Below are 208,711 nucleotides of genomic sequence, written 5' to 3'. Positions count from 1 at the left end.
GTAGAACTTCAAAAGGACATTGACACATTGGTGGAGTGGGCAGAGAGGTGGTAGATGAAGTTCAATGCAGAGAAGTGTGAGGCGATACACTTTATTACAAAGAACATGGACAGTATAAAATAAAGGATACTATTCTAAAGGGTGTGCAGGAGCAGAGAGACCTGGGTGTATATGAACATAAGTCATCAAAGATGGCAGGACAGGTAGAGAGAGCTGTTTCTAAAGCATACAGTATTCTAGGCTTCATTAATAGGGGCATAGAGTACAAGAGCAGGGAGGTTATGATGAACTTATATAAGACACTGGTTAGACCTCAGCTGGAGTATTGTGTACAGTTCTGGGCGCCACACTAAGGGAAGGATGTGAACACATTAGAGAGAGTGCAAACGAGGCTTATGAGAATGGTCCCAGGGATGAGACACTTCAGTTCTGAGGAAAGATTGGAGAAGTTGGGACTGTTTACATTGGAGAGGAGAAGGCTAAGAGGAGACTTGATAGAAGTTCTCAAAATAATGAGGGGCCTGGACAGAGTAGATTGGGAGAAACTGTCCCCGCTTATAAATGGATGAAGAACCAGAGGGCACAGCTTTAAAGAAGCAAACACAAGGTGAGAAAGAACTTTTCCACACAGCGAGTAGTTAGGGTTTGGAATGCACTGCCTGGAAGTGTGGTGGAGGCAGGTTCAATTGAGGCATTCAAAAGCGCATTGGATGATTATCTAAATAGAAACAATGTGCAGGGTTATGGGGAAAAGGCAGGAGATTGGCACTAGGTTAAAATGCTCAGGGAGCCAGTGCAGACACGATGGGCGAATGGTCTCCTTCTGCATCGTAACAATTCTGTGATTCTGTGATTATATGTCATCAAAAGGAGGGCGAGGAAGAAGAACAAAAGGGATAGGGTAGAGGGTGGGAGAGATGCCATGAATCAAAAGGCAAAGAGAGTGGTGATGGTTGCAGTGACGAAACAAAACATTTGTCCTGAATGAGTGTAAATGCCAGAGTAATGAATAACTCTGTCCAAAAGCAAAAACTTGAAAAATAAGGTTCAAACCAGAACATGGCAGAAAAACAGAATCAAAATGGGGGACACAGAGTTCATGATCTGAAATTGTTGAATTCAATGTTGAGTCTAAAAGGCTGTAAACTGCCTAATCGCTTAATCAGAAGATGAGGTACTGTCCCTCATCTCCACCAGGATGGTATGGGACTCTCAGTAAAATTCACTCTAACACAAAAAGAAACTCGAAACCAACCACTGGATAAAAATATCGTGGAATTAATTTTCTCAGAAATATTGTCAGAAAGTGTGAGGCAGAGGCCAAAGGTTTGTTACAGTTGCCATTGCAGTTTACGTTTGTGTGTTAATGAAAGCATGGGATGAGGGGAGTTGTGCAGGGGATGCAAAGGGCCCACGATTGTTCTCGGTGCACAGACTGTGCTGTTTGTACCATATTCGTACTATACTATTTGCTTCAACCAACCCGTGGTAGTGAGTTCCACCTCCTCACCACTCTTTGGGTGGAGAAGTTTCTTCTGAATTCCCTATTGGATTTCTTGGTGACTATCTTATATTGATGGCCTCCAGTTACATGCTTCCTCACAAGAGGAAACATTCTCTCTGTATCCACTCTATCAAAACATTTCATTGTTTTAAAGAACACTGGTAGGTTACCCCTCAGCCTTTTTTCAAGAGAAAAGGGACCCAGCCTGTCAGTACTTTCCTGATATGTATACCCACCCATTTCTGGTAAAAAAAAAATCTATTCTGATCCCTGAACTCAAGCCCTGATTTCCAGGGACCACCCCAAGGTTATTTTAGCTGGTTGGGAAGCAAGAGAAAGTTATAATGAGGTTTTACTGTTAAACATGCCAAAACATCGGCATCCCCAGGTTCTCTGTGTCTCCCCATGGCTACCGCACTCTCCTCTGCCCCCTCCACAAGAATCGGGGCCCCCCAGTCATAGTCTTGCAGCATCTTTTGGATACAGTAACACCACAAGTGGTTACATTAAGATGTCTTCAAACATTTAGCACATAGGGGCTGAGGGGAAGTCGCCGGAGTTCAGAAGCCAGGTGCTGAACTTCTTTGGTAGAAGGCAAGAGAATTGTGTGGACAAGCTTGTGGTAGCTTTTGTTCAGTGAGAAGGATGGGAAACTGCCATGGCAGCTCTATCTATGAATGTTTTCCAGAACATGATTGGGGTGAAAACCTTTACATAATATAATTATCAGATGAAAAATAGATATAATCCAATTAAGGAGAGGAAAGAAACAGACTTGAACATTCAAGTGGAAGAAGAAAATTGGTCAGTTCGAAGCAACCAACACACTCAAAGGTTATGAAGTTAATGGCAGATTCAATACAAAGGACTCAAGGATTGTTTTTGTAAAGATATTACCATAACATGTGCAAAGCTTATAACATTTTCATAAACAAAAGATGAAGAAAGTGCTTGCACACAATTTATTTTCAACAGTTTTATATAGATCTATTTTCACATTGCCCATTTCTTTCACTTGAAAATTTCCCCTCCTTAGCATTGTTTCTTCTCATTTTCACTCTTCTATGTTTTATTTTCTGATTTAAATGCTCATCCATTAATTTGAACTGGACTGGCTGCTTCCCAGAAACTTTTCTCTTTATACCTTGAAATAATTCTGCGAAACACATTTTGCATTTTAGGCTCTCAAAGTATAACAGAGAATGACAATGCTGCTGATAGGCATGTTGCTTATTGTTCAACAGTGTAACGTCTCTCTCTCAAACCTCTGTCATTTTGTTACTATTTTTAAGAAGTCCAAAGTAAACACTAAAATGTCCTGATTTATTTTCACAAATATGAACTAAAAACACAAATCTCTAAAGTTACTGAAACTGCTATCTTATTACAGATTATAAATTTAGTAAAATTGTGCAAACTCTACAATGTATTGCCTTTTACTATCTGAAGGCAAGTAATTTGAAAATTTTTGAACTTGACTCTCTACATTTCCACTAAACAATCCACCCCAAAGTATATAGTTCCTTCATTTTGGGATATAGCTAGCCCAAAATAACTCTGTGCTGGTATAAAAATGTTGAGTAATCTGATGAAACGTCTTCATTTCCCTTTCACTGCATCTGCTGTTGGTCGTATTTGCATCATAATTCATAGCACGCTCTGGATTCACACAGGCACAGATGATTTTTGTTCAGTAAAAATGGTGCAATAATTTCATATTATAAACACATTGTGGCAAGATAATTGTACGGTCATGAGGTGTTTTGTGCAGCTTGGGTTATTTACATCTGAACCAACTGATTTGAAAAGACCTTTGAAAATTTATATATTTTTCTAATATCATTTCAATTTTTGCATTTTTGCAATACACTTGGGTTTACATCAGAGATTTTAGTCTCACCCAAACTGTCATACCGCCTTCATACAGATACAAAAATCAACTGGACCAAAATAGCCATGTGTCTAGTTCTAAAATATTGGAGGATTTTTATGCATCACATGCAGTGCTTCAAGGTGGATGGGAGAGAGGGGTTGCAGCTTGGAGTGAAAGCGAATTTCCTGTTCACACACTAGTATCAGTTTTTAGATGTTGCAAAAACAATTTGTACAAAAGCTTAAGTTTTGCTGCCCTTTGTTCTGGAAGAATAATCCCTGAGTAGCACCACATAAATGAAGAGCTACTTCCTTTCATGATGCTTCTTCAAACTTCCAACTGTACAAATCATGTGTCTTTGTATTAGTAAATTTTGGACCTTTGGCACACACATAAATGCTAATTTCTGTAGCACCTCTCATCTTTACTGAATAGTTTAACAAATTATAAAAACAAAAAGTTTTTTTTTAATGATTTTATGAATGTCAATCAAAAGGAAAGGATGTTCATGCTCTAAATTTAAGGATTTTTAATGCCCCCAATTTTTTGATACAAGTAGGTAATACTATTCCAGGTGCTAATCTTGTTTAAATACACCAAGGAGACAAATAAGGTCTAACTAGCTGCAGAGGGGCACAGAACTGAGTTACTACCAAATCCAAATTAGAGAAAGCGGGTGGATAACCTCAATGGTATAATATAAAATGCAACAATGTCCCTTAACATTGACTTGTTGCTGTTGAATGTTGAATGTTTCACATGGAGTTGTTTCACTTTTGATAATTTGTCTTTGGTCATTTGTAATACAGTGTACATTTTTAAACATTGTGTTCTTACAATACTTATAGCTTATGAAACAGCAAGTATTCATAGAAATAGAAGTCATAGAAATTTACAGCACAGAAAGAGGCCATTAACCCCATTGTGTGTGTACCAGCTCAAACAGTCATCCCGCCCATCCATCCACTTTCCAGCACTTGGTCCGCATGCTTATAGGTTACAACGTTTCAAGTGCATTATCTGTATAGTCAATCTGTTTTTATCTTTGTATATCACAGACACAAACATAGTAAGTCAGCATATCTACATAATATCCCATCTTAAATATTTAAACAGCTGTGCAAACTAATTTTATACCAGATAGTGTTATGATCTGGAGGGAGACCAGTAACTTTTAAAAATAAATTTGAACTCCCAGTTATTAAATGAAAGACTGTACATTTTAGACAAAAACCTTTGGTGCACAAAAGTTAAACAAAGCAAGCACTACTAACGTACCTAAAATAAAAACAGAAGATGCTGGAAAAACTCAGCGGGGAGAATTTCCAGCTTGGCGAGCGGGGGCGGGGCCTGCTCGCCGAGGCGTAAAAAGACGCAGGGTGACATTGGGCTTGCGTCCCGACGTCACTGCGCGTCATTTAGATTTTCAGTTCGGTGGACGTGCAGCCGAGTCGGCTGTGTGCCCGTCGAACTGTCAAAGGCCTGTTAAGGCCATTGATGAGCTAATTAACCCTATTGAGAAAGCTGCCCGTCCAACCTTAAGGTTGGCGGGTGGGGTAGGCGAAGAGCCCAGGCGGCCTTCACATTTTTCATGGAACCTCATCCATGGGACGGATGAGGTTTCTTAAAGGATTTATAAATTAAATAAATTTTTTCATTAGAGTTCACTGACATGTCCCAGCTCCTGTGACACTGTCACATGAGGGGACGTGTCTTAAATTATTTTTTCTTTATCAAAATTTTTAAAACTTAAAACTTATCTCTCTGAGGCAACTTTGTGCCTCAGGGAGAGATTTCTGCACTCTTTCACGCGCATGCACGAAAGAGTGCACTCCCGACTCAGGGAACGCCCCCCACCCGCCTGCACAGGGAGCGCTCAGCGCTTCCGAGCGTGCGTCACGCTGGGCGGGCCTTAATTGACCCTCCCACGTAAAATGGCAGCACAGACCCGATCGAGGGCGCTGATAGGATCTGTGCTCGCCCGGAGTGCGTCCCGATGTCATTGCGCTGAGTTGTGATGTTTCATTTGTCAGGCGCCTGCCGATATGTAGATGGCCTATTAAGGCCATTAAGGAAGTGATTAAAGTCATTGTTAACGCTGCCTGTCCAACCTTAAGGTTGGCGGGCAGGCGAAAAGGCCAAGCGGCCTTCCCGTTTTTTTAGGAAACCTCATCCACGAGCAAGATGAGGTTTCCGAAAGTTTTTATTAATTAAATTTTTAAAATTTTCATAAATATAAAAACATATCCCATCTCATGCGACACAGTCACATGAGGGGACATGTTTAAATCAATTTTTAAACCTTATATTTAATCATTTCAAAGGCCCTTCAATCTCCCTCAGGCATCTCCATGAGCTCTGGCCCCGACTCTCCCTCCTCCCCCCCACCCGAGCGCTACCGCTTACGTCTTACACTGGGCGGGCCTTAATTGGCCCACCCGTGTAAAATGGCAGTGCGGAGCCAATCTCGGGCCTCAATCAGCTCCATGACTGCCCCCACCCTCTCCCGCCGACCGCCTGAAAAATTCAGGCCAACATTTCAAGTCCGTATGACTCTTCTTCAGAGCTAAAAAGTAGAAATGGGATGGATTTTATACTGTTTAAGAGGGGGTGGAGCAAGATAGGTCAAGGATAGGTGGGAGCTAAGGGGAGAGTGACAAAGATGTCATGGACACAAGGCAAAGGGAGTGCTAATAGTAATGGTAAAGACTAAAGAAGGTACTGATAGTGGCAAAAAGATAAGATAGCAGAATGTGTTAATAGAAACAAGGGGTCAGCGCCCTGTGAAAGCACAACATTGATACAAATGACAGATGGCCCTGTGGGGGGCAGGGTTTGGGGGAAAAGGATTTTAAAAATGAATAAATAAATGAAAATAAATAAGTGAAAAATAACTTTAAAAAAAAATACATTTCTCTTTAGCGCTGAAGAGTCATATGGACTCGAAACGTTAACTCTGTTTCTCTGTCCACAGATGTTGCCAGACCTGCTGAGCTTTTCCAGCATTTTCTGTTTTTATTTCAGATTTCCAGCATCTTCAGTATTTTGCTTTCATCACTACTAACTTAACACTAGATTTCAGTCCTTTAAGCCCAAAAAGCTCAACAGAGCACTCCCCGATCTACTTTTCCTTCCATCAATAATTCCCTTGTACTTTACAGGACCTTTAGGGTTCCTTCACTTCTCCTGGGACCCAACAGGTGTGCCACAGCTCTTAAGAATTCACTTTGATTCTCCTCAGTGTTCCTCCTGTTCTCCGAGGTACAAGATTTCTTGAGGTCCTTAGACCAGCATCCGTCTGGGCAATCCTCCAAATCTTGTTAAGCACCTCACGACTGGGGGCACTAGCTGAGCTCAAACATGCGCCTCACTACATTCTTGCGCAGTGACTCCAATGTCAGGAAATACCCTTGGTTTCTGATAGCTCTTGCTACTGGTCTACAGCCTCTGGCTCAAAGCTGCTTCTAGGAATTGCCGCTTGTGTGAGAAATCACACTAGATAAACCCAAAACAAAAGGATACCTCCTTGCATACAGCATATGTGGGATGTCCCAGATAGAGATTTAAATTAATTGACTTTACCCTCCAAAACATCCCTTTGATTCTGCGACTCACATGAATAACTTATCTCTCTAAAGGGGACAACTGCAATCTTACCAGACTCACTGGCTCCATTCCAAAGCTAAGAGAGGACCACTAGTTTTTTTTTTGGATTTCCAGCGTCCGCAGTTCTTTGCTTTTACCACTAGTTGTTTATTGTTTTCCCATTTCCAACTCTTGACCTTAATAAACAAACATAGGCCACCCTTTGAATTACAATCACTTTAGGTGTGTTTTTCCAGCTGCTCAAACCAGGCGCTTCCATTATCTTACGTTTAAAAAATTCAATCCCCAAACTAAAAGTTATATTCCTAAAATATATGAATCATGAAATTAGATATTTTCGATACAATAGTTATTTTTTGTAAGTGTGTGTAGTATTTAGTTCATGGAGGAAAGGCGATCCACTGGTCAGAACATTACTTTCTGTCAAATTCTACAGCTGGGTCTGAATTTTTCCCAGTGTCGGGAGGGCTCAGCGGGAGCGGACAGTCACGGAGCTGCTGACCGCCATGCCTGCCATCGGCTCTGCGCCGCCATTTTGCGCGGGCGGGCCAATTAGGGCCAGCCCCACGGTAATATGCGAGCAACAGCGTGATCGCTACCTGTGCGAGGCAGGGGGAGGAGGTGGAGTCTTAGCATTTTTGCCTGCCCGACAACCATAAGGTTGGACAAGGCAGCGTAAACTTGTTACTTCGTTAGTGGCCTTAACAGGCCTATCAATTATTGGCGGGCACACAGCCGACTCCAGTGCACATCCGCCGAATGAAACATCGCGAGACAGCGCGATGACGTCGGGACGCATGCCCGACATAATCGCGTGTCATTGTACGCAGACTGTAAAATCCTGGCCCTGAAAAATATCAAAGTTGTGCCCTGAAGGAATGCTTATTCATGGAAATTTATCATAATTCTGCACATTAAAATAACAAAAAATAGTTTATTGAGTCGAAATGTCCATTTGCAAGTACACCTACAATTAACGTGACTAATGGTACCTATGCTATAGCTGGATAAACCGGTGAAACTTGTCCTACCCTATTCTTCCACCCAGTTAGAAACCCAGAGAATGAAAATAAATGAGTCCAGGTCACGAAAGAAATCCAAAATCCCCTTTGATATTCAGTTGTACTCAAAGTGGAAATTGTTCATTTGTGGTAGGTTTTAATAGAAAAGCATTATCTGCAGATGTACAGTGGATGTGAAAAATGCAATCTACGAAAGGGTATCTCTTAAACACCATGGAAACCTTCTGCAACTTGTTTCTAAACACATGGATTTTATGTGACAGCAACAATATAGAAAAGCTGTAGAGTTCATTTGGCTGATATGCTTCCCCAGACCAAAAAAAGGTTATCCAGATCATTGTGAACTGTTCCTTTAAACTACACGTAGATTACACATATTGTTTGTGAGAGGTGAAGAGCATATATTACTGTCTGGTACAAGGGAGAGAAAAAAGAGAAAAGGTCACTTATAATAGTGAGTTTGGTTTCCATTGCTTAATTTAATTTGCCAAAACTCATTTTACAAAGTAAAAAAAAAACTAGTTTTATTTTGAACAGTTCTGCAAAATATTAAAATATTGCTAGAAAAACACAAACATATTCTTACAAAGAAAAACAAAGTATATAAAATCAGTTACCCAAATTTCCTACCAGATATTGTATGTCAAGAGGGAGCTGCCATTATAAAAATCTAAGTGTAACAATAGCAAAAATGTATCAAGATTTTAATTGTGCAAATATATTAAGTGAACCAGATAATTAATATGCAAAAGATACGAATGGGGAAAAGAAGTTCAGAATCAATCAAATAATCTGAGCTTTACCCAGATCGTAAACTAATTCTCATGTCATTTATGTCATAAATAATTATAGGAGAATTCAAACCAGTACAAATACTTATGACTCTTGAGTGAAATATTGTTATTACCACAACTGATGGCGTAACAGTTATTCATCACTTGTTATAGAGAATGATTTCACAGTGATAATTTCGGGATTCAAGTGAATGTCATTTGCACAATTAAAGTTTACATTGACTGGTCGATTGATGAAAGATAGAAATACCATGCCTGCACAATACAAATAACAGAAATGTTTTTAACTTGGATATACAGTACCCCCACATATTTACAAATACATCTCATTATAACCATTTCCACAAATGTATTACTCTAGATTCACAAAATATCACAGAATGAATTTTTGTACAAAAGTTCATCTCAGAAGTTGCCAACTTTTACATTCACGTCAAGAGTAGTATTTACACTTTGCAAGTGTTCCATTACTTGATTCAAAAATATATTAGGAAAATGTTCAAATTACAGAAACTCGTCAAATGCAAATTTTAAAGGGAACAACAATTATGTCCGTGGTGAGTTCTGAAGTAGGAATAAACCAAACATTAAAAAGGTTCTAAATAACATAGGTGGTGTAAAGGGAGCAGGAGAGTTTCCCGGTCAGCCATACTGCAGAAGGCAACAGCAAACCACTGCCGTACTTCGCCAAGCATAATCGTGGACCAATTCAATGGAAGTTCATGGTTGCCAATGCTCTCTTAGAGCATGGCACCTGAAGGAGGAGGAGGTGTAAAGGAGTCAAAGATCCAGCTTGTAGGAAACAAGAACTGGGTAATCTCCCTCACCAAGGTCACACAGTTATGAATTCCTACACAAGTATTTAGTTTCTTCTGTCAGTTTCTAAAAACTGATTTGGAGGGCCAAATGGGCTGTTCCTGTGCTGGAACATCTATGATTTTATACGTTCCAGTAGGCACTTGGTATCTTGTTGCAGAAAGGCTGCTTAAAAGGAGCATTTGCAATGGAATGTTTTATAATGTCAAAACGGTGTTTATGGTTCATAAGCATATTCTAGGCTGGAGTCGCTGCTTTGTAGGCACAGCTCCTAACCAATGCTAGTACTGGATTAGTAGACTGCAAAAAAGGCAGACAGCAAGAAATGCTGTATCCCGTTGGAATGACTACGGATTAGAAATCTTGTAATATTTGATATAGTAAACAGGTATGATACAAATAAATTAGTCATAGGGCAGGATTTTGCCCTTGGCGGGGGTGCTCGGTGGGGGCGGTCAGGAAGCCGACCGCCGCCTGCCGCCCGCGATCGGCTCCGCACCGCGATTTCACGTTGGCAGGCTTTGGAACGTGAGCGGCAGCACTCAGCGCTGCCTGTGTGTGGGCGGGGGGGAGGAGGAGAGCGAGCGGGCCTAGCGCAATCATCGCGCATGCGCGCGAAAGAGCGCTTCAATCTCCCTGAGGCACGGAGCTGCCTCAGAGAGATGAAGCGCTGTTTAAAAAAAAAATAAAGGAAATAAAATTGTCATAAAGCATGTCCCTTCATGTGGCTCTGTCACATGAGCTGGGAAATCTTTTTAATTCAAAAATAAAATTTTTATTTGATGTTTATTTGCTTTAGGAAACCTCATCCCGCCCGTGGATGAGGTTTCCTAACAAATGTAAAGGCCGCTTGGCCTTTTCGCCTGCCCCGCCAATTGTCGGGTTGGGCGGGCGGCGTAAATTTGAATTTAATTAGCTTCTTAATGGCCTTAATAAGCCTTTTAATTGTCGGCGGGTGTGTAGCCGACTCTGGCGCACGCCCGCCGAACGAAATATCGCAAGACTGCGCGAACACGTCGGGGCGCTCGCCCGACGTCATCACGCGTCATTGTACGCTCGGGCATGTCAGGCACACGCCCACATGCCAGGCGTAATATTCTGCCCATAATCTCTTGCTGTGGGGTTATAACAAACTCAATCAAATGAAGCCTATTGGATAAAGTTTTATATATCCTTTAGTCAAGTAGGTTTCAGTTATGGGGCAGTTACAAACAATTAAGGTGGTGACACGTGTATTTACTTAACTGAATAAGTTAGCATAGGGCTATCTTGTGTACCACAGGATATTCCCATAAGGGGGGTCCACAGAACTTCAAATGACAATACAGTTCAGATCCAGATCTGCTCACCTCTATAGCTAATCCAGGTTTGTACCAATTGATTACCAAGCAATGAAGCTCACAGTTCTAAACTCAGACAGACTTTAGAACTGTGTTTAGTGATGAAAAGTGATTTAATGAAAAGTAAAACAGATTAACACTGGACTTCAAACTCATGAGCCCATTGGACAGGCTGATGAGCGGATCCTAAAGAAAACTGGTTCCAAGTCATTTTACCCAACTCTTACAAAGATTTGGAGCAGCAGAGAAAAAATAAAACCACACAGTGCACCACGAATCTCATTAAACCTATTTAAAATTGCTTGTTTGTTTAAGAACATTTGATTTTCTCTTTTACGTCCATAAACAAACAATATGTGCCAGTAATCCAAACAAAATCCACCCTTATGATAAATCGTAAACAAGTATCATAAACTGCACTGAAATGTACTCAAAAGTGTTAAAAAGTGCAGTGCTCATGCAATTGCGCAACACTGCCATGATTGTGTTAGGACTTCATGTAATTTCTAAATGTGTATTTTGTGACATTGTTAGGAACATTTTTGGCATTGCATTAATTTTGGGTGTTTTAAAGGATTAAATTAGAAATCACGTGAGCAGTCTTGGTAACCACAATGTGCTAACTTCATAAATTACAAGGTTTGCTTAAAATTTGATCAAGGCTGCTTTTCAAAACGTCATAAATGATAATATATTAGTTGTGAGAAGTCAATTTGCAGCAATTTGCAAGTAGAATCATAAGCACTTCTTTGCTTGTTGGCGTATGCAGACTCATTTTTTTTTCTGCATGATACATCAGAATATTCAAGTTTCCAGATGCAGATTCAATTTTACAGAATCATAAAAGCTTATAGCTGAGGAGGCCATTCGGCCCTTCAAGCCAGTGTCACTTCTCCAAAACAGCTATGCATTCAGTTTTGCTGCTTCACCCTTTCTTTATATTCTTTCAAATGTTTTATTTTTCACATATTTATCTCATTTCTTTTTAAAGCTGCTGTGGATTCTGTTTCTACCACTGTTTTCTACAGGTCTTTAAGACTTATATTTCCCATCGGAATATTATTGAACATTTTTATCAGATCTCTCCTTAAACTTCTTTGTCCTAATGAAAATATTTCTTCTCTTATCTTTAGTTTCATCTTCGTGGATGCTCTTCCACCTCTTCTCCATGACCTTGGTGTGCTTCCTAAAGAAAGAGATCCAAAATTAGACATGACATTCCAACTGCAGCCTACCTAATGCTTTGTATAGGTTTAACATTAGTTTTTGTTTTGTTCAGTGCACCTATTAATAAAACCTATTATTTCATATGCTTTATAAAAATGTCCTCCTATTTTTGAAGATTTGTGTATCTGAACACCCTATTCCCCTTGGTTTTATCATTTCGTATATATGTTCTCTAACTTTTCTCTCCCAAAATGTATCACCTCGCATTTCTCCATTTAAATTTCAATTGACATCTGCCCAATATATTAATCTGGCCATGTCTCCCTGAAGCAACTTGCAGTCCACTTCACTGTTAGCCATACATTCCATTTTGTGTCATCTGCAAATTTAGGTATTGCAAGCCCTATAACCCAAATTCAGATAACTCACATATATTGGCATAGAATTTCAATGGGGATGTGGTGCGGACAACAGCAAGGCAGTATTCATTGCTAATCCCTAGTTTTCCTGAGGGAATTAAGAGTGAACGATGTAGGGTGGAACTGGAGTCACATGTAGGTCAGAAACTCAGCTATCACCCCCCGACTTCACTCAGCTTTCTCAGATGGATGCCTTCATGGCCCCATGGCCTTCTCCATTTTGAGTAATATTTTAATTCTTTTTTTCAATCCTACTTTGCTTATCCTACCTAATAACTCCACCTCCACCACTTGTACCCTTTCGTTCCCATTACCACACTTTACTGCGAGCACTGAGACCAAGTGGTCAGGAAATATCCACTTCCTCATACCTAATCAGCTCCATATTTATTTAAACTATCCTTTTGCTTTGTGATAAACGCCTGTCAATCTTTCATCTGTCACCTCTTAGCTTCATAAATCTCTTTTTTATCCTTCAGGCTGCATTTGAGTTTCTTCTGTATCATTAGGTCTACATTTGTTAGATGGCTCCTTTTTTTAACAATAAAAATTGTTTCATTTATCCATTAATTTAAAAAAAACTTCAATCTTTTGTTACACCACCTTTTGTTCTTTTGCAGACCATGTCAGTCAGTATTCCGATCACGCCATGTTGGAGCGTTTCCCATTGTTTATGCATGCTTCTAGCTGTCAATTTTTTATTTCCGATTTATCGAGTCATTTTGGTTAGTTTGTTTTTTATCGAATTAAAATTGGCTTTCTCGAGCCAAATGCTTTTATTTTGACTGCTCTCCTTTCAAATTTTTGAATGAAATTTAATTATTCTATTGTTTCATTGTTTCCTAAATATTAGCCTAGCCTGACTTGTCCCATTCGTTTATTAGAACTAAATCCAGCACTGCCTCTTTCCCTGCTAAACTAAAAACACATGGATTTTGAAAGCAGTCCTGGACCCATGACGGGAACCCCTCCTCCTCTTTACTATCCCTTTACCTTAATCTATTTGTGAACAATTAAAGCCCACCCACCTGCAACCTGTTCCCCACCCACCCCCCATCCCCCCCATACTGTGAATGCTCAGTCAGAGTATATTCAAATCCAAGATCGGCAAATCTTTGAGCACTAAGGGAGTCAAGGGATAGGGGGAATAGCGTGGGAAAGCGGAGTTGCTGTAAGATTAGTGGAGCAGGCTCGAGGGGCTATACAGCTTACTCCTGTTCCTATTTCTTATATCCTACATCCCCTCTTGCTTCCATTTATCTCTAATTTCTCTACATAGCTCTTTCTCCATTTTACTCCCTAACCAAAAAGATTCATTTTTGTATCAACCCGATTTTAGACTTCTGCAATGTATCTTTGAATATTACCACTCCTCTGCCTCTTTTCTCCACACCTTCCCCTATTTTGTAACAGGGAGTGTTCATCCCTCAGTTCTGGCCTGACTTAAACTTTTGTAATGCAATAATATTATAACACACAAAAATATGTACCGGGTTTATTTTCAATACTTTAAGAAATTACAGGGCATAATTAAAGGGCAAAGATGCAGAAATCACTCAGTCAGGAACAACAGCGCAAATAGATCTTATGGGTCAATATGATTGCGATCACAGAGACATGGCTGTAGGGTGACCAAAGCTAGGAACTGAACATCCAAGGGTATTCGATATTTAGGAAGGACAGGCAAAAAGGAAAAGGAGGTGGTGTGGTGTTGTTAGTTAAGGATGAAATCAGTGCAGTAGTGAGAAAGGATATTGGCTCAGAAAACCTAGATGTAGAATCAATCTGGGTGGAGCTAAGAAGCAACAAGGTGTGGAAAACATTCGAGGGAGTTGTCTATAGGCCTCCAAACAGTAGTGGTAAGGTAGGGGACAGTATTCAACAGGAAATTAGAGATACATTTAACAAAGCTGCTACAGTAATCATGGGTGACTTTAATCTACATATAGACTGGGCAAACCAAATCAGCAATAATACTGTGGCAGATGAATTCCTGGAGTGTGTATGAGGTAATTTTTGAGACCAGTACGTCAAGCAAACAAATAGGGAACAGGCTATCCTAGATTTGGTTTTGTGTAATGAGAAGGGAATAATTAATAATCTTGTTGTCGGGATCCTTTTAGGGAACAGTGGCCATAACGTGATAAAATCCTTCCTTGGGTTGGAAAGTGAAGTAGTCCAATCCGAAACTAGGGTCCTAAATCTAAACAAAGGAAACTATGAAGGTATGAGGCGTGAGTTGGCTAAGATAGATTGGGGAACTTCATTAAAAGGCATGACAGTGGATAGGCAGTGGCTAATATTTAAGGAACGAATCTATGCATTGCGACAGTTATATATTCCTTTCTGACTCAAAAACACAACAGGAAAATGGCCCAACCATGGCTAACAAAAGAAATTAAGGATAGTATTAGATCCAAAGAGAAGTCATACAAAGTTACTAGAAAAAGTAGCAAGCCTGGGGATTGGGAGCAGTTTTGATTTCAGCAAAGGAGGACCAAGAGATTGATTAAGAGGGGAAAAATGGAGTAAGAGATTAAACTTGCAAGGAACATAAAAGAGGACTGTAAAAGCTTCTATAAGTATATAAGTCAAAAAAGATTAGTGAAGACAAATGTAGGTCCCTTACAGTCTGAAATAGGGGAATTTATAATAGAGAACAAGGATGTGGCAGAGCAATTAAACAAATACTTTAGCTCTGTCTTCATGGAGGAAGACACAAATAACTTCCCAGAAATACTAGGGAACCAAAGGTCTAGTGAGAAGGAGGAATTGAAGGAAATTAGTATTACTAAAATAACAGTGCTGGAGGAATTAATGGGACTGAAAGCTGATAAATCCCCAGGGCCTGATAATCTACATCCCAGGGTACTAAAGGAGGTGGTCATGGAAATAGTGGATGTGTTGGTTGTCATCTTCCAAAATTCTGTCGATTCTGGAACAATCCTAACAGATTGGAGGGTGGCAAATGTAACCCCACTATTTAAGAAAGGAGGGAGGGAAAAATAGGGAATTACAGACCGGTTAGCCTAACATCAGTAGTTGGGAAAATGCTAGTGTCTATTATAAAGCATGTGATAACAGGACACTTAGAAAATATCAACGGGATTAGACAAAGTCAACGTGGATTTATGAAAGGGAAATCGTGTTTGAGTACAGGAGCAAGGATGTCTTACTGCAGCTTTACAGGGCCTTGGTGAGACCACACCTGGAGTATGGTGTGCAGTTTTTGTCTCCTTACCTAAGAAAGCATATACTTGCCATAGAGGGAGTGCAGCAAAGGTATGAAGAGAGATTGGGTCGACTAGGCCTGTATTCACTGGAATTTAGAAGAATGAGAGGGGATCTCATTGAAATATATAAAACTCTGACAGGGCTGGACCGACTGGATGCCCTGATGATGTTTCCTCTGACTGTGGAGTCTAGAATAAGGGGTCACAATCTCAGGATACAGGGTAGGCCATTTAGGGCTGAGATGAGGAGAAACTTCTTTACTCAGTGGGTGGTGAACCTGTGGAATTCTCTAGCACAGAGAGCTGTGGAGGCCAAGTCACTGAATATATTTAAGAAGGAAATAGATAGATTTTTACACTCTAAAGGCATCAAGGGGTATGGGGAGAGAGCATTAGTATGGCGTTGAGATAGAGGATCAGCCATGATCATACTGAATGGCGGAGCAGGCTCGAAGGGGTGAATGGCCTACTTCTGCTTCTATATTTCTATCACCATTCCTAGTTCCTGGTTCTTACACCCAGGGAAGTGAGTACTCAGCTGGGGGGTGGAGACAAGGGGCAGCAAAATCGATTTGTCTATTATTTCCTCAATGGGACACAAATGGTTTCAAATGTGGTCGGTTTCTTAAACAATGCAGTTTCTGATGAAAGCTTTGAGAATTAGCATTAAGAGTTGGTAAAGTGTCTGTAAACTATCCTGTGAAAAGAAGTTGTTGTGTACACCAATAGTACTGCACAAAATACCCTAGCTTATTTCCCATGAGACTCAGGAATCACTTACATTACATTGAATGCATATTGACCTAGAAGCAGCAGGTCCATACACCAACTTAAACACATGGGCCAGAACTTTTCAGTTGGCAGGTGGTCTCAGCGGGAGCGGGCAGGGGCGATTGGGAACCCAGCTGCCGCCCGTGATCGGGTGCACACCACGATTTCACACGGGCAGGCCGATTAAGCCCCGCCCAGCGTAATTCGCAGCTCCCGAGATTAGCAGGAAGGGGCAGGCGGCAACAGGAGGCCAATGTCCACCGGCTCCAATGGTGACCCGGTGGCCTATTCAAAAACAGCGCAGGCAGCCGCCCTAAAGCTGCCACTGATTTCGGTTAATAACTATATGATGGAGAATATCTTCGGAGAGCAGGCCAGGCGGGAGGGCAAGTCGGCGGGGCAGTCGGACCCCGAGGTTCTCCAGAACCTCGCTGCCCTGCCCTCCCCTCCCCTCCCTGCTCCCCACCCGCCCAACCCAGAATTTTGTTTTTCTATTCATTCATTCACAGGATGTGGGCTTCGCTGGCTGGGCCAGCATTTATTGCCCATCCCTAGTTGCCCGTGAGAAGGTGGTGGTGAGCTATCTTCTGGAACCGCTGCAGTCCACGTGGTGACATGGTACAGGTACACCCACAGTGCTGTTAGGGGGTGAATTCCAGGATTTGGACCCAGTGACAGTGGAGGAACGGCGATATATTTCCAAGTCAGGCTGCTGAGTGACTTGGAGGGGAACTTCTGGGTGGCGGTGTTCCCATCTATCTGCTGCCCTTGTCCTTCTAGGTGGTAGTGGTCGTGGGAGTTCTGTGGGAGTGTGAGTGGCAAATGTGATGGAGGCAGCATCTGGTCAAGGTGGGTGAGCCCTGGCTGCTTGGAGTGAGTGTACGGCAGCTCCAGGATAACGAATCGGATGACCCCTGCAAGGTTTTCCTCAGCTGGGGTTGGCCAGGCTGCAATGGCAATGCAGGTACAGGGTGGACTAATCAATGCTCCTCTCTCCTTTCAGGAGAAGACAGCCCACAATAATACTGAGCGGATGCGGACTGGCGGAGGGCAGACCCACCTTCTGATCATCACCAGATACGAGCAGGAGGCACTGGAGCTGGAGAGGCACCATGTGTCCAGGTCAACCGGCCGCGGTGAGGTTGGGGTGCCAGGGGGAGGTAAGAGTGCTGTGCACTGAGGTCACAATGTCTGTCATTGCAACCATTCCAATGTTGACTGTATGTTGATTTCAGCCTCCAACATGGGATGCCCATTGATAATGGAAGGAGGAGCGCATCCTAATCCGGGGGCCAGGAATGCACATTAACAGTGTAATGACTTCAACTCATCAAATGTTCTTGTTCTTCCTTTCAGCCTCACCAGAGCAGCCTAGACTAAGGAGGCACTGACCCCTGAGGGCGCAGAAGATATAAACGCATCAGCGTCCCACCCTCTCAGCCAGGCAGGCACCAGCGCAGATACCAGCACCTCGGTGGGAATAAGATCGTCAGCTAGTATCTCGGGGCACAGGGGTGAGGGCACTTCACACTCGCTTGAGGTGCAGGTGGAGACAGAGAGTGCCCAGGGCGCCGGCAGTCGGAGGGCTGCTGGGGACCAGGAACATGCTCAGTCGGTGGCTGATGATGGGCCTCTGGAGTCGTCCCTGAGGCAGCAGATGCTGGAAGTCCAGCAGAGTGTGCGGGAGGATCTGGCGGAGATACATGAGGGTCTGCGTGGCATGGTCTCCATGATGGAGGAGTCCATGCGGAGCATCACCGATACAATGACCCTCATGGCCGAGCGCACTGCCCCCTCCATGGAGAGAGAGGCGACCCTCATGGAGAGGCTCCTCCAGGAGCTGAATCAGGGCTTCCTGGGGATTAGCTCGGACCTGCAGCCCTCACACCGGCACTGACCTCAGCTGGTCAGTGTCAATGCAGGAGGTGGATTGGGCACCCAGTATCCCAGCTCGGTGCCTGACCATCAGTGGTGAGCAGGGAGGTCCGAAGTGACTTCACGTTGGTGCACAAGCTGCTTGTTGTCTCTGTGGACTCCTCTCAGGGCGCTGCGGATGAGGGCAGCAACTCCTCCGCCCCTCTGCCAGTAACCGTGGCATCTGTTGAGGCTGCGGTGACTGGGGAGATGCCAGCTGTGCCACTGGCCTCTTCCTCCCAGTCGGGGCCAGCACAGGCTCCACGGGCCAGAGGACGCCCGCCAAGGTCATCAAGGCCATCAGGACAGCAGAGTGAGCAGGCTGTCTCCAATGCCGGTGTCAGCGAGGGGGGAGCACCTCGACATAGCACCCACAAACGTAAATTTAAAGCACCTTAGGCACAACACAGGCTTGTCAATAGTGGTTTTCTTTTGCCCCACTTTTAAGTTACTGTTAAGTTGGTATGATGTTCAACACCATTTCATTTAGTTTAATTTCTGTATGCCAAGCTGAAAATCATTAAATGTGTTTGTTCTCAACAAGCCTCTGTGTGCTTCATTAGTTCTGCAGGTGCAGGGTAACCTATGATGTTATGAGTAACTTGTTTATCATTGAGCTTTATTGAAATTGCACATAGTGCATGTTGTTGACCAGGCAAATGTTGTTCTCAGGTATCGAGTATGAAACCTGCAGCCCTGGCATGTGTTGGTGGTTCATCTTTGGTGGGCTAGCTGAAGGAGCGTTGGAACAAAGCCCCCCCCACCAGGTGCCCCGCCTCCCTGGAGGTTGCCCAGGTCAGCGTCTATCCCCTCAGCGTTCTCCTGACTGTGCTCGTCCACGGACTCACTACTGGACTCATCGTCTGCAGCTGGAGCACTGGTGTCAACATCTTCTTCTTCCACTGTGTCCCCCCTTTTCAGCGCCAGATTGTGGAGAGTGCAGCATGCAACCACTATCAGTGACACACGATCTGGGGGGTACTGGAGTGTGCCCCCTGAACGGTCCAGACATCGGAAGCACATCTTGAGAATACTGATGGTTCTCTCCACCACAGCCCTTGTGGTGCTGTGACTCCTATTGTACCTCTGCTCAGCTTCTGTTCTTGGATGGTGGAGAGGGCGTCATGAGCCACCTTCTGAGGGGATAGCCCTTGTCACCCAGCAGCCATCCATCCAGCCGGGCCGGAGCACTGAAGAGCCTCGGCACCTGGGAGTGTCTGAGGATGTGGGCATCGTGGAAGCTGCCTGGGTACCTTGCACAGACTTGTAGAATCAGCATCCTGTGATCACACACTATCTGCACGTTCATGGAGTGGAAGCCCTTCCTGTTGACAAAGGCACCGGGCTCACCCACTGGTGCCTTGATGGCCACATGTGTACAGTCTATAGCACCCTGGACATGGGGGAAGCCAGCAATGGCCGCAAAGCCTCTGGCTCACTGTGTCTGGCTGACCTCGTTTGAGTGGTAGTGAATGCACGCCTGAACAGAGCATCTGTCACCAGCTTGACACAACTGTGGACAGCTGTGGGAGACTCCACAAAGATCACCCACCAACCCCTGGAAAGTGCCGGAGGCATAGAAATTGAGGGCAACCACGACCTTCAGCACCACTGGCATGGGGTGTCCATGCACAGCTGGAGCTGAACTCGGGGCTGATCATCTGACAGATGGAGGTCACAATCTCCCTTGAGAGATGGAGCCTCCTTTTTTTTGACATATTGAGGTAGCTGTATCGCTGTCTGTAAACCCTGGCAGGATGGTGGCATCTTCTGCTCCTGGAGGCTGAATGTGGACTCCTGGCCTCCTCCCTTCTGGCCCTCTCTTCCTCATCAGAGGAGGTGCCTCCAGCGGAGACCACAATCCCCATTACCCGGGTAAGGGAAGGCTGTCTGATACCTGGAAGGCTGCAAGTGGTGTGATTCCTCCAGAGTCCTGAACTGAAGCCTGTTATTTCTGTCAAAGCAGCTCTGAAGTGAAATGAAGTTGTCCTGTTCACACAGGCAAGTAGCAGTAAGTAATAGACTAAAGTTCTAACAACTCGCATGAGTGAATGAGCCCACTCACCCCTCTTATCTGGCCCGTGGAGGAGGCTTTTAAAAATGTGGCCTACCCGTTGTGCCCGTGCGACGCACTGAAAATCGCACGGGCTGTGAAACATGTCTTCAATCGCTGCCTCAAGGGCCTTAACTGGCCCGTTAATTAATGGCGCACCCGCCTTCCGAAATATCGCGATGGCGAGCGGTGACAGTCGGGATGCACGCCCGACGTCATCATCGCGCATCATTTTATGCGTGTGCGTGTCGGGCCCGCCCCCTGCACGCCAACTGTGAAATTCTGTCCATGGACATAAAGGTCAATTGACACCAGATACACTCATTTCAGGCTGACCTAAAATTACATAGAATAAAAGCTTTCAATACAAACCGTAGAAACAGTACAATTATGGTATCAGCCATCAGTACAAAATGAAAATATCTGTCTATATGTGGGGATTTGCTCCGATCCAGACGCCAATGAAAGCTGTTGAAAAAGGTACAAGAGTTACTATGGAAACGACAATAATCAGAACTACTCAAATCATTTTCTTCAACCATCAAAATGCATTTCAGTTTCTACATGAGTTAAGTACATTTGCTGCATAATTTTCTTCCTTTGTTTCTGTGTTCAACCCCTGTTTCACTCCTACACAATTTGTGTCTAAAACCTGTGGCTATTGAAAACATTCTCGGAGATTGCCTATGGTTGAGCTACAGAAACTGAATATGTTTTGCAAAAGGAAATTAGAATATATTTCCAATTTTTCTTAAAATATATCTAAATTACAAGCAAAATGTTTTAACAATATACTCAACAAAAAAACCACTTATTCAAGATACTACTTCAGGACAATAGAAAGGTCCAAAACTAGTACATTAGGTACTTTAATCCACTTCTGTGTGTTATATTTATTTTTTGTTACTGGTTGTTTTGTCAACTTGGCATATAATACTTAGATAATATTTACAATAAAACTGTCATTTTCCAATTAACATGACGGTTAATCATCACTTTAAGCGTATCAAACTGAGTTGACTTTGTAAATGAATTTTAGTACAGGTGGTTTTAACCATCTATATAATTAAAAGTTTTGCCCCCAGTGCCACCTATATATTCAGTGCCAGCATGGCAAGCTGTGCCACATCTGGGATTATTATAAAATGTCCCATCATGCGACACACCATGAACAATGCCAGAGGAGATATACTAATAGTTAGAAACAGTAAAATGAAGGTCATAAAATGGTTCTTCATGCACGTTTTCTGGAGGGAAGATGGGGACAAAATGACCAACTTCGCAGAACCACGTCCTATGCCTCAAGGATGCCTGAGAAACATTCCAATACTGTGTTGGCCTCAGACATTTTTCAATCATCCTAAATGACCATCACAATTGTGCAGTAAAGGGTTCATGATTCTGTTAATTAGACAATGATGTTAATAGTGATGTAAGAATAACATCATGGTCAGATGACCAAGAGACTCCAAGGGAACAAGACACAGAACAGTCTGTTTCCACAGAATAATGTATTTACCATGAGTTCTTGGACGTAAATAGTTCTAAATAAATAGTTCTGAGAAAAACAAAAAAACGGACTATCTCCAAGTCACAGTTGAGTTAAATGAAACCTCATCGACCCAGAAGACAATACAAGTAAAGGGCAATAAGCCAAACCATGGGTGGCAGCACTGGAGCGTGCAGTTTAAGAAAACTGAGACCACAGATTGGTAACCCATGGGTGAAGACCTAAGAACATCTGACTTTGCAAAGAAGAAGAACTAAAATAAGATGTACCCTGGGGGCAGTGAACGAACCACTCACGATACCAGCAGCCATTGAACAGCCACTATCCCTTCAACAGCCCTTCAAACCATAGAAAAGTTACGGTGTAAAAAGAGGCCATTCAGCCCATTGTATCTGCGCCAGCCAAAAAGAGAAAAAACAAACTAGCCGCTCATTTTCATCCCACTTTCCAGTACGTGGTATGTAGCCTTGCAGGTTTCAGCACTTCAGATGCAGATCCAGGTACCTTTTAAATGAGTTGAGCATTTCAGCCTCAACCACCAACTTAGGCAGTGAATTCCAGATGAGGAATTGTAAATTCCTCGTAATTTTGTACACCTCAATTAGGTCACCCCTTAGCCTCCTCTGTTCTAAGGAAAACAACCCTAGCCTATCCAATCTCTCCTCATAGCTGAATTTTTCAAGCTCCGGCAACATTCTTGTAAATCTCCTCTGTACTCCCTCCAGGGCAATTATGTCCTTCCTGTAATGTGGTGACCAGAACTGTACACAAAATTCCAGCTGTGGCCTAGCCAGCATTTTATGCAGTTCCATCATTACATCCCTGCTTTTATATTCAATACAGTTCAATAATTGCCCAGTAAAGGAAAGCATTCCATATGCTTTCTTGACCACCTTGTCCACCTGTCCTGCCACCTTCAAGGACCTGTGGACATGTACTCCAAGGTCTCTCACTTCCTCAACCGCTCTCAATAACTTCCTGTTTATTGAGTATTCCCTTGCTTTGTTTGCCCTCCCGAAATGTATTACTTCACACTTATCTGGATTGAATTCCATTTGTCACTTCCCCACCCACTCAACCAAACCAACATTATCATTCTGGAGTCAAAGAACAAAGAAAAGTACAGCACGACAGCTATCCTCTTTGCTATCAACTACAGAGCCAATTTTTGTGTCATCTGCAAATTTCCCAATTATGTCTCCCACATTTAAGTCTAAATCATTAATATGTACAGCAAACAACAAGGGCCCCAACACTGAGCCCTGTGGAACACCACTGGAAACTGTTTTCTATTCGCAAAACATCCATTGACCATTATCCTTTGTTTCCTGTCACTGAGCCAATTTTGGATCAAACCTGTCACCTTCCTCTGTATCGCATCAGATCTCACTTTTATGACCAGTCTACCATGTGGGACCTTGTCAAATGCCTTACTGAAATCCATGTAGACAACATCCACTGCACTACCCTCATCAATCCTCCTTGTTACTTCCTCAAAAAATTAGTTAGTAAGACACAATCTTCCCCTAACAAAACCATGCTGACTATACCTGACCAATCTGTGCCTTTCTAATTGACAGTTTATTCTATCTCTCAGAATTGTTTCCAATAATTTGCCCCCCACCTAAGTCAGTCTGACCAGCCTATAATTTTCTGGCCTGTCCCTCACACCCTTTTTAAATAATGGTACAACATTCGCAGACCACCAATCCTCTGGGACCTCGTCTATATCTAGTGAGGATTGGAAAATGATTATGATCCTCAGAGCATCCGTTATTTCCTCTCTGGCTTCCTTCAACAGTCTGGGATACAATCCATCCGGCCCTGGTGATTTATCCACCTTCAAGGACGCCAGTCCTTCCAGTACTTCCTCTCTCACTATGCTTATTGTATCTAATGTTTCACACTCCTCCTCTTTAACTCGAATGTCTGCATTATTCCTCTCCTCAGTGAAGACAGAGATAAAGTACTCTGTCACATGAGCAGGGACATGTTATAAATGAAATTTTAAAATTTTTATTTTATTTCTATTTGCTGTTAGAAACTTCATCCCGCCCGTGGATGAGGTTTCCTAAAAATTGCAAAGGCCACTTGACCTTTTTCGCCTGCCCAGGCGAAGGTTGTAAGGTTGAATGGGCAGGAAAATATTGAATTCAATTTATATGAACGACATAGATGACTATGTGAGGGGTAGGGTTAGTAAGTTTGCGGATGACACAAAGAATAGCCGGGTGGTTAACAGTGAGGTTGAGTGTCTTGGGCTACAGGAAGATATAGGTGGGATGGTCAAATGGGCAGGTAAGTGGCAGATGGAATTTAACCCTGAAAATTGTGAGGTGATACACTTTGGAAGGAGTAATTTGACAAGGAAGTATTCAATGAATGGCATGGCACTAGTTCTGAGGAACAAAGGGACCTTGGCGTGTGTGTCCATAGATCTCTGAAGGCAGAGGGGCACATTGGTGGGGTGGTGAAAAAGGCATATGGGACACTTGCCTTTATCAATCGAGGCATAGATTACAAAAGTAGGGAGGTCATGTTGGAGTTGTATAGAAACTTGGTGAGGCCACAGCTGGAGTACTGTGTGCAGTTCTGGTCGCCACATTATAGGAAGGATGTGATTGCACTGGAGGGGGTGCAGAGGAGATTCACCAGGATGTTGCCTGGGATGAAACATTTAAGTTGTGAAGAGAGGTTGGATAGACTTGGGTTGCTTTCGTTGGAGCAGAGAAGACTGAGCGGCGACCTGATCGAGGTGTACAAGATTATGAGGGGCATGGACAGGGTGGATAGGGAGCAGCTGTTCCCCTTAGTTGAAGGATCAGTCACAAGGGGGCATAAGTTCAAGGTGAGGGGCAGGAGGTTTAGGGGGGATGTGAGGAAAAACTTTTTTACCCAGAGGGTGGTGATGGTCTGGAATGCACTGCCTGGGAGGGTGGTGGAGGCGGGTTGCCTCACATCCTTTAAAAAGTACCTGGATGAGCACTTGGCACATCATAACATTCAAGGCTATGGGCCACGTGCTGGGATTAGGTAGGTAGGTCAGGTGTTTCTCACGTGTCAGTGCAGACTTGATGGGCCGAAGGGCCTCTTCTGCACTGTGTTATTCTGTGATGACTTTAATGGCCTTAATAGACCTTTTAATTGTCGGCGGGTGTGCTGCAGACTCCGGCGTGCGCCCGCCAACCGAAATATCGCGCAAGTGCGCAATGATGTCGGGAAACTCGCTCTACGTCATCGTGCGTCATTTTACACTCGGTCGGGTCGGCCAAGCGCCCACACGTTGACCTAAAAACTCTCCCCATTGGTAAAAACAATATTCACAACTGCAGTGAGTGGTGAATCATTCACATGATACAAAACAGTGCTTGGTCATTCAAATTACAGCTGCCAATCAAACATATATTTAAAAAGGGATCTGCTTGGCTCCAAACTAACAAAGTGTTGCTATAGTAATCCAGTTGTGACAATTGGAAACATTACCGGTTTACAACAGTATTTTGGAACAAAACATGCCAATGAGTGGCTGGTTCATTTTGTTCCAAAATACTGTTTAAACTGGTAATGTATCCAATTGTCACAACTAGCCAATCAGCCAGAGAATCTTCAATAATATAAACATGTCCAATCAAAGCCTGTCTGAACAACCACCGGGTTCTCAGCTTGTGTATTACGTGAACTGACCAATTTCTGCAAGTTAACCTGTGTTTTTAACCTTTCTGAAACTATGATCAACAAGACAGGAGGCAAAAACAATTTATCATAGCCAAAATTATTTCCTTTTGTCACAGTACAGTGGTCTATATTTGTTAAAATGATCAATTCTGACTGAAAAGAAAACAAGGTAGTAAAAGTTAACATATCCTTTCAATTAACCAATTTAGATGCTGCCCGTACATTAAACATGAAATATCTGGGATACTCCAAGCAAGTGAGTACACTTGTAGAAAATACTGACCCATATAAAACAGTCCCCCCATTTGATCTCAAGTCTGTGCTGAATTAGTTTGACCTTAGCAGCAATGGGATAGAGTCTCAGTGTTTCTAGGCTTTTTGAGGGTATTAGTTGCTTAGGATTTCTGATCGCTTCTTTGTGTGGATATTGAGCAGAGACAGAACTGAGCTCGCCGTTGATGTTTCCAATGCCAAATATCCCCCAAATCACACAATCTGGGCTCACATGAGCAATAACTAGATGAGGTCCATAATCCCAGCAAGTCTCACTAGTTTCAAAGTAATCACTGGCATAAATCAATGGCGCAGTGCCTAGGACCTCCGATTTTCACTGCTTCCTCAATAGCTTTACAGGAAAAGCAAACTCACTCTGTGCAAACAAAAATGCTGTCTTATTTTAAGATAATATTGTTTTGGGAAGAGTCTTATGATTTGCGTACAAGAGGGACAAATAAGAAAGAAAGAATGCTGCAGCAAGATTAAATTTGGTGATACATGTTTAATTCAAATTTGATGTTTAAGTGTGGTGGGATCTTTTGAAGTAAGGGCGATTTTAGCTTTTGAAAAGAAGAGTTGCTGTATTTGGCACAATTTATTACAGTATGATATAGAAAAAGTGGCAAATTATTTTTTAGTAAGAGAACTGCTGGGTGCCCTAAACTGATAAAGCTAATTATAATGTGGTTGGTAGACCTCCACATTGGTTATAGCGGAAGAATAAACCCACCACAGGGGTATGAAGCAAACAGCTTAACTGTGCTACTGCAGACAGTTTAGTATTGACCTGTGCTGGACAAAAGATACCCGTCGTTTATGTCAATTTAAAAAAGAGACTTGCATTTTTATATAGCACCTGACCACCAGACATCCCAAAATGCTTTCAGCCAACTAAGTACTTTTGAAGTGTAGTCACTGGTGTAATGTAGGATATGCAGCAGCCAAATCACACTCAGCAAACTCCCACAAACAGCAATATGATAATGTTCACATGATCTGTTTTTGTGATGTTGATTGAAGGATAAATATTGGCCAGGATACTGCTCTTCTTTGAAATAGTGTCACGGGATCTTTTATGTCCACCTGAGAAGACAGATGAGGCATTGTTTGAACGCCTTGTCTGAAAGATGGCATGTTTGACATTCCAGCACTCCCCTTGAACTTCATTTTGTACTCAAATCCTGGAATGGGACTTGAACCGAGAACCTTCTGACCCAGCAGTGAGAGTGCGACCACTGAGCCACAGCTGACATTGAAACCATGCAAATACCTTCTCAGAAATATCCAGCTGAGTTTCTGCTTCACTATTAATGGTGCATATAGTGTCTTCAGAACCACATTTCAGTGCTGATGGAGCCAAGGTCATTGCAGAACAATCCAAAATGCTACCTGTCAGGAAAGAGGATGACACTAGTGATTTTCCATTCTTATCCCAGGTCAAATTAGGAACAAACTATTTTGTGAATATCTATATTCCAAACTGTGACTTCTTCAATACTTGAACCCAAAACTTTAAAAACAAATGTTGATAAAATAATCTTTAAAATGTTTTACTTATTTCCTCTTCATCCATCCCAATCTTTGCATTTTCATAGAATTAACGAAAATCCAATAGTTATATAAGAAACTTGAATTTATATAGAGTCTCATCACATGTCAAGAAATGTCCCAAGAGACTTAATGCATGCAATTAATTATGTTGAAGTGCAGGCATCATTAACTCGACAAACAAAACCAAATTAGAATTCCAAATTTGGAAGGCATAGGTTTCACTGCTTGGTTCATTCTAGAGATATGTTTTTATTTGAATTAAGACAGGTGTTGCAAAGGGGTGTGATGCAGTTTATGCTGCTACTGCAACATTTAGTATCGACATATGTTAGACAAAATATACTGTAATCTGTCAAATATGCAGAAACATGGAAGAATTGCCGATTTATTCTTCAATAAAAGAAGTGCTGGGTGTCTCAAACTGATAAAGTTCATTATACGTGTGGCTGGTAGACCTCCATGATAGATTGGATGAATAAACCTGACACCACAAGGTTGACAAGTGATTTTGTTTTGATTTTAATTCAGCAAGACTGGTCATTTTAATTGTAGAACCAAGTACAGAAAACTGGGAGACATCACGATTCTTAGGCTTGAAACCTAAAACCAGGCATCTGTGCTTCTCCAGACACAAAGGAACTGAAACTATAGGGGAACCAATAAATTGAGATCCAGCTCCATGTGCCCCATTTAGAAGTATCTATGCATTTTGGAAACAGATCAGGGAGCACTAGGGTTGACTTTCTGATACTAGGAGGTAACATGGATTGAGAAAGCCAATCTGCAATGCTGTAGTCCCACCTCTGATCTGCTCTCCCTTTATGTAGTTTTCCAGGTTTAGTCTCAGAGTTACCCCTACCCTATAAGCAGAGTCCAATTTAGTGGATTAAGATTGCAAAGATAATGATGACACCTTGCCCCTGAATGAAGCTTCCCCACCTGGCTTTACTTTCCATTACTGACAGCACATCATGGAGTGTGTAAAGAGTGAGGTGAGAACAGATCTTCTAAAATGAAATTTAGTGAGAGTGGGAATTCAACGGTGAGTAGGAGATAAACAGCAAATAAGTACTAGAGAAAATGTGCTTTTCATTGAACAGGTAACGGTTTACAAAGCTAGGTGGGAATGCAAACCATGGGAACACACAGAGACTGCAAAGAGATAAGGACAGCTTAAGTGGCTGGGTAAAAGGTGGCAGATGGAATATAATGTGAGGAAGTGTGAGGTTGTTCTCTTTGGTAGTACAAATAGAAAGCAGAATTTTTTTTAAAGACCTAAAACTTATGAATGTCGATGTTCAGAGGGACTTGGGTGTACTCATATCAAGAACACAGAAAGTTAACATGCAGGTACAGCAAGCGATTAGACAAACTGCAGATTGGCCTTTACTGCAAGGGGATTGGAGTGCAAGAATAAGGAATTCTTGCTACAGCTGTACAGGGCTTTGGTGACTCTACACCTGGAATACTTTGCACAGTTTCTCCATTTTTAAGGAGACATAAACTTGCATTGGAGCCAGAACAATGAAGGCTCACTAGACTGATTGCTGGGATGAGGAGTTGGTCCTATGATGAGAGGCTAAGTAACTTGGGCCTACATTCTCTTGAGTTTAGAAGAATGAAAGGTAATCTCAATGAAATATACAAGATTCTGAAGGGACTTGACAGGGTAGATACCGAAATGTTGTTTCCCTGGGCTGGGAAATCTAGAACAAAGTGGCCCAGTCTCAGGATAAGGGGCATTTATCTCATTTAGAACAGAGATGAGAAATTTCTTCACAGAGGATTGTGAATCCACCATTGAATATATTTAATGCTGAGATTGGCAGAATTTTTGTTTCTCAGGGAATCAAAGGATATTGGGGTTGTAGGGGGTGGGGGGAGGGGGGGCGGTGTGGTGTGTGTGGAATATTAACAACATAGCCAGAAGTCCAGTAATAAGGAATTTTATGGTTAGAAATGTTAAAGACTTTTGCAGATCAAACAGAAACTTCTAAATGTTTTCCCATGTTGAGATAAGGGAATATCAAACAGACTGGAAAATATTGGGCTAAGGGAGGAAGAGCAGCCAGTTACCATGATCCGTGAGAAAGTCATTGATCAAGGTAAAGAAAGACCTGAAGTATTGTAAAATGAATTTAGGAGATTGGAAAACAAGTTGAAGAGCAGGATTTCACAGTAATTGCAGGATTACACCCTCTAATATGCATTAGAATAGGGAAGGACAGAAAGATCAGCAAAATTAATGAATGGCTAGAGAGACTTATACTGGGGTAAATTTTACACACACCCTGCCCCCACCACCAGCGTATTTGCAGGCGGGGCAAAGGTAAAATAAAGTGGGTGGCCAGTCCACTGCCTTCCCACCCACCTCCCGAGCTGCCCCCAAAATACAGTGGACAGGAAAGGCGTCAGGCAGCCTGCCCGCGCTTAGGCCCCCTATTGAGGGCCTTAAGTTGCCAATTAAGGACCCCACTTAATGATCTCATTCCACCTCTGCTGCAATAATATGTGCCGCTAGGAAAGGCGGAAGGAGGGTGGCCAACCAGCAACTTTAACAGCTCAGGCTAAAAGGCAGGAAGGAGGGAGGGTTATCTCATTGGAAATTCCCTGTGCTCATTGTGGGCATCCCCTACTACGGTACTTCTCCTTTGTGCCTCCCCACCCCCTCCCCCTTCCTCACTAGGGTTCCCGATCGCCCCCCCAACTAAAATCCCTGGACTTACCTTCAAGTCCGGGAGATACATCTTCCTTCTTCTTGGTCTGAGTGCAGTCCCAGCAGTGGCCACTACTTGCTTCTGGCGCTGCTGGGACTACAAGAGCTGCCAGCCAATCTGATTGAAAACAGTGTGTAGGAGTTAAGGGTGGGTTTTTCAAAATGATACAGAAACAGATAGTGGTATCCCACAAAGTTCAATTCTGCCACTTCTGCTTATTGCTAATTCAAACTAGGAATCCTGCACTTACATCCTTTGGATTCTTGCTGCGTAACATTTGGCTGCACGCTTTTCAACACTTTCAGCACAGGATTGTGACTGGCTGCGCTGGGGGTCAGGCGCAGGTTTCCCTGGGAGGTGAGCACGTCACTTTTTCTCACTGGGATCCTACTGGGTCTCAGCAGCTGTTCAGAACTATGGAATGAAGAGAAAAGACAAGCTAACGTTTGCGACGTGACCACTGACCCAGAAACAGACAAAAGGTTGCAAAATTTTTAATTTAAATTCTGAAAGAATGCTATTTTCAGGGGGGAAAAAACGTATTTGGTTGTCCAAAGGTCTTTTTTGGAAGTTAGCTGGATACAGTGTCTATCATTGTAATTAAAATTGCGTTTGGTGTGCATCCATAGAACAAAAGTGTCCATAGGATCATAGACAACAACTGGAGGGTGTAGGATAGTATCCAATAAGTCGGCATAAAGCATGCCAATTCATCTTTTTAAAACTGGACTTTCTTCCACTATCCTATTCCAAATCCAAGGCGTTCAGAGCAGAAATAGTGAGAAAATTGGACAGCTGAGTGCCATCTGTCTTGCCCTAAATTTTCCTTCCTCTTATTACATCCCAGCAGAAAAGGCCGCTGCCCCATTGGATGTAAACATCAGTGGGAAGGCAGAGCCTAACAGCCTACTTCCATAGCATTGCCGTCCCCAGACGTGGTGAAGAGGGTGAAGGTGGGCAGGTTCTCGTTTGATGAGGAGTTGAGGGCTGACAAATGGTAAGTAACCTTCGCTCCACATAAATGCCAGGCAATGACCATACCCAACAAGAGAAAATCTAACCATCGCCCCCATGACATTCACTGAATCCACCACTATCAACATCCTGGGGATTACCATTGACCAAAAACTGAACTGGACTAGCCATATTGATTGCTGGCAGTTTGGATGAGTATGGGAGTATCAATCTCTTTGTAAACATCTAATTTTGTTTGTATTTAGCATTTAACTGAAATTGACTGTCTAAATTCTAAATTTCCCAGCCGTAAGCAGGATTTCAGGCTCGACTGGAAAAGCAGCTGACCTTAGCTAATTAAGGAGAGCAGCTTAAAATGGTTTTTCTGTAACTGGGGTCAGCTAACTTCTTGGTTTGAGAAGGATATATAAACAGACATTTCAGTGCAACTTAGCATGGAATGCGATTTTGAACTGAGTGCTGGAGTTGGGTGATTAAGGGAGTTTGCTTTGGCCTTTTATAACTTTTTCACTTGGTAGGAATTGGTTCTTGCTGTACTTCAGTGGTGGAAGCTAGCTGTTTGGTGAGTATCTGGTAAGTGGTTAAGGGCTATTATATTCCTAAGGTTTAAAATAGTATACAAATGGTGGCAAGGTTAATAAAATACATTTAAAAAAGGAAAATAATTAATTGAATAAAATAATTTAAGTAGTTAATAAAAACACATTAAGGATGGCAAGACAGGTGATGTGTCACAGCTGCAGCATGTGGGAGCTCCTGGATGCCAGTGTGATTCCAGGGCAAACAGGTCTGCAGTAAATGTTTACGGCTCGAGGAGCTTCAGCACAGAGTCATTGAGCTGGAGGCTGAGCTGCAGACACTGCGACACATCAGGGAGGGGAAAAGTTACCTGGATACTTTGCACCAGGGGGAGGTTACACCTCTTAGAACAGGATCTTTTGATTTGGTCAGTGGTCAGGGACAGGAGAGTGTGACTGTGAGTGAGGTGGGTAAGGGGACCCAGAGGGCAGAAGTGCAACAGCCTCAGCCTTTGCTTTTGACAAATTGTTTGACATTCTTTCAATTTGTTTAGATGAGACTGGGGGCTGCAGGATGGATGAGCTGACTGACCATAGCACCGTGGTACTTAAGTGGGGGGAGCAAAAAGGAATGTAGTGGCAGTAAGGGAAAATATAGTGAGGGAGATTGACACTGTTCTGTGCAGCAAAGAGCAGGAATCCAGAAAGCTGTGTTGCCTGCCCAGTGCCAGGGTTCAGGACATGTGGTCAGGGCTGGAGAGGAACTTGCACTGGGATGGGGGGGGATCCAGTCATTGTGGTCCATGTAGGTGCCAATGACATAGGTAGGATGAGGAAGGAGGTTCTGCACAGTCAGCATGAGGAGCTAGGCACCAAATTAAGAAGCAGGAACTCAAAGGTAATAATCTCTGGATTATTACCTGAGTCATGTGCAAATTGGCATAGGACAAATAAGATTAGAGAAATGAATGCGTGGCTCAAGGACTGGTGTGGGAGAAGTGGGTTCTGGTTTGTGGGGCACTGGCACCAGTATTGGGGAAAGTGGGATCTGTACCGTTGGAACGGTCTACACCTGAACCGTGCTGGGACCAGTGTTCTAGCGAGCCGCTTAACAAGGGAAGTAAGGAGGATTTTAAACTACACAGTGGGGGAAGGAATCAAATTTGGGAAGATGTGGTAAATCAAAGAGTAGAGACGAGGCAAGAGAGAAAGGTATTAATGTGGGAAACGATAAACAGACTATGACAGGAAGGGATAGAGAAAAAGCTACATCTGTAGCTACATCAGAGTACATCAGCAGGTATGGCTAGAGGTTAGAAAATTAATAAAAGGACCAAACTAAAAACTCTATATCTGAATGCATATAGCATTCATAACAAAACAGGTGAACTGAGAGCGCAAACAGAAATAAATAAGTACCATCTGATAGCATTACAGAGACATGGCTGCAGGATGACATGGATTGAGACCTGAATATTGAAGGGTATGAGACATTTAGGAAGGCCGGGAAGCTAGGAAAAGGTGGAGGGGTGTCTCTGTTAATTACTGATGGCATTAACACAATAGAGAGGGATGACCTAAATTCAGGAAAGCAGGATATAAAGACAGTTTGGGTAGAGATGAAAAATGACGAAGGCAAGAAATCACTTGTGAGAGTGGTGTATAGGCCCCCTAAAAGTAAACACATGAGTATAAGGAAAGAAATAATGGGAGCTTGCCAGAAAGGCAATAATCATGGGGTATTTTAATCTACATTTAGAGTGGATAAGTCAGGAAGACAAAGGTAGCCTAGATAAGGAGTTCATAGAGCGTTTTAGGGATAGTTTCTTAGAGCAGCACATTCTGGAGCCAACCAGAGAACAGGTTATACTGGACCGGGTATTGTGCAATGAGGCAGGATTAACTAATGATCTCATAGTGAAGGCGCCCCTAGGTAGCAGTGCTCAAACCAAATATATGATTGAATATTATGAGGGAGAGAAGACTGGGTCCAAGACTAGTATTTTAAACTTAAATAAGGGTAATTATGAGAGCATGAAAGCAGAACGAGCTAAAGTGAACTGGCAAATGAGATGAAGGGATAGGTCAATAGAGATGCTGTAGCAGACATTTAAAGAGATATTTCAGAATACTCAGAATAGGTACATTCCAACAAGAGAGAAAAATTCCAAGGCGCAGAGTCACCATTCATGGTTAACTAAAAAAGTTAAAGATAGTATCAAACTTGAAGGAAAAGCATATAATTGTGCAAAGATGGGTGGCAGGTCAGAAGATTGGACAGAACATAAAGTACAGCAAAGAAAGACTAAAAGGCCAATAAGGAGGGAAAAACTAGAGTATGAGAGAAAGCTAGCTAGAAATATAAAAACAGATAGTAAGAATTTCTATTGACATTTAAATAAGAAAAGCGTTAACAAAGTGAGCTTTGGTCTGATAGAAAGCAAGTCTGGGGAATTAATAATGGAAAATAAGGAGATGGCAGATGAATTGAACAGATATTTTGCATTGGTCTTCACTAAAGAGGATGCAAGTAACATCTCAAAAGTAACAGGAATTGGAAGGGAGGAATGAACTCAGGAAAATTATAATCACCATGGAAGTGGTACTTAGAAAATTATTCAAGCTGCGGGCTTCCCTGGGTCCCGATGGACTTCATCCTAAGGTCTTAAAAGAAGTGGCTGGTGAGATAGTTGATGCTTTCGTTTTAATTTTCCAAAATTCCCCCAATTCAGGGAAGGTTCTATTGGATTGGAAAATAGCAAATCTTCAAAAAGGGAGGGGGACAGAAAGCAGGAAACGACAGGTCAGTTAGCTTAATATCTGTCATAGGGAAAATGTTAGAAGCTATTATTAAAGATGTACGGCAGGGCATTTAGAAAAATTCAAGGCAATCAGGCAGCGTCAAAGTGGTTTTCTGAAAGAGAAATCATGTTTAGCCAACTTATTGGAGTTCTTTGAAGGCTGTGGATAAAAGGGAACCAGTGGATGTACTATAGTTAGATTTCCAGAAGGCATTTGATAACGTGCCACATCAAAAGTTATTGCAGAAAATAAAGGCTCATGGTGCAGGGGGGTGACATATTGGCATGGATAGAAGATTGGCTGGCTGACAGGAAACAGAAAGTAGGCATAAATGGGTATTTTTTTGGTTGGCAGGATGCAATGAGTGGTGTGCCACAGGGATCAGTGATGGGGCCTCAACTTTTTACAATTTATATGAACGACTTGGATGAAGGGATCGAAGGTATGGTTGCTAAATTTGCTGATGACACAGAGAGAGGTAGGAAAGTAAGTTGTGAAGAGAACATAAGGAGGCTACAAAGTGTCATTGATAGGTTAAATGCGTGGGCAAGGACCTGGAAAATGGAGTACAATGTGGGAAAATGTGCAATTGTTCATTTTGGCAGGAAGTATGAAAAAGAAGCATATTATCTAATTGGTGAGAGATTGCAGAGCTCTGAGATTCAGAGCGACATGGGTGTCCTAGTGCATGAATCACAGAAGGCTAGTATGCAGGTACAGCAAGTCATTCAGAAAGCTAATAGAATGTTATCAATTCTTGCAAGGCGAATTGAATATTAAAGTAGGGAGGTTATGCTTCAGTTGTACAGGACACTGGTGAGACCACACCTGGATTACTTATCTGAGGAAGAATGTAAATGCATTAGAAGCAGCTCAGAGAAGGTTTACCAGACTAATACCAGGAATGGGCCAGTTGTCTTATGAGGAAAGGTCGGACAGGCTAGGCTTGTATCCACTGGAGCTTAGAAGAATAAGAGGTGACTTGATTGGAACCTTCAAGACCCTGAGGGGTCTTGACAAGGTGGATGTGGAGAGGATGTTTCCTTTTGTGGCAGGATCTAGAAACTAGGGATCACTGTTTAAAAATAAGGAGTCACCCATTTAAGACGGAGATGAGGAGAATTTTTTTCTGAGGGTTGAGAGTCTTTGGAACTCTCATCCTCAAAAGGCATTGGAAGCAGAGCCCATTTAAGGCAGAGATGTGAAGAATATTTTTCTTTCAGAGGGTAGTGAATCTCTGGATCTACCATCCTCAAAGGGCAGTGGAAGCAGAGTTTTTGAATATTTTGAAGGCAAAGGTAGATAAATTCTTGATAAAAAAGGGGGTGAAAGTTTATCTGGGGTACAAGTTTATCTGGGGTACGTGGAAGGTTACAATCAGATCAACCATGATCTTTTTGAATGGTGGAGCAGGCTCGAGGGGCCAAATAGCCTATTCCTGCACCTAATTTGTATGTTTGGATATGAATACTGTGCCTACAAGAGCAGGTCAGAGCCTAGGAATCCTGCGATGAGTAACTCACCTTCTGACTCCCCAAAGCCTGTCCACCATCTACAAGGCACAAGTCAGGAGTGTGATGGAATACTCTCCACTTGCCTGGATGAGTGCAGCTCCAACAACACTCAAGAAGCTCAATACCATCCAGGACAAAGCAGCCCACTTGATTGGCACCCCACCCACAAACATTCACTCCCTCCACCATTGATGCAGTGGCAGCAGTGTGTACCATCTACAAGATGCACTGCAGGAACTCACCAAGATTCCCAGACCCATGGCTGTTACCATCTAGAAGGACAAGGGCTACAGATGCACGGGAACACCACCATCTATAAGTTCCACTCCAAGTCACACGCCATCCTGGCTTGGAAATATATCACTGTTCCTTCACTGTCGCTGGGTCAAAATCCTGGAACTCCCTTCCTAACAGCACTGTGGGTGTACCTACACCACATTGACTGCAGCAGTTCAAGAAGGCAGCTCACCACCACCTTCTCAAGGGCAATTAAGGATGGGCAATAAATGCTGGTCTAGTCAGCAATGCCCACATCCCATGTTTAAATATACAAAAATAGTTGTGCTGTTCACCATGCCATACGTGAAAAAAACCAAGTGTTGGCTGTCCAAAGGAGAACTCAAAACTCAGCTCATCAATTGCCCAACAACCAGGAGGTCTAACAATGAGGATTCACTTTGGAGAGAAGGGCAGTTGAGCTGGGTTTCTTTGAGGTTTAGGAAGCTTTACATGACATGCCTGGTAATGAAAGTTAGGACCAAATTAACTCTCTGTAGCTGACTGGACACAGGAACCGGAAAGTCCTCAGTATTCTAGGACGTTGTTGATCTTTGATCAGCCAGCTTGGTTCACTAACACAACCTGGAAAAGTAGGTCTCTCACTAGGGGCTGAAATTCTTCTCATTCAGCTTCAAGTAACCCACAAGCCAAAACTACTGGACATGCAACAGGAAATTTACTCGCATTCTTTATCGGTAGTTGCATGGTTTTAGCAGGTTAAACTTCAATAATACTTCCCTTGAGAAGGTGGTGGCAGATCTTCTTCTAGCAGTGCTGCAGTCTGTTTGATGGTGTTCCCAGAAAACTGTTAGATAGGGAATTGTAGAACTTTCACCAAGTGACAATGAAGGAATGATTATATATGTTCAAGTCAGGATGGTGTGTGACTCGGGAGGGGAACTTGGAACTGATGCTTTCCCATGCAACTCCTGCCTTTATCTTTCTCGGTATTGAAAGTCATGGGCTTTGGAGGGGCTGTTGAAGAAGCTTTGCAGAGTTGCAGCATCTAAGCTTTAGATCTCCTCAGAAAACCAACCTTTAACCCCTCTGTCCTTGTAAACTACTACCCCATCTCCAACCTCCATTTCCTTTCCAAACTCTTTGAATGTGTTGTTGCCTCCCAAATCTGTGTCAATATTTCCTGGACCTTCATGTTTGAAACCCTCCAATCAGATTTCTGCCCCTGCCCTAGTACCAAAACTGTTCTTATCAAAGTCACAAATGACATCTAATGTAACTGTGATGAAGGTAAACTATCCCTCCTTGACCTTTTTGACCTGTCTGCAGTCTTTGACACAGTCGATCATAACAACCTCCTTCGATCCATATCCTCCCGAGCGGCACTGAACTTGCCTGGTTTCTTTATTATCTATCTAAACAGAGAGAGAGAATCACCTGCAATGCTTCTCTTCTCACTTTTGCAATGTTACCTCTGGTGTCCCCCAACAATCTAACCTTGGCTCCTCCTATTTCTCATTCATATGCTGTCCCTCAGTGACATCATCCAAAAATACAATGTCAGTTTCCATGCCAATGACAACCAGCTCCACCTCACGCCCACTTCTCACAACCCCTCCACAGTCTCTAAATTGCCAGACTGCTAGTCACAAATCCACTACGGATGAGCAGAAATTATTCCAATTGAATATTGAGAAGACGGAAGCCATTCTCTTTGGCCCCCACCACAAACTCTGTTCCCTTGCCCCGACTCCATCCCTCTCTGTCGCAAATATCTGAGACTGAACCAGACTCTTTGTAATATTTGCAACTCATGATCCTCTACACTGCCGAGACTAAACGAAGATTAGGTGATTGCCTTGCGAAATATTTTCATTTAGTCTGCATGCGTGATCCCAGACTTCCAGTCACTTATCATTTTAATTCCCTTTCACTCCCACTCTGACCTTTCTGTCCTTATCTCCTACTTTGCTCCAATGAAACTCAATGTAAGCTTGAGGAACAGCACCTCCTTTCAGTTAGGCACTTGACAGCATTCCAGGCTCAATAGTGAGTTCAACAATTTCAGATCATAGTCTCTGCCCCTTTTTTTTTTGGATGGCAGCAGTTGGCAGTGATTCTACCTTCCCATTTACACCTCTTCTAGATGCATCTTTTGCTTCTTTACTTCTCCCACTACCATCTTTTTTCTTCCTTTGCACTATCTTCCTTTTTGTCATTTAATCTCTCCTATAACAAGTCTTCCTATTTGCTCTTTCCTCCTCTTCCCTGCCTGGTCTAAAATAAGCACTCTGGTTCTGATAAAGGATCACCAGCCTCAAACATTGACTCTGTTTTTCTCTCTCCATAGAAGTTGACAGACATGCGGAGTATTTCCAGCATTTTCTATTTTGCTATTGTGTTAGTTTCCACCAAATATTCACTTTAACAATAATATTACCATTGTTGTTTTACTCGGTGCTAAATACAGAAAAGCAGCAATAGTACCAAAAGCAAATTTGGTACCATAAACATTTCTTCCCAAAGCCCATGAACATTGTGATCTGCAAGACAATCCCAACAAATTGTTTTTTTAATCTATGAAGTTAGTAATCAATTTGTTTTATCTGGTTATATGCATTATTATTAAATGAGCAGACCTTACTTTGGATTTGTCAGTAATTCTTTAGTTGCAAAGTGACATCTTTCACTAACGTCATTCGATTGCGTACTATATATGGATTTAAGCACTAAAATCAAAGTATGGTTATTACGGATTAATTTACTTAGAACTCTAAGGAGAAATTGTCACTGTGAATCTTTACAAAAAGGGTGAATTTTGAAACTCTAGCCTCAATCATATCATACCATTATTTTATTTTTCAATACTACTTTTACTTTCCAGTATTTTGTCACAATTATATATATGATGCAAGACATCACTATACAAAAACTATGTCATTTAGTAATGGTAGATCACAGAGAAAGGTATTAATTAAAAACTGCTAGTTTGGATCTATAGTTCCCAAAGTTTTCAACCACTCTGGCTTTCCTTTCCTCATGTCAGGGTCTATTGTAGACTAATCGATAGAGTTGGATTGCCATGATTAGCTAACAACCCCATTTTCATTGTATCACGCAATTACCAGGATGGTAGAAGGTACCCTAGATGGACCTAGTTATTTCTGTCTAGCAATTTCTATGCTTCAATGTAGTTCATATTGGCAAATGGAGCATGAAGAAACAAAAGCTGGACTTACACTGTAACAAAAGGAAGTATATTTTTCCGAACATGTTAATGCATAACAATGCACAAATGACAATTAAAAAGTATAAATGCTAGAAATCTGAATAAGAACAGAAATTTCAGGAAATGAACAGGTCAGACGTGTAAAGAGGAAAGACAGTTTTAAATTTTGGATAAAACCCATACTCAGAACTGAAAACTTAAGCAATACATTTCACAGCATAATGCACAGTTTATTACAACAAAACAGATTCTGCAGAAAGAAAGTACGTGTAATTTGGAAACTGGAGAAGATATTTAGACATATCATCTGACTATTTCTTAGCTTACACAAGTCTAAATACATATCCAAAAATAATACTTTCTGGGCATTTTAACTGTATATTTAAGTTTGTGTTCCTTTCTTTTTTTGTGGAATCAAATAAAACTTGCCTATGTAAGCTTCAAATATCAAAGTCGTGGTGCATTAACAAAGCTAATGTAAATGTAATGGCCTGGATTTTGCTATCAGGTGAAGAAATGGCACTTGTCATTCACCTCACCAAGGTTTTGTGGGCTTTAGAGCAGAGACGTGCTCCAATCCCGAGTCTGATCCCATGCAATGTCCCCACAGGGTACCTATGTTGTCTGTGAGAAGGTTGAGCAACAGCAAGGTTCTCAAACCAAGCAGACTGAAGACCCTTCACAGAGACATGCTGACTCTAAACCACGAAAATATAAATTAGATTTAAATAAAGTATAGAAAGCAAATTAAAGATTGGGGAATATAGATAGCATTAAGGGAGAGAAAGATGAAAGAGACAGGTAGAGGAAATCAGTTATTTGATGTTTTAAATCCTCTACGCTAATTATTTTCTAAGGGAATGAGACTCGACATTTGAAAAAAACATTTTTTCAGGTCCAGAGAGGTTGTTCAACAGTAATTATCATTTATCATGTTATTAAAAATTCACTCACTGCCCAATGCACCAACTTTTTTTGTTGGCTCTAGTGTGTAACTAGTGGGCTAGTAACCCATGTTCACGGTATTGCGTTCATTTCAATGCCAAGTCTATTGGCAAGTATTGTAACAATGCGTCCTGTGGAGGAGCAGGGTATCTCTGACAGAAACTTCCAGATTTGTGCATTAAGCTACACATGTGCAGACAGCAGATGTTGCTGTACAATTTACCGTTATAACATTTAGTGCTATTAGCCTCACTGTTATTCTTTTTGCAAAATTCAGCCCAATGTATTCAAGCATACATTAAAAAAAAAGGTGAGTTGGGTAGCACTTTGCGTGTCATAATATAGCATGCAACTGAACACAATTGCAATGGGAATTAATGTCCTGCTAAACTGACTTTGATTGGTGCCAGAAGCTGTGAATTAGTGTGGGAAGAGGGGCAGGTTTTGAGAGAGAATAAACTAGTTAAGAAAAACAAGAAATGTTCTACTACCTGGTAATATCTAAAGATGTCTTTAATTTTAGTTTGTTTTTCTTCAATGGATTCTAGGGAACAAAATAAAACCATTAGCAAAGTAAGATTGGGTTCATTAGCAAACAATACAGATAAGAAATTAATCCACAAAAAAGATATTCACAATTACTAGTCCAATATTATGATTTTGTTTTATTTTTAACAATCTAAGAGTCAGTGGTTCAGAATTTTGATCATGTCTAAAAATGGGCTTTGGGCACACAGGATCAGGATGCAAGCTTCATGTGCCTGCTCATGTGGCTGCGCTGAGAGCTCAGGGGAGCAGCCAGAAATATCCACACTAGTCATTAGCTATGTGCTCGTTTTGGTGGGGCGCACAGGGGGGAGAGGGAGGCATGGGGTAAGTGGTGTAGGGGCGGAGCTTGGGATTCACTGACACCGTGTAAAGCCAGCCAGCATCCCTTCAACAAGTGATGTAATATAACTGCCAACAGCCTGGAGCATTGCTAAGGAGAGAAATTGTAGCAAGAGTAAGAGACCGGAGCCCTCGGTTCTCCATGGTCACTTTAGAAGCACTGGTTCAGGCAATGGACAGAGCTATGGAGGCCTTGGCCCCTTCAGGCAACAACTCCACCATAAGTTAAAAGAGGTGGCATAGGAGGTGAACCTCTGCAGCTTAGCTCCCAGGACATGGCTGCAATGACCTCCTTAGAGTTATCAAGGTAAAACTCTTACCTCTCGCATCTATTACTCTCTCCTGTCACCTCCTGCAGCCTCACTGCTTGCAGTAATCCCCTCCACTTACCCTTCACTCTCCTGAAATCACTGGCCATAATTCACTCCACATTCTGCTCCTCCTATTCTCCTTTGGCCTTACTACTCCCACAACTATTGCGATCTTCAATTTCCCACAACATACAAGCTATTCCACCATGTCAGCAATATTCTTAAAAAAAACCTTACAAGCCTAGACACTAACTCATATACCTGGGGCACACTTTGCCTGCACACTTTGCCCACTCTGGAGCAAAAACTGCTGCTGTCACTCATTCTGAGCCCATCAAACACCAGTTCTGAGACTTGTACTATACATAATTTAGAGGGGAGGTTGGAGGAGATGTCTTCATGTGGTAAATCATTGACACATGTGTAGGAATTATGGCAGCGTGTGGGACATCACAGGTTCCAGTACGCCAGAGAGCAAGAATACATATTAGTTCTGCTGCAGAGAACTCATGCTGACTACAAGGGCCCACATATACACCAAGTAATGCCTGGAAAGTCTGCCAGAAAGATTTCGCACAATGATTCAGAGTATAGAGGACTCTAGTTTCAACTTGTGTTGGCTTCTTGCAGAGCATGGAAACTATTCTGTCCAGCATGGAACAAGTAGTCAGTTGCATAAATGTGACAGTGGCAACCACCCTGAATAAGCATTGGCTTAAAGCTCTGACAGTTTCCATGGCAGGTAACATATTGACAAATAAGTTCAATCGCTGCCATTTAGGCTCTGGTCGCCATTCTAGGCATAGGCTTCCAAAACATCACCTCACTCTTGCACTCTGAATCTGGGAATGCTGAGAAGTCATCCTAGGAGGGTGATTTGACTTAATGGGATAGAAACCTGGCTGTCCTCACTCATGTCAACTTCCTCGCCACCTACCGTACCAGTGCCAGGCAATACTGTCCAGACCCACGTCGAGATTACGCAGTCATGCTGTCAAGGTCACTCAACACTACCATTTGGTGTCATCAATGGGAGCCCAGCAGACTGCTACCTCTCAAACTTTAGCTATTGAGGAAACACTTGGTAGGAACACTAGGATAGGTAAATAAGCGCTATTTAGACAAGCACTAATGGGTTGTGCAAGGGTGAGTTTTCCAACGAGATCGAATTTCTGGGCCACCATCTTATTTATATTAAAACTTTACTCGATAGCGAGGAGAGAAGAATAAATTGGAAATAGCAACCACAACACAGATTCAATATAAACATACGAAAGGATAGATCTGGACTTAAAGATGAAGCTGTAAGGTTGAAATACTGAAGAAAAGCCGGATGAATATAAAGTGATGGTAGCGAATGAGGGAGAAAGAATAGCAGCGCTAAATGGGAATATCAAAACATGCACAGGTAATATAAAAGGCAATATTGATGGCTTTTCCATGTTTGTAGGAGGGGGTAGGATTACTGTGTAAAGGAATTGTGAGGCAGGAAGGAATCCAGAAATATCAAATCTTTAACAGCTATATTGCATCAGTTTTTCCAAATATTATTTTCATGATAAGTCATTAGGTTCTTAAGGATAAGTATATTAGTTGGCAAAATATTCTAAAAATACATTTCTTACACTGTGAGTCTAACAATATTTCTCTACTGTGGTTAAAAGTCAGAACAAAGTATGTTTGTCAAACAAGGTTTTGAACAAGACAATATTTTAGTTCCTAATCTCAGACTTATCAAAGTATTTTTTTCTCATCACTCAGAGGATTAAAAAATAGTTGTTTCGTACCTGCAGTTGAATTTTCCTTCCAGAATCTGTACTATTTTCCAATGGCTGAGAATGTTCTAATAATTCTTGAGAAAGGCCATTTTTAAGTGCACCAGACATGCCTTTGAACCCTAAAATGTTAATAATTGTAAATATAAGCCTTCAGCACAATGCAGGTTTTAATATCTTCATCGGTTTATTTGTTCCATGCAATTGTATTGCCCTTCAGACTCGAAAGAATACATTTCAGGGAATTAACTTGGCCCCCCCATTTCTTGTCTTTACAACTCCTGAAGGGCAATGAATTTCAGGAAGTGTCAGTATTTTCAATTAGATCAATTCATCTGCCAATAGTCACACTTGAGATATCGTTTATTCTTTGCACTAGGTTTTGTAATTTCATTCAACAAATGTGTTACTTCCAAACTGAACAAATCACTTTCCTGTTTCAACTCAATGAGAAAAGTCTGAACAAGAAAGAAAGTGTGTAACTACGTTGCTAGCCTGCATACACTGGCATTGAGATGGTTCTTAGCCCTTGTCATATACACTCTAATGATGGGCTCTGAGCTGCAGGGGAAGAGGTCTTGTTGCTATGCCACCATCAGAACATCAGGAAAACTGGGAAGAACATGATTCTCATTCACACATAAAATTCCAATCGAGAACCTTGCTTGTGTAATATTTGCAGGAACATTCTTTACAAAATGTGATCAAAGCTAATAATGCTGCAAAAGTTTCCAAGCTACACTACAGTTTGGGTGGAACATGATCCAGAAAATTTACTATTTTCCACCATCAGTTTGATATTCTATTCATTTCAATGGGACCAAGCATGTCTAATGGAAGGGAATCATTGAAATGTTACAGACACGGATCTTTAGTTCACAGCTGCATTTTCAAAAAGAAACCTACTTCCATAAGAGACATTCAAGTTTTTCCCAATTCATTGCTACCCTTTTAACACTAAAGATTAAAGATGTTGTAAACAGAGAAGTCAGTACATCAGGAAGTATAAAGGAGACAAACAAGGAAGTTGATCTATAATGATTCAGTCAAAGAATGAGGGGAATTTTGTATTTGGTGACTAACCTATTTTTCTTCATTCATTCTCCTCAAATGGTTTATTTTACTAGGAGGGATTAGTCTGTTTGTCAGGGAAACAGAAATGATCTAGCAATCTGCATTTATCTATTAATAGCTTAATCCAAAATGGCAATATGCAGCAAAAGTGTCAGGATTACTGCAAATAACTACTTTAATTTTTAAAGGGATTTCACCATAGAGAGTGGATATTTTTCATGAATCACTGTTTATTTCCACGGAACAAAGTCGGATTGTATATCCAGAAGCTCCTACATATTCTTTCTACATTTAAAAATAACCCTTGAGTGGCTCCACAAAACAATCAATATTCATATCAGATCATGAGACATAGAAAAACTTTTGGAATATTGATATCTTAACTGCAATAAAATGAGAGAAAGACATCGTATTTGGTATGAACTTAGTGACATACATGCAGTTCACTTAGCAATCTAGTTGACACTAAAACCACCAGAACATTTGGTAGTCAAGCATAACTTACGCTCCACATAAATTAGGTTAGGCCAATATCCAACATAATGTTGCTTTAAAAGTGCTTTGGTCAATGGAGCTTTGTAGAAATTAAGCAATCTCCTTTAAACTTAAAAAAGAAATTAGCGTTGGTAATTGTAGTGTACACCCTCATAGCTCAGCATAAAACTACCAAAAATCTAGGTGACTGCCCTTAAATATTCTATTTTGAAGAAACATAGAATGTGGCTGACACCACAGAGCTTTGGTGCTTATTCGTTAATACTTTGCATATACAAGGATAGTGCCACAGGCATGCCAAAGTTTAGATGTGGGTTATTTATGCTCCAATTTTAAATCCAGAATTAAAAAAAACTAATGTACTAATGTGCTATGAATTGTGAAAGGATGAATCTAAATAATTTTTTTTTTAAACAGTATATAGATCAGGGTCGAGGAGGAAACAGAGAAAGAGGAATTCCTAAATTGTGTGCAGGACTGCTTCCTCAGGTAGTATGATAACATTCCCTAAACGGAAGAGACATTGCTAAGTCTAGTTAAGAGCAAGTAAATATTTTAGGGAGATGAACTAAAGAGATGACCTTAGCTCTATTGGCTAGCATGTGGTTCAGATTAGTACCAACAGCGTGGGCTCGATTCCTGCTCTGGCTGAGGTGAACTTTGGGCTTGCCTTCTTGCCCTGCCCTTGAGAGTGAAAGGCAATGGCAAACCACCACTGACAAAAGCTGCCGGGGAAAAACAGCTCAGGATGAAGGATCAGCAGACAAAGAATCAAGGACCTGCCTTCAGGCAGAGCACACAAGGAGGTAGGAATGAAGATGAACTAAATCTTAGGAGTAGTAATATAATGATGGTTAAAGTTCAAATAGGTAGGGAAATGTTAACATAATAACAAGGGCACCAGGGTAGAATAGGGCAAACTTTGGAGAAATGAGCAGTTAACTAGCCGAAAGACAGATCAACAATGGCATATTTTTTTAAAAGGAGGTTCCAAAATAAATATGCACCAGGGAAAAAAAAAAGAAAAGACTTGCATTTACAGAGCTCTTCACAGCCACCAGATATCCCAAAGCACTCTACAGCCAATGAAGTACTTTGAAACGTAGTCACCGTTATAAATGTGAGAAACATGGCCAACTCCCACAAATAGTAACGTGATGATGTCCTGTTTTTGTGAAAAATGAGACCATTTCAGGTTGAAAGAAATGGTGGATAAATAGATTAGAAACAAACTAAAACTGAAAGAATATGTGGCCTGTTGGCACAGTAAAATACCAAGTGGGTAACTGCATCTCCCAAGGTTCTCTTCTGGAACCACTTATATTTTGTTCATTGTTCATGGGATTTGGGTGTTGCTGGCTAAGCCGCGTTTATTACCTCTCCCCTAACTGGCCTTGCTGGTGGTGAGCTGCCTTCTTGAGCTGCTGCAGTCCATGTTCACTGTGCACATCAGCAATTTGGATTTACGCACACAGGTGGTGGTCTTCAAATTAAAATACTAAAAGAGGAAGCAGAGTAAATCATTCCGTGGACCAAAGGAAGCTGCAAGGAAATGTTGAGGAAATGCTGAAATGTGCAAATAGGAGGTAGATAACATTTAATTCGGCTGATTGTGAAATGCTACATTCTGCTAACAAGTAGGAAGAATCGTACTTTGAATTGGAGATGAACTGGATGCTGTGGAAGAGCAAGGGGAATTGGTAGTTTCCATTCACAAGACATAAGCAGTGCCTCAAGTGAACAAGGCCATCAAGAAAGCTAATGGAATACCGAGTTTTATGGCAAGAATTATAGAATATAAAAATTGAGGGGTAATGGTATATCTGTACAAAGCTTAATAAGACCACAACTGGAGTATTCTGTAGCGTTTTGGCCTCATACTATAGGAAGGACTTTGGGGCAATAGAGAGGTTTCAGCACAGATTTACTAGGATGCTACTTGGTACGAGGAAATAGAAATGTGCAAAAGACTTGTAAAATTGGGACTGTTTTTGTTAGGAGAGAGGGTTTTATAAAGGTGTTTAAAGTTATAAAACAATGGAACAGAGGAGGTAAAAGCATTATTTGCGGTAGTTGATAAATCGAGAATAAGAAGAAATCGATTTAAGATTAAATCCAAAAAAAATTGACAGAAAGCAGGAAAACCTTTGAGAGAGGATTGAGAGGTTGTGGACTGCGTTATTGCAGTTAGCGATTAATACAGAGACCCTGGCCAGAATTTTAGGTTGGGCATGCAGGCGCCCGACCGATACGCCTGAGCGTAATATGATTAGGCAGGTACACGATGAAAACGGAGGTGCACCCGCCATTAATTAACGGGTCAGTTAAGGCCCTTGAGGCACTAATTGTCTGGGAGTCTACGTAGCCCATGCGATTTTCAGGGCCTCGCACGGGCAGGCCACATTTTCAAAAATCTCATCCACGGGCGGGATAAGATGGCCACATGTGTACAGTCTATAGCACCCTGGACGCTCCCGAATGCGAGTTGTTTGTACTTTAGCTTACAAGTTGCTGCTTCTTGCTTGTGTGAACAGGACAACTTCATTTCGCTTCAGAGCTGCTTTGACAGAAATAAGAGGCTTCAGTTCAGGACTCCAGAGGAGTCATAACACTTGGGGCCTTTCAGGTATCAGACAGCCTTCCCTTACCCTGGTGATGGGGATTGTGGTCCTCACTGGAGGCACCTCCTCTGAGGAGGGAGAGAGGGCCAGAAGGGGGAGGAGGCCAGATGTCCCTATTCAGCTTCCAGGGGAGCCACCTGTGGGGGGAGAGGTGCAGGCACAAGGGGCGCAGGGCCAACAGGAAGGTCAAGGTGGAAGGGGCCGCAGAAGACGCCACTATCCTGCTGCCAGGGTATACAGGTGGCGAAGCAGCTACCTCAATATGTCTGAGGTGCAGTGCCAAAGGAGGCTCCGTCTCTCACGGGAGACAGTGACCTCCATCTGTCAGATGATCGGCCCTGAGATCAGCTCCAACTGTGTGGGTGGACACCCCATGTCAATGATGCTAAAGGTCACAGTGGTCCTCAACTTCTATACCTCCGGCTCTTTCCAGGGGTCGGTGGGTGATCTTTGTGGAGTCTCCCAATCAGCCATTCACAGCTATGTCAAGCTGGTGACAGACGCTCTGTTCAGGCGTGCATTGACTTTCATTCACTACCACTCAAACGAGGCCAGTCAGACAGAGCGAGCCAGAGGCTTTGCAGCCATTGCTGGCTTCCCCCGCGTCCAGGGTGCTATAGACTGTACACATGTGGCCATCAAGGCGCCAGCAGGTGAGCCGGGTGCCTTTGTCAACAGGAAGGGCTTCCACTCCATGAACGTGCAGATAGTGTGTGATCACAGGATGCTGATTCTACAAGTCTGTGCAAGGTACCCAGGCAGCTCCCACGACACCTACATCCTCAGACACTCCCTGGTGCCGGGGCTCTTCAGTGCTCTGGCTCGGCTGGATGGATGGCTGCTGGGTGACAAGGGCTAACCCCTCAGGAGGTGGCTCATGACGCCTCTCCGCCATCCAAGAACAGAAGCTGAGCAGCGGTACAATAGGAGCCACGCCTCCACAAGGGCTGTGATAGAGAGAACCATCGGTCTTCTCAAGATGCGCTTCCGATGCCTGGACCGCTCAGGGGGCGCACTCCAGTACTTACCAGATCATGTCTCAGTGATAGTGGTTGCATGCTGCACTCTCCACAATCTGGTGCTGAAAAGGAGGGACGCAGTGGAGGAAGAAGATGTTGATGCAGCTGCTCTGGCAACAGACAATGAGTCCAGTAGTGACTCGTCCTTGGACGAGGACAGTCAGGAGAACGCTGAGGGGATAGACGCCAACAAGGGCAACCTCCAGGGAGGAAGAGACACCTGGGATGCTTTGGTCCAATGCTCCTTCAGCTAGCCTATCAAATAAGAACCACCACCACATGCCAGGGCTGCAGGCTCCATACTCAATACCTGACAGGAACAACATTTCAATAAAGTTCAATGACAAACAAGTCACTCATACCATCATGGGTTATCCTGCACCTGCAGAACTAATGAAGCACCCAGAGGCTTGTTGAACAGAAACACATTTAATGTTGTGGTGCCTGGCATACATAATAAAAATTAAATTGATAGGTGTTCTCCATCACACTAAATAATATTTAATGTAAAAGTGTTAAGCCCGTGTTGTGCCTAAGGTGCTTTAGGTTTTCGCTTGCGGGTGCTACATCTAGGTGCTCCCCCATCGCTGGCACCGGCATTGGACACAGCTTGCTCACTCTGCTGTGAATCTCCCATTCATCCACAATAAGGTCATAAGGACAAGGACATTGTTGTGAATAAAAGAACATTTTAGATAGATTGATCTTTCAGCATTCAAAGGTGGGTGTGTATTTGTAGTTGGGAAGAATTGGATCGAAAGAAGGTTGTTGAGGTTATCCCCCAGCAGGAGCTTTGAGTGGGGAGGACAGTGAATGAGGAAGATGAGGCAACTGGCATTGAGGCTCAAAAGAAATAAGAGGACGCCTCAATAGGCAATTTGGAGAGTGTGAAGAGAAGAACATAGGATGTCTGTGATTATTCAAGGGGAATTCAAGACTCTGATAACTGCACAAGAACAAGAGTAGTGGTATTGAGTTGGGATTGTGGGGCAAGAGGGGAGGAATGAAAGGTGGTATGACAATGACAAGAAGGGGAAGAGAAAAGAGAGATGAGTATGAGAGTATCCAACTGAAGGAACATTGAATTGAAGAATCATGACGAGGTGAGTCTGCTTCACTGGCAGCCTTCGCGTGGCTGCTGCAGCCGCTTTCGAATTGGCCGCCGGGTCACCATTGGACCCAGCGGACATTGAGCTCCCGACCCCCGCCTGCCCCTTCTCCGTTGCCACTGTCGCGTCTTACGCTGGGCGGGTTTTAATTGGCGACTGCCCCTGCTGAGCCCACACCATAAAATTCTGGTCCCTGTTAACATTTATGAATAGGTTGAATGGGTGATTGAAAGATAGGAGGAATAAAGACATTCAGCAACAGACAAGTACTTGAAATAAGGACTACTGGTCATTTGGAGGATAAAGTCTGACAGGGAGTAGTTAGACTGAACAGTCTACTTCCATGTTATAATTTCCAGGTGTGTGCGTGTAACAGACTGCTAACAATATAATAGAGTATTACTTAAAGACTTCAAAAGAGGACTGATGTATATCTGGTTAGAAATTGGACTGAAAGTTGTAGTGTTATCAGAAATGAAAATAACTTATGATGTGAAAATTAATGAGCCAAAGTTAATTGTTGGGGAGGTGGAGCTGTGATAAATATTCAGGAGTTTTGCTTGATTGGCTTTGAAGGTCAGTGAAAAGTTTTGAAGAAATTCTGAGTGGCATTATGTTAGTGCACATCATAGTGTGTGGAAGGAACAGGCTTGATGGATCAGTGATCTTATACCATATTTTATGTTCTCACAGTGTCTAGTCAGAACTGGTTCTATGTCACTGCCTTACCAATGGAGGATAAAGGGAACCCTGTACTTTGAAAATGGATATAGCTCAGGTGGGGCTTTACGTTTTCCTGGCAACCATCCATATGTAACACAATCCCATTTTGTACTGCATTCTTTAGAAATGGGATTGCTTTCAAAAGTTGACTCAGATTTCACCTGCCTCGGAGACTGGTTTCACCATTTTTTTCCCATCACTGCATCCATTCCAAACTCATTTTGGTTTTATTTTATTACCTAATAAAAATTATCCAGAATTGTAAAAATCTTTAGCCTGTTTTGTATCGCATGTTGGCTGTAAAAGGGTTAATAAAACATAGCATCCAAGGGGTGCAGCATTAGCTAAAAATGTCAAAACAAGAGGCGAAAGTTGAAGGAATTTTTACCAAGATCTTCCAATGTTATAGCCCAACTTAAGTTTCTGAAAAAATATAGCAAGATCCACTGAATGAAGCTTGAAGCCCTTCAAATTCTGCAGACAGACACAAGAGCCAAAAATATATCCATTCTCTAAAAAAAAACCGGAGGTCACAATGATACAGATTCTATGAGCCAGATTTTTGTGGACTTGGGCCAAGGTGGGAGGCCTTTAAAAATGGTGAACGGGACCCGAATCTAGGATTTCCCACATTGCAAATTCCAGCAATTTTTACTGGTACAGGATAAGGGTGTGGGTAGCCAGCCCACATGCAGCGCTCCCACCCTTACCAGCTTCATTGCAGTGTTAATGACAAAAAGCTTCCATCCACACTTCAAACCTCTTATCCTGTGTAATAAACACACAGGCATTGAAACAAACACTTCAAAGAAAGATCAGGTTATTACCAGCTGTGTCAATATTTCCTAAAAGGTTGAATTCATTAACCATTCTTGGAACTCAGCCAAGCATTCATAATGAGGCCAACTGGAAAAATAGATGTCTGGCCATCTGCTTTGTTGATACAGATGCCAAATGGCTTTATAAATGCTTGGCTGAGCTTCAAGAATGGTTAATGGACTCAGCCCTTAAGGCAATGTTGACATAGCTTGCAGGGTAGTGATAGCTTTGTTTCATTGACATTTTTAATGCTTTATAATAAGCTGATCTTTCTTCAATGCCTGTGTCTTTGTTTACACAGACTACGAGGTGTGAAGTGGATAAAAGTGTTTTTTCCATTGACACTATGTATGGTTGTGATTGGTTGACAGCTTTTAGGAGGTTGTAAGATGAGCAGATTTTTTAAGTCTCTTTGCTTATTGTATCAGCTTCAGGAACATTTCAAAGACTTGCCAGAGTTGCCAATTGCTCTTTGGTTCTACGCACAGTAGATACTGGAAGAATGGGTATAGAGGGGCATGGGAGATGAGGGGGCATGAAGGGGCCATGAGAAATATGAGGGGCATGAGGGGAATATGAGGGCGAGGTGAGGACCTAAAACAGTGATGTTTACAATTGGTCAATGTCCTTGTAATCCAAGGCAGGACTTCTAGCTTGCCAACCTCACCATCTGGTCTCCATTCCACCCCTTTCAGAGAACGGAAATATGGCAGGTGGCGACCTCCTGAACCTAGATGGGTTTGTGGAGTCGGGAACATTCCAGACTCCCACTTCCCACCTCCTTCACGAAAATAAGGATCTATGGGAGACAAGTTGATCGAGAACAAGATTGCGGCTCTGGACTAGTGCCAACGTTCATAAGAAATATTTGGTCTGCCTAAATGTCAGCACCTCAGTGGCGTCCATGCCAAACAAACTGGTGGGAGTCAATTTATATCAGAATATAAACTGCAGATTAAATTAAGCAAGATGATTAGGAAATCAAAGTTTTGAGAAGTTATTGATGACCCCCACCCCACCCCACCCCCAACAATGTGTCCATTTAGCATTATAGACTTTTAAAGCAGATTACGTGATGTTCCTTCAGTTGGATACTCTCATACTCATTTCTCTTTTCTCTTCCCCTTCTTGTCATTGTCATACCACCTTTCATTCCTCCCCTCTTGCCCCACAATCCCAACTCAATACCACTACTCTTGTTCTTGTGCAGTTATCAGAGTCTTGAATTCCCCTTGAATAATCACAGACATCCTATGTTCTTCTCTTCACACTCTCCAAATTGCCTATTGAGGCGTCCTCTTATTTCTTTTGAGCCTCAATGCCAGTTGCCTCATCTTCCTCATTCACTGTCCTCCCCACTCAATGCTCCTGCTGGGGGATAACCTCAACAACCTTCTTTCGATCCAATTCTTCCCAACTACAAATACACACCCACCTTTGAATGCTGAAAGATCAATCTATCTAAAATGTTCTTTTATTCACAACAATGTCCTTGTCCTTATGACCTTCTTGTGGATGAATGGGCTGACATACTGGCTTTTAGTGAAACTTGACTCTGGGTTATGGTATTTTGCCATTTGCTAAAGCCTGCCCTGCCCAAAATATTATGGTGTCCATGTGGCCTGTGCCACCATGTCACCCTTTGATTTCTTCCCTCAGAACATCTCACTTTGTTAAAACACTCTCACCTTCCTTTAAAATCCTTGAGTATTACTTCCACAAGCCTCCATCCAAGTTTCTCCCCATGATATCCTCTCCATTTATATAAACTTTCCTACTTGTATTCACGGCCACTTCCCTTGACTTAATCATTGACCAGTCTACTTCCTTGTAACTCTAGCTACCTACATTAGCCAGTCCCATTCCAACCCCACTTCCTTCTGCACCATTCCTTGGGGAAAAGTATCTCTCCCAAATCATTTACAATTGCGCTTTCAAACTCTAACTGCCATGATACTTCTGCAGCTCTTGTTCCCCTCAGCCACTCCCTCACCTTCATCTTTAATGCACTTGTTCCCACCCATTCCCTGCCCCCGCCCCCCCCCCCACCCCCCCCAAAAAAATAACCTTTACTGTCTCCCATCTAGCCATTATGCTTGTACGGCTATCTTCACTCTTCCAAATGCAAGGCACATTGACTTGAGTATATCTGTCAGGCCACTGGCATAATCAGCCATCAACAGGTCTTGCTGGATTATATCAAGTGCTACTGCACTTCACTCTCCTGCAAAATCTGCCCAATGCTTCAGGACCATCAGAGAACAAACATTATTTTCTTTATTACCAGCCATTTCCTTAACCCCCCTCTTGCATACCCTGTTACCCTCACCTCCAACAAACAGTACAAAGAACTCATGAGGCTTTGTCACTAAGATTGGGACATATTGTTCAGCAGTTTGTGATGCTCTTGTTCCCACTCCCTGGCTCACCAAGCCAAACATCCCCCCCATGCCTCCTCCCTGTCCTGTTGCTGAACCCATGTCTCTGTATCCTTGTGTCCTTTTCTAGCCATGGGACCCACCTCCTGCTCCCTTGCCCCTATTTCCACTGCCCTTCTGGAACCCAGGCCAGCTGATATTGTAAATGGTTCCCTCTCCTGAGATATTGTCCCTTTCACTTAAAAACGCCCCCAGCCCCTCTGTCCATGTCAACTGCACTCCATTTCCAATATCTATTTTCTCCTTAAAGATGACATAGCCTCCCAATTTGTTGTCAATCTTTCTTACCCTGTAGTTACTGCCCAGTTTACAGCACTGAAACAGCATAATCAAAGTCACAACTGACATTAGAGATAAAAACAAAAAGCTAAAAGCTACTGCGGATGCTGGAAATCCAAAACAAAAACAGAATTACCTGGAAAAACTCAGCAGGTCTGGCAGCATCGGTGGAGAAGAAATCAGTTAACGTTTCGAGTCTTCATGACCCTTCGGCAGAACTGAGTATAGTTAGGAGAAAGGTGAAATATAAGCTGGTCTAAGGTGGGGGGGGCGGGGGGAGAGAGAAGTTGAGGGTGGGATGATTGTGGAGATAAGCAAGCAGTGATAGGAGCAGATAATCAAAAGATGTCACAGACAAAAGGATCAAAGAGGTGTTGAAGGTGGTGATATTATCTAAGAAAAGTGCTAATTAAGAATGGAAGGCAGGATACTCAAGGTACAGCTCTAGTGGGGGTGGGGTGGAAAGACTAACAAAGTTTTAGTTTTAGATTTAAAAATAATGGAAATAGGTGGGAAAAGAAGAATCTATATAAATTATTGAAAAAAAAGGGAGGGGGGAGAAACGGGATGGGGATGGGGGGAGGGGGAGTTTAAGATCTAAAGTTGTTGAATTCAATATTCAGCCCGGAAGGCTGTAAAGTGCCTAGTCGGAAGATGAGGTGCTGTTCCTCCAGTTTGCGTTGGGCTTCACTGGAACAATGCAGCAAGCCAAGGACAGACATGTGGGCAAGAGAACAGGGTGGAGTGTTAAAATGGCAAGCGACAGGGAGGTTTGGGTCTTTCTTGCGGACAGACCGCAGGTGTTCTGCAAAGCGGTCGCCCAGTTTGCGTTTGGTCTCTCCAATGTAGAGGAGACCGCATTGGGAGCAACGAATGCAGTAGACTAAGTTAGGGGAAATGCAAGTGAAATGCTGCTTCACTTGAAAGGAGTGTTTGGGCCCTTGGACTGTGAGGAGAGAGGAAGTGAAGGGGCAGGTGTTGCATCTTCTGCGTGGGCATGGGGAGGTGCCATAGGTGGGGGTTGAGGAGTAGGGGGTGATGGAGGAGTGCACCAGGGTGTCCCGGAGGGAACAATCCCTACGGAATGCCGCCAGTGGGGGTGAAGGGAAGATGTGTTTGGTGGTGGCATCATGCTGGCATCACAAACAGACAGCTGCCGGAGATGTGAGCCAGTGACTCGAATGGGGCCTCACATCTCCTCTGACATGTCCTCCTTCTTCCTTAACCGAGGTTTTCCACCCACGGTCGTTGACAGGGCCCTCAACCGTGTCCGGCCCATATCCCGCGCATCCGCCCTCACGCCTTCTCCTCCTTCCCAGAAACATGATAGGGTCCCCCTTGTCCTCACTTATCACCCCACCAGCCTCCGCATTCAAAGGATCATCCTCCGCCATTTCCGCCAACTCCAGCATGATGCCACCACCAAACACATCTTCCCTTCACCCCCCCGGCGGCATTCCGTAGGGATCGTTCCCTCTGGGACACCCTGATCCACTCCTCCATCACCCCCTACTCCTCAACCCCCACCTACGGCACCTCCCCACCTTAGACCAGCTTATATTTCACCTTTCTCCTAACTATACTCAGTTCTGCCGAAGGGTCATGAAGACTCGAAACGTTAACTGATTTCTTCTCCACCGATGCTGCCAGACCTGCTGAGTTTTTCCAGGTAATTATGTTTTTGTTTCACAACTGACATTGCTCATTACTGTGACTTTGGCACATTATTTTAGAAAATCTACACATCTTTTCTGTGACTCAAAAGTTTTTTACTATAATCAGAGTTGCAGGCAGTACTCCAACAAATAGTTTGATTCATCAGCCACCCCTTGCCCTACAATGTAAAACCCAGAATACTATTTGCCCTTTCAATGTTCCTTTCTCCCATACAAACTCCTGCTTTAAAAAATCTGTTGCTATACCCTGGATCTCTGTTTCTTTTGTCTGATAGTCTCTAATAAAGGCAAAGTAATCTGAAAACCGATTAAAAGCCATTAGGATAAGTGGCGTTTTTGGGATTAAAGCATATCAAAATAAAGGAATGAGAGATTGTAAATTGTAGTGGGTATCTCCCGTTATTGAACTATATTCTCATTGTTTGCTGTCTACCTCACATTTCCCATTTCCTTCCTTTTCTGAAGAAAATAACCATTTCTAGATAATCCATCTGATAGAGAAGGTAAAAGGTGAAATAGGTAGCCCTGGACTTATTTAAAAAAACAATCCAGTCAGATGTTTCATGTGAAGGGGTCTTTTGTGTTACATATAGCATTTCTCCTGAAGAAGTTATTAGTATGTTCACTAAATGCATAAGTAATCAACGTGATGGTGTCTTCTCTGTCAATTGCAGGGCATTCAAATAACATTTCTTGTCTATTTATATAACAAGTCACTCCTGTTTTACATCCATTAAGTATTTTTATACCAAAGCATCAAAATGTTGCTAAAATGCCAAATGTTTGTCATTCAGTACATAAACGTGCCCTATGTCTACTTTTAATTCTTATAAATGAGTTTCCCAAAGGAAGAAAGAATATTTATCAGAATGACTAATTGGTATATCAGAGCAAGGATGTTGAATCTTGAAGTCAGCCTTTACTCGCATTCTAATCCTCAGAGTTGAAATCAAAATCGGCTTTGTGCAAAGAAAGGAACCTTACATGGGTTTCACAAGCCACATCAAAGGAATGCCGTGCTACAACTTGGGCACCCCATACTGGAGAGTTTGGTTCCAACATAATTCGTCTCAAGTCTCATAAGTAGCATTTAGTTACTTAATTTGATCATCCTTATGTGGTTTTTGACCTGGTATCTGGCCCACAAAAGTGAAGGAAGTAGTAAAGAAAATGGCATTGCATCAGCTTGGTCCGGGGCAGGGGGGGGGGGGGAGGTGCAGGAGGGATTCTAGACACTACTTGTGAATTTATGTTCTTTCTCATAAAACAATTTAAGAACATGCGTTATCAAGAACATGAAAAGTTCTTCGGTCTTTTGCAGTTACATTTTCCACATGTCACCCCACCTGCTTAACTTCTCACCATAATGATGTTGATATTCTTGGACAATGTTATTTTATTTTGAAAATAAATAAAATAACACCTTTTGAAACCTGACTTAATTTTTGACACTCTCCATATTCCCCCTTCCCAGAAGGATTGCCAACTCCAGTTGTATGTGTACCAGAAAGTAACAACTGTTTCAACCCCATACTCCTGTCATTGGTTGCCCATCATGTCCATCCTCACTGTGCACTGCCTTCTCATCCAATTGGAAAGCAAACAGATCTTTGTTATCCAATTGCATAATTTATCAACCACAAGCCAAACAGCTTTTTATCAATATTTTGTTATGCTCTCATGATTTTTCGGCAGTGTATGGGAGATTTTTTTTCAGTACTGGCGACTCCAAGGCAGAGCAGGAGGGTTAAAACCCTACTCCCCAGTTTAGAAAAAGCAAGTTATCTCCTATCAAGGCTTTACCAATGAAATTTTTGACACAAACCCAAGGTAGTGCAAAAAAGCTACATAAAGTGACTTATTCTGTTCATTCCTGAGAGAACTGTTAAAACATGAGATTCACTGTACTCTTGTGTAGGAGTAGCAATTCACTACTGTTCAGTTTTGAATTTTATATTTCTTCAACCATTAGGTTCCTTTCTTGAGAAATGTTTTGCCTAAAAGGCTAACTCAGGCCAAAGCTGCATGAAACAGTGATGTCATCTTTTTCTAAATCTACTTCTTTTATAAGATGGAATAAGTGCACTTGCAACCATTACCAATGGCACAAGAAAACTGGTTTTGATGCATGAAAATTCAGGCCAAAGAAAGTTCTCAACACGATTTATTACCTATCTCAAATAATGTTCTCTCTCTCTGGCATGTACTTGATAGGCTAAACGGCCTCCTGTGTTGTAATGACACTGACTGTCTAGTTGTGGCTAATAAAACCATCTGCATTCAGAGCTGACAGCCTTTAATTGGGCCCTTAAGTGGCTCACTTGGCTACTGAGGTTCTTGCTACTGGTAATATGCTGGTGGCAAGAAGTAGCTGGGTTCCCCTCCCGATGCCTTTTCCCCGCCATATTACCAGCCCTTCTGCCTCCCAGCCTATTGTCACATGGCTGGGAAAATTCAGCCGAACATTTCAAGTCTGTGACCTTTCGTCAAAGCTGAGAAAAGTTAGAAATGTAATAGCTTTTAAGCAAGTGAAAAAGTGGACGAATTAATAAAGGACAAAATGGAAGGTCTGTGATAGGGTGTGGGCAGGAGAGATTAAATGACAAAAGGGTTCATGGTGCTAGGCCAAAGGGAGTTGGAATGGAACACAAGTAAATAAATAAATAAAAGATGTGTCTAGAGGAGGTGTGAATGACAGGGCAATGAATAGCTGCCATGCGAAAACAAAGGATGAAAGAGATACAAGACAGGGAAAAAAAATCATTAAAATGCAATAGAAACTCAGTGCTAGTCTAATTGTATGATGTAGGAGGTTCTTCATCAGGTGCATATCCACCATGGAATTCAGATTGAGTAGTTCTACAAAGTGCTCTTTCCAATAGATATTGAGGAGAGTTTCCTCACAGCCTACGCCGTGTCTTTGAGGAAAGCCTTGCCATCTTTGGATCTTACTGGTATTGGTCCATGTGCTGGGAAGCCCATTGATTTCTTTTGTTGCCTTGAAAAAGTTGTGTCATGCCCATCAGCGAGGAGCTGAATGTCCTCAGCCCTTTCTGTCCAACATTTGTTCTTCAAATTGTGGGTTTATTTTGAACTTCAGCTTTGGCTGTCTGATGGGCAAGTTGCTTTTCTGTGGAGTTATCCATTAGTGAGCTAGACAATGATCCAATATTTGACTAAGTGATAACTGCTGTCAACCAGATGGAAAACAACAAAGCTTCTGGATCTGACAAGATCCCTGCGGAAGGACTGAAACATGGAGGAAACATACTGATCACTCAGTGAAACATGCCCTACTTATGAAGCTCTGGCAGAAAATTCCAAGTGACCATAGAGATGCCATGATGATCACAATCTTCAAGAAAGGCGGCAAGTCAAATGATAGTCACAACTTGGGCATAGCATTACTCTCAACTGCTGGCAAAGTCCAAGCTAGGTTACTTCTTAATCGCCTCATGCCAATTGCAGAGGAGGTTCTCTTAGGAATCCCAGTGTGGTTTCTGACCCACCAGCTGAGCAACATTTCAACTTCAGGAAAAGTGCAAAGAGCAGAAAGTCCCTTTTCACATGGCTTTCCTCAACTTCACAAAGTCTTTGACTCAGTGAATTGAACTGCCCTTTAGAAGGTGCAACAGTAATATGGATGCCCAACTAATTTCACAAACATCATCCGTCACCTACATGATAATATGCAAATAATAGTACTGTGCTACGGTTCCGCTACAACCCTCTTCCCTGTCAAAACAGGCGTGTATCATTGCACCAACACTATTTGCCATCTTTCCTGTAGCAACCACCAAATCGAATGTGCTAGCTTAGCCTCTGGTAAATTATGTATAGTATTTGAGTTTTCAAGAATCGTTTCATCAGACCTGAAATCAAACTCAAAGTCTATCGGTCAGTAATTCTCCCCACATTTCTCTACCATGCTGAAGCTTGGACAACTGATAGACACCATATCAGGCTCTAGAACAATATTATCAATGCTGTCTTAGAAGGATCTTGCAAATCGAGTGGGAGGACAAAAGAACAAAAATAAGCGTCCTCCAAGATGCAGATATGCTAAGTATAGGGGCCACAATGAGCTGAGATGGATGGGACATGTAATCGGTATGCCCAACTCAAAACCGCCCAAACAGGTGCTCTGCTACTCCAGGATGCCCTTCACACGGGGGCTAAAAGAGATGCTTCAAAGACATCGCAAGGCCTCCGTGGACATCTACTCTATTTACATCAACACATGGGACGCAGATGCCCAATCATGACCAAAATAGCAATTAATCATCAAAAATTGTGTCAAGACCTTTCAATCAACAAGTCTAGCCACTGAGACAAAACGACGAGAGAAGCAGAAAGAAAGGGCAGCTGTTCAAGCCAACAATCTGCCAGCATCTCTACTGGCCGACAACTGATGTCTCACTTTGGGACAGCCTACAAGGCTAAGATAGGGCTCATAAGCCATCTGCAAACCCACAACCAACACTGGCATCTCACTTCTTTCACCCAGCCATCCACAAAGAATCATCCTCGATACAAGGGATTTCTAATAGAGTACTAGTGAGTTGTTTCCTTCTGTAGTTTCTCTTTTTCTTTGCGCTCGGACAGCAGCTATTCATTATCCTGCCATTCACGCCACTTTAAAATATATATTTTGTTTCTTTATTTGTCCCATTACCACTCACTTTAGTCTAGCACCGTAAACTTTGTCATTTATTCTCTCCTCCCCTACCCTTCACCCTATCACGGACCTTCCCTTTCATTCTTTTTGTCACCCTCTCCCTTTTCACTTGTTCTATCTTTGTCCAGTTTTGGTGAAAGGCCCCTGACCTGAAACGTTAACTCTATTTCTCTCTCCACAGATGCTGTGTGACCTGGAGCATTTTCAACATCTTCTGTTTTTGTTTTAGGTTTACAGTATCCACAGTATTGTGCTTTTGTATTTGTGATTTATATATAGTTATCATATGTTCACACATAATCACAATATGAAAAAAGGGAACAATGCAAGAGAAAATATTTTTTCAAAAACATACAAATAAAGTTTATTTACCAAAAACACACATTTGAGGCAATTTCACAAACTCCACACGAATGACAAAAAGATAGCAAGAACATTCAAATTACACATAAAAGTAATTGGCATGAAAATGTGAACTACTCACAATAAAATCCTACGGCCTTTTTTCAAATATAACAAATTATATAAAGTGAAAAGATTGGGGAAATAAATAAATTACAGCAGACAAATTTAATGCTTCCCAACATTTCCCTGACTGCTTTTGTACTTATGCTGTTGTAAATGATGGAGCTACATTATGACAGTCACTCTCCTCTAATTGCAAGAGCACATTTACGTCAGTTTTGTTATTTTGTTAAGTGGCCATGGATTCCTCATTTTATGAAAGCTGGTGTGTTAGTTTATATCTTTCCCATTTTCTGAATTGTACTTAAGATATCCCGTGCCATAAACAGTTCTGCAATTTCATTCTGCACTCCCCAACCACCACCCCGCCCCACCGCCGAGCAGCATATTTAATATTCTAAGACAATAAAACACAGGTGATAAAGCATTAATTTTATCTGGTCTTTGTTGCACTGTAGTCCTCATATATAACTATGTTTAAACAACTTTCAAAACTAAAACAGTAATCAGAATATAAAATTCTTTTCAATGTTAACTGATAAGTTATTATTGATCACACTAGAAAGTCTATGTGAAAATTGCTAAATAAAAATGTTTAGCACTTTATGCATCGATCTTTAACCCATCACTGGCTCTTTCTAGAGAGTCAGATGTATAATGAAATATTCGGTCAGTGTAAAAATGTATTTGCTGTAAAGTTGACATTTTGTAATGAGAGATATGTTTCCAATTCTAGTTGAAGTATCAGAGGGAAGGTACTGAATTGAGGCAATGAGAAAATGTTGGAAATACTCAGCAGGCTTGGCAGCCTCTGTGGAAATGGAAACAGAGTTAATGTTTCAGGTCAATGACCTTGCATCAGAACTAGAAAAAGTTTCTTTCTCTACAGATGCTGTCAGGCCTACTTAGTATTTCCAGCATTTTCTGTTTTTATTTCAGATTTCCAGAATCTGCAATAGTTCGCTTTTTACTTCTTCCATGAAGATGGGGATAGTGGAAAGGTTTAATGTCTCATTTCTCTTTCTATCATCAGTGGCCACTTATACTGTAGCAGTGGGATGATGTCACTTTTGCACTCTCTAATCTGAGAATGCTACATAGAAGAAACAAAAGATTATGAAAAATAATTTGAAACACAAAAATTAAGTAAAAGTTGCAAAAACTACATCCACTCCTTTCACAGAATATCACAGTGAAATTAATGCAAAAATTTAAGGCAGCAACAATGTAAGTATGCATGAATGGCAGCTTGAAAGCATTTATTTCAGCTGATGTATAGACTGGTGTCACTGAAAGGCTTATAATTTGGGCATTGTTCGCACAGTTACAAAAATCACTGCTTTATGATTGCTTAGTTGCCTTTCTGAATGTAGGTAATTCTGAAGTCTCGTGTATGTTTACACAAGGTAAACTGCCATATTTAGAAAGTACCAACACAAGCACAAAACTCTTTAACAGAAACAATGTCATTACAAGAAAGTAAAAGCATAAATCAATAATGAAATTTCCCACAATCTGTCAATCAAATTAATGTAATTTAGTAAATCGGACTAGCACAAAAGGGGTGGAGCCAGTACCAAACATTGAAAAGGAATTAGTGACAGACTAGGTATGTTGAGGAAAAAGCCCACCTGGTTATCAAATATTTTTGAAAAAGATTTATAAAAGTTTGTCTTTCACACTGCAGAGTCAAGAATATAATTACTCAGGCGAACTTTCCATTGCTTAAATGATCCCTCTAGAGGATGAATTCAACATAAACAAATCAAAAAATAGTTATTTTAAATAAATCATTTTCTGTCATTACAGCATGAAGTCAATAATTTTACATGTAGAAGAGTAGTAGAACTGACTAGTTGAACCTTACTACATAATAGATCAAAGCTATTGGATTGTTGTTCAGTTTGTTATCAAAGCAAAATTAGACTCCAAATGAAACAATTCAAATGCGCACATTGCATTTTGCATATAATAAAACTATCCTCTTATCATTAGATTACAATCGTATAAAAAGCTGATCCAATTTGGTCCTGGTTCCAGTTTTTACTAGTTCTCAAGATTTAATCTGTTGCCATAAAGAATGGTTTTGGCCACACCACAAAAAACAAAATGGCCTCAAATCATACCAAGACAATTTGACAACCAACTGGCAAACGCTCTGATCAAACTATTAATGATATTTAGTACTAGATGCACAGTTAAAGATTTTCAGTGTAATATATTCAAATTTGAGTGAACTTGTACATGAGATGGAGGTGTGAGAGATGGGAATATACAGGAATAATGACAAGGCAATGGGCCAGTGGCACTATAAAAAAGGATTGCATGATCATCCTTGTATGTCCAGCATGTCTGGTATCAGGACGAGCAAAGCATGTGCTTGACTCTTCAGAGTGGGAGGACTCATTCAACTCGGGTCTTTTAAATCCTAAAGAAAATATTTTCTCCAAAAAGGTTCTTAGTCTCATATTACTGCCAAATGTAATTGCATTATAGTGCTAAGGTTCTACTCAAAAGTGTTTCTACAATCTCTAATATGGATCTACTTATGCTACACTGGAGAGGAATATAGAGTTCATGGTGTGCAATAAGTGTTTTCAAATTCAAATCCATTTCTGCTGCATCGACTGAAACAGATTTTGGGAATACAACAACTATTAATAAATATACTTTCACTCATTATATACATTAGTGTAATAGACTTAAAAGAAACAGTATTAATGCTGGCTGTTTCAACTCAGCCCGTTTACTCTATCTGAAATTAGTCCTATTTCCAATTGCAGTCTAACAGCAATTGGTTAAACACATGACAAATTTTTGATGTCTATGTTGCATTTTAGAATTAATGAATATGACCTAATTCTTCACTTTTCTTTTCAAAGTGCAAACAGCTATCTGATAGGTTAAAAAATGTGATTAGATATTTGTCAATAAAAACAAATAGCACAAAGTAATTCTAATGTAAAGTGCAATGTGGATGAAAGCAGAGTTACTCTTCTAATAAACTCCTAATGAGATAAGGTTTTTAAACAGAGTAAAATAGGCTTATTGAATAAACTTGGAAGTTACTTCATGTCAGGAGGCAAATAGCTGTCTTCACTCCTTTTGTTCAGTATTGAAATTGTTTTTGGATTGTTAACCACAGCAGCAAACTATAACTGCTTCCCCAATCATACATATACAAAAAAGTACTGAAATGTTTTCATTAAAGTGACAATTTTTATACTGAAGTAAATTTCACATTTGGCTTTACCTTACTATAAGGCTGCTTTTCAAGCTTTTCCTATGTTATTGGGCATTGTGTGCACTTAATATCACAACATAGCAACTGTACAAAATTGTCAGTGAAACAAATACTGTTTATTTACAATATTGGAGCAAAAGGTCATTCAAACTAAATTCTGATATACAACCTAAAAGGACAAAGGAGGTAAGAATAGGGTTTCTTTCAAAAATCTTGCACCAAGCCCAAGATACAAGAACACAGCAATTTGCAGGAACAGAAAAGACTGCTGTCCGTTCAGCTAGTCCCATTTCATGTGGTCAATCCTAAGAATCAAGGAAGTTCAATCTCCCTTGCATGTTATTCTCTATACTTAGTAAAAGCAGTGGCTACATGAATATGGTCCCTGGGATTTGACACATCCATTCAGCAGGCTGACCTGATAACTCTCAACCAACTTTGCTGGTCATAAGTAATTTATAACAAACAAACCTTATTTATGCATTGATTAGACCATGCTCAATATTTTGTTTGAAAAAAGTAATTTTAAATGTAAACTATATTTGCTTACAGGTTCCAGTGACATCATCCTGAACCTTACATGACAACCTGTCCTCAATTCATAATACACTCTCCACAATATATAATGACAGTTAAATGAAGATGCTTTAATTGTGTTTGGTATAAGTGTCCACATTCTTCAGCTTGTTAGAAAATCGTAAACTGAAATTATCCAGTGCTGATTTTGAATGTCCTTTCACCCTTGCTCAATTAATTTGTACATTTTGAATGGGAAAAGTAAAATCTAGGAAGTCCTTTTTGCTCATACTATGCCATTTTAGAGAAAAATCTACTTACAAAAATGTTTTCAAAACTGAATTTTCTTAAATATGAGTACTCTTAGGCTGTATATCCTCCCTTGTTGAAACATTCCAATAAATTAATAGGAAGTGGCCACAAGCAGCTTCAAAGGAAAAAGGGTTTCATAAAAACACTGTTACCTGGGAAACACCTGTTTCCCTCTATGTTATTGTAACTGAAGTTTTGGCAGAAAGAATAAAAAAAGCACATTATCTAAATGGTGAGAGATTGCAGAGCTCTGAGATTCAGAGGGATCTCAGTGTCCTAGTGCATGAATCACAAAAGGCTAGTGTACAGGTACAGCAAGTAATTAGGAAAGCTAATAGAATGTTATTGTTTATTGAGAGGAGAATTGAGTACCGAAGTAAGGAGGTCATGCTTCAGTTGTGCAGGGTACTGCTGAGATCACATCTGGAGTATTGTGTACGGTATTGGTCTCCTTATTTAAGGAAAGGTGTAAATGCATTAGCAATTCAGGGAAGGTTTACTAGACTAATATTAGGAATGAACAAGGTGTCTTACGAGCAAAGATTGAACAGGTTAGGCTTGTATTCACTGGAGTTTAGAAGTAATAGCTGACTTGATCGAAAGCTTTAAGATCCTGAAAGGTCTTGACGGTATGGATGTGGATGTTTCCTCTTGTGGGAGTAACTAGAACTAGGGGTCATGGTTTAAAAATAAGGGGTCACTTATTTAAGACAGAGGTGAAGATCATTTTTTTCTCTCAGGGGGTCGTGAGTTTTTGGGACTCTTCCTCAAAAGGCAGTGGAAGCAGGGTCTTTGAATATTTTAAGGCAGAGCTAGATAGCCTCTTGATTATCAAGGTGGTGAAAGGTTATCACGGGTGGTTGGGAGGTTATAATCAGGTCAGCCATGATCTTATTGAATGGCGGGGCAGGCTTGAGAGGCCGAGTGGTCTACTTTTGCTCCATGTTCATATGTTTGTATTATTAATGTAGCACTTCCATATTTAAGGCTTACTGACTACATTAAATATTGTAAACTTCTTTATCCTCTTCCTAAAAAATCTCTTTTGCCACCTTGAACTCCCAAGTTAAGACAGTACTTGGCATAAGGAACTCATTCCCACTCTACAAGAGGTAGGTTTAATTTTGATTTTTACCAACATTTTAAATGAAATTCAAAAGGTTTGCAAGGTATTCATGTAACTGATGCAGCTCAGCTATTGCTAAGCAAATAACTGCAAATTTATCTTACAGGAAGGGAAGATTTATCAGTCATACATTGTAACAATGAAATCATATTGATTCTGTTTGAAATCTTAAGTTGCTATTGGAATAAACCTGGCATGTCTGTAGTGACAGTCATGTTGATGGTCCCTGAGTTGAGAATAACCACTATTATTGTCCCATGCTACAATAGTGCATGAATCAGATAGAATCCTGGAAATTATAGGATTGGGGCATTTCAGTTAATCACTCATGCACTGGTGATCACTGTGATGTACAACCAATTAAATTAGGCAGAGTACGTCAGTTTGATGATTTTAATGCCACAGCATCCAAAAATTATTCAAGTGGTTATATTTTCAAAAATAACATTTGAAGTAACTTTTTTTATTGTCGGTACATTAGTTTCAAACCATTGGATGTTTATAAACCTGAAGGTTTTAAAAATAGGTCTTAATACCATACAATTTGAATTTAGTTTAAAACCAAAATTAAAGCAGCTTCTTCTGCCTGGTTAATTTTATAATTCCACTAATAATAAACACAAAAATAATTTATGGTAATTACACTACTTTCTGATTTACTTTACTCTAAATGGCTCCCACATATGTCCAAGATGGCATGAGTGACCAATTCCCATGCTTCCTTCATTGCCAAATGATCTACCTGTTAAGTATCATAGCAAAGACCAGGGATAAACCAACTTTCCAATTATCCATCAAATGTTGTGGGCAGCTCCTGGTTTCTGCCACACATGCTCACAATGGATGAAACTTAGCCAACTAAGAAGTAACATGCAGTTATATAGTGCCTTTCATGACCTCAGGACATGTCAGAGCTCTTCATAGCTAAGTATTTTTTGAAGCATATTCACTGTTGTAAGCAAGGAATAGTGATAGCCAACTTCCACATACTGAAGTATCATAAATAACAATGAGATAAATGACCAGATAATCTGTTTTAGTCATGCTGGTTGAAGTATAATTGTTGGACAGTACATGGGGAGAACTCCACTGCTCTTTGAAAGCATCACAGCACCTTTAAAGTCCATCAGAGATGGTAGACAGGTTCTTTCATCTCTCTTCCAAATGATGGCACCTGTCACACTGAGGTGTTGGCCCAGACAATGTGTTCAAGTGTTTGGAATGGAGGTTGAACCCACAGCCATCTGATTCAGAGGTCACGGTGCTAACACTGAGGCAAGGCTGAGGAGATTAAATTTAACCAAACATTTGCGCTTCAACACACTGCACCACTCATAAGTGCACATTTTTGATGAGGATTCATATGCTAAGCCATCATTTTGGTCTTCCTGGACTGCACACCAAGTGCCCAGTGATAACACATTAGACTGCTCTCAGTTGTATCTTAACAGAAGGGTAGTGAATGAAGGACATACACTATACAGCAAGAGAGAAGAGAAATTTCTGACTGAGTTTTATCACCAGGCTACTCTAGTACGCTGACTATTGGATGTTCAACAGGGGTGTAAATGGACATCTAACACTTTGCCCACTAAAGTATTAGATCAGTTCTACATGGCCCAGGAGGAAAAACTGACATTTTATGCATCTTGTCTTATGGAAGTGCTCTATCACCTCTAAAACAACAGAGCATACCACATTCTTTGAAGGAGTACGGCCTTCCTGATGGGAAATTTTAAAAAGGAAAAATGGGAAATTAAAGACCACCTGTCCGCAAATATGTACCTGGTCTGATGCGGTCATGAATTAGAATTTTACAGCATGGAAAGATGTCATTCAGCTCATTGCGCTATTTGCTCTCACTTTGCCACATTCTCTTTCCCAATACCCTTTTAATATTTTTCAAATATTTAGCAACTTTCCTTTTAAAACACCTTTGCTTTTGCACTCGAACCCTTCATGAAACTTAGAATCCCAAATTCACTTTTATAATTTGTCTTCCCATTTGTAAAGATTTGTATATCTGAACCCAAAGTCTCACTGCTCCTAAACTCCTTTTGAAGTTTAACCATTATTTTCTTATTCCCAAAATATATCACATCTTTCTCCGCATAAAAATTTAACCTGACATCTATCTGCTGAATCTACTGACCTGTCTACATCCATTTGAAATATTAGTCATCAGTTAGCCATACTCCCAAACCAGAGTCCGAAACCTTTTTTGAGAGAAAGAGGAGAGATCAAGAAAAGCGTGAGATAAAGATAGAGAGAAAGGTAGAAAAGCAATCATAAAACAGACCCCTGAGACACCACTGTTGAAATCCCCTCCAGGCAGAAAAACACACATGAACTACTATTTGTTTTCTATCCTTTATCTATACTGCCACACTCTTAAGCCATACCTTATTTTTATTAATAAAAATTCCATATTCCACATCAGCAAACTCCTTTAAAAATTTTTACACACATCATCCACACATTTATCAATATACTCCATTATTTCCTTCTGTAGTATGACTTACAGAAGCTTACACACTACCAACGTTAGGTTGACTGGTCTGTAGCCACCTGGTTTCTCCCTTTTGGAATAGTGGTATTACATTGGCAACCCTCTAAGTCCTCTCTCACAACTTCCAGATCTAAGAATGCTACAAAGAAAATTGGAGAATTTTACAATGACTATTGTGAAATCATCCTGAGACCAAGTTTCCAGCAACCTATCATAGCCAAACGACAGTATCCTTTTATAGTTTAAAAAGTAACAAATTATGCTGTATTTGAGCAGCATATTGGCATTTCATGAAAGTACGAACACTCTTTTCACCCTCTTTCCCATAGCATACTGATATCTCACTCATCAGTCCCCTAGGCCATACCACCTTGGTCCAGCAGGGTAAAACAAAAACAATGTGTTCTAAGGCCATCAAAAGCACTTATTTTTTCCGCTTTCCCCTACAGTTAGGTGTCTAGTTTTCATTTAGTCCTCCTCACAAAGTCATGACTGAAATGGAAGGCTAAGGGCAATACAACATTAAAACAGTGTTTTACCACTGCATGTTGCCATATGCTGCTCCAACATGATGCGCCAACAGACCACCACCTCAAATATTTTTAAGATAACTTCCCAAACTCATTATTGATTATGCTGTTACTGACTTCATGTATGGCAATTGAATGATGGCACGCACTCTTACAATACTTGTAACTAGTAAACTCGGAGAAAAGGGAAATCTATCTAACATCATCACTGGTAAATTATAACTTCAAAAACTATAATCTGGAGTCAATAAGGGTCAGTAGGGAAACACAAAGGATGGTGGGGTCAGTAAGATAGAGACCAGAAAGCTCCCAACTTTTACACTTGGTCTGTGTTAAGTTAACTATTCTCATCTGGGCTGACATTTGAGACACTACAATGGAGCTTAGCTTTCTAAAACCAAAGAAAAAGTGGGAGAAAAAGTAAGTATGGGCTACCACCATTAGCATCCAGTCAAATGGAATTGTGGATGAAGACTGAGTCAAACTCAGATCGTAGCTCCTCCCACAGTCAGTCTATTCTCACACAAAAAATAGCCTCTTCATAGCAAAAGACAGAGCAATACAAGGTGGTCAACATCAATGCTGGTAATGGAACCGCACCAAAGAGAAGATTCAGGGGAAAAGAAAAATCTCAGGAATAAAAACATAAAAATCATTGGTGAGTACATTACACTTGGAATTGGTGGAGAGTGTGTTTAAATTTCTTAGCTCTTTGATGTTAATCATATAATGCGCAGTTTGGGCAGAATTTCATGGGGCCTGCAGGCATGGGATAGAAAGTGGGGGACAAAAAAATCGGAGGGGATGGAATGTCCATTCCTTTGCTGCCACCATGGCATTCTGCCTGCAGTGGGGAACGTGCAGGACAGCCCACCTGTCCAGCGGCCAATTGTGCCACTTCACTGACCTATTCAAGACTTCCTCCGCCCTTGGTGGAGATGGGCTCCTAATCAGGCACTGGCTGTGGCCCATGCAAGGGCCCTTGGTGACAACATCCCTCTGCTGTCACAAACTCCACCTCCTTGTCAAAGCCTGTCTGACTGGTCTCGGCAACACCCAACCCCACTTACCTTGTTTCAATGGTGGTATCCATCACTGTATTTCTCAGTTAAGTGCAGTCCCACCAATGGCCAACACTCCTGGTGGTCCTGCTGTGACTGAAGAGCTGCTGGCCCTCCAATTGGCCAGAAGCTCTTGAAGGCGGATCCATCACCACCTGACAAAATCCAGTCCTTTGATTCAATAATTAGGGTGACAAATGTTAAGTGTACAGGAAAAGGAGCTGAGTAACACATGCAATTTAAGGTTAACAAATTAATCGGTTGTAAAACTATGTCTTGGTTAAATGTTCTAATGCTAATGTAATTTAATTCCTGATAATATTGGAACCTGTAAGCAAATTATTCTTTCCTTTTTGGTAAAATTAAGCTTTCAAAGCATGGTTGTACTTGGAGAGAAATCAAAACTGCTTCAAAATTTCCTCTGACTTGGTTAGTTGGAACACATATGGGCACATGCGAGACCACTAATATAAGAATAACCTTTTTCACAGGGTGATTGATATTTTACCCCTTTTGCTTATGTTTGATTAATGAAATTCCGTCAATAATGAAGAACAGCATAGCTACTTTTACAGGAATGTCTTTCTTAATTAGTGTCACTGATCCAAAATAGAAAAGTGAGGGAGATAAATTTAATATTGTACTTCCTAGTTGAACTGGCCTCTTACCAGCTTGTGGAACTGAATGTACAATCAACTGTTATACTAAGAAGCCCTCATAACAATGGAATCATATTGGTCCCTCCCTTTTAGAACATGAGTATTGCTGAAAAAAGAAACAAGTTGTTGGAAGTTTTTCGTCTTTCATCAGGACAGATGCAAGAATGCCAAATTTCAAAGGGAGCAACAATTTATACCGCATGAGAAAAGGGTGCTGATTGGTTGGCAAGTTGGCTCTGATTAGCAGAGGCTTTGTTGTGGAGAATGCACCAGGGAACGACTGCCCCCCACGTTTTTGTTTAATTCAAAAAAGGCATAATGCCTGGACATGTTCCTATTGCCTGCAGAGAACAGGCATGAATATACGTGGCTTCTAGCAAGCATAAATGTGGTACATTGCAAGCCCGAATGATAATCTTAAACTGGTTGTTAATGTAATTCTTAGCATGCTTACAAGTGCAGTATGATTGCAAAATCTAAGGTTAGCTATTATGTTCTGAATTTTGCAGCTTCAACAGCACGTCTCTTTTTTCAGCAATACTCAAGTTCTGTACTACCAAGTGTCTTTTAGAACAGTTCTTTTCATAATGAAAATATAAGGTTATTTTTTTTTTGTGGTTAGTCATACTTTTTTCCTCAATTCTGATTTTCCCTTCCTTGCTGGCTATTGATGTCATATGAAGATCCCAAAATGCTGTTTCTTTCACCCAGAAACCCCAGGGAAGGTAGGTTGGGGCAAAGCAGTGGTGAAAGGTGTTTGCTGAAGGCTTTGTTCAACAGGTTGGGCTTGGGCATGGATTTTAGAGATGGGTAAAACTTGGAAATGCTTGAAGTTTGGATTGCATACAAACCTGCCATTTTGAAGGAGGTTGGAAGAGAGCAAGGCCTTAAGCTGGAAGGCTGGACTTGGGATGGGTCTTTGGAGAAGTTGAGGGAGACAGATGTAGGGCACTGCATGTACCGATGTGTTGAAGAGCTATGCTGGCTGCTGGGATTGTTGACTGTTGCTCTTAACATAGCCTGATGCTGACGACGCTTTTCCTGTGCTCTAGTTTCTAAATGAACAAAACACAAAGGCTACAAAATTAATGAACAGAGAATAGAAATTCTACATGCAACTTCTGCCTGAAACAATTTTTTCCAAACTAGGTTAATGTTTACCTCATTTATCTGTGTACATATCGCTTTCTACAATTGTTTCTCTCCAGAAATTTGCTTAAGACGGCACCAAAGCAAAACTGAACTCAAACCTGCTTCTAAAAGTTACCAGGTTCAAATACATTTGCATCAGATGGGTGGGGCGGAGTGGGGGTTGTGGAGGGGAACAAATAAACGAATATCAAAAGTTTGGAATGCGTCCAGCCATAAATGTGCTGATAAAAACAAGCAATTTATACTTTTAATTTTATTCTCTGGAAGTATTGGATGATTGACATCACAATACAATCAAGGAAGTGTCAATAACATGTTCTTCACTCCACAAAAAGATGCTTATTCTATAGTGTTCTCATCTAGGGCAATTACAGTACTAAAAATCCTGTAGTGTCAATTAGGACTCCACTATTTAAATATGTTAGCTCAATATGTAACCACTCACAATTAGTAACATCAATCCTTTCAGTTGAGACTAGCTGCAATCCAGAGACTTTTTAAAAAATAAATAGGCATTACTGAATCAGTAGCTTGTTAATTTTTAAAAAATCATTCATGGGATGTGGGAATCACAGGCTAGGCCACCATCCCCAAATGCCCTTGAGAAGGTGGTGGTGTGCAGCTTTCTTGAACCACAGCAGTCCACGTGTTGTAGGAACACACACTGTGCTGTTACGAAGGGAATTCCAGGATTTTGACCCAGCAACAATATGGCTCCAAGTCAGGATGATGCGTGACTTGGAGGTGAACTTGCAGGTGGTGGCACTCCTGTGCATCTGCTACCCTTGTCCTTCTAGGTGGTACAGGTCACGGGATTGGAAGGTGCTATCAAAGGAGCCATGGTGAGTTGCTGTATTGCATCTTGTAGATGGTACATGCTGCTGCCACTGTGCGTTGGTGGTGGAGGGAGTGAATGCTGAAGGTGGTAGATGGTGTACAAATCAAATGGGCTGCTTTATCCTAAATGGTGCCAAGCTTTTTGAGTGTTGTTGGAGCTGCACTCATCCAGGCAAATGGAGAGTTTTCCATCATACTCCTGACTTGTGCCTTGTAGATGGTGGGCAGGCTTTAGAGAGTCAGTTACTCTCTGCCGAATTCTGAGCCTCTGACCAGAACTTGTAACCACAGTATTTATATGGCTAGTCCAGTTCAGTTTCTGGTCAATGGTAACCCCCCAAGATGTTGATAGTGGGGGATTCAGTGATGGTAATAACATTGAACATCAAGGACAGATGCTTAGATTCTCTCTTGTTGCAGTCAGTCATTGCCTTGCACTTGTCTGGCACAAATGTTACTTGCCATTCATCAGCCTAAGCCTGAATATTGTTCAGGCCTTGCTGCATTTGGACATGGACTGTTTCAGCATCTGAAGAGCTGCGAATGGTGAACATTGTGCAATCGTCCATGAACATCCCCACTTCTGACCTTATGACGGAGAGAGGGACATTGAGTAAAAGCAGCTGAAGATGGTTGGGTCAAGGAGCTCCTGCAGTGATGTCCTAGGACTGAGACGATGGGCCTCCAACAACCACAACCATCTTCCTTTGTGCTAGGTATGACTCCAGCCAGTGGAAAGTTTTCCCCCTAATTCCCGTTAACTTCAGTTTTGTTAGGGCTCCTTGATGCCACACAGTCAAATGCTGCCTTGATATCAAGGGCAGTCACTCTCACCTCACCTCTGCAGTTCAGCTCTTTTGTCCATGTTTGGACCAAGGCTATAATGAGGTCAGGAGCCAAGTGACCATGACAGAACCCAAATTGAGCATCTCTGAGCAGGTTATTGCTGAGTGAGTGCTGCTTAATTGCACTGATGATGACACTTTCCATCACTTTGCCGATTATAGCAAGTAGGCTGATGGACTGGTAATTGGCCGGGTTGGACTTGTCCTATTTTTTGTGGACAGAACACACCTGAGAAATTTTCCACATCACCGGGTAGATGCCAGTGTTGTAGTTGTACTGGAACAACATGGCTGGGGGGTACTAGATCTGGGGCACAAGTCTTTAATACTATTGCTAGAATGTTCTCAGGCCTCAGCCTTTGCAGTATCCAGTGCCTTCAGCCATTTTTTTATATTAAGTGGAATGAATCGAATTGGCTCAAAGCTGGCATCTGTGATGCTGGGAACCTCAAGAGGAGGCCGAGAAGGATCATCCATTTGGCACTTCTGGCTGAAGATGGCTGCAAATGTTTCAGCCTTGTCTTTTGCATTGATGTGCTGGATTCCCCCACCATTGAGGATGCGGCCATTTGTGGAGCTTCCTCCTCCAGTTGGCTGTTTCATTGTCCACTACCATTCATGACTGGATGTGGCAGGACTTCAGAGCTTAGATCTGATCCATTGATTGTGAGATCACTTAGCTCTTTCTATCACATGCTGCTTATGCTGTTTGGCACACAAGTAGTCCTGTGTTGTAGCTTCGCCAGGTTGACACCTCATTTTTAGGTATGCCTGGTGCTGCTCCTGGTATGCTCTCCTGCACTCTTCATTGAACCAGGGGTTGCACCCCTGGCTTGATGGTAATGGTAGAGTGGGGGATATGCTGGGCCATGGGATTACAGATTGTGGTTGTATACAATTCTGCTGCTGCTGCTGGCCCACAGTGCCTCATGGGTGCCCAATTTTGAGTTGCTAGATTTGTTCAAAATCTCTCCCATTTAGCATGGTTGTAACGCCACACAAGATGGGGCAGGATTTTGCCCTTGGCAGTGGCGCTTGGCGGGGGTGGTCAGGAAGCCGACTGCCGCCCGCGATCAACTCCGCACTGCGATTTCACGCGGGCGGGCCCATTAAAGCCTGCCCTGCATGGATCGCAAGCAGCAGCGCTGAGCGCTGCCTGTGCGGGCAGGGGGAGGAGAGAGAGTCGGGCCTAGTGCGCAGTTCACGCATGCACGAGAAAGAGCACTTCAATCTCCCTGAGGGAACTCCATGCCTCAGGGGGATTGAAGCACTGTGTAAAAAAAACATAATGAAGAGAATAAAAATTTAATAAAACTTGTCCCCTCATGTGACTCTGTCACATGACCTGGGACATATTTTTAATTCAAAAATAAAGTTTTATTTAACGTTTATTTGCTTTAGGAAACATCATCCCACTCGTGGATGAGGTTTCCTAATAAATGTAACGGCCACCGGGACTTTTCGCCTGCCCACCAATCATTAGGTTGGATGGGTAGCGTAAATTTGAATTTAATTAGATTGTTATTGGCCTTAATAGGCCTTTTAATTATCGGCGGGCGTGCAGCCGATTCTGGCATGTGCCCACCAAACGAAACATCACGAGATTGCACGATTCATACATCGGGACACAAGTCTGACGACATCACACATCATTTTACGCTCGGGCGTGTCAAGCGCGTGTCCGCACACCGAGCGTAATATTCTTCCCATGGTGTTTGATGCATCAGAAGAACAAAAGCTGTTCAACCAATGATTCTGCAGAAGCATAACTTTAGTTAGCTCCATTCTAGTGTATCTACTCCACTTAGTGCTGCCTGAAGTGGTTATACTCTGGATTCCACAGAGCAGCTATGTAGTTGCATAATAAAAATGTTCTTTATACAGACCCTACGCATAGACCAGGGAGAAGTTTTACATATCTGTACTTAGCAATGATTGTACTTATCCACTGTCAACTTTGAAAACTACATTCGTTCAAGTACCTTCAATGACTAGCTCTTTTCTTCCTCCCTTCCAAAAATAACTAGGAGCAGACTCAGTCTTATCCCAAGAACTGGTAAATGTATCTTTATCCCAAACACACTGGGGATACAGTGGGGTAGTGTTTATGTTGCTGGACTAGTGATCCAGCGACCCAGGGATGTTTTGGGGACATGGGTTCAAATCCCGCCATGGCAGCTGGTGGAATTTGCATTTGGTTAATAAATCTGGAAGTGAAATCTATTCTCAGTAATGGTGGCCTTGAAACTATCATCAATTGTTGTATAAACCCACCTGGTTCACTAATGCTCTTTAGGGAAGGAAATCTGACATCCTTACCTGGTCTGGCCTACATGTGACTCCAGAGCCACAGCAATGTGGTTGACTCTTAACTGCCCTCTGAAATGGTCTCGCAAACTACTCAGTTCAAGGGCAATTAGGAATAGGCAACAAATGTTGGCCTTGTCAGAGATGCCCACATCCCGTGAAAGAATAAAGAAAAAATTAATGGAGGCACTGTGGTAGTATATCCACTCGATAACAGCAAATATTACAAGAACTAAACTCACTTCAATACTCGTTCAATGTGATACAAAGTCAAACCCCATCATAATTGTTTTGGAGGTCACCTCCATGTAAATAAAAAATTGAATGACAATGGAAATGTCTCCGAGTGCAAGACTGATGAATGTATCACTGGCTTGGGGACCAGTGTCCAACTTGGCCCTCACTAGCATTTGTAATACATTATTCAACATATCGGAGTCTAAACTTGAATCTAATTAGGGTGAAATGGTAAGCCCATTCTTTAATATAGCTAGGTCATATATATGAAATACATGTGAGAAACTTCAGGGAACCTACCTTGACGAAAGGCTGCAAATATTAAGCTTTTTTAAAACTTTTCCAATCTGTCTCAGACATTACTGTCATGCCCAGTAAAGGCATGTCATATTCACAACTTGAAACATGGGCTGCATTCAGTGTAAAATTTTCTGGCACCATCTTTTCATTTTTTTTTTAAAATGGACATTAAATGGCTGCTAAGATGGCTGCCAACAGTCAGGTGGCTTGCAATTTCTGCATGACTCAGAAGTATCTCAAGTCTCCAGAAAGTTCCTAATTGAACGACCATGGGTGGGGTGCATCCCTTGAATGGACATACCAAGACAAAATCATTTCTGGAATTCACACATCCTATTGTTTGTGGATTTACCTGAAACTCAAAATCTAAGGACTCCTAAACCCATGGTCTCTGGGCTTGATATATAAAAAGGGGGAGCTGTAGAAACCAGTTAATCATAAGTAGATGTGAATGGTCACCACCACTGTATAGAAATGACTTTGAACTTCAAATTATTCTGGGTGGACAAAATAAGTGTTGATCATGACCTGTCCAAAACTGTTTTCAGATCATGAATCTTATTACCCCAAGAATCACGGAGAAACCAGCCAGTCTGCAACCACACAGCAAGAATCAGCAGGAGCAAAGGAAGCAATATCTATGCCTTAAAACTGCAACATCATAAGGTCTCCCAGCCTGTTCCTTTTCAAGTCCACCAGTACAGGAACTTGACCTCCTGTTAAGAAGACTACAATAACTCCATGACCTGCTGAAAAGCCTTCTCTGAGGGAATCCTGCAATAATTCCGATATACAAATCCAGCTATTGAATGCACCTAGCCTACCCTTCAGGAGTGAAAATGCCCTCTTCACTTGGACTGCAATGCATGTTTTTCCTATGACAAGCCAAACATGTAAATTACAAATTATTCTTTCAATTATGGCTTGTAGAAGTGCATTATTCTTTTTACCTGTACTTTTTCTTGAGAGTGTGCATGTATTTATGCACGCATGCGTTGAGTAAGTGACGTAGCATTGGGCTTTTTGGGTGAATGCGTGAGTAAATAACCCTCTTTATTTAAATCCATGATGCTACTGGTTATTCAAATTGGCCACACACTCAGGGATTAAGAAACATACACAACTTCCTTTTGCAAAACACACTGATTACAGACAGTAAGGGAAAGGAATTGGGGTTTCAGTTCTCTCTCATCCCCGTCCATTACATTATTTTGGCCAATTTGCAACACTTTCCATTTTTCAATATTAAATACATCTTTTCACCTAAATCTTCCACCTATATCTTTCTGTAATTCCTCAGCTGTACTAACAAACTGCATTCATTAAACACATAAAAACAATAACAGAAAACAAATAAGACTGGAGGGGACACCAAGTCATGGAAGGAACAATTAGAAAGGTTGAGCATCAGCTGAAAAAAAGATATTCAGTATTTTTTAAAAAGGAGAACTGAAGAGATAGAGGGGTTCAGAGACTAAGGGCTGAATAATACGGTGGTGCACCGACAGCGGCGGGTTCCACACCCTGAAGTCGGCGACGTTCCAACTTCCGGGCCCACTGTCGGTGAGTGCCAGACAATACGATAAATTCCTGTGAATTAGCAGCAAGGGCTGTTTACAGACCATCATCCTGCCCAATTACTGTTGTATGGTGGGATGTCCAGTCTCTGAGATTGCAGACTGTGATCCAGAACAAGGTAATGGCCAGCACTTTAAAGGGCCCCCTGGCACGGGACAGTTTCAAGGGACCTATCAGATGATTAACGGAGTGCATCTGCTATAAGTACTGAAGAGGTGTGCATTTTCCAGTCTGGTCAGGTAAGTCAATTTAAACTTTAGCTAAAATAAAAGCAAAATACTGCAGATGCTGGAAATCTGAAATAAAAACAGAAAATGCTGGAAAAAAACTCAGCAGGTCTGGCAGCATCTGGGGAGAGAGAAACAGAATTAACATTTTGAATCCATATGACTCTTCTTCAGAGCTGAAGAGAGGTAGAAATGTAATGGGTTTTATGCTGTTGAAGAGAGGGGGTAGAACAGGTGGCACAAAGTAGAGGGTCAGGGATAGGTAGGAGCTTAGGAGAGATTTGACAAAGATATCATGGACACAAGACAAAGGGAGTGGTAATGATAGAATTAAAGACTAAGGCATGTGCAAATGGTACCATCAAGGTCGGATAGCAGAATGTATTAACAGCAGAACAAGGGTCAGCACTTTCTGAAAGCAAAAGAGAGAACAAGTTACAGACTGGCCCTGTACGGGGAGTGGATTGGGGAAAGAAAATCAAAATGCAGGACAGAGTTCATGTTCTGAAGTTGTTGAACTCAATGTTAAGTCCAGAAGGCTGTAAGCACTTAATAGAAAGATACGGTTTGTTCCTCCAGTTCCCCAACGCAAACTGAAGGAACAGCACCTCAGCTTCCAATTAGGCACTTTACAGCCTTCTGGACTTAACATTGATAGATGTTTGGTAGTACAGAACTTGAGTATTGCTGAAAAAAGAGACATATCAAAGCTTTTCGTTGTGCGCTCATGCAGACACCACAGGAATATCAATATAAGGGGAAAACAACAATTTATACTGTATATGAAGAGAGTGCTGATTGGTCGGCGAATAGTCTCTGATTGGTGGAGAATGCACCAATGATGGTGACTGACAGTTAACTGCCAAGCATTGTTTAACAGTTAAACCAGGAACAAGGCAATGTCTTGAGGAATGAGTCAGCAAATGGCTGTCACTTATTTTGTTTAGCTGACACAGGTGCAATGTGTGTACATGTTATTTCTGTCTGCAACGAACAGGACCCCGTGTATTAATATATGTAACTTCGAGTACACTGCGAGTCCAACTGACAATCTTAAATTGGTTGTCAGCGTAATTCTTAGCACACTGATTATTTAACAAATGTTGTCCAATCGCGGAATCACATCTAATGTTGGACACTGTGTTTTGAGTTTTGTAAGCACGGGCTGGTTGGGTATGGTCTGTACATTTCAGTGCCAGTGTGATGCTAGGTATGTAGGCCGTACATCCCAAAGACTGGCAGATTGTATCAAACAGCATGTTCCAGCCGCTGTTCGCAACGGGCAAGGTACAGACCATCCCCAACCAGCCCATGCTGGTAAAACTCAAAACAGTGTCCAACATTAGATGTGATTCCACGATTGGACAACATTTGTTAAATAATCCTCAATGTGCTAAGAATTACACTGAGAATCAATTTAAGATTATCAGCCGGGCTCACAGTATGGTGCATTTGTGTGTACTCAAAGCTACATATATTAATACACAGGGCCCTGTTCTTTGCAGACAGAAAGAACATGTACACACATTGAGCCTGTTTCAGCTAAACAAAATAAGTGACAGCCATTCGCTGACTCTTTCCTCAGGGCAATGCCTTGACCAATCAGGGTCAAGCTGCCTGGTTTAAATTTCAAACAATGCTTGGCAGTTAACTGTCAGTTACAATCACTGCTGCATTCTCCAACTGAGACAACAATCCATCTGTCTCAGGCACTTTTCACTCCTTACCCCTGGGTATTAGACAGGAAAGTATTCCATCAAAAGAGCCCTTTTAATCAGAAGAGAGTTCTCCTCATGAAAAATTTCAAAAAGTTTCCTCTGTCCACTCAAATGAGTAATCCCTGAGACTCTGGTCTCAGCAGCGGTTTTAAAAACCGCCTAAACAAGCTTGCCCTTAAAAAAAAGGAATTCCCCGCCCGTTGTAAATCTCACCATGAAGGCATATTATTGTCTTATGACCATATTATTGCAGGGAGATGGGTAGTTAATTAGCTGAATTGCCTTTTAAATTGATATTTTATTAATGCGGGCAGATTCCCGACTTTTTGACCTGCCCGCTAGCCATATTATGGTGTTGAAGTAGATCAGCTGTGATCTCTTTCAATGGCAGAGCGGGCTCAAAGGGATGAATGGCTTACTCCTGCTCCTATTACTTATGTTATGTTCTAGCTCAGTGGTCAGAACTTTTTTTTTTTAACCTGATGAGCCATTTTTTAATAAATGCCTAAAATGAAAACTATTGGGAACCACAAGACGAAAATTTGGCATTGCTAAGCTAAATATTTGACAAGTTGCCAAGTGTTTCTGGTAGGATGCATAATGTCTATTTAATTTCTATTTTTTTCTATTGATGCATAAAATAGATGTATTGAATGTATGTATCAATAGAAAAAAATAGAAATTAAATGACCCAACTTTAAATCATTTCTTTGCCTTTTTTTTTTAAAAGTCATCTTTAAGACAAACTTTAAATTAAGGTGCATGGAATTAAGACATTTTTTTCAATAATTGATTCCTGTGATTAAATAACAGATTCAGAATAATTTATTGTCTCACCTATATTAGAAACAATAATGGTCACAACCATAAAACCAATTCCTCAAACCAAAGGCATTATCTATAACCATGGTGTAGTTAGACACTCGAACTGATTTATTTAGAGCACGGTGATATTCTTTGTTAAAATCATCATTTGAAACCATAAAGTGCAGCATAACAAACAGCTGTTAATCCCCATAATAAAAACACAACTCTTACTTTTCTTGCCTTAATTTTTTTTGTCTTTTTTCACATTAATGCAATCCAAACTGAAAAGCTGGGAGCCACAAATAAGATGTTAAAGAGCTGCATGTGGCTTCGCTGCTACTGGTTGCAGGTCCTTGACCTAGCTGAAGGAAACAGTAAACAGTACTCACGGGTGAATGAAAGAGGAGGGATTTTTTTCTGAAATGTACTGTTAACCATTATGGAGTGGCATTGTTAGTTTCTTATCAGAACTTTTACTCTCCTGACCACCAGTGAACAGCTCTTCTAGTAGCCAGACACAAGTGACAACTGCTTTGAGTGAATTAAAGTGGTCTAGTTCGATAATTGCTGAACAATTTAAAAGTTGTAAGGAATCTATGTTTTATGTACTATTAATTTATATTTGTCATTATGCCAAAGATCACTGGGTACACTTAAAAAAATAAACAATTGGAGTAAAATGCACCAACAAACCATCAACAGCAACTAAGCTTTCTGTGTCTAAAAGGGGTCAATACAGCAGATACATTGCAGTAATAAAAACAGAAAATGCCAGAAATACTCAACATGTCAGGCAGCATCTGTCAATGGGGAGAAAAACAGAGTTAATATTTGAGGTGAGGTCTGTGACCTGCTGAGTATTTCCAGCATTTTAAGTTTTTATTTCAGTTTTCCAGCATCTGCAGTATTTTGCTCTTGCAAATATATCTCAGTTACAGTTTATAGTACGTACCAAAGGACACCTTACCTCTCACTGGTCCGAGCATTTTGTGGCCACCTTTTGGAGGATTATGATTTAATCCTGGTGCACAGGCCCCTTTGGTTGTCCCAGGGCTACAGCCAAAAGTGAAACTGGGAGACGCTTTAATCAGAGATGGATTTTGGTGCCCATTGCTGATTCCAGAGATGCCATTTCCATTACTCTTCGTCTTACTGAGGGAATTTTCTGAGACAGAGGATGTTATCCCACTATGTTTAAGTAAGGAGAGAACAAATACTTCAAAACATCTAATATAAAGCACACAAATATCAACTTAATAAATAATTACTTCTCTTTGGTAGCACAATGTCACCTTAAATAGTAAAGCGTGTAAAATTTTCTTTTGCTTCACCTGAAGACCACATTTCAAAAGTTATGTGCACAAATGCAATAAAAAGATAAACACAAGAAAGTCTAAGTAGGTTAATTACTCCGAGATAATCACCTCCAAATAAATTCAATTCAAAGCTCAGTCGGAAGTGTACGTAGCAATTTAAAATTTGTTTTCACAGTAGTTATTTTATAGATTTTGGCATTCCAAAAATAATCTTCCATTTGGAAGCATTCCAAACAAACAATTATCACAAAGTTTTAATTAGCTGCACTGCAAAGAAAGTAACACAACCTTTTTAAAATAAAAAGCATAATCATCTGTAGTAATCTCCTGCCTCTGAAAAAAAATTGTCAAGCAAGGATTTAACCAGAGATGTAGACACGCTGGGTCCACATGATACAGCTTTGACGACTATTTTATGCTGGGTTTTATTTTTGCATTGTGGCCAAGCAGACTCTGTAATGAACTGTAACAGAGGGAAGGTGTGGGACTGTTGATGAACACGGAATTGGGCTGCGTTACTCATATAAACATCTGTTGGGTTGTTCACAGACAGCCTGGCCACAAAGTAGCTGGTCAGGTTGAGCTCTCTCTAAAACTTCCTTACCATATAAGCTCCCTCTTGCTTGCCTCCTCCCGACCCTTTCACTCCCTCCTGCTTGCCGCTTCCCTCTCATGAACCCCTTGCTGCCTCCCGCTCACCACCTCACTTACCACCGCTCTCTGAAGCACTCACTGTGAGCAAGGGCTCGGGATAGGGGCAGCAAGAGGGAAGCGGTGAGGGGATTGGGAAAGGGGCAGCGAGCTGGGGGCAGCAAGTAAGGCAGTGAGACGGGAGAGTGAAATGGGTCAGGAGAGGGAAATGGAGGGCAGGAGGGAATGAGGAGGTTGGGACAGGGGTGGTGAGCAGGTGGGATTGAGTGAGTCATAACAGGGAAGCAGCAAACAGATGGGACGAGGGGGTCAGGAGAAGGATGAGCAAAGTGGCGTGAAGCATTTTAAAAATGCAGACTGAGCATGTGCACTGCGCTAAAACAAAAATGGAGGTCAAGGCAGCAGCACTTTTCAAGTAAGTTGCCTCCTTTACAAACTGCACAAAAACAAAAACGTGTTATTAGAATGCGCATAAGCGGGGGACGTCTGTATTGTGTAACAGGTCACTTAAATACATCAGTACTATCATGAAATTTAATGCTGCACTATCGATTTTAAAAATTGAACTTCAATGCTGAAAACCTAAGATGTGACTTTGTAAAATTACTGGCAAGGAATTTCATGACCATTTTTTTTTGCAACTTACTTAGAACCTTTAGAAATCCTTGTAACATTTTTCTTTGACATTGCCATGCTTCTTGTATTTCGAATGTGCTTCAACATCCATGCACGAAGTTTTGTCATACAGCTGTATTCTGACATAACAACTCTTGGCCAAGGATTGCAATCAGCCATATCTAAGGCTGCAATGGCTACAGCTCTCCCCACCTGAAGAAATGAGAGAAACAGATAGCTATTTAACAGCTCAAACAATTCCTTTCATATAATAACTATGGCTTTCCCTCATACTCCCCCTCAAAATATTTACCAAATATTTGCAGACCCATTCAGGTGAATAATTCTTTGACCAAATAGAAGACAAGAAGATTAAGTCATGTCTCTAGTCCATATTTCTGGAGCCTTTGAACATCCAATCTAACCATCCAATCCAACCTCATGTTCTCAAAATATATTAGCTTTTTATTTGCTTACAATTAAATGTTGATATATGGTTGGCATTATAAAATGGCTAATCGGGAAGTCAATATTTGATAATCAATTCCTTAATCCCTAAATTCAAGTTTTGCTTACATTCCCCAATTTTCTACAGTTCAAGATTGAAGTTTCCTGTCCAGTAACATAAACTAATCTAAAATCAGAAACTGCATTTATCACAACTGATCATGTATCTTGTCCAAGCCAGGCTAACTTTCAACTGCACAAATTCTGATTTATTCAAGTCTAACTTCCACTATACATAAAGTTGAGTACTTCATTAGTTTTATTTATTTCCCTATAAATAAAAAATAATAAACAGTATTGCCAGTTATTTGGTTTCAGGCTTTCTGTAAATACTGTATATAAATAAAAACTGAATGCCCAAGTTTGGTTTTGAAAATAGAAATTGAACCCGTCACTTCTTTCATTTCCAATCTAGGAGTCCTAATAATGTGGAGACATTGGTTAAAAGATTTACAAGGAGTTTTCATCAACAATAAAGCAAATATAAGAATGCCAGTCCCCTGTCGCCATGGTAGTCGTTTCGCTTTGTAATTGGTAAATTGCGCGAACCCTACTGAACACTCATTCTGAAAACAATTTACATGATTCTCAATTTGCCGTCGATGAACAAAGCATGCACATCATTATACTTACAATCAATTACTCACAAAGATAGTGCTCAAAAGTATTCCTTTTATAACTATATTCCAGATTGCATAGCAAAATGAAGTGCACCTGGAAACCCAAGCAAAAGCTAATCTAAAAATGGTCTCTGTACAGTTTTGGAATATTTTGCTTCTTGCTGGAAATTGATTGCCTTAGTGAGAAGAAAGAAAGATTGCATTTATAAAGCATGTTTCATCACCACTGATGTCTCAAAGCGCTTTACAGCCAATTAAATACTTTTGAAGTTTAGTCACAATTGTAATGGAGGAAACAGCAATCAATTTCCACACAGCAAAGTAGCTAGGATTATGTGCTTAAAATGTTACATTAGTTGCCAAATGCATACAGATTCACAAAGAAAATGTCAACAGGGTCAGTATAATTTATGAGTAATGAACAATTAAAATTTTTGAGGTTTAAATATGTGGCTGAAAGAATGGTGTGAGCGACAGGGGTTCCAACTACAGCAGTTCTGGGGAAAGGGGAAGCTGTTCCATTAGGATGGACTCCACTAAAACCAGGCTTGGACCTATGTCCTGGCAAATCAAATAACTAAGATGGTAGATAAGGCTTTAAACTAATAAGGGGGAGGAAGGATTCAGTAGGGGTGCATTTATGGATCAGCAGAGCAAAGTCAAGGCTGCACAGCAGAGGAGCAACCTGAGTAAAATCAAACAGATTGTGTCATGAAGGGATGCAGAGTTCAAAAATGGTTATAGGGCATAAGTGATGAAAGCCACATCATGGAAGAACAGTAAAAAGTTAAAATTAAAAGTACCAAATCTGAATACACAAAGCATTGTAACTAAACATGAAATAATGGCAGAAGAGGTAAAGGGTGGAATTTTCTGTGCTCGCTAATGTCAGGCGTGTTCGGTGCGTGAGTGGACAATATGGCGAGAAGGCCAAAAATCAATTCCACGACGTCTTGAAATCAGTTTGCAATTGCCCGGTCTGCCAGTTATTGGCAGGCTGCGTTTCCCGCTGTCGGATGTCGGGAACCTCATTGTAATTCATCTGCATACCATTATAAGGCCAGCCCACCAGAATCAACCCCCACACTGGATCGTCCGTCCACATCGGTGGGAAAACACGCCAGTGCAGAACACGTCTTGACAAGTGAGATGTGCAGAAGTCGGGACTTACCGCCAGGGCCTTGCTCACATCGTGGACATCCGAGGAGAAAATGCTCGGGAACCTGGGGAAACGTCCATGGCACGCTGGGTGGATTCTCATGGACATGGCTCCGCCGCAAAGTAGCTCACGGAAGGTGGAAAGTCACCGTTGAAGGTCTACTCACAATGGATGATGATCAGGGAGGTGGAGAGAATAGTCTAACTGTGTTTGGGAGAGGAAGATGTAGCAGGGGGCAGGAGAGAAAGGTCTAGGATTGACTGGGAGAGGAAGAGGTGTCAGGATGATCGGTGAGGTTGGGAGGGGGGAACAAAGAGTTCAGTGGACGGTGAGGTTGGGAGTTGGGGAATGAAGGTGTCGGGGGGGGTGAGTTTGGGGTGGAGGGGCGGGGGGGGTTGGGAACGAAAGTGTCCAGTGGCATGTTGGGAGGGCAAGGGACTATGTTGGGGGAAGGAGGGGTAGATAAGAAGGGGTGGAAGGTGTGGTTGGGGGGGGCGGGGGGAGAGAAGAGAGGAGAAGTGCGGACCGGGTGGGGGGGGAGGAGTGCGGAAGGGGGTGGGGGGAAAGGAGTGAGGACAGGGGGGAAGGAGTGCGGACAGGGGGGGAAGAGTCTTGGGATAGAAAGAAGGCAGAAAGGGGAAGGAGTAAGTGTGGAGGAAGGAGTCAGGAAGGGACAAGGATTAAGGTGGGGGTGTGGAGAACCAAGGTGGTGGTTGGGGGAAGTGTTCTGTGTGGGGGGACAAAGGAGTTCCAGGCAGGGGGTGAAGGAGTTCCGGGCGAGGGGGATGTTGAAGCAGTTCCGGTGTGGGGAGCAGAAGATCCAAGGAGGTTGGAGGGGCAGTCTGCCATCATTCCCATGGAGACCTCCATACACGCACATGTGGGCACCACTTCGTCAGACAGCAAGCAGATGCACTCCTCTGACTGGCATGCCAATCTGTTGAGGGCTTCCAGAAGCTCTGCATGATGTTTCCCGCCTTCTGCTGACTCTTCAGGATGGAAGACCAAACCCAGAGGCTCGTTATCTGACTCGGACCGACAGATACCTCTTCCCCAGCAGTCCTCCGAGTGCTGGGGACATTGGCTGAATCTGCCTCCTTCTGCTGCAGACATATGCCCGTGCAGTGACCACCAGATTGTGAACCCGAGCCTGCTCTAGATCTAAGTCCCACCGAAGTATGTATCCCTGTGCTGGTGGAGGGTGTGGATAAGCGCTGTGACAGGTGTTCCAGGCTGCTTATTTCTAGCTCTTCAATGGGGGAGGTGTCCTCTTGGCTGGAGGTGAGGGACTGGCTGGCTGAGAGTGTCGGTCACTTGGCAGAGCTCCCTGTGAACCAAAGTAGAGACAATTAGTGCATGGCAGCAGAGTCAAAAGCAGGAGAGGGAGCACTCACAAATGTGTTGAGAGAGGGATGATGTGGTGCAAGATTCAATTGAGGGTTATCGCTGCCGACCTCACCATTACAAGCACGGTCCACATCTTCACCAGTCAGCGCGATGGCACACTCCTCAAAGTGAGCAAGGGGCCTAATGTGGGCCACTCCACCCCTGGTCTGGGACTATTCCCTGCTGTTGTAAGCAGGCTTATCCTGCATAAAAACAGATGGATAGAGTGTGAGCAAGACACATGGTACTGCATGGAATGTTTGTGTGATGAGTGGAACATGGTCGGGATGAGGATGTGAACTCCAGAGGATAGGAGCCTGATGGAGATGTGAGGGTGTGTGAGAGAGCTAGTGGTGTTGTCCCTTGATATGTGAGATCCCTGTGGATGTGTGATGGGTTTGTGTGTGAGAGAGTTGAGAGTGACGAAAAGAGTGACTTACTCTTACGGGACAACATCCTGTTGTGGCACTGGGTCGCTGTCCTCTTTTGCAGGGCATTGGCGCTGACCACCACTGCCTCCCATGCTGGATTAGTGATGCTGCTGCCTCATCCTGCGGTCAAAGTAGAGGTAGAGGACATCACAAGGGGGCTCCACTGTGCCCAAAACGCACTCCAGGCATGTGTTGTTAAACCGGGAGCTGCAGTCTTCTTGCCTTTCGGGGCCGTGTCTTCTTTGCAGCAGTTGTAGGCTGGAAGCACTGAGAGGTGTGCACGCGGCTGCACCTTAAATATGGCACTTGGCATTATGAAGCAGTGAGGCGATGGCATGGCAGGCAAATGAGAGCCTACCCGCCACTGAAGCGGCGTGTTTCCTGGGAATGCATAATTAATGCAGCGGAATTGGGATGATACAGCGTGAGAAGCCGCCATTGCGGCTGGCAGGTAAAATGTCATTTCTCCTACCCGCTACTGCAATTAGTGCAAATCTGGGTCGATTCCACTCAAAGGCTGTAATCTAGTAGCCGTTACTGAGAATTGATTGCAGGGTGAGGTAGAGAAATAAATATTCCTTTGTACGTGAATCTTAGAAAAGATAGGCAAACTGGAAAAGGAGGTGGGATATCCCTGATAACAAAGGGTGAGATACAGGCAGTTAGGAGAAAGCATATTAGGCCAGAAAATCAGGATATAGAATTAGTGTGCATGAAGGTAAGAAATAAAATCACAGCAGAAAACTGACAGGGGTAGTTTATAGACCCTCTACAGAAATCATAGTCTCAGAGTACAAATAATGAAATTAGAGCATGATGTAACAAAGGTAATGCAACAATGTAATACAGTTATAATTACTTTAATCTAATAGGCTGGACAAGTAAATTGGCAAAAGTAGCTTGGGTCACAAGTTTATGGAGTGCATTTAAGACCATTTTCTAGAATAATATGTTGCAAAATCAACCAGTGAACAAGCTATTTCAGATTTAGTATTGTGTAATGAGGCAAGGTAACTTCATTAATTTGTAATAAAATATCATCTAATATGGTAGATGTGGTACCATGGTACTAATATGGTACCATGTTTGGAAGCAATGTGGTTAAATCCAAAACTAGGATCTTGAATTTAAATAATGCCATTTACAGAGGTATCAAGGAAGAGGGGCTAAGGCAGATTGGCAAATTAGATTAAAACATATAACAGTAGATAAGCAATGGCAAACATTTTTTTTTTAAATCAGAAATTTCGATATATATACATTCCCTTGAGGGATAAAAACATCACTGCAAAAGTGATACAGCCATGGCTGACTGGAATAGCTAAGGATAGTATTAGATTAAAAGAGATTTATAATGTTGCCAAAGAGTATTAAGGATTGGGGGAGTTTTAAAAATCAGCAAAGGGTACCTAAGAAATTGATAAAAAGTGGAAGAAAATAGAATGCCGGTAAACTAATAAGAAATATAAAAAGTGATTGTAATAGTTTTACAAGTATGTAAAAAGGAAAAGATTAGTGAAAGATTAGAGGCAGAGGCAGGAGAGATTACAACAGACAATAAAGAAATGGCAAAGATGTTAAATGTTTTATGACTGTCTTCAGAGTTGAAATCACAAAGAACATACCAGAAATTGTGGGAAACCATGGGTCTAATGAGTGAGGAACTTAACGTCAGCACGGTTCTATGAAAGAGAAATCATGTTTGATAAATCTATTAGAGTTTTTAAGAATATAACTAGCAGGGTAGACAAGGGGGAACCAGTGGATGTGGTATATTTGGATTTTCAGAAGGCATTGGATAAAGTGCCACACAATAGGTTGTTGCAGAAGATTAAAGCTCATGGAATTGAGATTAATATATTGGCATAGACTGAGGATTGGCTGACTGGCAAAAAACGAGTAGTAGAAACAAACAAGCCATTTTTGGTTTGAAAGGGCATAACTAAGAGTATTACAAGGATGAATGTTTGGACTTCAATGATTTACAATCTATGTCAATGACTTAGATGAGAGAACCGAGGGCAATATATCCAAGCTTGCTGGTGATAGAAAGCTAGGAGGGAAAGTATGGATGACTCAAATAGACTTCAAAGGCATGTGGTGAATGGGAAAGAAGGTGACAGATGGAGTATAATGAGGGTGGGGTGGGAAAAGTGGGAAATTATCCATTTGGGTAGGATGAATGGAAAAGCAGAATATTTTTACAAGATGAAATACCGGTAAATGTTTGCATTCAGAGGGGCCCGGGTGCCCTTGAACATGAATCACAAATTCAAAAATATATGAAGCACATTATAAACTTGCAACTTTACATACTTGCTCAAAGATTTCTGTAGTATATTTAGGTGGAAAAGTAGGTAGCGGTGGTGGACTTGCTCGTCCATTGTCATGGCATGCAGGAGGAACTGAATTCACACAACGGCCTGTATTATAATTGCATTCCAAGGTATAGCTGTAGAAGAGAATACTTAAAAATGACAAATAATTCAGGGGAAAATTATCTAATGACATTAATATTAGGATAAGGGTTTATGCCGACAAAAATATTACAGGGATATCAACTATTCCGTTTTCCTTTGTGCAGTAAGGTACAACCAGCATGACCTTCAATCACATCAGAGTCATAAAGTTTTACATAGAAAAATAGGATTCTAACAGTAGCTGCTTGTGCATCTCTAATTGAGTCAGATAGTACAGACCACAACGGAGAGACTGCACTACAATTAGAAATTGAGTCAAAAGCACCACTGTCCAGATCAGAGTAGGTGGTGCAGGAAACAAAACAAAATGGAATTACAAATGACTAGCCATCAGATGCAATATCTGTATTCTTCCATGTGGTATAAACAATACAAAATCGCTATTCTGCAAATTTTTATTGAAAGCTATGCAAGCAAAAAAAACTGAACATGAGTACAACCAAAGAATATTTTTACCCAATCTAACTCATAAGCTACATTAAACACTTTATCCTCTCACCTGTGAATAATTCCTGTAGCTTTATAAATTGCCACTCTCCCACTTCCCTCTTTAGACTGTCCATCCCTTTTGTCTTTGGCATACATGTTTCTCTCAGAGAAATTGCAAGCCGTGAAATCAAAGTGTGCTGAGTTCATGGAGATCAGTTTTGGAAACAACATATTCTCCATCTATATGGATGATAAAAACAGCAAAATTATTAAAATGAAGAATTTTATCCTATTTGTGACCGTGAAACTGAAAGGTCAATAAGCACATGAAATAAATGTTTAGACCCATGAAAGTAAAAGCATTTTTGACAGTAACACTATTCAGCTGACAGTCAAAAATATGCAATCTACAGAATTTCTGTTGAGAGTTATGCCATCTTATCAGAAGCTAAAATTATTCAATTTTACTGTTCTGTCAGATGGAAATAAGATTTATAATTAAGCTCGGCATATAAGATAGTAAACAATAACTGAAAGAGACAGCACAAATATTGTTTTTAAAAACTGTAAACTATTTGGAGGCTTGAAATCTTAAGAAAGACAACTGAAACCTCAAGCTGTTCCTCAAGTATTTCAGGCCCAATATCCATTTACTTAGATCCTTGATGAATGGAATGACCAAGAGTCTGTATTGATACCGTAACTGACAACAAAGGGTACATTGCCCAAGGTTTGTGTTCCTGGTTGAAGCAACAGATGAAGATTTGGATGGCTGTGAAGATGAAGTCAAAGCCTTCTTTTAAGCAGCTTCTGAGAGCTGTACCCTCAGTGAATAACATGCCTGACATTACAGAAACAGCGTTGATGCAGCCAGAGTTTAAGTTCGAGGTTTCCGTGTGTAAGGAGGGGCCCTATTTACAAATTCGGTTTCTTGTTAAGTTGGATGATAGTACCCTGAAAACTCTGCCATTGGTTGTTTCCATTTCAGCTTTTTACGCTGGCTATTATACCTGGAAAGTTCCAATGATGATCATTTTTATTGGCTTTGTTACAGTATCAGATGTCACTGCAGTGACAACAAACCTTAATAGCTTGAATTGAATGTGATGCAAGTCTGATAGGATTATCCAACCGTTCAGAGAATTGAACCCAACCTCTACTAGATTTAAAAAAATACTACTGACATTGAAAATCTGAAATAAAAACAGAAAATGCTGGAAATCACAGAAGGTCATGCAGCATCTGTGGAGGAGAAACAGAGTTAATGTTTCAGGTTGACGACCTTTCGTCAGAACTGAAAAATGTTAGAGGTGCATGTTTTTAAGCAAAGGGGACGAGGAAAGAACAAAAGGTCTGTGATAGGATGGAAGGCAGAAGTGATTCATTGACAAAAGGGATGATGGAGCAAAGGGAAAAGGGATGGTAATGGGCTAACCCTTAGAGATCTCTGCATTCACCCAATTCTGGCCTCTTCTGCGTCCATAATCTCTATTGCTGTACTATTGGCCGCTACGCCTTTAGCTGTCTAGGTCCTAAGCTTTGGAATTCTCTTCCTAAACCTCTCCATCACTCTCTCTCTTTCTATATGACACTCCTTAAAATCTATCTTTGACTAGCTTTTGGTCACCAGTGCTAACTTCTCCTTTAGCGGCTCACTGCCAAATTTTATCCAATTATTCTCATGTGAGAAGCAACTTCAGACATTTCACATTATTGTTGTTTATTGGACTGATTAAGTCAAATGGCTAGTTTCCATGTTGTAATTCCTGTGTATTTCTGTGGATATTAGCTTTTACAATAATATGTGCACCTTAGAAATCCCTCAAATGTCATCTTTGTGGATTGTATATTAATAAAATATTAGGGAGAAAGTAAATGTGTTTTTAATGTTATATGGATTCAGAGTCAAATGCACTGTAATATTTTTAAATGAGCAGATTGCATCCACTTTGTCAATTCTATCTAAATCTTTGTGATATTAGGCAACATTTTTTGTTGAATGCTGATGTCACTCACATAACAGGTTGCACCTGAACAGGAACGAGACCAACATCCTTGCCAGGGTGGGGGTTTGCTGGTGCTGTTGGTGGGGGTTTATACTAGTTTGGCAGGAGGATGGGATACAGAGTGGAGGTATAGTAGGAGTAATGCACAGACAAGTATAGAAGAAAAACCAAGCCAGCCTGGAAGGCAGAGCGTATGTAGTAAAGTTAAGGCATAAGGGAGCATGTCAAGGCAGGGTGGCATTTATTTTAATGCAAGGAGTCTTGCGAGTAAGGCAGATGAGTTGAGGGTGTTGAATAACACATGGGGATAGGATATCACTGCTATCATGGAGACAGGGTTGAGGGAGGGGCAGGATTGGCAGCTCAATATTCCAGGGTATAGAATCTTCAGGTGATCCAGGGGATGGGGGGGTGGAGGGGGGTGTAAAAGAGGTGGTGTTGCAATATTGATCAAGGAGTCAATTACTGCAATAAGGAGGGGTGATATCTTAGAAGGTTCCTTAAATAAGGCCACATGGGTAGAACTTAAAAACAAAAAGGGGGCAATCACATTGCTGGGAGTGTACTGTAGACCCCCAAACAGTCAGGGAGAGATAGAAGGGCAGATATGTAAGCAAATCTCAGAGAAGTGTAAAAAGAATAGGGTAATAATAGTAGGGGATTTCAACTTCCCCAATATTAACTAGGGTAGACAAAGTGTGAAAGGCTTAGAGGGGGCAGAATTCTTAAAACGTATCCAGGGGAGCTTTTTAAGCCAGCACGTAGAAAGTCCTACAAGAGATGGGGCGGTGCTGGGCCTAGCCCTAGTTTTAAAGAACGAAGCTGGGCAAGTAGTAGAAGTGTTAGTGGGGGGAGCAAATCAGGGTAATAGTGACCATAACTCAGTAAGATTTAAGATAGTTAGGGTAAAGGACAAAGATGGATCAGAAAAATTGGGGGAAGGCCGATTTTAATTTGATAAGACAGGATCTGGCCAAAGTGGACTGGGAACAGCCACTTGTAGGAAAATCTACATCAGAACAGTGGGAGTCATTTCAAAAGGAAATAGTGAGAGCGCAGGGTCAACATGTTCCCGTAAAGGTGAAGGGTGGGACCAACAAGTCCAGAGAACCCTGGATGTCAAGGAATGTACAGGATTAGATAAGGGAAAAAAGGGAAACTTACAGTACAAACCGAGGGCTCAAAACAGCGGAAGCCCTAGAGGAGTATAGAAAGTGCAGGGGTTACTTAAAAAATAAATTAGGAGAGCGAAGAGGGGCCTGAAAAAACACTGGGGGATAAAATAAAGGAAAATCCAAAGGCATTTTATAAGTATATTAGGGGCAAGAGGATAATCAGGGAAAGAGTAGGGCCCATTAGGAACCAAAGTGGCAATCTGTGAGAGGAACCGGAAAACGTAGGTGAGGTTTTAAATGAGTACTTTGCACCTGTATTCACTATAGAGAAAGATGATTTAGTTATAGAAATCAGGGAAGGAGACTGTGATTACTTGTACAAATTAGCTATGAGGGGGGATATGGTATTAGTGGTTTTAGCGGACTTAAAAATGGATAAATCCCCAGGCCCAGATGAGATGTATCCCAGGCTGCTGTGGGAGGCAAGGGAGGACATTGCAGGAGCCCTGACATTAATTTTCAAATCCTCTCTGACCACAGGAGAGGTACCAGAGGACTGAAGGACAACTAATGTGGTACCATTATTCAAGAAGGGTGGTAGGGGTAAACCAGGGAACTGTAGGCCAGTGAGTCAAACATCAGTGGTAGGGAAACTTTTGGAAAAAATTCTGAGACACAGAATTAATCTCCACTTGGAGAGGCAAGGGTTAATCAAGGATAGTCAGCATGGCTTTGTCAGGGGGAGATCATGTCTAACAAATTTGACTGAATTTTTCAAGGAGGTGATTAGGTGTGTAAATGAGGGTAGTGCAGTTGATAAAGTCTACATGGACTTCAGTAAGGCTTTTGACAAGGCCTCGCATGGGAGGCTGGTCAAGAAGGTAAGAGCCCATGGGATCCAGAGCAATTTGGCAAAATGGATCCAAAATTAGCTTAGTGGCAGAAGGCAGAGGGTGATGGTTGTAGGTTGTTTTTGTGACTGGAAGCCTGTGTCCAGTGGCGTACCGCAGGGTTTGGTGCTGGGTCCCTTGCTGTTTGTAGTGTACATTAATGATTTAGACATGAATATAGGAGGTATGATCAGTAAGTTCGCAGATGACAGGAAAATTGGTGGTGTGGTAAATAGCGAGGAGGAAAGCCTTAGACTACAGGATGATACAGACAGGCTGGTCAGATGGGCAGAACAGTGGCAAATGGAATTTAGTCTTGAAAAGTGAGAGGTGATGCATTTTGGGAGGACTAACAAGGCAAGGGAGTGCACGATGAACGGTAGGACCCTAGGAAGTACAGAGGATCAGAGGGAACTTGGTGTGCATGTCCATAGATCCTTGAAGGCAGCTGGACAGGTAGATAAGGTGGTTAAGAAGGCATATGGGATAATTGCCTTTATTAGTTGAGGCACTGAATACAAGAGCAGGGAGGTTATGATGGAGCTGTATAAGGCGTTTGTTCGGCCACATCTGGAGCACTGTGTGCAGTTCTGGTCGTCACACTATAGGAAGGATGTGATTGCACTAGACCGGGTGCAGAGGAGATTCACCAGGATGTTGCCTAGGCTGGAGTGTTTCAGCTATGAAGAGAGACTAGATAGGCTGGGGTTGCTTTTCTTAGAGCAGAAAAGGTTGAGGGGAAACTTGATTGAGGTGTACAAAATTATGAGGGGCATAGATAGGAGGAAACCTTTCCCCTTAGTGGAGGGGTCAATAACCAGGTGGCATAGATTTAAGGTAAGGGGCAGGAGGGTTAGAGGGGATTTGAGGAAAAAATTTTTCACCCAGAGGGTGGGGGTGTATCTGGAACTCACTAACTGAAACGGTTGCAGAGGCAGAAACCCTCACAACATTTAATAAGTATTTAGATGAACATTTGAAACGCGATAGCATACAAGGCTATGGGCCAAGTGCTGGAAAACGGGATTAGAGGAGACAGGGGTTTGATGACCGATGCGGACACGATGGGCTGAAGGGCCTCTTTCCGTGCTGTAAAACTCTATGACTCTAAAAGCTATTTACTGAGGTCCATCAGTGAAATGTAAGGAAAGTATATTAGAAAAATTCAGCCAGTGCTTCATGCCTGAGTGTAATAAAATCACTACTGTCTCACAGATAAAATACATTATCCTTTGCATTCACTGAACATTAATACACGGAATACTAACCTGGTTATTTTCACCTGGAAGAGAATTTCCATACATAAAACAGCCCCGCTTTGAAGCATGTCCATGCAAGTCCACATAATATGCAATCCCACTCTCATGTGGAGGAATGTGCTCAGCAGTTTCTGAAGAGTCAGAGCTATCAGTTGCCTTCTCACAGCGCGCACCATCCCCACTGGATGAATTAATTTTTCCATGACGTGCTTCTGAAATCGGCTGCCCGTTGTTGTCTTTGCCTTGTATTAATGCATCTGATTGGCCAAGGTCTTTACAGGAAATGATGCAATCCATTTCCCCGTTTTCGAAGTTTTTTATATTTTTGCTTTTCTCCATCTCTGACAGAGTGGTCTCAGGGGGGATAGAAGAAGTGTTGATGGAATGATTCAAGTCCTTTGTGCATAAAGGGCCACTTGATGTCAATGAAGATAACTTCCTCCAGTCACAGTTATCTGAAGACACGCGGTTGTTAACATGATGATACAGGATGACTGCTCGTGCCGCATAAATTGAAGGGTGCAAATTAAAATCTGGATCCAAGTACAAACGATTCAGATTCACGCCTCTAGAATCAGTCCTGAGAAGTATAAAACATAGAAACATAGAATGATACAGCACAGGAGGAGGCCATTCAGCCCATTGAAATTGTGCTGCCTCTTTGGCAGAGCGATCCTATCAATCCCATTACCTTGCTGTTTTCTGTAGCCTTGTATTTTTTTTTTTATGTGCTATGTAAACAAGAATTCGAAACTGTTAATTTGTTAACTGGGCTTCCTTGCTACGTATTACATAGTTCAAAGATAAAGTTGTCGAATCAGGTATTCAAAGACACAATTACTGCTGTTTCCTGATTGAATAATACAGTAGCAGTTTAATATTTTCAGGCTTACCGATAATGTCCCCTCACTACACCATCTGGATTCAACATGGGTATAAGTTTAAAGACAAACATTCGTCTCAGCATCCGAGCACGAAGATCATCAGCCCGTAAAATAAACTCTAGGAAACCATTAAAAACAAAACTAGAGGGAGTTTCACCAGGATGCACTCGACTGCTGAGGAAAAATACCTGAAACAGAAGAAAAAAGTTCAAGATATAAGTGATTTAATACACAATCAAATGGTCATAGATATGAATGAGTGTCAGAGCACAATAACTCATTTGACTGGGTGCGATTTCCGGGCCTGGGGATTGGAGGATCAAATAAATCTGTACTTGGGCCTTATCAGAATAAATCAATCATTCTAATATCACACACTGACGCCCAGAAGTACGTCGAGAGGTGGGGGAGGTGTGTGGTCAGCAACGGCATACAATTGTTTTGTAGAGCCAGGAGGAGCACTGCAGCTCCTTACAAATTCACAAAACATTACAATGTTTTAGAGCCTATGTTAGAGTGACTAACTGTAGTACTTTTAGAACCCCTGGATTGCCTATTTAAGGCCCAAAAATGCCAATTGAATCACAAACTCCAAACAGGGCAACAACTTTTAGGAGTCCAGGTCTGAATGGAGTAAAGAAGCCTGACTAAACTGATTATCATGATACTGCGGATGAAAGACTTCAGTAACATGGCGACACTAGAGAAACTGGGGTTGTTTTCCTTAATGTGGAGAAGATTTGATAGAGGTGTTCGATCCTGAAAATTGTGAGGTAAGTTAGCAGCCAGGGGACACAGATTTAAGATATTTGTCAGAAGTACCAGAGGCAACATGAAAAAAAATTACCTATCCTGTTACATATGGATTGCACTGCCTGGAAAGATGTTGGAAGCAGATTCAACTTTCAAAGGGGATTTGGATAAACACTTGAAAATGAAAATTTGCATGGCAATGGAGAAAGAGCAGAGGAGTGGGGCTAAATGAATAGCTTTTTCAAATATGAACTGAAAGGCCTCTTTCTGCCCTGATTATTTCTATGATTGTACCAATTTTAAGCCTTAAAAACGTGAACAACAATGTTAAATTTAGACCTCAATGTCTCCAACATTGTTGTAAGGGAAGAATTAAAGAAAACTAATGAAGACTTCAAAGAACATAAGTGTATTTACATACTTCTATATGCAATTTCAATGAAGTCAACCAATTTGGAGGCTTCATACAGATTAAAAACTAAATCATATAGACCAGAAAGTCCAAAGTCTATTCCCAATCTTTGTTGAGCCAGTAGCCTAGAGTTTTACTGTTGGTTTGAAAAGCTTCTAGTTTACAAAAGACAAGAAAACAAGAGTTCCAACTCTGAAAGGCAATCCAATGAGCCATGCATGTGCAAAAGGCAGTTAAGAACAAGGTGAGCTAACGATACTGTCAATGATTAAATTACTGCTAACAGCCACCATCTAGGCACATGCATGAGGAATAGCCACTTGATCCAAGTATCAGATAGCTGCCAACACCCAGCAAACTAAATGTTAAAGGGAGCACCAAAGCACACTACAAATGTATCACTGAAAAGAAGCTACTAAATGTGATTCATTTATCCATATATGTCCATATATGGCTTAATTCCCACACCAATATGGTTCACTCTAACCTATCCTCTGAAATGGCCTAGCAAGTCACTCAGTGGTATCAAATCGCTACAAACAAAGGCCCACCACCACCTTCTCGGCATAATTGGGGAGGGTTAATAAATGCTGATCTTGCCAGTGACAGGCACATCTTGCAAATGAATTTTAAAAGAGTTTTAAAAGCCGGTAGGAAAATTTAACAAGTACTTGGCAAGTGTTTTGTGAAAGCTTATAAAGTTGGTGAAAAATTAAATCCTGCTTTGGGTAAGAGAGAGGTGAGAGGTATAATGATTTAAAGGAAAAAATCAAATGTTGGAAAAGTTAGTCAAGCTAATGCAGGATAAAATGGCAGAGCCTTCTGAAGTACATTCAAGGGCACAGAGAAATGAGAGCACAAATAATAAAGGTTCTGGGAATTATACTTCAGCCTTCGGTTGAGGTGGCTATAACGAATGGCAAGTGCAATACCCATTTTCATAAAAAGGCGATAAAGCAAACTCAGTAAATACACTCCAATTTGTTTAGCATTTGTGGTAGGGAAATTTTCGAATGTTTCATTAAAGATAAAACTGCTACATTGTTTATTTGAGAAAATAACTATTGTTGATATGAATTTCTAGGAGAACATCATGCCTCACAAACCTGATAGAATTCTTTTAGAAAGTGACAGTAAATGGGAAAAATGCTATAGATGTAACAGATATGAACTTTTAAGGCAGAATCTGGCAAAGTACTATGGTGAATAATTAAGAAAACTAAGGAATTTGGGGAGGGAAGAGATGGGGGAGGACAGCAAGTTAGATCAAAAACTGGTTAGAAGGGAGGAAGAACAACTAAAGAAAGTGACCAAAAATACTAGATAACTGAATCAAAAAAAAAAGTTTGGGGCACACTGAGTGAGCTAGCCAGCATCTGTAAGAAATGAAGAATGTTAACATTTCAGATATAGTCCTTTGTTTGAGCTGACAAGTTAAAGGGTGCTTTCTCAGAATGGTTGGAAGTGAGTAGCAGTTTCTGGAACAGCCTTTGTTCACACTATATCAGTGATTTGGATGGCGGGCTAGAGGCAGTATTGGCCAAATTTGGAGACAAAACTAAAATAGGAGGCAGAGGGCTACATTTTACTGCCCTCTATCAATGTGCTTGAAGGTGGGGGAAGGGCTTGTAAAATACAGCACCTGGCCTGCTAGCCACCTTCCTGACTGCTGCCCCTGACTTGTCTCCCATTTTACAGTGGGTGATGCAGGTGTGCCTCAGCACATCCTGGCTGCTACTGTGGCTGTGGCAGGGGAGGCCCATGCCAAGCAGGTAGCCCAGCAGCTTTTACTGGTATTGGGCAAGGAGGTGGGGTAGCGAGCGACCTCCTTTGGAGGGTCCCCTGTGCCCATTGGAGGCATTTCCTACCTCCTTTAACTCTTCCATCTTGGCCTCTCCAACTTAGTCCCCCGGCACACCCACCACGCTCCTTGCTGAGGGCCGGCCAGCCAAACCTCACTGATATCCCAGGCTTAACTAAAGTTCAGCTTCCATAACCTCCTCTTCAGGGACTGGCTGTCATCCTGGCAGTGGTCACCACTCAAGACTTGGCACCAGTGGACCTATAGAGCTGCCGGTCAATGCCAAAGGCAGGACTTCTTCCCCAGATGGGGGCAGAAGTCTTGCCTTTAGCCCATTAACACCCCATCAAGCGTTCTATGGCTGCAGGACAGCCAGCTTTCTCATGGGCGGACTACCGGCCAAAGTTGTCAGGCGGGGGGTGTGGGAGGGGCACAGGGAACAGAGTAAAATCCAACCCATAGTGTTATGAGCTCTGAACTTTAAAAGACAGTTATGTTTTGAAATGTACCTTTTGACTCAAAATAAAAGAGACAATTCCAGATAAGCACCTCAGCTCAGAGACATGCCCATGTGATCCGGTTGTCAGAGGAAAAGAAACTCACACAGAAACTCAATGAAATGTGATGATCTTTGAGCCGGAAGCAGTAACAGTAAGGAAAGTTTGTAATTATCTCGAAATGTTTGGGTAATGTGTAATTACTTTTTAAAAATGTTTGAAAAGGACTAAAAAGGTTTGCATCAACTGTAAAGAGATCAACAATAATTTTTGGATAAGAAATACTGGTCCCTCTGATCTGGCGATCCTTGACCTGGAAGCAGTACCAACAGGTAGGAAGTTAAAAATACAGAAGCCATGTGACCAAACACAAAGAAGACAGGAAATCTGGAGGCAGAAAGCAAGCTGAGTCTGAGAGCTGGATTCCTGAGTGAAGTGAAAGCACATTTAGGACTGCTCTCACTGTTTCTTTCACTTCTGAGTGATTGAATGCCCAAAATATGCCACACTCTGTGCAAAGATACAGGCAGTTCTGGTGGATCAACAGTACCACGACCAATGGGAGCTAACAGTTAAGAAAGTTCCTCAAAGAAGTGCGTCATTCAGGCAAGACTGCACAGGTGGAACTCTGTTTATGTGAAGATGCTGCCTGTGGAGAATCAGCTAGGTCACTGAAGGAAAGGGACAGGAATTCTGCTTGGGAGAACTATGTGACTGAAACTGGGCCATACAGGCAGAGTGGACTGTCTAGAAAATCTGTAAGATAGACTTTTTTGTATCTGCTATTCCACATGCAATTCATAGTTTATACTGACCATGGCTTACTTGTTAATTTATGTTTAATTTACATTGATTCTGATTTGTGTTAAAGTAAAAATTACAACAAGTGGTCTTGTTGGTAATTTCTTCATCGGAGGCATTCAGTAAATTTGGTTATTTTGGTTTACGAGACCCCAAGGGGAGGGTAACATTAGCAAATAATTTGGAGGGCCAAAGGAACCCATAAAGGAATGCTATTAAGGTGAAATGGGCAAAAAAAAGTGGTAGCTAGAATCTAATCTCAGTAAATGTGAGATGGTGCATTTTAGTTAAAAAAAGGGAAAGCTGGTTGATGCAAGAGAGGAATATGATAGCACCTCAAATGGATGTGGTTACAGAAAATTAAATTGCTGGGTTTCATGGCAAGATTTATGGAGCAGGAAAGTTGAGATGCAACTTGGCTTGTATTATTTTGAGTACAGAAGGTTGAGGGGTAATCTAATCAAGGTTGTTAAAATGATAAAAGGATTTGATAGGGTAGATAAAGAGGAACTAATTCCTCTGGTGGGAAAATCCAGAACAAGAGGGCATAATTTTAAAATTAGAAGCAGGCAACTGAAGAGTGAAATTAGGGAACATTTCCTTAACACAAAGGGTAGTGAAAATCTAGAACTCTTCTCTCAAAAAGCTATGGATACTAGTTAAATTGAAACTTTTCAAGACTGATGTTTTTTTTTAGTTAAGGGCAACAAGGGATATGCATCAAAGATAAGTAAATAGGGTTGTGGTACAAATCAATGATGATTTAAGTGAATCACTCAAAGGATTGAATGATCTATTCCTGTTCCTATAACCACAGCTGTGTGCAGATTTAGCCTTCACACTATAGGATAATCTTGAGGCAATAGTTGGGGTACAGCACAGGTTCATTAGGATGTTGCCAGGTGAGAGGAAATATAAATATGGGAAAGATTTAAATTGTCTTTTTTTAGGCAACCTAGAATAAACATTCATTTAATATTAAATGTAATAAATTTAGGATAGGGAGTAGGAAAAAATAGTTTCATGTAGAAGGTTATGAGAATGTAATTTACTACAGGATGGGAATAGAGGGATACGGACCCCTGAAGTGCAAAATGTTTTAGTTGACGGGCAATATGATCGGCGCAGGCTTGGAGGGCCGAAGGGCCTGTTCCTGTGCTGTACTTTTCTTTGTTCTTTGTTCTACAAGACTTGCAGAGACCCAGTCAATATTTAAGGATAAGTGATTGATAAAAAGGAGTATAAAGGGTCATGGAGAAATAGTGGATACATGAGGTTAGGGCAACTACGCTTGTTGAGGAAAAACACCAACACACGTAATGGTTGGCCCTGACAGCCTGTTGTAATTTCTGTGTAAATTCCTTGCTCTAATGCAAGTCAGTGCCTTCAGGAAAGAAGGGCAGAAAACAAGGGGAATAAAATCATTTCAACCATCAAGAATACTGAAGTCTCTCAATTCTTTAAAAGGGTTGGTAAAATGTAACTAAAAATTGGACCTTCTATGCAGCAGAAAATCTAAGTTTGGACTTCGCACTTGGATTACAAGAATGATGATCTATGTTGCACAACAGCTTTACACAAAAGTAGAAAGCTCCCAAACTGGAGATAGGAATAATTTTCAAATAATGGCTTTATGTTCATTACTGGACAGTTAGCACTTGATTGAATCTAGGTGAATTAAAAAAAATTCAATAATGTCTAGGAAATCTAAAAGTTGTACATTCACATTCCAAATTGTCTCCCAGATGAATTAATATTCCTCTTGATAAAACTAGCCACAACAATAAATCAAAATCGGAAATTCACCATAAACTGCTTTTGTCTATCAGCACAGATTGCTATACTACCTGTAATTACCATAACTTCTTTTATGGAAATGTTGACTGTTAGCAAAACCTTCATGCATGGAATGGACAGCTTGGGATTTCCTTACTTGTTTTCCAGTGAACTGCTTTGGGCGAGGAGTGGAACGATCTGGAAAAAGCTTTTCAAGTCGTGGTTCACATTCCAGTGTCATTCCATCACACGAAGTAATGGTGATAAGATCAACACGTCGTTTGTCCAAGGAATAACACAAAGGCTCACGGTGATAGTAAATAGTATCTGAAAGACTGAAATAAAATTTGCTCCAGTTACAAGCTGGACTCTTCTCAAAGTTCAACTAATAAACCATTTAAATAAAAAGTACTAAGAGTACCCAAAGAAGGCAGCAGGAATGTTGGTATATGTTCAATTTAAAGTACTTCCCCGTGTACAAAGAAGGACCAAAGAGACAGCTTTTATAAAGGCAGTTTAAGGAGAACTTCACCTTCATGTCCTGGCCAGTAGCCTCTGGGAGTTCCAAAACCCAGCACAGACTTTTGCATGTTTAATATCACAAACATCTAAAAATAGAGGACCCAGTTTGCATAGTGAGTTACAAATTGGCCTTTTATTGGTGATCAGAATTCAAATTAAGTCCAGATGGAAGGGATGGAAGATTCACTTATCTGCTTGCCACAGGATTCTGTGAAAATAGGTTTGAGTGGTCTAAATTCAGTTCTTTGTCAGAATAGACCTACAGCACAGAACCATCTTCAATTCAGCATTAATTGGCAACCTTACTCGGGGGCTACAGGATGGCTGACACAGAAATGAAAAAACAAAAGTCACAATGGTGAAGTAGAGGTGCTCATATGTTAGGGTTGAGGCACATTGTTAGGATAGGTGACAGGAATTTTACTCCACATTTGATTATTTTTATATTTGCTGGTGGGGTGGGGTATGGTATTGGTATTGTCACTGCACTAGTAATCCAGAAACCCAGGGTAATGCTCTGCTGGGTTCAAATCCCATCACAGCAAATGGTCGAATTTGAATTCAATAAAAATCTGGAATTAAAAGTCTAATGATGACCATAAAACCATTGTCAACTGTCGTAAAAACCCATCTGGTTCACTAATGTTCTTCAGAGAAGGAAATCTACCGTCTTTACCTGCTCTGGCCTATATGTGACTCCAACTCCACAGCAATGTGGTTGACTCTTCTATGCCCTCTGAAATGTCCTAGGAAGCCATTCAGTTGTATCAAACCACTAGAAAGTCAATAAAAAGGAATGAAACTGGAAAGACCACCTGGCATCGATCTAGGCACCAAAAACGACAACGGCAAACTCAGCCCGAGCGACCCTGCAAATTCTCAGAATCACACAGAACCCCACAGTGCAGAAGAGGCCCTTCGGCCCATCGAGTCTGCACCGACACGTAAGAAACACCTGACCTACCTACCTAATCCCATTTACTAGCACTTGGCCCATAGCCTTGAATGTTATGACGTGCCAAGTGCTCATCCAGGTACTTTTTAAAGGATGTGAGGCAACCCGTCTCCACCACCCTCCCAGGCAGCGCATTCCAGACCGTCACCACCCTCTGGGTAAAAAAGGTTTTCCTCACATCTCCCCTAAACCTCCTGCCCCTCACCTTGAATTGTGTCCCCTCGTGACAGACCCTTCAACTAAGGGGAACAGCTGCTCCCCATCCACCCTGTCCATGCCCCTCATAATCTTATACGCCTCGATCAGGTCGCCCCTCAGTCTTCTCTGCTCCAACGAAAACAACCCAAGTCTATCCAACCTCTCTTCATAACTTAAATGTTTCATCCCAGGCAACATCCTGGTGAATCTCCTCTGCACCCCCTCCAATGCAGTCACATCCTTCCTATAACGTGGCAACCAAACTGCACACAGTACTCCAGCTGTGGCCTCACCAAGGTTCTATACAACTCCAACATGACCTCCCTACTTTTGTAATCTATGCCTCGATTGATAAAGGCAAGTGTCCCATTTGCCTTTTTCACCACCCCACTAACATGCCCCTCCGCCTTCAGAGATCTATGGACACACACGACAAGGTCCCTTTGTTCCTCAGAACTTCCTAGTGTCATGCAGTTCATTGAATACTTCCTTGTCAAATTACTCCTTCCAAAGTGTATCACTTTCAGGGTTAAATTGCATCTGCCACTTATCTGCCTATTTGACCATCCCGTCTATATCTTCCTGTAGCCCAAGACACTCAACCTCACTGTTAACCACCCAGCCAATCTTTGTGTCATCCGCAAATTTACTAATCCTAACCCCTACATAGTCATCTATGTCATTTATATAAATGATGAATAATAGGGGACCCAGCACAGATCCCTGTGGTATGCCACTGGACACTGGCTTCCAGTCACTAAAGCAGCCTTCTGTCTTCACCCTCTGTCTCCCACAACTAACAGCACTGAGTGTACCTGCACCACATAGATAGCAGCAGTTCAAGGAGGCAGCTCAGCACCACCTTCTCAAGGTCAATGAGGGATTGGCAATAAATGGTAGCCTAGCCAGGGACGCTCACATCCCATGACTGAATGAATAGTAAAAAGGATGTCGCTGGCTAGCCTAACATTTAATCCCTAATTGCCCTTGAAGAGATGGTGGTGAGCTGCCTTCTTGAACCGCTGCGGTCCATGTGTTATAGGAACATCCACAGTCCTGTTAGGAAAGAAGTTCCAGGATTTTGACTCAAAAAGTGAAGGGACGTCGATATAGTTCCAATACCTGAATAGCTGACCCACAAGTGCCTGATGCTGAATGCATCTCTCGCAATGAGAGGCAGTAAAAAAAAACTAAAGAACTTTCAAAAAAAGGCAAATTGAAGATTCAATTTAAAAATAAAATCTGATGCCAAAAAGTGTTGCTTCCATTCCCTCTGATCTATATCCACAAGAATCAATAGGTTTGTCATCAGCCATCACATTAAGGAAACCAGCCACAAAAAGCCTCCAGGAAACTAGTGTGATGAAGAGGAAAGGAACTAGAAAAAAATTATCGAAAATGATCTTTAATCAATCTAGTTTACCCTAATATCAAAATATAATCATCCTTCCCCATAGATTCACCTACAATCTCCAGTTACTGAATCCTTCCGAGATTTCATTAAATTGGCAAATAATGCTAATTTGGGACCTCTTGAGTTACAGAGTCGAGCAATGAACAGTGTGTGTGCTCACTGTCTATGATTCCATCAATAGCTTCTGCAATCTTTGCCAGAGATGATCATTTAAATCAACTTACAGCATACCTAACTCAAGGAATCCCACTGCCCTGCTGGTTGAGAGTTTTATACAGTATTGAGAAAGATTAGTCAGAGAAAGAAACATACAGTCACCATGTACAGTGACCTATACCTCCACCCTACATCTGGGGAGCAGGGAGCTCAAACTTCTGCCCTGGGCAGCAAAATTGCTGCCTCTTACAAATCAAAAAGAATCCCAGAATCAGTCTATCCAATCAAAGCCTAGAAGCACTGTAGGCACTCATACCTAAACTAAGTGAAGCCAAAATCTTATCTGAAATATAACCCTTTCCAAAGATCAGACAATAGGCAGTGATCACCACAAAACCCACTGCAAGACAGAAGTGATGATCTACCAAGTTGACAGATCTGAAACCATGAATTACACCAGTGTTCGCAACTACAAAAGCACAAAAACATCCCCAGACCGCCACGACAAGAGAACTACTAGGGCAATACCAAGACTACTTAAGTTCCCTCTTTACCAGAACTCAAAAAGAAAACTGCATCATATCAGAAAATCCTGAATCAACTCCCCCAGACATAGAAACACATTTCATTCATGAGGATATATGAAGCATTAGAAATAGGTTCAGGCCCTCAGCAGAGACAGGCCCCTGTCGATAAACTTGAAGCCCAGGCACACATCTAAAAGCTGGATGAAATTTTCCTGCTGTTGTTCAGAATATTTAAATTATATCCTGATTGCCACACTGGAACAGCATTTATACTGTGATTAAGTGCGCTGGGGTGTTGTGTCTGAATATAAGACCGAATGGCTCATCTTCTATCGATGAAAAGATAAAAAACTGCCAAAATAAAGGAAATGGACAATCAGGGATACCACAATAACAATTCAGCATCACTCAATATTTACACTATTTTCATTTTCCGACATGGAACATCTTGCACTTATCTATATTGAATTGTATTTGCCTTGGTTCTGCCCAACGCACTTTTCTTCCAGCGCCTTCTGGAATTCCTGGTGGTTTCAACAGTTTTGAGTACTCCACTGGTTTAGTATCTGCAAATGGGACCAGTGTCCAAAAGTACTGCTGAATTCAGGTCATTTATATATAAATGTATGAAACCCCAATATCAATCCCTGGGGCAAACCTACTCAATGTCTTCTCAACAGTACATCAATCACCTATCCAGTGCTAAATGCTTTTATCACCAAATCCCTAATCTCCAAATTTTATGTAGAACACCCATTGCTTATTGATTCCACATTCAGCACTTAACTAATATACACCAATTGGCCTACAATATAATCACAAATACTGCCATGTAATATAGTAATGACTTGACAATCCATAATATGACTGCTGCAATGTAATAACACTGATTTGTTATAAACCATATTCTTTCCATCTGAAACTGAATTGGGATATTAGAATTTGGATTATTTTACATGTATGCACTGGCATTTGATAAACAGATTCCTTGTACAAATTCAAAAGGCCAAAATCTTGCTGTTAACATAAACAAATTTCTGATTTAATGACCTCTTCAAAAAGGGAGGGAGACAAAAAACAGGTAATTATAGGCCAGTTAGCTTAACATCCATCATTGGGAAAATGTTTGAGTCTGTTATAAAGGTTGTAATAGCAGAGAATTTAGAAATGCATGGTATAATCAAGCAGAGTCAGCATGACTTCATGAAGGGGAAATCATGCCTGACAAATTTATTAGAATTCTTTGAGAAGGCAACAAGCAGGATAGATAAAGGGGAACCAGTAGATGTAATATATTTGGATTTCCTAAAGACGTTCGATAAGATTCCGCACATAAGGCTACTTAATAAGATAACAGCCCATGGTGTAGGGGGTAATATATTAGCATGGATAAAGGATTGGCTAACTAATAGAAGACAGAGAGTTGGGATAAGGGGGTCATTTTCAGGATGGCAGCCTGTAACCAGTGGAGTGCCACAAGGACCAGTGCCGGGGCCACAATTATTTACAATCTATATTAATGACTTAGATGAGGAAAGTGAATGTACTATCGCCAAGTTTGCAGATGACACAGTAGGTGGGAAGGCAAGTGGTGAGGGTGACACAAAGAGTCGACAGAGGGATATAGACAGGTTAAGTGATTGGGCAAAAACATGGCAAATGGAATATAATGTGGGAAAACATGAAGTTATGCACTTTGGCAGGAAGAATAGAGGAGCTGAATATTATTTAAATGGAGAAAGACTGCAGAAAGCTGCAGCACAGAGGGTTTTGGGAGTCCTCATACATGAATCCCAAAAAGCTAACATACAGGTTCAGCAGGTAATGGGGAAGGCAAATGGAATGTTGGCCATTATTTCAAAGGGAATGGAGCATGAAAATAGGGAAGTCTTGCTAAAACCATACAAGGCACTAGTTAGACCACATCTGGAATACTGTGAACAGTTTTGGTCACCTTATCTAAGGAAAGATATATTGGCATTGGAGACAGTCCAGAGAAGGCTCACTAGGTTGATCCTGGTTTTGGAGGGATTTTCTTATGAGGAGAAGTTGAATAGATTAGGCCTGTACTCATTGGGGTTTAGAAGAATGAGAGGTGACCTTACTGAAACATATAAGATTCTAAGGGGGCTTGACAGAGTAGATGCAGAGAGGTTGTTTCCCCTTGTGGGAGAGTCTAGGGCCAGAGGGCATAATCTCAAAGACAGAGGTGAGGAGGAATTTCTTCTCTGAGGGGGTACACAATCTGTGGAATTCTTTACCGCAGAGGGCTGTAAAGGCTGGGTCGTTAAGTATATTCAAGGCTGAGATAAACAGCTTTTTAATCAGTAAGGGAATCAAGGGTTATGGGGAGAAGGCAGGAAAGTGGTGTTGAGGATTATCAGATCAGCTATGATCCCATTGAATGGTGCAGCAGGCTCAATGGGTCGAATGGACTGCTTCTGCTCCTACGTCTTATGGTCTTATTGTCAAAACTGTATTCATATTCTTTATATTCATTTTACTTGTTTGCTGTGAATTGTAAATGTATTAGAATCAAAACCACGGGTCTGATGACCAACATAACTTGGGGTGGGAGAGCTCTATTTTGGGTTTTGTAGCATTGATTTTGTTAAAACATGGACAGCATGGTTCATCAATACCTTCTATTACTGACCTTCAAAAATTTCCTTCACTCCATTCTCATTACCCCAGCGTACATCACATACTGCGTGTTTCACATTCGCCAAATTTGACCTTTGTGAACTCAACTATTTATCTAGCTTCAGCTAATTTACGTTTGTGTGCAGGTGCCAGACCTTAATTTGACCCTCACTCAAAATGAGCACAGGACTTCAAGAACACAGCACCATAAAAGTTAAACAGTATTTTGCCCTGTTAGCAGGGAAATAGTGTTTACCCACTGAGAGAGCCCTGCTGCACCAAAGGAAGACTTGCATTTATATAGCATCTTTCGCAGCCTCAGGACATAATAAAGCACTTTACGGCCAAACTATACTTTTGATGTGTAGTTACTCTTTAATGTAGGAAATGTGGTATCCAATTTGCACACAGCAAGCTCCCACAAATAGTGCTGAGATAATGACCAGCTAATATGTTTTACTTGTTTGTAGGGGTATGACTATTTGCCAGGACATCAGGGATAACTTTTCGTCTCTTCAAAATAATGGCATGAAATCCAGAAAGGGCCTCAGTTTATCATCTAATTTGAAAGGCGACACCTCAGATGGTGCATTAATCCCACGGTACTGTACCAACTATCAGCCTGGATTATGTGCTAAAGTCTCTAGAGTGGAACTTGAAACATCAACCTTCTGACTCAGGGGTGGGAGTGCTACTACTGAGCCAGGACTAAAATTGGAGAGTAGGGGTCTATTTATTTAAGACTAGCAGCAGTAATAAGGAAACCAAACTTAGAACCTACAGAAGGTGGCCTCACAATATAATTGTTGTAATGAGTCTCTACCACTCTTACCTTTTGGTAATCCTCAGAAATTGGCTAATCCTAGGCAGAAGGGATAGGTATAAGCGCCAGTTTGTCTTTGGAATTTAGTGGCAGTTATTTCTCAAAAACAATCAGGTTTAATTTCTCATTTTATGTGTATTTGTGAAAATTTTCCCAATTATCAGATATATACATGGCTCTCACATGGCCTTCCTGAACATGATAGGAAGCAAGTGCACTGAAGTGAACAACAGCAGTCCACTTCTATTCATAAACTTACACATCAACCTAATATAAAAGTTGTTTCTCGAAGGGCAACTATATTTTCATGGCAATCATTTGGAAAATTAATTACACAAGGTACTCTGTTGAAGCTCTGAGATTGCACCCTACCTCCTTATAGTCAGGTGTTTACAATATTCAAATTTTTCATCCAGTTGCGTCAACATCTCTTGGCATTCAGAGTACGTGAATGGAAAACAAAATGCAAAGTAGGTTGTTGCTCCACGATATTCAAGAAAGCGATGCATGAAGGAGAGAATAAACTGGTTTTCCACCATCTAAATTGAAAGAAAATGGTAAAAAAAAGTAATGACAAAAATGTTATAGGAATAAACATCTGCACCCTGCAGGCGGCAGGGTGCACCGATTCAAGCAGTCATTAGGCACACTAAGTGGGGACAAGTTGATGGGAAGGAATAAAATTAGCAGAATCTCTATAATATTTGAATAGACTCATAACGGCACAAGTCATAGAGTTATTACAGCACAGAAGGATGCCATTCAAACCATTGAGTCCATGCTGGCTCTCTGTAGAGCAATCCAATCAGTCCCATTTCCCACTTTATCCCCATAGCCCTGTAAGTTTATTTTGTTCCAGTGCCCATCCAATTTCCTTTTGAGATCATTTGTCGCCTCTGCTTCCACCACCTTCGTAGGCAGCAAACTCCAGGTCATTACCACTTACAGCGTAAGAAAGTTCTTCCTCACATCCCCCCTGCATCTCTTGCCCAAAACCTTAAATCTGTGTCCCTTCGTCAAATCAGCTAATGGGAACATCTTTTCTTTATCTACCTTATCTAAACCTGTCATAATCTTTATCAAATTTTGCCTCAATTTCCTTTGCTCCAAGCGCAACCCCAACTTCAGCCTTTAGTTATGCTCTTCCCCACAAATGAAAACATTCTCCCTATATCTGCTCTATCAAAACCTTTCATAATTTTAAAGACTTCTATTAGGTCACCCCTCAGCCTTCTACTTACAAGAGAAAAAAGGCCCAGCCTGTCAATCCTTTCCTGATACACGTGTTTCTGGTATCATCCTTGTAAATCTTCTCGCATTTTCACCAGTGTCCCTATATCCTTTTTATAATGTGATGACCAGAACTGCATACAATTCAAACCAAGGTTCAATACAGGTCCAGCATATCTTCCCTAGTTTTCAATTCTATCCCTCTAGAAATAAAGCCTAATACTTGAGGGTTTCCTATACGATCACTTTGTTCCTCTACCTCACCTAGTGGCAATGCAAAGTGTGATACAAGAAGTAACAATTGGGAGAAAATAATACATAATTCATGGCAGAATGTTTGTACAATACTAACATTAGTGGAAATAATATTAACTCTTCTTGAAGAGATATTTTATTCCACGGAAACAAAGGGGATTGGAGTTCACCCTCTTAAACAGTTAGGCTGCTTTAAGGGTTATTATAGTGACAATGCAAGAGTGCTGCCCTTGCTGTAATTTTGGTGATAGCTTGAAAGTGGGAACATTTCCATCAAAATAGTCAGTGACTGAATATATTCCCACATTGTGTGCTGCTAACATTGTGAAGTACCAGCATTAGGTTAATCTGTTTGTTATCTGCAATAAACTTCATCTAGAACAGTGAGAGCGGCAAACAAACCTGATAGCTCAATTACTGGGAATTCTCCCAATGGTTTGTTTTTGGGCCAGTGACTACATCTAAATCCACATCGTCATACAAATTATAGGTGTTCAGAATAGACTGGTGTCTAGACACAAAAGGTTTAAAGAGTGCACATCCTGAAAAGATTTGGCAGGCATCTGAACAGACAATAAACTGCAAATCTTGACAAATTAGGCAAGCAGTTTAAAACATCAATGAAGATAGCAAACAAATGCATGCACATCAACAAGATTCAGATAAAATTTAAGATATGATATATATCAACAAATTCCAGAAAAATATTCATTATGACAAATGAAAGAGGGTCAGCTCCATGGCGACACTAGTTAGTAATTTACTTAAAAATAACCTGTGTGAACGAACCACACATTTATTAATATGCAAATCAGCCAGCTACTTGTGGCATGAAAGAGATACCCCACAATTTGTGAATTGCCACACTTTGCTGGAAGATAGCCTCCTGAAAACAATATCTTACATTAACCTCTCCGCGAATTATGTGTAACTCTACTATGCATAAGTATGTAGTATGCCACTTTTTCAAGTACTGGAGCAGGAAACTGGCACAGGGTTAGAATTAACATCTGCAAAGGTGAACACAGCCTCAACCATGGCACCTTCACAAATCAGGGTTGAGAAGGCAAGGAAGAGAGAAAGCAAAATAGATCAAATGTTTATCCTTGCACTCAGATTTCTACAGCACTTAAAGTCGCAAATAGCATCCTATGTAATGGTAACCGTGGTAATCTATCCCTCCTTGTCCTTTGTGGCATGGGTGACCACATCATTCTCCTCCGATTCTTCTCCTCCATCGCTAGCTGGGTGAACTCATCTGGTTGTAGCCACAGGATCTTGTGCAATGGCTTCTTTTTCCATTACCGCTGCAGTTCCCCAAAGGTCCATCCTTGGCACCCTCCTATTTCTCATCTCCATGCTGCCCGTCAGCGACATCATCCAAAAACACAACATAAGTTCCAGATGTGCACTGACAACACTGAGCTCAACTTCAGCACCACCCCTCTCAATCCTTCCACTGTCTATAACTTGTCAGATTGCTTCTCCAACAACCAGTGCTAAAAGGGTAGAAATTTCCTCCAATTAAATATCAAGAAAACCAAAGCCATTATCATCATTCTGTGCTGCAAACACTATTCCAAGCCACTGACTCCAATCCCTCTCCATGGCAGCAACAGAGACTGAACCAGACAGCTGACAACCTTGGTATCATACTGGAACCCAAGATGAACTTCCAACCACACATCCACTCTGTCACCAAGACCATCTACTTCGACCTCCATATCATTGCCTGACCCCTCCCCTACCTCAGCTTTTCTGCTTCTGAAACAATCATCTAGTACCCATGTTTGCACTGATCTACATAGATTCCTGTTTGAGAAATGCCTCAATCTTAAAATTCTCATCCTCTAAAGCCTCACCATCCTCAACTCCAATCCTGGCCTCCTGCATTCCCCATTTTAATCAGTCAATACATTCCGCTACCTAGACCCTAAGCTCTGGAATTCCCCTAAGCCTCTCCACTTCTCCAACTCTTCTAAGATGCTCCTTAAAACCTACCTCTTTGGTCAAGCTTTTGTTCATCTGCCTTAAGATCCCCCTACTTGGCTCAATGTTAGTTATTTTTATTTTCTGATGTTCTACTATATTAAAGGCAATGTATAAATACAGATTGTTGTTGTTCTTCATGAAAGGCTAAGTTAACCTGACCCGTAGAACAAAATAGAGCATCAGTTTTCATGCTGTAGCTTCCAAACTGAACACAAGCTCAGAAAATTAGTGCAGCAAAATGGCTTTTGTAGCAACTGCACACAAAAAAAAAGATTTTGTTAAAAAAGTTCATTCAGAATATTTTAGAAGTATTAAACATAAGGACCATCCCAATGCTATTGGGAATAAATTCCAAAATTTTATTTGGCCCATGATCAGTACCAAGATCAATGCTCCCACAAACTTAAACAAAAAAATTTCCATTATTTTCTTTCCAAAAATCAGATGTGGAAATCCATGCACATTGCAACTGTGATGTCAGTGTGTACAGGTTGGATCTGATTTTCTGCAGGAAAACAAATAAAGGTTGAGAGGTTTGGATTCTTTTTTTAAAACAGGACTGCAGCAAAAGTCACTTTTAATTTGGTATCGAGTAGTGCAGCAATACAGTTACCGCCCTTGAACGCTAAGGTCGTCAATGAAAATCTAACTCATGTCACACACCGAGCACTATTTACTAAAAGCAAGCTCAAAACTACTGTTGTCCAACAATTTTTATCCTATCTTCATACTGGGGGATTAAGTGGCTGAAACTACAAACATAGTTTCTTTTACAGTAACATTGATTAACCTTTCTAGGTCTTTAAACAACAGTCCAAAGATGGTTTCCATAAGAATAAATACAGTAAATATTTGTGGATCTCCATTTAGTTGATTGGACACTCCACCACACATCCCCTCACTTCTGTCCCCAGTCTCTTGTTTGATTTTTTTGTGTTTAGTGATATTCAAAATTAAAACTTTTAAAATTAATTTTCATAGGATTTACTTAAGTTTCTGGTGCGTTCAATTTTTAGCATCAGTTTTCCCTTTTTTAGGTCTCTAAAACTCTGAAAAGTCAGCTGTGTTTCAAATTGACAATAAAACATTTCAATTACACACAACTGTGGCAAATATGAAATTGTCTGGAATTGTTACTGAACTTTTCCTGCTGTCTGCATTGAAGAGCGCAAATTAGGTTCTCAACAACTCAAATGCACATTTACCTAACTGCACATATGATGCAAACGTTGATTTTCCGTTTGCATGTTTCACTTAACTATGGTTACAGTATGAACAATTCTGTTAAACTGCTACAGTCTAATAGGAAAATTACAAAGAATTCACCAGTTTAAAATTGATCATACTACTGCAATTCTGATCACCATAATATATATACATACACACATTGACTCGGCATATAAGATGCCCCTGTTTTCAGACACCAAAATGCTTGTTTAGGCCGATACTCAGCATATAAGCCCCCATCAATTTTTCAGCTAATATATGTACGTTTAGGGCTCTTGCATTAGGAGTCAGCCTCAATTTTTCAACTAGGAAATACATGTTTGGGGTAATGCTTGCCTTATAAGTCGGCAGGTGGGGTCAAGCGGGCAATATTGGCCATGTTGCCAAGAGGGCGTGTGGGGGTTTAAGGCACGTCCACACAGAGCAGACTGCACATGACAATAGATTAACAGAAGTTTTTTCACATTTCAAAATGACGACAATCTACACAAACACCAGTGATTGACATTTTATATTCAGCGTAAAAAGTCGTCCCCTGTTTTGCGAACCTTCAAAGGTCAATTTATATGCCGAGAACTACAGTAGGTAAACAAATCTGTAAAAAAAAATCTTAAATTCCACAGCTTCCATACCTCATATGTTGGTCTCTCTCGTACACGTTCCCAGCGTGGTTTTCCAGGCAGAGTCTTAACTAATGGTGTCATTCCCTGCGAGTACAGTTTACTTTGTTTATTCATATTCATGATATTGATTTTAATAACTTTACTAGGAATTCCTCCCTTCACACTGAAATAAAACCAGGACCTGAGGCAAGACAAAATAAGTGACAGCCAATAAGTAGCATGAATTTAAGCATCAGAACATAAATACAAATTAATCAAAAAAAACTTCTTAGCAAAATTCCTTTGATGTTTACCAATCTAATTCTTTTCATTGCATTCATTAGCCCCAATCAATGATTTTTTAAATTCATTTACGGGATGGGAGTGTAGCTGACAAGGCCAGCATTTATTGCCCATCCCTAATTGCCCTTGAGAAGGTGGTAATGAGCTACCTTCTTGAACTGCTGCAGTCCCTATGTTGTAGGTACACCCACAGTGCTGTTAGGGAGGGAGTTCCAGGATTTTGACCCAGTGACACTGAAGGAACGGTGATATATTTCCAAGTCAGGGTGGTGAGTGGCTTGGAGAGGAACTTCCAGATGGTGGTGTTCTCATGTAACTGCTGCCCTTGTCCTTCTAGATGTTGTTGTGGGTTTGGAAGGTGCTGCCTCAGGAGCCTTGTTGAGTTTCTGCAGTACATCTTGTAGATGGTACACACAGCTGCCACTATGCATCTGTGTTGCAGGGAGTGAATGTTTGTGGGTGGAGTGCCAATCAAGCGGGCTGCTTTGTCCTGGATGGTGTCAAGCTTCCTAAGTGTCGTTGGAGGTACACTTATCCAGGCAAGTGGAGAGTATTTCATCACACTCCTGACTTGTGCCTTGTAGATGGCGGACGGGCTTTGGAGAGTCAGGAAATAAGTTACTCGCTGCAGGACCTACTCTTGTAGCCGCAGTATTTATATGGCTAGTCCAGTTCAGTTTCTTGTCAAATGTAACCCCTAGGATGTTGATAGTGGGTGATTCAGTGATTGTAATACCACTGAATGTCAAGGGGCGATGGTTCGATTCTCTCTTGTTGGAAATGGTCATTGCCTGGCACTTATCTGGCACCAATGTTACTTGCCTCTTGTCAGCCCAAACCTGGATATTGTCCATGTCTTACTGCATTTGGACATGGATTGCTTCATTATCTGAGGAGTCACAAATGGTGTTGAACATTGTGCAATCATCAGCGAACATCCCCACTTCTGACTTTATGATGGAAGGAAGGCCATTGATGAAGCAGCTGAAGATGGTTAGGCCTGGAACACTACCCTGCAGTGATGTCCTAGAATGGAGATGATTGACCTCCAACAACCAAAACCATTTTCCTTTGTGCTAGGTATGACTCCAATCAGTGAAGAGCTTTCCCCTTGATTCTCTTGACTCCAGTTTTGCTAGGGCTCCTTGATGCCACGCTTGATCAAATGCTGCCTTGATGTCAAGGGCAGTCACTCTCACATCACCTCTGGAGTTCGTGAATGCTGCAGGGTAAGAAATATCCTTGAATATAACAAAGTCTTACTTTGTTTTTCTTAAGGACATCAGTATTGCTGGATGAAAAATGGTCAGGATCCAGGATCCATTTGTTTGTCTACTATCAGTTTGGTAGCCGCATGATACAACAATAATGAAATTGCTGACTAATCAAGACAAGCAATCTCTGTCAATTAGTCCTTAACTGACCCTGACATGACATGAACAATCCACGTAGTAGAAAGTTTTGGGAACCATAGATCCAAAGTCACCTGCTCGTTCCAAGCATACTTTACATAAGATATGTCATGTCTCAAATTGTACATGCAATGAATAATGAAATGTTATTTTCTGAAAGAAATATAGTTAATTTGCATCTGAACAAATCAATACTGACTTCTTCCACTTTCTCCCCAAACATCTGTTCCATCAATTGACACTTGATCAATGAAATAATGTTTTCACAGTTTAATGTTGAATTTATCCCTCTTCAAACGGAGGCTGTGTCCTCTGGTTATACTGTTCTGGACAAAGTGAAGTAGCTAATTATTGCCTACTTTCTCCAGACATTTTATAACCTTAAAAGCAGCAAACCTATTAGTTATCAAACGTTTCCAGTTACAATGTGTCCAATTTGCATAATTGATCCTCATAATCCAACTTCTCCATTCCTTCAATCATTTTGTCTGTTCTTCTGTATCCTTGTAATGTCAGTTAGAGAAAGTAAACAAGCAGTTTTACTGTTACACAAGCACAAAAAAGGCAAAATTCCTTTCCAATCCAATTGGAAAGAAAAATACTTGCTTTTATATAGCTTCTTTCATATCCTCTAGACACACCAAAGTACTTACAAAAAATAAGAGACAGGTAAAAACCCTCTGTCCAAAACCAGCCTGTCCCACACAATTGTCATATCTTAAGTAATACGCTCTACCCTACCAAAACCATGTGATCTACTAGGCGAGGAGAAAAAAAGGTAAAAACCCAGGCTACTTTGGGGGAAGAAATCTGGAAATTCCTTTCCAACTCATCCAACAAATCTGGAACTCCCTTCCTAACAGCACTGAGGGTGTACCTTCACCACATGGTTTGCAGCGGTTCAAGAAGGCAGCTCACCATCACCTTCTCAAGGGCAACTAGAACTAGGGATGGGCAATAAATGCTGGCCCAGCCAGCGAAGCCCACATCCCATGAATGAATAATAAAAAAAAATTCCCTACTTTTGGAAGAAGTGATCTCTGTCCCAGCTAGAAACAGGTCCAGCTCTGATTTGCTGCATTCCTTCCAGCATGCGTCCACTGCACAAACCAGCTAGCCGCCTGTTCCAGCAGTTCACAATTTCCTGGCAGCTAAATAGATCTGGTCTTTGCAATTTAACATTCTGACCCTTGATGCTCCCTAATCTATTTACTTGGAGAAAACTGTCAACTGGAATCTACTCGCTCTATCATTTCATATATCTTGAAAAGATTCCTAAACCTACACTTCTCTATAGTGTTGAGTCCCACCTCTTTTAACTATCTTGATAACCAAGATGATTCATACTAGGAATTAGCCTTGTGACCCTCCACTGCATTCTTTCCAAAGCCTCAATATGACCCAACACTGAGACCATCAAAATTGGACACAGTATTCCAAGTCTGATCAAGGTCTTGTACGAGGATAGAATCATACGCCTTGTCTTATGCTCAATTGTTCTATGAATGCATCCAAACACCCTATTCACTCTAGAAATCACTTTGTGACATTGCTCATGTATCCAAAGAGCTGTATGCACTAGAACATCCAGATCTCTCGCTTTCTCTACCTTCTTTAATGCTTTTGCCTGGTGTGCATGTTGATTATTCAGCCACAGCACATATAAAACATGATACTTTTCTAAATTAAACAGTTTGCCAGTCATGAGTACAACCTCCCAACACATCAAAATCCACCTGAAGCTGAACAAATTAACATATTGTTCCCCCAATAACCATATCCAAACCATTACTAAAAATAGTAAACAACAGTCCAAAAACAGATTCTTGCAGGGCACCATTGACGACCAGTCTCCAAAAAGATATAAATTCATCTATAACTGCCTGTGTCCTTCCACCCAATTCTCAAACCATCTCTATATATTACCACTAATATCAGAGGCTTCAATCTTGTAGAAAAAGCACTTATCGGGTACATTTCAAAGCCATTGAAATACCTTTCCAATGTAGTCACATATGTAACAAAAGCAGCAACAAATCTGCGCACAGCAACACCCTAAATATGGGAAATGAGATGAATGACCAGCCAGTTTTTTTGGCAGTGTTGGTTGAAGAATAAGTGTGAGCCTGGACACTGGGAGAACTAGTATTGTCACTAGACTGGTAATCCAGAGACCTGGCGCAATGCTCTGGGGACCTGGGTTCAAATCTGATCGCAGAAGGTGGTGGAATTTGAATTCAATAAAAAAAAACAATCTGGAATTAAAAGTCTAATGATGACCCATGAAACCATTGTCGATTGTTGTAAAAACCCATCTGGTTCATTAATGCCCTTTAGGGAAGGAAATCTGCTGTCCTTATCTGGTCTGGCCTACACATGACTCCAGACCCACACCAATGTGGTTGACTCTTAAAATGCCCTCTAGGATGGGCAATAAATGCTAGCCAGCAACGCCCAAAAAAAAAACTGTGTCCTGGCAAGGAGACCAGAATTCCTGCTGCAAAGCCCCTTGAAAGATGTACTGATTTGGCCTGAGCCAGAGCTCATTCACCATTTAAGCCTGTTTGTACACATCAAACTCCAGTGAGCCTAGGTCCAGTTCCTTTGGATACAAGTTCCAACTCAAAAGTAAAGCTCAAAAGTCGCTTTAAAATCTCTTAAATAACAAATGATTTGGAGACATTTCTCCTCCTGAGGAAGACAAAAATCATGTTCTGTGCTTGAATAAGTTTATGAAGTGGAGGTCACTAAGTCATGACATTATCAGCAAATAACGTGTACCCGCTGTCATGTGCTTTTGGAACACTCCATACTGATAAACTCACCATTTATAGGCGCACAGAAAAACTTGCCACTAACAGTTCCTGAGTAATTCATTTTTGAAAGAAACTTGTCAAATGATGGGTATGCAATAAGAAGCTTAACAAAGTTTGCTGAAGCCTTGAAAGGAATTTTTGAATTTGTAAATAGTGCTACAATAGGTTTTCCCCTAGTGTGCAAAGAACTGAAATTATAAATAATCTATTTGTACCATTTACAATCTAATCCATTTAATATATTGGCGAATGTTACTCAAAACTGACAATACTCCCAATCAACCATTAAAATATATTGAAATCTCCTCCACAGATCATTCCCATTCATATGCCACAAGATGATGCCACCTGTAACAGCTAGTATTATCAGATGCACCTTGTTATAATGCAATTTTTTCCATTCCTCCTACTACACTAAAAGCAGGTTTCAAAGTTTTATGCAACAGATATGACAGAGAAAATGACTATGGCTCCATGCAGTTTTAACTTGGCAATAAAATTCCCAATTATCCCAAGCACAGAAAAAACTTGTAGAATTACCTATTACCATTCTCGAACTCAGTATCGGCACAGTCTGGTTTGGTCCACACATTAAACTCACAATCTGGAGTGGTTATTGCATTCCCTAAACTTCCTGCGCCTGTACTGCCACTAGGAGTTGAATCCAATTCTCCTTCAGGATGCTCCACTTTTTCAACTTGAGCAATGTTTCCAGAATCAAACTTGGAACTGAAAAGTAAGCCGCCACATCGAATTTCCATTTTTCTGGCAAAAGAGAATGTTTCAAGGCATATTTCATTCTCTTACGCACCACCGTGAGAGCAGTTATGTCTGGAAGATCTGGGCAAGGAAAGAAAACAATTATTCCCAAGAATTTTGAAAGGCAGTTATATGCTTATTGGTTGAATAGAATTACAATAAAACTTAAGCAGGCAGAAACAGTTACCGAAAATTAAGCATCTAGATCAATTTGCCTTGTATATCTCACCATGCCAGCAGCAGTAATGCCACTCCTACTGTCTTATAAATTAAAAGACAAACTCGTAAAAATCAAGAGATTTGTTATAGAAATCTCGAGATCCTATTTTTTCTAACATAAATGACTGCAGAAGAGGTGAAAAATGGATACAGAATCATCAAAAAAGAAACCATAACTCCTTGTAATCTGTCAAATCTTAATGGCATTACTTATGACTCATTTTTCCTCTAAGAAAAAGTACCAAAGTAATATGTAAATCTAGGCAATACTTAAATTAAAATGCTCTACAAGGAAACTTTAAATCCCTGGGTTCAGTTATCCAGCAGAGATTACACTGAACTAGAAAGGCAGAAATCAATGGAGCTTGAAATGGGATAATTGAAATAATTCAATATTAAGGCTGATATTAAGACGTGCATTAACAGCTTTGAAAGTGGACAAGTGTAATTATGAGGGCTCTTTCTAAGCATGATGGGAAATACAGCCAACGCACAGGCTTGATGGATATGGTACCGTAGAAACCCAACTAATAATCACAAGTCATAAAACTTAATCACTTTAACAGGGTGGGTAAACAAATGTTAGGGTGATAAGAGCACAGACTGGGAGGCATTAGAACCGTGGCATTTCCCAGCCTCCCAGTGATATAACAAAGACATCTACAGCCTGATTAATTCTGCTCATTAGGTATGTAGTTGGAGGTTGTACTAGGCAGTATAGTGAAATGTGATAACTAAAAGATATAAATATGCTATGCAGCCTTTGTATCAGAGGGACACACTGTAGATCCAGGCTGTGTCCTCCCAGCATATGCTTAAATAAAACCTTTGTTTACTGGAAACTCACAGACTTGAGTGGTCTCATCTTTCTACCACAAGAGAGCTGGAAAGCTTACTGAATGCAAAATGCAATTATATGCACAAATAGATTCTCCTGTAAGGGATGGATCTCAGTTTAATAAATTATTAGGTGTTTGTACACTACAGGTCTTACAAAACTTCCATTAACCTTTCACTGTAAAATGTAAACAACTCAGAAAAAGTGAATAAAAGCTGTCCTAAGTTTACAATGTTTAAAATCCATGCAAATCTGATCCCTTGCGGAGTGGCCACTTACAGATGATGATCATCAGCCACAACACAGTGCAAGCTGTCTGCCCCATGACAGCCGAAGCTGCTTCCCTGATAAACCTTGGGAAAAGCCTCAAGCTCCTTTGTAAGCATGTGGGTGTTTAGGAAAAAAAAACAAAATTGCGAGATTTGAAGGCCCCACTGTGAGATCATGAGCAAGGCTCAGAAACCATGTCGCTTGCAATGAACTCATGAGGATTGGTATGTCTGCAGTGGTCTGATACACTTTGCCACCTTTCACTGAAGCTATCCAATCCTCCCCCAACCCAGAATACCCAACCAAGCCAATGCTGTGTCCTGAGGAACCGTCTACAATTTTTAACCACTAGGTAAGAAAATTTAGACTATTTCCTAGCAACAGCTCTGAACATGGTCACCGTGGTAGTGGAAGGGCAAGGGGGCAAAAAGGGTATCAAAAAGTGGCCTCACAGCAAGAGGTTTCCCCAGAAGCAACCCAGGGAAGCCTGGATAATTTTAAATATTCAGCACTGATTTTATATCATACAGGTTACCCCGTCGGTGACATGTTCCTTTGCCATTGCCACTTTTCTACTATGGCTGGACTCTGAAACTGTCGTCAGAAAATCTAGGGCCAGGATTTTACGGCGCCTCCCACCTGGTGGGATATTACGGCCCCTCTGAGCTGAATGGAGATTTAAACGGCTCATTGCATCCACCAGGGGCAGAAATACCACGGCGTGGCCATAAAATCCTGGCCTAGGTTATTGACTGGAGCAGGGGATAGACTTAAATAGTAAAGCCTTCTTCTAGCACTTTGTATTTATGTCACACCTTTAGAATAATAAAACATCCCAAGGTGCTTCACAGGAGTGTTATAAAACAAAATTTGATACCTAGCCACATAAAGGGATATTAGGGCAGATGATCAAAAGCTTGGCCAAAGAGGTAGGTTTTAAGGAGAATCTTAAAGTAGCAAAGAAGTAGGGAGGCAGCAAGGTTTAGGGAGGTAATTCCAGAGCTTAGAGCCTTGGCAGCTGATAGAGTAAATAAGGAGAAAGCTGACCAAGGACAGGTGTCAGCATGAGAGCAAGATAGAGAATTAAAATGACAGCCCACTGGAAGCTCAAAGTCATGCTATCAAACTGAACGGAGGTGTTCTGCAAAGTAGTCAGGTTGCAAACATCTAGTTCGTAATTACTATGTTTTAGAATATAACTTTTAGTTTTAGGAATTAAAGTTTTAACTGTAGAAGCAACTCTGAAGTAAAAGCAATTCAAACAAGCTTGGAGTTAATTACAGTTAAAAGCTATGTTTACTTTGCAAGATCAGACCTGACAGTGAAAAAAATCCTGAACAAATGACCCATTTCTGACCTCTTGGTAGAGACCGGGTGTCTATTGTTATCTCCATAAAATAAGCTAAAAGTTCACAAATCTGGGAAAGAACATTGCAAAACTCCATGAGAGATAGAAACGATTCATATGGTTTCCCAGAGTCAAGGAAAAACTTGGGAATTAAAAGGTAGTTAATTAGCATTTCTACCTGAGAACAGGTCTTGTATGCCACTTTGCCTCAAAGACAGTGATTCAAGGTGAAGCCTTGGTTAGGAGGCTTTTTTGTTTAATTTATCTCTGTGTATTTGCTTATAGAATCAAGCAGTTCCATTTGGGAACAGACGGAGGCAGTTCAGTTTGGATTTCATGAGGGAAAGGCAGCTGAAACATTTGCTCTAGCTTGCAATTAGTGGAAGAAATCGACAGGAGTCCTCACAGAGCCTTGTGGTAGAAAACAGTTGGCAGAGTTAGCTTGGAAAGCTGTGGGAAGGCAGTTAGATATCTGCTTACAACCCAAACAGAAGCTGAGACATCCACAGTCGTGAGGTCGATAAAGAGAAAGGTGGAGGGTCACGTTGCCAAAAAGCTAATGGAAGGACTCCCATCGAATCTTACCTCGGAGGAATAGTTGGAATACTAAGAGGTTGGTCCAGGAAAGATAAGGGAGCTCTTGTGGGGGTGTGGGCTGGGGAAGTAAAAAGTAGAACTGAGTTTCTAACGTGAGTCTTTATAGGCTATACTGCTGAGTTAATAGTGCTTAATTTGTTTAATTCTTTTTGATATACAACAACATTTATTTTTGATAATAAGCATGAAATCTTGTGGTGTAGTTCTGTTGGTTAATTGCTAAGTGTCCAGAATTCTTTAAAGGTTACCGACCATAACAGGATCGTAACAGTCACCCAATCTGCTTTTGGTCTCCCCAATGTAGAAGAAATCACATTCTGAGCATCGAATACAATATACTAAATTGAAAGATGTACATGTAAATTGCTGCTTCATCTGGAAGGTATGTTTGGGGCCTTGGATGGTGAGGAGAGAGACTTTTGTGTAAATGGCTCCCAAGTCGCTCTGTTCCTGCAAACCTTTAAAATTTAATAATTTAGTTCACATTGCCTCTCCCCTACTCTTTCTATGAAAATGTACTACTTCACACTTATCTTCATTAAATTGCATGTCCCAGATGTCCTCGCATTTTACCAGTCAGGATGTCCTTGTGAAGTCTGTTACTATCCTCCGCATTGTTTACTATATTTAAGTTTAGTGTCAAATGCAAACTTTGAATTATGCCCTGTATATTTAAGTCCAGGTCATCTTCATATAAGAAAAAGAGCACTGATCCCAATATTGATTTTGGGAAACACCAATATACTTACCTCCTGTCTGCAAAACAACTTTTCAACACTGTCCCTTAGCCAATTTTGTACCCACACAGCCACAGTGCCTTCAATTCCACAGGGCTTAATTTTGTTAACAAGTTTATTATATGGTACTTTGACAAATACCTTTTGAAAGACAATATCTACAATATTAACCACGGAATGCCCATCCTGTGTCATGTGGGAAGTTGTGGACACTTCTCATGACCCAGACGAGCCCTTGTGCATGAAATGCCACCAGCTGCACAAACCTCAGCTCCGCATTTCAGAGCTTGAGCAGCGGCTGGGGTCACTGTGGTGCATCCATGAGGCAGAGAACTATGTGGTTAGCACATTCAGAGACGTGGTCACACCGCAAGTTGGGGGCAAGCAGGCAGATAGGGAATGGGTGCCCGCCAGGCAGTCCAAGAGAAACAGGCAGGTAGTGCAGGAGTCCCCAGAGGTCCCGCACACAAACTGGTTTTCCATTCTGGATATCAGTGAGGGCATTGGATCCTTGGAAGAGTGCAGCAAGAGCCAAGCCCATGGCACCACAGGTGGCCCAGATGTACAGGAGGGGAGGAAGAATAGCGGAAGGGCAGTACTGATAGTGGACTCTTTAGTTAGAGGAACAGACAGACGTTTCTGCAACTGTCAACTTGACTCCAGGATGGTTTGTTGCCTCCCTGGTGCTAGAGTCAAGGATGTCACAGAACGGCTACAGGACATTCTTGTGGGGGAGGACGAACAGCCAGAGGTCGTGGTCCACATTGTGTCATGAAGATATGAATGTATGGAATGTTATTGGAAATTATTTTAAATTGGACTTGTAATGGGGCCTGTCTCTGTGGGTGTGTGTGTGTGTCTTAACTGGATTAAAGCCAGCTAGTCTGAGTGCTTTGATGTATTATAGTTTTGAGATGTTAAGACATAGGAGCAGAAATTAGGCCATTCGGCCCATCGAGTCTGCTCCGCCATTCAATCATGGCTGATAAGTTTCTCAACCCCATTTTCCCACCTTCTCCCCGTAACCTTTGATCCCCATACCAATCAAGAACCTATCCATCTCGGTCTTAAATACACTCAATGTCCTGGCCTCCACAGCCCTCTGTGGCAATGAATTCCATAGATTCACCACTCTCTGGCTAAAGAAGTTTCTCCTCATCTCTGTTCTAAAAGGTCTTTCCTTTACTCTGAGGTTGTGCCCTCAGGTCCTAGTCTCTCCTACTAATGGAAACATCTTCCCCACGTCCACTCTAGCCAGGCCTTTCAGTATTCTGTAAGTTTCAATCAGATCCCCCCTCATCCTTCTAAACTCCATCGAGTATAGACCCAGAGTCCTCAAACGTTCCTCATAAGTTAAGCCTTTCATTCCTAGGTTCGTTCTCATGAATCTCCTCTGGACCATCTCCAGGGCCAGCACACCCTCCTGAGATACGGGGCCCAAAATTGCTCACAATATTCTAAATGTGGTCTGACCAGAGCCTTCTAAAGCCTCAGCAGCACATCCCTGCTTTTATATTCTAGTCCTCTCGAAATAAATGCCAACATTGCATTTGCCTTCCTAACTACCAGCTCAACCTGCAAGTTAACCTTAAGAGAATCCTGGACTAGGACTCCCAAGTCCCTTTGCACTCCAGATTTCTGAATTCTCTCCCCATTTAGAAAATAGTCTATGCCTCTATTCTTCCTACCAAAGTGCATGAGCTCACACTTCCCCACGTTGTATTCCATCTGCCACTTCTTTGCCCATTCTCCTAACCTGTCCAAATCCTTCTGCAGCCTCCCCGCTTCCTCAATACTACCTGTCCCTCCACCTATCTTTATATCATCTGCAAACTTAGCCAGAATGCCCTCAGTTCCTTCATCTAGATCATTAATGTATAAAGTGAAAAGTTGTGGTCCCAACACTGACCCCTGCGGAACCGGCCGCCATCCTGAGAAGGACCCCCTTATCCCCACTCTCTGCCTCCTGCCAGACAGCCAATCTTCTATCCATGCTAGTACCTTGCCTCTAACACCATGGGCTCTTATCTTACTGAGCAGCCTCCTGTGCGGCACCTTGTCAAAGACCTTCTGGAAGTCCAAGTAGATAACATCCATTGGCTCTCCTTTGTCTAACCTACTCGTTATCTCCTCAAAGAATTCTAACAGATTTGTCAGGCATGACCTTCCCTTGATGAAACCATGCTGACTTTGCCCTATTTTACCATGCACTTCCAATTATTCTGAAATCTCATCCTTAAACAGTAAGGAAGCCAAGGTAAAGAGTACATTTGCATTTTGTTGAATAAACCATACAAATACTGGGAGTGAAATCTTGCACCTAGCTAGGAGACACCAAGCAGTATGTTTATGTTACTAATAAAATTGGTACTACGAAAGAGGTTTTATTGTTAGAAGAGGTGGAGTTCAAAGGGCCTGGTGGTACAATGAGAATTTGCATTCAAAGGGAAGGCTAGGTATATACAGAAAAGAGTTTTGTGTGTGTAGTCAGAGGCATGCCACCTGTAAGCCTATGATGGTGCAAAGGGACCAAATTGAAAAGAGCCTCATTTTTGAATTTGTAAGATAAAATGTGCTTTGCCTGGTGTCTGTTTAAGTCTGAGAGTTATTATTGCCTTGGGGAAGATTACCTGGGAGTGACTAATTTGGGGATTTGTTTGAAAGTTATTATGGTAGTAATTTGTAGACATGTGTTTAAATTTGTTGTTAAATTAATAAATGTTTAGTTTAATTTATATTAAAACCTCAAGGCTTGGTGTTTCATTTCTGAATTCAGAGCTGCATCTCAAACATACCAATTGAAAATATAGGTTCTGACAGTTGTTTAAAGTTTCCCTCTGGGATTTTAAATAACTCAGCCTTTACCAACTGCTGTGTCATAACAATTGTTATTAACTACAGAGGTAAGAAGGGGGATGTGGTCCTGCAATCAGAATTTAGGGAGCTAGGTAGAAAATTAGCAAGCAGGACCTCTAAAGTAGTGATCTCCAGATTACTCCGAGTGCCACGTGCAAGTGGCTACAGAAATAGGAAGATAAGACAGATCAATGCATGGCTGGAAAGATGGTGCAGGAGGGAGGGCTTTAGACTCCTGTGACACTGGGACTGGATCTGGGGGAGATGGCGCCTGTACAAGCAGGACAGGTTGCATCTGAACAGAGCTGGGACTGGGTTCCTTCCAGGGTGTTTTGCTAGTGCTGTTGGAGGGGGGTTTAACAAACTCAGCAGGGGTGTGGGAACCAGGAGAGAATATTAGAAACTAATACCAGGGTGCACGAAATGCTGGGAGAAGCAGATAGCACTAAAATAGAGAATAGTAAGTTAATAGATGGAGTCAGAGTAAGGGAACACTTAATGAAGTCTAACTCAGGGATCCACTGTATGTATGTGAATTCATGGAGTATAGTTAATAAAATTGGGGAGTTACAGGCACAGATTGCCTTGTGGGATTATGATGTTGTGGCAATAGCGGAGAGTTGACTTAAGGAAGGTCGGATCTGGGTGTTAAATATTCCGGTTACAAGGTGTTCAGAAAAGATAAGAAAGGGAAAAAAGGAGGGGTGCCGTTTTAGTATTGCAGTACTGGAGAAAGAGGATGTGTCAGAGGATTCAAGGACAGAATCGATTTGGCTAGAGCTAAGGAATAAGAAGGGTGCAATTATATTGCTCGGTGTAATATATAGACCACCAACTAGAGGGAAGGATAGAGAGGAAAAAATCTGCAAGGAAATTACAGAGAGGTGTAAACATCATAGAGTAGTTTTTATGGGGACTTTAATTACCACTATCCCAGTCTGTAGACGGGTAGTGTAAGGGGCAGTGAGGAGCAAGCGTTCCTAGATTGTGTTCAGGAGAATTTCCTACAGCAGTATGTGCCCAGTCCAACAAGAAAGGAGGCACTGCTAGACCTGGTTCTTGGGAATGAGGTGGGCCAAGTAGATCAAGTGACAACGGGGGGAACATTTAGGGGACAGTGATCGTTGTATCATAAGGTTTAGGGTTACGGTGGAAATTACACTGGTGAACCCAGAGTAAGAATAATCAACTGTGGAGAGCGAACTTCAATGGGGCAAGAATGGAGCTGGGCCAGATAGACTGGAACCAAAGGTTGGCAGGAAAAACAGTAGCTGAAGAATGGGCTACCTTAAAAGAGATGGTTTGGGCGCAGTCAAGGTATGTTCCCTCAAAAGGGAAAAGTAGGACAAACAAATCCAAAGGATGACAAAGGAGGTAGAAATTAAGTTAAAGAAGAAAAAGTGTGCTTACAACAGGTGTCAGGTAGCAAATACAATTGAGAACCAAGCTGAATACGGAAGGCTCAGAAGGGATGTGAGAAAGCAAATACAAGAAGCAAAGAGGGATATGAAAAAAGACTGGCAGCTAACATTAAAAAAAATCCCCAAGTGTTCTATAAGCATATCAATATAAAAGGGTGGCAAAAGGAGGGATTAGGGACCAAAAAGGGGATTTACACAGAGGAAAGAGGCGTGGCTGAAGTGTTACATGAATACTTTGGATCGGTCTTTATCTACGAAGCAGGTGCTGCCCAGGTCATGGTGACAGAGGAGGAAACTCAGTCACAAGGGTTTAAAATTGATAAGGACGAATTGGATAAGCTGTCGGTACTCAAAGTTGATAAGGCACTGGGACCGGATGAGATGCATCCAAAAATATTGAAGGAAGTGAGTGTGAAAATTGCAGAGGCACTGACAATAATCTTTCAATGTTCCCTGGATTCGGAGGAGGTGCCAGAGGACTGGAGAATTGCAAAAATTATGCCCTTGTTCAAAAAAGATTGCAAAGATCTTCCCTGCAATTACAGACCAGTCAGGTTAATTTTGGTGGTGGGGAAACTTCTAGAAACAAAAATTTGGGATAGAATAGTCACATGGAAAAATGTGGATTGATTCAGAAAAGTCAGCATGGATTTGCTGAAGGAAAATTGTGTCTAACTTGGAGTTTTTTGAAATGGTAACAGAGGTGATTGATGAGGGCAAGACCATTGATGTGGTGTGTATAGACTTCAAAAGGCATTCGATACAATGCCACATAACAGACTTGAGAGGAAAGTTATGGGTCATGGAATAAAAGGGACAGTAGCATCATGGATACAAAATTGGCTGAGGGATAGGAAACAGAGGGTAATGGTTAACGGGTATTTTTAGGGCTGGAAGGTGGTTTGTAGTAGGGTTCCCCAGGAGTTGGTATTGGGACCCTTGCTTTTCCTGATATTTTTTAATGATCTAGATCTTGGTGTGTAGGGGACAATTTTAAAGTTTGTGGATGACACAAAACTTGGGAGAACGGTAAACTGTAAGGAGGACAGTATAGAACTTCAAAAGGACATTGGCACATTGGTGGAGTGAGCAGATAGGTGGTAGATGAAGTTCAATGCAGAGAAGTGTGAAGCGATACACTTTGGTACAAAGAACATGGAGACGAGTATAAAATAAAGGGTATTATTCTAAAGGGTGTGCAGGAGCAGAGAGACCTGTGTGCATATGTACATAAGTCATCAAAGATGGCAGGACAGGTAGAGAGAGCTGTTTCTAAAGCATACAGTATTCTAGGCTTATTAATAGGTGCATAGAGTACAAGAGTAGGGAGGTTATGATGAACTTATACAAGATACTGGTTAGACCTCAACTGGAGTATTGTGTACAGTTCTGGGCACCACACTGCAGGAAGGATGTGAACTCATTGGAGAGAGTGCAGAAGAGGTTCACAAGAATGGTTCCAGGAATGAGACACTTCAGTTATGAGGAAAAATTGGAGAAGTTGGGACTGTTTTCCTTGGAAAGGAGATCAGGAGGAAGGGTAGAGATCACAGGTTTGGAAGGTGTTGGCGAGTTGCTGCAGTGCATCTTGTAGATGGTACACACTGCTGCCACTGTGCGTCAGTGATGGAGGGAGTGAACGTTTAAGGTGGTGGATGGGGTGATGATCAAGTGGGCTTTTTTGTCCTGGATGGTGTTGAGCTTCTTGAGTGTTATTGGAGCTGCACTCATCCAGGCAAGGAGATTATTCCATCATATTCCTCACTATTGCCTTGTAGGTGGTAGGCAGACTTTGGGGAGTCAGGAGGTGAGTTATTCGCCTCAGAATTCCCAGCCTCTGATCTGGTCTTGTAGCCACATAATTTCTGCTTGGCCAGTTAAGTTTCTGATTAATGGCAACCCCAGGATGTTGATGGTGAGGGATTCAGCAATGGTCATGACACGGAACATCAAGGGGAGATGGTCATTTGTATAGCACAAATGTTACTTACCACTTTGGAACCCAAGACTGAATGTTGTCCAGGCACAGACTGCTTCATTATCTGAGGAGCTGTGAATGGTACTGAACAATGTTCTATCAGTAAACATCCCCACTTCTGACCTTATTAATGTTGGAGGATGGAGAGAGAAATACAGAATCACTGAGGCTGGAGGGTTGATTTATTCCATCCACCTGCCCATTGACTCCTCATCTGCTACCTGGTGTCCCATACTGTTAAGAAGCCACACTACTTCATGATTTGCCTCTCAGTACTCATATAACCGTCATTTCCATTGCTCACTTTAGATTTTTTTTATGCGAGTGCCCTATGCACCATGCTCCTTGACCTCACTCATCTGTTCCACACTGTAATCCATTATTGAACAACCCCTAAGGGATTTCAAAAAGATGTAAGAACAGAGTAATGATAGTGGGTAACTTCAGTTATCCCAATTTAGACTTTGGGTCTGGGGTGGAAAACAGTAAATAGGGAAAGGAAAGGAACTGAAATGCATAGAGGAAAATTTTGTCTGTTGGTATGTTGCAGTCCAATGAGGAACCAAGTCACGATCTATCTAGCTCCAGATTACAAAATGGCCATCTGGAGCACTTTTCATTAGGAGAGCGTTTGACAGATTGTGATCACAATATCATTAGGTTGAGAGTAGTTATGGAAAAGGACGAGGAACAATCAATGATGAAGATATTCAACTGGAAGAGATAAAAGCAAAATACTGCGGATACTGGAAATCTGAAACAAAAACAGAAAATGCTAGAAAAAACTCAGCAGGACTAGCAGCATCTGTGGAGAAAAACAGTGTTAACGTTGAGTCCGTATGACCCTTCTTCAGAGCTCTGAAGAAGGGTCATACGGACTCGAAACATTAACTCTGTTTCTCTCTCCACAGATGATGCTAGACCTGCTGAGTTTTCCAGCATTTTCTGTTTATGTTTCAACTGGAAGAGGGCTCATTTCTGGGAGTTTGAAAAGGAATCTGGCCCAAGTCAAATGAAAATAAAGTTTGTCAGGCAAAACAATTATGAGTGATGAGATCTTCATGGGTGGAATAGTTCTGGTACAGACTGGGCATATTCCTATGAAGGGCAAAAGGAAGGTCATTCAAAGCTAGAGCCCCTGAATGACTAAAGAATTGGGATTAAAATGAAACAGAAAAAGGAAGTTCATGATAAATGTTAGAATCATAATTCAATGGAGAATCAAACAGAATAGAAAAGTACAGAGGAGAATGGAAAAAGGAAATAAAAGAGGCAAGAAGAATGTACAACATTAGCCGGTATCATGAAAGGGAACAATGAAATATTTTGTAAACTTATAAAGTGTAAAAGAATAGTTAAACTAAGGGTGGGGCCAGTTCAGGACCAAAATTAAAACCTTCTTGCACATGCAATATAAACCTACTTTGCATCTGTCCTCACTAAAGATGCTGATGCTAAGATCACAGTAAAGGAGAAATTGCTATAGATAAAAATAGATAAAGAGGTACTAAATGCCTGGCAGTGCTCAAAATAGACAACAAAAATCATCCAGATCAAAGAGGATGTCTTTCACATTGCTGAGAACACCAAGGGTTGAAACAGCAAAGGCTTTGGCCTCAATCTTTCAGTCATTCCTGGATATGGGAATGGCATGGGAAATGGTTGCAAATGTTAAAATCCCTGTTCCACAAGTGAGCAATCAGGAAAAATAAGAAAAACTCCACAATACCAGGAAGGGTAAGGCTGCACTGGACAAAAATATATTTAAATTGGTCAAAAACGTAAATCAAGAGGCAGCTTGAGTGTGGCTATGGTGCAACCACAAGATCAGCTGCTTGGGTGGGAAATCAAGCCTTGAATGCAGAACTGTCTGGGAGGCAGCAAAGCTGGAAGGAGGGGAAAATTTAATTCTGCTCAGAATGATGAACAGAGACAAAACAGAGTAAGACAAAATTGTGGGAAGACATGGGGAGCTATCACAACAGCGTCTTAAGGTAATGAGAGGTCTGATTGAATTCTTTCATGAGACAACAAAGAAAGTTAATCAAAATAGTTCAGTAAATATTGTACAAATGCACTTTTGGAAAACATTCGACAAAGCACCACACAGGAGGTTTATGAACAAGATGAAAAACCCACGGAATTTAAGGGGAATGTGAAAGTATGGATACAAAATTGGCTCAGTGACAGAAAGTGGATGATGGATAATTTTCAGACTGGGAGGTAGCATGCAATGGCGTTCCCCCACAGGTCAGTTTTAGTTTTTTCCAATTTTTATAAATGACTTAGACTCAGACTTAGGAGCAATATAATAACGTTTGCAGGTAATATGGAACTTGACAACATAGTATATAGTGATGTTATAAGCTTCAGGATAACAGACAGGATGATTAAATGGGAAGCAGCATGGCAGATGGAGTTCAATGCAGGGAAGTGTGAAGTGATGCATTTTTGGAAATATGGAAAAACAGTATACTAAATAGCACATGTGAAAAAAAAGTGCAGATGAGCAGAGGGGCCTTGGTATCTATATTTACAAATCCTCAACAGTGGCAGGACAAGTTAATAAGATGGTTTTAAAAAACACATGGGTTATTTGGGTTCTTAAAGGACATAGAATACAAAAGCAAAGGGGTCATGTTAGAGCTTTATAAATCATTGGTTGGGCCTCAGCTTATTGTTAACAATTCTGGCCGCCATACTTCAGGAAAGATATAAAGGCCTAAGAGCACAGAGAAGTTTTACCAGGGATAAGAGATCTGTTATATGGAGGGTGGATAAATTAGGACTGTTCTTAGAACAGAGAGGGTTAAAAGGTGAGCTATGAAGTTTTCAAGATGAGAGGTTTTGATGAATAGAGAAAAAATATTCTTACTGATGAGTGGGTCAATGACCAGAGGTCACTGCTTTAAAATCATCCCTTTTTTTGAATCTGTTTCCATCACTCTTTCAGCCAGTAATCATAACTGGCTGTGTGCAAAAAGATTATCTTCATAAAGGCTAGCATTTATATAGCATCTTTCACAACCTCAATGTTCCAAAGCACTTCGCCGTCAATAAAGTACTTTTGAATTGCAGTCACTGTTGAAATGTAGGAAGCATAGCAGCCAATTTGCCCAGAGCAAGCTCCCTCAAATGCATCATTTCGCCACTGGTTCTTTTCCCAATTACCTTAAATCTTTGTCTTTGGTTACTGACCCTTCTGCCACTAGGAACCATTTCTTATTTAATGTCAAAATCCCTTCATGGTCACTCCTAACCTTCTCTGCTCAAAGGGGAACAATCAAGTTTCTCCAGTCTCTCCACGTAACTGAAGTCCCACATCTTTAGTGCCATTCCAGTAAATCTCCTTGGCACCATCTCTAAAACCTGACTCCTTCCTAAAGTACAGTGCCCAGAATTGGACACAATACTACAGCTAGGGTCTTCCAGTGACTTAAAAAAATTTAGGGCAACTTTCTTGCCTTTCTACTGTATGTTTGGTTATAAAGACAAGGGCTCTGTGGGCTTTTTGAACAACTTTCTCAACCTGTCACACCAGCTTCAAAGCCTTGATCATGTACATGCCCAGGTCTCTGTTCCTGCACCCCTTGAAAATTGTACCATTCAATTTATATTGCTTTTCCACATTCTACTTAGCATATCTCTGAATCAAATTGCATCTGCCATGTGTCTGTCCATTTCACCAGTTAATCTATACCCTCTTGACATCTATTATTCTCCTCCTCATTGCTTGCTGCATTTCAGAGGTTTGTGTCATATGCAAACATTGAAATTGTGTCTTGTATACCCAGGTACAAGTTATTAAAATATATGTCAAAAAGAGCAGTGATTCTAATACTGACTCCTGGGGCATACCACTGTATACTCCCCTCCAGTCTTTAAAAGACCCCTTCACCACAACTACTCTGTTTTCTGCCCCTTAGGCTATTTTTTATCCACAAAACCATTGCCTCTTTAATACCACGGGTTTTAATTTAAGTCTATGCTGTTATGATCCCCAGGTGAGGTTACCACTGGACAAACCTGATCCCATAGTGGAACCCAGCTTGATAGATCCTAACTTTCATTTGTTTGTTTAGATATGTGGAGAGTGGTTATTGAACAGTCACCGAAGTCAGCTAATGAGCTTTTAACAAAAGCATAAAACATTTATTCAACAAGATGAACTATATTACAAAACTCCTTCTCTCACAACTATACTTTTACAGATAAATACAGATTTGGAAGGATAACACAAGCTGCAAAAGCTATCTTATACTCTAATGTTCACAGTAATTACACAGTCCATGTAAACCACTTGGCGACCTGTGATCAGACACACCGCACTCTTGAAACCAAGTGACAGGTGCCATCCCAAACATATGCTATGAATCTCTCCTCAAATCCTCCCAGGCTCTTGTTACACCGTGAGCCAACCAGTCTCACTGAACTCCATCTTTCACACGAGGGTTTCCAATCTCCACTTTCCAAGAACTCGTCTTGGAATCTTCTCCCAAACTGACACTTTCTCTCAGACGCCTTCCACAAGGGTTCACCTCCAGGGTTTCAAATGCTCCTCCTGATGTTCCTCTCTCCCGGGTCACCACATGCATTTGAGCTTCCTTCCATGCACTCTCTCTCACTGACACAGCTGTCAACAGTACACCACTGCTTCACATGCCCACAGCAAAGAGTTACAGACCTTCATAAAAGCAAAAGAAGCAAAAAGCTCTTAAGAAGGGTCATACGGACACAAAACATCAACTCTGTTTCTCTCTCCACATATGCTGCCAGAACTGCTGAGTTTTTCCAGCATTTTCTGTTTTTATTTTAGTTACAGTCCTTCAGTTGCCTCTTCTGACTTCTCACAGGCCCTTATATTGCTTTGACTCTGCTTCCTGCAGCGTTTCTCTGCCCCTGACTTGTGACTTCACTTAACAGGACCTTTTCCAGGTGCCAGTCCTTCCTTTGACTAGGTCTGCTTGGGGCTTTCTCCTGTTCCACTCCCCTAGATTTTTTGGGAACTTTCTTCTTTAGCTTGAGACCAGCTATCTGTCCCCTTTGGTTTATAAAGGGCTCCAGTCTCTCCCTGGCAGCTACTTTCAACCAACTTTGACTTGGAACTGGGTATCTGAGCCTTCTAGGCTGCTTCTGCCTGGCAGCTGTCTTCAAAACTGAACTCACACTCAGTGAGTTTCTAGCTTCTTGTGTGTGTGTCTGTGGGAGAGATCTGCCTTTCTGGACCCCTTTGTTAATCAACAGCCCAGTTTTTCTACTCTTGTGTTTGCTTAACTTCTCAAAGTTGTAAACTCTCATTAGAAATGCAAGCATCTTTTAAAGTGAAACTAAAACTTAATCTTTTAACACAGATACAGAAATACCAATCAAACTTAAACATTAAAGCTAAAACGCATTCCTAACACCCATAAATACCAATATAACTTACTTAAACTATCTCTATTTCCTAACAATGTGATAATTGGGTCAAAATACTGGAACTCCCTTCCTAACAGCACTGTGGGTGTACCTACACCACATGGACTGCAGCGGTTCAAGAAGGCAACTCACCACCACCTTCTCAAGGGCAACTAAGGATGGGCAATAAATGCTCGCCCAGCCAGCGAAGCCCACATCCCATGAATGAATTTTTGCAAATATAAAACATCCCTTGGAAGTTCATTGAATATCAATTGCACTACCTTCTCTAGCTTTCTTGACGATTTAGAAAAACTGGGCAAAAGCTGCTGAAACAAAAATATTTCACCCATACAGCTGACTGAACAATATTGGGGCCATCTTGGGAATGAAGTACACCACACACACTCACTGTACAATCTGAATTCAGCTCACATTACCGTACATAACTCTGTGCAAAAATATCAAGACACAGCCAGAGACGTGGCCTTCAAGTCATTAAAAGACACAAAACACACTTCAATGGATAATGTTTGTGAAAAAATATTTTTTATTTTATTTAAACAATTATTTTTGGACATAGGTTTCAGTTATTGAGGGAATATAATTGAAAAAAATCAGAGTATTTTAAAGAGCAAAGACAATGCAACTTCAACCAACAGTTGAAGACTGCAAATATAGCTGTCACAGAGCAGGATGGCCAAGGGCCTTTGAATGAAAAGACAGGACATGCTGATTTGAACGAAATACACAGAGGATAGGTAAAGATGCTAACAATCTCTGCAGACAAGTTGGATACTGAACTTTGATGAAGGCTAGAGTATTCTCTCATTTAAAGCATAAATTATTCTTCAATGTTGATCCGCGTAGGTAAACAGACTAGCTCATTCCAAGTTTCATTGTTATTTGGGCAGAGTTTAAACAGATAAAGCAGTCAGTTTCAGTTTGGAGTTTAAAGTGCAGCCACTTTTAAGATTGTTCTGGCTTTGGCATATGACAACAAAAATGTGCACAAAAGTACATGATGCCAGAGCAGACTGTAAGAAATGGATCCATTCTGCAACAGCTGCATTGTCAATTGGAAAAACCCCTAGTGACAATGTGTTGTGTGATCCTAATTTCTAGCCTTAATCATGCACCAATTATAATTAATTAATCGAAGGCCTAATTCGTGGTGTCAACAGCACTGTTTGTGGGGGGGGGGGTCACAGCTGGGGTGCCAACAGCCTCTGCAAAATCAGTGTTGTACAATAGCCACTCCGATTGTTACATGTTATTGGTATTCCTGCTGTTCTGTACCAGCTGATGGGCAGCTAATTCAGTATTGATCTTTGCAGGAATTACAAATGCAAGATTAACTCAATATTGATGTCACTGACCAGTAGTAAGTATCAGTGCCAAATGCACTCCTTAATGGCACAGTGACATTTACGAATGCTGTTACCAGGTGCCAGTCATTCCCCCTATTGACAGTAATTGGCAGCTCCAGGTCACTAGTGATACCAATGAGGACCAGTACCAGTATTCTGGTAATATCTCCGATTGGGAACGCCAAATCAATCCTTTAGATAAAAGCAGGAAAGCTGGAAATCTGAAATTTAAAAAAAAACCCAGAAAATGCTGGAAAAACTCAGCGGGTCTGGCAAGCACCTGTGGGGAGTGAAAGAGAGTTAACGTTTCGAGTCGGTATGGCTCGTCTCGTCTTCATCAATCCTTCATCAGTGACAATCATCAGCGCTTATCCCCCAACCGGCAAGTGACAGTCATTCTCACCGATAATAACCCGATCAGCGGGACCATCACCCTCTCCAGCGATACCCCGCCGGTCGGGACCCGTCACCCTGATCGTGGCCCGTTACGGCGGAACGCCCGATTCCCGGCCCCCCCCACCCCGCTCACCTGGGTTCAGCGACAGCGCCGCCTCCCCGCCGCTGGGCTCACCGGGAGCCCGGGTCTGCCGCTCCCATCCCTCGGGGTCTCGGCCCGGCTCGAAGCTCGGTCCTCCTCCTCCTCCTCCTCCTCCTCCTCGGAGCTGGTATCCTCCGCCGGTTGGGGCGGCGGCGACGACTCCCGGCGCTCGCTCAGCCCCTCTCTCCGGCTCTGGGTCACGGCGTGCCGGTCCCTCCGCCTGCGGGCCTCCGCCTCTCGCTGCTGCCGGCGGCTGGGGGAGCCGTCCTCCCCGCCGAGCTCCCGTTCCTCCCCCCCACTACCACTCCGCCGCCGCCGCCTCCTCCTCCTCTCACTCCGCCCCTCGCCGGAGCCCTCGCCGCTCCTCTCCCGCGCCCCGAGCCGCCTCGTGCTCCGGTCACCGGCCGCTGCCAGCCGCGGTCTCTCGGGCTCCGTCTCTCTCTTTGTTTTTCCCGACAAACAAACCAATGCCAACTTCCCCTCACTTTGCTTGACATCAGCAACCGCCCACCTCATTGGCCACCTCACACACAGGAGTAAAGTCAGCAATGATTGGCTAGTCCCGAGGCACTTTTCATTTGAAAAAGGCCGGTTTGACCCATTTAAAGGGCGCGTGCGCGGCTTGTGGGGGGGAGGGGGCGGGGTTTCTCAGGTGCATGCGCAGTTGGCGATGAGGGGGGCGCGGTGCAGTTATTCCGTGCAAGAGCTAAATAGGGCGGATTGTGGAAATCCGAAATACAGACAGGAAAAGCTGGAAACGGGCCTGAACGTTTAACTTCGTTTCCCTCCTCAAAGATGTCAACCAGGCCTGCTGAGTATTTCCAGCATTTTCTGTCCATTCCCTTTTCACCCCTCCTGTGATTGCCAACCTGGCTGGATGTCCCCTGCAGTCACCATGGCAACAGGACAGGAAGGCTCCTAAACACTATTACCACCAAGTGGGAGCAATGAAAACCAACCCATAGTCCACCCTATACATAACACTGATCTTGATAACAGCTCTTCCCGACCATGCCTCCAGCATGAGTGTGTATTTTTTTGTTTCTGACCAACCAGGATTGAATGCAGTGTTCAACCTTTGACCTGATCTGCGCCCATGCAGCTTGTCCATAACCTCGTCCAGCACCCCCCCTCCCCATGGTGAAAGCGAAGAGGTTAAAACAGACGGTGCAGACGGATGTAGAAGGAGGTGTCTCCAGTGTGCCATGTCTGGACAACGTCACCGTGAAGTAACGTAGCTGAAGAAGGATGGGCCGAGAATGGATTTTTGAAAGAACAGCGCGGAGGTGGGAAACAAAAGACATTTCTGGAGATGCCGTGGTTATGGTTGGATAGGTAAAATTGTAACTCCAGGCGGTTCCACTGAACCAGATTATGAAGATAATGTGAAACAAAAGAAAAATAGCTGGAAAAGCTCAGCAGGTCCGACAGCATCTGCGGAGAGGAACACAGTCAACGTTTCAAGTTCGTATGACTCTTCATCAGAACTGAGGAAATATAGAAATGAGGTGTGGACCTGGAAAAATTTATTAATTTTGCTTCCAATTTCCACCCCTCCATCATTTTCACGTGGTCCATCACTGACACTTCCCTTCCTTGACCTATCTGTCTCAATTTCTGGTGATAGACTGTCCACCAATATTCATTACAAGCCTACCGACTCCCACAGCTACCTCGACTACAGCTCCTCACACCCCGCTTCCTGTAAGGACTCCATCCCATTCTTTGTTCCTTCGCCTCCGTCGCATCTGTTCTGATGATGCCACTTTCCAAAACAGTTTCTCCGACATGTCTTCCTTCTTCCTTAACCGAGGTTTTCCACCCACGGTGGTTGACAGGACCCTCAACCGTGTCCGGCCCATCTCCCGCACATCCAGCTTCACACCTTCCTCTCCTTCCCAGAACCATGATAGGGTCCCCCTTGTCCTCACTTATCACCCCATCAGCCTCCGCATTCAAAGGATCATCCTCCGCCATTTCCGCCAACTCCTGCATGATCCACCACCAAACACATCTTCCCTTCAACCACCCCAGTGGCATTACGCAGGGATCGTTCCCTCCGGGACACCCTGGTCCACTCCTCCATCACCCCCTACACCTCAACCCCCTCCCACGGCACCTTCCTGTGCAACCGCAGAAGGTGCAACACCTGCCCCTTTACTTCGCCCCTCCCCTCACCATCCAAGGGCCCAAACAGTTCTTTCAAGTGAAACAGCATTTCACTTGCACTTCCCTCAATTTAGTCTACTGCATTCGCTGCTCCCAATGCGGTCTCCTCTACATCGGAGAGACCAAACGCAGACTGGGTGACCACTTTGCGGAACACCTTCAGTCTGTCCGCAAGCATGACCCAGACCTCCCTGTTGCTTGCCATTTCAACACTCCACCCTGCTCTCATGCCCACACGTCCATCCTTGGCCTGCTGCAATGTTCCAGTGAAGCTCAACGCTAACTGGAGGAACAGCGCCTCATCTTCCGACTAGGCACTTTACAGCCTGCTGGACTTAACATTGAGTTCAACAACTTCAGATCATGAACTCTCTCCTCCATCCCCACCCCCTTTCCGATCCCCCTTTTTCCAACAATTTATATTTTTTAAATATATTTTTCTTTTCCCACCTATTTCCATTATTTTTAAATGTATTTCCATCCATTGTTTCATCTCCACCTTTTAGCCTATTTCGATCCCTTCCACCCCACCCCAACCCCCACTAGGGCTATCTGTTACTTGCTCGTCCTGCTTTCTACCCTTAATGTCACCATTAGCACATTCCTTAGATAATATCACCACTGTCAACACCCCTTTTTCCTTTTGTCTATTACATCTTTGGCAATCTCTTCTTTGCGTCCACCTATCACTGGCCCTCTATCCAGCTCTACCTGTCCCACCCCCCCCTTTTTTTTTGTAAAAATATACTTTATTCATAAAAAATCTTCAATCACATTCAAAACCATTTCAAAAACAACATTACAAGGGTACAATCCAGGTTAAACTTTTACAAAATGTATCACCAGGTGCATCAGTACAAACAATATTACAATCATTTACAGCCTTTCATTTTGATCTGTACAGCCCGAGGGGCTCTAAACAGTTCCCAGTCTCTCGGTGCGCTGTGGTAGAAAGGTCTTAGACAGCGACCCTTCCCCATTGCGCCTTTGCGGCAGCTGCCCCAAGCTTTAGTGCGTCCCTCAGCACGTAGTCCTGGACTTTGGATTGTGCCAGTCCGCAACAATCGGTCAGGGACAACTCTTTGTGCTGGAAGACCAACAAGTTTCGGGCAGACCAAAGCGCGTCTTTCACCGAGTTGATGATCCTCCAGCTGCAGTCGATGTTTGTCTCGGTGTGTGTCCCTGGGAACAGCCCGTAGAGCACAGAGTCCTGTGTCACAGAACTGCTCGGGATGAACCTCGACAGCAACCACTGCATCTCTCTCCAGACTTTCTTTGCAAAGGCACAATCCACAAGGAGGTGAACAACGGTCTCTTCCCCACCACAGCCACCTCGAGGGCAACGTGCAGAGGGGGTGAGACTCCTGGCGTGTAGGAAGGATCTGACGGGGAGGGCCTTTCTCACCACCAGCCAAGCTACGTCTTGGTGCTTGTTGGAAAGTTCTGGCGATGAGGCATTCTGCCAAATGACTTTGACAGTCTGCTCGGGGAACCATCCCACAGGGTCCACCCTCTCCTTTTCCCTCAGGGCCTCTAGGACGTTACGTGCTGACCACTGCCTGATGGACTTGTGGTCAAAGGTGTTTTTCTGCATAAATTTTTCCACCAGGGACAGGTGGTACGGCACGGTCCAACTACTTGGAGCGTTCCGCGGCAGCGTGGCCAGACCCATCCTTCGCAACACCGGGGACAGGTAGAACCTCAGCACGTAGTGACACTTGGTGTTTGCGTACTGAGGGTCTACGCACCGCTTGATGCAGCCACACACAAAGGTGGCCATCAGTATGAGGGCGATGTTGGGCACGTTTTTTCCCCCTTTATCTAGAGGCTTGTACATCGCGTCCCTGCAGACACGATCCATTTTCGACCTCCAGATAAAGCGGAAGATGGCTCGAGTGATCGCCATCGCGCAGGAGTGTGGAATGGGCCAGACCTGCGCCACGTACAGCAACAGCGAGAGTACCTCACACCTGATGACCAGGTTCTTACCCGCAATGGAGAGGGAGCGTCGCTCCCACATGCCCAGTTTCCTTTTCACCATAGCCACTCGCTCCTTCCAGTTTCTAACGCATGCCCCGGTCCCTCCGAACCATATCCCCAGGGCTGACCGATCCTTTGTCCCCTTCACTGTCAGGGCTGATGGCCCACCCCCCCCTCAACCAGCTTATATTTCACCTCAGTTCAAAAAAAGAAAAGAATTTAGACTGGAAGGCACTGTCCGCGTCAGTGTCTCAGCCTCGCACATTTTGGTGAAGCTGGGACATGTTTTCTGAAACTGAAAATTCATAGCATTTTTATGAAGTCTAGGTGAAACCTAATTCCTCATCCGGTTGTTGTTCAGTATGTTTTCTAAAACACCAAAGGAAATGTTGCAGTTAAAGACACAATTTGACTTTCTCACTAAAAAAATTTAAATAAATGGTGCCTATAATTCAAACAGGAACAAAAGATAACAATGGATAAGTAATCCATACACTATTATATTTGAACTGGACCTCTGTCTGTATTGCACACATACACAGACACACACAATCATCTCCATGTGCATTTTAATTCCATGACAAAAGCTTATATTTATAAAAGCAAAAAACTGCGGATGCTGGAAATCCAAAACAAAAATAAAAATAAAAATACCTGAAAAATCTGCGGAGAGGAACACAGTTAATGTTTCAAGTCCATATGACTCTTCAACAGAACTAAGGAAAAATAGAAAAGAGATGAAATATAAGCTGGTTTAAGGTGGGGGGGTGGTGGGACAGATAGAGCTGGATAGAGGTCCAGTGATAGGTGGAGATAGCCAAAATATGTCACAGACAAAAGGACAGAGAGGTCTTGAAGGTGGTGATATTATCTAAGGAATGTGCTAATAGATGACATTAAGGGTAGAAAGCAGGACGAGCAAGGTACAGATAGCCCTAGTGGGGGTGGGGGGAAGGGATCAAAATAGGCTAAAAGGTAGAGATAAAACAATGGATGGAAATACATTTAAAAACAATGGAAATAGGTGGGAAAAGAAAAATCTATATAAATTATTGGAAAAAAGGGGGATCGGAAAGAGGGTGGGGATGGAGGAGAGAGTTCATGATCTAAAATTGTTGAACTCAATATTCAATCCGGAAGGCTGTAAAGTGCCTAGTTGGAAGATGAGGTGCTGTTCCTCCAGTTTGCGTTGAGCTTCACTGGAACAATGCAGCAGGCCAAGGACGGACATGTGGGCATGAGAGCAGGGTGGAGTGTTAAAATGACAAGCGACAGGGAGGTCTGGGTCATGCTTGCGGACAGACCGAAGGTGTTCCTTATATTTATAAAGCTCTTTTATTGAAACATCACAATGCGCTTCACAGGAGCATCAGAACACAAAGTACAATACCAAGCCACAGAAGAATATACTAGATGACCAAAAGCTTGGTCGAAGAGATAGGTTTTAATGAGTGTCTTAAAGAAGGAAAGCGAGGTAGAGAAGCAGATAGGTGTAGGCAGGGACTTCCAGGAGAGCTTGGGTGTAGTCAACTGAAGGTATGGCCGTCAATTATGAAGGAACTAAAATCGCCGGATGCTTGAGAGGCCAGAATTAGCAGATTCTGACTGCTGCTGTTTACTTTGAGCCTATCAGGTGTGATGACGAAAGTGTGACTGACAGAAATATAATGACAGAAAAAGTGTGACGTGAATACAAGTGATATACAAAAGAAATGTGCAGAGACAAAAGATGCAATAGCAAGACAGATACATATATAGCAAGGCAGAAGTTCACTTGGTCCATCTTGTGGCCTTTAGAGTATGGTCTGAATTTTCACTCCCGTATTGGCAGTGGAGAGTCCGGAAAATTCCCAACTCCGCAAACACGACTTGTGAGAAAGTCATGGGATTTTTGTTCTTGGGGGAGCAAGTGCTAACTGGAGTTGGGTCCGCTGCTCCCAAAAAGACTTGAGGCAGCCACAGGGGCTGCCAGGTGCCCAGGCGGGCTATGTGAATGGCTCACCTCAGTGATCCGGGACGTTGTCCTAGCTGTTAAAAAAAACCAATAAACCGAAAAACAACCATCACCTTCACATCCCCTCTCCCACACCCAACATACTCCCCAGGTGCCATCCATGCCAACCCATGCTTCCATGGCCCCTCATATATTCCATGCCAACTTATGCTCCCTTACCTACTCCCAAGGCCCTTCAACCCCCATCACCCTTTATAGCCCCTATGCCAACTTAGTGCAAACTCCTGTCAACCCATGCCCCCACCCACCACCCTTTTACCTTACACCCTCCATGCCAACTCACCCAGTAGCTACCATGGGCAGACCTTAAGACCCATGCTGAGATGAAATAAAGTTCTAAGTGTATTTTGCAGATTTTGTTTTTAAAAGATTTAGGCCAGAATTTTCAGGCCATCATGAAACCAGTTTGTGATGATCCGCTCCACCAGTCAATGGCGGGCCGCGTTTCCCATCGCCACATGTCAGGAACCTAATTTCAATACTTTAGCATCCCATTATAAGCCCTGCTCGCTGGAATCATCTCCCTGCATCAAATTTACTGTTCACATTGGCATGACTTCAGAACGGTGTGCACCTGGCAACCTGATCTTCGAGGGAAACTCGGAGGTGATTGCATAAAACCTTGTGCAACGCTCGGAAGCATTGCCTGTTGGACATCAAGGAAGAGGCGCCACGCATTCGTGGGGGGCACAGGCAAGTCGCTATTTCCCGGCTAGTTTTCAGTGTGCTGCCGGGGCAGGGGCTCTAGTGTGGGTGAGGCCAGGGGGGGTTTGGGAAGGGTTGAAGAGTAAGGGAGCACAGACTGAAGGAAATACTCAAGCACATGCTGGTGGGGCGGGTGGGCCATCAAATACTCCAGAACTTTTCACCCCTCGGGCACACACTGCAAATTTATGTGCATTTTACGGGGAAGCAGAGCAATTGGCTGACTGGGCAAGTTGTAGAATCCCCTTGCGAAAGGTGGCCATTGCGCAGTCACTGGTGGAGGCACTCACAGCCCCTAGCAATGTCTTTATTAAGATTTGGACCAGGATCCATTATGGTTCAAGCTAACAGCACAGCTTTGCAGTGCGGGTTAGGAGAATGTCTGCGTCTGAGCTAAGAGCACAGCATGCAGTCCAGTGTCCGAACCTGCCGCCAATCAGTCAAGTGGAGTGGGGTGGAGAGGGGTGGGGTTTCAGGCAGCCAATGAGCACACTATACACTGGCCATCCAAGTGGTGGTCAGCACTCTCCGGCATGCATTAAGGGTCCTTCAGACTTAACCAAGAGAGGTTCTCAGGACACCTAAACTACACCCATGTGTCTCTCTCTTTGATCCTGCATGAGGAGAACATCAGGATCATGGAGCCCGGTGATTTAGCGGTATGCCTCATGGCTTACAGGGAGCAGAGAAGGAGAGAGAGTGGAGGTGCCTGGCTCCAAAGAGAGACCCACAGCTGGCCGTCACTCGTAGGCACCTCACTAGACCCAGGGTCTATTGATGGTGCTTGTCGTTCCTGCAGATGACTGAGAACCAGTGTCGCTGAAGACTGCGCATGTCTAGGAAACTGGTCGGTCACATATGCCACCTGCTACAGGATTTGGTGCCACAGGGACATGGAGGACATCCACTGCCAGGTCTCGCAGGCCTCGATGCATAAGTGTATCCAGGAAATCACAGAAGTTTGTGCATTCCGCCTGGAATCAGGAAAGTCAGGAAGCAAGAGCGCTGGGATTTGCGCAGATTTCAGGTTTCTCACAAGTGCAGGGTGCCATCACCTGCACTCACGTGACACTTAGATCACCGTGGCAACAAGCAGCCAACTACATCAATCGCAAGGGCTTTCACTCGCTGAACGTTCAGCTGTTGTGCGACCACCACAAACGCATCCTACAGATCTGCGCATGATTCCCAGGGACTGTCCACGATTCCTACATCCTTAGTAGGTTTCAGATCCCTGACATCTTCCAGGGTCCACAGAGGCAGCAGGGTTGGCTCCTCAGGGACAAAGGCTACCCGCAGAGGATGTGGTTGATGATGCCTGTGCAACGGCCTCAGGCAGCAGCAGAGAGAAGGTATAGCGAGGCTTATGCTGCAGCTCAGACTTTGGTGGAGCAAACGATAGGCATTTTGAAAATGAGGTTCCGGTGCCTCGACAGGTCCGGTGGAGCCTCTGCAATACAGGCCCCAGAGGGTGTCGTGCGTCATCGTCATTCTCCGCAACCTGGCACTGCAACAGTGGGAGGACCAGGCTGAGGATGAGATGGAAGAGCTGCACATCTCCCCCAATGAGGAGGACATCAAAGGAGATAATGATGATGAGGTCCTTGAAGGTGAAGATGCCGGCGATGAGGCCATTTTCACAGTGGCATATGCAAGAAAAAGTCACTATTTGTAGGAAAATTCTATAATTTTTTTTTAAAATTCCTACAGTTACATAAAAGTTGAATTCTAGAAGATCTCATGTTATTACTCACAATGAGTCATTTGGCCTTATGATTGTTATGCCGCTTTATTCTGCCTCCATCTATTCTGTTCTCTCTTCCCCTTACCATTTTTCTCTGATGGCTGCTATTGTGCTTCCCTCTCTCTCCTCATGTTTCTTATTGGTCTCTGCTCTCCACAATTTCTCTCCCTCTTCTTGTATATACCTAATAACCCCAGCCTGTGAATTTATCTCCTACCCAGAAAAGTTTAGGGCCTACAAGTCATGTTTTGGATACCTAACTAGCAAAAATTGGATCTGTTTGAAGGCAGTTGCGCTTTTACATGTGTAGCTGCCTGCGTGAATCACAGATGTGCAAACAACAACCTGCCCCCATTCACCCACCCACCCCCCCCCCTCCTCCTCCTCCCAGCCCTGCCAAAAATGTTGAGTGCCAGGTTCAGGCGCAGGACTTCCAGAATCGGGGATCTCCGGTTTGGTTCAGCCAGAGACCCTCTCCACCTTTACAAAAATTCAGGCCTATGTGTGGTGATTTCATTCTTGCAGTCTGATGTCATAATGGCTACTTAATCATTCCATGAATCAATATTTTATTTGAAATGTTTTTGTAGTGCTTGCTGCACATTTCACCTTTTTAGTAATATTTGCACGGAAACCGCATCTTCTGTTTAATCATTTCAAAACAGTTCACACCATGAATGATTTGGAGTGTGGTGTCTTTATATAGACAATGGCAATGAGGTGAATGACCATTTAATCAGATTTTTGGTAGCACATGGTAAAAGAAATGTATCATTGTCCCAACAACTAGCAAGGATGAATTATACTTTTTATTATAGAACTGCTGTCACAAGAAAAATAATTTTCACACATCATCACTATATATCTAGGTACTATCAAAAATGTTGGGTATAACAGCAACTAGGATATAAACATTTCTATGGAAACTCCAAAATTCAAACTGTCAACTTTTACCTATAGGGTTTCTCTGTCATAACCACTATATGGTGCAGTATAGCCTCCCCATCCCATCACCCTTCTGCCCAGTTGGTTCTGGTCACAACTGACCATTTCTTGTTTTAATGCTCCCTTTGACACACTTCCTTTCACTGTGAGTAAAAAGAATGCCAGTTTCAATTCCTCATTTTCATATTGGACCTTTATTTTCATGTCTGCCTAGCTTTACCAGACCTACTAATGTTCCTTGTACACATTTGTAGCTTTCTCCTGCAGGCTAACTGGCTTTATGACCCTGCAATATGGCTGTCTGCCCAGCCCCACTCTTTTAATGCTTCCCTGGGCACATCTGGGTAGGAGACAAATTCACAGGTTGGGGTTATTAGGGATGTACAAGGAGAGAGAGAGAGAAATTGTGGAGAACAGAGACCAATAATAGATATGCAGAGAGAGGGGGAAGCACAGTAGCAGCCAGAGTAATATGGTGGTGGCGGTGGTGGGGAAGAGAGAACAGAACAGATGGAGACATAATAGAGCTGCATAAAATCATAAGGCCAAATCACTCATTGTGAGTGGTAACATGAGATCTTCTGGAATTCAATTTTTATGTAACTGTAGGAATTTTTAAAATTATTATAGAATTTTCCTACAAATAGTGACTTTTTCTTGAATACACCACTGTGAAATATTAAGTTATAATGTCATTAATATTGAAAGATATGAAATAAGTTGTTAATGATATTAAAAATATACATGATACCCCCTTCAAGTCTTGGAATCTACCACAGGTGCACGGAGAATAGTCACATGGAATATGAAAACGGAAATGTTCTGTTAGCTTTACTTATGCTGTGAATGAACTCAATGATGCAATGTGCTTGAATGTTCAGAGTTTCCGGACTGGGAAAACTGTATTTTCCCAATAATTTGACAATTGATTTGACAGGTTAAAAATCAAATCAGCTATGTACTTTTGAGTATAGCCCCTCATTTCAAGACAAGCTATGATGAGTACAGTTAGAATTGTACATTATATAAATATCACATCCAGCAGAAGTGCATTGTGTATTCCAATTATACCATAGTTCTCTTTTCTTCGAATCAATCCTAATATTATGCAGCATTAAAGCAGTACTGTAAAAGACATTTCATTTAGAAGTTTCAAATGCGTTGTCTGCAAATATTTTAACACAAGGGAGATAATTTTCACATCCCAATATATTTGATATGCACGGTAACAAAACTGTTGGGCTCTACATGAAGGCCTGAAAAAGCATAAGGAACAGCAAGTCTAGAACAAGTAAGAGCGAGAAATGTTTCAAATGCCATGAGGTAATATTGTGACTATCGCTGCTTCATGTGATGAAGAGCCCATTAAAGATCTTGCAAGAAGTAAATAAATTAGGCTTGAAAATTGTTAGCACTGATTGTTCCTTTGTGATATTATAAAATATTAATAGCTGTCCATAATTCTGTTTAATAAAGTATAATCAATGTATTTTACATATTGTGCAACTGTTATTTATTTCTTGTTAATCCATTATTCACCTACTTCTACTACAAATCACTACAAATGAAATTTAGAATAATTGTGTCAAAAGTATTGTGGACAATTTACATTCCATTTCAGATCTTGTTGACACTATTTTGAAGATTTTTTAAAAATTATTTTGTGATGTTGTCACTGTGATGTAATTTCCTGTTATGCTCGCATGGTTAACAGCAATCAATGAGCAGCAAATAACAAATAATATTCAGTCACATTGTTCTCACAATGATGGCCCTCAAATCCCATGAGTGGCAGTTACCACTGAAACATTCACATGGTTACCAGGAACTAAAGATCCATTTTTGTTTAAATTGAAACCAGTCAATCTCTACAGCCCTATCATCAACATGATAAAACATCCCAAGGTGCTTCACAGGGATATTATAAAAAAAAGAAATGACACCAAGACACAAAGGGTGACATTGTGGCAGATAACCTAAAGCTTGATGAAAGAGGTAGGTTTTGAGGAATGCCTTAAAGGAGGAAAGTAAGGTCGAGAGGTGGTTTAAGGAGGGAATTCCAGAGCTTAAAGCCCATGCAGCTGAAGGTACAGCCACCAATGCCGGAGCGAGTAAAATTCATGATGCTCAAGAGGCCAGAATTAGAGAAGCACAAATATCTTGGAGGTTTGTCGGGTTGGAGGAGATTACAGAGATAGGGTGGGGTGAGTCCTTGGAGAGGTTAGAAAACAAAGATGAGAATTTTTAAATTGTCGAGTTGTTGCTTAACCAGGAGCTATTGTAGGTCAGTGAACACAGGGGTACTAAGTGAACGGGACTCTGAGTTAACATAAATAGAATATTGCTAAAAAAAAACAGAGACATGCTGTCAAAGCTTTTCATCTTGAACTCTTCAGGACAGATTCACAAGAATATCAATTGTAAAGGGAACAACAATTGATACTGCATGAGAAGAGAGAGTGCTGATTGGTTTTCAGATAGATTGCAATTGTTGTTCCCTTTACCATTGGTATTTTGTGAATCTGTCCAGATGAGTGCAAAACAAAAAGCTTTGACAGCATGTCTAGTTTTTCAGCAATACTCAACTTCTGTACCACCAAGCGACTATTTATAAATGGAATATTTACATCCTTAATATTAGACAATGACATTGATAATTATCAACACCCAATTAAATTATTATAGACTATCAAATGTTTGAAGGTCATTTGATTACTATGGCCATTGAGATTGATCAAAAGAGACACAATTTTCCTTATTTCATATTTAATTCAAATAAGTTTAATATTTTATTAAATATTATGGCATTCTGTCAACATAATAATTAGGTTTCTTTAAACTGGGTGGAGAATTACATCTGCATTCCCTACATCCTATTCTCCTGTCTCTTACCCCACTTCAATGTGGAATACACTGGTTCTAAGCTTCCTGTGCAGAATTCTATGGGATATTGATCAGTGTTTTATTAAAAAGTCTTTGTAAGGTATTGAAAATTATTAAATAAACACTCTGAAGATGTAAACAATTCTTCTTCTGGACATCATGTAGTTACAGTCCTCCCACCACTCCTCTCTTGCATCTCTCCATATTCACCTTCCTTCTTCCTCTGTGCACCCTCCCCATATGGTATGATTTCTCTTTTCAAATTTATGGACACCCTACCCCTGGATTCAGTCCAATGTGTCCTTCCTTGCTTGCTGTGGCTACCCTGCCTTGCTGGCAATACTCCCACACCGTTGAGTCAAGTATAGAAAGTTGAGACCATACTGAAATGCTGATCAGTGTAAATAAGTTGTAAGTAGTACACATTCATACAGTCACCTAGATTGTGGATATGAACCAACTGTGGTAGTTCATTTTATAATGCAAAAGCTGCATGGTAAGCAATGTTAAAAAAAATTGCAGAGATAGGAAATGTCATTGCCACTTCATGTTGTAGGGTAAAGGGTTAACATCAGAAGCACCTGATACTGATGTAACTGCTGATGTAACTATGATGTAATGTCACATGACTAAGTAACAGAGATCTGAAGGGAAGAGTTAAGTACAACCTCATATAGAGTTACCAAGATGTACATAGAGCTGTAAATAAATAACAATGGTTTTACTAACTATAGTCTTTAGTAGCTTTCTTAGGGAATCAGTCAAACCCTAAAGAACCTCATCTAGACCCCGAAAACAAGACAAGACACATGGGGCAGAATCTTGCCCTTGGATGGCGTGCGGGCCCCACCAGCTTGGATGGCGGGCGGGCAGCCGACCCCCGCCACTGAAACGGGGCCCGCCACCATTTTAAGTGAGTGGGCCAATTAAGGCCCGCCCAGCGGCATCCCCGACGGGAAGCGCTATGCGCTTCCTGTGTGGGGGGCAGGGAATCCCCAGCTGTCAAAGTGCGCTCTTTCATGCATGCGCGCGTAAGAGCGCACTGCTCCCTGAGGCAAAGTCCTGTCTCAGGGAGAATACTGATAGTGTCAAAAACATTAAAAATAGAAACATTAAAAAATTATTAACATGTCCCCCTCATGTGACAATGTCACACGAGATGGGACATGTTAATAAAGAACACATACACTTTATTAATTTTTTACAATACGGACATGAAACTTCATCCCGCCAGTGGATGAAGTTTCATCAATAATCTGGAGCCCGCTGGGGCTCCTGACCTGCCCGCCAGCCTTAAGCTTGGACGGGCAGGTCTTTAATTACTTTAACTATCCTGTCAATGGCCTCAATTGGCCATTGACAGGTCGACGGGCGGACAGCTGATTTCACTGTCCGCCCACCTTCCTAAAAATTTAAATGGACCGGGATGACATTGGGGATTCCTCCCGACCTCATCCCGCGTCATTTTCCCCTCGGCGACCGGGCCCCGCCCCCAAATCGCCAAAGGGAAAATCCTGGCCATGTGTGTATCCACCTATCAATTCAAAAAAGTAGAGAATGAGAACCAACGTCTTTTAAACTATGACAGAACACAAATAGCATTTTCATCAAGTTTCTGACACAAATGGGGCAAAGATTTCATTACTGCAACATAATGCTGTCCCCTCACAATTTTTAAATAGTTAAGCTCCAATGCAATCTGCAAACAATCTACAGACAAATCCTATTCACTTAGACATCCTGATTTAAGTGCAAGAACAAGTTGGTCTGGAGCACATAGTGTACAAAAAATAAGCTAAACAAGCAAAGCAAGTTATGCATGATTTTTAATCAAAGTTCCGACCTGATATATAACATGCGGCCTACAGAAAAATGTACAATATGTTCTGCAGATTTTCCCCATCAAGCTACTTCTGCTTTTGTTTGCTGCAATTGCAGCTGATCCACAAAATGCAAAAAAATGACCCAAAGTGGGAGATGGTCGACGCTTTTTGTTACAAATGCGAGGTTCTTTAAGATTGTTATGTTTTACGACTGTGCCTTTAACTTAGGGTAAAATGGAGGAATTAAGAGGGTTACATGACCTGTCCTGAATTCTGCTGACAGCAAGCCTGGGTGGCTTGGGTGATAAGGATCAAAGAGAGACCCAATTTGTTTTACTGGGAAGAAGGTGCAAGGTGTTCACACCTGTAAACAATGACCAGAGCATCGCTGTTGATGGTGGATAGTCTGTTAGGCCTGGATTTTTGTTCCCAGGTTGGAGCACAGGGCTCTGCAAACCCAACCCAGGGAAATGTGATAAAAACAAAAAACTGCGGATACTGGAAATCCAAAACAAAAACAGAAACAGAAATACCTGGAAAAACTCAGCGGGTCTGGAAGGGTCACGAGGACTCGAAACGTCAACTGTACTCTTCTCCGACGATGCTGCAACACCTGCTGAGTTTTTCCACGTATTTCTGTTTCTGTTTTTGTGCTGGGGAAATGTGCCCAGGAACTTGGGATTTCCATTCTGGGGCGACAGAGCTCTCTGGGAGTCTGACCCACTATCCCCAGAATGAGTGTGAATGCTGTCAGGTGTGGAGGTAGGCTGGGTGGAAGGCCTGCCTCTGTGCTCCAGCACTGTGTCCTAGATGTGAAAAAAAGCAATGAAACAAAAACCCCTTTGGCCCTCCCCCGTCTTAGCCTCTCACTCCCCCACACACACACGCATGCCCCATCCGTGCCACCTCATGAACTCTACCCAACCCCCATGGCCCCACATCCCATCCATGTCAACCTATGCCCCTCCACCCCCCCATAAACTCTCATACCCTCCATACCAACTTATGTCCCCTACCCATCTCCAAAACCCCTCATTCCCTCCATGCCAACTTATGCCCCTCTACCCACTCCCATGGCCAACTTATTACCAACTCATGCCAACCCATGCCCCCCCACTCATCACCCTTTTCCCTTACACCTACCATGTCAACTTACCCAGTATCCACAATGGGCAGACCTTAGGAGCCATGCTGAGATTAAATAAAATAAAGTTCTAAGTGTCTATTGACGAATTCACTATTTTAAAAAACAGTCCAATTCATAAAAAAACATTCACTACATCTATATTCCTTCAACTACATTCTTATAAGAGCAAATATTTGATTCAAGTGCTTAATCCCTTATAAAAATAAGCACTGGAATTCATAGTCCAACTTCAAAGAGCCCATAGCCACTTGAAGTAGTCAGTCAAACTATGGGCAGAGTTTATTCCAGCGGGGGTGGGCGGGGGTGGTCAGGAAGCTGACCGCCACCTGTGATTAGGGCCAGACCACAATTTCACACTGGCAGGCCAATTAAGGCCCACCCGGCATGAAACACGAGCGGCAGTGCTCATCGCTGCCTCTGCAGGCGGGGGGGGTGTGCAGTGCGAGTGCGAACTTCGCGATTGCACGCAAGTACACACTTGCAAATCTCCTTGAGGCACAGAGCTATCTCAGAGAGATGAACATTTTTCCAAATATGAAAAAAAGATTTCAAAAATGTAATAAAACATGTCCCCTCATGTCACTCTGTCACATGAGTAGGGACATGTTAGAAATGAAATGCAAAATTTTTTATTTTATTTTTATTTGCTGTTGGAAACCTCACCCCACCTGTGGATGAGGTTTCCTAAAAAATGCAAAGGCCACTTGGCCTTTTCGCATGCCCACCAACCATAAGGTTGGATGGGCAGCGAACAATTTCTTTTAATTACCTTGTAATGGCCTTAATGGGCCTTTTAATTGTCAGCGGGCGCGCTGCCAACTACGGTGCGCACAGGCCGACTGAAATATCACGCGATTGTGCGTTGACGCCAGCACGCTCACCCGACGTCAATGCGTGTCATTTCATGCTCGAGCAGGTCGGGCCCACCCCTGCCCACTGAGGTAAAAATGTTGCCCTATGAAATAGAAGGCACCCTGCTGTGAAAATGGAAGGTTGTGAAATCAGTCATGCAGTGCTAATCCAATAATGGTAACGCTTAAGCTTATGTCAACAGACGGAGTGAAATAGCAAGCAATGATTTTTTTTAAAAACACTACAGCCATTTTATTCAAAGATTTAAAAGACGGGAGTTTTAAACTACTTGACAGCTTGACAGTTATCTTTGACAGTTCATTTTGACATATCTGACAGTTCCAATTAGCTTGACAGTTAATGAGATTAAGCACATTTTACACACATTCATCCTACCTTTAACGATCCCAATCAGCACCTTACCCCTTCCAAGGGGCACCTGACCTCCCCAAAGGGCATCTAACTTCCTCCAAAGGTGCCCTGGGACCATATCCAAAAGGGTACCCCACCTTTCCAAAGGACCCCACAATGTTCATAGCTGCTCCTACCAGGCCTAACCTGTGCATATTGTTATTTCACACACCTGGCTCACCAAAATCACATTTGAGTGGAGGAAGCCACTGATTTAAATGGGCAGCTACCTCCGTGAAAAACCCACGAGCGAATCCCGACACAGGCTGATTCCTGCCCCCATGAAAATGGTAGGTGCCATGTTCAGGGGCGGGACTTCCAGATTTCAGGCTCATTGGCTATTTTCACAATGGTGGAGAGGTTCTCCATCATTGCGAAAATCCAGGCCTTAGCCTCCAAAGTCCCATGAAGGTCTTAGGAATGTCAGGTTTTATAAATGGTTATACTTAAAATTGTCTATTTAGTTTCAAGATAGAATGAAGTTGGGAGTCCAAATGATAGCTAATTAGCATTTCTACCTTGATACAAGGTCCATGTGAATCACATTGCCATGGAGATAGGCTTTGAGAGTGGGAGATTCCATAGGAAGCCATTGTCAGATTGGTTTACAGGTTGTTTCCTTAAAATATCACTGAACCACACAGTGTCAGTCTGCAAGGATCTGAGAGAGAGAGAGAGAGCAGAGAGATAAAGACATCAAGTCTCCATAGTTCACCACACAAGAATGCGGATGAGAGCTCATGCTCATATTGGACAGACCAGGTTCATGAAAATTTAAACAGGACTGGAAGATTCACCTAGCTTTAGCTAGAGGGAAGAATCTCCAATTCATCCCTCACCATGGAAGTCAGTCCAACGAGTAGGAACTACCTGGCTGAGAAAGGAAAAGAAAGGAAGTAAGTTCTCGGGAGCCCAGGATCACTTTGGACTGGTTCCAAGAGACAGTTAGGGACAGACTGAAGTATGACCATGGAGAGAAATTTTCAGTTGTTTTAAATGTTAAATGGGAGATTGCTTTTGTAGTTTGGAGTATAAGTTGCCTACTGAAATAATATTTATTCAATGTTACTTTTAGTTTGTGTATTACAATAAAAGTCTTAAAATTTGAAATTTTGTTGGGTGATCCTTTCAGTCAGTCACTGGAAATTCAAATATATTTTTAAATGTTATCAGTCTCTACAGAGATCATAATATTTTCATGACATCGTTTAAAATTCAATTCACAAATCAGAATTCAAACATACAAACTCATGCAGATAATGTACAAGAATCATACTGGTGTGCATGATTTGTCTTCAATGAGATAGCAGTTAGGTTGTATCCAAATACAACTAACTGAGAAAATTCTTAACATTCACAAGAATATGCTTCCTCCTACCATCCCCACTACCCCCAACTGCAACAAATTAATGTTTTGTTAAACCGCTGGCTATTAACTAAATTGAAGACCACAGCATACTCTAGAACACACACCTGTTACAATGGATACTTAATTTTATGAGGGCATCTTTGTGTTATTTCAAGCACCATCTAATATTGTTTTGAGCTGAACCACTCTTTTTATACATGTGCTTCTTCTCCAATGCCTAGACCTTCCAAGGCCATGTAACATCTTCACTGAGAAGACAACTTATACAGGTCCTCTTTCTAAAACCAGCTGCTAAGAAACATGTGACTGGTCTTCTTCGTACATGGAAGTTTTCCACCACACCCTCTGACAACTGCTTCTGAGACTGGCAGTTCATCACAAATTGAATTTTGAAACTTGTTCCCCACTACCCTGTGACATAACACATTGCAATCCAACACAGGCTAACCCTCTCTCCCCAGCCGTAGTAACACACATTTGGTGACCAAAAGGGCTGGCGTGTTGATGTGCCAAAAGGGGGCAATGCCACATGTTAGAAACCACAGGTTTTGGAATTCAACCAGGCTGGTCTACCATGTCAACTGCTGAACAACTAGGTGTTTTAATGGTGGCCTGAAAGCCAGTCCTAGCCAGACATATGGCTCCCTTTTTTGAGCCCCATTCTGCCTCAGGGTATGAATCTTGTGTGCATCCTCCCATCATCCACCTCCCAGCTGTGATCCTCCCCACCCATTTTGTTGTACGCAATTTTAAAACCAATTGACATCACATTCCTTTTATATAAGGGTATGAAATGTCCGAGGATCGTGCCCTTATTGATTGCTGGGTGAGAAATTCCTATGTGTCTCATGCGGTTTTGGGCTCCAAAACAGGTGCTGCAAATTGAATTCAGCAGTGCAACATTCCAGACCGAAGATGCAGATGTTGCCATATTGGTCCAGATGCTCAATAGGTGCCCACAGGCCTCATTTTAAATTGATGATAAAGGTCCCGCACCTCACTCAGGGACCTCTTGCTAACTTAGTGTCTGTGCTGCAGCTTTCAGACATGGTATATAAAGGAATTCTTACTTCCATTAAGGTAAGTCTCTTGTTGATTTTTATAGGCTTCTAAAGTGCTTTAGACTATTTCAGCCAGTACCTGGCTGTTAAACGCTTTTGTAGAGTAAATTTATGGAGGGTAATTTGTTTGTTCTTAATGGCTAAACATGAACTGCTGCTGGCATTACTACTGTGGTTCCCAAATTGGGAGGAAGAGCAGCAGCAAGCTAGGCATGAAAGACCTGCAATGGCTGTAAGATGATAGTGCAGGAGATATTAGTACATGTGGGTGTTCAGGAACAAAACATCATAGCCAAACCTCACATGGAAACAGTGCGTAAGGCAGAGGCACTACCAGGAGACAGTCACTTAGCTGTTGAACTGAGAGTTGGAGCCCAGCACCAGGATGTGCACTGTGGCTCTAAACCTTGATGCCTTTGACTCCTTGCTAATTGCTTTTACCACATCAGTCAATTTGTTGTGCGCAAAGCCATCCAGCAGGTCATTAATGCACTGTTTGTGAAACCTCAACAGTTCATTACCTCACCCTTGGAGTCTGTCAAGCAGGAAGAGAGAAAGCTTGCATTTGCCCACATTTCTGTATTCCCGCAGCTGCAGGGAATTGTAGTCTACGTGCACACTGCCCTTAAGTCTCCCATCAGGATGTAGCACTATTTCCCAAGAAGAAGGGCTTCCGTTCATTCAACTTGTGTTTGACCAGAGGGAGAGACTCATGCTGGTCTGTGCCCTGATTCCTGGCAGTGACCACGGCCAGAACTTGTAGCTCGTCGGGTGGGCAAACGCCTGACCTGGCCGAGCGTAAAATGACGCGCAATGGCATCGGGCGAGCATCCTGACATCATCGCGCGATATTTTGGTCAGCAGGCGCGCGCCGGAGTCGGCAACTCGCCCGCCAACAATTAAAAGGACTATTAAAGGCCATTAAAGTTGTAATTGAAAGACATTTTTCACTGTCTGTCCAACCTTACGGTGGGCAGGCAGGCGAAAAGGCCAAGCGGCCTTTGCATTTTTTAGGAAACCTCATTCACAGGCTGAGGTTTCCAAGAGCAAATAAAAATAAATAAAAATTTTAGCATTTCATTTATAACATGTCCCTGCTCATGTGACAGAGTCACATCATCCCGCATCATTTTACATGTCAGCGAGCGGGCCCCGCCTCCCGAACTCAATATCCTGCCCCAAGAGTGTCTCACACCTGATAATCGGATTCTTACCTGCAATGGAGAGGGAGCATTATTTCCACATGCCCAGTTTTTGACTGCTCGCTCCTTCCAGTTTCTAGCGCATGTCCTGGTCCCTCCAAACCATATGTCCAGCACCTTCAGGCAGTCGGACCTGACGGTGAAGGGGACAAAGGATCGGTCAGCACAGTTCCCAGAACATGGCCTCGCTTTTGCCGCAATTTATCTTGGTTCCCAAGGCCGGTTCGAACTGGTCGGACTGAAGATCAGTCTGAGCACCAACAGTGGATCCAAACAGGAGATGGTGACATCATTCCATGTACAGGGAGGTTTTGACCTGAGTGCCTCCACTGCCTGGGATCATTACTCCTCTTATGCCCGAATTCTTGCAGGTGTCCACACCCTTGTCCTACATATAGGCAATCATATCCCTGAGTAGCGTGAGGCTATCAGAGATCTTCCAGCCGGATACAACACAGGTTTGGTCAGGATTTTATGGTCCACATTCAACAGTGAAATGGGTTGCTAATTCCTAATTTCTTCCTTTCCCCCTTTCCCTTGTAGATGAGGGTACAGATGCCTTTCCTCTAGGATTCTGATAGGCTGCCAGCCAGAAACATACGGTCATACACCAAGCAGGTTGGGCCAATCCAGTCCCACTGAGCCAAATACAATTCAGCCGGTAAGCCATCACTTCTGGGAGATTTGCTCTTCTCCAAGGAATTGAGGGCCTTAATCAGCTCATCCAGAGTTAGCAGTTTGTCCAGACTCTCCCACATACTGTCATCTAAGACTTCCGTGATAGAGGAAAAGAAGGACTTGGAGGTTCTGCTGTGAGCTTCACATCATATACTGCGGCATAAAAGGATTTGCTGATCCTCAAAATGTTGGACTGCAATGACTTTACTGAGCCATCTTCTTCCTTCAAGCTGCTGATCACAGAGCTCTCTCTGTGTACCTTTTGGAAGAAGCACAACTATGTCTCATCCTGCTCCATGGAGCGGATTCTGGACAAGATGATCTTGGAGGTCTCCAAGGCAAAGAGCGAGGCTTGTTGGCTCTTCACCCCCATCGACTGCAGCCGGAGTAGATTCTGCATGTTTTTCTGAAGTCGGGACATTTCCCTCTGCTCCTCTCTAGCCTTCTGAACACCTTTGAGGATGTAAAGCCTCTTAATGTTCTCCTGGATCGCTTCCCAACAGTGCATCGGAACTAAAAGAGGGGTTTCACACTTCTCAACTTTTGTAATCCCTTTTAAGTTCCTCACTGTATTCTGTGGTCAACAGTTTCCATGTCCACCTGCCAACCCTCTGGTCTTCCTGTAAGTGACAGTCAGCCAGTAGGAGGCACTGGTCAGAGAAGAACACTGGCTTGATGTCAGTGGATCTGACCGTAAATGCTCAGGACACAAACGGGAAGTCTATCCTAGAATGGATGGACCCTTCTGGCCGCAACCAAGTGTGTCTAAGCTGCGTCTGCAGGGTTACTGAAGAGGTTGTGCAGCTTGGCATCTTTCACTGTTTCCATCAGGGATCTGGACGTGGCGTCCAGTCTGCTGCCAGCTCTGCCGAATTGTCCAGCTGTATCGATGGTGCAGTTGAAGTCACCGCCCAGAATGGCCGGTCTGGAAGTCACCAGCAGCAGTGGAAGCTGCTGAAGGATGGCAGTTGCTTGCTGTTTTGAGCCGGGGCATACATGTTAATTAACTGGAGCGGAGCATTATTGTATAATATGTCGGTTACAAAGAGGTGCCCACCCACCACCTCCTTAACTTCGAAGATGGTGAAGTTGCCTCCCTGCAGCAGAATACCCAAGCCGGAGGAACGCGAGTCGTTTCCTCCTGACCAGGTCGATGGCCCATGGGACCAGCATCGTGACCACTGCCTGTAGGAGCTGAAGAGCGACATCACACACTCCTGCAGAAACAGGTCAGCTTTGACCTTGGCAAGGTAATGCAAGGTTGCAACATATGGCATAGTAACTGCTACGCACTTTAACGGACACAAGCCTTATCCCCATTTTAAATCATTTTGTCGCTTACCAGACCTGGAAACCGTCCTGAACTGCTGTGTTTGAAATACTCTACCCGGGTGACATAAGGGGGTTTGTGTAAGGAGTGAGGTTTGGATTATTCTCTGTGGGAGACGTCTCTCCCATCCATTCCCCCTCAGGGGCGTTGCTGCTCCTGGCTTCCCGGAGCTGGGGTGCACCAAGCGCTTCACTGGCCCAGATTTCCTGGAGCTGGGTGTGCTGGCCTCTTGGCTGTCTGTGATGTTTTGGAGCTCAGGTGTCTCCTCCTCCAGCTACTTCCGCTGGCGTCACCCTTGTCCTTCTTTGACCAAAGAGCAGCAGCCCCTGTCATGCGTGTCGGATTGGAGTCGCCTCTTGCCGCTTGTCTGGGAGGTGGCTTGGTCCCTTCATGGCCCCTTCTTCTTTTTGGTCTTCTTCGCCAGCTGCCAATCCCCCAGTTGGTCCTCTGCTGGTTCCTCCTCCATTGATTTGGTCTGCTGAGGAGTGGGGAGTTCAGGGGGCAGTACGGGTGTTTAGCTCACTCCTTTTCCCTCTGCAAGTCTCCTTGGCAGGGGTCACACTTACTGTTCCATTGGTTTGCCCCTCCTTGGTTTTCGCCACCTGTGTGTAACTGAGGCAGTGTTTGGGGCAGGTCTTGTAGAGATGACTTGCCCCACTGCACAGATTGCAGCACTTAGTCTGCTTGCAGTCCTTTGTCTGATGCCCTTTCTGCTTGTAGTTCTTGCAGATGACAGTGCTGCAGTTGGTTGCCACATGACCAGATTTGCTGCAGGAATGACAAACTTTAGACTGCCCAGCGTAGACAAGGTAGCTGCAGATTCCCCTCATAGCGAAGCTGGAGGGAGGGTGGAGGACTGTTCCCTTACCTTGAGTGTCATCTTGACCCGCTGTTTGCTGGTCCAAATCCCGAGGGCATCCTTGACCTCGGTGCAGTTCGCAACCTTGTCGATGTACCTGGCAAGGAAGGTGAGGACATCAATGATAGGAACATGGGGGCTGTAGAGGCGCACACTCACCACGCGGTCCCATCGTGACGGCAGAGTAAACAGCGGCTCTGCTGTGAGGATTCTCAGCCATGAGGATTCTCAGCTGCGGCAGATCTCTCCTCTTCTTGAACGCCGTTAGGAACTTAATGGATGCAGCAACATCCTTGAAGGTCACGTCAAAGTATCCAGCGCCGGGGAAGTCCTGCAGATAGTAGATGTACACAGCTTCGAATCCACTGGATTCCAAATGGATTTTCTTCATGAAGAAGGCGCGGTTAACGGGTGTATCTTCTTTGCTGTCTTTCAATGCTTCACTAACGGTGTTACATACCCCCTACTGGTTGCAGCCATCGCCTCTTTAAGTTCCCGATGTTAAGCACTGAAGCCCCATCAAGGAGAACAAACAACCACAGAAGAGCTTCCAATAACAAAGGGCAAAAAGCCAAAGCCTTTGCTGAAACCCCCCAGTAAAAGAAATGCAAGCCACAAGAAACAACACTTACGCATGTGCAGGAACAACCATTATCATGGTCTCTACCCTGGTGTGTTCGTGCCTTTCCTCAATACCCTCTCTGTTCCATACAGACTATCAAGTGGCAAGCTGGCTGCTGTTGGTTAAGGGCTATCCCCTCACCAATTGGTTCACGGTTCCTGTCAAGAACTCAGGCACAGACTGGGAACACCAATATAATGAGACTCATGCAGTAAGAGGGGTTCTGGCTAAGAAAACCATAGCTGTCCTAAACAACAGCTCCATTATCTGGCCAGAGTACAGAGAACAGAGAAATTTGCAGGATTCGTTATCATTTTCTGCAGGATTGGAGGAGAATTCTGGTTCTTGAGGGAGGGAAGGGTTGCAAGTGCATATAGTGCAATGCTAAGCGTGAGTTTCATCTTATTTACCTGCAAGAGGTCATTGAACTTTTTCTTGTATTGTTGGCATGTCCAGGGAACAATACCTATACTGACCTGTTCAACCATCACTGCCCACTTGTATCAGGCAACTTGCCAAGATATCTTCCAGTGAACAGAAGATGTTCCTTCTCCTGCTGTCCTCCTCCAACAAAATTTCCAAACCCATTCCCTGGCAGCCTCCGAGTGTCCGCTGTTGTCCTCAATCTTTAGTGGGCTGCTTTGAATTGGCATCAGAAACCCACAAAAGGTATGTCCTTGTTCAGGTGAGCTGCCTAATTTATTTAAATTAAGTTAATATCAGGGAATGAAATCGGAGCCTTCTTTTCAGCCATGTGATCAGATATACTTTGTAGGTGTAGCACCATTTCTATACACGAAAACTATCTAAAAGTAAATTTTGCACCACCCCCACCATGTGCAACTCCACAGGAGAATGTTTCATATTAATTTAACATATTCAGAGAACACACTTCCAGTAAATATGTACCATGACACCAAGATTAATATTTATATTTGTTGATCCAGGAATTAAAAGAAACAAGACAAACATTGAGGATGTCATTAAAAGTTCCTGAAATATGGGTAACAAACTTTCCAAATGCAATAGGTTTTTAACAGGATCACAGAATGGTTATGGCACAGAAGGAGGCCATTCGGCCCGTCATGTGTGCGCTGGCTCTCCAAAGAAGCAATTTACCTCGAGCTGCTCACCCGCCTTATCCCAATAGTTCTGCACACTCTTTCTTTTCAGTTAATAATCCAATTCCTTCTTGAACACCTTGATTGAACCTGCCTTCACCACACTTTCAGGCAGCGCATTCCAGAGCTAAACCACCCACTGCAAGGAGAACTTTTTCCTTGTGCCACCATTGTTTCCTTTGCCAATTACCTTAAATCTGTGCCATCTGGTTCTCGATCTTTCCAATGGGAACACTTTTTCCCTATCTACTGTGCCCGGACCCCTCATGATTTTGAATATCTCTATCAAATCTCCTCTAAACCTTCTTTCCCAGGAAAACAGTCCCAACTTCTACAATCTATCTGCATAACTGAAGATCTTCATCCCTGGAACCATTCTTATAACTCTTTTCTGCACTCTCTCTAATGCCTTCACATCCTTCCAAAAATGTGGTGCCCAGAAGTAGATACGATACTCCAATTGAGGCTGAACCAGTGTTCTATACAATCTTTTGTACTCTATGTCCCTATTGATAAAGCCTAGGATGTTGTGTGGTTTATTAACCACTCTCTCAACCTGTCCTGTCACTTTCAATTATTTATGCACATGTACACCCAGGTCCCTCTGCTCCTGCACCCACTTTAGAATTGTACCTCTTATTTTATATTGTCCCTTCCATATACTTACTTCCAAAATGAATCACTTCATACTTTCTGCATTAAATTTCATCTGTCACTTGTCCGTCCATTCCACCAACTTGTCTATGTCCTTTTGAAGGTCTACACTATCCTCCTCACAGTTCACAATGCTTCCAAGTTTTGTATCATCCGCAAATTTTGAAGTTGTGCCCTGCAGATCAAGGTCTAGGTCATTAATATATATCAAGGTGGGGTTCTAACACTGACCTCTGAGGAACTCCACTCTGAAAGACATCCATTAACCATTACTGTGGTTCCTGTCAGTCAGCCATTTAGTTGCTGTCCCTTTTCTTCAAGGTGCTCTAACTTTGCACACAAGTCTGTTGTGCAGCACTTTATCAAATGCCTTTTGGAAGTCCATGTACACCACATCAACATTACCCTCATCAACCCTCTCTGTTACCTCATGAAAAAACTCTAGAAAGTTAAACACAATTTGCCCTTAACAAATCCACACTGGCTTTCCCTAATTAATGAGCATTTGCCCAAGTGACTATTAATTTTGTCCCAAATTGTCATTTCTAGGAACTTTCCCACCACCAAAGTTATACTGACTGACCTGTAGTGGTTGGGTTTACCTTTACACTTCTTTTTGAACAAGGGTGTAATGTTTGCAATTCTCCCATCCTCTGACATCAATCTTGAGTCTAAAGACGACTGGAAAATTATGGCCCGTGCCTCCACAATTTCCAACTTCACTTCCCTCAATATCCTTGGATGCATCCCATCAAGTCTGGACGCCTTCTCAATATTAAGCACCAACAGCCTATCCAATACCTCTTCAATAACAATTTTAAACCCTTCAAATGTCTGAACTACCTTCTCTTTCACCATGGCCTGGGAAGCGTCTTCTTACAAAGTATTCATTTAATACCTCAGCCATGCCTCCAGTCTCCACACGTAAATCCTGTTCGATCCCTAATTAGCCCCATTCCTCCTTTCATCACCCTTTTACTATTTATATGCCTATAGAAGACTTTTGAATTCCCTCTTATATTGGCTGCCAGTTTTCATACTGTCTCTTTGCTTTTCTTATTTGCTTTTTCAAATCCCCTTTGAACCTTCTACTTTCAGCTGGCTCTTGGTTGCATTATCCATCTGACATCTGTCATAAGCAAACTTGTTCTTCTTTATTTTAACCCTGATACTTTTTGTCATCCAGGGGAGCTCTGGGTTTGTTTGCCCTAACTTTCCCCTTTGTGTGAACATACCTTGACCATACCCGAAATATCTCTTAAAAATAGCCAACCTTTGATTCCAATTTATCTGGGTCAGATCCACTCTTACCCCATTGAAGTTGGCTTTCCCACAGTGAATTATTTTTACCCTGGATTACTCCTTGTTCTTTTCCATAATCATCCTAAACCTTATGATAAAATGACAAATCTCTCAGGGTTGAAGCACCTTTTCAGCATTTCATTAAACGCCCTTCTGTTAATTATATATTAATTATGTTTACTTGTATGCAGGTAGTGGACATTAACTGGTGATTCACTTTTGCCCTTATAAATAGACACATTCTAAAACTGTGATTGTTGGGTTAGGAGATGCATGCTTGAAACGTTTATCTCTGTAAATAAAACACTTATGAAAGTGTATAAAGATTGGCTTCAGCTCTATCCTTCATCATTTGGCTTTCTGGAGGATAGCATCCACTTAACACGTTTGTTTGAATTTCGGACCAGCAGTATTTCAACCAGTGTTAACCTGTTGAGAATGACCATAAGGTCTTTTAAAATAAATGAGTTAATGGTCATTGGAAAACCTAGGCTGCTGTGTCCAGGTTGTTCTACAATCCATTTCTCTCACCTATTTAGGAACATAAGAACAGAAGTAGGTCATTCAGGCCCTTGAGCTTGTGCCACTATTCACTTAGGTAACGGGTAAGATGCACCTCAACTTCATTTACTAACCTTTCCTCCACATTCCTTGATAATTGTACTGAAAAACAATCTATTGCTTTCAGTTTTGGAAAATTTCAATTGGCCTTACTTTTTATGAGAAAGAGTTCCAGATTTCCCCTACCCTTTGTGTGAAAAAGTGCTTGCGTGCCCTAATATACTGGATTTCCACGCAAGAGGAAGTAGTTTCCTTGTATGTACTCCAGCAAATTCTGTAATCAGTTTAAACACCTCCATTAGATCACCCCCTCAATGTTCTAATAACAAGGCAATACAAGCCAGGTTTCTGAAACCTATATTGCATCTCAGGCCTCTGTCCCACTTGGTTTTCCCTCTCATTTTCTTCTGTTGTTAAAATTCACCTACGTTCCTTTCACTTCTTTTCTTCAATTAACTGTTTCCTTCCTTACTTCTGCTCTTCTCACCTTCCTTTTCTTCCTACATATGAACGTATGAGATAGGCTGGGAAAAAGCCATTCATGCATCATGCCTTACTCACTTGGAAATAATGTAACCTCATATAACAGCAACCCATCACCCTCACATAGCCTTCTGCCCCACTTATTTGTATTTTAAACCAGTTAATCTCATGTGGCATTGTTCAAAGATAAAAATATAAAACATTTATTTACTGCTACTCCGTTACTTACCTGTCCATAGTGCATACATTTCTATTAAACATGGAATAAATGGGAAGAAAATAATTGAATCTTTCCCTCTTGGTTTATTGTATGGACCCTAATTAGAATATTTTACAGAAATCACTCAATGATGTCATTTTGTCATTGTGATACTATTCCTTCCTATACTTACTGGTCACCAGGGACCAATCAGCAGTTGTTGTCATGAACCAATGACAGAAGAGATGTTTCAGTCATGTTGTTTGAATTAACAAATCACAGTGGCCAAAATTAAGAACCATTGGTTACCAAAGGGGTGATCAAATAGTTAGCTGGGCCAATGACGCATTGTTGTCTCAATTGAAACCTACTAAACAATGCGGTCCACCTGACTGTATTCACAGCATTAGTCAAGAGTCCTCTCAAACTCGTCAGATGCTAACCAATTGCCAAAGAGATTATTCAAAAGTAACCTGAACAAAATGGTCATCTGAATACTACTGGCCAATGAGATTTCTGAAGAACTTCAGTGAGATTTATAGAAATCAGTCTATAAGATTTCTTGACAGTGATATTAAATGGAATGATCACATAATTAATATTGGTCAAGGAAGTTGCAGAGAACATGCAAGAAAGGGGGTCCAAGAAAGCATGTGAGACAGATCGGTAGCTTTATCTTATCTTTTTCTTTCTTCTTGCTTTCTGCAGCTTTTCTTCTTTTGTTTCTTCTTTCATTTTCTTCCTGCCAAGCAACTCCCTAGGCCCAACCATCTTCAGCTACTTTATCAATGACCTTCCTCCCCTCATAAGGTCAGAAGTGGGGATGTTCGCTAATGATTCATCAATGTTCAGCATCATTCGCGACTCCTCAGATACAGAAGCATTCCATGTCCAAATGCAGCAAGACCTGGACAATATCCAAGTGGCAAGTAACCTTCGCACCATACAAGTGCCAGGCAATGACCATCTCCAACGAAAGAGAATTCAACCATCGCCCCTTGACATTCAATGGCATCCCCCACTATCAACATCCTGGGTTATGATTGACCAGAAACTGAACTGGACTAGCCATATAAATACTGTGACTACAAGAGCAGGTCAGAGGCTAGGAATCCTCACCTCCTGACTTCCCAAAGCCTGTCCACCAACTACAGGACACAAGTCAGGAGTGTGATGGAATACTGTCCATTTGCCTGGATGAGTGCTGCTCCCACAACACTCAAGAAGGTCAACACCATCCAGGACAAAGCAGCCCGCTTGATTGGCACCCTATGCACAAACATCCATTCCCTCCACCACCGACACACAGTGGCAGCGGTGTGTACCACCTACAAGGTGCACTGCAGGAACTCCTTAGAGAGCACCTTCCAAGCCCATGACCACTACCATCTAGAAGAACAAGGGCAGCAGATGTATGGAAACACCACCACCTGGAAATTCCCCTCCAAGCCACTCGCCATCCTGACTTGGAAATAAATCACTGCTCCTTCACTGTCGTTGGGTCAAAATCCTGAAACTCCCTCCCTAACAGCACCGTGGGTGTACCTACACCACATGGACTGCAGCGGCTCAAGAAGGCAGCTCACCAGCACCTTCTCGAGGGCAATTAGGGATGGGCAATAAATGCTGGCCCAGCCAGCGACACCCACATCCCATGAATGAATATAAAAAAAAAACCGCTTGGCTCTCCAGCCTAGGACCCCCAGTCTCCTCTCCTGGATCGTGGCTGCCAGTCACCTCATTCTGGCTTTTTCCAACTCCCCCACTGCAGCAAAATTCTGCCTTGCAACGGTAGAAAGTCAGATCACGAGGAAACATCGGCCTGAATTTTACGGTGGTGGTGACGGCGAAAGCTGTGAGTGTTCGTTGTTGCTCCACCAATGAGAGTGCCAGAAATCTATATGCGTAGTATAGTGTAGAAATCCCAAAGTTGTGGTGGGTGGGCCAATCCGTGCTGCTCCAGAAAGTTCACTCTTTAACTCTATGGCCAGGATTTTGCCCTCGTCGGCCGGGCTCGGAGGGGGCGGGCAGGAGTGGTCAGGAAGCCGACCCGCGCTTGCGATCGGGACCAGACCACAATTTCTCGCTGGTGGGCCTCAGCATGAGACATGTGCTGCATTGCTCTGCGCTACACAGAGCTGCCTCCGGGAGATGAAGAGTTTAAGAAATAGAAAGAAACGATTTTAAACTGTTTAAGAAAAAAACATGTCCCCTCATGTGACTCTGTCACACGAGCAGGGACATATTTTTAGTGAAATGTTGGCATTTTTATTTAATTTTTATTTTCTTTCGGAAACCTCATCCCACCCTTGGATGAGGTTTCCTAAAAAATGCAAAGGTCGACTGGCCTTTTTGCCTGCCTGCCTGCCAACCGTAAGGTTGGGCGGGCAGCAAAAAATTTAATTCAATGACCTTTTTAATGGCCTTTATAGGCCTTTTAATTGTTGGCGGGCGCACTGCTGACTCCCGCGCACGCCCGCCGACTGAAATATCGCAATGACATTGGGACTCTCATTTTATGCTCAGTCGGGTTGGGCACGTGCCCACCCAACGAGCCTTGTATTCTGGCCTATGTTGTCATTACATTAAATCATGTGTGCTTTACCCAGCGGCAGGTGCTTGGCCTCATTGGCTGTTGATGCTTCATTCTGAGCCAAGAATATATTTTTTTCAGTGGTGGTTTGGCATTAGTCTTCCACTCTCAGGGGCAGGGCAAGGAAGCAAACCCCCAAGTCTACCTCAGCCACAGCAGAAGTTGAAGCCATGTTGGCGGTATTCTGAACCGCATGGTCAGCCGTCTAGCCGAGAGAGCTAACCAGCTCTTCCTAACAGCACATTAAAAGGGAAAATATGCTACTGTTATGAATTTGGGCTAATAGCCAAAATATTTTAGGTTTGATGTTTCCAGGTGGTGAGAGCCTCCTGTGTCAGTTTGCGAACATTTAATGAGGATGCTGGTACCAGAGGACAATTTCAAATGTCAAAATGGATGTGGAAGGGATTCCAAATGTTCATCTAACTTTTTAAATGATTAAATTCAAATGACTTTTTAATATGTTTCTGATATCATTTATCTTACTTTTAAAAATGTGTATAGCTTTATGACTATAAAATAACTGCTTAAGCTTATCTGGATTTTTGTAACTTTTTGTCCAAATTTATAGATGACTTTTTAACGTGATTCTATCCAACTTTATACAAAATCCTGTTTACATACATACGACAGGTACTGCGACAGCTTAGTTATGACAGATTCTGAGGGTGTGGCTTCTATTCATTGCATCACGTTGTTGCGACCCAGTTAGGGACTGTTAACATTTAAAGAGAAATGCGAACAGCTCATTTTAACCAATAGAACTACGCCCACAAGGTTTCAGGTTTTTAAAACAAAACACAACTTTATCATATATAGAACAAATTAAACAAAGCAAATATGATTAAGTTAACACTATAACATTTACCATATGCCAGGCCCTTAGGTTTACCTCTTACTTGCCCCTCACCCTCCCTAGGAATTCTGCCATATGTTACGATACCTTAAAGTTATTTAGTTCTATAACAACAACCATAAGTATGCCAAAGTCCTCTGGAGAATTCTCCTCAACCCCAATGATTCTCAGAGTTAAAAACGTTCAATTACTATCTCTTTACTGTGGATGCCTCAAGTCCCTTGTTCTTTTCAATACTCCCAAGCTAATTCAGCTGAATACTTTCTTTTGTAATAAGAGTCTGTGAGGCCCACTGTGGATTCCCGCACTAGCTTCAAACTAGGCAATCTTCAAGCTTCTGTTCCTTCACAAGGTTCAAACTGAGATTAAGGCTCATCCGCATTCCACACAGTCAATGATGATGTTAGTTCTTTACTCTGCTTACAGTACAAGTCTATCTAACTGTCATTTACTTTGGCTAACTCCTCTCAGTGAGCTGCAAACTGCACACACCAGTTCCAAGCTTCAGCTAAAATCTCTCCCAGCAAACACCCTTGTAAATTGAAACCAAAGAACCTCCCTAAGCTCCACCCATCTCCACAATGACGTACCATACTCTGGGATGTCCTCAAACTGACCTTTCGGTTAATTGTCCCTCGTTTACAACTTATTCTTTGATCAGACTAAGTAAATGTGTTTTACTACCTTTCAGGGTTCACTGAATGCTTTTAAGCTAATTTAGCTCTAACTCCCTAAACAAAAACATCTCTTTGGGCTGCCTTTGTTCTTGCAAGCATTTCAGACATCACATCTCCAGCTCTTTAGCTAAGTAAGCCCACCTGCTATTTCATAGCTCTTACCTTTCTAGTTGTTGACCCCTTGAGGGCCCAAACTTCTAAGTGTAATAGGCTCCAAGCTTGCTTTAATTGCATTTATCCCTTTTTCTACAGTTAAAGTCTGAAACTAAAAATGATATACTAAAACAGATGAACCATGAATTAAGTATTAGCAACAACATGCTCTGCCCATTATACCCACATTAGAGAATACTGGAGAGCTACATTGGGGTTTAGAACATGAGGGATTCCTCTTGCCTGGACAGTGAAATTCTCATCACCACCACCCTGCACCCACCTCCCACCACGCCCCATTATTGTGTCAGGTAAGTGGCCATATTAGGTTGAGGTCAGCAGCGAATGCCATTGCTTAACCAATGAACACAAAATCCAGCAGGCCTAACAGCATCTGTGGAGAGAAAAAAAAACAGAGTTAACGTTTCAAGTCCATATGACTGCTTCAGAGCTCTGAAGTAGAGTTATATAGATTCGAAACGTTAACTCTGTTTCTCTCTCCACAGATGCTGTTATACCTGCTGAGGTTTTCCAGCATTTTCTGTTCTTGTTTCAGATTTCCAGCATCCGCAGTGTTTTGCTTTTAACACAAAATCCAGGCCATTATAGACCAGATTCGCAGGGACGTGGGGGAAAAGACAGGGGAATGGGGTTAACTGAGTTGATTTTGCAGAGAGTCAGCAGGAACAAGACAAACAGAATGGGCTCCTTCTACGCTGTAAGATTCGATGATTTTAAGAATACAAGAGAATTGCTTAGAGACTGGCATCAAATAGCTGATTAACACTGCTTCCACAGGATGGCAAATCTGTCAAAATTGCAGGCTTAGGAGGTTGGGGAAATCAGTTTGTTTGTGAACACAATGATGAAATAAAGAGGAGTTTTGATGAAGATTTGAAAGTCAGGGTGATGAGCCTCTGGTTGTATGTAATTGGTAAGAAATGTGCAGAGGAAGGAAGCTCACTAAACAGTTCTGACACACGCCTGCTCAGCTGAAAGGAAATTGTCAAGACGACCAGGGGTAATTCTCTTTGATTTGATCATTGAGATTTAGTTACATGTTTGACCTAAAACCAAAAGGCAGAAGGAACTCAAGTTCAGGAGAAATAACTGAATCCCTAAGGTGGAAAAAATGGGAAGGAGAGATAGGGTCAAGAACAAACTTATAAAAACGAAGAAACGTTAGGAATTTAAACTGACTGAGGAATCTTGTAAAGTGTATCAAAACGAGTTTAATTTCTCACTTGAACAAAAAGATTAGCTAAGCCAAAGTGATAAGAAGATCATCAAAGATGACGTTGGTTATAGATGGCAATGAGCCACAGGGATCCCAGGAAGAAAGCAGGACATCAAAGAGGAAGTCAGACAAGTGATACCAGGAAACTCTACCTGTGCCCACATCAAGGGGTAACCTACACAGTTAAGTGCTTAATTTATCAATGACAAATTCAACACAAACTGCAAATGGCCAAACATTTTGTGGCTCAGTGTCAAATGTTATTTTCTAATACACCTGCGAAGTGCCTTGGGACATGTTCGAAATCTGAAATAAAAACAGAAAATGCCAGAAATGCTCAACAGGTCAGAGAGCATCTGTGGGGGAGAGAACGAGAGAGCAAAGATAACGGCCGGGATTTTCCGGCCCTATCGCGGGTGGGACACGCCGCGGGTGAGATGGTACCCCAGCCAGAAGCTCATTGGCCTGCGGCGGGATCAGGAGATCCCGGTTGTGGGGGGGAGGGGCGGTGCGGAAAATCTCGCCGATCATTTCTGATTGATTATTTTTCATCTGGAGTTTATGATTTTATTTCTTTCTTCACAGGTGCTGCGTGACCTGTCGAGCATTTCCACAATCTTCTGTATTGATACGCTATATAAAGACAAGTTGTTGTTGCTTTCCTTGATCTAATCTTTAGGGTAGGCTTTTCCCTGTGGGCTTCTGAACCCTACCATCAGGGTCAAATAGGGGGGTCAGTCAGAAGCCTGCACTGTGTGGGGAATAGTCACTCACCTGTCACTTTTCCCAGGGCTGCCTGTTATTTCTGCCAACGACATGCTTCTAACATAGGCCCTGGCACAAGACATTCCTGAAGCCTGATAAGGTGGGATCTCATGACCCATATGTAAACCAACTGAGTAAAGCTTAAACATGATGTCCTAGCAAGCGATAGGCCAGAAGATCACTTACTTCATGGGTTCCAATGGAAATATGAGGGGTCTACCTTGAATATCTCTCCCTTACAAAGTTGGGTGTTGGGCGCTGGGCGTTGGGCGATGGGTGTTGGGCTATGGGTGTTGGGTGTTGGGTGTTGGGCGATGGGCATTGGGTGTTGGGCGATGGGCGTTGGGTATTGGACAATGGGCATTGGGTGTTGGGCATTGGGCGACGGGCTTTGGGTGTTGGTCGATGGGTGTTGGGTGATGGGCGTTGGCGATGGGTGTTGGGCATTGAGCGATGGGCATTGGGCGTTAGGTGTTGGGCGTTGGGCGATGGGTGATGGGTGATGGGCGTTAGGTGTTGGGTGTTGGACGATGGGCATTGGGTGTTGGGCGATGGGGGGGCAGTTGGTTGCAGCAAGAAATTGAGAAATATTGTGCCCCATTCCAGATGCACTGCCAACCCCTCCTGCCTGTGCCATTTCTGTTCCTGAGCCATTTAGGTACCAAAATTAAGAGCATATTAGCCTGTACTTTCGAAATGAAAGTGATTGAAAGTAAATTGTGCTTGTGAACATTTTTAAGAAGAAAATCGATGCCATCTGAGAAAAGAAAGTACAACTGGAGGATGCGGGCATCGATCCCGCTACCTCTCACATGCTAAGCGAGCGCTCTACCATTTGAGCTAATCCCCCGGATAACAATAAAGGCAGGAAAATGGCTGAAGAACGATCATCAGCTGCAGTCACTACCTCAGAGTTGACATTGGGGGGCGCTGCCTCAGAGTCCGTTAAACCGCCGCTCTGCGCGCGTGCACCGCAGTCGGGTGAGACGCTTTGCTGCGGCGCCTCGGCAGGAGGTCTCCGAGTCCCGTGCTCGCGCGCGCGTCCTTCACCCCGACCCAAACCTGATCCTTTCCCGGCAGTAGGGAAGCACCGGCATTTCTCTGGCCCCCCGATACCCATTTAACGACCGTCGAGATTGCCGATGTCCCTATTGGGAGGGGGTAAAAAGCGGTGAGGGATGGGGGGAAAAAAAAAATGTCCTTCGAGCCGGAATCGAACCAGCGACCTAAGGATGGCCACGGAACAGCTACAGTCCTCCGCTCTACCAGCTGAGCTATCGAAGGCGCTGCTGAGCAATGCGCTCTCCAGGCCTGATGTGTGTACGGCAGAGGAAATAGTCGTCATTCCTACTGCTCCGCTTCTGATTGGTCAACCGTGCAGGAGCAGGGGCGCAGGCGCTCTTCAAGCCTGTCACACCTGCGCCCTGGGCGCGTGCTAATAGGTGTGTCAGTCAGAAGCCTGCACTGTGTGGGGAATAGTCACTCACCTGTCACTTTTCCCAGGGCTGCCTGTTATTTCTGACAACGACATGCTTCTAACATAGGCCCTGGCACAAGACATTCCTGAAGCCTGATAAGGTGGGATCTCATGACCCATATGTAAACCAACTGAGTAAAGCTTAAACATGATGTCCTAGCAAGCGATAGGCCAGAAGATCACTTACTTCATGGGTTCCAATGGAAATAGGAAGCGTCCATCTTGAATATCTCTCCCTTGCAAAGTGAACATCTGAAAGGAGATTGTCTCACACGTTATTCACCGGCCCCTGGAAATAAGGTAGATAAATGGGCTCTCAAGAGTGGAAAAAATATTTTGGATGGAGGATCCATGCTTCTTAAACTGGATCTATGCTGGCTTTGGACTTACACCTAGCTCAAGAAGACTGAGAGCAGAAGAGACTGCTCCAGCTACAGAGATCAGCACCACGCTTCTTCTTCCATCCGTTTGCCAGATCTGGGACCAGTGAACCGCTCTGAGGAGACTGCCTGCTTATGAAGAACAGCATCTTCCTGTTTGCTTCCCCCGTCGGTTTGTCTGATCTGGGACCGGTAAACTGTTCTCCCCTTGTTATGTCAAATGTCTTATCTGCTTGTTTAGCTTATGAAGCGTTTCCAAATGTTTGCTTCTTAGTGAACTCATTTAAAGCTATAAATGACTTTGACCCTCTTTTTGGGAAGCTGTGACTCCTGGATTAAATCTTGCATTCTACCCCACTGCCTGCACCCAAATTTCCCCTCCTGACCTCAGAACCTTGATCATCCACTAAACATGCCCCTCCCCTACCCCAATCCCCTACCCATTGTTTACTACCCCCTCGCCCCAATCCCCTACCTTCCACCTCCAATCTCCTATTCACCATCCTGTCCTGCCTCCACCTACTGAACACCAACCGCTGTCCAGTTCCTCCCCATCCCAATCCCTGCACTAACTCCCACGCTCTAATCCCTTACCCACCATCCACTAACACTCCCATCACAATCCCCAGTTCGCTATCCACCAGCACCCTCCCAACAGACCCCTGCCAAACAAACCCTGTCCACTGGTCACTGTTCATTCTCTTCCAACCTTATCCTGAATCTCTGCCCACGTCCTCTCTTGTTCCCTCAGAACCCCTCATTCCCTCCCACCCGCACCACCTGGTTATTTCTCTACCAGCCAGTCTCTTTCAAGTCTCTTCTAAGTGGGACCTGTCTCTCTGCAGGGACAGCTGGTGAAATCTGTAAACAGTTGGGCATTGGGTATTGGGCGTTGGGTGATGGGTGTTGGGCTTTGGGTATTGGGCGATGGGCGTTTGGCGATGGGAGTTGTGTGTTGGGCGATGGGCGTTGGGCGATGGGCGTAGAGCGATGGGCATTGGGCAATGGGCGTTGGGTGTTAGGCGATGAGCGTTAAGTGTTGGGTGTTGGGCGATGGGTGTTGGGCATTGGGCGATGGTGGGGGCGGTTGTTTGCAGCAAGAAATTGAGCAATATTGTGCCCCATTCCAGAAGCATTTCCAAGCCTTCTTGCCTGTGCCATCTCTGTTCCTTGGCCATTTAGGTACCCTGTACTTTTGAAATGAAAGTGATTGAAAGTAAATTGTGTTTGTGAACATTTTAAAGAAGAAAATCACGGCCATCTGAGAAAAGAAAATCCAACTGGAGGATGCGGGCATCGATCCCGCTACCTCTCACATGCTAAGCGAGCGCTCTACCATTTGAGCTAATCCCCCGGATTACATTCTGCGCAGGAAAATGACTGAAGAACGATCATCAGCTGCAGTCACTGCCTCAGAGTCGACATTGGGAGGACGCTACCTCAAGGTCCGTTAAACCGCCGCTCCGCGCGCGCACACCACAGGGAGAGCCGCTTTGCCACGGCGGGAGGTCTCCGAGTCCCGCGCTCGCGTCCTTCACCCTGGCCCTAACCTGATCGTTTCCAGGCAGTAGGGAAGCACCAGCATTTGTCTGGCCCCCCCCGATACCCATTTAACGACCATCGCGATTGCCGGTGTCCCTATTGGCGGGGGTGGGGGTAAAAAGCGGTGCGGAATGGAGCCAAATAAAAATCACGTCCTTCGAGCCGGAATTGAACCAGCGACCTAAGGATGGCCACGGAACAGCTACAGTCCTCCGCTCTACCAGCTGAGCTATCGAAGGTGCGGTTGATCATTGTGCTCTCCAGGCCTGATGTGTGTACGGCAGAGGAAATAGTCGTCATTACTGCTGCTCCGCCTCTGATTGGTCAACCGGGCAGGAGCAGGGGCACAGGCGCTCTTCAAGCCTGTCACACCTGCGCCCTGGGCGTGTGCCGCCTGGCATGTGCCGGGACGGTTGGAACGTCCTCCGCTGCAAATGGTGATTTTTCAATGGAAACTTTCGACAAATGGCGTGAGAAACGTGCACCGAACCGACTTTAAAAAGTTACGTTTCAGGTAGGTGGCCGCCGACAATTAATGGGGTAAAAGAAAGGGAATGACTGAAAGGTACTTACCTGTCGCACCTGCGCCAATGTGGGAGGTTCAGGGTGATCACTGCAAGGAGAGGCTGACATTGCTTCGCTCAGGCAGTCAGGCTGCATCAAGCTGTGTGCGTAGACCCTCGGTACGCAAACACCAAGGGTCACTACGTGCTGAGGTTCTACCTGTGCCCGGTGTTGCGAAGGATGGGTCTGGCCACGCTGCCGCAGAACGCTCCAAGTAGTTGGACCACTTGTCCCCTGGTGGAAAAAGTTAGGCAGAGAGATTAGCTAAGCCAAAGTGATGATAAGATCATCAAAGATGACGTTGGTTATAGATGGCAATGAGCCGCAGGGAATCCCAGGAAGAAAGCAGGACATCAAAGAGGAAGTCAGACAAGTGATACCTGTGCCCACATCAAGGGGTAACCTACATAGTTAAGTGGTTAATTTGTCAATGACAAATTCAACACAAACTGCAAATGGCTAAACATTTTGTGGCTCAGTGTCAAAAGTTATTTTCTAATACACCTGCGAAGTGCCTTGGGACATGTTTGAAATCTGAAATAAAAACAGAAAATGCCAGAAATGCTCAGCAGGTCAGAGAGCATCTGTGGGGGAGAGAAAGAGAGAGCGAAGTTAACGGCCGGGATTTTCCGGTCGTGTTGCGGGTGGGACCCGCCGCAGGCGAGATGGTACCCCAGCCAGAAGCTCATTGGCCTGCGGCGGGTTCAGGAGATCCCGGAGGGTGGGGGGTGTGCGGAAAATCTCGCCGATCAGTTCGGATTGATTATGTGATTTTATTTCTTTCTTCACAGATGCTGCGTGACCTGTCGAGCATTTCCACAATCTTCTGTATTGATACGCTATATAAAAACAAGCTGTTGTTTTCCTTGATCTAATCTTTAGGGTAGGCTTTTCCCTGTGGGCTCCTGAACCCTGCCATCAGGGTCAAATAGGGGGGTCAGTCAGAAGCCTGCACTGTGTGGGGAATAGTCACTCACCTGTCACTTTTCCCAGGGCTGCCTGTTATTTCTGCCAACGACATGCTTCTAACATAGGCCCTGGCACAAGACATTCCTGAAGCCTGATAAGGTGGGATCTCATGACCCATATCTAAACCAACTGAGTAAAGCTTGAACATGATGTCCTCGCAAGCGATAGGCCAGAAGATGACTTACTTCATGGGTTCCAATGGAAATAGGAGGGGTCCACCTTGAATATCTCTCCCTTGCAAAGTGAACATCTGAAAGGAGATTGTCTCACACGTTATTCACCGGCCCCTAGAAATAAGGTCGATAAATGGGCTCTCAAGAGGGGAAAAAATATTTTGGATGGAGGATCCATGCTTCTTAAACTGGATCAATGCTGGCTTTGGACATACACCTAGCTCAAGAAGACTGAGAGCAGAAGAGACTGCTCCAGCTACAGAGATCAGCACCACGCTTCTTCTTCCATCCGTTTGCCAGATCTGGGACCAGTGAACCGCTCTGAGGAGACTGCCTGCTTATGAAGAACAGCACCTCCCTGTTTGTTTCCCCCATCGGTTTGTCTGATCTGGGACCGGTAAACTGTTCTCCCCTTGTTTTGTCGAATGTCTTATCTGTTTGTTTACCTTATGAAGCGTTTCCAAATGTTTGCTTCTTAGTGAACTCATTTAAAGCTATAAATGACTTTGACCCTCTTTTTGGGAAGCTGTGACTCCCGGATTAAATCTTGCATTCTACCCCACTGCCTGCACCCAAATTTCCCCTCCTGACCTCAGAACCTTGATCATCCACTAAACATGCCCCTCCCCTACCCCAATCCCCTACCTATTGTTTACTACCCCCTCGCCCCAATCCCCTACCTTCCACCTCCAATCTCCTATTCACCATCCTGTCCTGCCTCCACCTACTGAACACCAACCGCTGTCCAGTTCCTCCCCATCCCAATCCCTGCACTAACTCCCACGCTCTAATCCCTTACCCACCATCCACTAACACTCCCATCACAATCCCCAGTTCGCTATCCACCAGCACCCTCCCAACAGACCCCTGCCAAACAAACCCTGTCCACTGGTCACTGTTCATTCTCTTCCAACCTTATCCTGAATCTCTGCCCACGTCCTCTCTTGTTCCCTCAGAACCCCTCATTCCCTCCCACCCGCACCACCTGGTTATTTCTCTACCAGCCAGTCTCTTTCAAGTCTCTTCTAAGTGGGACCTGTCTCTCTGCAGGGACAGCTGGTGAAATCGGTAAACAGTTGGGCATTGGGTATTGGGCGTTGGGTGATGGGTGTTGGGCTTTGGGCATTGGGCGATGGGCGTTTGGCGATGGGAGTTGTGTGTTGGGCGATGGGCGTTGGGCGATGGGCGTAGAGCGATGGGCATTGGGCAATGGGCGTTGGGTGTTAGGCGATGAGCGTTAAGTGTTGGGTGTTGGGCGATGGGTGTTGGGCATTGGGCGATGGTGGGGGCGGTTGTTTGCAGCAAGAAATTGAGCAATATTGTGCCCCATTCCAGAAGCATTTCCAACCCTTCTTGCCTGTGCCATCTCTGTTCCTTGGCCATTTAGGTACCCTGTACTTTTGAAATGAAAGTGATTGAAAGTAAATTGTGTTTGTGAACATTTTAAAGAAGAAAATCACGGCCATCTGAGAAAAGAAAATCCAACTGGAGGATGCGGGCATCGATCCCGCTACCTCTCACATGCTAAGCGAGCGCTCTACCATTTGAGCTAATCCCCCAGATTACATTCTGCGCAGGAAAATGACTGAAGAACGATCATCAGCTGCAGTCACTGCCTCAGAGTCGACATTGGGAGGACGCTACCTCAAGGTCCGTTAAACCGCCGCTCCGCGCGCGCACACCACAGGGAGAGCCGCTTTGCCACGGCGGGAGGTCTCCGAGTCCCGCGCTCGCGTCCTTCACCCTGGCCCTAACCTGATCGTTTCCAGGCAGTAGGGAAGCACCAGCATTTGTCTGGCCCCCCCCGATACCCATTTAACGACCATCGCGATTGCCGGTGTCCCTATTGGCGGGGGTGGGGGTAAAAAGCGGTGCGGAATGGAGCCAAATAAAAATCACGTCCTTCGAGCCGGAATTGAACCAGCGACCTAAGGATGGCCACGGAACAGCTACAGTCCTCCGCTCTACCAGCTGAGCTATCGAAGGTGCGGTTGATCATTGTGCTCTCCAGGCCTGATGTGTGTACGGCAGAGGAAATAGTCGTCATTACTGCTGCTCCGCCTCTGATTGGTCAACCGGGCAGGAGCAGGGGCACAGGCGCTCTTCAAGCCTGTCACACCTGCGCCCTGGGCGTGTGCCGCCTGGCATGTGCCGGGACGGTTGGAACGTCCTCCGCTGCAAATGGTGATTTTTCAATGGAAACTTTCGACAAATGGCGTGAGAAACGTGCACCGAACCGACTTTAAAAAGTTACGTTTCAGGTAGGTGGCCGCCGACAATTAATGGGGTAAAAGAAAGGGAATGACTGAAAGGTACTTACCTGTCGCACCTGCGCCAATGTGGGAGGTTCAGGGTGATCACTGCAAGGAGAGGCTGACATTGCTTCGGTCAGGCAGTCAGGCTGCATCAAGCTGTGTGCGTAGACCCTCGGTACGCAAACACCAAGGGTCACTACGTGCTGAGGTTCTACCTGTGCCCGGTGTTGCGAAGGATGGGTCTGGCCACGCTGCCGCAGAACGCTCCAAGTAGTTGGACCACTTGTCCCCTGGTGGAAAAAGTTAGGCAGAGAGATTAGCTAAGCCAAAGTGATGATAAGATCATCAAAGATGACGTTGGTTATAGATGGCAATGAGCCGCAGGGAATCCCAGGAAGAAAGCAGGACATCAAAGAGGAAGTCAGACAAGTGATACCAGGAAACTCTACCTGTGCCCACATCAAGGGGTAACCTACATAGTTAAGTGGTTAATTTGTCAATGACAAATTCAACACAAACTGCAAATGGCTAAACATTTTGTGGCTCAGTGTCAAAAGTTATTTTCTAATACACCTGCGAAGTGCCTTGGGACATGTTTGAAATCTGAAATAAAAACAGAAAATGCCAGAAATGCTCAGCAGGTCAGAGAGCATCTGTGGGGGAGAGAAAGAGAGAGCGAAGTTAACGGCCGGGATTTTCCGGTCGTGTTGCGGGTGGGACCCGCCGCAGGCGAGATGGTACCCCAGCCAGAAGCTCATTGGCCTGCGGCGGGTTCAGGAGATCCCGGAGGGTGGGGGGTGTGCGGAAAATCTCGCCGATCAGTTCGGATTGATTATGTGATTTTATTTCTTTCTTCACAGATGCTGCGTGACCTGTCGAGCATTTCCACAATCTTCTGTATTGATACGCTATATAAAAACAAGCTGTTGTTTTCCTTGATCTAATCTTTAGGGTAGGCTTTTCCCTGTGGGCTCCTGAACCCTGCCATCAGGGTCAAATAGGGGGGTCAGTCAGAAGCCTGCACTGTGTGGGGAATAGTCACTCACCTGTCACTTTTCCCAGGGCTGCCTGTTATTTCTGCCAACGACATGCTTCTAACATAGGCCCTGGCACAAGACATTCCTGAAGCCTGATAAGGTGGGATCTCATGACCCATATCTAAACCAACTGAGTAAAGCTTGAACATGATGTCCTCGCAAGCGATAGGCCAGAAGATGACTTACTTCATGGGTTCCAATGGAAATAGGAAGGGTCCACCTTGAATATCTCTCCCTTGCAAAGTGAACATCTGAAAGGAGATTGTCTCACACGTTATTCACCGGCCCCTAGAAATAAGGTCGATAAATGGGCTCTCAAGAGGGGAAAAAATATTTTGGATGGAGGATCCATGCTTCTTAAACTGGATCAATGCTGGCTTTGGACATACACCTAGCTCAAGAAGACTGAGAGCAGAAGAGACTGCTCCAGCTACAGAGATCAGCACCACGCTTCTTCTTCCATCCGTTTGCCAGATCTGGGACCAGTGAACCGCTCTGAGGAGACTGCCTGCTTATGAAGAACAGCACCTCCCTGTTTGTTTCCCCCATCGGTTTGTCTGATCTGGGACCGGTAAACTGTTCTCCCCTTGTTTTGTCGAATGTCTTATCTGCTTGTTTACCTTATGAAGCGTTTCCAAATGTTTGCTTCTTAGTGAACTCATTTAAAGCTATAAATGACTTTGACCCTCTTTTTGGGAAGCTGTGACTCCCGGATTAAATCTTGCATTCTACCCCACTGCCTGCACCCAAATTTCCCCTCCTGACCTCAGAACCTTGATCATCCACTAAACATGCCCCTCCCCTACCCCAATCCCCTACCCATTGTTTACTACCCCCTCGCCCCAATCCCCTACCTTCCACCTCCAATCTCCTATTCACCATCCTGTCCTGCCTCCACCTACTGAACACCAACCGCTGTCCAGTTCCTCCCCATCCCAATCCCTGCACTAACTCCCACGCTCTAATCCCTTACCCACCATCCACTAACACTCCCATCACAATCCCCAGTTCGCTATCCACCAGCACCCTCCCAACAGACCCCTGCCAAACAAACCCTGTCCACTGGTCACTGTTCATTCTCTTCCAACCTTATCCTGAATCTCTGCCCACGTCCTCTCTTGTTCCCTCAGAACCCCTCATTCCCTCCCACCCGCACCACCTGGTTATTTCTCTACCAGCCAGTCTCTTTCAAGTCTCTTCTAAGTGGGACCTGTCTCTCTGCAGGGACAGCTGGTGAAATCGGTAAACAGTTGGGCATTGGGTATTGGGCGTTGGGTGATGGGTGTTGGGCTTTGGGCATTGGGCGATGGGCGTTTGGCGATGGGAGTTGTGTGTTGGGCGATGGGCGTTGGGCGATGGGCGTAGAGCGATGGGCATTGGGCAATGGGCGTTGGGTGTTAGGCGATGAGCGTTAAGTGTTGGGTGTTGGGCGATGGGTGTTGGGCATTGGGCGATGGTGGGGGCGGTTGTTTGCAGCAAGCAATTGAGCAATATTGTGCCCCATTCCAGAAGCATTTCCAAGCCTTCTTGCCTGTGCCATCTCTGTTCCTTGGCCATTTAGGTACCCTGTACTTTTGAAATGAAAGTGATTGAAAGTAAATTGTGTTTGTGAACATTTTAAAGAAGAAAATCACGGCCATCTGAGAAAAGAAAATCCAACTGGAGGATGCGGGCATCGATCCCGCTACCTCTCACATGCTAAGCGAGCGCTCTACCATTTGAGCTAATCCCCCGGATTACATTCTGCGCAGGAAAATGACTGAAGAACGATCATCAGCTGCAGTCACTGCCTCAGAGTCGACATTGGGAGGACGCTACCTCAAGGTCCGTTAAACCGCCGCTCCGCGCGCGCACACCACAGGGAGAGCCGCTTTGCCACGGCGGGAGGTCTCCGAGTCCCGCGCTCGCGTCCTTCACCCTGGCCCTAACCTGATCGTTTCCAGGCAGTAGGGAAGCACCAGCATTTGTCTGGCCCCCCCCGATACCCATTTAACGACCATCGCGATTGCCGGTGTCCCTATTGGCGGGGGTGGGGGTAAAAAGCGGTGCGGAATGGAGCCAAATAAAAATCACGTCCTTCGAGCCGGAATTGAACCAGCGACCTAAGGATGGCCACGGAACAGCTACAGTCCTCCGCTCTACCAGCTGAGCTATCGAAGGTGCGGTTGATCATTGTGCTCTCCAGGCCTGATGTGTGTACGGCAGAGGAAATAGTCGTCATTACTGCTGCTCCGCCTCTGATTGGTCAACCGGGCAGGAGCAGGGGCACAGGCGCTCTTCAAGCCTGTCACACCTGCGCCCTGGGCGTGTGCCGCCTGGCATGTGCCGGGACGGTTGGAACGTCCTCCGCTGCAAATGGTGATTTTTCAATGGAAACTTTCGACAAATGGCGTGAGAAACGTGCACCGAACCGACTTTAAAAAGTTACGTTTCAGGTAGGTGGCCGCCGACAATTAATGGGGTAAAAGAAAGGGAATGACTGAAAGGTACTTACCTGTCGCACCTGCGCCAATGTGGGAGGTTCAGGGTGATCACTGCAAGGAGAGGCTGACATTGCTTCGGTCAGGCAGTCAGGCTGCATCAAGCTGTGTGCGTAGACCCTCGGTACGCAAACACCAAGGGTCACTACGTGCTGAGGTTCTACCTGTGCCCGGTGTTGCGAAGGATGGGTCTGGCCACGCTGCCGCAGAACGCTCCAAGTAGTTGGACCACTTGTCCCCTGGTGGAAAAAGTTAGGCAGAGAGATTAGCTAAGCCAAAGTGATGATAAGATCATCAAAGATGACGTTGGTTATAGATGGCAATGAGCCGCAGGGAATCCCAGGAAGAAAGCAGGACATCAAAGAGGAAGTCAGACAAGTGATACCAGGAAACTCTACCTGTGCCCACATCAAGGGGTAACCTACATAGTTAAGTGGTTAATTTGTCAATGACAAATTCAACACAAACTGCAAATGGCTAAACATTTTGTGGCTCAGTGTCAAAAGTTATTTTCTAATACACCTGCGAAGTGCCTTGGGACATGTTTGAAATCTGAAATAAAAACAGAAAATGCCAGAAATGCTCAGCAGGTCAGAGAGCATCTGTGGGGGAGAGAAAGAGAGAGCGAAGTTAACGGCCGGGATTTTCCGGTCGTGTTGCGGGTGGGACCCGCCGCAGGCGAGATGGTACCCCAGCCAGAAGCTCATTGGCCTGCGGCGGGTTCAGGAGATCCCGGAGGGTGGGGGGTGTGCGGAAAATCTCGCCGATCAGTTCGGATTGATTATGTGATTTTATTTCTTTCTTCACAGATGCTGCGTGACCTGTCGAGCATTTCCACAATCTTCTGTATTGATACGCTATATAAAAACAAGCTGTTGTTTTCCTTGAACTAATCTTTAGGGTAGGCTTTTCCCTGTGGGCTCCTGAACCCTGCCATCAGGGTCAAATAGGGGGGTCAGTCAGAAGCCTGCACTGTGTGGGGAATAGTCACTCACCTGTCACTTTTCCCAGGGCTGCCTGTTATTTCTGCCAACGACATGCTTCTAACATAGGCCCTGGCACAAGACATTCCTGAAGCCTGATAAGGTGGGATCTCATGACCCATATCTAAACCAACTGAGTAAAGCTTGAACATGATGTCCTCGCAAGCGATAGGCCAGAAGATGACTTACTTCATGGGTTCCAATGGAAATAGGAGGGGTCCACCTTGAATATCTCTCCCTTGCAAAGTGAACATCTGAAAGGAGATTGTCTCACACGTTATTCACCGGCCCCTAGAAATAAGGTAGATAAATGGGCTCTCAAGAGGGGAAAAAATATTTTGGATGGAGGATCCATGCTTCTTAAACTGGATCTATGCTGGCTTTGGACTTACACCTAGCTCAAGAAGACTGAGAGCAGAAGAGACTGCTCCAGCTACAGAGATCAGCACCACGCTTCTTCTTCCATCCGTTTGCCAGATCTGGGGCCAGTGAACCGCTCTGAGGAGACTGCCTGCTTATGAAGAACAGCACCTCCCTGTTTGCTTCCCCCATCGGTTTGACTGATCTGGGACCGGTAAACTGTCCTCCCCTTGTTATGTCGAATGTCTTATCTGTTTGTTTAGCTTATGAAGCGTTTCCAAATGTTTGCTTCTTAGTGAACTCATTTAAAGCTATAAATGACTTTGACCCTCTTTTTGGGAAGCTGTGACTCCCGGACTAAATCTTGCATTCTCCCCCACTGCCTGCACCCAGATTTCCCCTCCTGACCTCAGAACCTTGATCATCCACTAAACATGCCCCTCCCCTACCCCAATCCCCTACCCACTGTTTACTACCCCCTCGCCCCAATCCCCTACCCAGCCCATTAGCCTCCACCCCCAATCTCCTATTCACCATGCTGTCCTGCCTCCACCTACTGAACACCAACCGCTGTCCAGTCCCTCCCCATCCCAATCCCTGCACTAACTCCCACGCTCTAATCCCTTACCCACCATCCACTAACACTCCCATCACAATCCCCAGTTCGCTGTCCACCAGCACCCACCCACCAGACCCCTGCCAAACAAACCCTGTCCACTGGTCACTGTTCATTCTCTTCCAACCTTGTCCTGAATCTCTGCCCATGTCCTCTCTCGTTCCCTCAGAACCCCTCATTCCCTCCCACCCGCACCACCTGGTTATTTCTCCACCAGCCAGTTTTGATTGGGATGGGACCTGTCTCTCTGCAGGGACAGCTGGTGAAATCGGTAAACAGTTGGGCGTTGGGTGTTGGGCGATGGGTGTTGGGTGTTGGGCGATGGGTGTTGGGTGTTGGGCGTTGGGTGTTGGGCGACGGGTGTTGGGCGATGGGTGTTGGGTGTTGGGCGATGGGTGTTAGGTGTTGGGCGATGGGTGTTGAGCATTGGGCGATGGGTGTTGGGCGATGGGCGTTGCGCGATGGGTGTTGGGCGATGGGCGTTGGGTGTTGGGCGATGGGGGGGGCAGTTGTTTGCAGCAAGAAATTTTGTGCCCCATTCCAGATGCATTGCCAACCCTTCTTGCCTGTGCCATTTCTGTTCCTGGGCCATTTAGGTACCAAAAATTAAGAGCATATTAGCCTGTACTTTTGAAATGAAAGTGATTGAAAGTAAATTGTGTTTGTGAAGATTTTAAAGAAGAAAATCGAGGCCATCTGAGAAAGGAAAGTCTAACTGGAGGATGCGGGCATTGATCCCGCTACCTCTCACATGCTAAGCAAGCGCTCTACCATTTGAGCTAATCCCCCAAATTACAGTAAAAGCAGGAAAATGGCTGAAGAAGGATCATCAGCTGCAGTCACTGCCTCGGAGTTAACATTGGGGGGCGCTGCCTCGGGGTCCGTTAAACCGCCGCTCCGCGCACACGTGCCTCACCGCAGGGAGGGCCGCTTTGCCGTGACACCACGGCGGGAGGTCTCCGAGTCCCGCGCTCGCGTCCTTCACCCCAGCCCTAACCTGATCGTTTCCCGGCAGTAGGGAAGCACCAGCATTTCTCTGGCCCCCCGATACCCATTTAACGACCGTCGAGATTACCGATGTCCCTATTGGGAGGGGCTAAAAAGCGGTGGGGGATGGGGGCAAAAAAAAAAGGAGGTCCTTCGAGCCGGATTTGAACCAGCGACCTAAGGATGGCCACGGAACAACTACAGTGCTCCGCTCTACCAGCTGAGCTATCGAAGGTGTGACTGAGCTGGGTGCTCTCCAGGCCTGATGTGTGTACGGCAGAGGAAATAGTCGTCATTCCTACTGCTCCGCCTCTGATTGGTCAACCGGGCAGGAGCAGGGCGCAGGCGCTCTTCAAGCCTGTCACACCTGTGCCCTGGGCCCGTGCTAATAGGGGCGTCAGTCAGAAGCCTGCACTGTGTGGGGAATAGTCACTCACCTGTCACTTTTCCCAGGGCTGCCTGTTATTTCTGCCAACGACATGCTTCTAACATAGGCCCTGGCACAAGACATTCCTGAAGCCTGATAAGGTGGGATCTCATGACCCATATGTAAACCAACTGAGTAAAGCTTAAACATGATGTCCTAGCAAGCGATAGGCCAGAAGATCACTTACTTCATGGGTTCCAATGGAAATAGGAAGCGTCCACCTTGAATATCTCTCCCTTGCAAAGTGAACATCTGAAAGGAGATTGTCTCACACGTTATTCACCGGCCCCTAGAAATAAGGTATATAAATGGGCTCTCAAGAGGAAAAAAATATTTTGGATGGAGGATCCATGCTTCTTAATGGATCAATGAGCTCAAGAAGACTGAGAGCAGAAGAGACTGCTCCAGCTACAGAGATCAGCACCACGCTTCTTCTTCCATCCGTTTGCCAGATCTGGGGCCAGTGAACCGCTCTGAGGAGACTGCCTGCTTATGAAGAACAGCACCTCCCTGTTTGTTTCCCCCATCGGTTTGTCTGATCTGGGACCGGTAAACTGTTCTCCCCTTGTTTTGTCGAATGTCTTATCTGCTTGTTTAGCTTATGAAGCGTTTCCAAATGTTTGCTTCTTAGTGAACTCATTTAAAGCTATAAATGACTTTGACCCTCTTTTTGGGAAAGCTGTGACTCCTGGACTAAATCTTGCATTCTCCCCCACTGCCTGCTCCCAAATTTCCCCTCCTGACCTCAAAACCTTGATCATCCACTAAACATACCCTTCCCCCAATCCAATCCCCTACCCACTGTTTACTACCCCTTCGCCCCAATCCCCTACCCTCCACCTCCAATCTCCTATTCAACATCCTGTCCTGCCTCCACCCACTGAACACCAACTGCTGTCTAGTTCCTCCCCATCCCAATCCCTGCACTAACTCCCACGCTCTAATCCCTCACCGACCATTCACTAACACTCCCATCACAATCCCCAGTCCGCTGTCCACCAGCACCCTCCCAACAGACCCCTGGCAAACAAACCCTGTCCACTGGTTACTGTTTATTCTCTTCCAACCTTGCCTGAATCTCTGCCCACGTCCTCTCTCGTTCCTTCAGAACCCCTCATTCCCTCCCAGCCGCACCACCTGGTTATTTCTCTACCAGCCAGTCTCTGTCGAGTCTCTTCTAAGTGGGACCTGTCTCTCTGCAGGGACAGCTGATGAAATCGTTAAACAGTTGGGCGTTGGGCGTTGGGTGTGGGCGATGGGCGTTGTGTGTTGGGCGATGGGCGTTGGGCGATGGGTGATGGGTGTTGGACGTTGGGTGTTGGACGATGGGCGTTGGGCGTTAGGTGTTGGGCGATAGGCGTTAGGTGTTGAGCGTTGGGCGATGGGGGGGCGATTGGTTGCAGCAAGAAATTGAGAAATATTGTGCCCCATTCCAGAAGCATTGCCAATCATTCTTGCCCATCTCTTTTCCTGGGCCATTTAGGTACCAAAATTAAGAGCATATTAGCCTGTACTTTCCAAATGAAAGTGATTGAAATTGCGTTTGTCAACATTTTTAAGAAGAGAATCAATGCTGCCTGAGAAACGGAGTACAATTGGAGGGTGCAGGCATTGATTCTGCTACCTCTCACATGCTAAGTGAGCGCTCTACCATTTGAGCTAATCCCCTGGATATCAGTCAAAGCAGGAAAATGGCTGAAGAACGATCATCAGCTGCAGTCACTGCCTCGGAGTTAACATTGGGGGGCGCTGCCTCAGGGTCCGTTAAACCGCGGCTCCGCGCACACGTGCCTCACCGCAGGGAGGGCCGCTTTGCCGTGGCACCACGGCGGGAGGTCTCCGAGTCCCGCGCTCGCGTCCTTCACCCCAGCCCTAACCTGATCGTTTCCCGGCAGTAGGGAAGCACCAGCATTTCTCTGGCCCCCCGATACCCATTTAACGACCGTCGAGATTACCGATGTCCCTATTGGGAGGGGCTAAAAAGCGGTGGGGGATGGGGGCAAAAAAAAAAGGAGGTCCTTCGAGCCGGATTTGAACCAGCGACCTAAGGATGGCCACGGAACAACTACAGTGCTCCGCTCTACCAGCTGAGCTATCGAAGGTGTGACTGAGCTGGGTGCTCTCCAGGCCTGATGTGTGTACGGCAGAGGAAATAGTCGTCATTCCTACTGCTCCGCCTCTGATTGGTCAACCGGGCAGGAGCAGGGCGCAGGCGCTCTTCAAGCCTGTCACACCTGTGCCCTGGGCGCGTGCTAATAGGGGCGTCAGTCAGAAGCCTGCACTGTGTGGGGAATAGTCACTCACCTGTCACTTTTCCCAGGGCTGCCTGTTATTTCTGCCAACGACATGCTTCTAACATAGGCCCTGGCACAAGACATTCCTGAAGCCTGATAAGGTGGGATCTCATGACCCATATCTAAACCAACTGAGTAAAGCTTAAACATGATGTCCTAGCAAGCGATAGGCCAGAAGATCACTTACTTCATGGGTTCCAATGGAAATAGGAAGCGTCCACCTTGAATATCTCTCCCTTGCAAAGTGAACATCTGAAAGGAGATTGTCTCACACGTTATTCACCGGCCCCTAGAAATAAGGTATATAAATGGGCTCTCAAGAGGAAAAAAATATTTTGGATGGAGGATCCATGCTTCTTAATGGATCAATGAGCTCAAGAAGACTGAGAGCAGAAGAGACTGCTCCAGCTACAGAGATCAGCACCACGCTTCTTCTTCCATCCGTTTGCCAGATCTGGGACCAGTGAACCGCTCTGAGGAGACTGCCTGCTTATGAAGAACAGCACCTCCCTGTTTGTTTCCCCCATCGGTTTGTCTGATCTGGGACCGGTAAACTGTTCTCCCCTTGTTTTGTCGAATGTCTTATCTGCTTGTTTAGCTTATGAAGCGTTTCCAAATGTTTGCTTCTTAGTGAACTCATTTAAAGCTATAAATGACTTTGACCCTCTTTTTGGGAAGCTGTGACTCCCGGATTAAATCTTGCATTCTACCCCACTGCCTGCACCCAAATTTCCCCTCCTGACCTCAGAACCTTGATCATCCACTAAACATGCCCCTCCCCTACCCCAATCCCCTACCCATTGTTTACTACCCCCTCGCCCCAATCCCCTACCTTCCACCTCCAATCTCCTATTCACCATCCTGTCCTGCCTCCACCTACTGAACAGCAACCGCTGTCCAGTTCCTCCCCATCCCAATCCCTGCACTAACTCCCACGCTCTAATCCCTTACCCACCATCCACTAACACTCCCATCACAATCCCCAGTTCGCTATCCACCAGCACCCTCCCAACAGACCCCTGGCAAACAAACCCTGTCCACTGGTCACTGTTCATTCTCTTCCCACCTTATCCTGAATCTCTGCCCACGTCCTCTCTTGTTCCCTCAGAACCCCTCATTCCCTCCCAGCCGCACCACCTGGTTATTTCTCTACCAGCCAGTCTCTTTCAAGTCTCTTCTAAGTGGGACGTGTCTCTCTGCAGGGACAGCTGGTGAAATCGGTAAACAGTTGGGCATTGGGTATTGGGCGTTGGGTGATGGGTGTTGGGCTTTGGGCATTGGGCGATGGGCGTTTGGCGATGGGAGTTGTGTGTTGGGCGATGGGCGTTGGGCGATGGGCGTAGAGCGATGGGCATTGGGCAATGGGCGTTGGGTGTTAGGCGATGAGCGTTAAGTGTTGGGTGTTGGGCGATGGGTGTTGGGCATTGGGCGATGGTGGGGGCGGTTGTTTGCAGCAAGAAATTGAGCAATATTGTGCCCCATTCCAGAAGCATTTCCAAGCCTTCTTGCCTGTGCCATCTCTGTTCCTTGGCCATTTAGGTACCCTGTACTTTTGAAATGAAAGTGATTGAAAGTAAATTGTGTTTGTGAACATTTTAAAGAAGAAAATCAAGGCCATCTGAGAAAAGAAAATCCAACTGGAGGATGCGGGCATCGATCCCGCTACCTCTCACATGCTAAGCGAGCGCTCTACCATTTGAGCTAATCCCCCGGATTACATTCTGCGCAGGAAAATGACTGAAGAACGATCATCAGCTGCAGTCACTGCCTCAGAGTCGACATTGGGAGGACGCTACCTCAAGGTCCGTTAAACCGCCGCTCCGCGCGCGCACACCACAGGGAGAGCCGCTTTGCCACGGCGGGAGGTCTCCGAGTCCCGCGCTCGCGTCCTTCACCCTGGCCCTAACCTGATCGTTTCCAGGCAGTAGGGAAGCACCAGCATTTGTCTGGCCCCCCCCCGATACCCATTTAACGACCATCGCGATTGCCGGTGTCCCTATTGGCGGGGGTGGGGGTAAAAAGCGGCGCGGAATGGAGCCAAATAAAAATCACGTCCTTCGAGCCGGAATTGAACCAGCGACCTAAGGATGGCCACGGAACAGCTACAGTCCTCCGCTCTACCAGCTGAGCTATCGAAGGTGCGGTTGATCATTGTGCTCTCCAGGCCTGATGTGTGTACGGCAGAGGAAATAGTCGTCATTACTGCTGCTCCGCCTCTGATTGGTCAACCGGGCAGGAGCAGGGGCACAGGCGCTCTTCAAGCCTGTCACACCTGCGCCCTGGGCGTGTGCCGCCTGGCATGTGCCGGGACGGTTGGAACGTCCTCCGCTGCAAATGGTGATTTTTCAATGGAAACTTTCGACAAATGGCGTGAGAAACGTGCACCGAACCGACTTTAAAAAGTTACGTTTTAGGTAGGTGGCCGCGGACAATTAATGGGGTAAAAGAAAGGGAATGACTGAAAGGTACTTACCTGTCGCACCTGCGCCAATGTGGGAGGTTCAGGGTGATCACTGCAAGGAGAGGCTGACATTGCTTCGGTCAGGCAGTCAGGCTGCATCAAGCTGTGTGCGTAGAGCCTCGGTACGCAAACACCAAGGGTCACTACGTGCTGAGGTTCTACCTGTGCCCGGTGTTGCGAAGGATGGGTCTGGCCACGCTGCCGCAGAACGCTCCAAGTAGTTGGACCACTTGTCCCCTGGTGGAAAAAGTTAGGCAGAGAGATTAGCTAAGCCAAAGTGATGATAAGATCATCAAAGATGACGTTGGTTATAGATGGCAATGAGCCGCAGGCAATCCCAGGAAGAAAGCAGGACATCAAAGAGGAAGTCAGACAAGTGATACCAGGAAACTCTACCTGTGCCCACATCAAGGGGTAACCTACATAGTTAAGTGGTTAATTTGTCAATGACAAATTCAACACAAACTGCAAATGGCTAAACATTTTGTGGCTCAGTGTCAAAAGTTATTTTCTAATACACCTGCGAAGTGCCTTGGGACATGTTTGAAATCTGAAATAAAAACAGAAAATGCCAGAAATGCTCAGCAGGTCAGAGAGCATCTGTGGGGGAGAGAAAGAGAGAGCGAAGTTAACGGCCGGGATTTTCCGGTCGTGTTGCGGGTGGGACCCGCCGCAGGCGAGATGGTACCCCAGCCAGAAGCTCATTGGCCTGCGGCGGGTTCAGGAGATCCCGGAGGGTGGGGGGTGTGCGGAAAATCTCGCCGATCAGTTCGGATTGATTATGTGATTTTATTTCTTTCTTCACAGATGCTGCGTGACCTGTCGAGCATTTCCACAATCTTCTGTATTGATACGCTATATAAAAACAAGCTGTTGTTTTCCTTGATCTAATCTTTAGGGCAGGCTTTTCCCTGTGGGCTCCTGAACCCTGCCATCAGGGTCAAATAGGGGGGTCAGTCAGAAGCCTGCACTGTGTGGGGAATAGTCACTCACCTGTCACTTTTCCCAGGGCTGCCTGTTATTTCTGCCAACGACATGCTTCTAACATAGGCCCTGGCACAAGACATTCCTGAAGCCTGATAAGGTGGGATCTCATGACCCATATCTAAACCAACTGAGTAAAGCTTGAACATGATGTCCTCGCAAGCGATAGGCCAGAAGATGACTTACTTCATGGGTTCCAATGGAAATAGGAGGGGTCCACCTTGAATATCTCTCCCTTGCAAAGTGAACATCTGAAAGGAGATTGTCTCACACGTTATTCACCGGCCCCTAGAAATAAGGTAGATAAATGGGCTCTCAAGAGGGGAAAAAATATTTTGGATGGAGGATCCATGCTTCTTAAACTGGATCTATGCTGGCTTTGGACTTACACCTAGCTCAAGAAGACTGAGAGCAGAAGAGACTGCTCCAGCTACAGAGATCAGCACCACGCTTCTTCTTCCATCCGTTTGCCAGATCTGGGGCCAGTGAACCGCTCTGAGGAGACTGCCTGCTTATGAAGAACAGCACCTCCCTGTTTGCTTCCCCCATCGGTTTGACTGATCTGGGACCGGTAAACTGTCCTCCCCTTGTTATGTCGAATGTCTTATCTGTTTGTTTAGCTTATGAAGCGTTTCCAAATGTTTGCTTCTTAGTGAACTCATTTAAAGCTATAAATGACTTTGACCCTCTTTTTGGGAAGCTGTGACTCCCGGACTAAATCTTGCATTCTCCCCCACTGCCTGCACCCAGATTTCCCCTCCTGACCTCAGAACCTTGATCATCCACTAAACATGCCCCTCCCCTACCCCAATCCCCTACCCACTGTTTACTACCCCCTCGCCCCAATCCCCTACCCAGCCCATTAGCCTCCACCCCCAATCTCCTATTCACCATGCTGTCCTGCCTCCACCTACTGAACACCAACCGCTGTCCAGTCCCTCCCCATCCCAATCCCTGCACTAACTCCCACGCTCTAATCCCTTACCCACCATCCACTAACACTCCCATCACAATCCCCAGTTCGCTGTCCACCAGCACCCACCCACCAGACCCCTGCCAAACAAACCCTGTCCACTGGTCACTGTTCATTCTCTTCCAACCTTGTCCTGAATCTCTGCCCATGTCCTCTCTCGTTCCCTCAGAACCCCTCATTCCCTCCCACCCGCACCACCTGGTTATTTCTCCACCAGCCAGTTTTGATTGGGATGGGACCTGTCTCTCTGCAGGGACAGCTGGTGAAATCGGTAAACAGTTGGGCGTTGGGTGTTGGGCGATGGGTGTTGGGTGTTGGGCGATGGGTGTTGGGTGTTGGGCGTTGGGTGTTGGGCGACGGGTGTTGGGTGATGGGTGTTGGGTGTTGGGCGATGGGTGTTAGGTGTTGGGCGATGGGTGTTGAGCATTGGGCGATGGGTGTTGGGCGATGGGCGTTGCGCGATGGGTGTTGGGCGATGGGCGTTGGGTGTTGGGTGATGGGCGTTGGGTGTTGGGCGATGGGGGGGCAGTTGTTTGCAGCAAGAAATTTTGTGCCCCATTCCAGATGCATTGCCAACCCTTCTTGCCTGTGCCATTTCTGTTCCTGGGCCATTTAGGTACCAAAAATTAAGAGCATATTAGCCTGTACTTTTGAAATGAAAGTGATTGAAAGTAAATTGTGTTTGTGAAGATTTTAAAGAAGAAAATCGAGGCCATCTGAGAAAGGAAAGTCTAACTGGAGGATGCGGGCATTGATCCCGCTACCTCTCACATGCTAAGCAAGCGCTCTACCATTTGAGCTAATCCCCCAAATTACAGTAAAAGCAGGAAAATGGCTGAAGAAGGATCATCAGCTGCAGTCACTGCCTCGGAGTTAACATTGGGGGGCGCTGCCTCGGGGTCCGTTAAACCGCCGCTCCGCGCACACGTGCCTCACCGCAGGGAGGGCCGCTTTGCCGTGACACCACGGCGGGAGGACTCCGAGTCCCGTGCTCGCGTCCTTCACCCCAGCCCTAACCTGATCGTTTCCCGGCAGTAGGGAAGCACCAGCATTTCTCTGGCCCCCCGATACCCATTTAACGACCGTCGAGATTACCGATGTCCCTATTGGGAGGGGCTAAAAAGCGGTGGGGGATGGGGGCAAAAAAAAAAGGAGGTCCTTCGAGCCGGATTTGAACCAGCGACCTAAGGATGGCCACGGAACAACTACAGTGCTCCGCTCTACCAGCTGAGCTATCGAAGGTGTGACTGAGCTGGGTGCTCTCCAGGCCTGATGTGTGTACGGCAGAGGAAATAGTCGTCATTCCTACTGCTCCGCCTCTGATTGGTCAACCGGGCAGGAGCAGGGCGCAGGCGCTCTTCAAGCCTGTCACACCTGTGCCCTGGGCCCGTGCTAATAGGGGCGTCAGTCAGAAGCCTGCACTGTGTGGGGAATAGTCACTCACCTGTCACTTTTCCCAGGGCTGCCTGTTATTTCTGCCAACGACATGCTTCTAACATAGGCCCTGGCACAAGACATTCCTGAAGCCTGATAAGGTGGGATCTCATGACCCATATCTAAACCAACTGAGTAAAGCTTAAACATGATGTCCTAGCAAGCGATAGGCCAGAAGATCACTTACTTCATGGGTTCCAATGGAAATAGGAAGCGTCCACCTTGAATATCTCTCCCTTGCAAAGTGAACATCTGAAAGGAGATTGTCTCACACGTTATTCACCGGCCCCTAGAAATAAGGTATATAAATGGGCTCTCAAGAGGAAAAAAATATTTTGGATGGAGGATCCATGCTTCTTAATGGATCAATGAGCTCAAGAAGACTGAGAGCAGAAGAGACTGCTCCAGCTACAGAGATCAGCACCACGCTTCTTCTTCCATCCGTTTGCCAGATCTGGGGCCAGTGAACCGCTCTGAGGAGACTGCCTGCTTATGAAGAACAGCACCTCCCTGTTTGTTTCCCCCATCGGTTTGTCTGATCTGGGACCGGTAAACTGTTCTCCCCTTGTTTTGTCGAATGTCTTATCTGCTTGTTTAGCTTATGAAGCGTTTCCAAATGTTTGCTTCTTAGTGAACTCATTTAAAGCTATAAATGACTTTGACCCTCTTTTTGGGAAAGCTGTGACTCCTGGACTAAATCTTGCATTCTCCCCCACTGCCTGCTCCCAAATTTCCCCTCCTGACCTCAAAACCTTGATCATCCACTAAACATACCCTTCCCCCAATCCAATCCCCTACCCACTGTTTACTACCCCTTCGCCCCAATCCCCTACCCTCCACCTCCAATCTCCTATTCAACATCCTGTCCTGCCTCCACCCACTGAACACCAACTGCTGTCTAGTTCCTCCCCATCCCAATCCCTGCACTAACTCCCACGCTCTAATCCCTCACCGACCATTCACTAACACTCCCATCACAATCCCCAGTCCGCTGTCCACCAGCACCCTCCCAACAGACCCCTGGCAAACAAACCCTGTCCACTGGTTACTGTTTATTCTCTTCCAACCTTGCCTGAATCTCTGCCCACGTCCTCTCTCGTTCCTTCAGAACCCCTCATTCCCTCCCAGCCGCACCACCTGGTTATTTCTCTACCAGCCAGTCTCTGTCGAGTCTCTTCTAAGTGGGACCTGTCTCTCTGCAGGGACAGCTGATGAAATCGTTAAACAGTTGGGCGTTGGGCGTTGGGTGTGGGCGATGGGCGTTGTGTGTTGGGCGATGGGCGTTGGGCGATGGGTGATGGGTGTTGGACGTTGGGTGTTGGACGATGGGCGTTGGGCGTTAGGTGTTGGGCGATAGGCGTTAGGTGTTGAGCGTTGGGCGATGGGGGGGCGATTGGTTGCAGCAAGAAATTGAGAAATATTGTGCCCCATTCCAGAAGCATTGCCAATCATTCTTGCCCATCTCTTTTCCTGGGCCATTTAGGTACCAAAATTAAGAGCATATTAGCCTGTACTTTCCAAATGAAAGTGATTGAAATTGCGTTTGTCAACATTTTTAAGAAGAGAATCAATGCTGCCTGAGAAACGGAGTACAATTGGAGGGTGCAGGCATTGATTCTGCTACCTCTCACATGCTAAGTGAGCGCTCTACCATTTGAGCTAATCCCCTGGATATCAGTCAAAGCAGGAAAATGGCTGAAGAACGATCATCAGCTGCAGTCACTGCCTCGGAGTTAACATTGGGGGGCGCTGCCTCAGGGTCCGTTAAACCGCGGCTCCGCGCACACGTGCCTCACCGCAGGGAGGGCCGCTTTGCCGTGGCACCACGGCGGGAGGTCTCCGAGTCCCGCGCTCGCGTCCTTCACCCCAGCCCTAACCTGATCGTTTCCCGGCAGTAGGGAAGCACCAGCATTTCTCTGGCCCCCCGATACCCATTTAACGACCGTCGAGATTACCGATGTCCCTATTGGGAGGGGCTAAAAAGCGGTGGGGGATGGGGGCAAAAAAAAAAGGAGGTCCTTCGAGCCGGATTTGAACCAGCGACCTAAGGATGGCCACGGAACAACTACAGTGCTCCGCTCTACCAGCTGAGCTATCGAAGGTGTGACTGAGCTGGGTGCTCTCCAGGCCTGATGTGTGTACGGCAGAGGAAATAGTCGTCATTCCTACTGCTCCGCCTCTGATTGGTCAACCGGGCAGGAGCAGGGCGCAGGCGCTCTTCAAGCCTGTCACACCTGTGCCCTGGGCGCGTGCTAATAGGGGCGTCAGTCAGAAGCCTGCACTGTGTGGGGAATAGTCACTCACCTGTCACTTTTCCCAGGGCTGCCTGTTATTTCTGCCAACGACATGCTTCTAACATAGGCCCTGGCACAAGACATTCCTGAAGCCTGATAAGGTGGGATCTCATGACCCATATCTAAACCAACTGAGTAAAGCTTAAACATGATGTCCTAGCAAGCGATAGGCCAGAAGATCACTTACTTCATGGGTTCCAATGGAAATAGGAAGCGTCCACCTTGAATATCTCTCCCTTGCAAAGTGAACATCTGAAAGGAGATTGTCTCACACGTTATTCACCGGCCCCTAGAAATAAGGTATATAAATGGGCTCTCAAGAGGAAAAAAATATTTTGGATGGAGGATCCATGCTTCTTAATGGATCAATGAGCTCAAGAAGACTGAGAGCAGAAGAGACTGCTCCAGCTACAGAGATCAGCACCACGCTTCTTCTTCCATCCGTTTGCCAGATCTGGGACCAGTGAACCGCTCTGAGGAGACTGCCTGCTTATGAAGAACAGCACCTCCCTGTTTGTTTCCCCCATCGGTTTGTCTGATCTGGGACCGGTAAACTGTTCTCCCCTTGTTTTGTCGAATGTCTTATCTGCTTGTTTAGCTTATGAAGCGTTTCCAAATGTTTGCTTCTTAGTGAACTCATTTAAAGCTATAAATGACTTTGACCCTCTTTTTGGGAAGCTGTGACTCCCGGATTAAATCTTGCATTCTACCCCACTGCCTGCACCCAAATTTCCCCTCCTGACCTCAGAACCTTGATCATCCACTAAACATGCCCCTCCCCTACCCCAATCCCCTACCCATTGTTTACTACCCCCTCGCCCCAATCCCCTACCTTCCACCTCCAATCTCCTATTCACCATCCTGTCCTGCCTCCACCTACTGAACAGCAACCGCTGTCCAGTTCCTCCCCATCCCAATCCCTGCACTAACTCCCACGCTCTAATCCCTTACCCACCATCCACTAACACTCCCATCACAATCCCCAGTTCGCTATCCACCAGCACCCTCCCAACAGACCCCTGGCAAACAAACCCTGTCCACTGGTCACTGTTCATTCTCTTCCCACCTTATCCTGAATCTCTGCCCACGTCCTCTCTTGTTCCCTCAGAACCCCTCATTCCCTCCCAGCCGCACCACCTGGTTATTTCTCTACCAGCCAGTCTCTTTCAAGTCTCTTCTAAGTGGGACGTGTCTCTCTGCAGGGACAGCTGGTGAAATCGGTAAACAGTTGGGCATTGGGTATTGGGCGTTGGGTGATGGGTGTTGGGCTTTGGGCATTGGGCGATGGGCGTTTGGCGATGGGAGTTGTGTGTTGGGCGATGGGCGTTGGGCGATGGGCGTAGAGCGATGGGCATTGGGCAATGGGCGTTGGGTGTTAGGCGATGAGCGTTAAGTGTTGGGTGTTGGGCGATGGGTGTTGGGCATTGGGCGATGGTGGGGGCGGTTGTTTGCAGCAAGAAATTGAGCAATATTGTGCCCCATTCCAGAAGCATTTCCAAGCCTTCTTGCCTGTGCCATCTCTGTTCCTTGGCCATTTAGGTACCCTGTACTTTTGAAATGAAAGTGATTGAAAGTAAATTGTGTTTGTGAACATTTTAAAGAAGAAAATCAAGGCCATCTGAGAAAAGAAAATCCAACTGGAGGATGCGGGCATCGATCCCGCTACCTCTCACATGCTAAGCGAGCGCTCTACCATTTGAGCTAATCCCCCGGATTACATTCTGCGCAGGAAAATGACTGAAGAACGATCATCAGCTGCAGTCACTGCCTCAGAGTCGACATTGGGAGGACGCTACCTCAAGGTCCGTTAAACCGCCGCTCCGCGCGCGCACACCACAGGGAGAGCCGCTTTGCCACGGCGGGAGGTCTCCGAGTCCCGCGCTCGCGTCCTTCACCCTGGCCCTAACCTGATCGTTTCCAGGCAGTAGGGAAGCACCAGCATTTGTCTGGCCCCCCCCCGATACCCATTTAACGACCATCGCGATTGCCGGTGTCCCTATTGGCGGGGGTGGGGGTAAAAAGCGGCGCGGAATGGAGCCAAATAAAAATCACGTCCTTCGAGCCGGAATTGAACCAGCGACCTAAGGATGGCCACGGAACAGCTACAGTCCTCCGCTCTACCAGCTGAGCTATCGAAGGTGCGGTTGATCATTGTGCTCTCCAGGCCTGATGTGTGTACGGCAGAGGAAATAGTCGTCATTACTGCTGCTCCGCCTCTGATTGGTCAACCGGGCAGGAGCAGGGGCACAGGCGCTCTTCAAGCCTGTCACACCTGCGCCCTGGGCGTGTGCCGCCTGGCATGTGCCGGGACGGTTGGAACGTCCTCCGCTGCAAATGGTGATTTTTCAATGGAAACTTTCGACAAATGGCGTGAGAAACGTGCACCGAACCGACTTTAAAAAGTTACGTTTTAGGTAGGTGGCCGCGGACAATTAATGGGGTAAAAGAAAGGGAATGACTGAAAGGTACTTACCTGTCGCACCTGCGCCAATGTGGGAGGTTCAGGGTGATCACTGCAAGGAGAGGCTGACATTGCTTCGGTCAGGCAGTCAGGCTGCATCAAGCTGTGTGCGTAGAGCCTCGGTACGCAAACACCAAGGGTCACTACGTGCTGAGGTTCTACCTGTGCCCGGTGTTGCGAAGGATGGGTCTGGCCACGCTGCCGCAGAACGCTCCAAGTAGTTGGACCACTTGTCCCCTGGTGGAAAAAGTTAGGCAGAGAGATTAGCTAAGCCAAAGTGATGATAAGATCATCAAAGATGACGTTGGTTATAGATGGCAATGAGCCGCAGGCAATCCCAGGAAGAAAGCAGGACATCAAAGAGGAAGTCAGACAAGTGATACCAGGAAACTCTACCTGTGCCCACATCAAGGGGTAACCTACATAGTTAAGTGGTTAATTTGTCAATGACAAATTCAACACAAACTGCAAATGGCTAAACATTTTGTGGCTCAGTGTCAAAAGTTATTTTCTAATACACCTGCGAAGTGCCTTGGGACATGTTTGAAATCTGAAATAAAAACAGAAAATGCCAGAAATGCTCAGCAGGTCAGAGAGCATCTGTGGGGGAGAGAAAGAGAGAGCGAAGTTAACGGCCGGGATTTTCCGGTCGTGTTGCGGGTGGGACCCGCCGCAGGCGAGATGGTACCCCAGCCAGAAGCTCATTGGCCTGCGGCGGGTTCAGGAGATCCCGGAGGGTGGGGGGTGTGCGGAAAATCTCGCCGATCAGTTCGGATTGATTATGTGATTTTATTTCTTTCTTCACAGATGCTGCGTGACCTGTCGAGCATTTCCACAATCTTCTGTATTGATACGCTATATAAAAACAAGCTGTTGTTTTCCTTGATCTAATCTTTAGGGCAGGCTTTTCCCTGTGGGCTCCTGAACCCTGCCATCAGGGTCAAATAGGGGGGTCAGTCAGAAGCCTGCACTGTGTGGGGAATAGTCACTCACCTGTCACTTTTCCCAGGGCTGCCTGTTATTTCTGCCAACGACATGCTTCTAACATAGGCCCTGGCACAAGACATTCCTGAAGCCTGATAAGGTGGGATCTCATGACCCATATCTAAACCAACTGAGTAAAGCTTGAACATGATGTCCTCGCAAGCGATAGGCCAGAAGATGACTTACTTCATGGGTTCCAATGGAACTAGGAGGGGTCCACCTTGAATATCTCTCCCTTGCAAAGTGAACATCTGAAAGGAGATTGTCTCACACGTTATTCACCGGCCCCTAGAAATAAGGTAGATAAATGGGCTCTCAAGAGGGGAAAAAATATTTTGGATGGAGGATCCATGCTTCTTAAACTGGATCTATGCTGGCTTTGGACTTACACCTAGCTCAAGAAGACTGAGAGCAGAAGAGACTGCTCCAGCTACAGAGATCAGCACCACGCTTCTTCTTCCATCCGTTTGCCAGATCTGGGGCCAGTGAACCGCTCTGAGGAGACTGCCTGCTTATGAAGAACAGCACCTCCCTGTTTGCTTCCCCCATCGGTTTGACTGATCTGGGACCGGTAAACTGTCCTCCCCTTGTTATGTCGAATGTCTTATCTGTTTGTTTAGCTTATGAAGCGTTTCCAAATGTTTGCTTCTTAGTGAACTCATTTAAAGCTATAAATGACTTTGACCCTCTTTTTGGGAAGCTGTGACTCCCGGACTAAATCTTGCATTCTCCCCCACTGCCTGCACCCAGATTTCCCCTCCTGACCTCAGAACCTTGATCATCCACTAAACATGCCCCTCCCCTACCCCAATCCCCTACCCACTGTTTACTACCCCCTCGCCCCAATCCCCTACCCAGCCCATTAGCCTCCACCCCCAATCTCCTATTCACCATCCTGTCCTGCCTCCACCTACTGAACACCAACCGCTGTCCAGTCCCTCCCCATCCCAATCCCTGCACTAACTCCCACGCTCTAATCCCTTACCCACCATCCACTAACACTCCCATCACAATCCCCAGTTCGCTGTCCACCAGCACCCACCCACCAGACCCCTGCCAAACAAACCCTGTCCACTGGTCACTGTTCATTCTCTTCCAACCTTGTCCTGAATCTCTGCCCATGTCCTCTCTCGTTCCCTCAGAACCCCTCATTCCCTCCCACCCGCACCACCTGGTTATTTCTCCACCAGCCAGTTTTGATTGGGATGGGACCTGTCTCTCTGCAGGGACAGCTGGTGAAATCGGTAAACAGTTGGGCGTTGGGTGTTGGGCGATGGGTGTTGGGTGTTGGGCGATGGGTGTTGGGTGTTGGGCGTTGGGTGTTGGGCGACGGGTGTTGGGCGATGGGTGTTGGGTGTTGGGCGATGGGTGTTAGGTGTTGGGCGATGGGTGTTGAGCATTGGGCGATGGGTGTTGGGCGATGGGCGTTGCGCGATGGGTGTTGGGCGATGGGCGTTGGGTGTTGGGCGATGGGGGGGGCAGTTGTTTGCAGCAAGAAATTTTGTGCCCCATTCCAGATGCATTGCCAACCCTTCTTGCCTGTGCCATTTCTGTTCCTGGGCCATTTAGGTACCAAAAATTAAGAGCATATTAGCCTGTACTTTTGAAATGAAAGTGATTGAAAGTAAATTGTGTTTGTGAAGATTTTAAAGAAGAAAATCGAGGCCATCTGAGAAAGGAAAGTCTAACTGGAGGATGCGGGCATTGATCCCGCTACCTCTCACATGCTAAGCAAGCGCTCTACCATTTGAGCTAATCCCCCAAATTACAGTAAAAGCAGGAAAATGGCTGAAGAAGGATCATCAGCTGCAGTCACTGCCTCGGAGTTAACATTGGGGGGCGCTGCCTCGGGGTCCGTTAAACCGCCGCTCCGCGCACACGTGCCTCACCGCAGGGAGGGCCGCTTTGCCGTGACACCACGGCGGGAGGTCTCCGAGTCCCGCGCTCGCGTCCTTCACCCCAGCCCTAACCTGATCGTTTCCCGGCAGTAGGGAAGCACCAGCATTTCTCTGGCCCCCCGATACCCATTTAACGACCGTCGAGATTACCGATGTCCCTATTGGGAGGGGCTAAAAAGCGGTGGGGGATGGGGGCAAAAAAAAAAGGAGGTCCTTCGAGCCGGATTTGAACCAGCGACCTAAGGATGGCCACGGAACAACTACAGTGCTCCGCTCTACCAGCTGAGCTATCGAAGGTGTGACTGAGCTGGGTGCTCTCCAGGCCTGATGTGTGTACGGCAGAGGAAATAGTCGTCATTCCTACTGCTCCGCCTCTGATTGGTCAACCGGGCAGGAGCAGGGCGCAGGCGCTCTTCAAGCCTGTCACACCTGTGCCCTGGGCCCGTGCTAATAGGGGCGTCAGTCAGAAGCCTGCACTGTGTGGGGAATAGTCACTCACCTGTCACTTTTCCCAGGGCTGCCTGTTATTTCTGCCAACGACATGCTTCTAACATAGGCCCTGGCACAAGACATTCCTGAAGCCTGATAAGGTGGGATCTCATGACCCATATCTAAACCAACTGAGTAAAGCTTAAACATGATGTCCTAGCAAGCGATAGGCCAGAAGATCACTTACTTCATGGGTTCCAATGGAAATAGGAAGCGTCCACCTTGAATATCTCTCCCTTGCAAAGTGAACATCTGAAAGGAGATTGTCTCACACGTTATTCACCGGCCCCTAGAAATAAGGTATATAAATGGGCTCTCAAGAGGAAAAAAATATTTTGGATGGAGGATCCATGCTTCTTAATGGATCAATGAGCTCAAGAAGACTGAGAGCAGAAGAGACTGCTCCAGCTACAGAGATCAGCACCACGCTTCTTCTTCCATCCGTTTGCCAGATCTGGGGCCAGTGAACCGCTCTGAGGAGACTGCCTGCTTATGAAGAACAGCACCTCCCTGTTTGTTTCCCCCATCGGTTTGTCTGATCTGGGACCGGTAAACTGTTCTCCCCTTGTTTTGTCGAATGTCTTATCTGCTTGTTTAGCTTATGAAGCGTTTCCAAATGTTTGCTTCTTAGTGAACTCATTTAAAGCTATAAATGACTTTGACCCTCTTTTTGGGAAAGCTGTGACTCCTGGACTAAATCTTGCATTCTCCCCCACTGCCTGCTCCCAAATTTCCCCTCCTGACCTCAAAACCTTGATCATCCACTAAACATACCCTTCCCCCAATCCAATCCCCTACCCACTGTTTACTACCCCTTCGCCCCAATCCCCTACCCTCCACCTCCAATCTCCTATTCAACATCCTGTCCTGCCTCCACCCACTGAACACCAACTGCTGTCTAGTTCCTCCCCATCCCAATCCCTGCACTAACTCCCACGCTCTAATCCCTCACCGACCATTCACTAACACTCCCATCACAATCCCCAGTCCGCTGTCCACCAGCACCCTCCCAACAGACCCCTGGCAAACAAACCCTGTCCACTGGTTACTGTTTATTCTCTTCCAACCTTGCCTGAATCTCTGCCCACGTCCTCTCTCGTTCCTTCAGAACCCCTCATTCCCTCCCAGCCGCACCACCTGGTTATTTCTCTACCAGCCAGTCTCTGTCGAGTCTCTTCTAAGTGGGACCTGTCTCTCTGCAGGGACAGCTGATGAAATCGTTAAACAGTTGGGCGTTGGGCGTTGGGTGTGGGCGATGGGCGTTGTGTGTTGGGCGATGGGCGTTGGGCGATGGGTGATGGGTGTTGGACGTTGGGTGTTGGACGATGGGCGTTGGGCGTTAGGTGTTGGGCGATAGGCGTTAGGTGTTGAGCGTTGGGCGATGGGGGGGCGATTGGTTGCAGCAAGAAATTGAGAAATATTGTGCCCCATTCCAGAAGCATTGCCAATCATTCTTGCCCATCTCTTTTCCTGGGCCATTTAGGTACCAAAATTAAGAGCATATTAGCCTGTACTTTCCAAATGAAAGTGATTGAAATTGCGTTTGTCAACATTTTTAAGAAGAGAATCAATGCTGCCTGAGAAACGGAGTACAATTGGAGGGTGCAGGCATTGATTCTGCTACCTCTCACATGCTAAGTGAGCGCTCTACCATTTGAGCTAATCCCCTGGATATCAGTCAAAGCAGGAAAATGGCTGAAGAACGATCATCAGCTGCAGTCACTGCCTCGGAGTTAACATTGGGGGGCGCTGCCTCAGGGTCCGTTAAACCGCGGCTCCGCGCACACGTGCCTCACCGCAGGGAGGGCCGCTTTGCCGTGGCACCACGGCGGGAGGTCTCCGAGTCCCGCGCTCGCGTCCTTCACCCCAGCCCTAACCTGATCGTTTCCCGGCAGTAGGGAAGCACCAGCATTTCTCTGGCCCCCCGATACCCATTTAACGACCGTCGAGATTACCGATGTCCCTATTGGGAGGGGCTAAAAAGCGGTGGGGGATGGGGGCAAAAAAAAAAGGAGGTCCTTCGAGCCGGATTTGAACCAGCGACCTAAGGATGGCCACGGAACAACTACAGTGCTCCGCTCTACCAGCTGAGCTATCGAAGGTGTGACTGAGCTGGGTGCTCTCCAGGCCTGATGTGTGTACGGCAGAGGAAATAGTCGTCATTCCTACTGCTCCGCCTCTGATTGGTCAACCGGGCAGGAGCAGGGCGCAGGCGCTCTTCAAGCCTGTCACACCTGTGCCCTGGGCGCGTGCTAATAGGGGCGTCAGTCAGAAGCCTGCACTGTGTGGGGAATAGTCACTCACCTGTCACTTTTCCCAGGGCTGCCTGTTATTTCTGCCAACGACATGCTTCTAACATAGGCCCTGGCACAAGACATTCCTGAAGCCTGATAAGGTGGGATCTCATGACCCATATCTAAACCAACTGAGTAAAGCTTAAACATGATGTCCTAGCAAGCGATAGGCCAGAAGATCACTTACTTCATGGGTTCCAATGGAAATAGGAAGCGTCCACCTTGAATATCTCTCCCTTGCAAAGTGAACATCTGAAAGGAGATTGTCTCACACGTTATTCACCGGCCCCTAGAAATAAGGTATATAAATGGGCTCTCAAGAGGAAAAAAATATTTTGGATGGAGGATCCATGCTTCTTAATGGATCAATGAGCTCAAGAAGACTGAGAGCAGAAGAGACTGCTCCAGCTACAGAGATCAGCACCACGCTTCTTCTTCCATCCGTTTGCCAGATCTGGGACCAGTGAACCGCTCTGAGGAGACTGCCTGCTTATGAAGAACAGCACCTCCCTGTTTGTTTCCCCCATCGGTTTGTCTGATCTGGGACCGGTAAACTGTTCTCCCTTTGTTTTGTCGAATGTCTTATCTGCTTGTTTAGCTTATGAAGCGTTTCCAAATGTTTGCTTCTTAGTGAACTCATTTAAAGCTATAAATGACTTTGACCCTCTTTTTGGGAAGCTGTGACTCCCGGATTAAATCTTGCATTCTACCCCACTGCCTGCACCCAAATTTCCCCTCCTGACCTCAGAACCTTGATCATCCACTAAACATGCCCCTCCCCTACCCCAATCCCCTACCCATTGTTTACTACCCCCTCGCCCCAATCCCCTACCTTCCACCTCCAATCTCCTATTCACCATCCTGTCCTGCCTCCACCTACTGAACAGCAACCGCTGTCCAGTTCCTCCCCATCCCAATCCCTGCACTAACTCCCACGCTCTAATCCCTTACCCACCATCCACTAACACTCCCATCACAATCCCCAGTTCGCTATCCACCAGCACCCTCCCAACAGACCCCTGGCAAACAAACCCTGTCCACTGGTCACTGTTCATTCTCTTCCCACCTTATCCTGAATCTCTGCCCACGTCCTCTCTTGTTCCCTCAGAACCCCTCATTCCCTCCCAGCCGCACCACCTGGTTATTTCTCTACCAGCCAGTCTCTTTCAAGTCTCTTCTAAGTGGGACGTGTCTCTCTGCAGGGACAGCTGGTGAAATCGGTAAACAGTTGGGCATTGGGTATTGGGCGTTGGGTGATGGGTGTTGGGCTTTGGGCATTGGGCGATGGGCGTTTGGCGATGGGAGTTGTGTGTTGGGCGATGGGCGTTGGGCGATGGGCGTAGAGCGATGGGCATTGGGCAATGGGCGTTGGGTGTTAGGCGATGAGCGTTAAGTGTTGGGTGTTGGGCGATGGGTGTTGGGCATTGGGCGATGGTGGGGGCGGTTGTTTGCAGCAAGAAATTGAGCAATATTGTGCCCCATTCCAGAAGCATTTCCAAGCCTTCTTGCCTGTGCCATCTCTGTTCCTTGGCCATTTAGGTACCCTGTACTTTTGAAATGAAAGTGATTGAAAGTAAATTGTGTTTGTGAACATTTTAAAGAAGAAAATCAAGGCCATCTGAGAAAAGAAAATCCAACTGGAGGATGCGGGCATCGATCCCGCTACCTCTCACATGCTAAGCGAGCGCTCTACCATTTGAGCTAATCCCCCGGATTACATTCTGCGCAGGAAAATGACTGAAGAACGATCATCAGCTGCAGTCACTGCCTCAGAGTCGACATTGGGAGGACGCTACCTCAAGGTCCGTTAAACCGCCGCTCCGCGCGCGCACACCACAGGGAGAGCCGCTTTGCCACGGCGGGAGGTCTCCGAGTCCCGCGCTCGCGTCCTTCACCCTGGCCCTAACCTGATCGTTTCCAGGCAGTAGGGAAGCACCAGCATTTGTCTGGCCCCCCCCCGATACCCATTTAACGACCATCGCGATTGCCGGTGTCCCTATTGGCGGGGGTGGGGGTAAAAAGCGGCGCGGAATGGAGCCAAATAAAAATCACGTCCTTCGAGCCGGAATTGAACCAGCGACCTAAGGATGGCCACGGAACAGCTACAGTCCTCCGCTCTACCAGCTGAGCTATCGAAGGTGCGGTTGATCATTGTGCTCTCCAGGCCTGATGTGTGTACGGCAGAGGAAATAGTCGTCATTACTGCTGCTCCGCCTCTGATTGGTCAACCGGGCAGGAGCAGGGGCACAGGCGCTCTTCAAGCCTGTCACACCTGCGCCCTGGGCGTGTGCCGCCTGGCATGTGCCGGGACGGTTGGAACGTCCTCCGCTGCAAATGGTGATTTTTCAATGGAAACTTTCGACAAATGGCGTGAGAAACGTGCACCGAACCGACTTTAAAAAGTTACGTTTTAGGTAGGTGGCCGCGGACAATTAATGGGGTAAAAGAAAGGGAATGACTGAAAGGTACTTACCTGTCGCACCTGCGCCAATGTGGGAGGTTCAGGGTGATCACTGCAAGGAGAGGCTGACATTGCTTCGGTCAGGCAGTCAGGCTGCATCAAGCTGTGTGCGTAGAGCCTCGGTACGCAAACACCAAGGGTCACTACGTGCTGAGGTTCTACCTGTGCCCGGTGTTGCGAAGGATGGGTCTGGCCACGCTGCCGCAGAACGCTCCAAGTAGTTGGACCACTTGTCCCCTGGTGGAAAAAGTTAGGCAGAGAGATTAGCTAAGCCAAAGTGATGATAAGATCATCAAAGATGACGTTGGTTATAGATGGCAATGAGCCGCAGGCAATCCCAGGAAGAAAGCAGGACATCAAAGAGGAAGTCAGACAAGTGATACCAGGAAACTCTACCTGTGCCCACATCAAGGGGTAACCTACATAGTTAAGTGGTTAATTTGTCAATGACAAATTCAACACAAACTGCAAATGGCTAAACATTTTGTGGCTCAGTGTCAAAAGTTATTTTCTAATACACCTGCGAAGTGCCTTGGGACATGTTTGAAATCTGAAATAAAAACAGAAAATGCCAGAAATGCTCAGCAGGTCAGAGAGCATCTGTGGGGGAGAGAAAGAGAGAGCGAAGTTAACGGCCGGGATTTTCCGGTCGTGTTGCGGGTGGGACCCGCCGCAGGCGAGATGGTACCCCAGCCAGAAGCTCATTGGCCTGCGGCGGGTTCAGGAGATCCCGGAGGGTGGGGGGTGTGCGGAAAATCTCGCCGATCAGTTCGGATTGATTATGTGATTTTATTTCTTTCTTCACAGATGCTGCGTGACCTGTCGAGCATTTCCACAATCTTCTGTATTGATACGCTATATAAAAACAAGCTGTTGTTTTCCTTGATCTAATCTTTAGGGCAGGCTTTTCCCTGTGGGCTCCTGAACCCTGCCATCAGGGTCAAATAGGGGGGTCAGTCAGAAGCCTGCACTGTGTGGGGAATAGTCACTCACCTGTCACTTTTCCCAGGGCTGCCTGTTATTTCTGCCAACGACATGCTTCTAACATAGGC

General features: G+C 43.8%; 1 protein-coding gene and 20 non-coding genes across 23 annotated transcripts; all 21 read right to left on the bottom strand.

The window, feature by feature from the left end:
* Positions 1-11,875: 11,875 nt before the first annotated feature.
* agbl5 (AGBL carboxypeptidase 5) lies at positions 11,876-138,186 on the bottom strand. 3 transcript variants are annotated; one of them, XM_078541501.1, is made up of 19 exons: positions 137,979-138,186; positions 120,200-120,499; positions 115,159-115,330; positions 110,195-110,361; positions 102,742-102,919; positions 96,554-96,732; positions 95,670-96,240; positions 90,461-90,630; positions 89,798-89,933; positions 83,410-83,591; positions 81,764-81,984; positions 71,640-71,843; positions 43,448-43,557; positions 40,953-41,005; positions 30,492-30,655; positions 30,251-30,358; positions 27,244-27,362; positions 20,885-20,980; positions 11,876-12,141 (listed from the first exon to the last, which is right to left on the bottom strand). In XM_078541501.1, the coding sequence occupies exons 2-18, from the start codon at positions 120,418-120,420 to the stop codon at positions 20,909-20,911; spliced, it is 3,027 nt and encodes a 1,008-aa protein (XP_078397627.1). In that variant the 5' UTR covers positions 120,421-120,499; positions 137,979-138,186; the 3' UTR covers positions 11,876-12,141; positions 20,885-20,908. The 3 variants fall into 3 exon arrangements, with proteins under 3 accessions (XP_078397627.1, XP_078397629.1, XP_078397628.1); XM_078541502.1 differs by lacking the exon at positions 30,251-30,358 and having other exon boundaries at positions 11,919-12,141; XM_078541503.1 differs by lacking the exons at positions 115,159-115,330; positions 137,979-138,186 and having other exon boundaries at positions 120,200-120,339.
* A 34,973-nt stretch (positions 138,187-173,159) lies between these two features.
* Positions 173,160-173,232, bottom strand: trnaa-agc (transfer RNA alanine (anticodon AGC)). Its single transcript has one exon. It is a non-coding gene; the product is annotated as a tRNA-Ala (tRNA).
* Positions 173,233-173,580: 348 nt separating this feature from the next.
* On the bottom strand, positions 173,581-173,666 carry trnay-gua (transfer RNA tyrosine (anticodon GUA)). Its single transcript is given in 2 exon segments — positions 173,581-173,616; positions 173,630-173,666. It is a non-coding gene; the product is annotated as a tRNA-Tyr (tRNA).
* Positions 173,667-175,520: 1,854 nt separating this feature from the next.
* On the bottom strand, positions 175,521-175,593 carry trnaa-agc (transfer RNA alanine (anticodon AGC)). Its single transcript has one exon. It is a non-coding gene; the product is annotated as a tRNA-Ala (tRNA).
* A 341-nt stretch (positions 175,594-175,934) lies between these two features.
* Positions 175,935-176,020, bottom strand: trnay-gua (transfer RNA tyrosine (anticodon GUA)). The gene is given in 2 exon segments: positions 175,935-175,970; positions 175,984-176,020. It is a non-coding gene; the product is annotated as a tRNA-Tyr (tRNA).
* Positions 176,021-178,973: 2,953 nt separating this feature from the next.
* trnaa-agc (transfer RNA alanine (anticodon AGC)) lies at positions 178,974-179,046 on the bottom strand. Its single transcript has one exon. It is a non-coding gene; the product is annotated as a tRNA-Ala (tRNA).
* Positions 179,047-179,387: 341 nt separating this feature from the next.
* On the bottom strand, positions 179,388-179,473 carry trnay-gua (transfer RNA tyrosine (anticodon GUA)). Its single transcript is given in 2 exon segments — positions 179,388-179,423; positions 179,437-179,473. It is a non-coding gene; the product is annotated as a tRNA-Tyr (tRNA).
* Positions 179,474-182,439: 2,966 nt separating this feature from the next.
* On the bottom strand, positions 182,440-182,512 carry trnaa-agc (transfer RNA alanine (anticodon AGC)). Its single transcript has one exon. It is a non-coding gene; the product is annotated as a tRNA-Ala (tRNA).
* A 341-nt stretch (positions 182,513-182,853) lies between these two features.
* Positions 182,854-182,939, bottom strand: trnay-gua (transfer RNA tyrosine (anticodon GUA)). Its single transcript is given in 2 exon segments — positions 182,854-182,889; positions 182,903-182,939. It is a non-coding gene; the product is annotated as a tRNA-Tyr (tRNA).
* A 3,415-nt stretch (positions 182,940-186,354) lies between these two features.
* trnay-gua (transfer RNA tyrosine (anticodon GUA)) lies at positions 186,355-186,440 on the bottom strand. Its single transcript is given in 2 exon segments — positions 186,355-186,390; positions 186,404-186,440. It is a non-coding gene; the product is annotated as a tRNA-Tyr (tRNA).
* Positions 186,441-188,648: 2,208 nt separating this feature from the next.
* trnay-gua (transfer RNA tyrosine (anticodon GUA)) lies at positions 188,649-188,734 on the bottom strand. Its single transcript is given in 2 exon segments — positions 188,649-188,684; positions 188,698-188,734. It is a non-coding gene; the product is annotated as a tRNA-Tyr (tRNA).
* Positions 188,735-190,564: 1,830 nt separating this feature from the next.
* Positions 190,565-190,637, bottom strand: trnaa-agc (transfer RNA alanine (anticodon AGC)). The gene has a single exon. It is a non-coding gene; the product is annotated as a tRNA-Ala (tRNA).
* Positions 190,638-190,979: 342 nt separating this feature from the next.
* Positions 190,980-191,065, bottom strand: trnay-gua (transfer RNA tyrosine (anticodon GUA)). Its single transcript is given in 2 exon segments — positions 190,980-191,015; positions 191,029-191,065. It is a non-coding gene; the product is annotated as a tRNA-Tyr (tRNA).
* A 3,435-nt stretch (positions 191,066-194,500) lies between these two features.
* trnay-gua (transfer RNA tyrosine (anticodon GUA)) lies at positions 194,501-194,586 on the bottom strand. The gene is given in 2 exon segments: positions 194,501-194,536; positions 194,550-194,586. It is a non-coding gene; the product is annotated as a tRNA-Tyr (tRNA).
* Positions 194,587-196,794: 2,208 nt separating this feature from the next.
* On the bottom strand, positions 196,795-196,880 carry trnay-gua (transfer RNA tyrosine (anticodon GUA)). The gene is given in 2 exon segments: positions 196,795-196,830; positions 196,844-196,880. It is a non-coding gene; the product is annotated as a tRNA-Tyr (tRNA).
* A 1,830-nt stretch (positions 196,881-198,710) lies between these two features.
* trnaa-agc (transfer RNA alanine (anticodon AGC)) lies at positions 198,711-198,783 on the bottom strand. Its single transcript has one exon. It is a non-coding gene; the product is annotated as a tRNA-Ala (tRNA).
* Positions 198,784-199,125: 342 nt separating this feature from the next.
* On the bottom strand, positions 199,126-199,211 carry trnay-gua (transfer RNA tyrosine (anticodon GUA)). The gene is given in 2 exon segments: positions 199,126-199,161; positions 199,175-199,211. It is a non-coding gene; the product is annotated as a tRNA-Tyr (tRNA).
* Positions 199,212-202,626: 3,415 nt separating this feature from the next.
* trnay-gua (transfer RNA tyrosine (anticodon GUA)) lies at positions 202,627-202,712 on the bottom strand. Its single transcript is given in 2 exon segments — positions 202,627-202,662; positions 202,676-202,712. It is a non-coding gene; the product is annotated as a tRNA-Tyr (tRNA).
* Positions 202,713-204,920: 2,208 nt separating this feature from the next.
* trnay-gua (transfer RNA tyrosine (anticodon GUA)) lies at positions 204,921-205,006 on the bottom strand. Its single transcript is given in 2 exon segments — positions 204,921-204,956; positions 204,970-205,006. It is a non-coding gene; the product is annotated as a tRNA-Tyr (tRNA).
* A 1,830-nt stretch (positions 205,007-206,836) lies between these two features.
* Positions 206,837-206,909, bottom strand: trnaa-agc (transfer RNA alanine (anticodon AGC)). The gene has a single exon. It is a non-coding gene; the product is annotated as a tRNA-Ala (tRNA).
* Positions 206,910-207,251: 342 nt separating this feature from the next.
* On the bottom strand, positions 207,252-207,337 carry trnay-gua (transfer RNA tyrosine (anticodon GUA)). Its single transcript is given in 2 exon segments — positions 207,252-207,287; positions 207,301-207,337. It is a non-coding gene; the product is annotated as a tRNA-Tyr (tRNA).
* Positions 207,338-208,711: the final 1,374 nt, after the last annotated feature.

The sequence above is a fragment of the Cetorhinus maximus genome, chromosome 5 (assembly GCF_964194155.1).
Source record: "Cetorhinus maximus chromosome 5, sCetMax3.hap1.1, whole genome shotgun sequence".
Classification (NCBI taxonomy): domain Eukaryota; kingdom Metazoa; phylum Chordata; class Chondrichthyes; order Lamniformes; family Cetorhinidae; genus Cetorhinus; species Cetorhinus maximus.
Note: the sequence above shows the minus strand (reverse complement) of the source record. Positions and strands in the feature narration are given on the sequence as shown.

Bases quoted from the DNA above. Each gene is read 5' to 3' on its own strand.
- agbl5 (XM_078541501.1), bottom strand. From the start codon at position 120,420: ATGGAAATTCGATGTGGCGGCTTACTTTTCAGTTCCAAGTTTGATTCT. The intron at 89,934-90,460 runs GTGAGAGGATAA...TCTCTTCTACAG, and splicing joins GCTACAGGAATTATTCACAG to CTATACCTTGGAATGCAATT. The intron at 20,981-27,243 runs GTATTTGCATGG...CTTTTTCAACAG, and splicing joins AGCTGGATATTTCTGAGAAG to CTTTCATTGGCGTCTGGATC.